Here is a 254,209-nt window from a genome sequence, read left to right on the forward strand (position 1 = left end):
CACCTGGGGACCTGGCATGTGTGTGGAGGAATCTCCCACGAATTTGGCCCTGGGTCAATGCCCAAACACGCACAAGGACAGGACTCTCGGCCTCAATGTTTTAGGAGCCCCTGGTCTTCTAAAGAGGGTTTGTGGTGGGGAAGAATGTTCAACAAAACAGAGCAGTTACGAGTACTCTAGCTTGGCCACAGAGAATACTTCCTTGTGCTACTAAATGGCAATATTTGACAATTATGGATGACACAATTGAGCAACAGCTTTCACTGTTTAACAAGCAGTGTCTCTGGAACACTGGGTTAGTGCTATTGGATGTTGACGGAAAAGTCAGTGGTTTGAGCCCATCCAGTCACATTAATGTTTCTAGCTGACATGACCTTCCATCTGAAGAGTCTCTTCCTTGGACTAAATATATCTTAAAGCTTCTCTTCCTCCTGTCTCTTGTCTATTTTCCAAGGTGCCTCTTTGTTGCGTGGGGCAAAAAAAAAATCCATTTTTAATCCACACCCAACAAACATCTACCCTCTCTTATCCTGGTTTTTAGGGTTTTGAGTTTGTTTGTTTTCTCAGCTTGTCATATTTGGAATACTGGAAATTCCTAACGTGGAGAACGACAGAACGTGAATCACACCTATGGTGAAGCCACAGGCTCTGGGTGGAAAACCTAATCTGCCAGAGTTTGAAGTTAAACACATTAATCTTCTGTGCCTCCATTTCTATCATATGGGCTAAATCAGAACACTTAGGTTGTCCAATGTTTAAATGAGCAGTGCAGGAAAAGCGTGGAGCCAATGCCTGTCATATAGTAATTGGTCAACACGCATGAGCTCCTATCAGCGTCAGGGCCTCCAGCATTTCCATCAGGCTTTGATCTTTGAAATGTCCTTCTTGATGTGAATGAATCATTCTTCAAACATTCTCTAACTGACGGCCATGAAATTGCTCCAGTGTGGATTATTACAAATACAACTGCAGGGACCAGACTGACACATGCATCTGTCGTGCATCGCTTGTCTATTTCTCTGTAGACACCTGAGGATGGAATTGTCAGACCAAAGTGTTTATACATTTCTGATTTTGCTAATTTCTGTCTAAATTACTGTGAAAAGAAGATATAACAAGTCATACTTTTAACATTTTATGAGAATTCTTTTTTTCTCCATCTTCTGGCCAAAACTGGGAAGTACTTGCCTACCATTTGCTCTGAACTTACTTTTGCCAACGTTTCTGTAGTCATACAGTGGGATCACATTGTATGCGTGACATCAAACTCAAATCCTTAAAGGAAAAGAGGGATTAACATGACTGTATAAAAATTTATATTCAAAATACAATGAATGCAAATATATATGTGTATATAAATACATATATACACACATACATATATGGGAAAGGAAATTTTTTATTTGGTTACTTTATCAAAGTTATGTATACTTGAAAATTTGTTTAATAAAACAGCAGTCCCCTTGTGTACTCCCAGAGTTTCATCACATAGAAGCAATTATTTATTTATCTCCTTATGTCCAAACAGATATTATAACATTTTTGATTTTCAAGTTTAGGCACTATCTCTCCTTCACATACTTGCTCATCACCACCCCCCACCCAAACATGCCTCTCACTACCTTACCCTCTAACATGTTTGTGTCCTAGTTTGCTGGGTCAATTACTACATTGTTATAACTTGTACATTTTATTCAGAGTTCAGTCACATTGGATATACATAGCAGGAATGAAAGGCCAGTATCTTCAGGTACTCTCTCTCAAGTGGATAAGCTTCAGAGATTTTTGTAATCTTTGGTCACCCGCGCCGTCTTTTTCCTATTCCAGGTAAGTACTGGATCTGATGGGCCCAGCTGAGGTCAGGCACTCACTCCTTTGAGGAGGGGAGAGCAGGACATCTTCATGTGTAGTACCAGGAAGATACTGTCTAAAGAGGGACAGGTAGTTCTAAGACAGAAAAGTCAATCTGGGGTACGGGTAGGCAAAACGAGGACACGAAAAGAAAAGGTGTCTGTTCTGTGAGGGGAGCATGCAGTAGAGGGTGGATTCAGAGTGGGAGGGGAGAGTTTTGAGAGATATGGGTCATGGATATTCCTCTGTGGGCTGGAGCCACACAGGACTCTTGGGGTCTCTCAGGGGCAGGGAGCTGAGGAGAATTTGCCCTCCCCAACCTCAGAGACTGGTAAGGGGACTGTCCTTGTCACCAGACAGAAATGGGGTCTAGGCCAGGGCAGTTCTGGTGGGAAAGAAAGAACAGGACATCTTCTCCTTAAGGTAAGGTCCTGAGTTCAGGTCTTGCTAGGGAGGGAGGTTACCTTGGGCATTGGCAGCTGAAGATGGTTGGCCAGATGAGGGCACTGAATCTATGTACTATAAACTTGTAGTTCTAGTAAAAGAATAGCTGCAGTAAAGGGTCTTTAGGAAGAGGAAGTGGAAGACTTGAGTTTGGTTGGGGGGTCCAAGAAGAATGTCTGCCTTGCTGTGCAGAAGCCTTCTGCATAACCTCCCTGGTCCCCTTGCTCAGTCTCCTGGCCAGACTCCCAGAGTCCCTGCCCTGTGTGCCCTGGAAGTGCACAGTCAGCTCAGCCAAGGCATTTGCAGCTGGGACTCATCCCTGGGCATTTCTGTGGCCTTGGGTGCCCTGGCCTTCTCCAGGCCCTGTCTTGCAGGCAATCGTCTTGCAAGGGAAGTGGGGAAGGAGGCTACTTGACAGTTAACTCTGAGCAGCTCCATAAGGTCCTAATTTAGCTCCTAGTCATTTGCAAACCTATATACCCCCATCTCATCCCCAAAATGATGAAAAGAAACTTTGCCAGGACTCATGCCAGACAAATAGGGTGGGACCGTTCCATAGAGCTGAGTTCTTAGGACATCAATAAGAGATGGAAACCACCTGCTGGAAGGTGCCACAGTGGGAACCTTGGGGGCAGGGAGCAGTCACTGAACTGTCAGGGTGAATCCTGGCTCCTGGCCCACACACACCCTTTCTCCCCCTCCCTCCTTCTCTTCTCCCTCCTGTCTGCTCTTTCCCCTCTCTCCCCTGCATCCCTCAGGTACCTTCCATGGGCCCTCACCCCTCCTTTTCAGAGGCTCCAAAGTGAGCCCTCAAAACACTTGGTAACCTTGGACATTTCCAGAACTGGAGAGATTTGGCCACACCATTTTTATGAGCTAGGAAGGTCCTCCAGAGCGCTTGCCTAAATTTTTCTGCTGAGAAGAGAACAAAAGAGTTCTCATCTGATCTGGTCCTAAGGCAACTTCTCCTTGGAGCAGAGTCTGGGCAGGAAGAAGGGGGTTGCCCAGGGCCCTGGACTTGCCCCTCCCAGCTGCTCTGCTCCTCTCCCCTTCACTGCGGGAGAGCTGGCCAGGGATCAGGAACCTCTGTTCTCCACAGATGCTGGGATCCCAGGCTCAAATCTAAATATTGGCTGATTTAAGAGGCTAAGGGAGGCAATTCATTGGAGAGAGGTGTCAGGATTTGGGACAAGAGCAGGATCTAGTTGCCGTCCAGAGACTCCAAGGACAGGAATCCACTGGCAGCTGGTTGGAGGGGATCCCATGAAAACAAAATGAAACACAGACATTCGTACTGGACCCAAGGTCAGGAGGTTAAAAACTGTGTGGTCCTAAGCAATGAAGGGATTAGGGCATCCTGGAAGGAAAGTTTTTCATATGGGTCATTTCTTCCTAAGAGACACAGGGCAGTGGCCCAATGACGTGAGCAAAAGAAAACTCGGGGTCTGGGATTGAGGGGAGGCAGCCTTTTTAGTGGAGGAGACCTGTCACCTGGAGGCCCAGGGTCACCCAGAGAAGGGAGGGGTCTTGCTGGGTCCCTGGGTCCGGGACTCCAATTGCACACAGCCAGTGGCCTGGAGGGTCCATGACCATGACTGGGGCAATTTCCCCCATTCCGCTTAGGGAGCAATAGAGAGGAACCTCACAGGAATTATACAGAAAGGTCCCACTGAAACCTGAAGTCTGATTACTGTGTTCAGAGTCCAAGGTGCTCACCATTACACTGTGGACCCTCACACTGGCTCATAGCTGGAGGTAACTGAGTTCATACTTAGCAGCCATAGTTCTCACGCACCTATGTTAAAGCATTTCTTCTGATCCCTCAAGCAACACTGAGGAAAGTGGACCTGCGAGGGAGGAGTCATCCTCTCTCTTTCTCTCTGCCCTCTCCATTGATCAGCTTTTATCATTTCATTTGCATCTCGGAAAATGAGGCAAAATCCAGTTTGGGCTCAGGGCCAGAGAAGAGCCTTTGAGGTCTCCCTCATGGAAAACATACTCTCTCAGTTTACCAGAGCTTCCTGCACCAAGGAGAAATTTCTGCAAACAGTAGTGTTATATTCTTTTTGCCTTCCCTCTTTTCCCTTTGCCCAGGAAGGCCAGATGATTGTCAGAACAGGACTTGGGACTTCCTGGGTGCCTTGTCCCCTTCCTCCATGTAATAAATAATGGCTGACACCAAGCAAGGGGGATTGGGAGGAGGGAATCTTTCATTTTCTTCTTCATATACTTCCATGCATTTGTTTGGTTGGTTTTGGCAAGGTTTTCTCACCAGAAATGGAGATTTGTTGGATTTAAAATAAAAAGTAATCAGCCATGTTTTACATTTCTATAAAACACTCAAACCAGGCCATACTCCCCTTCTCCCAAAATCACCATATACTGTCAAGGTCAGGAGGCAGGGCCCTGACACTTAAGTACAGTGTGTTTTCTCAGAATTGGCCAAGTTGACGCCATTCCAATTTCTCAATATACCACAGCCCATTAATTGCAGTTTTAAAAAGTGTACGTATATTTCTACCAAATCCCCAGGGGTCCAGTGTAGGTCCTGCTGCTCAGCACACAGAAAGCCAATTATTGAGACATTTAGTACTGCTGAAGAAGAAGGCTTTAATCGGGTGCTGCAGCTGAAGAGATGCAAGATGAGTCTCAAATCTGTCTCCCTGGTCTACTAAAGTGAGGGGTTTATGTAGCAGGGAAGAAACATAACTGCGTGTGGGAAAAGAGGAACTGGGGAGGGGTGAGGAAGCACTCATGATGAATGAGGGGTTTGGCATCTCATTATTTGGAGGCTGTGATCAGCTGAGTTTCAGGTCTATGATGCTTTTTGAGAAGCATGAGAGGCCTTTCCTGAGGAAAGAACTCAGATAAAACAAATATAAGTTTGTTTTATCAAATGGCTTGACCTCAGGAGTTTGAAACCATCTTGGGCAATATGATAAAACCCTGTCTCTACCAAAAATACAAAAAAAAAAAAAAAAAAAAAAAGAGGGTTGCTTCCAAGAGGGCCAAATAGGAAGAGCTCCAGTCTACAGCTTCCCCCAAGATCGATGCAGAAGGCAGGTGATTTCTGAATTTCCAACTGAGGTACCTGGTTCATCTCATTGCGACCGGTTGGACAGTGGGTGCAGCCCATGGAGGATGAGCCAAAGCAGGGTGGGGTGTCACCTTACCCAGGAAGCGCAAGGGGTTGGAGAATTTCTTTTATCTAGCCAAGGGAAGCTGTGAGTGACTGTACCTGGAGGAGAAGTACACTCCTGCCCCAGTACTGCGCTTTTTCCACTGTTTTCGCAATCGACAGACCAGGAGAATCCCTCCCGTGCCTGGCTTGGCAGGTCCCATGCCCATAGAGCCTTGCCTGCTGCTAGTGCAGCAGTCTGAGATCAACCTGGGACACTGGAGCATGGCAGGAGAGGGGGTTCTGCCACTGCTGAGGCTTGAGTAGGCAGTTCTATGATAACAGTGTAAACAAAGTGGCAGGGAAGCTCAAATTGGGCAGAGCCCACTGCAGCTCAGCAAGGCCTCCTGCCTCTCTAAATTCCACCTCTGGGGTCAGGGCATATCTGAATAAAAGGCAGCAGACAGCTTCTGTAGACTTAAACGTCCCTGCCTGACAGCTCTGAAGAAAGCAGTGGTTCTCCCAGCATGGCGTTCAAGTTCCAATAATGGACAGACAGCCTCCTCAAGTGGGTCCCTGACCACTGTGTAGCCTAACTGGGAGACACCTCCCAGTAGGGGCCAACAGACACTTCATACAGGCGGGTCCCCCTCTGGGACGAAGCTTCTAGAGGAAGAATTAGGCAGTAATATTTGCTATTCTGCAGCCTCTGCTGGTGATAGCCCGGCAAACAGGGTCTGGAGTGGACCTCCAGCAAACTCCAGCAGACCTGCAGCTGAGGGGCCTGCCTGTTGGAAGGAAAATTAACAAACAGAAAGAAATAGCATTAACATCAACAAAAAGGACATCCACACCAAAACCCCATCCGTAGGTCAACAACATCAAAGACCAAAGTAGATAAAACCACAAAGATAAGGAGAAACCAGGGCAGAAATGCTGAAAATTCCAAAAACCAGAACACCTCTTCTCCAAAGGAACACAACTCCTCACCATCAAGGGAACAAAACTGGATGGAGAATTACTTTGATGAGGTGACAGAAGTAGGCTTCAAAAGGTCGGTAATAACAAACTTCTCTGGGCTAAAGGAGCATGATCTAACTCATCGCAACCCAGCCCTAACCCTTTTTTGGTAGAGACAGGGTTTCATCATATTGCCCAAGATGGTTTCAAACTCCTGAGGTCAAGCCATTTGATAAAACCTTGGAAAAAGGTTAGATGAATGGCTAACCAGAATAAACAGTGTCGAGAAGAGCTTAAATGACCTAAAGGAGCTGAAAACCACAGTATGAGAACCTCGTGAAGCATACACAGGCTTCAATAGCCGATTCGATCAAGCGGAATAAAGGGTATCAGTGATTGAAGATCAAAGTAATGAAATAAAGTGAGAAGACAAGATTAGAGAAGAGTAAAAAGAAATGAGCAAAGCCTCCAACAAATATGCGACTATGTGAAAAGACCAAATCTACATTTGGTTGGCGTACCTGAAAGTGACAGGGAGAATGGAACCAAGTTGGAAAACACTCTTCAGGATATTATCCAGGAGAACTTCCCCAACCTAGCAAGGCAGGCCAACACTCAAATTCAGGAAGTACAGAGAACACCACAAAGATACTCATTGAGAAGAGCAACCCCAAGACACATAATTGTCAGATTCACAAAGGTTGAAATGAAGGAAAAAATGTTAAGCGCAGCCAGAGAGAAAGTTCGGGTTACCCACAAAGGGAAGCCCATCAGACTAACAGCAGATCTCTTGGCAGAAACCCTACAAGCCAGAAGAGAGTGGGGACCAATATTCAACATTCTTAAAGAAAAGAATTTTCAACCCAGAATTTCATATCCAGCCAAACGAAGCTTCATAAGTGAAGGAGAAATAAAATCCTTTACAGACAAGCAAATGCTCAGAGATTTTGCCACTGTCAGGCCTGCCTTACAAGAGCTCCTGAAGGAAGCCCTAAACATGGAAAGGAACAACCAGTACCAGCCACTGCAAAAACATGCCAAATTGTAAAGACCATCTACGCTAAGAAGAAACTGCATCAATTAATGGTTGAAATAACCAGCTAGTATCACAATGACAGGATCAAATTCACACATAACAATATTAACCTGAAATGTAAACGGGATAAATGCCCCAATTAAAAAACACAGACTGGCAAACTGGATAAAGACTCAAGACCCATCAGTGTGCTGTATTCAGGAGACCCATCTCATGTGCAGAGACACACATAGGCTCAAAATAAAGGGATGGAGGAAGATCTAACAAGCAAATGAAAAGCAAAAAAAAAAGGCAGGGGTTGCAATTCCGGTCTCTGATAAAATAGACTTTAAACCAACAAAGATCAAAAGAGACAAGGCCATTACATAATGGTAAAGGGATCAATTCAACAAGAAGAGCTAACTATCCTAAATATATATGCACCCAATACAGGAGCATCCAGATTCATAAAGCAAGTTCTTAGAGACTTAAAAAGAGATATAGACTCCCACACAATAATAATGGGAGATTTCAATACCCCACTGTCAATATTAGATCAATAAGACAGAAAATTAACAAGGATATTCAGGACTTGAACTCAGCTCTGCACCAAGCTGACCTAATAGACATCTACAGAACTCTCTACCCCAAATCGACAGAATATATACTCTTCTCAACACCATGTCACACTTATTCCAAAACTGACCACATATTTGGAAGTAAAACACTCCTCAGCAAATGTAAAAGAACAGAAATCACAACAAACTGTCTCTCAGACTACAGTGCAATTAAATTAGAACTCAGGATTAAGAAACTCACTCAAAACCACACAACTACATGGAATTAACCTGCTCCTGAATGACTACTGGGTACATAACGAAATGAAGGCAGAAATAAAGATGTTCTTTAGAACCAATGAGAACAAAGATACAACATACCAGAATCTCTGGGACACATTTAAAGCAGTGTGTAGAGGGAAATTTATAGCACTAAATGCCCACAAGAGAAAGCAGGAAAGATCTAAAATTGACACCCTAACATCACAATGAAAAGAACTAGAGAAGCAAGAGGAAACAAATTCAAAAGCTATCAGAAGACAAGAAGTAATGAAGATCAGAGCAGAACTGAAGGAGATAGAGATACAAAAACCCCTTTAAAAAATCAATGAACCCCCAGGAGCTGGGTTTTTGAAAAAAATCAACAAAATAGACCGCTAGCAAGACTCATAAAGAGGAAAAGAGAGAAGAATCAAATAGATGCAATAAAAAAATGAAAAAGGGGACATCACTACCAATCCCACAGAAATACAAACTACCATCAGAGAATACTATAACACCTCTATGCAAATAAACTAGAAAATCTAGAAGAAATGGATAAATTCCTGGATACATACAGCCTCCCAAGACTAAACCAGGAAGAACTCAAATCTGGGAATAGACCAATAACAGGTTCTGAAATTGAGGCAATAATTAATAGCCTACCAACCAAAAAAATTCCAGGAGCAGACAGATTCACAGCCAAATTCTACCAGAGGTACAGAGAGGAGCTGGTACCATTCCTTCTGAAACTATTCCAATCAAGAGAAAAAGAGGGAATCTTCCCTAACTCATTTTAAGATGCCAGCATCATCCTGATACCAAAGCCTGGCAGAGACAAAACAAAAAAAGATAATTTTAGGACAATATCCCTGAGGAACATCGATGCAAAAATCCTCAATAAAATACTGGCAAACCAAATCCAGCAGCACATAAAAAAGCTTATCCACCATGATCAAGTTGGCTTCATCCCTGTGATGCAAGGCTGGTTCAACATACACAAATCAATAAATGTAATCCATCACATAAACAGAACCAATGACAAAAACCACATGATTATCTCAATACATGCAGAAAAGGCCTTCGACAAAATTCAACAGCCTTTCATGCTAAAAACTCTCAATAAACTAGGTATTGATTGAATGTATCTCAAAATAATAAGTGCTATTTATGACAAACCCACAGCCAATATCATACTGAATGGGCAAAACCTGGAAGCATTCCCTCTGAAAACTGGCACAAGACAGTGATGCCCTTTCTCACCACTCCTATTCAATATAGTGTTGGAAGTTCTGGCCAGGGCAATCAGACAAGAGAAAGAAATAAAGGGTATTCAATTAGGAAATGAGGAAGTCAAATTGTCCCTGTTTGCAGATGACATGATTGTATATTTAGAAAACCCATTGTCTCAGCCCAAAATCTCCTTAAGCTGATAAGCAACTTCAGCAAAACCTCAGGATACAAAATCAATGTGCAAAAATTACAAGCATTCCTATACACCAAGAACAGACAAACAGAGAGCCAAATCATGAGTGAACTCCCATTCACAATTACTACAAAGAGAATTAAATATCTAGGAATCCAACTTACAAAGGATATGAAGGACCTCTTCAAGGAGAACTACAAACCACCGCTCAATGAAATAAAAGAGGACACAAACAAATGGAAGAACATTCCATGCTCATGGATAAGAAGAATCAATATCGTGAAAATGGCCATACTGCCCAAGGTAATTTATAGATTCAACGGTATCCCCATCAAGTTACCACTGACTTTCTTCACATAATTGTAAAAAACTACTTTAAACTTCATATGGAACCAAAAAAGATCCTGCATAACCAAGACAATCCTAAACAAAAGAAAAAAAGCTGGAGGCTTCATGCTACCTGACTTCAAACTATACTAGAGGGTTACAGTAACCAAAACAGCATGGTACTCATACCAAAACAGCATGGTACTGATACCAAAAGAGAGATATAGACCAAGGGAACAGAACAGAGGCCTCAGAAATAACACCACACATCTACAACCATCTGATCTTTGACAAACCTGACAAAAACAAGCAATGGGGAAAGCATTCCCTATTTAATAAATGGTCCTGGGAAAACTGGCTCACCATATGTAGACAGCTGAAAGTGGATCCATTCCTTACACCTTATACAAAAATTAACTCAAGATGGATTAAAGACTTAAATGTAAGACATAACACCATAAAAACCTTGGAAAAAAACCTAGGCAATACCATTCAGGACATAGGTATGGGCAAAGACTTCATGATTAAAACACCAAAAGCAACTGGCAACAAAAGCCAAAATACACAAATGGGATCTAATTAAACTAAAGAGCTTCTGCACAGCAAAAGAAACTATCATCAGAGTGAGCAGGCAACCTATAGAATGGGAGAAAATTTTTGCAATCTGTCCATCTGACAAAGGGCTAATATCCAGAATCACAAAGAACTTCAACAAATTTACAAGAAAAAACAACCCCATCAAAAAGTAGGCAAAGAATATGAACAGACACGTCTCAAAAGAAGACATTTATGCAGCTAACAGACATATGAAAACATGCTCATCATCACTGGTCATCAGAGAAATGCAAATCAAAACCACAATGAGATAGCACTCATGCCAGTTAGAATGACGATCATTAAAAAGTCAGGAAACAAGGCCGGGCGCAGTGGCTCAAGCCTGTAGTCCCAGCACTTTGGGAGGCCGAGACGGGTGGATCACGAGGTCAGGAGATCGAGACCATCCTGGCTAACACGGTGAAACCCCGTCTCTACTAAAAACACAAAAAACTAGCCAGGCGAGGTGGCGGCGCCTGTAGTCCCAGCTACTCGGGAGGCTGAGGCAGGAGAATGGCATGAACCCGGGAGGCGGAGCTTGCAGTGAGTTGAGATCTGGCCACTGCACTCCAGCCTGGGTGACAGAGCGAGACTTCATCTCAAAAAAAAAAAAAAAAAAAGCCAGGAAACAACAGATGCTGGAGAGGATGTGGAGAAATAAGAACACTTTTACACTGTTGATGAGAGAATAAATGAGTTCAACCATTGTGGAAGACAGTGTGGCGATTCCTCAAGGATCCAGAACTAGAAATACCATTTGACCCAGCCATCCCATTACTGGGTATATGCCCAAAGGATTATAAATCATGCTACTATAAAGACACACGCACACCTATGCTTATTGCAGCACTATTCACAATAGTAAAGACTTGGAACTAACCCAAATGTCCATCAATAATAGACTAGATAAAGAAAATGTGGCACATATACACCAAGGGATACTATGCAGTCATAAAAAAGGATGAGTTCATGTCCTTTGCAGTGACATGGATAAAGCTAGAAACCATGATTCTCAGCAAAATATCACAAGGACAGAAAACCAAACTCTGTATGTTCTCACTCTTAAGTAAGAGTTGACCAATGAGAACACATGGACACAGGGAGGGGAACATTATACACCAGGGCCTGTTGTAGGGCTGGGGGTTGAGGGAGGGATAGCGTTAGGAGAAATACCTAATATAAATGATGAGTTGATGGGTCCAGGAAAACAACATGGCACATGTATACCTGTCTAACAAAATTGCAGGTTATACACATATACCCTAGAACTTAAAGTACTAAAAAAAAAAAAAAATGTATTTCTTTGAATAAGCGTTCTACTCTTCGCTCCTCCTCAACCCCCTCTTTGAGCCAACGAATCTTTGATTTTCTCTTTTGAGGCCCTCTTCTAGATCTCTTAAGCATTCTGTGTTCCTTCTCATTCTTCTTTTCTTTTTTCTCCTCTGATTGTATTTTCAAATAGCTTGTTTGCATGCTCATTATGCTTGATCAATTCTACTGAGACCCACTAATGCATTTTCCAGCTCCAGGATTTGATTTTTTTCTCTTACTTCAGTAATCTTGTTAAATTTCTGATATATTTCTGAATTGTTTCTCTGTGTTTTCTTGAAGTTCATTGAGCTTTATCAAAATAGCTATTCTGAATTCCTTGAGAGGTTACACATCTCCATCTCTCCAGGGCTGGTCACTGGGTGCCTTACTTGATCCATTTTGTTGAGGTCATATTGACTTCAATGTTATTCGATGTTTGTCAATATCTGGGCATTGAAGGATAAGGTATTTATTCCAGCCTTTGCAGTCAGGTTTTGTTTGTACCTGCCCTTCAGAGGAACTTCTAGGAATTCAAAGTGGGCTGACGGGTTCCCTAAGCCAGTGATCACTGCAGCCATGTTTGTACTACAGGGCACCCTAGGCCCAGGTACACTGCAATTCTTACAGATTCCTAGGTCCCCAGCCCTATGGACTTGGGGGAGATCGTGGATTATTCTCTGCATTCCCAGGTAAAGCCTCTAGCTTACTTCCCTTTTTTTCCCCCAAGCAAAAGGAATCTGTCTTCAGGCTGCACTGCCTGGAGTGTGGGGAGGGGTGATACAGGCATTCCCAGAGCTGCTGCAGCTGCTGTTATCATACTGGCTCACAGCTCAAGTCCCGGGTCTTCCAGACCTATGCAGCATCAGGGCTTGCCCGAGGACTGCTGTCACTACAGCCTGCCTGCCACTGAATTTTATTTGAAGCCCAGTAAATTTCCAGTAATAAAGCTGGCCAGAACCTTGGTGGGTTCTTCCTGCAGGGGGCAGCTGATTCCCTTGTGGCCCAGGGTAGGTCTAAATGCTTCTTTTGTGAGCACCAGCCTGGAATCAAGTGCCGTGGGATTCTGTCCAGTGCCGTGTGTCACTATGGCAAGACTGGTACTAAGTTTCAATATAAAGTCCCACACTTTCCCCCTTGTCCCCAAGCCATTAGATTCTCAGAGATGCATTTCCTGTGGTTGGGGGAGAGGTGTCATAGGCAATGCAAGACTGTCCTTCCTCCCTTCTTCAATCATCTTTCCTTGTTATCATGTTAAAAGCAGGTGCTGTGATCTCTCACCTGGTTAGCTCTTGTGAAAGTGTTTTCTTGCATTGACAGTTGTCAATTTGATGTTCCTTCAGGGAGACCATTGCTGGAGAATTCTATTCTACTGTCTTTCTCCACCTTCTACCTATTTGTTTTTTAAATGTGTCTAGTAAATAATTGTGACGTGATAGCTTTATTTTAATCTTGGGGATCAAAAGCATGTAGCTAAGAACTTTTCCCAAGGAATATTTTAAAATTTTTATATCCATGTTTATGGAATGACATGCTTTTTGATTCAAGGTTCTTAAACTTAGTTTTAGTTTTGATTCAGTGTTATAGAACACTGTTTTTTTAAACTGTGGTCTGCAGCCCACATGTAATGGAATCACCTGGGGTGCTTATATAAAAAATGCAGATTCTAGGGCTCACACCAACTAAATCTCCTGGGATTAGAGACCAGCAGGTAGCTCGTGTAATCTCCACAGCTGCTTCTAAGGCACACCGAGTTTAAGAAGCATTCTTTCATATTTTCAGACTGGGGATTCTTACAAAATGACAAAGAAGGAAAACCTTAATCTTTTAAAGTTCGAGTTCAGGGCGTTAGACTGTGCACTTCTTCAACACAGTTTGTCTTTCCCATTTTCCCTTTCCAGTTCTTTACACTGTCAAGGGATTGGGGCAGAAATGGGAAACAAAGCAGCGAAAGAAAAACTATTTATTTCTTTGTACACATTTTGCTTTAATAATCACCAAAAAGACTTTCATTTTCTGTCACCCACCCTGTCCACCGGTTATGTTGGCCTTCAATATATGGCAATAGCAACGTATATAAATCTATATCATACAGTTATACACACAACACATTCTACCAGCACTGCGAAGACACAGACTAGGCTTTGCTATGGCTGGGGGCCTCTCCCATGCCACTTAAAAATGAGCACAGGTTTGCTCTATGCAAGAATTTCTACAGAATTGGTCTGGCCATCAGTCCCCAATTTCCCCGAGGTAAGATAGGATGACAAAATGGGACAGCATATTTGAAGTGAGGTCAGTCCAATATGGATATCATAGAAGAAAAGAAATCGGATGTGCTAGGTTAAGCCTGAGATGGTATCTGGGAAGTCACCACATTCATGATGTGAACTCAAAGAACACAGGTGCTACAGTGCAGACCAAAGCCCAGCCTGACTCGACCCAACAGGGTCAGGTGTGGATCTGAGTAGTGCTCACTGAGCCCCGCCAGCAGTGTCCGGCCAGGGCACCGCTGCTCAGTAGTGTGCTTTTAGAACCTGCCAGAGGAGCTCCAGCATTGGGACCACGTGCCCCATTCATCGGAATCACGGTCCTATATCCACTGAGTTTTCCGTCTCAGGACAGCTGATGAGGCAAGAAATGTGCTGTTGCTAGTTCCCAAGCTGCGGGGCTGTTGAGAAGCAGTACCACGAAACCTTCTATGCAAACTACGCATCTTCTGCTTAGTGCTGGGCCAAGTGGACCTTGGCTAATGGTATTCCATAGCTCTCAGAAATGCTTTCTGGCTTTCTCCCAGCTCCACCAGGATACATCTCTGACTCCCTCTTCTGGACCCTCCGGTGGACTTGGAGGAACGAGGCCCAGATGCTCCTCAGCAAATAGGTAGCTGCACAAAAGGGGGACAGGCCCACCTTTCCTGCTGTTTTAAGGACTTCTGGTGGCTGCGCTTCTTGCATGGTGCCTGGAAGGCAAGGGTCACAAGACTGGAGTACACGACAGAGCCCTTAGGGATTTCACCTGCAGACAAAAATAAAACAATCCAAATCAGCGTATATTGCCAGGCCCTACTGATGGCTACCTGAAGCTGGCGTGAGAGCTACAGGGTGACCAAAGTCATGAGCATGATGAGAGCCAGTTAAAAGGATGAGCTAAGAGCATGCGCTGCAGTCTGGAGAAGCAACAGGTGCCCAAGGTTAGGGGGAGCCTCCCCACCTCCCTGTGTGCTGAGATCCCTGCTCCAGTTCAACTGCACACTGGGTGGCTGGATCCTACCGCTGCCTCTTTAGGGGCCAGGTGACTCTCCAAATCACTTTGTCTCAGCAGAAAGAGGCCTTTGCCATCTCCACCCAAGAAAGAAGTGCTTAGCATGAAACATGCACATATAGAAACAGCCTGTTGTAGGAAGACGAGGACATTTTGCGGGGAAGTCCTCTGTTAAGTTTCTGTCCAGTCGCCATAATGAGTGTGTGGAGGGGCCAAGTCCACAAGGACCTCAAAGCTCAACTAAGTCCAGATCCATCTTTGACAGATGAGGGTGCAGCAGTCTCACAGAGACTAAGGGACAAGCCGAAGCCACACGCCAGTTAGTGATAAGCCAGGGATTAGAACCGAGGCCTCGGGTCCTTTCCAGTGATCTATGGGAGGTGGAGGGGAAAGCTTCCACACTGGAGAAGGCCAGTGGATACTAGAGACTTTTGGGTTACGTTTTAGTGGATACTAGAGACTTTTTGGGTTACCTTTTCTGGGACAGGAATAAGGCTTTACAGAGGCAATCCTGTAAGTGTTGCTCTAAAGAGGCTCAGGAAAGAGAAGAATTATCAGAGAAAAACAAAAGGGAATTAGTGAAAAAAAAAAAAAAAAAAAAAAAAGAGCAAGTTAAACTGGCCCAAGCCATTTTCACACTGTGGAGATCAACATTCTCTCAGGTTACAGTTTAGAAACATTTCTAGGAATATGCTCAATTGCTTATGGCAAAGCTTTGAAGTCCAGGTTTAGTTTCTGATTTTTAAACCATTTCATATACCTCAAGGTTTTCTTCAAAGCTTGAGGGAATGACTTCAAACTTCCTAGGGAATGACTAACAATTACGTGTTTTAAGTAAACATAGATAATGTCTGGTATTTGTAACATTTTTCCCCTGAAGGTTCAGTTGTTATTCACTAACAAATTCTCTTTTAGAACAATGAGACCCAACAGATCTCTTTTGTCATGTTGCTTAAAGATACAGCAAAATCAAATTGCTGTTCTTAACTCAGGAGTGTGCAGTGAAATCAGTTTACTAGGTTGCAAATTGCTTTTACTTTTTCATGAAGAGTAGAACACATAACTGGCCTCAAGATCCCTCTGCCAAAAGCTCATTCCGAGGCAGACTCCCGAATGTCTAATGACTTCAAGAGTCAGCTGAACTGCATTTCTCCAGTCTCCTGACTGGCCATCAAAGAAGAAAAACTGGAGTAAAAAGGAGAGATGATGACAATGAGAGAGTGAACCAAGATACAGGGGCAGGAGCTGATGGGGTGGGAGGGTGATGGGAACAGAAACTAGCAGGACACTCACTGAGGACCTGTGATGTTGCAAGTGGACCCAAATCTTCTCCTGGAAGGCCAAAGCAGGCCAAGGTTGCCTACTATATCTGCTAATGGATGGTGATGGGTTGGAGACAGGCTTGGTGCCTCTGACTGGTGCAGTAGTTTCCTTACCTCTAAGTTAGTCCTTGCCTTCTTTAAAACATCGTGTGTTCTGGTTACTGAAACAACAAAAGAGCACCACAGAGTAGAAATCACCAGCAGAAATTAACCCTACTTGCTTAGCGTGAGAATTCTAAAGCATTTATTTCTTTCTGGCCATTCAGCTTGGAGTCTCCTTCTATCCACCCCCCGTCCTCCCCTCCCTCTGCATCCACAATTGCTCGTGGCACAGGAGGTTTAGGGACATCAAATCAATCTCCACTCCCAACATCTCCAAGCCCCCCGGTCACTGCTCCTCTGCAGCACAAGTGGGGCATTGGGAAGACTGCCCGTTTCTTCCCCCATTCCCTCTCAGGGAACCTACGCTGGCTGACGATGAACTGCTCCATGCTCTCCTTCTGCTGGTTCGCGGTCTTCAGACGCTCAGCTGTGCTCTGAAGGAGCCGCTCCTGTTTGGATACTTTGGTTCTCAGTTCCAGAAGTTCCCTTTCTGTTGATTCTTCCTGGATAACAGGAACAGATTCTTACTGAAGAGGCAGAAGGCCTGAAGCACCCTGTGCTTTGTGGCTCTTCCCAGTTCAAAGAAGGATTCTACAATCTTCTCCACTCTCCTGAACTGGATTTCCTCCTTCACAGCCTCGAATACCTCCAGCTGACGACAGTTTAGGATGAGGCCATTAGGTAGGAATATTGACACTCTGGAATTCCCCATGTAGACTAGCACAGGCCCACATACCTGTAGCTTAAGAGAATCTCGCTTCAGGCTGGAATAAAACTCCCAACTCTGAAGAGGACCTTGCTTTAGTCCTGATATCAGTTCTGTCACTCTCCCTTCACAGGCAAGATTGAGAGTTCAGCAATATTATGTTGGGGAGAGAGATCTGGACTCAGGAAAGTTTGCAAGTTTGTAAATATTTGTGCCAACATGAAAATGGCAAAACACCCTCTCCCTGGAATTAGCATAGTTGGATCCAAAAGGTATTGGTGACATTGATCTGGAGCTAGAATCCCTGGGTAGGGGATCCTGAAACCTGTCTCCTCAAGGGTCTGCCAATCAGAGTTAGCCTGAGCTCTGAGCAGATCCTGAGGGGTGGCTGACTTTCCCCAGGCCTGGTCCAGAGATGCCAGCTGAAGTGATATGCTGGGATTCCAGGCAGTGGCTAAAAAGGCTCAGTCTCATGGGGGCATTCTGTGATCATGTGACCATGGGATCTGAGGGGTGGGAGATGGGTGCTGAAGCTTTAACTGAATTTCAGCTCAGCCAAACTTCAGAGAGGTAAAGAAACTGAACACTTATAGATTGCCAGCGTTATGATGCCTCTGCCTTCTCCACACCCCTTCCCCTTCTTCTTTGATTTCTTACCAGGGGCCAGGGGGCTGGTGGGGAATGGGATGTATTTAGAACTGCAATGAAAGCAGCCACCATGGGTCAGAGATGTCCCTCCAGGGACACTCCTCTAAGGTCCTGTCTATCCCAATTCAGTATGTGGCTCCTGATTTTCTGGAAAAGCCGTGACACTGAAGAGACAGAACAGTATTGGAGGGCAGGAGAACTGGGTTGGAACCAGGAAAGGACACTGGCATCTTACCACTTTGCCAGGCAGCACAGGGATGTGGGTGCTTGGCAGGGCCGCTCTCCAGAACACGGTGAGGAGGGAAGCTGACTCCTCCAGGGCATGGTGCAGGGCACTGGTGCTGCTCCGAAGCTCACAAATGCCTTTGCTGCCTAGCACCTGGGGAAAGGTAACACCACAGGAGCGCAGAGATTACTTTCTTCCCCCTGCATGGGCTCCAGCTTCCTTTGTGAGTGAGGCACAGAACATGAGCCTGCTTGAACTGTGAAGCCCTCGCACAACCATTTGCAGCTTTCAGAACTAAAGTGCTGGTCCCTTTACCAGGTATGCCTCCCTCCACCTGCAGAACCCACAAGGCTTTCAAAACTCACCCCCCTTGCTATGTCCTCTATGAACCTGTTACATTCCTTGCGTGAAATAAATGACCACGTCTGCACTGGTGGCCTCACAGCACAGAGGATGGCTTCTCACGCTGTGCCTGTAGCCCCTTACTGTGCTGATCTACTTCAGTATGTGTCTTCCCCACTAGAGTGGAGGCTCCGTGGAGGCAGGGCTGTCCCTACGCATCCATGGGTCTCCAGCAGCTCAGACAGCACAGCCACTGGTGCCTGGTCTCTCTCACTGGCAAGGCGCTCTCAGAAGCTTTGCTGACTGCCTTCCCTCCCCCTATGCAGCCTGCACAAGGAAATGCCATGGCTGCCAGGCTTCTCGCCCCTTCCACATGTGGGGGCCATACACCTGCAAATCCTTCAGTTTCTGTCCACCCCATTGTGTCAACTCTGCCCACAGATGGTCATGTGCCTGCATAAAGCAATGGCAACAAAAGCCAAAATTGACAAATGGGATCTAATTAAACTAAAGAGCTTCTGCACAGCAAAGGAAGCCACCATCAGAGTGAACAGGCAACCTACAGAATGGGAGAACATTTTTGCAATCTACTCATCTGACAAAGGGCTAATATCCAGAACCTACAAAGAACTCAAACAAATTTACAAGAAAAAAACAAACAACCCCATCAAAAAGTGGGCAAAGGATATGAACAGACATTTCTCAAAAGAAGACATTCATACAGCCAACAGACACATGAAAAAATGCTCATTATCACTTGCCATCAGAAAAATGCAAATCAAAACCACAATGAGATACCATCTCACACCAGTTAGAATGGCAATCATTAAAAAGTTAGGAAACAACAGGTGCTGGAGAGGATGTGGAGAAATACGAACACTTTTACACTGTTGGTGGGGCTGTAAACTAGTTCAACCATTGTGGAAAACAGTGTGGCGATTCCTCAAGGATCTAGAACTAGAAATACCATTTGACCCAGCCATCCCATTACTGGGTATATACCCAAAGGATTATAAGTCATGCTGCTGTAAAGAGACATGCACACGTATGTTTATTGCAGCACTATTCACAATAGCAAAGACTTGGAATCAACCCAAATGTCCATCAGTGACAGACTGGATTAAGAAAATGTGGCACATATACACCATGGAATACTATGCAGCCATAAAAAAGGATGAGTTTGTGTCCTTTGTAGGGACGTGGATGCAGCTGGAAACCATCATTCTCAGCAAACTATCACAAGAAGAGAAAACCAAACACCGCATGTTCTCACTCATAGGTGGGAATTGAACAATGAGATCACTTGGACACAGGAAGGGGAACATCAGACACCGGGTCCTATTGTGGGGAGTTGGGAGGGGAGAGGGATAACATTAGGAGATATACCTAATGTAAATGATGAGTTAATGGGTGCAGCACACCAACATGGCACATGTATACATATGTAACAAACCTGCACGTTGTGCATATGTACCCTAGAACTTAAGGTATAATAATAAAAACAAGAAAAGAGGAAAAAAAAAAAAAGCTACCAAAGGCTGCTAGGCAATGCCATGTGTTTCTGTGGGGCTGAGGGGAAATATCCAGTCAGCTACATCTGGAAGAGAGCAGAACTGACAGTGAAAATAGGAGATAGAGAAGACAGGGCCTGGCTGCTGTACATGGAAGAGGAAGCCTCAGCTGTTGAGAGATGCAAAGCATGAATAAAAAACAAAAAACAAAAATGGTGGGAGACGGAGTTAACATCAAAGGAAGAAAGGGCACAAGGAAAGAGTACACCTAAAGCTACAGGTGTGATTACCTCTGTGCCTTGGGCTTCAAGGCCAGGGAAGCTGCACGCTGACCTCACAAGAGACACTATCTTTTTGACCAGCAGCCTGCCCTCCGCAATCTGCTGTCGTAGGGCACTGTAGTCATCAATGTGGCCAATGACATGGCGGCCATGCTTATTGGCAAAGGAGCCATCAGTAGCATCACCCTCCAGCTTGGGAGGGGTCTTCATTACTGGAGAAGTATCCAAACCCAAGCCTGGAAAAGAAAATGACAACAAAACAGAATCTTCTGTTATTCATAATGATATCCTAGGTTTGCTCCAACTCAAAAGAGGTAGGGGACAAGAAAAGGAAGAGGCTGGGAACAAGAAAGGAAGCCTTGGAACGTAAAAGGGTGGGGCAAAGTCCATGGAGATCTTCTGGCTTCTATATTTCTATAATGTTTCTTACATGATCTCTTAATGATAAATTTGCCAGGGGACAATTTTTTCTTATTGGCAAATGCAATAGGACAAATCATAATAAATAATAGGTTTCTGGGTAGAGAAGACACAGACAAGGAAATCAAGCTGGATACAGAGAGCATTTTCAAGAATGGAAAGATTATGGTGCAATGAAGCATAAACCTCAGTAGGAAAACTACAGGAGGATGAACAATGGCAAGAAAGGCAGCCACAGAAGGTCTAGTGAGTAGGACTAAAGGCCTTGGGGCATGCAAAGAAAACTCTCTAAATACAGATAATTCATTTAGAGACAACAAAAGGTTGCTTGCATTAATCACTTTCCGTCATCAGTCCCTGGGCCCTTTAGTTGCCGTATTTACCATTTGTTCTGTGGATTATGGCCATTTCTGAGCCAGGAGTAGAGGAAGCAGAGCTGGGGAGGACCAGAGCTGGGGAATTCATCGCAACATCCCGGACTGGAGGGGACACAGCTGAATCTAGGGGGTAAAGGCAACCACAGTTTTCAGGAGCCCTGGAACACACAGCACATGAAGCACATGCACACCTAGCCGTCCCCACTGAGGCCTAAGGTGGCAGGACTCTTCTCTTACAGAATTATCCATACCCCACAAGTAAAAGCAAAAGCAAAAGCCAGTGAGTCATTGAGTTCAGAATGTTTCCATTCCTCAGAACAAAAAGATATTCCTTTGACTGAGGGGTGTTCCATGAGAAAGAAACCTCTAGTTTCAAAAATTATTAGGTGTATTTTTATAAACCGAGTCTTGAGTATAATTTGTGTGTGGTATCTAATACGATGCCCTGTAACTAAATGTAATATGTATAAATATACGTAGTACATATTAAAATGTAGAATCAAGGAACCAAGGAATGAATGGATTCATGGAGGACTAAACTCAACATTGTAGTCATCATTCTGATGTGCTAATACTGAAAAAAATTGACTTGTATGAGAAGAATGGAGACAGAAGGCTTGGTGGGTTAATGTTGTCTTGCTGGAGACTAAAAAGCCACCGTATGGTGGAGGAATTGGAAAATATCACAAAGAAGGTAGAAAAGGTCCTGCTCAGGCAAGTGTGGCCCAGTGCCTGCTTTCCAGCTCAGGCCTCGGGGGTGCTATAGAAAGAGGGGCAGGGACTGCGCCAGTGGAGCTGAGTCTTGGCTGCTGTGTGGGAAGCCAGTGAGAGGGGAAGGCCTGGTTAGAAGGAAGAGTTGGAGACATAACTGAACACCACAACCATCAGGGCAGCCCAGAGGAGGGCAAGGCTTCCACCTAACGTTAGCTGAGAAGTTCATGGCGGCCAGGCGCTTTGCTTTGTGTCCTACGTGTGTTTTTTTTATTGAATTGCCAAAACAGCATAATCATGTTATTGTCACCTTCATTTGACAAATAAGGTTACTATCAGATAAATGAGCATCTACAAGAACCAGAGAAACATAAAGATTCACATGACCCAGAAATAGTTGGCAGGAGAGTTTGAAAGCTCAGCTTTAGAGAAACTGAACAGAAGTGGCTCCTGATTTGAATGAAATTGAAGGTATGGCCATGGAGGTGAGTGGAGATGGTGTACTAAATCGTGTATTAAAAGGAAAAAAAGGACAGAGGAAGTAGAAATTGAAAGATTTAAGAGACTGGGGGGGCCGGGTGCGGTGGCTCAAGCCTGTAATCCCAGCACTTTGGGAGGCCGAGACGGGCGGATCACGAGGTCAGGAGATCGAGACCATCCTGGCTAACACGGTGAAACCCCGTCTCTACCAAAAAATACAAAAAACTAGCTGGGCGAGGTGGCGGGCGCCTGTAGTCCCAGCTACATGGGAGGCTGAGGCAGGAGAATGGCGTAAACCTGGGAGACGGAGCTTGCAGTGAGCTGAGATCTGGCCACTGCACTCCAGCCCGGGCGACAGAGCAAGACTCTGTCTCAAAAAAAAAAAAAAAAAAAAAAAAAGAGACTGGCGACACTATTGACATTTCAGTGAAAACTGGGAGAAGTGAGATTGATGGGGGATGTTGAGAAGAGAAGGGGGACCTGGTCAAACACGCCTATCTGAAAAGGCAGGCAAGGGGTAGGGTAGAGAAAGTGAATGATGGCCACCTGAAATATATCACCCACCATCCAGGACTTCCCCAGAGCCCTGTTTCCTTAGGGGCAGGAACATTTTGCCACACACTGAGTTCCCCACCTGTGAGGGAAAGGGGGACTAGAGAATCTGGGGAGGTTGGCAATACGGAGACAGGGCACAATGAGCTGGAAGGAACACAGACTGCAAATCACAACACCTGGTTCTGATTCTGGCTTTGTCTACAACTTCTCTAAACCCTCGCTTGTCTGTTAATATCTCAAGACCTAAGTTTTCTTATGTGAAATACAGAGAGAACAAAACCTGTTTTACTTCAGGTGAAATTCTATATGTGAAAACAGTTGGCTAATACTAAAGCACTAAGCAAATCCAAGAAAATGATATGAACATATACACAGCTGCTAATTACTGAGTAATTCTTAGTTGCCAATCACTTGTAAATGATTTCATTTAATGCTCAAAATCATATAAGGTATATATTATTATTATCCTCATCTTAAATATGAGGAAACTAAGGCTTAAATCTCTGAGACTTTAAACACCCTGTCCAAATCAAACAACCTGTAAAGCGGTAAACTCAGAATCTGGAGCCTGGTCTGACCTAAATCCCATGCTTCACTCAGGCTGCTAAACTAGAACATTTCTGATTTCAACCTGATCCCAAGGAGCATGGACCAGGCAGATTGCACCTTCTGCCACAGACATCCTGGTTATCTCCCCACTGGCCGCGGGCTTTCTAAGTCCCTTTTCCTTCCTACCTTGGAGGAGCAGCTGCTTGTTTCCAGGGTCAGCGCTGGCTGGGAAGTTCTGGTTAACGGAGGAGGGGCTGAGGCTGGCTTTGCCAGCACTGCTATCCAGCTGCTGTTGCAGCTGTAGTCGCAGACAATTGTTCCCCTGAATGCTCTGCTCCAGCTGCCCTCTCAGAGCTCGTACCTCTGCCACTAGGTGGCTCAGGTCACTGCTCAAAGGGATTTGGTGACAGGCATCCAGGCTGTAAGCTAAGAGAGAAGAGGAGTCTGGTAACATTGACCCAAGTATTTCCAAGCACTTGTCAGAACCCTCCTCTGTGACATTTTTTTCTGCCAAGGATCCCACTATCATCTGAGTCTCATGCAACCCATCTATGATAGAGATGTCACCATTTCTGTGTGTGGCCTGGGGATGGCACTGAGCTGGCACACATCCAGTTTGAAACTTCCCTGTGGTTTAAGTCACACACATGCACCTAAACAGCATTTGATTGACAGATGAGGATAATTGAGCTAGAGAAGGGTAGGGGATGAGGGAGAAAGAGATTTGACAGTCTTCACTCTCAAAAATGAAAGAGAAGGAGGTCTTTTGGTAGCATGTGAGAATGTGAGTTGGGCACCTTAGACCAGGGATTATAACTGAGTTTTTCAATTTCTCTCTCTCTATATATATGTGTATGTGTGTGTGTATGTATGTGTACATATATATGCCTACATATAGTGTGTATATATGTTGTGTGTATATACATACTATATAGGTGTATATATGTACATATGTACATGTACATATATATGTACACACATATATACACACACACATATATAAAAATATATATATGTATATTTACCTCCATTCACTACATGTCTATTCCTTTGTACTGGGGATGAAGAGATCTAAGAAGTATTCTACAAGGCCACAATCCCTTATCTGAAAACCTTAATGCCAAATATATTTTGAAAGGTAAAATTTGTTTTAGTTTTTAGCAAGGCGACAGGGTGCATATATCATATACAACATGTACCCAGTTGCATGTGAGCCACAATCCTTAATCAAACATGTAACTATTTCTGTAATCAGCTATGTGAATATTCTAAGTAGATAAATACTTAGGAATATCCTCTTGTGAGTTCATCTAGATTTTGTCATTAAATGAGTATTTGAAAAATTTAATTTGGAGATCTTACTGGATTTTGAAATTACAGATAAGAAATTATGGAGCTTTAGTAGTTGCAGCTTTGAAATGAGTCCTAAAAGGCAGGGAGACAAGCATGAAAGGAAAGGTAGCTCAGGATGAAGTAGTTTTAGAGACTTTGGTAAATAATCTACTCTTGAATTTTGCCCAAAGTTTTATGATGTTCCTCTCTCTCTTCCTCAATCCAAGTTCTCACTAAATTTTGCTTATTTTTTAAAGAGGTGTTTTAAAATCTATCTATACCTTTTCATTTTCCCAATAGCACCCTAGTATTAGACTGTCATCTCTTAATGTGCCAGAATAGCACTAGACCCATCCAATAGGTTTCCCAGATTCTAATGTCTCCCAACTCCAGGACATCCCCTGAGACTTAGCATCTTAAAGTTCTGTTTTCATCATATGCTTATCTTCTTTGAAAAAGAACAGACTTAGTTTAATTATCTACTATACAGAATGTCAACTTTCACCCTGACCTGTGAGCTTTCAAGATTTGGTGACTCTGCTCTTCCATCCTGACTTCTCACTCCCCCAACCCCAAGCTTCTCCTGTGGGCAGGCTGGTTCCACTGACCCAGCACTCACCATGACTTTGTACTTAAGCTATTCTCCCAGCCTGGTGAGCCCCCTGTATTTCTTCAAGTTTCAGTTCACCTTCTCATTAGAAAATAGGGAAACAAAATCAGGATTTGTGATAATTCGAATCTAAATTCCACTGCCCTTCATCTTTGCTTAGCCCTCTGAAGGGACATAAAATTCATGAGTTTTTTTCACCTGACAGTTCTTCAAATATCCGAAGGCAGTTCTCATGTCCTCAAGATCTTTTGAAAGCCTAAATTTCTTAGTTTCTTTGACCAGTTGGAGATTTCTGGTCCACACCATTGTGCGCCCTGTCTTCATTATGTTCCTTAGTGTGTCAATGCCCTTTTCAAAGATGGTGCCCCTTAATCTAACAATATTTTAGACATGGCCTCCACAGGTGAACATCACACTTACACCACCATAGTGTCAGTTTGAGCTGGCATTTCTAGCAACCTTTGGCCTCTGCTGTACTTGTATGAACACGTTTCTACCAAACCCCAAACCCTCAAGTCCAGGACGGCTGCCTGTCCTGTATTTCTACCCTCTTCCTGTATTTCTACCACTGATATTTTTAATCAAGTTCAGGATTTTGCTTTTTATCTTTGCTAAATTTCATGACATTGATGTCAGTCCTCTGTCCAGCCTGCTGTGACTTTTTATGTTTTGAGTACCCTTCTCCATTTAAAAAAGAATGAAGAAATGTATCAAAATTCTCAAATATTAGATTATTGTTTCAGCAGGCAGCAAAGTCTTCAATAAATGTCCTTATTATTTAAGTCCAGGATTGAAATTTAGGTCCTATGAGTGGTATTTCTATAAGGTTTTTTTGTTTTCGTGTCTTAATTTTTTCCTGTGGGCCGGCTGGTCCCCACTGACTCAACACTCACGATGACTTTGTACTTAAGCTATTCACCCAGCCTGGTAAGCCCCTGCAGTTCTTCAAATTCCAGTTCACCTTCTCTTTAGAAAATCAGGAAACTAAATCAGGATTTATGAAAATTAAATGAAATAAACTGAGAGCCAGATGTCACTAGGGAAAGGGTAATGGTGGGAGCAGACGGCCTGCTGCATTGGGCTCAGTGGGTTGTCAGTATGTATTACCAACAATATTAAAGGCCTTTTCAAATGATGATACATTAGGACAGTTCTTTTGCTTTAAAAAATGTTATAATCTAGACATTGATAGGAATGTCTAGATTTTCTTAAAGTAATTAGGAATGATCAGGCTGAATCTTGCTCATGCCACCAACCTGTCCCTCCCCTTGCGCTTTGTGTATGAGAGTTCCTACTGGGAGCCCCAGGCTCAGGTGGGGGTTTCTGAGACAGAACTCTGTCGCTTCCCATGATCTCCACAACTCCCAAAGGAAAGACCTCACTAGCATCCTATGCGAGGGCAAAAAGCTCATGGGGTGAGGGGAGAAGAACACATACCTTTCATCCCCTTCTTGGAATTGCCATAAAGTGCTTCGTAGATTTGTAGCTCTGACTGGAGGGACTCAAAGAGCTGCTGTTTCTCTTCACACTGTTGCTGCAGGAGGACCAGCTTGTGCTGCAGTCTGACCAGGGAGAAGCAAGACCCACTGAGATGGCAGAGCCACTCAGCCACACGAAAGCAATAAGCTGAGAGCCAGATGTCAACGCAGGGGGTCATGAAGACCATCACTTTTATTTTGCAGATGTGAAAATGGAGGCTGAGGGAGGTCAGGTAACTTTGCTTGAAAACACACCATTACCTACATTATTTCAGAGCAGCACAGACACACCAGCAGTCTCCTTACTGCTCCTACAGTGCTCTTTGCATTCTGACAAGCAGTTACAGGGCTTATGCTGGGACCAAGCATCGCAGCCAGTAAAGAAGTGTCCTAGGTGATGGTGAGACTAATGTCCTATAACTGAAAGCATGGAAACCCTTCTTTTTCATGTCTCTCATATACTGAAGACTTCTGCAACAGAGTTTTACTCTCTCAACTTGGGAGTGACAAGGCATTCCCAGAAAAGTCCTTTCTTCTGCTTAAAGCGCCTCACCCCTCTACTGGCACACAAAAATCAGGAATAGCAGAGGGAACATTGAGGTTTCCAAAAGAGGACACCAATTGTCTTGCCAATATCCCGTCTTCTAATGTAAGAATGAATGTAAGAATGAAGAATGCTTCCTTCTCTGTCAATGGGTCCCCTCTTACCTGGAGTCGTTTTCCTGGAGGGAAAGACGTTCCTCCCTGAAATGCAAGACCTCTTGCTGCTTCTCCCTCAGGTCTTCCAAAAGCTGCTGCCTTTCCACCTTCTGGTGCTCCAACTCCTTTTCCAGCTCTTGAAGGTGGGATTGAGAGGACAGCAGAGCCTCCCTCAGGCTTTCCGTTTCTTGGGAGTGCTCTGGTGAGAGGAACACAGGAGGATTGATTTATTATGATGGGGCCAGAGCTCAGCAGAAAGATGACCCCAAGCACATACACCCTGAAACGAAGCTAAGGAGCAGGGAAGGAAGGTCGTATGTTGGTGGGGAAGAGCATACTGGCTCAACATACCCCGCAGCCTGGAGGATGGTGCATTTCTCTCTTTGCAAAACCCTTCATTCCACTTATTTAATCTGTCCTACCTTGCTCTTAGAGAAATTCTGGTTTCTAATGCTCACCATTTTCCAGGTGCTCACATAGCATCTGTTCAATAATCCATTCTTGAATTTTGACAAAGATCTACATCAAGATTTCTTTTTGGAATATATCATTTTCATTATTTTGAAAACTGGGATATTTGTTCTTTTTTGGAACTTGCAGCAGTTCTCTGATCTTCACAAGTTGTCAAAGATTACTGAAGGGACTCAGTAATCCTCTGGGGAAAGATTCACCTAAGCCCGGCAAATTGTACTCGTTTAAATATCTTACTGTCTTCTCACCTGTGAGGTCTGTTCTATTCTCTCCAAGCATGCAATGGTAGTTTAGTAGTTCTGACTTCTTTCTTATCTGTTAACTTTTGTTATCATCCTCCAGCAGTGACCTTTCCTCTTAAATCTTCTTGTTAATATAGAAATCAATTAATTAAGTTAATTAATTAATTAAGGTGGCTAATTTAGAAATATCTCTTGGTGGCTTTTTCCTTTTCCACAAACATTCCTTCATTCTGGGCTTAATCCTTTTGGACACTATTCTCAGTCTTTTTACGGCTGTTCAATATTTTATTAATAATACATTGATCTCATCAAGTAGACTAACACCAAGGTCAGTTGCCTCCCAGCCACACAAGAAATGATGCTCACCTGTGAGCGCCCCCTGGCTAGGGCTGGGAAAGTGCTGGGGGGCATTTGCTCGTGCCACCTGGCACTGGAATCATATGAGTACTGACCAGAGAGGAGCCCTGAGTGTATGAGTGAGGGATGTGGTGAGGAGGCAGAGGGATGGCAGAGCAGGACCAGAAGCGACACATGCTGCTGCAGTAAAGTCTAGAGAAACTTGAGAGGGAAGATAGGCATTCACACTCCCTCCTTTATTGGTTCCAAATCAGTTGTGAGCGAAGGGAGGTAGAACAGATACCAGACTGGTATCCAGATTGATAGCTCGTGACTCTGGATATACGCAGGTGGGCTTGTGCAGAAATGATGGATTTCCTAGAGCTCTTTACTTCCAGGTACTTGGGGTCTGAGGGGCCCATAGTTGGAACATCTTAGAAAGCAGCCTTCTCTAGACTGAGAGTAGCTGTAAGTTTGGGTTGGTGGATCTGGGCAGCTCTGTTACCTTACCTTCTTCTGTTTGCTTCTCCAGTTGGTGATTAGTGTAGCCAGGAAAGAAAGAAACTTAAGAGTGACCACAGTTTGTGGGTTTTGACCACATACCTCTGGAAACATGACTCAGTTGAGCCTGAAGTCTTCGATTTTCTTCCCTGAGGACTCTGTTCTCATTGCAGAGCTGAGGTATGGACTCTAGGCCCTGACTGCAGAAGTTTGAGGTGGATCCTGTCCCAGAAAGTACACATTCGGGTAACAGAAGCTTCCAAAAGTTTCCCATTCTTTATCTCTCAAAGATACTGCCCCAACCCGGCAGAAAACCCCAAGGACTCAAGGCCTGACCCAGAATGAAGCATGGGGGGCTGGGTACATGTTTTCTGTGTGCCTCCTCTCAGTGGATTCTTTGCATGCATCATCACATGCCATAACTGCAATGGTGCAGGAGGCTCGATCTCCCTAAACAGCTGCTGCTGTGGTATAGGCAGGACAACAACATATGGGAAGACTGGCCTCCATGTGACAGCAGCTCGGAAGAAGAGTGTAAGGAGAAAGGCCACCTTGGTAAAGCAGCCAGGGGTGGAGTTGGGAGGACCCTTACAGACCTGGCTCTACCACTTATCAATCATACAACAAAGGCAAAGACATCAGCACACAGTATATAAGCAGATTAAGTATGGGGTGAGAAGTCAGGTGACTCTGGGCACCAGACCTAGTTCTGCCTTAAAGACAGTTACTCTCTAAACTCAGATATATTCAGAAACTAGGGATAACAGTACTTGCCCACCTCCCTTGCTGGACTGTTCATAAGGAGCAAGTGAAGTAAAGAATATCTGTGAAGCTCTGCCTAAAAGTCCCTAAATAGAGCCAGAAACAGGAAGATCTGGGCCTCTCCTACCACTTCCACGAGCAGCAGAGCTCAGCCGGTGTTCCAGTTGCTCCCGTAGGCGGTCATTGATGCAGATGGACTCCTCCAGGCGCTGGCGCAGGTTCCGGATTTCACCAAGATGCTCTTCCAGCAGGTCAGCCCCTGCATGCAGCCAAACCACCAGGACATGGAGAGAGGTGGGAGATGGAGAATCCTGGTTACTGATAGGGGTGGGGCTCAGCCAGGGGTCTTGCAGAAAGACCTGTAAATATCACTAGCCTTCTGCCAACTGTGTCCTCTCACATGGACACCCAAAGGAATGGTAGTTTTGTTTAAAGAGTAAATGTGCTTTCAAACACTTAACAGTCACTTGTTAAAAAATCTCCATGGGCCTCCTCCCACACAGGGGTCTTGTGAGAGTTCCACATGTTTTAGAAAAATAACTGAGGGCTCTGGACAAGGCCTGTCTAGCATCCAGAAAGGTATGGCCACCTCCTTGGTGTGACGATGAGGATGATAGGTGAGCCCTCACTCTACCTTTCTTCTTACTGACACATGACAAGCATTCTTTAGCAAGGGACAAAGCCCTTCCTCCCACCCTTAGAAAGAAGGCCTAAAGTAAAAGTATGCGATCTTACAGTCACCCTATGTGGTTAATGACTGACACTGAATGCGTCCCTGAAATCGCTTTTAATATGGAAGATGAAAGAATAGCCTGGAAGGATCTAGAGATCTGAAGGCAAATTAGAGAGGGGACGACACCCCCTCTCCCCCCGCCAAACAAAGGAAAAAGATGCAGAAAAGTCAGAGGGATGCTTACACCAGACATTAACTGTACCATTTTGCTTTGTGCTCAGTCTTTTCCTGAAAATTACGATTGTCTTACTGTTGGAACTGAGTGGCATCCTAGCATTTATGAACTTAGCTATCCCTCTCCACTTGCTGTGACTGAGTTTTGTGCACAGGATATATGTGCAGGGTCAGGGAGCTGCACCCTTGCACCCTTTCCTGTGACAAGTCCTGACTGATGGAAGAAAGTCCCGTCTATGCCTGGCATTCTGGAGGGGTCTAAGAGAGTTGGCCGCAAAGAGGCCAGGCTGCAGGAAGACGGAAGGACATGAGTATGAGAGCACAAGAGGTGGGTCCCTGACTTTCCCATATCCCTACAGAGCACTGAGGCCCTGGGCAGGAGAATAAAGAAATGTACTTGGAAAGGATTGAGCCCTGATACAGCTCTTGCATTTTATACCCACTCTATGAGCCAGGGATGGAGGAGGAATCAAAGACCTGCCTGAGTAGGAAAAGAGTAGACTCCGAATGAGACTTCTTTTCAAAGGCTGCCGTCTCTGCTTTGTGCTTTACCTGTGGGTTTGGAGTTAAGCTGGTACACAGAGGAGCCTGAGGATAGGTCCCCAGATACACTCCCTTTCTGAGGCCTCATCATGTCCCACTGGCCACTGCTGCCCAGGTACGCAGGCTCCAGGATTCTTCCCAGTTCTATGGTGCCTCTTGGAGGAGAGTGAGGCTGGGCAGAGTTGAGGTAGTGGGAAGAGCTGGCTTCTAAGTCGTTGCTTGGCAATGTAGCTGTGGAAGCAGGAGGAACGGTGCTGGCACCTGGGCAGAAAGAAATAGGAGTAAGAAGCAAATGAGGTATCAGAAGGGAAGGATTTGCAAGGAAGTGTGTGATTGCTAAGAATAGAGACTAAAAGGAGACATGTGGAATGTCAGAGATCCAGTTCACTGTGGTATACTAACTAGACTAAGGCTCCTAACCTAGAGGTTGTAACGCTCACCCTTTGTATTTCCTGGCAGCAGACACAAGAGGTAGAGAATAAAGTATCTTAAAGTCATCAGTATACACAATGGAAAAGTCCAGTGGCCCCACTCCTGGCTCCTACTATAATCCTTCATGACAGACTCCAAGGAAAGTTCTAAAAGTAGGATTCACTCCCACAGTTAGAAGTTGTGAGAGCAATGGCATACAGGATTGAGCTTACCTGTGAACACGAACATTTGTTTGTCTAAATGTACTTGCCTTCCCCTGAAACTAACCAGTCAATATGTCAATTCCACCTTGGAGTTTTTCAGGTGAGAAAGGGGACATGAAGTCAAGCTGGATATGGTGGGCCTAGTTCCTCCAGACTGAAGAACTCTTTGCTGAGGCTGGGGAAGGGTCTATGTAAGGCAAGTATTCATTTGGATTGCATCCAACATGTCTCAAGGAGCTGCAAAATGTCATCACTCCTGTCTAAAGAATCATTGAATACTATTCCACAGAGGCAGGTAGGACCTTTCATTTCATAGGCTGATACTTTCATAGAGCCTTTGAAATCATAGGCCTTTCCCTTGAGCCCTGTCATCTCCAGTTCTCTGTAAAAAGAAGCCCAGCATAGGGGAGATGGGGAAAGAGGTGGGCAGAGACACAGTTTAGGAGAAAATTCAGAAGCCTGCTTTCTTTCAGGGATTATGAACATGGGCAGCAGAATAGACAGGTAGCTGCTCCTAAGCAAGTGAAGTCATTGTTTCTTCCAACCAAGGAAAACTCCTCAGAGGGGTTAGTGTAATTGCCACTTGCCAGTTTTTAGCACCACTTGTAGCTAGTTTTCAAATTTGGGTACATATTGGAATCACCTGAGAAAGTATGGAACCATACTGATTCCTGGATTCCAGAAATTTTGCCTTAATCAATATGGGATACATCTTGAACAATGGATGTTTTTAATGCATTCTAGGTGATTCTAATAGGCAGAAGTTTGAGAATTCTTGTCATGAGTCTCTCTTCCTATTTGCAAAATACTAGATGTTCATCAGGATCACTTAGTTAAGGAAGAAGATTAAAAATTTAAGCACCTACATTTTAGAAGAGATGCAACAAATACATGATTTCCTACCTCTTTCAAACTGCCTTCAACCTCATCCAAACACAAGGCAAAGGGGGAAATCAGTGGTTGTAGACAGTCAGCTTACTTTTTAATCAAGGCCATGTGAAGGTTTTAAGTCTATCAGTAACAGTGATCAGTATTCTTATGTTCCAGTCCCTTGGCCACACAATACACAGTACATGCTGTAAACCATGCAAAGATACCATATAGACTCTTGCACAAGATTTTAACCCAGGGACCTGAGAGGCCACCATGCACCACTGTCCACATGGAAACTTGGCTCAGAGCAAACAATGAGCTTGGATAAGCAATGGTCCCTTGGAGAGGACCTTGACTTCAGGTGGAGAAAGAAAGGGCTACAATCTTCCTCATCTAGGCAGGGACCATTTGAACTCTGGTCAATGGCCTCAGACTTGATGTAATTCCAATTTAACCCCAAACAACAGACCCTACCCTTTTTCATGGACAGTGCTCTCCTTCCATCCTTCCCTTTGGGCAAAGACAAAGGGACAAATGTGGAAAGAAAGGAAAAGGAGGCAAGGGGAAGAAATGGCAGCTAGAAAATACTCTTGCCATTTGTCATGGGGCACATTTGTTGCCCATCCATTGTTGGAGCCAGAACTGCTAAAGTAACAAGTTTTAGGTCAGAAACACCAGCATCTCCTACTGGTCTCTAAAGTGAGGGAAAAAATTATTGCAAGGAGTCCCTGGAGTTTGATCAGTTGAGCTCAGCCCCATACTCTAAGCAGGATGGTGACAAAGCCATCCTAAGTAGAAAAGATATAACAGAAACATGAAACTTGGAGCAGAAGACCAGATTCACACCCATCTCTCCCACTTACTAGTGACCTTGAATAAGTAACTTCACTTTCCTGAGCTTTAGAGTTCCCTGCACTGGACAAAATATCCATTTCCTGGGTTGACAAAATAAATAGGCTACTCCAGGTGCAGTGACTCATGCCTGTAATCCCAGTACTTTCAGAAACCAAGGTGGGCCAATCACTTGAGCTCAGGAGCTCTAGACCAGTCTTGGCAACATGGCGAAACCCTGTCTCTACAAAAAGTACAAAACTTAGGCAGGTGTGGTGACACACACCTGTAATCCCAGCTACTTGGGGGGCTGAGATGGAAGAGTTGCTTGAGCCCAGCAGGTCAAGGCTGCAGTGAGCCGAGATCGTGCCACTGCACTTCAGTCTGGGTGACAAAGTGAGACCCTGTCTCAAAAAAAAAAAAAAAAGAGGAAGAAGGAAAGAAATAGGCTGGTCCACATGATGACATTTGGGGCTATAGGGAGGGGGATGCAAATTCTTGGCGGTTGTCTTACGTCACTGGAAACTGCTGGCATGGTGACCCTATCAGTCTCTGGCTCACCTAAGCTTCTTTACAGGCACAGACAGTGCCTGACAAATGAGTTTAACTTCATTCAAACTGCTTTCTAACTGTTGTGCTTAAGGTGCTATGAGAGAGCAAATTCATGTGAAGGTTTGTCATTTTTTTCTAAGCTATCAGTGACCACCAGCACACTAAATCTATGATGAGCATCCAGCGTGCAAGTATATCCAAGCGTTTTCTAAAAGGTGACTGTCCACGGTCTACATAACTACATAAGGTCAATTATCTTTGGGAGTCAGAGGATGGGATTCACAGTCAGATGCCATGGCTGGTGCTGTGGTTCTAAGTTGCCTACGTGTCACCTGTCCCAGGGCAGGGATGAACCCTGTGTAGTAGGAAAAGTGGCTCATCATTTCCTCTTCTGAATCCCTCTACCATTACCCTTTTTGCTCCAACCTAATGATGTCAGGAACTGAATTTGATTAACAGCATTTCACAGCAGAAAAATCTAATAGCCACATAAAGGAGCCCACTGAATGTGGCCATCTTTTTCTTGACCACTTCATCCTGCATAGGCAAAGCATAACATCTCTCTCCCATCCCCTACCAGTGAGCAGTCCACCAGTCTGTCAGGGATTCAGCATACTTGGTGGTATCCAGCGGTGTGTACAGTGTGAGAGCACCAGCTCTAGAGCTTCATGAACATATCTATCTGTTAACTGATGAGACACACACACCAGAGAAATAACAGGAAATACACTTCCAAAAAATAAGCAAGCAGAGCTTTCCCTCAGTCTTCGATTTGTAACGTGTACCCATGTTGCTTTCTTAAACTCTGCCATCCAGCCTGAGCCATGCAGAGCAACACAGTGTGGGGCTGCCATTCGCAAGCACACAAATGCAGAAGTGCTCACTTTCTCCCAACTGCTTCTGCAGCATCTGCAGCTCCTGCTGAGCCTCAGCCAAGGAGACCACCGGTGTCTCACAGCAGCCAAGGAGGGGAGGGCCAGTGGGGCTGAAAGGCAGGAAGCTGGATGGAGCTGAGGGCAATGGTGCCTGAGGAACACTAGCCAGCTTGGGTATGGAGTGAAAATGAAAGCCTAGGAACAGAAAGTTAGGGAGAAAAGAGACACATCATCAAGCGAAAATGAGAGAAAAGAATGGGTAAAAGCTTGAGAAGGTCAAACCATTCCCTGACCAGACATCACCCTGTGTAGTGGCTATTACCTTAGTGTGGTAGAGGATAAGATAGCCAAGAGTGACCATTGCTACCGGAGAGGCTGGCCTGGTTGACCTTCCCTCTTCTCCCCTGCCAGGGCTATCCTGCATACATCCTCTATGTTCATCTTGAAAGCAATTGGCTAAAGAAGGTAAGGTGGCATTATTGAGATCCACCCCAGCAATCCTGGGCATGGACAAGTCAGAGAGCCTGAATGCTCTCAAGGGCCCGCGGGGCTCTGCTCCCAGCATATATCAGTCCTTGGCCCTGGGACAAGACTCTTTCTCTACCTAGAACTCCTCTCTGATGGCATCAGGTCCCATCCTGAGTAGGAGAGATATGAACAAAGGCTGTGGGGAAATTTTCATTACTAGTGCATGCAGTTCAGGACTCTGATAGAAACAAACTTCAGAATTCCAAATCAATGCGTTCATTCACCAAAGTAAAAATAGATGTGTTGGTAGAGTGGCTTAGACAAAATGGCCTGTAAACCCTCCTGGGCATTTAAATCACATAGCAAAAACTCTCAATATATGTAGATTCTTTAGGCCTTCTTGATTCTGTCTAGGCCTTACTGTAGACTTACAGAATTATAAATTTTTGGAACAGAAAATTTGCATTAAAAAAAGTCTTCCCTGGTGATCTTTAGGCAGCCCATCTACAGACAGGTTTTTAGAAACCCTGGCAAGTCTCAATGTTTAAAATTGTTTCCTCTTCCCTAAAAGCAATTAAAGGGCAGGTAGCCAATGGAGGGGGAGCAGAAACCAAGGCTGACCCGTAGAGAATGTCAAATGTAGAAGACAATGACTACATCCTAAAACACATCCCAGTGGTGCTGACACCATTTCAGATCAATACTGCAGATACACTCAAATTGCCAGGTAACACAGCCCAGGCATTCTTTGAGGAGGCATTCTGATTTTTAAATCCTTTCTTCTTCATCTTCTGCTCCGTTTGAACCCAAAACATTTAAGCAGATGTCTACAATTCTGGAAGCACAGCTTTTCCTCATGATTCTTGTCCAGCTGTTGCCCACTCTGGCCTAGAAACTTTGAAACCAGGCTCAGGAAGCACTGGAACACTTCCTCTTCCTTAAGATTTTGGTTGAATTGCCTTCAGGGAAATGAGGGCAGCAGAAGAAAGCACTGCGCCTTCTGGGAGCATCTCTACTCAAGTCAAACCTCACAACAAACCACACTGAAGGCAGCCATCTAGCTATGGTGAGAGGTAGGAGGTGAAGACAAGGTTTGTCTTTTCCTTGCCATCCCTGGTACAGGGCTGTGAATGAGCAGTGTACCCTCCGGCAACTAAGCTGGACTTGTAAATGAAATGCACCCCTTTAACTGTCCCCAACATATGCACTATGTACATATTAAGGACTGCCAATCCATTCATACATCCATTAATGGTAACATATCATGAACAGAACCTTGTCTGAGGCTGTTCTCAGCATCCTTGGCTATGAAATAAGTAGCACTACCTCTTGCAGAGAATCACCATGCAGATTTAATGGGTAACACATACAGTGGATCAGGAGATGTGAATTTCTTTTCATCTTATGGCTGTCGTAATCCTGGGAGAAATATTTTGCCTCTTTGCTCCCAGGACAAAATGAGAGAAAACCAATAAAAATGTTTCTTTTTAAATGATTAGCCAACTGCTGGTCAAAGCCGGTATGCAGATCAAAGCCTGATGTGGATTACTTATTTTCTAAAATATTTTCTTAAATCAGACACAACTGGCGAATGAGGATGGTTTCTTGATTCTGTCTAGGTTTTGATGCATTTAGGCCCCTAACAGTCCAAACCTCTGTCCTTGAAGAAAAGTCAAACAGGCAGCAGAGAAAGAGGAGATGAGGCTTCTGCCCCATTAGCTGTTGCATACCTGAATGGGCCTGGTTGGCCTCCTTGGGGGGATTCTGGGGAGTTGGCAAGATGATGGGGTTGCTGCTGGATTCGGCCTTAACCCCCTGAGATGCACTGGTTGATGATGGTTTAGAAGATAACACAGCAGAATGACTCGAATGATGGATGGAATCTATAAAACCCATGAATGAAAGAAAATGTTTGATGTTCTACAGAGAACTGGAATCCTGGCCTTATATTTACCCAGGGATACCAGGGCTAGAGTCTTGCTTTCAGGGAAAGAACCAAGCACAAGCACTGTTAGCAGTTGTTCATTTTCTTGTTTGCAGACAGCTCCTATAGTGAGGCAAACCACCTTAGGGATGATAGTGGTGCTCTGAGCTCTGAAACATGAAAATGGCAACTCCAAAAATATCAGGCAAGACCAGCAGCATCTGTGGACACCCACATATAGTTAGGCAACACCACTCAGGAGTAAGTAGCAAGATCATTGCAGGAGAGATGAAGGAGGTTTTCCATCCTAAAGAAGATCTATCTGACAGAGTCACTGAAGAAGAGTCTGCCGTGATCTTCTCACTCTCCCCACAATGGCTCACATTGTGCCCAACAGCATGTACATGCCCATGGAGGCCAGGGTGACAGAGGTAACGTGTAGAGTCAGGAGCAGAGCAAAGATCCTGATCCACTGGTGCCTGTGCATGGCACTTGGCCCCACAGCCATGTTCAGCCTGATACACACCACGGTGGAGCTATAAGACCTGTTTCCTGAGGTCTCCACTCAGCCTAGACAAAGACGGTACCACCCAGAAAGTGGAGGCTACCTGAGTGACCGGGAGAAGCTTTCTTCTCTTCATAGTGTGTGTACTCGCTGGCTATGTCCATGTCAGAGCAGGCTTCCAGCTCATCAGACAGGAAAGAGGTGCTGCTGGGAGAGCGGTGGGAGTCAGACAAGGCATGGCTGCTGGAGGGTGTGAGGGACCGAGCATCCAGCTTGGCCTGCAGGACTTCAATGACCTTCTCCTTCTCCTGCAGCTCCCTGCTGAGCCTGGTGGGGAGAAGGGGGACAACAGGTAAAACCAAGGTCACCCAAACTAACCTGTCCTGACTGTGGCTCATAGGAAAAGCCAAGTAAGCCCAGGGGACCATGCCTGCAGAGAATAATGGAAATAACCCACCTCTGCTTAGGGATGGAGTGTAGGTGGGGTGTAGATGGAGAGAGAATAGCTACCCAGTGCTCTGGCCACATAATATGCTGAGGACAAGCAAAGACACAGCTAGCCCTCCTTTTAAGGCACTGCTGTTTAAAGTATGATCCCTGGAACAGCTGCACCCTGCAAACTGTTTGTTACCATCTCCAGCAAGACAAGTATAACAATTGAAAGCAAGCATTGAGAAACGCAGAGCAAACCACTGTCCCAACATCCAAGAGCATGATAAGTGGAATCATGTAGTTAACTGAATTCAGAACATGTATGTTTCTATGATGGATTAGAAATAAAAACAAAACAAAACAAAAAACAACACTGTGTCCTTCACTACAGATATTTTCAGAAGCATTTATGAAGCCTGAGACATAATCATGACCCAAAGAACCCCAACTAGTGACTACAACTGACTCTGAGCCATATTTCATTGATGATTGTATGAAGCAACTCACTGAGAACTGGTTCCTGAGGCACTGCAGCCTCCTGGTGATCTACACCATCTAGGCCTCTTTCACCAGGTCCTGGTATACGATTCCTCTTTTCCCCCAGGGCAATTGAGTGACTATTAAACTAGCTGTCAACCCAATTTGGGCCAGGCCAACTTTGGAAAAAGCTCATCCTACTTATTAAACACACGGCAGGAAAGCAGGACCCTTAGTGGGGCAGAAGACTCTTGAAACCTAGTTAGTTCACTTTTAGCTCAGACTGTTTCTAGGTTACTAAGCCTGGACAATTATGTGCCAATGTAATTAAACCAAAAGAGAAGAAAGAATTTAGTTAAAAACAACAGTGAGGTGTTCAATGAATGCATGAATTCAATACATTCAGCACTTCCCTTTATTCCCCTTGATTTCTGGAGTTGCCGCCATCCTTGACCCTTTGGGCCTCAGTCCCAATCTCTTTACCAGATTCTCCTCTGAATTACCTGAGGGCCAGTGGCTCAAGTCCAGCTTGCTCTTTCTCACTTTTATGGTCCTCTGCAAACCAAATTTAAAAAGAAACAGTAAGAAATTAGGCTGGACCCACTTCCCGCATTACAAACACAGGAGCCTATCTGGAGACAGAGTAGTGAGCATTTCATGCATGTATCCAGAACAGTTATTCTGGGAGGCCTCAGCTTGGGTCTCTAGAGAAGTGACCCCACTGTCCCTGACCTGCTGGTCACCATGATGACTTCCTCTGCCCTAAATCAGGGTAAAACATTTAAAATGTCTTTTGTTTAATTAATCATGAGGCCCTTGCCCAGCTGCCCTGTTGGACGCTCCAGCCTCCATGTCCTGCTGTAGACTAGTTCCCCAATGCATATGTCCCACCACAGCTTTCATGCAGCATCTGCACAGGTCTCTGAGGAGATGACAAGAAGCCCTGCCCCACCTCTGCACCTGCACCAGGAGGTGAGCTGGGTGGTTCCCAAGTCTGATCTTACTTTACTCCCTTGGATATTCTCTAGAAATTCTGAGTAGAGGACCCCAATAATAACCAATGTAGTCATTGAACTACTGCAGCCAGTGCCTAAACCATGAACAAAAGAGCATGGTGCTTTATCCGTATGTGGAGTACCTGCATGTACATTACCATGCCATATGGAGACACCACAAGGAAAGAGCATTTAGCAAGTTGGTGGCAGCATCCAGGCTAGAGCTTGGGTCTTGTAATTCTTAGTTCAGGGCTCTTCCTCCTATAACAAGGCCCTTCCTTCTCATGTACCCTACTCCCTCTTAGCACCAGATAGATGCTGCCCCTGCCCCACAGGTCACATTCTATGAGTGGTGAAGTTTCTATTGTTGTAACCATGGCATCTCCAGCCCTGTGTCTTCCTCTCCATGCTCCCCACTGAGCAGTCTTGATCCTGTATTAGCCCCAGGAAATGAAATACAAACAGGACCCTAGGTTAAAAAGTTGCAGTGGAGATGTGGTGGCCACCAGGGGCTGGAACTGTGGGGGTGACTGAGAGTATTCCAAAGCCCTGTGGCCAACTTACTGGTGCTGAGTTTGCTGGTGAGCCTGTCTGTCAGCTGGCTTCCCTGGGCGAGTTGCTCCCGGAAGCTCTGTCCCAGGTAGTAGTCAATGTCATTGCTTCTTAGGAGATCCTCAAAAGATTTTACTGTATCTTTTGCATGCTGGGTGAGAAGATAACAAATACCTCTCCCTTCTCGTATTTTTTGCCGTAGGTAAGATAGTTCCCGGGCCTGATCCTGAATCAGGGAATCATATTTCCTAATGTAGGACAGAAGAGGAAAGAGTAAGTATGGAAAGAGTGGATGATAAGTTATGGGGCCTTCTGTAGAGAGTTCTATGAGAACATCTCTAAGGAACCACCAAGCTGAATTCCGGCACATAAGCCATAGGAGGTATTTAAGAGTAAATTCTACCGTGATAAAATGTTGCATCAAAAAGTTTAGTATGGGCCAGGCATGGTAGCTCACGCCTGTAATCCCAGCACTCTGAGAGGCCGAGGTGGGCAGATCACAAGGTGAGGAGTTCGAGACCAGCCTGGTCAATATGGTGAAAACCCCGCCTCTACTAAAAATACAGAAAAAATTAGCTGGGCATGGCGGTGCATGCCTGTAATCCCACCTACTCGGGAGGCTGAGGCAGGAGAATTGCTTGAACCTGGGAGGTGGAGGTTGTAGTGAGCTGAGATGGCGCCACTGCACTCCAGCCTGGGTGACAGAGTGAGACTCCGTAACAAAACAAACAAACAAACATAAAATTTAGTATGCCACTGTTCTTCAACTGTTATATATAAGTTAATTATGTCCCTAGATAAATCATAAGGTCTGTGAGAATAAAGATAGTTCTGCATTTTATATTCCTTACAGCACCAGTATCACACAGATTCACAGCAGTTACTCAATGAATAATTGGAATCATTTCATCCTAAGTCTAGATAGGACTTTTCATGTCTTCTGTTTTAACTACCACCTGATGCCTGAATTTCTCCTGTGTTATGATACTGTGGCTGACTATATTTTGCAATGATGGCCATCACATCAACGCTCATACCATCAATTGATGGAACCCAAAACAAGAGACCCTAAGTGACAGCCACCCAGCTGAGCCCAGTCAAACCACAGAACCAACCACGAAGCATAATAAAGTGTTGTTTGAAATCACTAGGTTTTAGAGTGGTAATTACTTAGCAATAGATAACCAGGACACATACCAAGATGAATGTCTGTGTTTTCAACACGAAGTATCAATAACACTTATAACTACTGCAGATAGCATTGAGAGCTTAATATATGCTAGGCACTATGCTAAGCACTTGTATTCATTTTTTTTTTTTTTTTTTTTTTTTTTGAGACAGAGTCTTGCTGTGTCACCCAGGCTGGAGTACAGTGGTGCCATCTCGGCTCACTGCAACCGCCACCTCCCAGGTTCAAGTGATTCTCCTGCCTCAGCCTCCCAAGTAGCTGGGGTTACAGGCGTGCACCACCATGCCCAGCTAATTTTTGTATTTTTAGTAGAGATGGGGTGAAACTCTACTAAACCAGTAGGTTGGTCTCGAACTCCTGACCTCAGGTGTTCTGCCTGCCTCGGCCTCCCAAAGTGCTGGAATTACAGGCATGAGCTATCATGCCTGGCCAGCACTTGTATTAATTCATTTAAACCTAATATCCACCCTTTGAGATGGGTTCTCTTATCATCTTCATTTAATAGGTAAGGACAAAGGCACAGAAAGGTTAAGAAGGTTGCATGGGTGGTAAGCATCAGAGCTGGGAAGTCTGATTACAGTATTACTACTATACTATACCATATACACTATTACTTTACTAATACATCCCTAAGAGGAAATCCCTGAGACCCAGTATCTCCCAGATACTAGGACATCATCCTATGCCCTCCTGGTTGCCTACCTGTCTTTTCCGCAGACCTATATCTGCCATTTAAATCAGTGTCCTTGTGAATACCCAGACATGTTCTTTCTTCCAACTGCCTGAGCTACCCTACACCAAGCATGAACTTACACATTTTCAATCCAGAAAGTGCCCAAACAGTGTCATCCTCACCCAGGCCATGAGGCTGATCTCAGCTCCTCAGCCAGCTTCCCTTCTAGTCCATTTTTTGGGAGCTGGGCCTCCAGCTGGGATACTCTCTGGATGAGACTTTCCAGGTCCTTTTTGGCCTGAAGCCCTGGCGAGTAGAAAGCCCCAGTGCCATCAGACAGCCACCCCTCATCCTCATCAGGGACACTATGAGGTGAAGACCCCTCCAGGGTGCCAACAGCTCTCAGCTTCCGGGGTCTTTCCAGACTAGACGAATAATCACTTGTAACCGAGAGGGACCGGACCCGGCTCTTGAGGTTTTGAATGATCTTGTTGGCATTCTGCAGCTGGGCCTTCAGATCTTTGATGTCCTTCCGTAGGACCAAGATGTTTTCTGACTTTCCATATACCCGGAAGTCTTCCTGCTTCCCTAGCTGGTTCTCCAAGGGCTTCCTCTTGGAGGAACCAGCCAGCGTTGAGCCCCGGCGCCCCTGCTCAGAGCACGGCCCCTCCATCAGGACCATCTCCTTGAGGCTGTTGTGCTCCTCACACTCTGAAAAAGGACAAATATGTCTTCCTGAATAACAGTTGGATGTGCTATTGTGGCCACTGCCTTTGAGAGAAGGCAAGTTTGGTCGTGAGGACAATAATTACTAGAGAAAAAGTTGAAGAAGTTCTTTATTCAACCCTGACACTGTACTAGGTATTCGAATACAATATTTCTTATCTTCCTTATACCTACCAGTTAGGTATCATCACCTTCTATTTTACTGACTGGGGAAACCAAAACTTAAAGAGAGGCGGTAAACTAGCTTGTTCTAGATCATTCAAACTAGCACATGGCAGAACCAGAATTCAAATCCTCCAATGTCCTGCATTCCTTCCACACACACTGATGTTTCTTAAGACATTAACATGGCCTTATCTATTTAGGATGGCCACAAGAATGTAGGACAAGCTATTCCTGCATGCTGAAAGTTAAATGCTCTCTAAATTTTCCTATAATTTAGAAGTTTATTGGGTTATAACTGTGTGAAAAATAGGCATAAGAAAATAAGACTTTGAATAAATATATCAGCATGTTAACATCAGTATATTAAGGCAGTGGTAGTCAGAATAAGAACTAATCCATGGCATTTTACCAGATGCCAGCCACTGTTCTAAAGTATTTTATAAGAATTTACTTATTTAATTGACACTGGTACCTGACAGGGTAGGTAGTTCCTTTATTACTATTTTAACATATGAAGAAACCGGGGCACAGGAAAGTTTACAAATTGGGATTTGAACCAACCAGTCAGGCCCCAGGATCTTTTCTCTTAACTGCCACACTACACTGCCTCAAGAATGAGAGAGAGAGTGTTTTTCTTCTCTTCTGGTTTTCAATGTGGTGGGTGGCCCTATAGTTGTAGTCCTCTTATAATGCAAAACAAAATTATTTTTACTTAGAGTTTGCATGTTTCTAAAACCTCATCTGGTCTCTAAGTAGGCCTTAGTATTTCTATAATAGTCGGTTGGATAGAACTTTATATTATTATTATTATTATCAGTATGCCAACAACTAATTGTAGAAATTCAAACTTATACTCACTCTCATTTTGGGTAAGAGTTCTCCTATTAACCTCCTGTCCTCCTCTTCCCCACTACTTGTCAGGTGTGGAATTGGCCAACAGCACCTAAATGTGACAGCTGACTCCAGGGAGGGGTGGGCCCCACACCCTATGCTCTTACCGGGACTGGTGGTTTCCTCCCGTTCAGCCTCATTCTCGCTTCGGCCACAAGTCTCATAGCCCAGGTCCTGGAGGTCCACCTGGACCTGCTTGCTGTCCTGCTTCACCAAGGATTCACCTGCTTGGGAAGAGACAGCAGGTGTTACAGAATGTCTGAATTTCCCACATATGCCCTCAGCCTCAGTGGCACATACCCTAACCTTTTGGGGCAGGGAGGTCAGATCCACAGTGGGAGAGAAGCTTCTTTGAACTGGTGGGAGAAGAGACCACCAGCTCCAGGAAGCAGAATTTCTTTCCATAGGATGAGCCTGCATTTGCCATTGACAATCTCCCCTTAAGTCAGGGATTATATACTATCATCTCTAGCAGCCACATTGAAGCTGGCAAGTGCTTTATCCACAGGGGTTCAATAAATGTGGAATGGAGCTAAACTAATTTAGAGTCCCAAGACACCTAGACCTGTACTGTCCAATAAGAGAGTTAGTAGCCACATATGGCCACTTTATACTAAATTAACTAAAATTAAACAAAACCAAATGTCCAAGTAGCACTAGCCACACTTCATGTGCTCAATAACCACGTTATGTCGGTATAGAACACACAGAAGTTGTAAGACACACAGCCTACTTACTCTACTAGTAAGTCACAGTTACTTACTAAGTATAACTCTGTATTTCTCCAGCTCATTAGCCTGAGCAAAGACAGTGGCTTCTGATAGCAGCAGCTTCTCCTGGAGATCTTGATAGCGTTGTTTGCATTGTGACAGCTGGGAGCGTAGGTGCTGAGTGGACCCTGGTAGGCTAAATGCTGACTGAGGCCCAGGGTCATGAGGCTGGGACTGGTTATCCAACTGTGAAAGGGTCCAATACAGGGATCAGGACAGTCTGAGGTCACCCCCATGCAATGACGACCACCGCCCCTTCTGAACCCTGTGGACTTTACTCAAGTCTGTCACAGCACTTCTCATGCCATTTGGCAGTGACTTGCTTTCCAGATGGAGCTCCTGGAGCACTGGGATAATGTTTTCTTCATATCAGTATCCACAGCACACAGCACAGCGCCAATCAAGTCTACAGAGGAGCTCTCAGGAAATGTTTTCTCAGTGGTACAAAAGAGAAGGGGTGTAACCCTCCCCTCATCTCCCCTCGCATTCTGTCCCATTGATTCTCTCAGAATCCCTGTATTCTCCATTTTACTGAATCTTCAGCATGGCTCCTTCCCTAAAGAGGATCCCAATAACCCATCTGAGGCCCAGGAACAGACACCTGTGATGGGCTGTGACAAAAAAAATGGCAGTGATAAGGAAGGGATGTCATTACATACCACTTGTCTGGGCCGCTTCCTAATGAGGTATCCCTATGTTACAGCAGTTACCACATCCTGGTAAAATGATTTGTTTGTGTGCCACCTTTCCTTACCGTATTAAGTATCTCAAGGGCAGCCACTGGTTTTATTGCCCCATGCCAATGCCCAGTGTGTTATCTGAAAAATTAAGTACTCAAGAAATATTTATGTTATAAAAGCCTTTCTAAAGGCTGAATGTAGACTGAATATTATTATTACTGCTTGTGGTACAAAGAGACCCTTCTCTTAGTACCTCCTGATTCACATGGGAGAATGTTTTAAGGTAAACACTGTCGTCTCGAGCCCTTCTCCAATTGTTTTTCATTCCATCTAAGCCCACACTTACTTGGTGGGCATCCACTGTGAAGGTAGCCCCAAGGTCAAGTCTCTGGGGTCTGGGGCAAGTCCTCACATTCACATTCCCCTCCTCTTGGTGTTGGTGCTTCCCAGGAGAACCAACCAGTTCTGTGTTTATTCTGTCGATGGTGCTGGTCAGATGCACAAGGAGATCTGGAGTAAGTTTACTATTCCCTTCTTCGCTGCTCAGCACAAGTTGTTCTTTGAGGAGGTTGATGATATTGTGGGCATTCTTCAGTTTTCCCTGGAGCTTTCTGAACTCAGCCTGAAGGCTACTCTCACTCAGACCCTCTTTGGCTACCACAGTCTCAACCATCACCTCGCCCTTCTCCTTGTCTTCCTCGATCTCCCATCCATCAGACATTGCTTCTCCCATCTGCTCTTTCAGCTCTGCATTCTCAAGGCAAAGGCTCAGCATGGTGTTCCTGCAGGAAAACACACATAATTGAGGGCTAGGTCTGGTCCTGACAACAGTTCCTAATAGTACCTCTTACCCACATCTCAGTCCACGATAAACTCAGACATACCCCAGAGCATGAAGCAACCTGAGACTTACAACAGCTCCCTAATTTTATATACAAGAAAGTCAAGGCTCAGGAAGAGTAAGAGACTTGCCCACACTTCCATAGCTTCTTGGTGGCAGCACCATCACTAGAAACCTTGGACTCAAGACATGCAGGCTAGTTTTCTTTACTTGTGCCACGCAGCCTCATATGTTCTAATTTTTAGTAGCCTCTGGAATAAACAAGAGTACTTACACTGTTAAAAAATAAGACCTTTTCTGTGACAAATTTATTGTTATGAATTCTACAGTTCTATTATTTATCATCAGTCAGTTTCAAACCATTGGGACTTAGGAACACGGAATACATTAACACTAATCAGAACTATTAATACAATCAAAACGTACTTAGATAATTATTTGCTTTATGTCTGGCTCACGTGATAGAGATAACCTTCTTGAGAGCAGGACTGTGTCTGTCCTATTCACCCCATATCCCCAGTGCCTACAAAAGTGCCCGCCACATAAATCATTCGTATTTGTTGAAGAAATAAAATTGACCAAAACAGCTATTTTTCACCAAGACATTCCAGATAAATTCTTTCCACAACAACGAACTCATACTAGGGTTGAGTGGAAGCAAACATGGCTATAGCAAGTCTATTCACTTAACTTCTTTGAGCCTCAGTTTCCTTTTATATAAAATAAGGATGATAACACTACCTAGTGGAGTTAGAAGATGCTTAAATGCTTAAATGAAATTGCATATACAGTATGGCTAGCTCAGGGTCTAACAGGGAAGTCATTCAATCCCTGCTGTAGTAGCTGCAGACCTGAGAAATACTAACAGCAGAATCCCATAAGGTGCTTGTTAAAAAGGCTGTATAGCTAAGGCCTATGAATCCACATTTTACTTAAGTTCCACAGGTGATTTTTAAATTTTTATTTATTTATTTTTTTGAGACAGAGTCCCACTCTGTCACCCCGGCTGGAGTGCAGTGGCGAGATCTTGGCTCACTGCAACCTCCACCTCCTGGGTTCAAGCAATTCTGCTGCCTCAGCCTCCCGAGTAGCTGGGACTACAGGCGTGCACCACCACGCCCAGCTAATTTTTGTATTTTTAGTAGTGAAGGGGCTTCACCATGTTGGCCAGGCTGGTCTTGAACTCCTGACTTCAGGTGATCTGCCCACCTTGGCCTCCCAAAGTGTTGGGATTTCAGGCATGAGCCACCACGCCCAGGCCACATGCTGGGCTAAGCATGCTAAACTGAGAACCCCTGGGCTACAGGATGCACAGGAAATGGGTAATTCACAACTTGAAGGATCAGCAGTGGACTATGCACCTAGATTGAATTTCTCAGAATCTAGGAGTCTTGGAACCTAGAGCAGAGCTTGTCTGGTGTGTTTCTGGGAGGAAAATAGTATATAGGATACATAAAGACAATCTATGAGATAGTTTCTCAATAAAGAAAAAGGGGATAGGCATTTTACCAAAACTGGGATGTGGAAGGGGGATAGATAAAGTGGGCACATGTGTATATGGAAAAGAATATTTAATATTTCTAACTTCACATTTAGAAAAAAGTGATGTTTTTAAATATAAACATGTAGAAGAAAAACTCAACAAAACCTTCTTGACAGGAAGAACAATGCATTAGATTCTACCTCCTACAGTATCAGTGATTCTGTAGGTTGGGTGGAGGGTTGAACAAATCAGAGTTTCAGGTTAGTAACAAAGGAAAATAATCCACAGGGATATCTACAGATGGTTTGATTGTAGGTTCAACAATAGAATCAAAAGAGATGTACTGTTCTTACTTATGACAACTCAATGAAGTTTACACACACAAAAATTTAAGTAAAATAATATGCTTCAAGTAGAGCTTAAGGAAAAAGTTATTATGATAATTCAGAGCAAAAGAATCAGCATTAGAACAACCACAAGAATTTTTAAAAATTATTTGACAAAGTGTATAGTATAGAAACAAGCTTTAGATGTTAGAAATTGGGAGCCACAGACTATTATGCAACCTTGAGCAAGTCACTTGAAACTTTCTAGGCCTGAGTTTCCTCAGCTATGAAACAAGGACATGAGGCTAGATGCCTAGGTCCTTTTCAAAGTGCTAACATTATTCGGGGAAGATTAAGTGGCAGGTAAGATGCAGGGAAACAACAGGGTATGATTTAGAAGTTGGACAGCTGTACTCCAAACAGGCAGTGATGATTGTAGTCCTGGGAGTGAATGAATAAATGGATCAGCCCTACAGTATCAGCATGTTCTCCAAGTATCTTTTGTCAAAAAGCCATCAAAGACAGAGTGGCCAGTCTAACCAGTGAATGAGCTATCTGCTATTTTTATAAAATTTCTAAAGCAGTAGAGATGAAGGGGCCTCGACAGAAACCCTCTGGCCAGGCGTGGTGGCTCACGCCTATAATCCCAGCACTTTTGGAGGCTGAGGCAGGGGGATCACGAGGTCAGGAGATTGAGACCATCCTGGCTAACACAGCGAAACCCCGTCTCTACTAAAAATACAAAAAAAAAAAAAAAAAAAAAAAAAAAAAATTAGCTGGGCGTGGTGGCGGGTGCCTGTAGTCCCAGCTACTCGGGAGGCTGAGGCAGGAGAATGGCGTGAACCTGAGAAGCAGAGCTTGCAGTGAGTCCAGATCACGCCACTGCACTCCAGCCTGGGTGACAGAGTGAGACTCTGCCTCAAAAAAAAAAAAAAAAAAAAAAAAAAAAAAAAATTCCTCCTCCTTCATGGACTGTTCTGGTTCTCTATACAGCAGTGAAACATACTAGGTAGCAGGGATTCCTTACATGTTTCAGTCAATTAAAAAGAGCAATACTGGTCACGTAACAAGGAGGTTTCCACCATGACTGTCATATGTATGACTGGCAGATGCACAATAATAGTGGGCATTGTTATACTGAATTAAGACCAGGATTATTTGAATAACAGAAAGTGATTACCATTAGCCAATATTACTTACTTTTATCTAAAGAATTTGTAGAAATATTAATGCATTTCTGCCTGGGATATGGACCAAGTAGCCCCTTGTCACACGGATGCCTTGGCTGCAGCAAGGTGAGGCCCTTGGCTGTGGTGCCTCACGACCTGCAAGCTCCCGTTCTCTGGGAAGAACATCCTACCTGATGTGGGACACTGAGGAGAATCCTGCTTCCTCAATTTGAGCCTTTAGCTCCTTCAGCTCCTCCTCAGCTTTCCTCTTCTCTTCTAAGTGCTGGTGGATTTCAGCCCTCAGGTGGAGTATTTCTTCCTGAAGACACTTGTTACTGTCCCCTCCCACTGGGGAAGGAGGGGAAAAAGATGGGTTCTGGGTCTCCACAGTTGCCAGACTTTTCTCCAAAGCCACCTTGACAAGCTAAAAGAAAATCATGGTTTGAAGAAGTTAGGCCATTAAAGAGGACCCAAGAGAAACATGAGATTGCAAAGGCAGTTCTCGGTGAGAACAAAAACAAACAAAAAAAGCAGATCTAAAATGAACTCCCTACCCAGAACCTCCTTAGTCAGGCATAAAGGCACTGGGGACTGGTTTGGGTGGGAAGGACACACCAAATGAGCAGGAGGAATGGAGGAGTGGAGCAGGAGGAGTGGAGAACAGAAGAATCCAGAGATGGTGAGGGAGAAAAGCACATAAGAAATTAAAACAAATGCAAACAAATGAGGTTGAAACAGGACTGGAGGGTGTGAATGTGGTGCTTCTTCTCTTCCCGAGGAGACAGAGTCCTGCGAGTTTTCTCACAAGTCAGGAAGCTTCATCAGCTCTGCAACCCTTGAGTCCTGGATGGAGGGAGATGATGGCTTAAGGTATCAGGGCACAAAGCCTAAGGCCCTGCCTGTAACTCTGACTCCCTCAAGGACAGCTGAGAGGGAGGACTCGGGGCACTGGGGAAACAGTCAGCAGACATAGTCACAGAATTAGAATAAGGTGGAGCTACAGGGAAGACAACACCAACCATTTCATCGGCAGCAGAAGAATCACACTCTGCAGCTACTGGGAGGTGCAGGCGAAGCCACCCTGCCAAGCAGCCGACCTCGCTTTTTGGTTATTATCCTTATGCCAATGCTGCCAGACAAACTCTCTTTACAAATCTCAGTGGAAGAAACAGAGGGAGGAACAATTGCCCAGCACCTTTCTATTTCTCGAGGACACTCTTGAAGTTATTCATCAATGTTTTAATTAAAGCAGATCTTATGGCTTTTCCTCAAATGCAAATTTGTTAACTTTTAGACTTTGTTTTGTTCATTTTGGGCTTTATCCCATGCTCTTAAAAGTGTAGAAATCAAAATCTGAGTATGATAATCTACTTAGCATATGACTAATTACTTTAGTATAAGGAGCTCCTGCCTGTCTGTCCAATATTAATCTAAATATGTCCCAATGTCACATTGGCTTCTTTTTCTTCTCAGTGGCAGCATCTGGAGCTTTTACTTAACTTCGGGTCAATTTTGACCTCTGAATTTTCCACCCCTCCCCCACAGCTGTTGCTGGGCCGTGTTGTTTTCTTTTATCTCTATAAATATCATGACTTGTAATTGTCACTTATAAATTCATTCTGGCTATACTGAATCATTCCCCAATTATCCAAGTCATCCAAATATTTGATGTGCATTTCCACAAATCATGTAGTGGCCCCTGATTGGGGATGATTTGTAGAATTAATTATATGCTTTATATCTCCATTCAAGTCACCAATACATTGAACAGAGCAGGGCTGAGAACAGCTTATATGGATCAATGATTGACAGAGCTGCTGGGGTTGGCACAAAGCCACTGACTTTTGCTATTGCCCAAAACAAAGTATGTTCAAATCTAGGTCACAGGTTTGTGGCAGGGTTGAGTCACAGTATGCATGTGCAATGGTGTTCAGTAGCATAGCAGTTGAGGTTGTGAAGACCTGTGCACCCAGGTCAAAGAAGAAACATCCTTAGACAAAGCCACTCAATTCCCAGGCACCCAGTCCTTGGGCTTTGTGAGCCTGAGATTTGGCAGGCTCCCGGGAATGTCTGTCTCTAAGACTCTGCTGGCAGGCTTAATCAGACTGGTGGCCATCTCCATATGCGCCCCCAGCATTTGTGACAAAATAAGGCAAGGGGGACCAAATAAAACCACTTCTGAAAGCTTATGATCCCATCCCTCATTTAAACTGTGTGATGTAGTCATTCTGTATAAACTCTTTCCAAGTAACTTAACTAAAACGCACTTTGCCATTAGTCTTGAGTGCGGGCACAGCATTTTTCTTTTCTAGGCCTTAAGGGTTCCCTCTGCTTAAAAATAATGTCTAACTTTAATGAAGCTTACCCATTATTAAAATGCCTTCTGAATAGATGTTGTCTTGTTCTATTGATTTCAATATATCTATTTTCTTTAAAAAGAAAGAAAACATTCATGAACCATGAATGTTAACACCAGAAAAACCTTAAAGTACATCTGATCTAATTTCCCACTTTAAAGTGAGAAAATCAAACATTGCCTAGGGATCTGGTTTTTCCCAGGCTAATTTGTATTTTCATATTTCCATCTCAAAGTGGACTTTCTTTGGCTAAGTTTTAAATGTAAATGCCTGAAAAGTAACTCAGGATCTAGCCTTTTCATTAGTTTTGATCATGTATGAAAGCAAATATTTCTTTCCCCCAAATGAAACCCCAGGGCTTCCAGTATCTGTTATGATAGTGTGAATCCATTAGGTCTATTTTTAATTATATCTCTCTTGGGTTTTTTTTTCACATTTCCTAACTCACATAATTCAACTTTTTGTGCGCTGGGTTCCCATTTGCCCCACAAAGGCCTATGTGCAAATCTGATATCCTGTTTGAATGACATTGTTTTGTTTTTACCCTATTGTTTCATATCTGTCACAATGTTAAGTCAGTGCTCAACATTAAGGCATTAAAAATGAGCTTTTCTCAAATTCTCAGCATCACTAATCATTAGGGAAATGCAAATTAAAACCATAATGAATATCATCTCACACCTGTTAGAGTGGCATTTATCAGAAAGGTGAATGATGTGTTAGAGATAATGCAGAGAAAAGGGAACACACACATTGTGACTAGGTATGTAAATTAGTACAGCTGGTGTGGAAAACAGTATGGAGTTTCCTCAAAAACCTAAAAATAGAATCTACCCTATGATCCAGTAATCCCATTTCTGGGTACGTATCCAAAGGAACTGAAATGAATATGTTAAAGGTATATCTGCACTCTCATGTTCATTACAGCATTATTCAAAATAGTCAAGATGTAGAACCAACCTAGGTCTATCAGTAGATAAATGGGTAAAGAAAACGTGGCAGATAATACACAATGGAATACTATTTAAACTTAAAATGTCAGGGGATAGGTCCTGTCATTTGTGACAACATGAATGAATCTGAAGGTCATTATGCTTAGTAAAATAAGCCAGGCACACAGAGACATATACCACATAAGCTCACCTATATGTGGAATCTAATAAAGTTGAACTCATAGAAGCAGAGAGTAGAATGGTGGTTATTAGAGGCTGGTGGAGTGGGGAGGGAGAGTAGAGGGAATTGTTGATCAAGAGTATCGACAAAAAGAGTAGGTCTTGAGATATACTGCATAGCAGGGTGACCATAGCCAATAAAATGTATATTTCAAAATAAGAGTAAATTTCCAATGTCTCACCATCAAAAATGATAAGTAGGCAAGTTGATGAATACGTAATTAGCTTGGTTTAATCATTCCATATTGTTTGTGTGTATATATATGTGTGTGTATGTATATATATATATAAAAACATATCATACCCCATAAATGTATACAAGTACGATTTGTCAATCAAAAATAACTTTTTTTAAAATAGCTTTTTTCAAGTTTATCACACTTTGTCTACTAACGTCTGTTCTTCATATTTGAATCTTGATTTTTTTTTCTTTAAGAAGTGGGGGTCTCATTATGTTGCCCAGGCTGGCCCTGAACTCCTGGGCTCAAGAGATTCTCTTGCTTCAGCCTCCTGAGTAGCTGCAACTATAGATGCACACTACCTGGGCTTGAATCTTTATTCTTGATTAACTTTTTCTCCATTATAAAACTTCACATAAAAAATACAATGGTTGGTTACTCTAGTTTCTTTCACAGCAATTTCATAGGTATTTATGATAGATCTTACATCTGCTTGAGAATAGAATTTCGTGGGAGATAATCTAGGGAAAATTACTATCATGGCCAGACCCGAGGCTTCCTGAGGTGGCTGAGTCCAAAAAATAAGGAGCAAGCAACTTGCATTGGCCAAAAGGTGATTCTCACCTTGGAAGAAAGACAAGGTTGGATGTGTCTGTTAGGGAAAGTGTATGAATGCTTGGAGTAGGAAGGGAGCTTAGTGTCAAGTAAAAGTTTACCTTCCAAGGACGTAACAAGGAGAAGCTCAAAATCTACCTTAAGGGACCACTTCCCTGGAAACAAGCAAACAAATTTTGAGAATCTGGACACGAAACAGTTACGGCAAAGTAAGCTTTATTTAATTGGTAGCAGGAGAGTCACAACCTCAAACTCCAGAAAGATGAAGTAAATTTGCAATGATTTCATACCCCAAGATTCCTCCTACCCAAAGCTGAAGATATATTTTCAAGGAAAGGCGATAGAAAGAAAAATGGTGCTTACCCAAGAGATTCTTCCAACCAGCAGGAACATACTTTGTCTATTATGAGTCAAGCCCTGATCCAAAGGCTTAACTCATAATTACACTAAGCGTGTCTCCTATGCCAAGTAATGTGGCAAGTATTGTGAGGGAAATACAAATGCCCTAATGTAAAATGTTCATTCCAGGGTGGGCTGACCTTCTCAAAATGGGGTCTGGTCAGATTCTCCATTCTAGGCTACAGGAAAGAAGGCTGAAGAAGAAGCAACTTTACAACTCAGTTTGCCTACAGTTGAGAATTAGAGCAAATGACTTGCAATACCAGGAGCACTTCAGACCATATCAATCAGAATCTGACTGTCTTCATATCTGTGTCTCCTGTTCATTTATTCTGAAGTTAATCCTGTCCCACAGTCATTATAACCATCAGTGACCAGACAACCTCCCAATCTAGCTGTCTTAGAGTAGACATTTGTTCATCCCACAGGTCCCTCTCTCTCACCCAAGATCCTCAGTGAAATCAGAGAGTGAGGACAGAGGGATCTGTCTGGAGGGACAGAGATGTACATAATTAAAGACACAACCATCAGTAAGGAGGACTCAGGAGAAGCTGTTCAAGTAAAAGAAAAAGTGGAGCTCATGCAAGCACTCAAGGGAGCAGGGAAGGTCGGGTACAACTACAGCAACAAGAAGGTTGATCCTACTACAAGAAGGTGATCCAACTACTATAAAGAAACTGTTGAGAACATGACATATCCCAGACAACTACTCATGTCCCCAAGTGCCAAATCCCAAAAGATTTGAGGACGCTCACTTGGGCTCTTCTTATTGGTTGATTCAATGTCTCCTCTTTTTCTTATGCAGAAGACATACAGGCAGACCCAGAAAGCCTCATTTCTTGTATAGTTTTCCTAAAAGCCCCAAGAAAGCTGTCACTGGAAAGTCCAGCTGCTTGTGTGGGACACCTACCAATGATTCACTTTCTCCTTAAGAATCATAGGCACAGTCCATCTCGGAGATGAGATTGCTAAATGGCACGGACAAAGTGGAGACATTATAGGAGTTCCAGTGAGTGCTTGTGGGATCACTATTGGTGACTTAATCTCTGAAGTCCAGATTATTCACTCTTGTAACATGCTAGTTACATCTTCACTGATGGTGGATGGAAACAATGTTTCAGCCTCAAGTTCTGAGGCTTGACAGGGGATTGCTGTTGAAGAACCATCTGCTGATCATTGAGTCACCATGACCTCAGTGGTTTGTCAGGTTGCATAAGGTTCTCTCTGTATAATGAGATTTCACTGAGAAAGATCCTTGCTTTGGAAGCATTCCAGTCTTCTTGGAGTTTCTTCCCAAGCAGGTCCTTCACCCCGCCACCTCCCCAAGCAGCCCTTTGATGACTCCCTGTCTTCTGTGGTGCTTTTCAGTTACAAAAAGCCCAAGGGGAATGTGTCCATTGTCTTGCAAGTAAAAATTCTTCTGAAGCTATAGCTACAGAGAATAAATAGAGGCAAAGGTGGGTAGGAGGGGGCGGGAAGCAGAAGAAAGAGATACAATACAAACCAAAGGGTGGATTGGAGAGAAAAATGGAGTGAAGACATGGGTTGGAAAGGCAGCCAGGAAGCTCAAGGAGAACAGGAAGATGACTGAGAAGTGGTTTATATAAAAAAAAAAAAATCTTCTCACTCTAAGTCCACAAGGGCTGCAGGAGACCATCAGACCTCAGAAGGGCTGTGTGCCATCCACCCTGGAAGCTCCAGACCCTGACACTGACTTACTTGCTGGTGACTATGGTGTGTGGCCTCCTCCTCAATACTGTCAGTGAACTCAGTGCTTGCATCTTCCGTGTCATCCCCTGCAGCTGCACCTGGAAATAAGTCCAGAAAAGAAAAGTGATTCCCTTCACAGATGGCTTCCAGACAGCAGGTTAAGTTATACTCTTTTTGCCAGCTGCCTCTCATTTCTTCCTTTCTCCATATACATGGGGAAGAAATTCTCCCTCGCCAGCAGGGCTGGCAAGAAAAATAGAACTTTTTGTATCACAGACACTTTCTTACTCATACTCAAGCCTGAGCCTCACAACATAAGCTGACTTTGCCTGCACAGACCCATTTCTAAGGAGTCGACTGTCGGATACACTGGTTAACACACTCAAATGTCAAAAAAGCCTGAATTATTCCCCATTGCCTGGCTACATAAAAACTTTCTCTTCCATAACATGAATCCAACATGCCTAACCCTTTCCCCACCACTGAGTGCCTAGAGATTAGATCTGCCCTGATTCTCTCAGAGGTATCTATTGTTGGGATCATTTATGCATAGGGTGACAATCTCTCTGAGGAACTTCTCTCTGGGGGTCCTGTGTCCTAGTAAGGTTCAGGTCTAGTCAAGATTCACGACACCCAATGATTCAGTTATTCCCTAACTTCTTCCTCTAACCTCCCTTCCTCTTCACCTCTCTCAAACTCTTATTCTATGCAGACATCCTTTGCCTGAAGGGTTTCTTGAACTGCTTTATCCACATGCGATTTAACCCATCCTTTCATTCTCCAAAGATGGACACAGCAACTCTAGGGCCCAAACATCTACACCTTGCTCTAAGGTACAAGTAGCTGCAGTCTGTGGTATGGGCAAAGGTCTAAGGCAGCGCTGACCAAGAGGACTTTCTGCAATGACAGCAATGTTCTGTGCCTGTGTTGCCCAGTACAGTGGACACAGTCATATATGGCTATTGAGCATTTGAAATGTGGGTAGTAGAGCCCTCATTTCAAATCATTGAATTTTAAATTTTATTTAAATTAACTTATATTTAAATGACTACATGTGGCTAGTGACTACCCTCCTGGACAGCACAAATCTAGGGTGTTTCTTCCTCCTTATATTGATTAAAATTAAGACTGTTCATATATTTTAAGATCAAGAGCTATGTTTTACATTACTGATTTTTTGGGAGGTGTAGAAATTTGTTATGGTTAATTTATCAAAGAAAATCTACTGTGACACTCACTGTGTCTTATAGAACCTCTACAACTTAAAGAATCTTGAAATCTTGTTCTCATCCTAGCCTCAGCAACCAACCAGTTACAACTCCACTTCTGACCACTGATTAACCTGGACCTCAAAGAGATTAGGTGGTGAGTCCAAGGTTACACAACCAGCCCTCACAAGAGCTGTGTCAATAAGTCAAGACTCTGGACTCTTAGAAGCCACTCACTTTTTCTTCTGGTGACAAATCAGATCTTTATCTTTGCTTCTTCCTCCAAGACCAAAGAACCTTCTGTTGAGTTCAGACATCCAGCCATGAAAGTCTCTGCTTGAATCATGAGCATTCACTACCCAATGCGGGTAAGGTAAGTGGGGCAGTTCACATCTACATATTTGCAATGGCCCAGGCTGATCTCATGGAAGTGCTAACAGGTAGTTAAGTATGCTGTCATAACAGCTTAGGTTTCCTCATCTACACCATGAACTTTGTGTTAACTTTGGATCAAAGAAGGGTCTTGTTCAGTGAAGCCCCTACCACCTCTACCACTCCGCATCTTTAGAGGTCTGTGGCAGACACTGTACAAGAGGAATTTCCAATACTTACTCATTCAAACCAACCCCAGAAACCATCTCACTCAGGATGCTAGCTGAGTAGAGGTGTATGGACACATTCCCTAATCTTTTGCTGCTTTAAAAACTTACTGAACCCAGGGTACTAATTTACCTAGGACACCCATATCATGTTATGCTTACTTTAGAAAATCTTTCCCTGTACAACAGTAGCAATCACAATCTTTTATGTTTTTCCAGCAAAGGAAATGAATTGTCTCACTCAGTGACAGAAAACAGACTGTTCACATTGTTTCTCTTTTGAACACGGGGCTGGAGAAGGATCCTGTAGTTGAAGAAAGCTCAGCTCTATGAGGTCAGGATCCTCATCCCCTACCATTGTTGCTGGGTTGTGTAGTCAAGCTGGGCCCACATCCCAGAACCATTCCTGCCACGTTCCAGAAGCGAGAATTGAAAAGGGTGACTGTCACTGGTCTTGATGGTTTTTATCTGACATTTTCTGCCCTCCACTTATCTTGGCAGCCTTTCTGGTGCCATGTCTGCATTCTAGGATAATGCTCCATCTTACTTCACTTAAGAGCAGGATGTTATGGTTCTGGCTGCATAAGGAATTAGATGGAGACAAACAAATGTTCATCTCATCTCAACACTCTACTACACAGGGTTTTGTTTCCCTTCTTTCTCTTCTTTAAGCTAGCTCACAGTCTTCTTCCATTATGGCAACTTTAAGGGTTGCTCAGCCTTTTAACAATTTGAATTAAAATGCTGAAATTTTTCTCCCATGTTTGAGGCGTAAAGCTAAAAAATTTATAGAAAACATGGGAATAAAAGAGTAAGTTATCTCATACAAAGTCCCATATATAAGTTTACATTAGACATCTTTTATCATTTTCTACTTTTTAAATTAATGATAGAACTTCTCTTTTGTGAGTGATACCCTTTTCTAAACGTTTACAGCACAACAAAACACTGTCTTCAGAACTAACTTGGAATACTTTGAATTTCTAATTTAAAGGTACCTATGCTTTTATACTGATGACTCTTCTGTTTATTTTTTGATAAAATATAAAATAGTCTGCTACCTTTAGATTCTCTGAAAGCTAAGAATCTCTTCATTTAACTTGCTTCTTCGAGATTAAGCTTTACATGTTAGACTGGCAATTTTATCAAAAACTTTTATTTGAGGCTTCAATAAAAGTTCTCAACTTGTGGTTCTTGGAAGTTTCTAGGCTTTGAACAACATAAAATGGAGGTGATACCAAGATGTCCCTTATTTAGATTTAGAAAATTATTTTCTATCAGCTATCTAATTCTACAAAGTACACAAAAATAAGCCTCTAAAACATAAGACCACAAAATCCTTGGGAGAAAATGTAAGCATTATGCAAATATAAGGTATTCTTATCACTGAGGCAAAAATTCATACTACTGTAGAACTTTTTAAATTGAGTATGGTATAATAATTAATAACATGAACTATGGAGATAGACTGTCTAGATTGGAATTGTGCTTTTTTCATTAGTTATGTCACTTTAGGCAAGTCATAACCTTTCCATAACTAAGTTTCTTCATTTAATAATTAGGGTTAAGAGCATTATCTGCTCCATACTGTCGTGAACTTTAAAGGGTTTGCTGAATTTGAAGTGCTTAGAACAGTGCTTGGTACACAGTGTGTACTCAATAAATATCATCCTTAAACAATATTATTACTGTTATTGTAAGTAAACTGAAGTGGTCCATGGGCTTAGAAGTTGAAGACTCAGAAAGTTGAAGGCCATAGAACCTAAATATCATCAGCAGAAGGAAATTTTATACTTGATGTTATTATCTGAAAGATCTTGATGGATTCCACCTGCACTTCTTCATTTCTGAATACTTGTTTCCCCAGCAGGAGGCCTGAAATGACACCCTTTGCTCTCTGCCTCACAGGACATTGAAAAAGTGAAGAGTTGTCAGTAAAGTAGGTTGAACTCTTTGGAATAGGCGCCTTACAAAAAGGATCAATCATCATTAAACAATAACTGTCTTAAAACTCCAACATGCATAAGTAAGCCTTAGGGGAAACTTCATGACCTTTTTTGGTTTTGTTTTATTTTGCTTTAGAGATGAGGTCTCATTATGTTGCCCAGGCTAGTATTGAACTGCTGGGCTCAAGGGATCCTCCCACCTCAGCCTCCAAGTAACTGTGACTACAGGTGCATGTCACCACACCTGGCTCATGACATGTTAATTCTTTAGTAACGAGTGCAAACTGGGTGGAGTCAAGACCATTTCCCCCAAATTCTACTCTGTAGTCATTATTATCTTCCTTTAAGCCATTAATATGGGATCAACAGAAAAGGAGAGTTTTTCCATATAGTTGCTTAGAACATGGCAATGTTCTAAGATCATATTTTATTAATTTTAAAAGGTGATCTGAAGAACTAAAACTTTAAGCATGCATAAGTTGGCAGTGCCAAGTGTTCTTTCCTTTGGTACTGGGCCTTTGTGTCCGATACTCTCAGCCCCATCTCACTTTCACTCCCAGGTGCTCTGCCATGCGTTCATTACAAGAACGCTCACATTTTCATGTCATGAACCAACCACTGCTGACTTTAATATTATGGTGCTGTATGAGAGAATCAAGGAAAAGAGGCCTCCTATCAAACTACAATTTCGCCTGCACACATTCCCGTCAGGATCATAAGAAAACTATTGAGATTCCATATAGTCCTCCATAGTTTCTGCTAAGAAATAAAATTCTCTATCTAGACAGATTCTGATCATGGAACAGAAGTAGTAGAAAACTGCTGTCTGCAGTCAAACCCTTCATGGCATATCTTTGTCTTTAAATTGCAACATCTCTTAGGTAGCCTTAGGGCTTTCCAGCGCATGTGTTTCAGAAAGTAGCTGTTTTAAGTGACTTGAAAAGGTCAAATCATAATCTAAAACACTTTTGGGGGTATGAAATCCCACTAAAATTCTGGAGTTTCTACTTCTCCAAAAGGGTAATTATTCAATACAGCCAGTTTTCTATACTTAGGCTAACCAAGGCACATGTAAATTAGGACTCCTGGGCAGACCAGGAGATACAAACACTGCACCTACTCTGTGATGCCATAATTCTGTAATGTCAAGAAATTCTTCCTGCTCACGGTCTCTTTTTTTCTTCAAAGAACAGGAGAAACAGGCTTTTCTAGGAATGTTTAGAGACAGCACTACCCACCACAGCTGGCTCCTCAAACCTCTGTCATGCTTTCAGCTATTCTCTTACAGCAAGGAAAGCAAGGTTTTTAAGGTAAAGTAGCCTGTGTCACATTTCTGGGGAAAGCGTAATACTGTTTCTTTAGTCTTACTTCTTCGAGAGGAGAAAAATTCAGGTTTCTTCTTCCTTCCTTTAGTTAAATAAAGACTCATTCTATGAGCCTTGCTTTAACTTGGAATTTAGTAAATAATCAATAGACTGATTCTCCTATACGGAAAAAAAAAAAAAAGATACAAGCTTTCTCTACTTCTTTTTTTTTTTTTTTAATAAATATTTTAAGAATAAAACCAAATAGTTTCTTTTGGCCTTTGATAATTTTATTGGATCAGTAACAATTTTTTTTGTGTTTCAACTAAGATAGCTAAAATTCTAACACTTATATATAAAAATTACACTGCATTTTAGCACAAATGTTAACACAAATTAACAGCACAGTGCCATGAAGAAATGAAAAATATACAGCTTATTTTGGTGGGGAAATGGTCCTGGAAATAATGTAATGCCAAGTTTCTGATCATTTAATATATCACTCCCCTCCTTCTTCATCTGATGTTATGAACCACTTTATTTATTTATTTGAGATGGAGTTTCACTCTTGTTGCCCAGGCTGGAGTGCAATGGCATGATCTCGGCTCACTGCAACCTCCGCCTCCCAGGTTCAAGCGTGAAGTTATGAATCACTTTAAGTCTTCTCAACCACCCACAAAATTTTAAGTGAAAACTAGTAAGACTTCACGGACACAGGCAAAAACTCATAATTTATAAAACATGCTGGTATAAACACATGGCTCCAAAGGTTATAGATTGAGAGAGGTCAGTATCTTGGAGCTATGACTTTGATTATTGTAAAAAGAAGCACTACATATTCATGTTATATACTAAAAGTAAACCTACAAGGAAGCCAATTTGGTTTATGTACTTAAAACCACCATTCTTCATATTATTTTAAATGCAACGTTTTCTGACATTGCTGAACTTTCTATTTTACTCTTCCAGTTTTAGTAAGAGGAAAACAGTATGATAAAGATTTTTTACTTCTGGAATTTGACTTTAAACAACAAAAAGGGAGAGTAACACAAAAAGAATCAGTATGTCCCTTTAAAGTTTAATTATTCTTATTTGAAACCTGGTAGAATTAGTACTGTCAGGACCACAGTTTTGTGTTTCCTTCCATTTCCCATTCTTTGTTGGAGGCAAATTACGATGCTATTTTTTATTTAGAGAATTCATCTTGGCCCAGGTGAGAACAGGGAGAAGTTGAAGACTTACCTTCTGTTAACACTTAGATTACTCAAAAGCAACAGGCTTGTTATTTGATCATAATAAAATGTTTTAACAAAGCTACTGGTACAGAGGGTGAGAAGGTGGCTTAAATCCACATTCTAAAACACATTATAACCGAAATCATTACCCTACAGAAATCACTCCAATATATTATCCTAGTGACTCATTTCTTCTGTTTATTACTGTATTGCCATACTCAGGTTCCATATTTCCAGCTATTTTTCCTATGGTACAAATGGTTCCACACTACCAAAGAGAAAAGAAAAGCTCACTGAGCTTTAACCCTGAGAGAACTGAGAGAAAATACTCTGTATTTTCTTAGGTATCTCACAGGATATACTTGGAAAAGAAAACTGATTTCATTTGTTCTCTCTCTAGTACAATTTCTACAAGGTAAAATGGAAAATGGACTTCAAGTGTGTGAGTTACTAATATTTCTTCCTAACTTCACAGGAAGTTTGTCACCTTTCTTTGCAGGATACTGACTGTAAAGTCAGTAATACTCCATGAGGCCCTATTTGAAAAGGCCACTTGAGCTTTTCAGGGATGCCAAATGTCAAGATTTTGTGATTGTTTTATAAAAAAGACCCTGAAATGGGAAAACAAGTCTATCCTATCAATGGGAACTAGAATTTGCTAATACTACCTCAAGAAAAGCAAAGGTATTATTGTTCTCTCTAAGACTTACAGTCCAAAGGAAAGTGACTTTAGGTAGCTCAGTCAACCTTTATTTCTCAGTGAAAAGGACAATTTTCAATATAATGTGATCTGCTCCTCCTTTCCACAATCAGTAGACTCCAGATCCAACTGGAAGATCAACATAGAGAGAACTGAAATCAGTTTTCTTGAACAGTTTTTGAAGCTGTGAGCCAAACATCTCATGACCCAGACACTGAATTCGGAGGATGAATGAGCATAAAAGTGATAGTTTTTTATGTATATCTGCCACAGAATTTACTTATTATAAACTGTGTAAACAGAATATACTCAAGAACCCTCAAGGAAACTAATTATTATGGTTAGGAACACATATGCTATACAGATTAAGATTTTCTGGATCCTTAATAGATCTCTTGCTATATATAATGTCATAGAAACATCTTTTAAAAATATAAATAAGGAAAAATGTATTTCCTCTAAGAAGCAAAGGTACTGAAACTATTACTGCTGTCCACAAGTGAATGAAGAGAAGAGGGTGTGGAGAAGGTTGGGTGACAGGTAAGAGTGCACATGATCAAAGGAGAAGGCGGACCTACTAACATAGTCCAATAATGTCTTTTCGAAAAAGTTATAACTTGGCTATCTAAAAAGAGAACAGCAGATGAATGTTGATTTATACTAGGTGCTAATAGTCATCAAATTTTCAATACTATAAACTTTCAATAGCAAAGAGTTTAGGGACAATATCTGTCTAAGGACATTTAGTTCACTCATTAAATAAGTCCTCTTGGAGGTTCTTTTCAACTCTATACTTCTAAAACCTACAGACTTCATCTACCCTTAACTCTTACAACCATTACTCTGCATTATTTGCTATTATTCAAAAAGGAAACGTGAGAAAAACAAAATCTATCACATGGATTTTTTTTCTCAATTTAAGTTCTATGCTTCCAATTAAGCATGGCCTAAGGAAAAATTTACTTCACTATTTTTATTTGAAGATTATTTTTACTCAAGCATAAGATTCTATATGCACACAATGCTTTATCTAAAATTACTGTCATGTTGAAAAATGACTGTAAAAGGTAGAATAATCCAGTATGAGAGTCTGTGCTCCTGAAGAGAAATTGGAATATTATATCATGCTAAATATTATTAAATGATATGTCCAACCACAGCATGATCTATGTGTGGATTATAAAATTTATCAGACTCATGCCCTCTAATCAGATGCCAAATTATCACACAAAGTTGTTAGACCAGCAAGCTCTCTCCAGGTAACACTGTTTGCAAGCCTCATTCCAGCTATCTAGACCAGAAAAAGTTAGTACCATATTTTAGTCATATTTATGACATTAAGATCAGACTTCTAATTTATCCTGCTCTCAATTTACTCTTGCTGGAGGTTGAGAGAAGTAGGAATGATTATTAACATAAACTGTAATCACTATGAGCCATTAGAAACCATGCATCACCCAGAGCTGAATCTTACTAGCAGACTCAGAAGGCTTTCTTGTTCTATTAGTAAAATTAAGGAAAGAGGTTCCCTAAATGCCTTGTTGTAATTATACGACAAACTAGTCTTCGATAGGTTGACATTTCTACGAAGCTCCATTACCTTCCTCTTTACTTCTGGAAAGTTACAAAACATTTTGTGCAAGAAAAGGTCTCTTAAAATTAGGAGACTAAGAAAAGTGGATGGATCTGCCTACACTTCCTATCTCCTTCCTTAAATGACTCCTTTTTCCTCGAAAGCCATTGAAACTGAAATGGCAGACCCATTAAGAGTAAGGCTTATGGCTATCAACCTTTTGCAAATTACCTAATCAGAAGATTCCAGAGTGCTTCCCCAGTAGAACATTTTCTCCCTGTCCACTCTAGTTTGACTGATGCTCTACCTCTTATAGACACAGCTAAAGTTACAGAAACAGATGAAATTTACAATGTAATACAAGCCATGTCAACATGTGAAAGAAATAAAGTGTCACGTAAAAAAAAAAAATGGAAGGAAAAACAATTGTGCCCCACTTAGTTTAGAAAGGGTATCTAGTCGCATTTATTGTGCTAGAAAGCCTCAATCACTGTTCCCAAATTTCATATTTAAAGGAACTGAAACCTCAGCTTCTAACCTAGGAAACCTACAACCAAAGGAAATAAAAACAAATTCATGATGTTGAACCCACAAAGCTGCAAAGCAATCTTGGTTACTTTTCACACTCATGATTATCAAGACATCAGAAATACAATCTCCAGTGCCCCTCCCTCTCCTTATACCTGTCATGTTGCCATAAGAAAGCATTGACAATGATTAAAACTATAAACATACATCTGTAACATTTCTTTCTAAAATATTCAAGCACTTCAAAGCCTGAAGCCTATTACTAATTTTTATATGGAGAAATGTATACATACTAAATAGTGAAAAACATAGGACCCTATTTAGTGCCACAAATGGAAGATGCAATACCCTCCTTTGGCTATAATGAGTTATTTGGTGAAACACTGAATGTAAAAGGGATGCTACATTTGAAATTATCTTTGTAAACAGAGATCATTCTGACACTGGAAGACCACTCTAGAAGTCATGTTCTGACTAAACAGCATGACCTTGGTTTAAAGAAACCTAAAGGAATCAATAAAGAACAAATTTTAAATAGAATTTAATCTGTACCTAATCTAATTACACTCGTGTACAACAGTCAACTCTGAGACAGTATTGGAGATAAAAGTTTACTGTGATCACTTTCATAGTTTTTGCCTCTGTTCTTTAACTTGGCCTTCCCAATACTTGCAGTCTACTATTACAAGACTACTCTCCTGGTTTTGATTACCTTCTGATAAGGATTATATCACTTTTACGAAGTCATTCTTATAGACTCTCAATCTCTTTCCCACTCTCTCATCTTAAAACTTGTACTCTTTTGATTTAAAAAATGCTCTCACTCAAAGAGGAGTTGACTGAATGGCAAAAATAATACACACACATGCATTTATGATATGATATGGAACATATGAAATGGATTGTGAAAGTAGGGGAAGAATAAACTTTATTGGCCCACAGAAGGGATGAGGGAATGAGAAGGGGCTAGGGATAAGAATGAATAAAAGTGGAAAAACTAAAGCAGAATGATTTAAAATGTGCAAATACACTTTGCAACCTCCACCATTCAATTTGGGGATTGATATGTATGTACAGTGAGATCCATGTAGGCTAAAGTGAGTTTCACTTTGTAGTTGATGCTACTTGTACCAGTTCTATCATTAGTAAGTCACCGTTTAATTCTGCCAAAATCAGATAAGGATCTTTCTGGTTAGTGCAAACAAGGTTTTCCATCCTGGGCTGCAGTCTGACCCGCCAGTGCTCAGTAGGCATGCTTGTGATGAATTCGCACACTTTCCAGTTCCCCACCTCCAATGGCGGCCAGGGTCTCCAGCCTGTTTAAGCGCTCCAAGCTTCTTCCAAGAACTTCTTCTAGCCGACTGCGTAACACCTGAGCCCCTTCCAGTTCCACCTGCAGAGTTCGGTCTCTCTCAGAGCTGATTAAACATGCCACATGGAAGGAAAATGGATTAGCCATCAACTGTAGTGAGTCCACATTTGCTTCCAAAGAACCACCAGTGCCACTTTGAGCCACGCGACTTTGTAAAGTAATTGTTCTCCAGGACACAATAAATGAATGTAGTCTCTGTGTGGCATTTGTGTTCACTGCTGATAGATTAGTAAAGACTGCTCCCTTTTTAAAAGCTTGCCCCTTATACTAGATTCTGGGCCAATTTCACATAAAATTATAGCCCCTAAGACTTATCTCACACCCCCATAGCCCAAAAAAGAGAAATTTCATTATTTGACTAAAAGCTTTTGTTTCTGAAAAACTAAAACCCAGGACAAACTAAATATAAACTGGAGCAAGACTGAGCCAAGTAGAACCACTACTGGAGATACTTATTTTCTCATTTGTTACCAAACTTGGCCGGTGGGATGGCGTGCTGAAAAGGAATCTGTTTAGGAAACACTAAAGCTCCAGAGGTTCTTTAAAAAGTAACACAATCGACTGGTCCTATCAGACCTTTCCTCTGCCTTCATTTTCCCTGTAGAAAGAATACATTTTTAAAGCCCAACAATAAATTACAAGAAACTGAATAGTAAAAATAATAATAACAATAAAAATTGAAAAAGAGTAAAAGGGGCTAGTAGGGAAGGCAAAATGAGGAAAAAAATGAAGAGAATATAAAATGATCCAGAGAGGTATCATATATGTGACCAAAAATCAAGAGGTAGAAGAAAATATATTCATCATGATAGTTATCGGTGGTTCCAGGATAATTTAGCCATCCCAATTAATATATTTTCTTCGATGACATTAAATGAATATCAGTGCCCATTATAGCCTTACTTTTTTTTTTTTTTGAGACGGAGTCTCACTCTGTCACCAGGATGGAGTGCAGTGGCAGGATCTTGGCTCACTGCAACCTCTGCCTCCCAGGTTCAAGTCATTCTCCTGCCTCAGCCTCCCGAGTAGCTGGGACTACATGCACGCGCTACCTCACCCAGCTAATTTTTGTATTTGTAGTAGAGACAAGGTATAGCCTTACATTTATAATAGAACAGCCTTTAACAGGACATGGATCACAGAAAAGAAATGAACATACATTGAGTGCTTACTCTATGCAAGGCATTATTTTAGACACCAAAGCTGTCTTCTTATTTAAACTCTGCAATAGCTGTGCGAAACAGGCACTATTCCCGACTTAAGATTTTGACACTGAGGCTCAGAGCAATCCATAAAACAAATGACAAAGTGGGTAGCCCCAGTAATTGTCCTTGTTTTTTCTCCCCTCTTCAGTATCATAAGCATCTGCACTTAATGAAGAATAAAAGGCATAAAAAGAATACAATAGTAAAAGAAATAAAAATTTCAATAAAGAATAAAAGAAAAAACAGCCACTCTCTTACCTCTCTGGATGGGCATGGAACTTCACCAGACTGCTATAGAGCTGTCTCTCTGCTTGTAAGGCCTCATTGAGCCGACTCCGTTCATCTACTAGTCCTTCTAGCATCAGCAGCAACTGAGAAAAGAAGAGAGAAGAAGCAATACGCAAATGGCACAGTGAGACATGAAGCCACAGTTAATCCTGAGAAACAAGAAAATGCATTAGCATGTACTAGGACTTAAAAAGCCCACTATCTTAGTACTTAAGCTTTTGATACCATTTTACAGTTTTCAAATCAATGTCATATTATCTTTTTTTTTTTTTTTTTTTATCTTTAAAACCCTGTAAGGTGGAATTCAAACATGGGAGCAAGAAGAAGAAAAAGGAGAGAGAAGCTAGAAGCACAGGAAAGCAGCTAAGAGAAAGGAGTAAGAGGGGAACAGGACAGGCAAGAGGGAAATATATATAACAGGACTCACTAATATTCTTCATTCATTCAATAAATATTTACTGAGCACCTTCTATGGGACAGACTTTGTTCTAGGTTCTAGGGGAAAGCTTACTATCTAGTGGAGGAAAAAGACATTCATTAATCATAGATCTGTGTCACTGTGCGTGTAATAAGTGCTATAAAGATAATGAGCTATGAAAATGTATAACCAACAGAGTTGTTTAAGGTAGAGTTAAAAGCCAGAATGGAGTGGGGTGAGTAGTTAGTGAGAGAGATGATAATGGAGACAGGGAGTACAGGCAATTAAGTCTTCTGGAAAAGTCTGGCATTGAAGAAAGGTTAAACGAGGCTGTAGCTACAAAGAAATTTGGGGAAAAGACAGGGGTTTCTCTCTCTCTCTCTTTTTTTTTTTTAACTGGGAGAGACTTGAACATGGTTAAACGCAGATAAAAGAGAAAGATTCAGTTGAGAGGGAGGTGACTTATGTATGAGTGTGAGGGATAACTACTGGTATGTGTCCAAAAGAACTGCTGCTTTTTTCAGAACTACAAATGTCAGAAAGGGGCATCTACAGCTGCTACCGACCAAAGTAGGAAACTTTAGAGCATAGTTTGTCTATGAAATACCATCAACTAACCCTCCACAAATAGCTGAGATTGACAGCTTTACCATGGTTTATCTCACAGTAGAAAAATAAGGTTTGAGCTGGGCGTGGTGGCGTGCACCTGCAGCTCCAGCTACTCAGGAGGCTGAGGCAGGAAGATTCCTTGAGGCCCAGAGTTTGAGGCTGCAGTGAGCAGTGATTGTACCACTGCACTCGAGCCTGGGTGACACAGTGAGACCCTGTCTCATGTGGTGACTCATGCCTGTATGTAATTCCAGCACTTTGAGGAGCCGAGGAGGACAGATCACTCGTGGTCAGGAGTTTAAGACCAGTCTGACCAGCATGGTGAAACTCCGTCTCTACTGAAAAAAAAAAAAAAAAAGTAAATAAATAAATAAGGTTTACATTCCAATAACTTACCTGTTGTCTTCGGTTTCCTGAAATTTCTTGACCCTGGGATTCTACTGAAGCAACTTTTTCCCGAAGAAGTAAGACTTCTTGGGTCAGGCGTTCCATAGCTGGTATGTCTTCAGGATCAACCAGTTGCATTTGCAGGTCCTAAAGTCAAAAAATAAGTGTGGATGTGAAAACAGCAATAAAAGGGTTATTCAGCAGAGGAGCAGGGGAACAAATGTTCTTGAAATAGTCTGCTATACTTTCAAGTGGGATATTGATAATCACTGGCCAAGGGATTCAGTGTGTGCAAATATTGTCTGAAGATGCCCTACAGCTATTCTGAGTTGTGAACATTTCCAATGGTCTTTAAAAAGTTTTGAAAGACCTTTATGAGATCTTCTTTAATCTGTATGTTCCTGGTCAGAGACTCCATATCAGCAGCCTGCACCTGCAGCTCTTCTTCTTGCACAGCCATCACGGACTGTAGAGCAGAAAGCTCCATCTGTGGAAAGAGGAAACAGTATCTGCCATGTTTACATTTTAACACCGAGGCAAATGCTTTTGCATATCATATCACTATCAGCCAGTAATGCAAAAGAAAATGAGAACATGAATAGGGCTCTACAGCATCAAATCAATAATCCATGCAGTATGGCACCAAAGGATGTTTTATAGGAAGATGTCATAGCTGTTCTTAATGACGTCTTCCACTTTAGCTAGCACTATAAAACACATCAAATTTGTTTAACAAGCTTATTATGATACTGAAAAAGAATGGTCACCATTAGCAGAAGCAAGAAGAGATGAAGTTTTTTTTTTTTTTTTTGAGACGAAGTCTTGCTCTGTCGCCCAGGCTGGAGTGCAGTGGCCGGATCTCAGCTCACTGCAAGCTCCGCCTCCCGGGTTCACGCCATTCTCCTGCCTCAGCCTCCCGAGTAGCTGGGACTACAGGCGCCCGCCACCTCACCCAGCTAATTTTTTGTATTTTTAGTAGAGACGGGGTTTCAGCGTGTTAGCCAGGATGGTCTCGATCTCCTGACCTTGTGATCTGCCCGCCTCGGCCTCCCAAAGTGCTGGGATTACAGGCTTGAGCCACCGCGCCCGGCCAAGAGATGAAGTTTTTATGTATTTCACCCAACAGATGAAAAAATGACAGCATGAGGATATCTCCATTTTGCAACCCTTAATGAATGAATGGATAAGGCATGATACAGCAACAGCTGCCAACATCACGAGAGATCACCAAACATTTCATGCCTCCTGATGGAAGAACATGCCACCACCTAGGAAGAAATGTTGCCAAAAGCTGGCACTACATGCCCTAAACTTTCAGTGTTCTCACCAGAAAATGACAAATACTTGGTTATGACAAAGTTCATTAAAAATCATGATTTAATAGGCCAGGCGCAGTGGCTCACGCCTGTAATCCCAGCACTTTGGGAGGCTGAGGTGGATGGATCACAAGGTCAGGAGTTCAAGACCAGCCTGACCAACATGGTGAAACCCATCTCTACTAAAAATACAAAAATTAGCTGGGCGTGGTGATGTGTGCCTGTAACCCCAGCTACTCAGGAGGACAGAGGCAGGAGAATCGCTTGAACCCGGGAGGCGGAGCTTGCAGTGAGCTGAGATCGTGCCACTGCACTCCAGCTTGGCAACAGAGCGAGACACTGCGTCAAAAAAAAAAAAAAAACCATGATAATAACCATAGCTGCTAACACTATGCCCCCTGGCTCTCTAATAAATGCTTTGTATATATTTAATCCTTTTAAGAAACCTAGTGATCTGACTCCTGCCTACTTTTCCTACTTTAATATCTGCCATTTTACTCCTCACTCATGACTCTGTAGGCACACTAGACTTTTTCTCTTCTAGGAACACCAGACTTTCTCTTGACTCAGCCTTTACAACTACTACTCCCTTTGCCTGAAATATCTTTCCCAGGGCTGCCTCCTGTTCATCCTCAGGTCCCAGCTTATGTGTCATCTGCTCAGAGAAGCCTTCTTTGGCCACCCTACTTAAGATCTCCATCCATGTTGCTTTCTATCATTTCCCTAATATCACTTACTATACTCTATAATTATAATGTTTATTTATTTATTGTCTGTTTCTCCCCAGTAGAAATTAGCTACATAGAGCCAGAGACCTTACTGATTTCATTCACTACCTCATCCCAAGCACTAGCCCAAGCTTAGAGAAGGTCCCCATATAGCTAATGAATGAATGAGTGAATCCTCACAACAATCCTATGAGATAGCTACTCTTTGATGTATACACAAGGTGACTTCTTCTACTCTTCAATTTATAGACAAAGTGATTGAGTCTGAGAGAAATTAAGGAACTTGTTCAAAAATCACAGGGCTGGCTAGTAAGTGGTAAATACAGAACGTGAAAACTCAGGGAAGCTGACTCAGAGCCACTAGGTTATAATGTCTTTCCTGTAGATACCACATATCCATACAGTCTTTATGGTAAGAACAAGTTATTTTAAAGAAACCCTTTAAAGGAATTTAGCAATAGTTAAATATCACCCACTCAAAATGCCCATTCATAGGCATTACAATTTCATGATCCTGAAAACAGGACAGAACCAAAAAGTAACATTACTTTGGATTTGATAAATGTGAGAAAAACAGGAAGAGGATGTGGAAACTAAAATATCTAACGTGAATAATCAGATAACGGCTAAGGTAGAACCACAAAGAGGAAGGGAGACTAGGGGATTTTTAAAACTGGTATTTCTTAAATGCCACACATTCTCATATCCTGAAAACTACCTGAGTCATAAAACATGAGTCTGTTTGTAAGCAGAAATATGGTAATGAAATTAAAAGATAAAATATGATAATTCCATCACAAATACAAACACAGGTTTTATATTATAGATCTAGCTATGGCAAAAGGTAGAAAAAAACTAAGGAGCTATTTGGAGTAGCCAGCTAAACTGAATTCAGGAAGCCATGACACTGACTGATCTTATAAAAGAGATGCCAACATAGTAACAAACAAGCTTTCAGTTTCAGTCGGTAACTCTGCGCTGTGGTCCTAGTATTTCTTCAACATCATAGTTGAGTATGCAGCTAGCTGTGGAGGAAATGCAGGGGGAAGGGAATCTCTAAGGCTGAAAGGCCTCTTCTAAAAAAATTGATGAGAACTCTATGCTAGAGAGAGTTAAAGCGTAAGGTGGGAAAAATGTGCTCTAGGAAATGAATCTTCTTAGGAAGTATGTGAAGTCACAAAAGGCTTGAGTTTGAATCATAGCTTTGGTATTTATTAGTTACATGACTATTCTCCACTCCCATTTTAAAAGAGAAATCAGTGTTTCAGCTTCTTCGTCTATAATAATTGGGTCGACACCACTTACTTTGTGTAGAGCTGTGAGCATTAGTGCTAATTTAAATACCTAGTATAGTACATCGCACATGAATACTTAATAAACTTTGATTATACTCAAATTTCTCTTGTTTCATGTTTCTAAAACGAATTTCATGGGTCTAATGTCATAACTCTAAGCAGCAATCACACAACACTTCCTTTTTTCACTAGTGCTTTACAATTATTATTATTAGTAGTAGTATCTTGGAGGTGGAGTTTTGCTCTTGTTGCCCAGGCTGGAGTGTGATGGCACGATCTCAACTCACCGCAACCTCTGCCTCCCGGGTTCAAGCGATTCTCCTGCCTCAGGCTCCCAAGTAGCTGGGATTACAGGCGCCCGCCACTACACCTGGCTAATTTTTGTATTTTTAGTAAAGACGGGGTTTCGTCATATTGGCCAGGCTGGTCTCGAACTCCTGACCTCAAGTGATCCGCCCACCTCGGCCTCCCAAAGTGCTGGGATTACAGGCGTGAGCCACCACTCCCAGCCTTTACAATTATTTTATTCCAGTTAGCAATGGGGAGAGAGGGTTACGTTTTTCTAGCACTTAATAAGTTTTAATGGTCCCAATCTAAAAACAGGAGCATCTTTTTGAGATAATGTATATATAAAATAACTTTCTCCAAAAAGAAAAAAGTCATGCCCGGCATTTGGACTCAGATATTATACTTGGAGAATTATATGCTTTTAAATATAAACTATTTTGAAAGAAAAAATAACAGAGATTTTGAAATTAAGACTTAACTAGAAAACTCACCTGACTTTCTCTTTCTTTTTTAGCCATGAGTTCAAGTTCCTCTTTGGCATTACTCAGTTCTTTTTCTAGCCCTGCAACTGTGTCCAAGTCTCCTGAAATAAAAATATAGCACTAGTTTTAACTGCTATTAACATAATGTGGTATCTGCTGCTTCCTTTGAGTAATTTACAGAGGACATATTCCAATAATAAGAGAAAAGAAAACATACACACAGGTTGTTCTTTGTAGCATTATTTGTAATAGCAAAATACTGCAATCATCCTAGATGCTATAAAGAAAAGACTGAATACACAACAGTATATTCACAAATCCAACATTCTTTTATTCTTTGATTCGTATAAAGTTTTCCTACTAGAGAATGACTACTTGTAAGGCTTTTCTAAACCATCCCCTGAATGGGACTAGGCTTGGCAAATAACTCAATGTACACTGCCTACCCTTCCTAACAGTTTAATGTAGGTAATGTCAACTTACACTGAGTGTCCCCAGACTTGAAAGATACCCAGGAAAAGGTGTCAGTTCATGGCCCTGCTGGGCAGGAATGGAACCACTACCTCCTGCATTTCTGAATCCCTGCAAAGCTATCTGAAAAGGAGAATAAGGATAGAGTTTCTCTGGGTCAAATTGTGAACCCAGAGCAATAACCTCGACTCAACATAAGGTAAGGACAGTTCTTCAGCCTTTCAGAGGAATTCCAAACTTATTTGTTCCATTAAGGTAGGAAGAGAAAAGATTCTTGGCCAAACCTATTAATACAGAGATTACTAGAAGGAAAAACAAGAGAAAAACAAAGTCCCTTAATGAAATGAATTTCGATACTCACCTAATGTGGATCTGGGTATGCTGGCATCCTCTTTGGCAGCCAATGAAGAGATATCATCTCTGGAAGGTATCTGCATTGAACCCTAAAAAATTGGAAAAGCTGGGGGACTTAGGAGGATGCAGGAACTGTGATCACAATGACAGTACTGAGAATATTCTCAGAATTTGGTATTAAAATTATCAAACTTGTACCTCAAATGTAAAAAGGAAATGGAATCAGCATGAATTATATAAGTCTATAGTTCTTACTTGATCAGTCTGTTCTCCAAGAGGGGGGCCAGTGGGGGTAACTTCAGCTTGTTGGTTAGAGATGGGTGCTTGGGACATCAGGGAGTCTCTCCCTCCTAAATATTGGCGCAGGGCCCGTAATTCTGAATTTCTTTCCATTAAGGCTTGCACCATCTTCTCTGCAGCAGCCTAGTAAGAGGAAATCACAAATAACATTAGAAAGATATTCTAGTAAAACAAATTTTTTGTTCTGGTATTATTTCTTCGAAGTCAACCATTTGTAAAAAACAAACAAACAACAGAAAACAGTGGGTCCTTAGGAAATAGTTCCCTTGCTTTCAGTTTACAGGGAAAAACATAGTTAAGTGAATGGAAATAAAGTCTCATAGGCAGAATATTGGGGAAAAAACTGAATTTAACACACCTATAACAGATAAGAGAATCTGAAATAGGTTCTGCTAGAACTATCAGGCTAAGGTATTAAGATTCTGGTTTGAATTAGTATAACAAATGTCTTTATTCTTGCATAGCTGATTCTTAGGGGAAGATTGCTCTTCACTCAAACATTTGTGTGGTTTGCTCCCTTCAGGTCTTGGCCAAATGTCACCTTATCAGGTTGGTCTTCCCTGCATACCCTATCCAAACAGCAATCTTGCTGGCCAAAGGGTACAAGCTTTCAGGTATAAGATGAATATGTTTTGGGGATCCAATGTATAGCATGGTGACTTTAGTTAATAATACTGTATCATTTCCTTGAAATTTGCTAAGAGAGTACATCTTAAGCGTCTTCACCATATACGCATAAAATGTGTAGTGACGGCTGTGTTAATTTGATTGTGGCAATCACTTCACAATGCATACGTATATCAACACACCATGTTGTACACTTTGAATATATACAATATTTGTCAATTATACCTCAATAAAAGTGGGAAATTTTTTTTTAAACCCAGCAATCTCTTCTCTATCTCCAACACTCTTTACTGTGCCTGTTTTTTTTTTTTTTTTCAATGCACTTACCATTATCTAATCTCTCTCTCTCTCTCTGCTTCCCCTACATGGAATGTGAAGTTTCCTAAAGGCAACTTGGTGCTGAATCTCAAGCACCCAGTACAGTGTCTGGCACATAACAGACACTCACTACATATTTACTGAATGAATCAATTACACACATAAACATTTTATCAGATCACATGATTAGGAGAATCTCAACCTCAAAATCACCAAACTCAGCTTGTTTCATTTCAAACCCCAGTTTCTAAGACAGATGGTGACACAATAAGGGAAAGAGCTAGAACATTTTTAACTATTAATGCACAGAAAGTCTACATTTAAACAGAAAATCTGGAAATCATAAATTGATATTAAAATTACTGAGGGTATAAGATGATGAATCATAACACCAACTGTCTCTGAGGAAAAGTACTACTGTTTTAAGGGAGAAGCTGAGCTCTTGTCACAATTTCTAAGGGAAATATGAAAAAAAAAACTTCCATTTTTCAGTAAGTAAAATGTGGGCTCTTTGGAGATTTGAATATAACCATTTTAGAAGTATCAGTATATTATTAAAGTACCTTAATAAAAATATCTGTGAAAATTGTGGGAAAAAAACCTAATAAATAACATACAAGACATATACTGTGCTCTATCTGCCTTGGCGCTCTTTTTCTGGTAGTATTTAAAAGTTTTTAGCAGTGCTCCTCCAGTGCAGTCCATGAACCTGCAGCATCACTATCACCTGGAAACTTGTTAGAAATGCAAATTCTTAAGTCCCATCTATACCTCCTAATTTCTTTCTCTGGAGTTGAGCTCATAATCTACATCTTTAAAAAGCTACAATGAGATCACTTGGACTCGGGAAAGGAAACATCACACACCGGGGCCTATCACGGGGAGGGGGGAGGGGGGAGGGATTGCATTGGGAGCTATACCTGATGTAAATGATGAGTTGATGGGTGCTGACGAGTTGATGGGTGCAGCACACCAACATGGCACAAGTATACATATGTAACAAACCTGCATGTTATGCACATGTACCCTAGAACTTAAAGTATAATAATAATAAAAAAAAAAAGCTATTCAGGTGATTTCTTTTGCATGTAAATTTAGAGAAGTAGATGTAGAAGAATACAACCATTAATCTTCTTGAGTTGAAAAATCTCCTGTAATTTCCATCATCTCCATTATTCTATTACCAGCCGTGCATAATTTTTTTTTTTCTGAGGTATAATAAAAACTAATTCTTCCAAATCACAAAGAGGTTAAAAAGAAAACTCAAAGATCCTGGCCTCTTGCCAAAGACTTAGATAATTTAGAATAATGTTGTTAGGTCTACTTTAGAAACAGTTTCTGAAGCACACAGCAGGACCTTTCTAGTAAGATGTGTATTTACTTCAGTGGGCCTAGCAATTAGAACAGTGCTGTATAATCCTTTCACAATATGAGGAAACATAAGAAAATATTATGGGGTTAAATAACATAGGCCAAAAAGAGTCTATCTTCCTCTAAAAACTGTTCAGGGGGATTCTCAGCTACTGGTATCTGAAATACAGCACAAGTCAACTAAGAGTCTTTAGCCTTAAAACACATAGAAATGAGGAAAAATTAAGAATTTACTTATGGGCAGGGCATGGTGGCTCACGTCTGTAATCCCAGCACTTTGAGAGGCCGAGATGGGTGGATCACTTGAGGCCAGGAATGATCCAACATTTCAGCCTGGCCAACATGGTGAAACCCCATCTCTACTAAAAATACAAAACTTAGCAGGCATGGTGGTGCATGCCTGTAATTCCAGCTACCTGGGAGGCTGAGGCAGGAGAATTGCTTGAACCCAGGAGGCAGAGGTTGCAGTGAGAAGAGATCACGCCACTGCACTCCAGCTGGGTGACAGAGGGAGATGCTATCTCAAAAAAAAAAAAAAAAGAAAAAAAAAAAAGAATTTACTTCTTAAATATTGTGAAATTAATATACCCCATACTATTATGAGATTTATTCTCACCATGACCTCTGAAAAACGCAATCTTTTTTCCCTCTTAAGATAACTCAGATTTTACAAAAACTAAGAGTAAACATGTTGAGTGTAAGTTTTCCCATACCTTGACTGGAAATGCAAAATATCACTCAAGTCTTAATAATTTAGAATCAAAATTAAAACACTCACAACCCCTATGCCTTTCTCTCAAAATGATCAGATTATTAAGGAAAAGAAAATGTATGTAATGAAGTTAATGGATACATGTATTGTTTAGGCACCCTTCCAAATGCAAGGTTTTCAAGAAATTTTTCATACTTTGATGATAAATGTAAAACTGTGGTCTCAGGCCAGGTACAGCAGCTCACACCTACAATGCCAGCAGTTTGGGAAGCCAAGACAGGATGATTGCTTGAGCCCAGGAATTCGAGACCAGCCTGCACAACACAGCGAGACCCCCACCTCTAAATAAGTAAATAAATAAATGAAACTGTGGTCTAGGTAATAAATAGAAGGAAAGAAACTAACGGAGTTGACTATAAAATATATAAATATACGCACATCTATAGTCTGCAAATGCTTCCTGTTTGCAGACTATAAATGCACTACATGATACTTTTCTGATCTGTGTATTAATCCTTACTTGGCTTTCCTGCTCCCTGGTGCTCATAGACTGAAGCAGGCCTTGAATCTCCATTTCATGTTCCACCACTAGTTTGTTTCGATCACTTAGAAGGTCCTGCAGCATCCTTTCCTTTCGCTGTAGACGCTGGCAGAGCTCCTCTGCTATCTCACTCTGCCCTGGTCCAAGTTTGCACAGCAATGTTGCACTAAGATCCTAATGCAGAAAAGACACTGTAAGTTTCTGGAGGAAAGAACTGCCTTTACTAAATATTAAAGGGCTTATAAGAATCTATCATAGAAAGAGGTGTGAGATTCTTGAGAGTAAGTATCACGTTTTACTTATTTTTGTTTTACCAGATCTAGTACAGGCCTGGAACACAGAAGTCTCTAAATACATGTCCCAGGAATGAATACAAACAATACAGAAAATTATCTCTGGTGGCCACTTACATACATACTGTTTTCTGAAATAAGTCTTTTTCCTATTTGTTCAGGGCATGTAACAATTAACGTTAGATGAGGATAAATGGACACTCAGTTCATTTATTTGTTTTCCCCCAGTGTAACTTTATAGGGGGAAGCGTAAAACGAATTGAAAGGAATACTAAACGCTGTATTTGCTATCATAGTGATGGTTTCTATTTCTGTACTAACTGCCGGCACATGGTGGAGGAAACAGAGGAGCCATACTGCCTAGGTTGATACTGGATCTGCTACTTATTAGCTATGTTAGCTTGGACAAGTTACTTAGCTTCAGAAGTCTGTTTCCTCCTCTACAAAACAGGGATAATAGAATGTGCCTCATGGCCTTGTGAGGATTCAGCGAGTGAATATCCACTGAGATCTGAAAACAGCACCTGCTCCAGCATGAACACCGTAACTAATAAAGGTTAATAGCTGCCAGATGGAAGAGGCAATGTTTAGGTCTCATTCATTCTCACATAACTTCTTTGAGAAAGTTAATTGCCAACTTAAGTTTCTAGATACGGAAAAAAAAAAATCCCAGTGAAAGTCAATGACCTGCCCAGGCACAGAATGAAATTAAAGACTTGGGTCACAGGCCTCCCGATCTGAAGAGTCCTAATCCAAGGCTGAGATTACATAATCACTGAACCAACTGCCTTTAAGTTAACTGAAATCTTGCCTCCACTTCTTTGTTCCTATCATGCAGAGATGTCTGTAACTGCTGAATGATACTCTCTTGTTCCTTCTGCCAATGGCTAAATTTGGTTTCAATTTCTTCTTTCAGCCACCGGAGGTTTTGACAGGTAGTAGATAACTGTTCCACTTCCAGGCCTTTGGCCCTCAGGAGACTCTCCATACTCTACAGCCATAAAGAGAGCAATCATCAGTCAAAACGATTACCCCATACTCCTCAGGATAAACAACAAATTACATCCACTTTTAAATAATCTCCCATCAATTTATTTTTATTTGCAAGATGAGAGTATTGATCTAACAATGCCAAGCTAATCTTTTTTTTTTTTTTTTTTTTTTTTTTGGTTTTTAGAAACTTTTATCTAGTTTGCGGAGAGATTAAATATAGAATATATGATAAAAGGAAGCATTTTGGAGGAAGTGCACTACACTATAAAGGATTTCTCAAAAAAGTGGCAGATAGATACCTAAGCTCTAAAATAAATATGCAAAAAGGCCCACAGTAAATATTGATAAACAAGTGTTCTAATTATGGCAATTCATGGACATGTAGATAATATTAAGGTAGAAGACACAATTTAATAGTTGCACCCTGGTAATGCTTCAGTAAAAGTAAGAGAGAGAGAGAGAGAGGACAGTGTGTGTGCATGTGTATTTATGTATGAACAAGAACTGGAAATAAATCAGAACTATGTAAACAGAAATCAATATTCACTGGCTCTCCTCACAAAGTTCATATTACAAAAGAAAGCAGAAGTGCTAAAATCTCTCACTTCCTAATCGACAATGATGGAACTAGTGACTGCTATTTTTGGTTTTCTCCCCCCTTATAAAGCAAAATCCCTGGTTTGCAGAAAATGATGGAAGGGGGTCGTGCTTCGGGCTTAGAATACAAGTGGGAGAGGAACACCAAGTCAGAGATAGGTTTTGCTCTTACTTGCATAGTAGTTTCATTAGAGGAGAGGACACCTCGCAGTCTCTCTAAGTCATGATCTCGCTCTCTCACAGCAAGACGAAGCTGGCGCAGTTCTTTTTCTTTCTCTTCTAGAGCAGAGAATTTTTCATCTATAGCCCGCTGCAAGGAAAGGAAGACTCCTAAAGCTCTGTAAGATTTACTATCCTGATCACTCTTATTCCACAAGATGGCAGACTAAAAAACCAAATCCCACAGCAGCAAATTTAAGTAAACACAAATTTCTATAATACCTATGCAGATAGAATAATCCATAGCATAGTGGGCAAAATGATGATACACACCTCCAGAGCAACAGCTTTATCATGTATGCGCTGGCGAAGTTTCTCAAGCAACATTTCATTTGCCTCAAGGGTTTTGTCTGAGTTATCTCGATATTGTAGGAGCTCCCGAAATTCCTGAGACCAAAAAATCGTTTCTTTTATTCTTTTATCCAATATTAACTAAATTGCCAAGTAATTTGTTATTCAGGATAAAAAAAAAACAAGATGTGATCAGTCTCCTCAAAAGTAACAAGTTTAGCAGAGATAACAGACATACAAATTGTAAACTATTCTGCAACATACAACAGACACAACACATAGAATTAACTGTTCTGCATCCTACGCTAGCTACCAGGAGAACACAGGATGCACTGCTTAACTCTGCCTGCAGGTGTCAGTAAAGACCTCACAGAGGAGGTAACATTTGTGGAGAGTCTTAATTAAAGGACTGGGATTTCCTAAGTGAAGAAGGGAGAGGACTGTATGCTAGAGAAAAAAAATATGCACACTACGCATACAATGAAAAAATTGTACATTCAGTGAAATGTAGTGGATTCAATGTGACTGAAGCTTAGAGTAGGTGGCAGAACAGATCAGTATTTTCTTAACGCTCCCTTTTCCCCTCAAACTTTCATTCTATCATCAAAATGACTCTGTGGAAGTTTCTGTACAGTTTTTTGTCTTCATCTATTAAACTGAGAGCAGTAGCCAAATCTTTTGTCTTCCCAACACCCAGAAAAGTATGTGACTCACAGAGGTGCTTAATGACTATTTTCTGAATATTAAGTATTTATAAAAGACTTCATAAAAAAACTATTTAAATCAGGGCTCTATGTACTGTTTCTTACACTTGTTAGTAAGCATCGTAATTCACAAATTATATTTTCTATTTATTTTGAATCTTCTTGATTCCCACCTCTCAATGTTTCCCATATAGCAGGGACTCAACACAGGTGGAATAATATCTTAAATTTATATAAACAAATTTCAGAGTTCTATGAGCCCAGTTTTCATTGAAATCATGTAAACTCACCTGAAGCAATTGCTCCTTGTGACTCAGACTATGGTTTAGGTGCTGGATGTTTTGTTCCTGGGTTCGAATCTCATTGTATTTTTCAGCCTCCCGGGCATGAAGCTGTTGGCTCTTATTCTGCAATTCTTCTTGTAGCTGCTGCAAGGCTTTCCGCAATTCCTGAATTAAACATATTACCTTTTTAAAGAGATCTAAAATTGTCACATGGTTATTAGATATAGAGGCCTTAAAATTTTCAAGGTATATAAACTGAAAGAGCAGTAGAGAATGCTATTATTAAAATTGCTATAGAAGTATTATACATGAATTGAATGGGATATGGAAAATTGTAAAAGTTGTGAATGGGTAGGACATAAGCTTGATATTATAGTTCAATACTTATTTTTTGGCTTAAAAAGGATACATGTGTAGAACCATTAAATGAGAATCTGTCCTATGGTAAACCTGGATTATTTACAGTAAGCTCAAGGATAAACTATTCCTATCATCCTTTTTTCTAAAGATCTCATAGAGACCATCAGTCTTCTTTCTTAGTTTGCCATATTTATCTTTCTAATAATAAAGTCAGTAATCTTTAAATCATCTGTTACTTTAGAGAGCTCCCAAAATACATATTCTCATCAACCAAACAAATCTTGGGAAAATGTTTCCTTTAGCTAAATAACAAAAAGTTAAGAATTATTTCTACCCCCATCCCTCTACCACTCCCCGACCCTGCCCAGACATCTGAATTTTTAATTTTTTTTTTTGAAATGGAGTCTCACTCTGCCGCCCATGCTGAAGTGCAGTGGTATAATCTCGGCTCACTGCAATCTCTGGCTTCCAGATTCAAGCATTTCTCTGCCTCAGTCTCCCGAGTAGCTGGGATTACAGATGCCTGCCACCACGCCTGGCTAATTTTTGTAATTTTACTAGAGACGGGGTTTCACCATCTTGGCCAGGCTGGTCTTGAACTCCTGACCTCATGATCCACTGGCCTTGGGCTCCCAAAGTACTGGGATTACAAGTGTGAGCCACTGTGCCTGGCCGAAATTTTAATATTTCAAAAGGAAATTCAGGGCTAATATTTAATCTCCAAACCACTAAACCAGGGAGATCCTTCAAAAATTACACTTTTAAACCTGAGTGTTAAAGAGCTTAAGAAAAGAGATCACAAAAAAAAAATCTTTTAAATCTTAAACATATACACTCTAAGCTAACAAGATAAAGGAACCATTTAAGAATTGTGCATTTTGTGTGGCACATATACACCATGGAATACTATGCAGCCATAAAAAATGATGAGTTTGCATCCTTTGTAGGGACATGGATGCAGCTGGAAACCATCATTCTTAGCAAACTATCACAAGAAGAGAAAACCAAACACCGCATGTTCTCACTCATAGGTGGGAACTGAACAATGAGATCACTTGGACTCGGGAAGGGGAACATCACATACTGGGGCCTATCATGGGGAGGGGGGAAGAGGGAGGGATTGCATTGGGGAGTTATACATGATATAAATGATGAATTGATGGGTGCTGACGAGTTGATAGGTGCAGCACACCAACATGGCATAAGTATACATATGTAACAAACCTGCACGTTATGCACATGTACCCTAGAACTTAAAGTATAATAAAAATAAAAAAATAATAAAAAAAAAAGAATTGTGCATTTTGGCCCAGTGTGGTGGCTCATGCCTGTAATCTCAGCACTTTGGGAGGCCAAGGTGGGTAGATCACCTGAGGTTGGGAGTTTGAGACCAGCCTGACCAACATGGAGAAACCCTGTCTCTATTAAAAATACAAAATTAGCCAGGCATGGTGGTGCATACCTGTAATCCCAGCTACTGGGAGGCTGAGGCAGGAGAATCGCTTGAACTCGGGAGGTGGAGGTTGTGGTGAGCCAAGATTGCACCATTGCACTCCAGCCTGGGCAACAAGAGTGAAACTCCGTCTCAAAAAAAAAAAAAAAAAAAAAAAAAAGGCCGGGCATGATGGGTCACGCCTGTAATCCCAACACTTTGGGAGGCCGAGGCGGGTGGATCACAAGGTCAGGAGATCACGACCATCCTGGTTAACACGGTGAAACCCCGTCTCTACTAAAAATACAAAAAAAAATGAGCTGGGTGTGGTGGCAGGTGCCTGTAGTCCCAGCTACTCAGGAGGCTGAGGCAGGAGAATGGCGTGAACCTGGGAGGTGGAGCTTGCAGTGAGCCAAGATAGTACCACTGCACTCCAGCCTGGGTGACAGAGTGAGACTCTGTCTCAAAAAAAAAAAAAAAAAAGAAAGAAAGAAAAGAATTGTATATTTTATTATTCAAACATAAAAACTAAAAGGCAGGGCTGATGATTATGTATGCCATTCCTCTGACCTCAGTGATTCTTCCCCACTTTTCTGACTGGTTTTAACCATCCTTCAAGAATAACCTCAGATGTCTCCTCCTTCATGAAGCTTTCCTTGATTCCTTTTCCTTGACTCCTTTCCTAGATATTCCTGTAGGACCCTATATATACATCCTCTTCAGAATCTACCACTCTGAAACTCAGCTTATGTGACTGTCTCTCTTACTGAACTATAAGTAACTTAAAAGAAAGGAGCCTGTGCTATTTATCCTTGTATTTCCAGGGCACAACTCAATACGGTAGTCACCCCCTACCCACAGGGGATACATTCTAGGACGCCCAGTGGATGCCTGAAACCAGATAGCACTGAAGCCTGTGTATAACTGTTTTTTCCTGTACATAGATAACTATGATAAAGGTTTACTTACGAGTTAGACATACTAACAGATTAACAATAACAATACAATAGAAGAATTATAACAACATGCTGTAACAAAAGTTACGTGAGGGAGTCCAAAGCAGGCAGATCATGAGGTCAGGAGATTGAGACCATCCTGACTAATATGATGAAAACCCGTCTCTACTAAAAATACAAAAACAAAACTAGCCGGGCGTGGTGGCGGGCGCCTGTAGTCCCAGCTACTCAGGAGGCTGAAGTGGGAGAATGGCATGAACCCAGGAGGCGGAGCTTGCAGTGAGCAGAGATCACGCCACTGCACTCCAGCCTGGGTGACAGAGTGAGATTCTGTCTCAAAAAAAAAGTTACGTGAATGTGGTCTCTCTTGAAATATCTTAATGCTTTTTGTCTGTGGTTGACCCCGGATAACTGAAACCGTGGAAGGTGAAACTGCGGATAAAGGGGGACTACTATAACTAGCATATGGTACAAGGGCAGCAAGTATCGAACTGAAATACTTAGATTATGCAACTGACTCAAGGGTTCAACCCAAACTATCCTGCTAAAAAGTTATTATCAGGGCAAAGTCAGCATTTAGGGCAATAAAATAGTTAATGATTTACCTGGTTATGTTTCCAAGAAGCCTCTTTCTGCTGTTCACTCTCGTGTGCTGCAGCCTCTACAAATTGCACACATTGTTTGGCATCAGCCAGTTGGCGCTCTTTCTGTCGTACCACCCTCTGGAGCTTCTGTATTTCCAGCTGGCTGCAGAATAAAGCACTCTGAAGATCAAGCACAACCACCTGTTGCTGAGCTGGGGAAGTACCTTCTGAGCTCTGAAAAGAGAGTAGAAATCACAACCACAAGGAGGGCAAGCACTGAGCTCCCACGAAGACTGAAAATAAAATCAAGACTGCAACCAAAATGGCACATCCCCAACTGAAGTCTCTCCTGTCCTATGTGACCCTCACATACGTGAAGCTGTCCAAGCTGGCTTTGGTGCAGCATTTCTCGAAGCTTTGCCATTGTGTCATTTTGACCTTCAATCACCTGGTACAACTCCTCAGTCTGAAAATGAGAGAGGGAATATCAAACATGTTAGTAAACTAATTATAAATTCCATTATCTCACCTGTACAGATTTTAGTAATGTGACTATTCCAAAATATCAATCGAGGTTAAGCTACAATTTCTCCAGGCTAAGATCTGTTAGTCTGACAATATTCATTTTGACAAAATATAAAATACTTGTCTACTTTGAAGGGACCAATTGTTTCCACACAGGTCCTTGAGAGCTAAATATTTTACCTCACTTTCCCTGCTTTTCAGAGTTTCCTTGAGGCTCTGAATTGTACCATCTTGCTTTTGAGACGACTCCTGAGCACACTTTAGTTCATAGCTCATTTCATTAAGTTTCTCTTGAAGAATCTGAATTCAGCAAAGAAAAACAGTTTTTTAGGTCAATGATGTCTTTTAGCCTCAAATGAATAAAGCCTTTCCTCAAATCTTGGATTTAAAGAATTTCTTAGGGGATATTACCTTGTTATTTTTCCCACATATAGTAACCATTAAAGTGGTAAGTCAACCAGCAACAAATAGTAGCAGAAGAAATGAAATACTTCCTTCAATACTAAAGTGTCTCAATTTTCATGCACTGTGATCTCTCTATGATGGCAGCCATACTAGGAACTTGTCCATATGGACCAAGTAGGCAAGTGGTTCCTAGTATGGATCCCTTATACAAGGACCAAAGAACTTCTGCTACCTAGCATAGGAGAGGGCACTATAGGGGCACAGAGGCCACAAGTTCAGCATCCCAAATTGTAGCAATTTTCTTCTAAGCCAGACATTAAAATTAATGGGCTAGAAAGTAGTAACAAGCTAAAATAAAAAACACAGACCTCCTATCTCAGTGCCTTTTACAGTGAAAGACTGCATGCAAGTTTTTTTTTTTTTGAGACAGAGTCTCTCTCTGTTGCCCAGGCCTGAGTGCAGTGGCATGGTCCTGGCTCACTGCAACCTCCACCTCCTGGGTTCAAGTGATTCTCCTGCTTCAGCCTCCCAAGTAGCTGGGATTATAGGGGTCTGCCACAACGCCTGGCTAATTTTTTGTAATTTTTAGTAGAGACAGGGTTTCACCATGTTGGCCAGGCTGGTCTTGAACTCCCGACCTTGTGATCCACCTGCTTTGGCCTCCCAAAGCACTGGCATTACAGGCGTGAGTCACTGCACTGGCCTGCATGCACGTTTTAATTACACACCTGAAAAGCACCAGAAATTACGATCTGTACAGAACAAGCTAAAATCTTGATAAGAATAAAGGGAAGAACTACACCTTTACATGAAATATTCCCTAGAGCACAAGGAGTACACAGTATCCATCTCCCAAGTCCTACACAGGTTGACAGACTCAGGCTAGAGCCAGTCACATCCTCAGGAAAACCCTGTCATCTCCTAGGGGATAGTACTCATCATACCTTGTTGGTGGCCTCTGTTTGCTGGATTTTTTCCTGGAGTTCTGCCAAGTGGGAATCAGATACAGACTGCTGAGTTATAGTGGTCTCATGTGAATTCAGCTTTTGTTGTTTGAGTAACTCTTCAGTCATGGGCTAGGAAGAAACAGCAAAACAAGTAAGGTGAGTTAAACACGGCCAACAAAATTTTATTTCTATCTTCAAAAATATCTGTTGCATCTTTTGCCAGAGATTTAGAGAATCAGATTTGTTGTATAAATTATCAGTATGAATTCCTAAAGACAGGCCTGTTCCTTATTAAGAACACTGATTCACCCCCATTTGTACTATGCTCCCCAGCTTCCCTTTCCACTTTTCCCTACCAATTCACACAAACACTACATGTTTATTCACTGAAAGCAAGTAATTCAGAGTTCAATGAGAAGGGGAGGATTTAATAAAGGAGATGCTCACAATGACCAAATATTTGCTTTATTCTATTTTTCATCAAGGAGTTGAAAAGGCATACTCATCAAACTTATACTACTCCTGAGAGAAGTTACATTTCACCTACCTTTCTTACAACATGCTTGTTTCACATTATTGGAAACAATTGGCAGATTTTGATATGGACTATATATTAGATAACAGTATTTTATCAATGTCTAATTTTCTAAATTTGATAATTGTACTGTAATTATATGAGATGTCCTTGTCCTTAGGAAATAATGCTGAAGTATTTAGGGTAAAGGAGTATACTATCTATAACTAATTCTCAAATGGTTCAAGAATTTTAAAAAAATACTGTGCAAATACAGAGAGTGGGAGAGTTTATAAAGCAAATGTGACAAAATATTCGCAACTGGTAAATCTGGGTAAGGGGTATATGGGAGTTATTGGTATTTCTCTTACAACGTCTCTGTACATTTGAAATTACTTCAAAATAAAAAGAGAATAAACTAAATTTAAAATAGATGTGCCTACTTAAAGGCAGATTTATAGCATAAGCACAGATAAATAATCCATAGTGAACTGGGAAGGAGACATATTTTATAGGAATATCGATTCACTTAAAAGATTCAGGAGAAAAAAGTATGATTTACATATGGGACAATTTGTATATGGGACAATAAGATAAACTTACTGAAACATTCTTAGTAATCATTACAAGCTAAGGATGTTAAAATAAAACTTTACAAATTTACTGCGGCAATTACATTTGATCTTCCCACCTCCATACCCTCTTCCATTCCAAATAGGAATATAAATTCATTAAGGGAAAAAAGACAACTGCTATTCATTCTTTCTTTCGCTCACATTTTCAGACTTGATTACCACCTTCAAGGCAGTGGAGTTACAGCTTACCTTAAATCCCTTCCTGCTAGCAACTGACTGGAAACATAAAGATTTCAGAAGAAAAATCTTTTCTGTTCCTCCAGTGCTATTTATCAACTTTTCTAACACCTACTAAATGCTATAATAAGCAAAGCACCATGTGAGGCACTGTGAGGAATACAATGCTGACATAACATGTATCTGTTGCACACTAACTATGTGCTAGGCACTGTCCTGAAGATATATCATGCAAGACAAAGTCCCTGTGCTCTTGAAACTTATATTTTGCAGGGGTTGGAGGGGGAGTACATGATAAACAAACAAGGAAATGCAAAAAATATTATGGACAAGCCCTACGTGGCAAAATAGGAAAGCATAATACAGAGTGGGTAAATTACTCTAAATTGCTTGATCAGAGAAAGGTCTTTATGAGGCAGCATTAAGTAGAGATCTGAAAGAAAAAGAATCAGTCCTGCAAAGATAAGCAGAACAATACAGGCAGAAAGAACAGCTAATGGAATATGAGCCTGGAAAAGAGAAAGGCCTCTGTGGCTAGAATAGCACTCTCTAATAGAAATATAATGTGAGTCCTGTATGTAGTTTTTAATTTTCTAGTAGCTTCAATGAACAAAGTACAAAATAAATAGGGAAACTTAATTTTAACCAAATATTTTTACCCAAAATATCCAAAATGTTATCATAAACATGTAAACAATATAAAATTATTGAGACACTTTGCATGATTTTTCCTGTCTGAAATTCAAGGTATATTTTATACTCACAGCCCATCTCAATTTGGACTAGCCACATTTCAAGGGTTCAACAGCTCCTAAGACTAGTGGCTAGCTTACTGGATAGCACAGGGCTAGAGCATAGTGGGCAAAGGGGATAGGGACACTCAATGAGGTGGAGAGGCAGGCAGGCACCAGGTCACATCCAGCTTCAGACAACAGGGTTAATGAACTGGATTTCGTTTTAACTGAAATGAGAACAGACCACAGTTTTTTAACAGGTAATCACACATAAGTTTTGAAAAGATCACGTTGTGGTGAATGAATGATTAGGGAGCACCAATAGAAGCAGAGAGATAAGGTAGGAGGCTGCCGCGGTAGTGCAGGTGAAAGACAATAGTAGCTTGGGTTCTGGTGCTTAGTAAAGGAGGGGGAAATAAATGGATAGATATGGATATGTTTTGAAAGTATAGCTAACAGGACTTGCTGGTGGACTGGATAGAGGGAGAGGGAAAAAAGCAGCAAGGATAATGACTTTTGGAAAAATTATTTGAGATATTTGTTATTGAGGGTATAACAGGAAGCTTTCACCTGAGGCAACATGAACTATGTCACACCATGGGCAAAGTAACCGCATTAATAGATATTGACAACGATTCTAACTAATAAATAAATTTACCATTTACTTAATGATAAAACCACCTCTATAAAATTTGGCTTCTTACTTCTTCAGTGTAAAATAACAATAATATCTACAGTAAGATATTTTGAAATTCAAACTACAACAGGCAAAATTAAAGAAAAGAGCTTGAAGTTTAACATGGCAAGGAAGGTGGTCATATTTATTTACTTAAAACCAAACAATCTTAGAGGGGTGAAGGAAACTTTATAGACTAACCATCTGATCCGATCCTATTTTACATACAAGGAAATGGAAACTTAGAGAAGTAATTAGTCCAAGGTTTCCTGGGAAATCAGGAAAAAGATCCAATTAAACTGAACTGGATTCTCACTCAGGTTGGGAATTTATCTCTCATTTCTATAAACCCATTGCCTATCATAATGCTGGGAATACTGCAGAGATCAAAAGTTTTTGTTTAATGAATGCATAAGAACAATAAAAACAAACGAAAACGGGCCTTCAGTGGCTCTCAGTGGCTCTCTTAGAAATACGACTGTATGTAACATACATTCGAACAGCAACTTTAAAGCCAAAGAATGCCACAGGAAAATACATGAATCTGAATCTCACATGAATCAATCTTGACATGAATAATCATAAGAAACCTCTTTTTCTATAAATAATGTACTGACCTAAAAGTTGGAAGATACTTGTTTCTTCTTTATTTGTAATAATTTACTATTTTACATCTCAGAAAAATGTCCTTGCAGATAACAGTTGCCGAAAGAGCACTTAGCAAGTACCACTAAGCCAACAACTTAATGAATTCTTGTGAAGTATCAAGTACATAAAACAGTCACTCCTACAATGATAGTGTAGCCCATGAAATAAGTGATACCTGATTTGGTAGAATCAGTGTTACTCTCTAGACACTCAGGTACTAAAATCATGTGGAAATGTTAATATATTTTAAATTAAGTCACTTTTCACTCATAATTAGGACAAAGGCTTTCCAGTATCAGAAAAGAGAACTGCTTCCGGGTCTAATATGAGACTTTTAGGCTAAGGGCAGCGTTTAGACCTTTTGTGTTGACAGCATTTTTCTTGGCACTTTCTAGTCCTCACAGTAGTGAGTTATAGATCTCAAACTGCTATAATTGTCAACCCTATTGTTAATACTAGGAGACAGACAAGAACCATCGACTACCATCAAATTAAAGGCCTAATCTTTTACCAGCATCTAATGCCAACATCTTCCAAAGGGCCTGATCCACTTCCTATAACTAAAATATGAGTGGGATAAATTTACCATAGTCACAAAGGAGCAGACCTTGGCATTGCAAGGTTTAAAGCAAAGATCTCCTGTTCTTTGAATTTAGATAGAAAGGGAAATTGCACATGGGCCAGAGCTCATTGCTGTTTACTAAGGGACCACACCCCTCCCATCATAGCTTTTCTAGTTCAGGGCCAGACAATAAGGAAGGGAATTACCAGCTAGAATAAGGCTTCAAACCTTTCTTTAGATATCTGAATAGCTTTAGGTTGTCATACATAAATTCTGTAGAAGGGAAATAAATTACTTTGTGTAATATCAGAATATAGTAAGCAGAACTACACTGTTATTTTTCTTTAATAAATAAGAAAGGAACAAAGAAAAAGGGAAAGAAGGAAAGAAAAAAAGAAAGAGGAAAAGCAATCAGGAGGAATTCTGATGTCAATATTTAATGGTGCATACAATATGGTAAGTGGAAGATTAAACAAAGGAATCCAAATGACCTTACAAAACAATCTTGCTCTTTAAGATAAAAGGTTTTCTCCATATTTGTGGCAGAACTGAACTAAAGGAAACATTTTTTTCTTTCATGGTTTCGTGTTTCCACAAGCTAAAAGGAGAACTACCAAAAAAAAATTACATTATTTCTATTCTTTCCACATTTGTTCAGAGAAACAGACAAAAACCAGTCTGCCATTGTCCTATCTAGCACTGGTTTTGTCATAAGGCTCTTAAGGAGCTTAAAAGTAACCGGATTTAAACAATAGATATGCTGCCCATTTTATTTACAAACACGTTGGGCCCAATTCATCTATTTTCCCTGACATCTTAAATTATTAGAGAAAATGGCATAATAATTAAATGCCACATTTCTTGAAACGGAATGACATTTTCTCCCTCCCAATTTTTGTTTTTCTAGAAACAGTAAACAATGTAAGAATGTAAGTTAGGTCACAGCAGAAAGGTCATATGCTACTATTTTAAAGCTCTAATGTTCAAATTTAGTGAAGTAAAGGGCCTTGACCTAAAGATACAGTTGCCATAGTTTATATGTGTTCATTCAGATGACAATTTTTTTCACGTAATCTCTAAAAAATCCCCCAAGCATCCTTAGGTTAGAGAAAGAGGGCTCCTGGTTTTAAAAAAGTACTTAATTAAATTTATATACTTCAGACAATGGAGTTTAATTTATAGAATTAAAGTGTCTTGCCTGAGAATGGTCAGAAACCTTTGTCTCTGCCTGGGCTAAGTTAGTTAAAGAATGAACGTTCCATATCTCCAAATTGAGAGACTGCCTGAAGATGATCTTTAAAATTCTTCTCAACTCCAAAATCCGGTCACCAAAATATAGTATTTTATTTAAATATGGAGAAAAAAGACCTTATTTTGGCTGTTATTTTCTCAGTCTTTATGTAATGTTCTACAATATTGGCCATATTTGGTGGCGGGTTGGGGAGATGAGTTTATTTCCCATTCATCCCGGCCCAACTAATTTTAGACCCTAATAAGAAAACACCATGTTTAATTTGTAACACCTATGTCTGGTCACAGAAATACTGTAAAGCCCAAATTTAGCTGTGAGGCTCCACTGAAAGAAAAAGCAAAAGAAAAGAAGTACATACATTTTATACAAATGAAAACGCACTGACTTTTTACCTTTCATGACACTTTCATCTCTGCTGTTTCTCATCTATGCTGCTACTCATAATTTTGTGTAAATTTAAAAACTTTTCTCCTGTTTTCTGCTTAGGTTCTTATTGTGATAGAAGGTATACATACCACAGAACTACTTTCCAAAAGTTTCCTGTGACACGTCACTTATCAAGCTCTAAATTTCTGGAATGATGTTGACCAGTAGCAGCCTTTCTAAAAATGCCTTCTAGATCACATCTACCTTTGTGACAGTATCGCTAAATAAGTTGTATCAAGTGGAACATGCCAGTATGTTTCACAAAGTTAAATGAACCTAGCATTTACTGTTGCTATAGAAACAAACTACCACAGCTGAATTTAAAAGGTTGGTACAGAATCAATTGGGCAGACATGAATGGTTCAAATTAAGCAACTGCCATCCTCTAGTCATTAAGAATTCAAGACTATAATGAATGAAACTCTCCTCTGATCCAATAATGGGTTAATCCTTTCTTAATATCAAATATCTTCCAGTAGAACTCAGCAGAGTTCTGGCTGTGAACAGTTTATGCCTTAACGTTTTGAGTGACAATACTGTACTTGAATACTTGAATTCCTGTCTCTTTTATGAATGAGTCATCACTAATCCTCAAATGAACTATTAATTATAATAAATATTGTCCAGATGTTATAATACTTTACTGGTGGATTAATAGGTTTCCCCCAAACCTTTTACCTTATGCTCTAATCATTTACAGGCATTTTGCGGATGAAAGCTTCAATGCTCTGGGAAGAACTAACTAGAGAACTAACTGCCTTACAGAAAGCCATTGGGAGGAAACGTCTATAAATCTGAAAACAAGAACAAATTTTAAAAGTTGTTTTTTAAAAAAAAGGAGATAAGAGGAAAAGTTCTAGTGCCAGAAATGAGATTAAATGTCTTCTTTTTATAGGATGAAAGTGAAGTGGGAATCTTTACTTTCTGAGATAAGAGGAAAAGTTCTAGTGCCAGAAATGAGATTAAATGTCTTCTTTTTATAGGATAAAAGTGAAGTGGGAATCTTTACCTTTCTGTTTTAAAAGGTATACAATTTTGATAATGGGAAGGCCAACAGATTTTACAAAGACAGTGAAAAGCAACTTATCTGAGTGCGAATCACGTTTACTAAATGAGACATAGAAAAGGTGCAGCAAAAATGGGCTCATGACTAATTTTCTCAAGTCTAGAATATTACTAACCTCCACCTAGACCGAAATCATGTGAAGCCAGAGGCCAGCTAGCTATATTCAGAAAGGCACTGTGTAGCCGTTTTGTATACCTGGACCCGGAGCGGCAAATAATCTTCACAGAGATCATCCCACAGCTCCTGCAGGTCTGAAAGCTCCAAGGGATAACTCACAGGTGTCTTGTAAAGGGATTTCAAAGACCTGTTAAGGAAACCGGAACTAACTCCATCTGTCATGCTATGGCCAGGCTTGGCTCCAGGTGGGCTGGATTTCACTGGAATCGGAAGCCTGCTCCCTCGGGGGCTCTGGATGGGCTTATAATCAAGACCTTTAATCATGCTAAGAGCTAACTCCAGTTTGTGATTACACCCATGCTGCGGAGCCTGATCATCTGAACAACAGTCACACTTTCCAAGTTCCTTTGCACTTCTCTCAGTCTCCTCATCTTTCTGTTGTGGAGGGCTAGCCTGGACGCTTGCATCCAAAGATTCCACAGAGGAACCTGGCGTTTCTTCCTCCATGCTTTCTCCATCTGGGGGTACCTTTGTGCTTGCTAAGTCGGGTGGCCCAACCTCAGACAACGCTGGTTCTTCAGTGCAAATGCTGGTCGACCACCTGCTAGAAGGGCCACAGGAGATACTTCTGGCCACCTTTCGAGGTACCTTACAAATGGCTTCATAGTCAGAATCAGCAACCCGCAAAGCTGCACAACCACGGCATCTCCTGGGTCGGTTTCCAAGGCCTTCCGAACCATGGCAACTGTGTGGCTCCTGGATCTGATCCTCATTCTCCACCCAGCACTCAAACCCTGAATAGGCGAAGTCCTCCTGGAGCAGTGCAGAGTATCTCGCATCGGGTAAGACGGACATGTCAACCGTCCCGTTCCCCGCCTTGACCTCCGGGCCAGAGTCATCGTTATTCTTCCGATACATACTGGCAATGCAGAACTTGAGGCGATCCTTCTCCAGTAGCAGCTTTTGCAAGCGCTCAATAGAAAGCGCTTCGATCCGGGCAATAACCGTGTCGAATCGATAGATTCGATCAAGCATGAAAGCACACTTGCTGCAAGCGAACTCGGCTTTGCCATCGCGGGGAACATCCTTGCCCAGGACGTGCGAAAGCAGAACCTGGAGGTTGAGCTTGGACGCCGTGTGGAAGATCCAGCGCCGCTGGTTTCCACACAGCTCTCGGGCACAGATCCTGCAAATCTCCTTCATCTTCCCTCCTAGCGGGTGCCAAGTTTCCTGAGGCGGCGGTGGCGGCGGCTACTGGATGACCACTCAATGGCTCTTCGCCGCGCTCTGTCTCCCGCCTCAGTGGTCTCCAGTCACCATGGCACAGCCCAGTGGGGTCCCCACTCTGCAGGGGTGCACCCCTACCCCGTGCGCCGGCTCCGGGTACCACAGCCGTCAGCCCCGCCCCTTGGGCAGGGGGCGGGCGTGGAAACGTCTAAGAGGATGCTGAGTGACAGAGGCGCAGGCCGCGCTCCGACCCTGCCATGTCTCTCCCCAGCTGTCTCTCCCGCCAGCCGCCGCGTCCTCAATGTCCTACCCTTTTAACAAACTGGGCTCCCGGAGCAGCAGCTGCCAGCCGCGCAGACGCAAAGGCTCGGGGATTGAGGATCAGATTTCAAGATGGCGCCAGCGGCTCCCCGTCTGCGGCCTCCACAAGGCTCCTCTGGGAGCTGTAGTCCGGTCAGCGGGCTCCCGGTTCTGCGCATGCGGGGTGGCCAGCGCGCCCCTCGCCCCAACTCCGGTTGCGCACCTGGCTCACTGGGAGTGCGGAGCAGAAAGCACTACTGGCGCGGACCACAGCCAGCCGCTTTTATCTGCTAAAAGCTCACCTGAAAGGCGCACCAGTGCCCTCAAGGATCCTCCCGCCTCTGCAGGATGTCCCGAGGCTCCTCCTCGCGGGGAGGAGAAGGCCGAATCCCCTCCCCCTGGATCCTCGGACAGTGCCACGTTCTCCGGCTGCCAGCCGGGCAGCGCCGTTAGGTACCGCTGCGCGCCGCCGCCGCCTCCAGCCAGTAGCCCCACCTCTCCCGGCCTCGCCCCGCCTGGGTTCTAAGGCCCTGAGACTGCGAGGCGGGCGGGGGAAGACTTGGTAACGGAGGGGCGGGTGGGGCGGGGCCGTGCAACCCTTACCTCGACTCTGAACCGGAATGTCCAGAAAAGAGTAGTGTTTCTCCCTTGATGTGGGTGGGGAAGGGTTAGCACCCTTGGGTGACTTTGCCCTACTTTAGGTAAAAAAGAGCACAGAGCAGTCACCTGAGAAAGCGTCCTGCAAATACAATGTGAATCTGGTTAACCAAGATCTTGAAGATAGTAAAAGGGAAATGGGCTTTTTCAAGGATGCAGCCAGCCGCGAGTAGATTACCGCCACTGAAGTCTCTTTCCCTCAGGTAGAGGGCATTCATTATTTTAGGGCAGGGGAGGGTAGACAAACACTAGCGCAATAGACGGAGCTTCTTTCGGCAAGAGCTGGAGTGTCTGGGAATGCAGCTCGCGCCAGAAAGGACTGGGAACGTCACTGACTTCGGTGAGAACCCTGTCTTACTCAGCACTGTACAGTGGTAGGTCCTCCACCCTTGGGTCTAAAACTTGGATTGCACACAAAGAGGAGGGAAGCTAGAGCCCTGACTAGGTGGGATGCAGGTACCTCCGGCCATTTTTTTTTTTTTTTTTTTTTGGAGTGCAGTGGCGCGATCTCGGTTCACTGCCACCTCCGCCTCCAGGGCTCACGCCATTCTCCTGCCTCAGCTTCCCGAGCAGCTGGGACTAATTTTTTGTATTTTTTTAGTAGAGACGGGGTTTCACCGTTGTTGCCAGGATGGTCTTGATCTTCTGACCTCGTGATCCGCCCGCCTTGGCCTCCCAAAGTGCTGGGATTACAGGCTTGAGCCACCGCGCCCTCCGGCCATTTTTAATAAGGAATTCTCTTCCTGGCTTGAGAGGCATTCAGACACGGAACAAGAGGAACAACCTCAGCAATCACTTGCAGTCCCCTAGAGCAGGACATTTCCCAGTTCTAATCATGTTAATTTTTTTTTTTTTTTTTTTTTTTTTTTTTTTTACTAACTTGACCTTGTAAGCTAAGGCCAGCAACGTCTAAGTTTTTCTGAACCTCGACCCCAGGACAGAGCCCATCCTCCTAAACCTGAAGACATCCAAATGCCATCTATGAGAGTTCATAATAAGCCCCCAAACTTCATATTGAACACCAAATGAGATAATTTTGAGGAAATGCTTTAACCATGTTTAGCTCATTAAATAATGGCTATTATTATTTTAATATGAATTGGAATATTTTAAGTCACTTTAAAACATGGGGCTCTGCCTACATAAGATTGTATTGTTCTCTTAATCACCAAAGCAAAATCTTGTAGCTCTATTGTAAGAGAGAAAGACAGTACTTAGAGCTTTGGGCTTAGTAGGCGATATGATTTGAATATACCAAATCTCATGTTGAATTGTAATCCCCAGTGTTGGAGGTGGGGCCTGGTGGGAGGTGTTTGGGTCAGGGGGGCATATCCCTCATGGGTTTGTGCTACCCTTGAAATAGTGAGTTTTTCTGAGATCTGGTCATTTAAAAGTATGTGGTGCCTCCACTGCACCATCTTGCTCCTGCTGTGGCCATGTGACTTGTTTACTCCCCATTCACCTGCCACCATGATTGTAACCTTCCTGAAGCCTCCCCAGAAGCCAAGCAGATACCAGCACCATGCTTCCTATAAAGCCTGCAGAACTGTGAGCCAATTAAACCTCTTTTCTTGATACATTACCTGGTCTCAAGTATTTATAGCAATGCAAGAATGGCCTAATATCATAGGCTGTAGAATTTTGCATATGTAATTTCATCTACTGTGTATATTCTGACTCAAAAACCAAGAATATAAAAGTGTTTCAAGTAAAACTACAGCTGCATTTTTGCCTGCCAGGTATGTGAGTTTCAAAGTTGGAAGAAATTAAGCAACATGCTTTGGAATCTATGGTGATCTATGGAAAGGTAAAGAGTTTCTGGACTTACCCTGACTGATGGAAAGACAGACTGCCTGCCAGGACACTACCTTGCTGTACCCAGTCTTAAGTGTAATCAAGATCTCATTTTTTATTGTCAATGCAAGCCCCATTTTCCTATTAGGAAAATGTGAATGAAACAAAGTGCTCTTCAAGAGCAAACCCTGAATTATACTTTGGGTTATTCTCTGTTCTCTGTTCCTCAAAAGGATTTTGCATCTAACTGATAGTCTCCAAATTTTAATGACAGTATATAGATAGCTTGGTGTAGTCATACAGGTCAATACAAATGGTGAAAAGGCAATTTGCCATTGAAGAATATGTTTGCTATAAGTAAAGATCAATATACTAAGAAAACTATACATATCTAGACTTCCAAAAACAGATGGGAATAAACCACTCAGCAATCAGAAAATGTGAAGATGGCAGTCTGTTCACTTCCAGAGAAAATAGTTCAAAACTATATCTCAAAGTTGATATAAGCTGTTGTACTAGAATTAGTCCCTATGTAAGCATTTGGTATTATGAAATAAGGTGTTCCCAATGAAAAGATCACTGGTATATAGAAAATAAAAATTTAAAAATAAAACTTAGAAAAATTATGTGATAATAAATTTTGCACTTCTTGGTCCTTATCATTATTATCTTGTGGTCAAGAGTTTGCAGTTGAACTGGTTACCTATGGTGGGGCTATGCAAGGACATTTACTTTTTATTCTATCTACTGTGTATCATTTGAATTTTGGGCAATGAATGTTTATTCAGGTATTTTAGATTTTATTTAATTTAGAAAATATTTTATAGTTAAAATAAGGGCTGCCAATTTAACACACTAATATAGGGTCTAAGTGGTAAAACTTGAACCTAAAATAAGAATTTTTATACTGCATATGATAATATATAATGTAAGAAGATAACTTATATAAACAAAAGTTCAAAGGGGATCCACAAGTTATTAGTAATGGTTATGTCTAGAGAGTGGAATTATGGATATTTATTTTCTTTTTTCCTTATTTTCTATAATTTTTTACATTATGTATTACATATTTTACATAACTTACAGTACTTGACTGCTTTTGTGATAAGAAAAAAATATAATTGTTACTAAGAAAAAAGGTAGATGAAACACATTTTAGCATATTCATACAATACAATACAGTACTAGCCAGCAATGAAAAAGAATGAACTCAGATACATGCAACATGGATACATCTCGAAAACATCTTAAGTGAAACAAGCCATATGCAAATGACTACATCCTGTGTGATTCCATTTATTTGAAGTCTGACAACAGGTCTACGGCCGTACTACCCTGAATGCACCTGATCTCATCTGAAGTCTAAGAAACAGACTATAGAAAAAACAGATCTATAGTGATATGTCAGGAAGTGGTTGAACGGTGAGAGACAGGGTGAGAAGTGATTGCAAAGGGGCACAAAGAAATCTTCTGAGGTGATGAAGCTGTTCTGTATCTAGTTTTGGATGAAGATAACATAGGTGTGTAGAGTTGTTGAAGCTCATTGAAATGGGGCACTTAGATCTGTAGATTGTATACATATTAGTATATTTCAATTAAAAAGATTAAAAGGAGTAAATAAGTTAAAACTATGTATTGCCCCAAAAATTTTAATTTGAGGGATTTCTTTGGTAGAAAGTCACCCCACTTTAAGAACAGTTTTGAAAATTAGGAAAATACTATAAAATATAGCCCAGAAGAAATTCTGTAAAAGACCCAATTGCAAATTAAAAACTTAAGCCTATCCATATGAGCTTTTTTTTAATTTTTATTTTTTTAAGATGGAGCCTCATTCTGTCATCCAGGCTGGAGTGCAGTGGCGCAATCTCGGCTCACTGCAACCTCTGCCTCCCGGGTTCCACTGCGCCCCACCTTAGAATAATATTTTATATGCATGTGTACACCAAACACTTATGATTGAAGCAAGGCATGTTGTTAAGGTGAGACTTAGGGCTTCTGTAATGGTTTAGTATAAAATTATTACTTCTAAAACTTAGTGAAGGCACATAACAAAAAATTTGAGAATAAGCTTCATATTATGATTAAACAAATTATTAATTTTATACATCAACAGTTCACCCTTAACATTGATTGATAAATACATTTACAAGCACTTCTTTGCTTTATGGCCTAGGTTAAGTCACTTATATCTGGCTTTTAATTTCCTAATCTACAATGAAATATGTTGAATTTAAACGGCAGTTTTCAAACTTAAGCATGCATCAGAATCACCTGGAGGGCTTGTTAACATAAATTGTTGGGACCTACCCCCTTGAGTTCCTGACACAATAAGGTCTGTGGTGGGGCCCAAGAATTTGCATTCCTGTCAAGTTCCCAGATCATGTTGATGCTGCTATCTGGGAACCACACTTTGAAAACCACTGAAGGAGAACTATCCTAAGCTGTATCAGACAAAAGATCAGAACTTCTGCAGATAGAAAAGCACATCAATGAAGAACTACTTACAAAATCTATGTTGAATTAAGAGAACTGCATCCGCATTTGGAACAAGATTTATAAATATTACTGTGGTGTGGGGTCTTTTGCACTATCTCTTTTTTGACCTCTAAATGTTGCAGTCACCATAGTCACTTTTGCACCCCTTGTGTGGCAACTGGGTGGTAGTGTTCTAAGACCTACTTCTGGGCTGAGAGGGAGTTTCCAAAAGAATTGGAGAGGTGGAAAATCCCCATTTCCCAAACCAGTTGTATTAGGTTTCACTGCCCTAGTTATGACACGGGAAATAACTATTCTAATTACTAAAAAACTATGCACCAAAAGAAAAATGTGATTCTGGCAGAGAAACTAAGGCAGATGAGAAAATGCAAGAATGTCAAAGTAAAGCCAGTTAGGCTTTGTGGTAACACACAGGCAGGTGCATGATTTCCCTGTGCTCCTTGAAAACCTTTAAGAAGTCAGAAACAATCATGCTTTCCATTAATTAACAACACAGCATTTTGAAATGCTTGTTTTAAAGCCAGGAGATTTCCAGTTCATCTGCAGATTATAGTAGTATGCTTCTCAGCAAAATCCATCTAATAATAAACATTAGAGTCTTTCAAGTTATTAAATACCCATAGGTTGTTAAGTAAATTTTAAAGTATTTGTTAATCAATGAGCAAGAATGCAAACATACCTTTTTTTCTCTTTTCAGTGAGCTTTCAGTTTAGTTAAAAGGGAGAAAAGGTGCACGCTACAGTTAGAACAATTGACTGGTAAACTAAATGGTACTGAGTTCAATTTAGTGTGAGTACAGAAAAAGTTGAGGTTAGTATGGGCTGGTATAGTTGAAGGGACAAGAGTGGCACTTGAGATGGGTATTAGGATGAAGGAGGCCACGGAAGGGACTCCAGCAAAATAAAATAGCTTCATTAAAAGCCACGAAACTTGGGTTAAACGCAGTGCTAGCCTGTAGGTAAAGGGAGATGTTGGGGATTTTTGAATGACCAGGTTCATCCACACATACATCTAATCCTCTATAGTTGTTCATTCAAAGAACATGTATCAAGAGCCAGCTGTAAGCCAGACACTATGCTATGGAGTGCCTCGGCATCTAGAATTTGGTTAAATTCTAGTTTTGACAAAGGCAAAAGAACTTGGACTTAATGTTATGGACTTAAGCAGAGAATGACAAGATGAAAACCTTTTTTTAGGAAGATTACCCAGGCAACAGGATGGATTACACTTTCAAGGAGAACTTTGGGATGGTTACAGGAAGATCTGCTAAAAAGACCCTACAGTTATTCATGTGTGAGGTAATAAAGATCTGAAATGGAAAGAAAGTGGTAAATATGAGAATCACCTTGAAGAAATGAATAGCAGGACTTGATGGTGTATATGCAGAGGACAAAAGAAAAGAAAGGGTTTATGATGGAGAAGATGGTTTGGAGTCTGGAAGACTGATAGAAAGTAGCATAAATAAACAGAAATGTAGGAGTTGGAGCATCTGTTTGCAAAAAAATAACACTTATTTGGGATATGCTGAGGTGAGTGAGACAACTAAGTGGAATACTAAGTGGAGGAGTTGCACAGTCAAAGCACAGGTGGGAGGGGGAAGTTTCAAGAATGATAGGGATGGTTAACATTGTCAAAATCTAGAGAGAAATTAACAGGACAGATAAGGTGAGGCATAACATTTCCTAATATGACTGGGTGCAACTGGGTAGACTTGTAAACCAAGTGGATTTGAAAACATCAGAGTAGACCTTTACTTCCCAGAATCCTTCCCTGTCAAGCCAAAAGCTAACTTCTTTTCTATCCTTTTTCTGAACATCTCTAGCATGTGTATCTTGCTTCACATTTTCACTGCACTTTCCATTTCAGGTTCTTGAAACCTGATACCTGAATTATATCACACAGCCTTAGAAGCTTACCACTATAATTATCGTGCACGTTATTTGCAGAACATTCACAGTAAAGATCCATCATTGTCCACTACCTGTAGGTTGACATTTTGTTACCTCTACAAAAAGATCCTAACCTAATTCCCTTCCAGCTTCATCTCGTACTTCTTCCCTAGGCAGAAGGTGAGAGGGTAAATGTTTGGATATAAATTTGTTTTGTTACCTGTGTAATGTATCTCTGCCTCCCTCTTTTCTTTTTTTTCTTCTTTTTTTTTTTTTTTTTTTTTTTGTGTGTGTGAGACAGAGTTTCACTCTTGTTGCCCAGGCTGGAGTACAATGGCGCGATCTCGACTCACTGCAACCTCCACCTCCCGGGTTTAAGCGATTCTCCTGCCTCAGCCTTCCTGAGTAGCTGGGAATACAGGCATGCACCACCACACCCAGTTAATTTTGTATTTTTAGTAGAGACAGGGTTTCTCCATGTTGGTCAGGCTGGTCTTGAACTCCAGACCTCAGATGATCTGCCCACCTCGGCCTCCCAAAGTGCTGGGATTACAGGCATGAGCCACTGCGCCTGGCCCTCTCCTTCCCTCCTTTCTAATCTGATGATCGAGCCCTTAGCATTTCCTTGACTCCGGAATTTTTGCAGAGCAAAGAGCAGAGGATGTTTGAAGCCAAGTGCATTTCTAGACTTCTATGAAATTTTAAGCCCATTGAGAAGATTGAGCCAGATGTCCCATTGGTGAAGAGAGGAGAGAGAAAAGTTTTTGAAGTCAACGAGGAGGAGAGAGTGACATTTCACCCAGATGGAAAGAGACTGGAGGTCAAAGAGTAACAAGTACCCACCTCCATTCCATATCAGTGCCCTGGAGAAGCAGCAGGACCTCAGAGAGGGAAGTAATGGGGTGACTTGGAGAGGCTGCACTTTTCAGCAGGGGATTCTGGCTCCATAAAAGGTTCAATATAACAAGCTTCTAGGGTTGGCAAACCCTGCTTACTGAGGCAGGGATGCTTTAGTGGGAGATCGATGATCAGAGTAGTCTCCTTGGTGCTTTGGCACCTGGTGAAACCTACGGACCTTTAACTAGCTGAGAAAGTAGGGATAGGAGGAAATACCAAACGTATGAAATTGGATTTCTCACCATCCTGACTCAGACAGGGACTTTAAATTGATGACTACCTTAGATTTATGAACTAAGAGTCATACACTGTGTACCTTTTGTTCATTGGTGCTCAGTTCTAGACCCTTTTCACCTGTCTGTTCTCTTCTGGTGTCATCTCATCCTTTCCCATCTTTATACTGGTGGCTTCCAATTTATATTTTTATTGTAGAATTCTCCTCTGAGTGCCACTCTCAAATACCAGGTTACCTATTTGCTATCTGCATGTGGATATGTCATAGACATCTCAAAATTGCCGTAGGAAAGACTGATCTCCTGATTGTTGTCTTCCCCTTGTTTAAAGTGCCTCCCTTTCCTCCTAGTACTTTATATGAGGAGTCAGAAAACTATGGACTGTGGACCAAATCCAGCCCCCACCTGTTTTTGCAAATAGAGTTTTGTTGGAACACAGCCATGTTCATTCGTTTGTGTTGTGTATGGCTGTTTTTATGCAACAATGGCAGAAACTTTACAGCTTGTGCAGCTTATTTACTATCTGGCCCTATACAGAACAAGTCTACCAATCCCTGCTCTTTGCTTTCTTCAATGTACCTATCACAATTTGAAATTACATATTTGTTTGATTATTTGGTTATTTATCTGTCTCCTTCTTTAGAAGGTAATTCTCTAGTACCTAACAGCACCATTCCCTAGTCATGGTAAGCACTCAATAGTCATTGACTAGAATGTATGAATGAGAAAATGAACTATTATATACTAAGATTTTATTTTGGTTTTTTGCCTTAGCGCAAAATTTTCATCCTTCCTTACCCTCTAATGACTTCATATCTTTGTTGCTGTTGTTGTTTTGTTTCAAGATGGAGTCTTGCTCTGTTGCCCAGGCTGGAGTGCAGTGGCACTATCTTGGCTCATGACAACCTCCACCTCCCAGGTTCAAGCAATTCTCCTGCCGCAGCCTCTTGAGTAGCTGGGATTACAGGCACGTGTCACCACACCTGGCTAATTTTTGTATGCTTAGTAGAGACAGGGTTTCACCATGTTGGCCAGGCTGGTCTCAAACTCTTGACCTCATGATCCACCTACCTCGACCTCCCAAAGTGCTGGGATTACAGGTGTGAGCCCCATGCCTGGCCCTAATGACTTCATATCTTAAGTAATAGAGTTCCAAAATAATGAGTCCCCTCAACTTCCTTGCCCTCTACTCTATCCTCCTTTCAGATTAATCTTTCTAAAGCAGAGCTCAGATATCACTCTCCTTCAAAGAAACCTGGAGACCCAATGACTTCCCCATTAATCATAAACTTCTTTACCTGCCTCTTAAAGTTCTCTGAATCTGGCTCCACTCCATTTTTCTATCCCCCTATATTCTATTCCTGCTACTATTTCTCTACCCTGAAGTTCCCTACCTCTATACTTCATACACTTGGAATATTCTATCACTACCACCTCCACCTGTCACAATCATATCCACCCGTCAAGTATTTGCTTCAAGCTGCCTTTCTAAGTGCCACCAAAAGACATCTTTGTCTTCTTCCATCTTCCAAAATACTTTTTGTACATACAGTAATTTGTATGTCATTTCTCCATCCTGCCTTCTCCCCATTAACTGGTAAGCTACTTAAGAAAAGGAACCACAGCATTCTCATCTTGGTATCTGCTACGGTTTGAATGTTTGTATTCCCCTCCAAATTCATATGTTGAAATCCTAACCCCCAGCATAATGGTATTAGGAGGTGGGGGCTTTGGGAGAGATTAGTGTCCTTATAAAAAGAGACCTCAGAGAGTTAGCTAGTCCCTTCCACCATGTGAAGACACAACAGGAAATCCATAAACCAGAAAGTGGGCCCTCACCAGACACTGAAAATGCCAGTACCCTGATCTTGGACTTCCCAGCCTCCAGAACTGTGAGAAATGAATTTCTATTGTTTATAAGCCACTCAGTCTATGGTATTTTGTTATAGCAGCCTGAGTGGACTAAGACTGCTTCTGAAGTATTTGGAACAGTATCTTTCTAGATCTCAATAAATAATCATTGAATGAATGAATAAAGCAATGCCTTTCATTTTCATCTCTACTTAGTAAAATCCTACTCATTCCTCAGAGACCAAAATCTTTGCTTCTGAGCCCAGTCCATGATGATTTTTCCTTTCTGTACTGCCTTGTATTTTTTTCATCAGTGACTTTCTCCTATTGTAATCTCTAGAAGGCAGAGACTAAATCCTATACATTTTTGCGTTCTTCTTCCTTCACCTAACAGTACATTGTGCATTACAAGTGCTCAATAAATATTTATCATTAAGTTGTAAAGCTGCTGCCTATTTTTCCACTTCCTTTGCTGCTCAAAAGGATTAGAGCAATGATTGGTTTAGCTGATAAGGCCTGCTTCGGAGACACATTATTAATGAAGGTTGTCTGGGAGACAATAATGTTGAACGGGGATTTGTAAATGAGTCTCCAGCTTCAACATTCATCAGTGAAAGAAGGCGATACTGAAAAGCTACTCTAAAAAAATCTCCTTATATGAAGTTGTCCGGAGCTGCCTAATCCCTGCAAGGTTTTCAGTCTCTGCCTTGAGCATTTAGAGCACATTCTTGCCTTAACCTCCAAACAGATCTCTCCATGGTAACGCAGGAATGTTTGCTATTTTAGGAAATATGCCTCACTGCATGCAGTACTATTTACATTAAGTTCCAAACAAGGCATAAATGCAACAGCTTGACTGTGCTAATTTGTGTGAGTGGGAAGGTCTCACTTACTTAATGTGGGCCTCTCCCTAATTGTGTTATCCTGTTTCATTTTATAAGCCAACCACAGTGAGATTACATGTTAATAAATTTTGCTTATCTTATACTGAAGGAGAAATGCAGAGAGAAAAAAGGCAACAAACAAAACAAGAATTCCTCCAGACCTCCCTTTGCAAGGGCATCATTTTTTCTGCCTTCACACCCTCCAGGTCTGGTTTCATTTAAAACCTTCATTGAGATGAAGCTTCTAACATTCTGTAGAAGGAAATAATATCAATAACTGAAACAATTGCTAGCTTTTCCCTGCAACTTTGTAGATACCTTTACTGAGGAAGAGAAAAATGCTTTGTAAATTTTATTAGATTTTCTGACTCCCTAGTGAAAAAGATGTGGACAAGATGTCACAGCCTCACATCAAAAAGCTCCTCAACACTCTGATCACACATGCTATTGATCGAATGGACATCAAGAAGGATTGGAAGGAAATATGGAATGATGTCAATCAATGGCATGTCTAGTTGGTGGTACTTTCTTTGTTTTGTAAGAATTATAGATGTTCATAAATATTGTGCAAGTGCATTCCCACTAAAATGAATGTTGTAAAATGAATGTTGTAGAATGTTTTGGTAGAATGGAAAAGGAAAACAGCTAAAAAGACTGTAAGATCAATTAAATAAAATAATCTTTAACTCTGAATGAACTTCCTGTACTCAGATATTATAGTGAGTATATTATACTCATTATACTCCAGACTTTCATACTGGGATCACGTGAGAAATAGTAATCTATGGGATGTGGGGTCAGTGAGTGTTCTTCACCTGGACAATTCAGACCTAGAAGTGCAAGATCTGTGAGCTCCTCTTTCTTCTAGGGCCCAGCTGTTTGTGGTATTCTCAATTGTGAAGTGTAGGTGGAATTAAAGGACATGAATAAGTCTTTAGAACTCAAGCTCCTCCATCCTCCAGCTGAATCAGTGAGGGATTCCAGGGATGGCTTCACTGGAGTTGAGGAGATTCTTTAGCCTCTGAAGAATAGGCCCAGAGCTTAGAAATTGAACTTTTGCCTTCCACATTGTAAGGGTCTTTCTTCTGTGGTGACGGTTGGCATGGCAGACAAGGTTTGAGTAGAATACAGTGGAACTCTAACTGTTACAGCAGAAGTATACTGTTAGCAGACAAGGATAACACCCACAACATAGGCTCCAAGAGTCACAAATAGCAAGGTTCATCATACATTACCTGTGCAGAGGGCAGAGACAAAGTGCTTTGTAATTGGTTTTATAATATTCTTTCCCCCAACCAATTCAAAGAACAGACTTGACAAAGCAGTTCATGGCTGTGTCAGATTATGATTTGCTCTCTCAACAGGTGACATCAATTATCTGCTCTTCAAACAATCCTCAGTCTCCACGACAACTAGGATTGCCTTTCTAAATGCAAATCATATGCTTTTATTCCCCTTGCTTTTTTTTTTTTTTTTTTTCTGGTGCCTACAACATGAAGCCCTTAGCTCAACATTTATGGTACTTTCCAGCTATATATTTTATCATTCTCCAATACTTATTTTTGGTAACATCGATTACTCCCAATTCCAATTCCTTAGTTGTGTTCCACATCACTGTATATATTGCTCCATTTCCTATTTTCTACCTGGTGTGTCCAGTCTTTAAGGCCCAACAGAAGGGTGACCTCCAGGTGAGGTCCTCCTTGGAGTTAATCCCTTTCAGCTGTGGGTTCCTTTAGCACCATGCGTGTATTTCTGTCTCCTCATTTATCACACTGTATTTTAGTTCTTTGTTTACATACCGGTTTTTCATTGGACTATAAACCTTTGGAAGGCTAGGACTCCCTATACTAGTGGTACTCACTGAGCAACTGTCTCATCTCCTAGAGAGCATTTTGAAAATTTATGGGGGTGTTTCTTGTTTTTGATGTTGTCACAATGATAAGTGAGGCAAGGGATGTTACAGGACAAAGTATTGTCCCAAATTCCAAATGACTTTTGGAATTTGAATGTTCCATTGGTTGATGATAAAACTGTTTACAGTCATCTGAACCTAGAACTTAATTCTTCTGTATATAGGAGCACGATGTTAATTTACACTACATTTTTCCATGAATTAAACTACTATGTAAATTTAGGGAAGACACTACCAGTCCTTGGGCCCAATTTTTTTTTCCCGTAAGACGTAGATCCAAAGGGAGAAACAAGGAAATGTGCTATGGGAGTCTTTCTATTCTCCACACTTGAGAGGACCAACTATCAGAGGCCTCCTGTGGCAGAGGTTTCCAACCTGGGTATTCCAGCACAGTGTACCTCAGCATGGTCCACCATTGTGCAAAGATGCTGATCCCCTCACCTCTCAGGGTGGCGCATGGGTCCTGAGGGGGCCATGAACAATTGCCTCAAACCGTGAGCAGCCATGGTCACTTATTTCAGAATACCATAGATGTACACATTTCCTATGAAAATGAATTTTCTATGAAAAAGGGTAGGAAACACTGTCTTATAGAACAAACAGCACAATGTATCAGGTTTCTAAATGTACACCATATTGGGTAATAACAATAACAATAAATTTTTATTAGGCAATGTTAAAAAAGCATATCAATTTAGTACAGTTTATGTGATTTGATGCATTTCTTCTGCCCAATGGTCATGCAATATTATCCCCTGGATGCTGTACTTACTCTTGTTCTAAGCATCCTTTTAGAATAGAATATAAATAATTTAGTCTCTTTGAAATTATAAGCTTTTGGTTCTTTAAGTCTTCTGAAAACTGGTACCAAACCAATTCCTTAATTAGCATTGAAAATACTGAACTAAATATATTGATTTCAATGCTTACCAAAGATGATGAAAATATGTATATGTACAAAATATTTTAGTATTTATGTGCCTGTAAATAAAAAAGCAATAAAAGTGATTTCATTTCAGAAGGTGAACATTTTGAAAGAACTAATACTTGTGTAAATTCTGAACTAAAATAGAATGAAATAAAATTCTGAAATAAGATAAAAATAGAATGTTAGCATTATAGGAAACTATAGAGATTATTTGAGGTAATTTTCCCATTTTATGTATATGGAAGCTGAGAAGTGACATATTCATAGTCATACAGCTAATAAATAATCAGGATGGAAATTCAATTCTTCTTATTCTCAGTTGAGCTTTTCTAAATTAAACGTATTATGAAATATTTTCAGCCAGGCATGGTGGCTCATGCCTGTAATCCCAGCACTTTGGGAGGCCAAGATGGACGGATCACAAGCTCAGGAGATCGAGACCAACCTGGCTAACACAGTGAAACCCTGTCTCTACTAAAAATAACAAAAAATCAGCCAGGCGTGGTGGTGGGTGCCTGTAGTCCCAGCTACTTGGGAGGCTGAGGCAGGAAAATGGTGTGAACCTGGGAGGCAGAGGTTGCAGTGAACCGGGATCGCGCCACTGCACTCTAGCCTGGGCAACAGAGCGAGACTCTGTCTCAAAAAAAGAAAAAGAAAGAAATATTTTCCATAGTCCTTTAAGAAAATTTCCATATATTTCAATATGTATCTTGCAAAAAGCCTATGAACTTCAATTTGTATTCATACTTGTAAAATTATGTGCACACACATCATTTCTTGAGTTTGTTAACCAGAGCTTTCCAACCAAAATGAAGCTGCAGTCTAAGAAGTTTGTAATTGTGGCCAAGACAGTGATTTTTTTTCTGCCCTCATAGTGGCCTAAGCACCCAAATTGGCCACCTCCAAGTGAGAGGCTTCATCCGTTTACCTCCATACCTTACAAATATTACCATTTGGTATATGTGCCATGAAATGGAAAGATTGGGAAGCAATGGTTTAAACTAATCCCTATCATTGCTCTTTTATCTTGACCCCAACCTTTCCATTAAAACCACATTATGGCCAGGTGCGGTGGCTCACGCCTGTAATCCCAGTACTTTGGGAGGCCGAGGCGGGCAGATCACCTGGGGTCAGGAGTGCGAGACCAGCCTGGCCAGCATGGTGAAACCCCATCTCTACTAAAAATACAAATATTAGCTGGGTGTGGTAGCATGTGCCTGTAATCCCAGCTACTCAGGAGGCTGAGGCAGAAGAATCTCTTGAACCTGGGAGGCAGAGGTTGCAGTGAGCTGAGATCGTGCCACTGCACCCCAGCCTGGGCAACAGAGTGAGACTCCGTCTCAAAAAAAAAAAAAAAAAAAAAATTTGGAAGCAAATTTCTATCTTTGTGTGATACACTTGTACAGAAATAGTAATCACCATTTCATCTAGTACCCAGCACATTTTCAAGGACCTGCAAGGTTCATACTCTAATATATACAAACAGAGAATATGCCTAGCTCATAGATGATTAGTAACTGTTTATTTGAACCCATAGTTTGTATACTTCAGCACAGTATTTTACAACTTAACCCTCAAAAAAACCCCTAAAACATTGTATGTTCTATATAATTATAAATCACTTGATGCGGCTGGCAAATTCTAAGGTGGTCCCTATAATTCTCACCCACTGGCCATCTCATCTTTGTGTAATCCTCACCCCTTGAAGATGGGCAAAACCTGTAACTTCTAACCAGTATGGCAAAGGTGATGGAATGTCACTGCATAGTTATGCCATGTTATATGGAAAAAGTAAAGAGGTCATATAGATGTAAGTAAGGCTTCTAATCAGTTGATTTTAAGTTAACGAAAAGGGAGACTATGCTGATGGGCCTGACCTAATGAGCCCCTTGAAAGAGGGTCTAGAAGTGAGAAAAGTAACAGACTCTTTCTGCTGCTGGCTATGAAGAAGGAAGATGCCATAACTTCTACAACCACACAGCAGTAAATCCTTCCAACAGCCTGAAGGAGCTTAGAAGTCGATCCTTCCCTAGGTGTGCCTCCAGATGAGAAAAGAGCCCAGTCTACACCTTGATTTCACACTTATGAGACTCCAAACAGAGATCCCAGCTAAGCCATATCTGGACTCTTGACTCACGGAAACTGTGAGATAACAAAAATAAGGTGTTTTAAACTGCTAAGTTTGCAGTAATCTGTTACAAAGCAATAGATAACAAATACACGTAGATATTAAAAAGTAGGGCTTATGAAAGCATGAAGCAAATGCCTCTGGATGTACTGACCAAGCCTTACCTGCACTTCCATGCTAGTTGGCTCCTCCAACAGATGTAGCAGTTGTTGTTTCTCCTGAGATAGCTGTTCTACAAGCCTCTCCTGGGCAGCCAGGCTCTGATTCAGTTCTTCGATTCTCCTGAAGCAAAGGAAAAGTAAGGACAATAATTATGATCATGATACTATTATTACCTTATTTTTTCAGCACATTCCAAAGATAGCATGGTCTAGTACAGCAGGTTTTTACCCTTTTGGATCATTGAATCTTTTGATACATTTCTTTAGAAAACCATGTATTTTCTGCCCAGCCCCCAAATACATACACAAACAACTTTTTGCTTACATTTTCACCAGGTTCATGGACTTCCTGAAGTTTATTCATAGATCTTTAGACCATAGGTATTTAACTCTTGGAATAAGGGCCTAGAATTTTTTGGTGGTGGTGGTAGTGGCTGTTCCATTTAAGAAACGGTTCTTGGATAACTATTTTGTGTACTCAATGCACTCTACCAAGTACCGGAAATATGAAGTTGGAAAAGAAACAATCTCTGTTTTGCAAAAATTTAAATTCCACCGGCACATGTTTGCTAGTGATTGGGAGAGTGAGAAGACACAGCTACAGTCATGTACCATATCCTGTTTCTGTCAACATTATGTCATCATACTGCATATATCCTATCACCTAGTAAAGTCCTAGCTGCAGTAACATCATAGTGCAATGTATTTCTCACTTGTTTGTGGTGGTGTTGGTGTAAGCAAACCTACTGCACTGGCAGTTGTATAAAAACATAACGTATAGTATGTAATACTTGATAATAAATGTTACTGGTTTATGTATTTACTATACTATACTTTTATTGTTGTTTTAGAGTGTACTCTTTCTACTTATTAAACAAAATAACTGTAAAGTAGCCGCAGTCAGGTCCTTCAGGAGCTATTCCAGAAGGTGTTGTTATCATAGGAGATGACAGCTCCATGTGTGTTTTTGTCCCTGAAGATCTTCCAGGAGACAAGATGTAAAGGTGGAAGACAGTGGTGATGATCATGACAGTGTGTAGACCTAGGCTTATGTGTATGTTTGTGTCTCAGTTTTTAACAAAAAAGTTTAAAAAGTAAAAAAAAAAAAAAAAATTAAAAATTTAAAAACAGAATAAACCTTTTCTAGAATAAGGATATAAGAAAATATTTTTGTATGACTATAAAATGTGTTTCAGGCCTTCATGTTCATTCACTTCACTACTCACTCACTCACCCAGAGCATGTTCCAGTCCTGCAAGTTCCATTTATGGTCAGTGCCCTAAACAGGTGTACTATTTGTTATGTTTTATACAGTATTTTTACTGTATCTTTTCTATGTTTAGATGTACAAATGGTTACCATTGTGTTACAATTGCCTATGGTATTCAGTACAGTAATATGCTGTACAGGTTTGTAGCCCAGAAGCCATAGGCTATACCATATAACCTAGGTGTGCAGTAGCCTATCCCATCAAGGTTTGTGTAAGTGTGCTCTGTGATGACCACACAATGAAGAATGAAATTGCCTAAAGATACATTTCTCAGAACATATCCCTGTAGTTTGTGATGTGTGACTGTACATAAGCAAATAATAGTAATAGAATATAATAAATGCTACCAGAATAGAGGCACCATATAGTACACTGAGTGCTGCCATAGAGCTATAGGAAGAAAGATAAAGAAATGATTCATTTGACTTGAAGAAGTATAGTGATGCCCAGGAGAAGAGATTTTAAAGATTGAGTGGTTTCAGAGTAAACAGAAAACCTACAGAATGGGAGAAAATATTTGAAAACTATGCAATGGACAAAGGTCCAATATCCAGCATCTATAAGAAATGTAAACAAATATACAAGAGAAAAACAACCCCATTAAAAAATTGGCAAAGGACATAAACAGACACTTCAAAAGACATACCTGCAGCCGACAAGCATATGATAAAAACCTCAATAACACTGATCACTAGAGAAATGCAATCAAAACCACCATGTGATACTGTCTGACACCAGTCAGAATGACTATGGTTAAAAAGTCAAAAAATAACAGATATTAGTGAGGTGCAGAGAAAAGGAAACACTTATACACTGTTGGTGGGAGTGTTAAGTTAGTTCAACCATTGTAGAAAGCAGTATGGCGATTCCCCAAAGAACAAAAAGCAGAACTACCATTCGACCCAGCAATCCCATTTCTGGGTATACCCAGAGAGATATAAATCATTCTACCCTGAAGACATACACATGCAAATGTTCACTGCACACTATTCACAATAGCAAAGACCTAGGTGGTTTTCCAGGCTCAGAAGGAGGAGATTGAACAAAGGAACAAAGGCATGAAGACCCAGTGTACAATTTGGGAAGAGTCACTGGAACTAAGGCCCAGGGAAGAGGCAATGGCTGGAGAAGAGACTGAAAATTCAGACCCTCAGACTAGGGTTAAGTTGTAAAATACTGTGCTGAGGTATCCAAACTATGGGTTCAAATAAACTTAGTGATCATCTATGTGCCAGGCATATTCTCTGTTTGTATATATTAGAACATGAACCTTCTAGGTCCTTGAATGTGTGCTGGGTACTAAATGAAATGTTTCCAGTTGTGTGGTTTTTTTTTTTTTTTTTTTTTTTTGAGACGGAGTCTTGCTCTGTCGCCAGGCTGGAGTGCAGTGGCGCAATCTCGGCTCACTGCAACCTTCGCCTCCCCGGTTCAAGCGATTCTCCTGCCTCAGCCTCCCGAGTAGCTGGGACTACAGGCATGCACCACCACGCCCAACTAATTTTTGTATTTTTTAGTTGAGATGGGGTCTCACCATGTTGGCCAGGATGGTCTCAATCTCATGATCCGCCGGCCTCAGACTCCCAAAGTGCTGGGATTACAGGTGTGAGCCACCATGCCCAGCAGAAATAACTTTAAAAACTTAACATTACAGGCTCACTCCTATAATCCCTGTAAACCCAGCACTTTGGGAGGCCAAGGTGGGCGGATTACTTGAGGTCAGGAGTTTGAGATCAGCCTGACCAACATAGTGAAACCCTGTCTCTACTAAAAATACAAAAATTCGCTGGGCGTGGTGGTGCACGCCTGTAATCCCAGCTACTTGGAAGGCTGAGGCAGCAGAATTGCTTGAACCTGGCAGGCAGAGGTTGCAGTGAGCTGAGATCTTGCCACTGTACCCCACCCTGGGCAACAGAGCGAGACTCCATCTCAAAAAACAAAAACAAAAAAATTAAAAACATTATACAAATGTAAACTGCAATGATGACTAGGAGGAGGAATGTGGACTCCATATGAAATTCCCTCATGGTATCCGCACTAGAACATCTCTACTTTTCTTAAACCTCAAACCTTGCTCATCTCTTTGACCCTCAGTCTCTACAGAGGATCTGTTCTCCTACTCTCCAAAATTGCTCAAGGCCATCTGATATGAGTAGCCTCAATTTATTTTCAGATGTGCATGTGCTTTACTTGGGGTTTTGTTTTGTTTTGGTTTTTAGTTCAGTTTTTTTTTTTACTGGGGTTCAAATAGAACACAGTCGTGGGGAACCTAGAAGGGAAAATCTGAAAGCAAATACAACACCATACTGAGAATTGTACTATATATATATAAAAGAAACAATACAGAAACTTCATTCTGCTATCACAAAGCCTTCAAAGAAATGATGATTGATGCCTTAGTGAGGTTCACTAGAAGGGAAAAAGTTGGCAGATGTTTCCTACAGAAGGAAAAGCATGAACAAAATTCTGGAGACCTGCCATAGCTTCTTATGCTTCTGGAGGCAGTATGGATTCAGGGTTTGGATGTCAGCAATCCCTGAAACCATGTTTCACAACTCTCCAAATGCCAGTTTTTTCATTAATAAAGTATAATTCATATCTCATGGGGCTGTTAAACAAGAACATAAAGTACTCAGCTGTACGGTAAGAGCTCAACAAAGCTTGGCCATTATTATTATTACTAGCCTGGCATGAATGAAGTATGAAGGAATGGTGGTGGGTGATGAGTGTGGGAGAAATCAGAGGTTACATCATAAAGGCTCTGATGGCCACATGAGGAGTATGGATCTTACCTCCTAAAGGTATTGGAAAGCTTCTTAAATGGCTCTGCAATGGTGTGATTAAATTTATGTCTTGGAAAGATCACATTGGTCATGGTGTGCACATGTGGTTTTTGCCTATTCAGCTAAAAGCTCCTTAAAGCTTTTTATGCCATCACAGTCTTACGCACTTAAGAGGCTAAATTATTTGCCAATTTGTGGTTGTTGAATTATCTATTTCAGAACTACTCTGAATTATGAGGTTGAGATTGAATGAGAGGAGCAGGACTGGAAGTAGAACAGACATTTAGAAAGTTTCCGCAGTAACCCCAACAGTAGATGGTGGTGACCTCAACAATTGCCCAGTTACCTTCAGGACCAAGTCCAAGTTCCTTATAATGGTGTACAAAGCTGGCACAATCAGACCCCTAATTCTCCAAACAGCCTACCTCTCACTTGTCTTCTCACTTGCTCCACTTATGTACAATTATTTAAAGTTCTTGAAATATTCCTTTCCCTGTGTCTTCCCTCCATAGTTTTTCCCTCTGCATAGAATATTTCCTTTCCCTATCCACTTTCTACCTATTTATTCTAGCTCCTATTCATCCTTCAAAGCTCAGCTCAGATTTCACTTCCTCTAGGAAACCTTCAATGGCATTATCTTCGTCTTTTTGGCCTGCTATAACAAAACACCATAAACTGGGTGGCTTATAAACAACCGAAATGTATTTCTCACAGTTTTGGAGGCTGGGAAGTCCTAGATCAAAGCACCGACAGGTTCAATGTCTGGTGAAGGTCCACACTCTGGCTCATAATGGTGCATTCCCACTATATCCTCATGTGGTAGAAGGGGCTAACTAGCTCTCTGGGGTCTCTTTTACAAGCGTATTAATCCCATTTATGAGGGTTCCATCTCCAGTGTCTATGATCTGATCACCTCCTAATGGCTCCACCTCATAATACTTCTGGAGGCAGAAGTATTAATCTTAACCTTAACGATAATACTTCTGGAGGCAGAAGTATTAACCTTAAGGGTTAAGATTTCGATACATGAACTGGCGGGGGAGGGAGGTGGGGATGGGACACAAACATTCAGACGGTAGCAGACAACTTGCTCTTTTAATGTAGAATGGATGACCCTCCAATATTTCCCCAGAGCACTCCATGCTCTTCTATCAGGGAACTTATTAAAATCATGTAACATGTTTCTTGGTGACAAGAACTAGGTCTTTTGTTTCTGTAACTGAAGTGCTTAGCCTGGTATCTGGCATGTGACGTGCCCAGTAAATGTTTGCTGAATAAGTGAATCCATGTCTCTTGTTTGCCACTATTTGCCCACTGAATCCATTAAATGAGTTTTCATAATGGATACCACTGAAAATTCAACCCTGAAAAGAACGACTCTGGTTGTGGACCCATAAAGTCTTAGAAATAGTGAAGCTCCTACTGTCAATCCTTGAAAGGGAACAGTGCAGCTGCTATATGCCTTGAGAATGAGCAAGAGACAAGCGACAAAAAGAGCACCGAAGGCACCTACTTGTCCCTCTGGGCCAGGGCCTCAGCGTATTGGTCGGGCTTGACCTGGTCTCCTGGTACATCTTCCCAGTTTTTGGTGACTCCCTTCAGTTTCTCTGAGAGCTCCAGGTTACACTCCTTCTCTGCTTCCACCAGAGCTGCCATCCGCGCAGCTTCATTCTTTGCTAGCCTGGATTCCTGGAAAAAGAACAAAAACTGAGAGGCCGCAAAATTTCTACCTAGGTTGGGAGCCCTAAGACTCAGGAACACTGATGAATTTGAGAGGGAAAGTAGAGATGGAAAAGGTGAATGCCAGAAGGCAGGGCAGTAGGAAAAGGAGTATGAATAAAAGAGAACCCCTAGCTATGGACTTTGGGAACTCCTCACCTCCTGCAGAAGCTGGATCTTATTCTCCAAGAGCTCATAAACATGCTCCGTCTCCTGCTGTCTCTCCTCAAACTGGCGTCGGAGCTCAGCTTCATTCTGACTGTTGAGATTCTCCACATCAGCCCTAAAACCACAGAGCATTAGCCAGTCAGAGCTAGACATACAGTTTAGCAAGTGGAACCATTAAGGTTGTTCCAGTAATTCAGAGTGACACCGATAAGAAGAAAAATTGAGCATTTTTTCCCTCTACAGTTATCTGTGGAACTGAGCTCTTCAACTTCTTCAGGTTGAAAAAGTTCCAAACTTTTAGAAACTCTAACTTTGTGTTGTTTGTCAAGTAGTATATACTTGACTTCCTAGTGGCTTCATTATCTTTATAGCTTCCAGAGGAACTTTCGTTTGGAAGGCAAGTAGTCATCAAATGGCTCACATTCACTGTCATCTGTCCTGGGACTTTTCCACTGAGACTGCCTCCTAGAATGCTTTGCTAGTTCCTTGCCTTTCTTGCTATTTGAAATTCAAGTGTTCTTTCCATTTAGGTTGCTGGGACAGGATATCCATTTGGACAGCCATAGAAATGCTCTCTTCCTTTAAAGCCAGTAATCCATAGTAGGCTGTCCTACATCTGGGCTACTTATCCAGAGTTCTATCCAGCTTTCCCATGGTCCCATGCAGAGACATTTAATCCAGGAAAGCTCAAGATTTGGGCTGAGCTTTGCCTCTCTGGTATCCCTAGGATTGAATGTCCAGGAGCTAGCATGAAGCGGGTAAGGTATCATCAACTTATTTATAGTGAACAACAGCTGCCCTCAGATGTCTGAGGATTAGAAATTTGGGAGCAATATCAGATGCTGAATGATTTTGATTCCTATTGGTTTTATTCCTGCTTTAAGCCATTTGTTGAGAACTATGGGCCATCTTCTTGTTCTCAGGACAAAGAACAATATTGAACTGGTATAGGCTTATGGGGCACTAAGACCAGTGGTACTTTAGTATTTGTCTCAGGGGGTTGTGTCCATGAAGAGCAAATGATGCTTCCCTAAAGATTACAGGATTCCTTGCTGCATAGTGGACACTACTGAGCACCATCCCAGGGGCTATATTTATCTTGAGCTCCTCTGTCATTATATAGCTTTTGGGGGGTATGAGGATCTTGGCCACAAAAGAGACAAAAGTCAAGCGTATAACCCAAGACCCCCAAACAGGCAGACCCCAGGAATCATCAACTTTTGTTTTGAATCTATATTTGACTCCATATTTCTTGCTAGTGCAGTAGATAACTGCCAACTATAATCTATAGAGAATGGAAGTTACACATTTTCTGAGTAATACCATTAGCCAGGAACGCCTTATTTAAGACGCTACAGCTGTTTGAAGTCAAAAGATCCTAAACTTTATGACAGAAGATGAGGGTTCTGCCACTGATTTGAGAAGAATATACCTTAGTTTTCTCATTTCTTAAAAATAGAATAATGTCACCTGATTCAAATGACATTTTTAAAAGTTCTTTAAATCAAAGCATTACACAAATTTCAAAATTCATTAATTGTCTTTGTAAGTTGTTCTAAAATTTATTAGCCTATTTAATGCCTTTAAATAGTAATACCAGCACATTGTGTGTAATTTAATTTGGTTTTAAATATTCTGAACTTGCTGGATTGTCATCCTAAGTATCAAGAAATACTGTAGACACAGAAAGAATGCCAGATCAGATTGATTGTGTACTGATCCCAGGATATAATCTGAAAACATAGTGTTTTTTTTTTTTGCATTTATATATTATTTTCTTTTATTTTCCAACTTTTATTTCAGCTTCAGGGGCTACTTGTATAGGTTTGTTACCTGAGTATGTTACATGATACTGAGGTTTGGGTACAAATGATCCCATCACCCAGGTACTGAGCACGGTACCCAATAGTTAGTTTTTCAACCCTTCCTCCACTCCCCCCCTCCCCACTCTAGTAGTCCCCAGTTTCTACTGTTGCTATCTTTATGTCCATGAGTACTTGTTGTTTAGCTCCTACTCATAAGTGAGAACATGCTACCTGCATTTGGTTTTCTGTTTCTGCATTAATTTTCTTAGGATAATGGCCTCCAGTGGCATCTGTGTTGCTGCAAAGGACATTATTTCATTCTTTTTTTGTGGCTGTATAGTATTCCATGGCATATATGTAAATGTGATGTAACACTTTTTTAAAATCCAATCTACTGTTGATGGGCACCTAGGTCGATTCCATGTCTTTGCTGTTGTGAATAGTGCTGCAATGAACATGTAAGTGTATGTGTCTTTTTGATAGATTTGTTTTGTTTTGGATGTATGCCCTAATGGGATATATCCAAATTAATGGATATATCCAATTAATATTTGGGTGCAATGGGATTGCTGGGTCAAATGGTAGTTCTGTTTTAGGTTCTTTGATAAATCTCCAGACTGCTTTCCACAGTGACTGAACTAATTTATATTTCCACCAACAGCGTGTAAGCATTCCCATTTCTATGCAGCCTCGCCAGCATCTGTTGTTTTTAGACGTTTTAATAGTAGCCATTCTGACTGGTGTGAGATGGTATCTCATTGTGGTTTTGATTTATATTGCTCTGGTGATTAGTGATGTGGAGCAATTTTTCATATATTTGGTGGACATGTATATGTCTTCTTTTGAAAAATGTTTAATCATGCCTTTTGCTCATTTTTTAAATGGGGTTATTTGTTTTTCATTGTTCAATTGTTAAATTCCGTATGGATTCTGGATATTAGACCCTTGTCAGATGCTAGTTTGCAAACTTTTTTAGATTCTAGAGGTTATCTGTTTACTCTGTTGATAGTTTCTTTTGCTGTGCAAAACTCTTTAAATAAATCCCACTTGTCTCTTTTTGTTTTTGTTGCAATTGCTTTTGAGGACTTAGTCATAAATTCCTGAGGCCAATGTCCAGAATGGTGTTTCTTGGGTTTTCCTTTAGGATTCTTATAGTTTGAGGTCTTACATTTACATCTTTAATCCATCTTGAGTTAATTTTTATATGTGCTGAAAGGGAGGCTCCCAGTTTCACTCTTTTGCATATGGCTAGCCAGTTATCCCAGCACCACTGAATAGGGAGTCCTTTTCCCACTGCTTATTTTTGTTGACTTTGTCGAAGATCAGATTGCTGTAGGTGTGTGGCTTTATTTTTGGGTTCTCTATTTGTTTCCATTGGTCTATGTGTCTTTCTTTCCTTTTTTTTTTTTTCCAGCAACATGCTGTTTTGGCAACTGTAGCCTTGTGGTATAGTTTGAAGTCGGATAGTGTGATGCCTCTGGCTTTGATCTTGGTCATTTGATGAACGACATTGGTAGTCTTGATAGGAATAGTGTTGAATCTGTAGATTGCTTTGGGCAGTGTGGCCATTTTAATGATATTGATTCTTCCGATCCATGAGCATGGAATTTTTTCCATTTGTTTGTGTCATCTATGATTTCTTTTAGCAGTGTTTTGTAGTTCTCCTTGTAGAGATCTTTCACCTCCTTGGTTAGATGTATTCCAAGGTACTTTTTTTTTTTTAGTGGATATTGTAAATGGGACTGCATTCTTGATTTGGCTCTCAGCTTGAATGCTATTGGTGTGTAGAAGTGCTACTGATTTTTGTACGTTAATTTTTGTATTCTGAAGCTTTATTGAAGTCTGAAAATATTTTTAATAATTCTAATACTTGTCATTTAACACTAAGTTTTTTAAAAACTATAAATTATAAAAGTAACCATTTTAGCAATGCAAATGTATATTAAAAAAATATTAAGTCTTCTCCCTATCACGGACTGTGATCTCACTCCTCCTCAATATACTATAAATATCACTCAGCAACTTTTCCCCCTTACTTAATTAAGGAATTCCCACTAGGACAATAATATAGAGCTAACTCATTCTTTAATAATTGCATAATAGTCCACAGTGTAGTAATACCAAAATTTATTCAATCGATTGGTAATTGTTTCTAGTTTTTTGCCATTACAACTAATGATGCAATAAACATCCTTATACATTTATCCTTTCACACTAATGCTTTTATTGATAAGAAACAGATTCCTTCTAGGGATTGTTTGATCAAAGGAAATCCTCCTTTTTTACTATAATAGGTAGCACACATACTAAAAATGTTGTCACAATTTACACTCACTGGTAGTGTGTGAGAGTGCCCATTTTCCCCAAATGTTACCTCAGCCCTTGATGTTATTAGTAGACTGACTGATACTTTTTATAAAGCTTATTTGCATTTGCCTCTACTAAAAGTGGAAACTTTCATTGTTTCTGTTTAGTTGATTGCTGACTAAAAGGAAGTTTGCAATCTTAGGTCTGGTGGATTTACCAACTTATGGCAAGGTCTATCTGACCTAGTAATAGACAGAGAGTCCAAGGGAAACACAGCATATGAAAATCTATTGTTTCAGTTCCTGAATCAGACACAGGATTCAAATACCATAGATAGGTTAAGGAATTTGGTTCCAAATCTGTTGCTCTCAGATTAGCAAGCCAGACTCTGGAAAGGACCAGAGCTTAAAATTACAACTCACCATGTTTTATCCAGATGCTGTTTCTTGTCCTGGAGTTCTCGTTTCAAGCTCTCCACTTCAACCTTCAGCTCAATGTTCTGAAAAGCACACAGGCATTAATTGTTATTAACTGCCACAGACCCTCTATCCTGGATCCAGGTTCCTATTTGAGTCTTGCCTTGGTCTACAGCCTCTCACCTCATCTCTGCCCTCTTCGTGACCCTTGACATAGTTAGCTATTTAGTTGGATCAGCAATCTAGTCAAGGAAGAATAAACTGTACAGCTTCAGGGTTTCCCCTGAGCTACTTATCGATTTTCCCAACCTATTCATCATTACCCCTGGATCATGAACACTGCTCAAGCCTATTCGTTCTTTAAACCATTGCAGGACATAGTATGTATTAAAATAAATTTTTCCTAACTAATACAGATGTTCCTGAAAACCAAATTGCTAGAATAATACTTTTAATAGAATTATAGTTATAGAATAATACTTTTAAATGCCTGAGGATTTAATTAGTTAAAGAAATTTGGTTGTAAACATTTTTAAAAACAATGCTTTTATCATAAAATTGGAATTTTACAAATTAGGTTTGCTTAAGGTGAGAGGGGACTCTGACGGTAAAGTTACACAGGGAACGATTAATTTTTATTGAGGTGAGGAAGCAACAAGTAAGATTTGGGGAAACAGAAATAAGGAAATAAAACCATCCCAACTGTGTCTGGTGCAGGTTAAGTGGCTTAGTGTGGGTAAGGAGTATAGAAAATAGTTTGCAACTAGTTTGTGAAAATCCTGCTAAGACAACTGGATAGGCCAGGCACAGTGGCTCACGCCTATAATCCCAGCACTTGGGAGGCCAAGGTGGGCGGATCACTTGAGGTCAGGCTTTTGAGACCAGCCTGACCAACATGGTGAAACCCCGTCTCCACTAAAACTACAAAAATAGTTGGGCGTGGTGATGCACGCCTGTAATCCTAGCTACTTGGGAGGCTGAAACAGGAGAATCGCTTGAACCCAGGAGGTGGAGGTTGCAGTCAGCCAAGATCATGCTGCTGCACTCCAGCGTGGGTGACAGAGCCAGACTCTTGTCTCAAAAAAAAAAAAAAAAAAAAAAACTGGATAATAATCAGTAGAGATCAAAGACTCATCAGGAAGCTTTAAGCAAAGTATTGCCATGATCAGGTCCATGTTGAAGAAGGAATTATGAAGAAGATGGGTGGGTCAGGGGCAACTGACCAGAATAGGGAGGGGGACTGTCTAAGGACAAGAGGTACAGGGAGAAAGACTCAAAAGATGTTTTAGAGACAGAAGCCACAGGCCTTGATGACTTTTGAGATTCAGATTAGACTGGAGGGAGGACCAAAGACAATGCTGAAATTTCTAGCTTGTTGGTGGGAATGCATTCTATTGACTAAAATAGGGGCAGGTTTGTGGGGGAACCTAAGGAGGACTCTGCAGAATGTTAGTTGAGGGATTACTTTATTTCAGTTTAAACCTCAGCATACAAAGATGAATTAGTCCCATCCCTGAGGAAGTCCATAATACAGTATTAAGCAAGAAGAATGTTATTAATTAAAAAAGTAAAGAAGTCTTTAGATCAGAGGTTGACAGAGAGACTGAAGGTACAGTAGCTAAAGTATGAAAAGTAGTATTGTGGGTACTAAAACAGTAGGGAGGATTTTACTTTGCTACCACCATATAATAACCACCAACACCTAGACTTCTAGAAGTCCAAGGCAACACACAATAGCAGCATATTGCCTACCATACTTGTGAAGACATTTCATAACCCATGTTTCCATGCAGGGTGGTTGAAACACAAATACTAATTGGGAAAAGTAGAAACCTGGTTTAGATATTTGAGAGTTACTTAGAATTAAAGAATTTTAGAGTTGGAAGGCAGTTGGACTCAAGGCATTTTAGATTATATTACTAGTACATTTCTAGTGACATACTGAAAAGAATATTTGTTCCCCTCACAAGTAGGTACCTTTTGACTAAGGTTAGAACATTGGTTCAGATCCAGTGAGATGAAAATATCCTAATTTCTTCAAGGCTTACATTATAGCATGTAAGAAGAAAATGACAGCTCTGTCTTTTCAGGATATCCTTTAAAGTTATTATTTTATGAACACTAGATAGCATTACCAGATTTAGCAAATAAAAATATAAGATACCTAGTTCAATTTAAATTTCAGATAAACAACAAATAATTTGTTTCATTAGAAGTATATCCTTTGCAATATCTGAGACATAACTTAAATGCTAAAACATTGTTTGTTGTTTATCTGAAATTTAAATTGAATTGAGTACCCTGTATTTTATTCTGCAATGCAAATACCAAAAGATTAACAAACGGAAACAAGCATATTTCAATTTTGTATGAGGAACAAGTCCAAGATCTCTATATCAGTTTCATGGCCTGGCACTGTGAGAATAATTCATCTGTACCAATTGATCAGTCGGTAAAATAGAAGATTTGATAAACTGTTGCTATGTCCCCAGCTTTGTGGTCAATACTTAAAGGAATTCAAATGTCTACATAAGAAATGGTCCCTAAGCTTAGAGGCCCTTCATAGAGGTGAAGGAATATGCATTCAATTATGTGGGAAACGCAGAGAGGGAGCAATTTCCTCATCTGTAATATGCAGATAATTGTATCTTCCTCATTCATAAACCTACCTTAGAGGATTGTGAGGCATAAATAAATTAATACATGTAAAGGACTTAGGACAGTGTTTCTAACGCAGGTATAATTAAAATTTGAATTATAATAATATTATCACCATCATCATCAAGAACAACAGCATTATCATTTGGGAACAGCAGTTTGCTTTCCATGAGACCATAATATTTCAAGTGGATTCAGTATTCAGGATATGGTGCGAGAAAGAGGACTCCTAAGTTTATTATTATTTCTGCCACCAATTGATTCACTTCTGTGACCTTGGGTAAAATTCTGCTAAGGCTTCTCCACCTGGAAAATGACAAAGAATGGGCAAAAAGCTATTTAAATCTCATATGAAAGAAAATGGAATCTATAATTATGAAATGTTATTATCAATGATATTCCTATGCCTGGCTAATTTATATAAATCAGAAAAGTCTGGATATGCTAAACCACCTCAGATAAGCCAAAACTGCTTGAGCAGATTTTTAAAAAATCTCATATCTAAAAATACATGAGGTCTCCAATGACTGGAGCTATATCGATGCCCTCTGCCTAGTTCTCAGTCTCATGATATGACATAGGGAATCTCTGTCAGGTATAAACTGATCAACAGAAAGTTCCCTGAAAAGTCCCGTACTATTAATACTATTTCTGCATGAGGAATCTTTGAATATTCAAATAAAAATAAACAAACAACAGGGAATGTGAGAGGCACTATGAAACCAACCTAAGGCCAGAAAGAATTAAGTTCAAATCCTGGCTCTATCACTTTCCTGCTAGGTGACCTTGGGCAGGTTAACTAATCACTATGAGCCTCAGTTTTCTTGTAAGTATAGTGTGGTTGCTTTCTTTTTTAATGAAGATAAGTATTCACGAGGGATTCTGTGAGGATTAAATGAAACAATGTGCATGATAAGCATAGAACAATGCCTTGCACACAGCTGTTCAACAACCTGGATTCACTGTCCCTTCATGTCCAGGCTGACTAGTGCCAGTCAGAGACCTCAGCCTTACCAGGAAAAATACTTAGATCTAAAGGAAGAAAAATGGAGGACATAAATTAATGATTCTATCTGTTCTAAATCCTACTGAAGAAAATTAAGTCAATGCTTCGACCAATTTAGCCAAAGATTCACAGATCTGAAGACCGTAGCATTTCTGTGTTCTAGTTCTCTTAAAGACAAGGAAATTGAAATCCAGAAGGATTACCTCCAAGGTAAAAGCCGTAACTGAAACCAACCCTCCACTATTGCTTTAGCCTTTTACCAGAGAGACCAGCTCGGGAAACACTGCCCAGTTTTGTCTGATTTTGTAGAATGTGGTAAATTGTAGAATTAGAGAATGTGCTGCCTGAAGTACATGGAGGCAGTAAGTATAATGGTCAAGAGCATAGGTGAAGGCGAGAAGAGGTCTTGACAAGTCACCTGCCCTCTCTAAGTGCCTCATTCACCTCATCTATCAAGGAGATAACAATGATATTAATCTACAAAGGATGTTAGGGAGACTAAATGAAATAATGCACAAAAATCACATTGCACAGTGCCTGGCATGCAGTCAGCATTCAGAAAATGATAACTATTATTAACTATAAAAGCAATAACAATTTACCCACTCTGACTAGGATGGCTGAAATCCAGAAGGGGTTTCAAGGTAAAAGCAATAATTTACCTCCAAGGTAAAGGCAGTAAGTAGAAAAGGAAAATGAAAAAGTCTATTCAAATAGATAATGAAGTTTATGAGTCTCACACAGAACTGCTAAAATGGCTTTATCTCCACAAGATTAAATCCTGAATATTATAATCAATTATTTCAGTGGATCAAAGTGATTTAATTTCACAAGTACTACAAAATCTTACCCCATGAAAATGCAAGGACAAACCAGTTTACAGTATCTTATATCAAAGTCTAACCTTCTTGCACCTTCTTTCTATAGAAAAATCATCATATAGCTATCATATTTATTCATTCTCCATTAGTAAATATTCATGTGTAAATTGCTAAATTCTAAGTATAGGATAAGTAGATTCCAAATTAACTGCATTTGCTTATTTTATCACCAAGTCTTCTTGGCTCTTTGTCAAGATATCTAAGGAAATTTATGTACTCAAGAAAGGGTAGATGGGAAGAAAGCACTTCTCTTTCTTCATGCCTCCAAAGGAGTATTCGCCCATCTAACTCAAGAAAAAGTTTCAATGATGAAGCTGAAATTAAACTTTTACTATAATGTTAGTACCTAGAACTAGAGCACAGGGCTAACAAGTTTATGGATTAACTGTGTTTAGTTAGACTTTCTCTGTGTCCACAGCTTGTTTTGTTTCTGGAAACATCACTTGACCAGAGTCTTAACACCAATCCATGTTAAATACAGGATTCTACTGAAATGATTTCCACACTGGTGTTTACTGCAAAGTTCAAAATAGGATTAGGTTAAAAGCAACCACCAGTAACCAATTAGCTAACTCCTTTCCAAGGCTTCAAGTTTAACTCCATCACTTGTTCCATTGCTCATATAATCCACAATATGGCTATCTTTTTAAAAAGTATTATTTTCAAAATCTTGCCCCAATAGAAGCCATGGCAGAGTGAATCCTTAAAAACTACTTTTTACAAAAACAAAGAGAAATGGCTTTTCCTAATCAATTTTTAAAAATTTTAATCCAAAATTAATTATTTCATCATCAAATGCTGATTATTGTCTATTATTCTAACTTGGTCAATAGTTTGCACACTGCCTCCTGTGTAATACTAATATTCTACAAGACATTTCTTCAAGTAGTGGAATGAGAAGTTTCAATCGAATACAATGTAGTCATCACCAGGGAGTGTTAACAAATCCATTCGGACTCTTAAAGGGTTGATTCTCCATACTTAGCAACTCTCTTAGTGTTGAAAGGGATTCAGAGGTCTGAATAATGGAGATGTCTGATGTGTATTTCTTATACTTGGTATGTCTGCAATCCAGTTGAGAGGATGAGAGCAAAACACGAAGGTATGAATTTAAAATGCTAACGGTGATGTTTGGTGAGGGAGTTCAGATATGGTTCAAGTTCCCAAGTAAGATTTAATGGGTAAGTAAGATATAGAGGGGTAGAGACATGATAGATAAGGAAATATGGTATTAAGAGTGAAACTGCTATACAACCCAAATGTACAAGTACCATTTGGTAGCTCACTTCCTTCAAGCATAAATATTTAATACAGCAAAGTTCTAGAACAATTTTTAAAACTTCATCCATTAACAGATGATTGGATAAACAAAATGTGGTGTATCTGTACAATGAAGTATTATTTAGCCATATAAAGGAATGGTACATGTCACTACATGGATGAACCTTGAAAATATTATGGTAAATGAAAGAAAGGCAGTCACAAGTCACAAAGAACCACATATTGTATCATTTCATTTATATGAAATGTCCAGAATAAGTAAATCCACAAAGCATAGATTAGTGGTTGATTGCAGCTGGGGGAGTAGGGAAATTCGGTGCTGATGGCTGATGGGTCAGGGTTTCCTTTTAGAGTGATAACTGTCCTAAAATTCATTGCAATAATTGCTGCACAACTCAATATACTAAAACACCAGTGTGTATGGAATTCTACACTTCAAATGGGTGACTTGTAATGGTATGTGAATTGTATTTCGATGAAGTGACTATGAAAATGTTTCAAAAGGCCCTAGGAAGTTTTAACAGTTTGCAATGAAATGATCATACTTAAATTAAATATACACTTAGAAAGTGTTTGGCAAATGTATTGCCTTCAAGTTCCTCTAACAGAGATTACTTATCACTGGATATTTCAAAATCTCTCTCCAATCTTGCCCCTCGTCTTCAGCCCTCTCCCCCACCCTCCCGGGTTACCACTCTACATTAGGTATTTCTTCCTTCTCCCTAGGACTGGAGTACATGAATAGTCTCATATCTGGTTTCCCCAACCTAAGTCCCTCTACTGCTTAATTTTTTCCTAAAGCATAGCTCTGGTTATTTCATTCCCTCTGTTCAAAAAGCATTTAATATATGATGCAGGTCCAGCTAAAGAAGAAAAAGGAAAGAAAGAAAAAACCTTTTAATGATTTTTAACTGTACAGCAATTAAATTTTACACAACTGGCCTGATAATAGAGTCTATTCAAAATTTGACCTCAATCTACCTATCCAGCTTTATCTCCATCATTATCTGCTAGCCTAACTGGATTTCCCAAACATGCCCTATGCTTCTCGGTGCCACATCATTGTGTGCCCTTCAGCTTCATGTTTAAATGCCATGTCCCCTGTGAAGCCTTACTTTATCTCTCCAAATTAAAAGTAATTTCTCGGCCGGGCGCGGTGGCTCAAGCCTGTAATCCCAGCACTTTGGGAGGCCGAGACGGGTGGATCACGAGGTCAGGAGATCGAGACCATCCTGGTCTACACGGGTAAACCCCGTCTCTACTAAAAAAATACAAAAAACTAGCCGGGCGAGACGGCGGGCGCCTGTAGTCCCAGCTACTCGGGAGGCTGAGGCAGGAGAATGGCGTAAACCCGGGAGGTGGAGCTTGCAGTGAGCCGAGATCCGGCCACTGCACTCCAGCCTGGGCGACAGAGCGAGACTCCGTCTCAAAAAAAAAAAAAAAAAAAAAGTAATTTCTCATGATGATGACATTATGAGCTTTCAAATTTCTTTTCATACTGCAACACTGTCATCCTGTGTAAATGCTTCATATTTCTACAGCTCTTATTTACCCTTTTAAATTGCAAACTCCCTAAGGACAGAGGTAATGATGGTGTGGCAGAACTAGCCAGGTGCACTGGTTATTAAGATACTGCCTCTCAGCGTTGTCATGCTGGGGCAGGAATTTCAGGATAAGTAAACCTAGGTTCACATACCTTTCTGCCACTTCCTAGCTGGGGGACATTTTTGTGTAAATTACTTAACCTTTTACAACCTAATTTCCTCATTTATAAAATAGGGGTTGCAAAAATTACCTCAAAGTTTGTAGTGAAGAATAAATGAATTTTTATAAAGTACCCAGCACAATGTCTGATACAAATAACCGGCAGCCCGGGCGCGGTGGCTCACGCCTGTAATCCCAGCACTTTGGGAGGCCGAGGCAGGCGCATCACAAGTTCAGGAGATCGAGACCATCCTGCCTAACACGGTGAAACCCCGACCATCCTGCCTAACACAGTGAAACCCCCTCTCTACTAAAAATACAAAAAAATTAGCCGGGTGTGGTGGTGGCCGGCGCCTGTAGTCCCAGCTACTCGGGAGGCTGAGGCAGGAGAATGGCTTGAACCCGGGAGGCGGAGCTTACAGTGAGCTGAGATGGCGCCACTGGACTCCAGCCTGGGCTACAGAGTGAGACTCCGTCTCAAAACAACAACAACAACGAAAACAACCGGCAGCTGTGACTAATCTGAGGTCCTCGCAGTGTCTCGCACCTCTATGTGCAGTAAAAGCATTGAAAGAGTGAACCAACAAGAGAACAAATAAGGAAGAGATGACAAGAGTCAGAAGTGGAGTAACAATGATACGTTTGTTGAATGAGTGAAAAGGGGATAGATAATGCGGTGAGATTATGTGGAAAACTTTTTATCTGAAGTCTTTAAAAGGCATTCTCAGTTTTGACTGGGTGAAGTGGCTCACGTCTGTAATTCCAGCACTTTGGGAGGCTGAGGCGGGCGGATCACTTGAGGTCAGGAGTTCGAGACCAGCCTGGCCAAACTGGCGAAATGCTGTCTCTACTAAAAAGACAAAAATTGGCGACACGTGGTGGTGGGTGCCTGTAATCCCAGCTACTCAGGAGGCTAAGGCAGGATAATCGCTTGAACCCGGGAGGCAGAGGTTGCAGTGGGCCAAGATTGTGCCGCTGTGTGACAAAGCGAGACTCTGTCTCAAATAAATAAATAATAAATAAATAAATAAATATTTTTTCAGGTTTTTGTTTTGTTTTTGTTTTGTTTTCGTTTTTGTTTTTTTGATGGAGTCTTGCTCTGTTGCCCAGGCTGGAGTGCAGTGGTACGATCTCGGCTCTCTGCAAGCTCCGCCTCCAGGGTTCACGCCATTCTCCTGTCTCAGCCTCCCGAGTAGCTGGGACTACAGGCGCCCACCACCACGACCGGCTAATTTTTTGTATTTTTAGTAGAGACGGGGTTTCACCCTGTGAGGCAGGATGGTCTCGATCTCCTGACCTCGTGATGCGCCTGCCTTGGCGTCCCAAAGTGCTGGGATTACAGGTAAGCCACAGCGCCCTGCTGACTTTTTCAGTTTTAAGCTAAGAGTGTTCTCTAATAGGTATATTATTGACCCATTGACAATGAAAGATCACATACACTTTAGGATTCCAAACTCCTCTTCTACTGCTCATGCTCTCAGGTAAGAAGGGCTAACCATCCTACTCCTGTGCACTACATTGGAGCTCAGAAATACTGACTTAAAATCTCCAGATCTTAAGCTGAACGTTTTAGAGGGAAAATTGAGTATGGACCCAGTATTAGATGGTATTATGGAATTATTTTTAAGTTTTTTGGGTACAATAATAGTATTGTGGTTATGTTTAAAAACAAAGCCTTCGCTGTGAGGGTTACATTCTGATATCTTTCCAAATAAAATTATATGATGTCAGAGAGTCGCTGTAAGGGGTGGAGGAGGACAAGATGGCGAAAGAACAGTGCAGGGAGATCACTGAAAACAACAGCAAAATGTTGGGAACCATTGAAGGTGAGTGATGGGAACATGGCTCCCTGGTAAATGGGACATGTACATCGGGAGGTACTATTCTCATAGTCTTTGTTTATATTTGAAAATTTTCAAACTTACATAATGAGAAGTCAAAAGGGGCATTTTCATCCCAAAAAAGTAAATGTCCATATTCTTTTTTATTTTTTCATTTTCATTTCTGGAATTACCTAAACTCAGGTCATAGATAGCAATGAAAATTTGGCTCCCTATGGCACCTTCTTTCAGCCACCAGACTTACATAGACTCAGTGGTGCAGAGTCTGTTTCCCAATACTGAGGGATAAAGAAAATTAAACCTGCCTCTAGGCACGTCTCAAACTTGGGAGACTCAGAATACAAGAGTATGGGTCACAGGAAGGAAAGAAGAGATGCAGAAATAAATTAAAAACAAGATTTGTTTAAAGAGGAACTGCAACTTCTTTAATTGGGCAGATTGAACCAATAAAAGCACAGTTCTCTCCTTTCACCTCTTATCATCCTTTCGTCTCTTCAACTTTCACATTGTTTCACTCACTCTCTTCCTCTCCCTTTCACCTGCTCACCTTACCCAGCTTGAACTGTGCCCTCTGATCTGACACAGGATGACAATGACATCAGTCATTATCCGGCAGCCATTTTTTCTGATAACTAAAGTTCTAAGTGATGATAGTTCATGGTGAGATAATTTCCAAGACCTCGCTAGCCATTGGTGGCACTACTCTCCATTAAAGACAAGTGCATTTATTGATTGAGAAATCAATCATACAAGTGTCCCTGGAGGCCACCAAGGCTTTGCCTGAACTGTTCTCAGCCTATGATGGTTTCTCTTTCTAAACCTGTTCTTCTAGGTTCAGCTCAAACATTCTCTCCTATACAAACCTTTTCCCAACCTCCCAGTCAGAACTAATAATTTGTTTTCACTTCGACTGTACTTAGTTTATAATTTATATGACTATAATTTAATAACTGAGACTCTTTTGATAGTACAAAGAGGTGCTAAGTACAAAGAACTACCTCTGGGCAACAGGCAAAAATCAAGATTGTCCTTAGTAAACCAGGATTCATACGAGGTCATCTGATGTTTACCTCTACTATAGCAGTCATCCGTCTCTGCCTTGCACTGCTTATTTAAAATGTCTGCTTCCCCTTCTAGGTTTTAGAAAAGTTCTTTGCTCACAATAACTCTTAGTACAAGTTTCTGGAATAAACACTTTGTTATCACTCTTGAACTGATGACTTACATTTTTGTTTTGGCATGTAACTTCACATTTGTGCATTCATGTGTATGCATTTCAACTCATCTACAAGCTTATATCCTTCAAAGTTTGCTGCTGGGCTAAGAGCAGACATTCAAAAAATAATAATAGACCAGGCACGGTGGCTCACACCTATAACCCCAGCACTTTGGGAAGCCGAGGCGGGTGGATCATTTGAGGTCAGGAGTTCGAGACCAGCCTGGCCAACATGGTGAAACCTCATCTCTATTAAAAATACGTAAATTAGCCGGGCCTGGTGGCAGGCGCCTGTAATCCCAGCTACTCAGAAGGCTGAGATAGGAGAATTGCTTGAACCCAGGAGGCGGAGGTTGCAGTGAGCCGAGATCGCACCACTGCACTCCAGCCTGGGCAAGAGTTAGACGCTGTTTCAAATAAATAAATAAATAAATAAATAAAAATAAAAAAATATATAAATAGTTTTTAAAAAAACCTTGATGGCATACCAGCATTCATTCATTGATAAAGTCGACAAAAAAGTATTGGAGATTACAGATTGCCAAAACCTAAATGCTTTTCTTGGCATCATTGTCCTTGACCTCAAGGAGCTCTCAGTGTAATCAGAGTTGCGTTAAGGTCAGTGAGTGAAGGAAATGGGTACTGCACCTTTGCAAGATAGTAGGAAGCAAGCCAGAGAGGAGCTGGCATTCCACAAAAGAGTCTTTATTTGGGACAAAAATCAACATGACCAAATCCCATTCTAATCAATTATGTAAACTAAAGGAATTTTTAAAAAATAATTTAGCAGGAGGAAGAGTTTCAAAATCTTATAGGGAGACCCTGATGTAACTCCTGATTATTCACCCAAAGTGAAAAGCAACTATTAGTGAATGGGTTTTATTTTCAAACCTTTCATTTTTAGAATCTTAATCTCTTCTATGAAAAGTGTAGTATTTACATATTTTTTGTATGCAGAGTGCATTTCTTCTCTAGGCTTCTCTGACATCAATGGGGCAAGGTCATAACTCTATAAAACAGGGAGAAGCACTGAGCATTTTCAGAAGGGACTCTATCAGTCTTGACCAAAAGACAAAGGACTGGTCATTGCAGGATCCCTAGAAATACATTTTAGTGGCTTCCAAGTGAATTCTTTAATAAATGGAGTTTCTCTCCATTCATAAATTTTAGAGCAAAAATGAAGCCTTAGTGGGTCTAGATATCTGACTAACGTTAACTCCCTGTGTGACCTTAAACTAGTCGTCCCCCAAAGCTTTATGTTTTTATACAATTAACTTGAATTACAGCCTCTCCTTCTTGCCCGTAAGAATGATAACACCACCTGCATTACTCATCTTTTACGCTTCTGTGAGACACCTAGCCACCAAGCAGAAGGTGTTCAAATGCAAAGCATTTTTTTAGACTTTAATGTGAAGTGGAAGAAAGCCTTGATTCAGATGCACAATCTCTACTTTTCTAGAGATTCCACATTTGCTGTCTTTTACTAGTGCAGTTAAGTCCCAAATTAGAAACATAAGTCACCCCAACATGTGACAAGTGTCTTTCGTTGCCAAAGAAAGGACAGCGGGGCTGTGTCCTCAGCCTTAGCAACCAGAAGAATCTGCAAGACCAGGACACTCTCCTGCCAGAGCCTGCTTTAGTGTCCAGTCTTGTTCTCCAAAGAGATGGAAAAAACCAAGTGGAAAAGTTTCAGTTTATTCAATATAAGGCTCCATATTCAAATGGCAAAACTGCTCTGTTCAGGTCATGTTTTAAGCCCAACCTATGTCAGTCCTTAGTAAAAGCTTCAAAGAAATACCAATCCTTTCCCAGCCTGGTTTACCTTGATTAGACAAACACAGACATCCATGTCTGAGTAAGCACTGAGGCCATGGATGAGTGCTAAGGAGATTAGGTGTTTGGATAGACACAGCTTGTGAGTGTGTGTGTGTGGACAAAGAGACAGAGGCAAAGACAGAGACAGTGCTCATTGGGCAGAGGACAGAGAAGCTGAGACTAGTATCATTTGTTTATTCATTTGTTTTTTCATAAAATACTTAGTAAGCACCTACTTTGTATGTGCAGACACTTTAATAGGTACTAGAAAGAGCAAGATAGACAGAATCAGTCTTCAGAGAATTTACAGCCTATGGGGGTAACTAAACCAATGATTATCATAGCATGTAACAAACAAAAGAGAACCCAGAATCAGACAGCTGTATGGAAATGCACACAGGTGGCAGACATAAATAGCAGAAGATACACAAATCAATGCGGGTCCATCAGGTAACTCCTAGCTTTAGTCTCTAAACCTAGGCTCCTACTCGACTCAACTCCTACTCTAACTCAAGATATACCACACCTTGGTTTGCTCTTTCTCTAAGCATCCCAGTTCTAGTTTTCTAGGGAGCAGGGATATAAATATACATCTATGTGAAACTACAGCACCCCCAAGGGAAAATAAAGAATCCAGTGCTATTCTAGTAATTTTAGGGCAGTGGTACAGTACAATGCAAAGTAGAGGCTTTAGAACTAAATTAGTCTGTGTTCAAATATGAGCCCTCTCACATTCTATTAGGTTGAACCATATAAAAGTGGAGATATTCAATCATTTTGTACAGTTTCATTTAGTTCAGCTCTGTATTCTAGAGGTAAATCACTTTGACCTAAGTTTCATTTCCTTCGTTGTTAGTTTTTTTTAATGGTGCTAAAACCCCTACCTTTCAGGGTAGTAAATGAAAAGATGTAAAAAAAAAAAAAAAAAAAAAAAAAAAAAAAAAAAAAATACCTGACATATAGTGGGTGTTCAATAAATGTTAGTTTTCCCAAAGGTAGTCAGATGCATGAATCATAATAAGAGGTATTACTGGTCAACACTAAGCTTAAGAACCCGAGAAAAGATATATTAAAATGAGACATCTTTGGGTTTTGATAGTGGGGGAGGCTGTATATACACGGGTATGTATGTAGGGGCAGGCAGTAAATGGGAAATCTCTGGCTCTTCTGCTTAACTTTGCTGTGAACTTAAAACTGCTCTAAAAAAATCTGACCCGGCCTGGTGGCTCACACTTGTAATCCTAGCCCTTTGCGGGTGCTGAGGCAGAAGGATCCCTGGAGCCCAGGAGTTTGAGACCAGCCTGGACAACACAGAAAGACCATATCTCATTAAAACAAATTTAAAATTAAAAAATAAAATAGAAAACAAAATCCATTTTTTAAACAAAAAGAAAAATATGGGAAATGAGGTGTTCTGCTTGTTTTATTTAGACTCTGAGCACAGAGTTCCTAAGATACACTCTGCTGTGGTATTCACACTGATCTCCAATTAAACCCTTCTCAGTGTGTCATGAGCTATTCATTCCCCATAGTCACTCTGTTAGAATCTTGGTCGTGTCCCAGAGGCCTCTGTTGATGTGGCCCAACTGAGCTGGCAAGTGAGAAAACATACACATAAATACCAATGACCTCAGTGATTCTCTCCCCTCCCCAGGACATTCCTTAGCAGAACCAATCTCTCTCACTTGACTGGAGCCTCTCTGTTCACAGATAGGCCCGGCTGGGCTAAATTTAGCAAAGGGCAGGCCCCCTGCAAAAGCCAGGGGTAAGGCTGGAGCCCCTGCAATGCCCCAGGACACCTTGTGTGGAGACAGGAGCCCAGCCCTGCCAAAGTTGCTAAAGGGGATGTTCAGAATGTTTGTTTTTCTCAGCTATTTAGGAACTGGAGCTCAAGGGAACCATCTTTTACTTCCTTAACTTCTCACATAAATGTTATCTTTGGGCAGCAGCTATAGAACTGGAAACGAAGTAAAACCTTCCTTTGGAATATAAAAACTGTATTAATTTTTCTACAGATAAATTGTTGCATAGGAAACCTGCTAAATATTTTTAAATTATCTGTGACATCTAACATAATCTGACATTTATCCCCAAATTCAGCTTTCAATTCTGGATTGAAATATACTTTGATCTGGTCTCTAAAAAGGACAAAGCCAGTCACTGGTGTTTTGCAAAGTCTAGGACCATTTTTCCTACACAGAATCTCACACAACAGACAAGATATTAGAAACTAAGTTCTAATACCTAGCAGTCACTCCTTCCCTGGAAGCCTGGCTGTGTCCTGAAGCTAGGTCCTATGACCAGGCAACCCTTCTGAAGCTCTACTTCCACTAGGGACAGCACTTACCCTGTAGACTCTACAGATGTGCCATCCAGGACGGCAGGCATGAGCCACATGTGGCCATTGAACCCTTGAGATGTGACTAGTCCAAATCAAAATGTGCTGTAAGGATTTCAGACTTAGCACACACTGGATTTCAAAGACTAACTACAACAAAAGAATGTGACATCTTATTAATAATTTTAAAATGTTGATTTCATGTTGAAATGGTAATGTTTTAAATATATTATTAACATTAATTTCACATATTTCTTTTTACTTTTTTTAATGTGGCCATCAGAAAAATTTAAATTATATGTGTGGCTTATATTTACATTGAACAGCACTGCTCTATAAGATGTTAGAAAAAAAGACGTATTTGCTTTAAGTACTTTGCATTAAGACATAGTGTGACCTACATCACAGTTAATCCTGTGGTCTCATAGCATCTTTTTTTTTTTTTTTTTTTTGAAACGGAGTCTCACTCTGTCTCCCAGGCTGGAGTGCAGTGGCCGGATCTCAGCTCACTGCAAGCTCCGCCTCCCGGGTTCACGCCATTCTCCTGCTTCAGCCTCCGGAGTAGCTGGGACTACAGGCGCCCGCCACCTCTCCTGGCTAGTTTTTTTTTTTTTTTTTTTTTTTTTTGTATTTTTAGTAGAGACGGGGTTTCACCGTGTTAGCCAGTATGGTCTCGATCTCCTGACCTCGTGATCCGCTCGTCTCGGCCTCCCAAAGTGCTGGGATTACAGGCTTGAGCCACCGCGCCCAGCCTCATAGCATCTTAGAGAGTTTTGTGGGGTGCTGGCATCCATCAACCATCAAAATACCAAAATGACTCTAGGCAATTATAAGTGAAGCAAAACCATTGGGTAGGGATGATAACAGGCACTGCACTTAACAGGAGTCAGCGTATCACAATGCTGCTCAGACTATGTTCAGACACTAAACTCTAAGTGTCATGAGGGCAGGGACTCCCTCTGTCTTCTCATCATTGTAGCATCGCTAGCACAATGCCGACACATAGAAGATAATGATATATTTATCAAACAAATGGATGTTGTTCAAAATAAAAATATAGCCTTCTTGAAAAACAATTCTCCCTGTCAAACATTTCCTCTTCTTACTTTCTTTTCTCAATTTTTTTGCTTCCTACTTCCACCAACCCCTCTTGCAGAGACTGCTCCATTCCAGTAAAAGGCAAAGGTTCAACTGGAGTCCTCCAAAGTCAGCTGGGCCTAAGGTTTGGGTGGGCAATTACTGGAAGAGCACAGAGAGGGAAAGATATCAGGTAGTGGTGATAAGAAAAGGCCTACCTGGGCCGAGTGCGGTGGCTCACGCTCACGTAATCCCAGCACTTTGGGAGGCCGAGGTGGGCAGATCAAGAGATCAGGAGTTCGAGACCAGCCTGGTCAGCATAGTGAAACCCCATCTCTAGTAAAGATACAAAAAATTAGCCGGGCATGGTGGCTCATGCCTGTAATCCCAGCTACTTGGGAGCCTGAGGTCAGAGAATCGCTTGAACCCGGGAGGCAGAGGTTGCAGTGAGCCAAGATCGCATCACTGCACTCCAGCCTGGGCAACAGGGAGAGACTCCATCTCAAAAAAGGAAACAAAAATAAAAAAAAACAAAAAACCCAAAAACAAACAAACAAACAAACAAAAACATAAGAAAACACTGGCAGTCTCTCACCACCATATCAGTCCATCTAAGGCATCTCGGGTTACATTCTCTGTCTTTCCACTTATGACCATAGATCAACTATCCATGCTCCTATCTAAAGCCAAATCTTCCACTTATGTATTAATTAAGTCCTATTCCCCCTACCTCTCAAAGGCACCACCTAGAAGGTCTCCCCTTCTTCTCTTTATCAATATTTCACTTTCTAATGGAAAATTCTATTGGCATACAAACATGCTATTATTCATATATCTTTCTAGAAATCCACTATGGACCTCATACCCTTATCAGGTATGCCCCATTCTTTTCCTCTCCTTTGAAACAAAACTCAAAGTAATTATTCATTCTCATTGACTCCAATTCTTCTCCTCACATTGTTTCTTAAACCCACTGCAAGCAGGCTTTTGTCTCCACCACTCCACCAGAATTACATTAATCAAGATCACTAATGACATCCATGTTGCTAAATCCAAAGGTCAATTCTTTTTTTTTTTTTTTTTTTTTTTTTTGAGACAGAGTCTCGCTCTGTCGCCCAGGCTGGAGTGCAGTGGCTACTGCAATCTCGGCTACTGCAGCCTCTGCCTCCCGGGTTCAAGTGATTCTCCTGCCTCAGGCTCCTGAGTAGCTGGGATTACAGGCATGCACCACCATGCCCGGCTAATTTTCGTATTTTCAGTAAAGACCGGGTTTCCTCATGTTGGTCAGTCTTGTCTCGAACTCCTGACCTCAAGTGATCCGCCTGCCTAGGCCTCCCAAAGTGCTGGAATTATGGGCATGAGCTACCGCGCCTGGCTGGCCAAAGGTCAATTCTTAATCATCATATTACTCAAGCTCTCAGCAGGATTTTGAAAGGTGGATCCTGTCCTCTTCCACTATACACATTCTTCATTTGGCTTCTGGGACTCCAGACTTTTTCTCCTACTTCACTAGTTTGTATGTTCTCTATCTCCTTTTCTGATTCTTCCTCTTTTCTCCAAATTATTAATGTTTGAGATATACAGGGCTTAGTCTCTGGTCCTTTTCTCTTCCACCTGGGAAGGTCTAACTCCAACTCCTTTGGTGATCTCCTATCGCTTCAAGGCTTTAAATATTTAAATTTAGTATTTAACCATCTATTTGCTGATAACTCCCAAATTTATGTCTTTAGCCCAGCCCTATTTCCTGAACTTTAGACTTAACGTATTCAATTGCTTACTTAATATTGTCACATAAAATGTCTAGCAAATAGCTTACACACCAAATTTCCAAAATTCTCCTATTCTCCACCTTCAAATCTCCTCCATCTATAGCCTTCCCTATCTCAGTTATGGCAACTCCATTCCAGTTGCTTACGCCAAAAACCCTGGAGTTTTCCTTGATTCCTTTCTTTCTCTCCCATTCCACATCCAATCCATTGACAAATCCTTTTAGATTTGCTATCTTCACCATTTGTTCCCACATGCATCACTATTACCTAAGTCTGATCACCATCAGCCCCTACATACGATTACTGCAGTGTCTTCCTAAGAGTACTCCTGGTGTCTGCTTTTGTTCTCCTATGGCCTGTTTGCAACACTGTAACCAGATTTATCATTTCAACAGTCAGACAGGACTAGCATTTGTTAGACCCCTCCTCTGCTCAAAACCCTTCAATAGGTTCCCATGTCCCTCTGAGTAAAAGCCGAAGTCGTTAAAATCATCTACAGGGACTTACTACATAAGCCCCATACCCTCTGGGGCCTCATCTTCCAGCATGCTTAATCTTGATCGTGCTTTGTCAACCACAATGACTTTCCTGATGTTTCTCTGCCTGGAATATTCCTCCCCCAGTTCTCTGTTTGGCTAACTTCATCATCTCCTTCAAGTTGCTATTTAAAAATTATTTTCTATGGCATAACCACTTTGGAAAATAGTATCTATTTAGAAAATAGGCAGAAATACCGATTGGACATCCCTAATCTAAAAACTCAAAATCCAGCATGTTCCAAAATCCAAAACTTTTTGAGGACCAACATGACGCCTCAAGTGGAAAATTCCATACCTGACCTCGTGAAGGGTTGCAGCAAAAACGCAGGCACACAACACAGTTTATTCAGCATCCCCAAGAGAAAAATAAAATCACCTTCAGGCTATGTGTATAAGGTGTATATGAAACATAAATAAATTTCATGTTTAGACTTGGGTCCCATCCCCAAGATATCTCACTACATATATGTGAATATTCCAAAATCTGAACAAATCTGAAACACTTCTTGTTGAAGCATTTCAGATAAGAGATATTTAATCTATGTATACTTATTATATAACCTAACCGATCCATTACTGGGCATTTACCCAAAAGAAATAAAACAAAGACTTGTATATGAATATTCATAGTAGCTTGATCCATAATAGCCTGTCACTGAACACAACTCATACATTCATCAATAAATGAATGAATAAACAAATTGTATTATATTCATACAATGGAATACTACTCAGCAATAAAAATGAATGTACTACTGATACAAATAACATGGATGAAACTCTAATGATTAGTGATATTGAGCAAGAGAATTTTTTCAAATATTTGTTGGTTCCATGTATGTCTTCTGTTCATGTCCTTTGCCCATTTTTTTTTTTTTTTTTTGAGACGGAGTCTCGCTCTGTAGCCCAGGCTGGAGTGCAGTGGCCGGATCTCAGCTCACTGCAAGCTCCGCCTCCCGGGTTTACGCCATTCTCTCGCCTCAGCCTCCCGAGTAGCTGGGACTACAGGCGCCCGCCATCTCGCCCGGCTAATTTTTTGTATTTTTTTAATAGAGACGGGGTTTCACCTTGTTAGCCAGGATGGTCTCGATCTCCTGACCTCGTGATCCGCCCGTCTCGGCCTCCCAAAGTGCTGGGATTACAGGCTTGAGCCACCGCGCCCGGCCCCTTTGCCCATTTTTTAGTTGGGACAGTGTCTCGATCTGTTGCCCAGGAGTGCAGTCTGATCACTGGAGTTCAGTGATGCAAACACAGCTTACTGCAGCCTTGACCTCCTAGGCTCCACCACTGCCTCCCAAAGTGCTGGAGTTTCAGATTTGAGCCACCACACCTTTGCTCATTTTCAAAGTGGGACAAGACACCCACTTCATAGGACTATTACATGATTGAGATTAAATACGTGTAAAATGCATAAATGGTGCCTGGCTTATAGTAAACACTAAATGGATTTCTTCTTCCATAGGATTTAAATAGGGAGCAATTTTTTTTTCTATCAAGAGCTGATCAGAAATAAATGAGAAGCATTTAAATGCCCTCCTTCCCCTGCCCCAAGAGGACTTTCACTTTCCAACAGTCTATGTATTTTATTTATTTATAATATATATTGTTTATTTTCTGTCTACTCATGACAGAATATAAGTTCTATGAGGATGGGAATGCCTGTATGTGCTTATTATATGACCTAACAGTTCCATTACTGGGTATTCACCCAAAAGAAATAAAACAAAGACTTATACATGAATATATTGATGTATACTCCAGTCACTTCCAATAGAATCTAGAACATAGTAGGGGCTTAGTACATATTTTTAAATGAATGAAGCCTAATGTTTAGTTTAAACTAGGATTGACCTATTCTTATCCTCGGCAGGGACAGAGAATAACTTATTACCACTTGTCACATATTGAGACTTCAGGTACCTAAAAGGCACTATTAGGTCACCTCTAAGTCTGTTTCCCCTCAAAGTGAAAATCCCAGTTCCATTGCCCTTTTCTCAGAAATCTCATTTTCTAACTTTTTTAGTTTGGTTTGACTAATTTCCTATCTTTGAATTCTGGAGTTCCAAACCAGACTCAGCACAAGTCTAACAGGGCAACCTACAGAGATAAGGACAGCCCAGGCACACTGCACATGGCAAGTTGCACCTGTTTTAAGAGTAAAAATGAGGTCAATGCCACCTTGTACTGCAGATACCTCAATGAGACAATGCCACCCCTTCTCCCACAATCTTGGCAAAAGTCACTATGAAAATAGATATCATTTTACTAGGGCCCTTTCTTTGTCTCCAGTCAGACCTAACACAATGTAGTTATTCACTGGAAAACATCATTTGCATTTGAAAGAGTTACTAACTAAATTCTAAAGAATGTACCAAAGCCTTACTTAACTGTAGAATGAGGCCACACCGCTGCTGGGATACCAGGTACTCTCCCTGAGCCTGTCAATGGCAAATTTGGTCCTGTGAAAAATGGGAACAAGACACCCACTTCATAGGACTATTATATGGATGAAATTAAATATGTGTAAAATGCATAACATGGTGCCTGGCACACAGTAAACACAAAACAGATTTCTTCCTCTATAGCATTTAAATGAGAAGCATTTAGCATTTACTTTCCATGTGCATAAGTGAATTTGAGAAAAGAGGGTAGAGGATATGGGGCAAAGAAGGACAGAAAGGGCCGAAGAGTAGGAAGAATTTAATACCAGAAGATGGGACAAGACCTGGGTCCAGAAACCTCTTCTGCAGATAAAGTAGCTGCAAATTACAGGGAAGGAGTCCTCAGGCTGCTTTCCTTATGGCCATTTATTTTCCTTCATCTTATATCAAGAACCTTAGGCACCGGTTAAGACCCTGTCCCCTTGCAGCAGTAGAGAAAACAGGAGGAGGGAGACGGGAGGTAGAAATTTGGAAGCTAGCAATTGAAGGCCAACTCAGAAAGCCTCAGGTGGAATTCCATTCCTAATTGACATCACCATCCTCTAACTGCAGCAATTCTCACCAGCCCTTTTATGTGCTCCCTACAGAACCTAGCTTTCACACAGCTGAAGGAACCTGTGTGATTTCACCCCAGCTTCGCAGAAGATGGCAGGCACTGGTTATTACTAACTTGCCTCAGAGTCTTCTGAGGCTCCAAATGGTTTTGTCAGTAAGCTGAGCTTCCCCACAGTCCCACAGACTAGAAGCGTCAGAAAGAACAAGCCTTAGAACAAATACTGCTCCCCACCTCTAAGGGATCTGCTCATCTGAGTCCCAGAAGTTCACTGCCTTCATTTGATCTCTGCTACAGGAAGACTGAGAATCCAGCTCTCCACCCAGCACTTCCTGATTTTTGAAGTAGAGAGTTGACAAACCTGTTGTCATCAATACAACTATGCTAGGTGAGTGTGAAAGGAAAATATCTTGGGCTCCCAAAATCACTAAGCTAAAAGGAAAAGTCAGGATCATGGTGGATGGAAGTCAGGACTAGATTGCAGCTCTGACTCGGATGGACAGAGAAGCATGTGGAAGCTTGTATCATGAATTTTTGCTCATTACAAAACCTGAGAGGACCCACAGGCCCCCTGAAGGAAGCAGATTGCTCCTGCAGGACCCAGAAGACACCTTAAATACTGTGTTAGTATTTACTTACAGAAATGCAAAATGGTCTGGAAAGGCTCAGCAATAGAATCAAACACGTCGAAGAAAGAAATTCAGAGCTCGAACACAAGGTCTTCAATTTGACGTCATCCAACAAAGACAAAGAAAAACAAATAAGGCCGGGTGCGGTGGCTCACATCTGTAATCCCAGCACTTTGGGAGGCCAAGGTGGGTGGATCACTTGAGGTCAGGAGTTCGAGAACATCCTGGCCAACATGGTAAAACCCTGTCTCTACTAAAACTACAAAAATTAGCTGGGTGTGGTGGCACGTGCCTGTAATCCCAGCTACTCGGGAGGCTGAGGCAGGAGAATCACTGGAACCTGGGAGGTGGGAGTTGCAGTGAGCTGAGATCATGCCACTGCACTCCAGCCTGACGACAAAGCGAGACTCGGTCTCAAAAAAAACAAAACAAAACAAAACAGAAAAACAGGATAAGAAAATATGCAAAGCCTCCAAAAAGTCTGGAATTATGTTAAATGACCAAACCTAAGAATAATTGGCATTGCTGAGGAAGAAGAGAAATCTACAAGTTTGAAAAGCATATTTGGGGGAAAAATTGAGGAAAATTTCCCTGACCTTGCTAGAGACCTAGACAAACACAAGAAGCACAAAGAACATCTGGGAAATTTATTGCAAAAACATCATCACCTAGGCACACTGTCATCAGGTTATCTAAAGTTAAGACAAAAGAAAGAATCTTAAGAGCTGTGAGACTAAAAGAACCCAGTAACCTATGAAGGAAAACCTGTCAGATTAACAGCAGATTTATCAGCAGGAATCCTACAAGCTAGAAGGGATTGGGCCCCTATCTTCAGCGTCCTAAAACAAAACAATTATTAGCCAATAATTTTGTATCCAATGAAACTAAGTTTCATATACGAAGAGAGGATAGAGTATTTTCAGACAAACAAATGCTGAGAGAATTCGCCACTACTATGCCAGTGCTACAAGAATTGTTAAAACAAGCTTCAAATATTGAAACAAATCGTGGAAACACATCAAAACATAACCTCTTTAAAGTATAAATCTCATGGGACATATAAAACAAAAATACAATTTATATAAACAAAAACAAAACTCAAAAAACCAGGGTATACAGGCAACAAAAAGCACAATGAATGGAATGGCACCTCACATCCCAATACTAACATTGAATGTAAATGGCCTAAATGTTCCACTTAAAAGATACAGAATTGCAGAATGGATAAGAATTAACCAACCAACTATCTGCTGCCTTCAAGAGACTCACCTAACACATAAGAGACTCATCTAACACATAAGGACTCACATAAACTTAAGGTAAAGGGGTGGAAAAAGACATTTCATGCAAAATGGACACCAAAAGCAAAAGCAAGCAGAAGTAACTATTGTTTGTTTGTGATGGAGTTTCACTCTTGTAGTCCAGGCTGGAGTGCAATGACACGATCTTGGCTCACTGTAACCTCCGCCTCCCAGATTCAAGCAATTCTGTTGCATTAGCTTCCCAGGTAGCTGGAACTACAGGTGTGTGCCACTGTGCCCAGCTAATTTTTGTATTTTTAGTATGGACAGGGTTAGTGCAGGCAGGGGTGATCTGCCTGCCTTGGTCTCCCAACGTGCTAGGATTACAGGCATGAGCCACCATGCCCAGCCCAGCAGTAGCTATTCTTATATCAGACAAAACAAACTTTAAAGCAATTGCAGTTAAAAAAGACAAAGAGCAACATTATATAATGATAAAAGGCCTTGTCCAACATGAAAATATCACAATCCTAAACATATATGCACCTAACACTGGAGCTCCCAAATTTATAAAACCACCGCTAATAGACCTAAGAAATGAGATAGACAGCAACACAGTAATAGTGGAGGACTTTAGTACTCCACTGACAGCACTAGACAAGTCAATGAAACAGAAAGTCAACAAAGAAACAATGGATTTAAACTATACCCTGGAACACATGGACTTAACACATATATACAGAACATTCCATCCAACAACTGCAGAATATACATTATATTCAACAGTGCATGGAACTTTCTCCAAGATAGACCACATGGTAGGCCACAAAACAAGCCTTAATAAATTTAAGAAAATTGAAAGTATATCAAGCACTCTCTCAGATCACGGTCAAATAAAATGGGAAATCAACTCCAAAAGGAGCTTTCAAAACCATGCAAATACATGGAAATTAATCTGCTCCTGAATGATCATGAAATCAAGATGGAAATTTAAAAATTCTTCAAACAGAAAAAAAATAATGACACAACCTATCAAAACTTCTGGAATACAGCAAAGTCAGTGCTAAAAGGAAAGTTAATAGCCCTAAACACCTACATCAGTCTAAAAGAACATAAACAGACAATCGAAGGTCACACCTCAAGGAACTAGAGAAACAAGAACAAACCAAACCCAAACCCAGCAGAAGAAAGGAAATAGCCAAGATCAGAGCAGAACTAAATGAAATGGAAACGAACAAACAAAAATTACAAAAGATAAATGAAACGAAAACCTGGTTCTTTGAAAAGATAAATAAAGCTTCCAGGAGCTTGTAATCCCTGTAATCCCAGCACATTGGGAGGCCAAGGTGGGCAGATCACAAGGTCAGGAGATCGAGACCATCCCGGCTAACATGCTGAAACCCCGTCTCTACTAAAAATACAAAACATTAGCTGGGCACAGTGGTGGGCACCTGTAGTCCCAGCTACTCAGGAGGCTGAGGCAGGAGAATGGTGTGAACCCAGGAGGCAGAACTTGTAGTGAGCCGAGATCGTACCACTGTACTCCAGCCTAGGCGACAGAGTGAGACTACATCTCAAAAAAAAAAAAAAAAAAAAAAAAAAAAACCTAGAAGAGATGGATAAATTCCTGGAAAGATACAACCCTCCTAGCTTAAATCAGGAAGAATTAGATACCCTGAACAGACCAATAACGAGCAACAAGATTGAAATGGTAATTTTAAAATTACCAAAAAAAAAGTCCAGGACTGGATGGATTCACAGCAGAATGTAACCAGGCATTCAGATAATTGGTACCAATCCTACTGACACTATTTCACAAGATAGAGAAAGAGGGAACCCTCCCTAAATCATTCTATAAAGCCAGCATCACCCTAATACCTAAACCAGAAAAGGACATAACCAAAAAAGAAAACTGCAGACCAATATCCTTGATGAACATAGATACTAAAATCTTTAATAAAATACTAGCTAACCAAATCCAACAACATATCAAAAAGATAATCCACTATGATCAAGTGGATTTCATACCAGGAATGCAGGGATTTTTAACATACACAAGTCAACAAATGTGATACTCCGCATAAACAGAATTAAAAACAAAAATCACCATGATCATCTCAATAGATGCAGAAAAAGCATTTGGCAAAATCCAGCATCCCCTTATGATTAAATCAGCATACAAGGGACATATCTCAATGTAATAAAAGCCATCTATGACAAACCCACAGCCAATATAATAATGACTGGGGAAAAGTTAAAAGCATTTCCTCTGAGAACTGAAACAAGACAAGGATGTCCACTCTCACCACTTATCTTCAACATAGTTCTGGAAGTCCTAGCCAGAGCAAGACAAGAGAAAGAAATAAAGGGGATCCAAATTGGTATAGAGGAAGTCAAACTGTCACTGTTTGTTGAAGATATTATTGTTTACTTAGAAAATCCAAAGACTCCACCAGAAAGCTCCTAGAACTGATAAAACAATTCAGCAAAATTTCTGGATACAAAATTAATGCATGCAAATCAGTAGCTCTTTTATACACCAACAGCAACCAAGCTGAGAATCAAATCAAGAACTCAATCCCTTTTACAATAGCTGCAAAAAATAAAATAAAATAAAATACTTAGGAATATACCTAACCAAGGAGGTGAAAGACCTCTACAAGGAAAACTACAAAACATGCTGAAGGAAATCATAGACAACACAAATGAATGGAAACACATCCCATGCTCATGGATGGGTAGAATCAATATTGTGAAAATGACCATACTGCCAAAAGCAATCTACAAATTTAACACAATTCGCATCAAAATACCACTATCATTCTTTACAGAATTAGAAAAAACAATTCTAAAACTCATATGGAATCAAAAAGGAGCCCGCATAGCCAAAGCAAGACTAAGTAAAAAGAACAAATCTGTAGGCATCACATTACGTGATTTCAAACTACACTATAAGGCCATAGTAACCAAAACAGCATGATACAGGCATAAAAATAGGCACAGAGACCAATGGAACAGAATAGAAAACCCCATAAATAAACTCAAATACTTACAGCCAACTGATCTTCAACAAAGCCAACAAAAACATAAAGTGGGGAGAGGACGCCCTTTTCAACAAATGGTGCTGGGATAATTGGCAAGCCACATGTAAGAGAATGAAACTGGATCCTCATCTCACACCTTACACAAAAATCAACTTAAGATGGATTAAGGATTTAAACCTAAGACCTGAAACTATAAAAATTCTAGAAGGTAACATAAAAAAAAACCCTTGTAGACATTGGCTTAGGCAAGGATTTCATGACCAAGAACCCAAAAGCAAATGCAATAAAAACAAAGATAAACAGCTGGGACTAAATTAAACTAAAAAGCTTTTGCACAGCAAAAGGAACAGTCAGCAGAGTAAACAGACAACCCACAGAGTGGGAAAAAATCTTCACAATCTGTACATCTGACAAAGGACTAACATCCAGAATCTACAACAAACTCAAACAAGTCAGCAAGAAAAAAACAAACAATCCCATCAAAAAGTGGGCTAAGGACATGAATAGACAGTTCTGAAAAGAAGATATACAAATGGCCAACAAACATGAAAAAATGCTCCGCATCACTAATGATCAGGGAAACGCAAATTAAAACTGCAATGTGATACCACCTTACTCCTGCAAGAATGGCCATAATCAAAAAAAAAAGAAAAAAAAAAGTAGATGTAGATGTGAATACAGTGAACAGGGAACACCTCTACACTGCTGGTGGGAATGTAAACTAGTACAACCACTATGGAAAACAGTGTGGAGATTCCTTTAAAACTAAAAGTAGAACTACCATTTGATCCAACAATCCCACTACTGGGTATCTACCCAGAGGAAAAGAAGTCATTATACAAACAAGATACTTGAACACGCATCCATATAGCAGCACGGTTCACAACTGCAAAAACATAGAACCAAACCAAATGCCCATCAATCAATGCATGGATGAAGAAACTGGTGTGTATCTATAGTATAGATATATACCCATCATATATATATATGTGTATATATGATGGCTATATATATGATGGAATACTACTCAGCCAATAAAAGGAATAAATTAATGCATTCATAATGATTTGGATGAGATTGGAGACTATTATTCTAAGTGAAGTAATGCAGGAAAGGAAAACCAAACATCGTATGTTCTCACTCATAAGTGGGAGCTAAACCATGAGGATACAAAGGCATAAGAATGACACAATAGACTTTGGGGACTCGGGGGAAAGGGTGGGAAGTGGGTGAGGGATAAAAGACTACAAATAGGGTGCAGTATATACTGCTTGGGTGATGGGTTCACCAAAATGTCACAAATCACCACTAAAGAAATTACTCATGTAACCAAACACCACCTGTTCCCCAATAACCTATGGAAATGAAAATACAAAAAATAAAAGGAAAATTCAAGCTGGAAACTGTTTAGGGCAAACCTGCCTTCCATTCTATTCAAAGTTATCTGTCTGCTCACTGAGATAAATGCATATCTGATTGCCTCCTTTGGAAAGGCTAGTTAGAAACTCAGAAGAATGCAACCATTTGTCTCTCACCTATCTGTGACCTAGAAGCCCCCTCCCCACTGCAAGTTTTCCTGCCTTTGCTTCACGTTGTCCCGCCTTTCCAGACCAAACCAATGTACTTCTTACATACATTGATTGATGTCTCATGTCTCCCTAAAATGTACAAAACCAAGCTGTGCCCCAAACACCTTGGACGCATGTCATAAGGACTTCCCGAGGCTGTGCCAGGGGTGTGTGTCCTCAACCTTGGCAAGATAAACTTTCTAAATTAACTGAGACCTGTCTCAAATTTTCGGAGTTCACAGTGGGCAAGACTAGATGTACTTTTGTGTTGAGCAGATACTGAGCTTGACTGATGAGAATCTGGAGTGGGAGGTCTGACGGAGTAACTCTGAGAGAGGCAGCTACCTGTGTGTTCTCAGGGAGAAGATCTCAGACTTACCAAGAAAAAGTGACCTGAAAGAACTGATTGACTTCAGACCCTTGACCGGTGCCTAGACCCTCCTTTTGCAGCTCCAGATCATAGCCTTTATGCTGGCAGCCTCCCTGCCACTCACCCAGGGACCTTAAACAAGGGCTTCCTCTTCCCAAGCCTCTGGGTGGGCTTTCTAAAGCCCTGTGTGCATGAAGAGGTGGCTTGTAGCCCTTCACAGCAGCAGGGCTTACATGAGGCTGGGAGATGAAAAGCTGGCATTACAAGGCAGCTTGTGCCTTTCATTCACTCCCCACTTCATCAAGCCAAGTTTCTAAATAACAGGGATGGTAACTGCCCACTGTGGTCCAAAGTCACTTCTAAAGTTGCTTGGCAAAAAGCCACATGACTATTACTTAGCTCTCCACAGAACGGCATGTACCAAGTCGGATCACTGCTGTCGGTGTGTGGGTGGATTAGCTGCTATTGAACATGATAGGGCGGGCCCCTTTCCAGTTTGCACCAGCCCCCTCTGTGCCTACTCCATGTATCATAGAGCCACCTTTCTCTGCGAAGTTGAACTTGATCAGATGAGATGGCAAAAGCCAGAGCAGGGAGCAAGGCAAAAGAGAAAAATATGTTCACAGTGGCTTTTGAAAGCATGGATGAAACTCCTGAGGAGGCTGAGGAACTAAATCTTTTCTTTTGGCAGTAGGGCACAGAGTGCAGATTCATCTATCCGTGAATCACTCTAGCTCCTGCTGCGCGGGTTCTATTTTAGCCCAGCAATGCAAAAAGAAAGAAAAACTAAGTTCTGACAAGCACTTACATTTCTTGAATTTTTGTTGAAGATCCCAGAGGTCATTCTAAGCAGCCTGAACAGGTAGTTAGGACTCCTGGATTCTAGTCTCAGCTTGGCTACTAATTTACTGTGTGACGTTAGGCAAATTACTGTTCTGAGCTGTAGTCATCTTATCTTTAAAATGAAGGGTTTATTCTTTAGAGGAAGCTGAGTGAATGGCATATGGGAACACTCTACACTATTTTTATAACTTTGCTGTAAGTCTCAAATTATTTTTAAATAAATGGTTTTCTTAAAAAGTGAAAGGATGGTGTAGATTATCTTCAAGATCCTCTCTACCTCCGAACAGTGATTTTATGTTCTTACTTATCTTCCTTCAGGTGAAAGTAAGTCGCTTTCCAGCTATCCAAACATATATCAGAGTAGAATTTTTTCTCACTCCTTCTGCCCCAGGCAAGATGTTGATTAGCCCAAACACAAACCTGTTTTCTGCTTTAAACATGTCCTATACCTAGGGCAAAATTTAAATTATCTAAAACACATTTTAAAACACCCCATCCATACCCACTTTGTTCTTTCAAACAAGTAAATTCATCCAGCAGGGAAAAGCTATTGCTGGCAGTCCATGCTTACAGAATCTCAGCCTTGCCCTAGCAACTGGGCTAATTATAACTCCGGCTACCTGGTAACAGCACTAGATTTCCCTGACATTGGCTGGCAGTTCTAAAGCCATCTCAGCTCTGCCTGCCACCTCCCATCCTAAGAAGCTGTCAGAGAAGCTGAGAAACTGACTCTCTTTTAAGCAACTACCTAAGCTGGGGTGAGAACACCCATGTATCATAGAGCCTCCTTTCTCTGCTCCCAGAGAAAGGCTGCCTGCCCAGAATCACAGGACTTCATCTGGGAGGGATGTGTATGTCGATCCTGGTCCAGCCCAATCATTTAAACGCAAAGAACCAGAAGCCCAGAAAAAGTGACTTGCCTTAGCCTGGCCTTCCTCTTGATTCCTTTCCCTCAATTCTCCCATCCTGATCAATCATCAAATCCTACAAATATTTTACCTCTTACATATTTTAAAGATGAGTTGCCTCCCCTCTATTCCTATTGCCACAGCCCTCATTCCGGCCTTCGTCTTCTTTGGCTTGGCCAGTCTGTTCTCACTCAGTTCCTGTCTTGACTCTCTTTAATCCACCTTTCCCATGCATCAGAGGGATCTAGCAGGTTCCCTGCGGCTTAAAGTCCCTCAGTGGTGCCTTATCTTCCTCAGGATAAAGTCTACATCCCTTAAAATGGCACAAAAGACTGTGTCCGTCATATCAGTCTCATTCTTCGCCTAGTACTTAAATCCACCAACACTAAACCACTTCTCATTCTGTGCAAGCACCCTATGGTTTCTTGCCTTAAGGCTTTTGCTTGTGGCAAAACCTCTGTCCTTCCACTTCATCGTCCATTGACTGACTAGTGCTTACTCCCCTTTGAAGACAAAGTTCAGGGGTCATCACGAAGAATCCTTTGCAGATTTTCTTTCCATCCACTCTATTCATTTGGGATAGAAGTGCCCCCTTTGAGTTTCCTTACACTTTGTACATAGCTCTGTGACTGCCTTTTACTATACTGTAGCACCTGTGGTTTACTCATCTTTGAAGTCCCAACTTCTAGTACTTGGAACATAGCAGGTACCTAATGTTTATTAATGAATGAATGGATAAGTCCAAAGCTTTCCATGATTTCTCCCCTGCAGCCTCATCTTACTACCACCACAAGCCCTCCAAACCACATGATCTAGCCATACTGAATGATTCGAGCGTGCCAAGTGCACATTGCTTTCGTATGCCTCTGTGCTTTTGTATATTGTTTCTTCTCTTTGAAATGCCTTTTCCCACCGGGCTCGGTGGCTCATGCATGTAATCCCAGCACTTTGGGAGGCCAAGGCGGGTGGATTACCTGAGGTCAGGAGTTTGAGACCATCCTGGCCAACATGGTGAAACTCTATCTCTACTAAAAATACAAAAAATTAGCCAGGCATGGTGGCACACGCCTGTAATCCCAGCTACTTGGGAGGCTAAGGCAGGAGAATCACTTGAGTCCGGGAGACGGAGGTTGCAGTGAGCCAAGAGCCTGCCACTGTACTCCAGCCTGGCTGACAGAGCAAGACTCTGTCTCAAAAAAGAAAACAAAAACAAAAACAAACAAACAAAAAGGCCGGGCGCGGTGGCTCACACCTGTAATCCCAGCACTTTCAGAGGCCGAGGCGGGCGGATCACGAGGTCAGGAGATCGAGACCATCCTGGCTAACATGGTGAAACCCCGTCTCCACTAAAAATACAAAAATTAGCCTGGCGTGGTGGTGGGCGCTTGTAGTCCCAGCAGGCGCCTGTAGTCCCAGCTACTCAGGAGGCTGAGGCAGGAGAATGGTGTGAACTCGGGAGGCGGAGCTTGCAGAGAGGCGAGATTGCACCACTGCACTCCAGCCTGGGCGACAGAGCAAGACTCTGTCTCAAACAGAAAAAAAAGAAAAAAAAAAAAGAATGGAAACTTAATTCACACAAGTTGGACAAATAGTCATCAGGGGCCAAAACCCAGTGGATGATGGTTTTGTGTGCTGTTTGGAGACTGGGTGTTTACCACACAGCAGTGGATTTCATAAATTCCAGGATCAGACATGATTCCAGTGGCGACACACTTGGCTAATATGAGAAAATGCAGGATTAGGCAATCAACAATGAGGAAGTCAGCCAAGTTGCCACCCAAAAATTACTTACCACAGCAGCTGCAGTCCAGAAATGCTAACAAGCCAGTCTCCCTAGGAGTGGGCCATACTCAGCTGTGGACCACTCACAACATTTTCTCACTTTATCTTGCTCCACAGTCCGTGTACTGCAATGATTTCTCCTTTGCTTGCTTCGTATGTTTAAAATTGTCTTCCCTAAAAACTGAACTTACAATTAATGTTTACTACCAAGAGGGGGTAGCAGTGCCTAATCATGTAGGCATATGTTCCACTCTGTTGGTACTGAGGGTAAGCCGCCTCTTCCTTTTTAAAAAATTTATTATGATGATTTACAAAAATTGAAACTTACAGGATAAACACTCAACAAAAAAGTAGCCAGTCTCAAGAAACCAATTTTTGTGTATGAATTAATACTATTTTATTAATTCATGGCCAGGATGATTCTTAAGATTATTTATTAATTCTCTGAACAGCTTAAAAGAGAGAAACTCCTAACTTCCTTTTTATTTACTTGCTTTAAGGTTGATACTCAGGTTTTTAACACAACTCTCTAGCTTTGACAACTCCTCTTATAATTTAAAATCCTTATAGCTTCCATTTACAAGTAAGGATTATATCTATTTTAGTCTCCTCAATCAACTACCTAGAAGACTTGCCACTTGGAAACAGAAGGATACACTCTTCCCACTCTCCAGTCCTCTTCTCCCAAAGTTGCCCGTATTTCCCTTCCCTGAAGTCAATCAAATATTCGATTGTTTCTCGCTAAGAGTAATTTTTCACTCTTAAGTACAAATAGCTCAACAAAAATTCCCAGTAGCATAAATACGCACATCAATAAAATAATTACTACTCACAATAGACTTTCCACTACATATGTTTCACAAGCATTGGTTTTCTTAAAAAGAATCATGCATACAGCACTCAAATTATTGCAGATTCTAACTCAGTTGACTTTGATATAATGTTTTTACTACATTTTTTTAAAGAAGTGTCCTTCCAACACTAAAAAAAAAAAATCAGAATCAAGAAAATTCTGTTTCTTAGCAACAGAAAAATCAAACTTCTGTTACTAAGTTTGGTAACAGAACAGTACTCTAAATTATCCTCTGAACCACACGATTTACCATGTGATACTGGGCACGTTACCCATGACATCTCTTCACCAACATTGCTGCTAATTAATCTTCTTAATCTTGTGGGATCACAATATGAATAACAAGAATGAACATAAGACACATCTGTGGGAATTATGAAGGTGAGATTATAAAGAGTCAAACCTCGTCCTCATTTTTAAATTTTATAATAACTATAACCACTAGTAGAAATATAACTACTACCCTCTCTTATATATGTGATGTTATTAAGTTTATGAAGTGTTTTGATATTTCATCTTCATGGTTGCTGTTTATTCACAGAAAAAATAATTCTCAGTTTCTGTAGCATTATTCTTAATGCCAGTCCTACAGAGGCTGGAACAGGCTCAGAGAGACTAAGTAACTTGCCTAGGTCTCCTGGTTGACAACAGGTCCTAATGCAATGTTTTCCGAATCCCTTGTTTTTACATCAAAACAGAACTGTGGCCAGCTGTGGTGGCTCATGGCTGTAGTCCCAGCACTTTAGGAGGCCAATGTGGGAAGATCACTTGAGCCCAGGAGTTTGAGACCAGCCTGGGCAACATAGTGAGACCTCAATCTCTGAAGGAAAAAAAAAAAAAAAAAAAAAAAAATATATATATATATATATATGTAATTAGCCAAGTGTGGTGGCACACCTATAATCCCAGCTACTTGGGAGGCTAGGGTGGGAGGATCACTTGAGCCTAGGAGGTCAAGGCTGCAGTGAGTCGTGACGGTCCCACCGTACTCTAGCCTGGGTGACAGAGCGAGACCCTGTCTCAAAATATAAAATAAAATAAACCAGAACTGCTCTAGTTCCTATCAATCCCTCATCATGACATAGTGTGCTAAACTAATTTCAACTCTGAATGATTGATAATGGCTTTATGTGATCTGTTTCCCAAGTAATAAGAACATTTTAACACAAGCCTTTAGTGCTTTTCAAATAATCATAGCCAAATGAGAAAATTAATATGACAGGCAGATTGAACAAACATTTGGTGAGAAAGAAGAGGAGAGAATACAGTAGTTTGGATCCCTCAAATCATATGATGCAGTAGCTGCCTGACAACTCTGCTCACACTTAAGACTAGATAGAGACAGGACCATATCTACTTCCTGTGGGGGACCCATGGCAATACTAGAGTCTAGCAAAAGGGTTGTCCTCTCTGCATGTGACAATATACTGTGTTCCACTCCCCCCCCACATACACCTTATGCAGCTCCAATTATCTCATTTATCACACTTCTCCAGGTGAGAAATGGTGCCTTCTCACACCCCACCCAAAGTGTTTCCTAAAGATCTTTAGCTAGGGTGGAGCAGAGAGTGAGACCAAATGATTCAGGCAGCCATCTGATTCAAGCTTTAAAAAAAAAAAATCCTGGCGGGGCGCAGTGGCTCACGCCTGTAATCCCAGTACTTTGGGAGGCTGAGGCGGGCGGATCACCTGAGGTCAGGAGTTCGAGATCAGCCTGGTCAACATGGTAAAACCACGTCTCTACCAAAAATACAAAAATTAGCCAGGTGTGGTAGCAGGCGTCTGTAGTCCCAGCTACTCAGGAGAATCACTTGAACCCAGGAGGCGGATGTTACAGTGAGCTGAGATTGTGCCACTGCACTCTAGCCTGGCCGACAGAGTGAGACTGTCTCAAAAAAAAAAAAACAAAAACAAAAAACAAAAAAAACCTCCTTTCCCTCAAATTACCTAAGAAATTGTCCCTTCCTTCTTTGCCTTGAAGACAGCTAATGGGGAAAGTTCCTCCCTCTGCACAGTGAACATTTCCATTCACTATTCCTACCCTAAGGCAAATCCTCCCACTCATCCTCCGTCTCTCGCCATCTTTCTGTTACCAGCCCTCACTTGGCAATATCCTTCTTGACTCCTGGCAGCTCCAATGAGGGACACTCATTATATAGCTACATAAAAGATGAAAGGTGAATATGGACCAACTTCTGGAAAATTTGGACTTAAAACATGGAAATGCAGGAGAGACAGGAAATAGGGTTAAATTCCCCAGATTTAGCTATACACATTAATTGAATTTACCAAATAATAATTTGGGTCTCATAGACACCAGCTATTCCCCTGATCCAAGATGTTATCTAGCAGCCTGTAATGCTTCCCAGTCATCCTCTTGACAGGACAGGGCACACATAGAAAATGATATTTGCATAGTCCTCTGGGGCAAACAGTTGGAGAGTTAGAATCTCTGATAAGGTCAGAGGCAACCAGTCCCCAGTCACTTGGGCCACTTCAGGTCCTGCTTGTGAAGACACAGAGAGGGCTGAGGAAACCAATATTGTGGTGACCAGCTATGAGGCTTAATTTTCATAACCCATAGCCCAATGTCCTCTTACCAAGGTGTGGTCCTATCTCACCCACAGCTCAGGTAATCCAGTAGATCTTCCTTCCCCACCCCATCACTGACCCGTCAATCAAGATAGCCCTCCCATCCAAGGAACCGGCCATTTCCCCTCCCACTCCACCCAGGCCAACTGCTATCCCACAGGTTACTCTCTTCTTCATTCTAAGGCAAGCTATTCCAAAGACCGAAAATGCCTAAGATTCTGTCTTAAAAGCTTATCTGCATAGTCATCTTCAAAAGCAAACATGAATTTCTCAAGGAACAGAAACACCCTTAGTCCCTGCCCTTTTCTCCACAGCATCATTCTCTGTCCCACCAAGCTGGAGCTAGGAAGGGCCTTTCTCTAGGAGAGGTATGACCTGGAGATGGTCTGCTTCAGAGCCACCTCGGGGATCTTGCTTAAAAATGCATATTTTGCCAGACAAAATGGCTCACGCCTATAATGCCAACAACTGTGGAGGCTGAGGTGGGAGGATCTAAAGACCAGGAGTTGGAGACCGGCCTGGAAAACATAGTGCCAGCCCTTTGGTACGATTTTTTTTTTTTTTTTTTTTTGAGATGGAGTCTTGCTCTGTCACCTAGGCTGGAGTACAGTGGCGCAATCTTGTCTCACTGCAACCTCCGCCTCCTGGGTTCAAGCAATTCTCCTGCCTCAGCCTCCCAAGTAGCTCACACTACAGGCACGTGCCACCACACCCGCTAATTTTTGTATTTTTTCAGTAGAGATGGGGTTTCACCATGTCGGCCAGGCTGGTCTCAAACTCTTGACCTCAAGCCCTCTCTCTGCCTTGGCTTCCCAAAGTGCCGGGATTACAGGCATGAGCCACTGTGACCTGCCAACATTTTTTTTTTTAATTATCTGGGCCTGGTGTCCCATGCCTGTGGTCCCAGCTGCTCAGGAGGCTGAGCCAGAAGGCATCACTTGAGCCCAAGAGTTGGTGGCTTCAGCTCTATGATGGTGACACTGCACTCCAGCCTGAGCAACAGGGCAAGACCTGTTTCTAAAATAAATAAATAAATTTTAAAAATGCAAATATCCACCCCAGCCCCACCCTCTAACCCCACCTTCCCCCACATTACTAAATCGGAATCCCTAGGGTGAGGCATGGAATCTACATTTTAAACCAGCTCCCAAGGTGATTGTTCCGCACCATTCCACGTCAGAGTTTGAGAGAGCCTCTGATTTATTCCGGCCCTCTTTCTTTACAGAGAAGGAAAGCAGAAAGCAGGAACCAGAGAGGTGAAATGAGCTTGTCCAAGGTCACAGGTTGTTAAGGTGACCAGAGCTGGACGAAACCCCATCTCTCTCGCTGACTAGAACAGCGCCAGCTAGGAAGAGCCTGGAATGGCGACCGACTGGCAGGCCAAACCGTCCCCTGCCCCTGCCCCTGCCCTGGAGAAGCGGGCCCCTGCACTCACCCGCTTGTAGATGTCCTCCCGGCTGGCCTCATACTTCTGTTGCATGCGCTCCTCCAGGAAGTAGATGCGCAGCTTGAGGCTGAAGTTCTCCTTCTTCAGGTCATTGAGGTGCTGGGACAGAGTGCGATATCCATTAGACATGATGGGCAACCCATGGGGAGGAGCGTGCCCGACTGCCCCCTCAACCCAGGAACATGGTGCAGCTGCCCTGCAGCATGAAGCCAGCCGGCTGGGACGCTGCTGAGGCTGCGGACCGAGAGGCTGGGGCTATGGCGACATGGCCCCTATTGCTGGAGCTCTCTCCGGGACTCAGGACTGGGCTCACTGCTCTGGGTGCTGGAGTGCAGCACACTTTCCTTTTTTACCTCAGGGAGATATTTGCGGAATCTCTGACAGGGGAACATGCTGTGTGAACTCAGACACAAGTGGTGTAACCGGACTCCAAGCCAGGACTCTGCTGTCACCCTCCTGGAGCCTCCCAGGCCCAACTGTAGGCAGTTAACAGCTTCTCGGAAAAGAGAGAATGACCCCCAAGAGCTTCCAGGAAAGGCAGAGGGGAGTAATTCAAGGTGACAGTGAGGTTGCAAAGAAGAGAAGGAAATAAAGGGTGGGGAGGGGGTATTTAAGTGACTTGTGGCTGATTTAGACTATAATACCAAAAGGAGTGTGGCCAGAAGCAAGAAATAAGGTTGCTACAGAAAAGACCACAGGTACATAAAATGGCCCACAAAATGGTAACCACATGTCAAATATCCCTTTCTGTCCAGTGCAAATCTCAAAGAGCTACCAACCAGAGGAGTCTCGATTTCCTTTGATAATCCAGAGCTCACCTCTAATGAGTTCCTTTGCAGTTTTCAGCCCCAAGCTTTTCGAGCTCTGAGGCAGTTCAATTAATAGCCTTTAATGCCGTGAGCCATCCCCCCAAAACACACCATAGCTACCCACAAAGAAAGAGCAAATCTTCTAGCTCAGTGGAATCTTTGCAGACTTCTGTTAACCAGTTACAAAGTTCAGAAAGAGGCAGGGTCACGGGATCCTCCCTCCATGGAAGAAGGGATGGGCAGAAGAGAGTGCGGGAGGATGACAGAGAGGGAGCCGTCATCCTGGAGCCCAAAGATTTCAGGCAGTCGCTGGTTCTTAACTCTGGCACCTGCCAAGTGGAGCCGGACACTCATCACAGATCTTGCTCCTAAAGTAATTTAAGATCCTTGAGTGACAGCTGCAACATTAGCAGGAAGTATTATTTATACCACATTACATTGAAGGTGATGGGAGACAATCAATCCCACAGCACAGATACCAAACACGGGTTCTTGGTGGCAATAATATCAGGTTGAAAAAAAATACATTAACATCCAAGGTAAAGGAAACTAAAAAATTTACACTTAATTCAAGCCCTCATTTCCTCCCCAACCTACCTGCTTTTCAGTCTTCCAATTCCTTCTCAAACCTTCATAATCATTCCAGTCAACAACTCCTGAGTACCCACCAGGTAGGACACTGGGCATGAGGGATATATAGATCAATAAAGTCCCAACTCTGAAAGAGCTACGTGGCCATAGCTGGTCATGACATGTTAAGATATGTGTTTTACATTATGATCCCCCAAAACCGTGCTTTTCAACTTTTACATGTTACATTGCAATCTAGTACATATGCATACACTCTTAATTGAAGTGTTTCAAAAAGTAATTGTCACCATCACTCCGTGTGATGTACCCTGATATTTCCTATTTCTTTTTCTGGGAGTGACCCACCAGATGGATTTCATGACCCACTAAGAAGTTTCAGCCTAAGTTTGAAAAACGTTGACTCTGGGGGAGCCCGTAAGAAAGGGTAGTCAGTTCTTACTGGAGTGATCAGAGAAAGCTGCATTAGGAGTTGAATTTACACTTTGCCTTGAAAGCTAGAAAATGTTTGAGTGGATAAAGTGGCCTCAGGAGGGCATAATTAGAGTGAAGCATTTTCCCAAATAGATTTAGATTATAAATAGGCAAAATAGGCAAGCCAAAATATTTACCATTAAAAAAAAAAAAACTACACATTTAAAATTCATTTAACCATTTTCACTAAATCTGAATTCTTAGAATAAGAGAATGCCAATTAGGCTTAGTTAGAGACAGTGAAGAAAAAAGTCTAAGTTAAAACAACTCAAAATAACCTTTCCATTCCCAGTTATCTTACTAAATAGCTATGTTATCGACCGTAGGCGTGCACTTCTCTAGAGGCCTAACTGTCCTCACTTTAAAAATTGGTGATTTTTCTTTTTCCTTTTTTTTTTTTTTGAGATGGAGTCTCACTCTGTCACCCAGGCTGGAGTGTAGTGGTGCAATCTCAGCTCACTGCAACCTCCGCCTCCCGGGTTCAAGCCATTCTCCTGCCTCAGTCTCCCGAGTAGCTGGGACTACAGGTGCCCGCCACCACGCCCGGCTAATTTTTCGTAGTTTTAGTAGAGACGGGGTTTCACCGTGTTAGCCAGGATGGTCTCAATCTCCTGACCTTGTGATCCTCCCACCTCGGCCTCCCAAGGTGCTGAGATTACAGGCTTGAGCCACCGCGCCCGGCCAAAATTAGTGATTTTTAAGGCCCTTTCCTGGTCTAAGCTCTTCAAGGTGATAACCCAGTTATTATCACCTCCATTTTGCTCAAAGGAAGCCAGACTGCTAGAGTCTAGATTAGTGTTTAATCATGCTTTGGCTGTCTACTTAGATTCCTTTATCAGGTAAGATAATTTCATGTAAGTTTTACAGGAAGTAAAACTGCGTATGAATCCATGCATAAGGGTATTCTTATGCATCCTAGATTTCTGTTGGACATTTATGCCTATTTCCTCTGTGATATCTTTTTCTTCTATCTCTCTGGCTCCTTTTTCTATGTTTTTTGCCAGCTCCTGAAAGTGGGTATTTAAATAATAGTAAGTCCTTAGCCTTCTACTTTTTCCTTCTACTTTTTTTCTGTTCACATTTTTTTTTTTTTCCATGGAGGTTTTATCCACTTTTAGGGCTATACTTTCACCTTTGAAACAACTCCCAAATCTCCAACCAACTCTTCTCACCCAAGATCTAGCCCTACATATTCAACTCTTTGCTTAGATCATTCAACTTGAATGTTCCCAAATTCCACCCAAGCAAAGCCTTTCCTGTTACCCTAGCCTGGAAAGACTTCTTCCTCTTTTGAACTCTAAGGCAGATATTAACATTCAACAAGTGTTCATCTGCTGCCTTATGATGTGGCTTCTGTTATCTTGAAGGTTATTTACATCTTTTAGAGTTATGCGACTTTTTGTGTGTTTGATCTTTCCAACTAGTCTGAAGCTGCCCAAGGAAAAAGTCAATGACTAATATGTCTTCATAAACTCCTACAGCTTCCATAACAACCTGAGACCTCTCCAGCAGCATTCATCCCATTGTGCTGCCGCAGTCTGTTTACAATGACCTCAACCCAGCTAGAGTGTTTTGAGGGTTGACAAGGCATATTTTGTGTCCTTGTATTCTTATTGCATAATATTCAGGAAGCACTCCCTAAATATTTGTGGAATAAATGAATAGGTCAGTATTCCATAAATATCGTACGTTTTGCTTTGTTATATATGGCCTGGCTCATCTGTATTATTCTCATAGCTTTCCAATACTATGAAAAAGGTTTAGTTTCATAGTCCCAAAGAAACTATATTTGGTAGAACACTTATTCTAGAATAGGTAAAAAAAGGACGTTTTGTTCACTTAAATTTCTAAGTTTATATGCCCACCCTGATCTTTTCCCTGAACTCCAATTGATATCTGACTTCCTAGTAGAAATCTCTGCTTGAATTTAGACTTCACATACTTGTGATATCTGAAACTGAATGCCTGATCTTTCCCAGTAAACATGCTCCTCCCTCACTACACCTTTTTTCAATTTGTAACAAGTCAATATTTTCAGATTTTTGGGCCTAAACCTTTGAATCATTCTTGATTCATTCTCTCTCCTACATATCATCTGTCTGCAAATCTTACTATATATACTATATATAATAGTATATATATTAATAACATATATGGTAGTATAATATGTATATGTTATAGCTGTTGTATTATGTATATAATATACATTATACTATATTATATATACACTATCATACTACTCTATATATATTCTATATATATATGTTATGTTATACTACCGCTACTGCCACTGGTATTTCTACCACCCTGATCCACAGTACTGCCATCTTTTCCTTACACGACCTGAATAGCCCCTTAACTGGTGTTCCTGCTCCCACTCTTGTTCCCTTATAGTCTATTCTCAGCACAGCAGCCACAGTGACCCTTTTAAAATACGTCGGATTACTCCTCTGCTGGAGAGCCCCCCTGGCTTCCCATCTAACACAGAGTGAAAGGTGATGTCCTTCACCAGACTGCAAGGCCTGAGGCCCTACACCCTCTTCTCACCTTTCCTCTTACCTCCTCTACTTCTTCCTACCACGCTCCCCCTGCTCTCTGCTCCAGCCACACTGTTTCTCTTTGTTGTCTCTCAAAAACAGGAAGCAAGAGAAGGTTTCTTTTTCCATGCCTTTGAACTTGTTGACCCTTCTGCCTGGCTGCTCTTTCTCTAGGTAGGTGCAGGATTCTCTGCTCACCTTCTTCATCTTTGATTGAATGTCACCTTCTCAGTGAAGTGGATAATCTATTTAGGCACCCCGTGCCTCATCCCAGCTCTCGGATTCCCCCTTCATTGTTCTTTATTCCATAGCACTATCACCTTCTAAAATACTACATGTACTTATATGTTTTGTTTCTTGTCTGTCTCTCCCCACCAGCATGTAAACGTCCTGAGAAAAAGGGGCTGTTTTCTTGGTTTGTTCACTGCTGTGTCACCAGTGCCCAGAATGGTGCCTGGTACACGGCAGGTGCTCAATAAATATTTGTTGAATAAAAGAATGGATGAGTAATTAACCTGTTGATTTATTTCTCATTGGATTAATACAACTTAATCTATACACAAGATTATGTAGATGTTTTAGGATAAAAAGCACACCTAATAGCATTCCTCCTTATAAAAAGATTATAAGTAAAAGAAATTATTCTAACAGACTCATTTTAATATACCATGCAGAATCTGGACTTTCTACAGCAGTTCTGAACAAACATGAACAAACATATATGACAAAATATAAAGGACAATATGAACTATACAAATAGTAAAAACTGGGCCAGGCGCGGTGGCACACGCCTGTAATCCCAGCACTTTGGGAGGTCCAGGTGAGTTGATCACATGAGGTCAGGAGTTCAGGACCAGCCTGACCGACATGGTGAAACCCTGTCTCTACTAAAAATGCAAATATCAGCCAGGCATGGTGGCAGTGCCTTTAGTCCCAGCTACTCAGCAGGCTGAGGCATGAGGATTGCTTCAATCTGGAAGGTGGAGGCTGCAGTGAGCAGAGATCATGCCACTGCACTCCAGCCTGGGCGAGAGAACAAGACTCTATCTCTCAAAGGATGAGTCGAGCTTGGAAAGGCAGTGGGGAGAACACAAGGCAGTCCAGGCAGGTGGAACATGAGCAAAAGTTCAGTGTCCACCAGGCCAAAGCAAAGGGCACATACTGTCCTGAAATAGGACACAGAGATGAGGGGAAATAAAAAGCTGTTTCAGGGAGATCTTGAAAGTCAGGGTGAGGAGCCCGGAGTTTGCCCCTCCAGGATCCTGGCTCTCAATGTGGACAAGAGTTAGGGGAAGGGAAGTGGAGGTGGGGACGAGGGCAGTGGGGGTGGGGAGGGTCAGGAACTGCTGACCGGGAAGATTATTTTCTTTGTGTATTGCTTAGGTTTCGTTTTACTTGTTTCCTTGCAGTTTTAACAAACATCAGTGCTGCATGTGGAAACTTGGAAAAGAAATTAAAAAAAGCTTTAACAAACAAAAACACGCATACCTGAGATGCACACGCAACCTACTAGCTCACGGCATACAGGCCTGTCTGTTGATAACCTCTGCATTGCTTCTGCCTTTGTTCTTGCTTTTTCTTATAGTACATCTAATATCTTTACTCTGGTCTCAAAATGTTTCTTGCAAACCTTAATGGCTCTCCCCTTCTTTTTCCTTAATTTCTTCATTCTACCCCTGGAATAACGTCCTAGTCCAGACTAGAAATATGACATAAATAAAGACTCAATCAATGCCAACAGTAGGAGGAGGATTACCACCCAGCTGTTGCCTGTCATGCCCCATTAACACAACCAACTGTCAAGTCTGCCTTTAAAAAAACCCAGCTTGACATTTGCTTAATCATACTCAGACCCCCCAGATAGCTCATCTAATGAATGTACTTGAAAACATATTAATTTTTTACCAATCTTTCTCCTAAAAAAAAAGCTTCACTAACAAAAAATGATTAATCATCTTAATGGACAAATTATTCTCAAATATAATAAAACTTCCACAATTTTAACTCTACTAATTTGGTATCTGTGGATAATTTTTATCTTTATCTTCCTTGAACATAAATATATTTTAAGGCCAGGCGCGGTGGCTCACGCCTATAATCCCAGCACTTTGGGAGGCTGAGGCGGGCAGATCACGAGGTCAGGAGATCGAGACCATCCTGGCTAACACGGTGAAATCCCATCTCTACTAAAAATACAAAAAGTTAGCCAGGTGTGGTGGTGGCGGGCACCTGTAGTCCCAGCAGTAGCTGAGACAAGAGAATGGCGTAAACCCGGGAGGCAGAGCTTGCAGTGAGTGGAGATCACGCCACTACACTCCAGCCTGGGCGACAGAGCGAGACTCTGTCTCATAAAAAAAAAAGAAAGAAAGAAAAGAAAAATGTTTTAAAAATAAGTTAATATGGCAAACAGAAGAACACAAGTGTTTTAAGTAACCCTTGACACTTTACATCCATTTACACATAGACAATAAATATGATCAGTATTATACATATTTATCTAGGTTGGGTAGCATGGAATTGTGAAAAGAGCAATAGCTTTGAGCTAAGAAGAGCAACGTTCAAATCCTGGCTCTCCTTTTTTCTCATTGAGTCATTTTTTTTTTTTTTTGGAGACGGAGTCTCGCTCTGTCGCCCAGGCTGGAGTGCAGTGGTGCAATCTCGGCTCACTGCAAGCTCCGCCTCCCGGGTTCATGCCATTCTCCTGCCTCAGCCTCCCGAGTAGGTGGGACTACAGGTGCCCCTCACCGCGCCCTGCTAATTTTTTGTATTTTTAGTAGAGACGAGGTTTCACCGTGTTAGCCAGGATGATCTCCATCTCCTGACCTTGTGATCTGCCCGCCTCGGCCTCCCAAAGTGCTGAGATTACAGGCATGCTCACTGAGTCATTTTGAGCAAACTACTTAATAGTTAACTATAGGAAGGCAGTCAGAAGACTGGGATGTGGGCAGGATACTAAGAAGGTTGCAACCGTATCTGTAATGCTCACTTTTGTTTCTTCACCTGAGACAAATAAACTAAAAATAACATTTGCCACCATTTAGATACTCAATACATGGACAAGTGTTTAATTATTCTTTGTATATTCCTGTTGTTTGTAAAACAATTTATAATTTTTAAAAAACGATTTTAAAGAGAATGAAAGTAGGAATTACAGGGAGGCAGTTATCAATTAGATATAAGGATAAATTCTCTAGTAAAGTTAGATGCAATAAAGATATGGCCACACTCTATCCATATGTCTATACATCAGATTTTTAGTGAGCACATACATCATGAGACAGAATAAACTTCGTGTCACAAAAGGGGCTTGACCAAAACTAAAGAATCACCTGTCAGGGATACTGTTAAAAGATTTCCCACATCAGCTAGGAGTTAGATCTAGAGGACTTTTAAGACCTTTGGCCATCCTGAAATTCTGTGCTTAAAACACATTTTCTCATAGGAACACTCCTAGCAAAGGCCAGTGAGAGAGCTATTACTTTCTGAAGAATTTCAGAATGCCCACCAGCTCTCCTGTAGCCCTAAAAGGTAATGAGAATCTACCTGTTGAGACTGAGAGCTCTGCCTTGTGCTACAGAAGCGGTAAGTGCATGTAAAAGACACCATATTTCTAAGACAAAAGCAGTAACAATGACTCAAGGATGATGCCCAATGGGCTAAGATTTAACCTATAACTTTGCTAACTGTCATATTTTCGAAACAACCCTATGGGAAGGGTACACAAACGTCTGGGGAGTATTTCCTGCTTTTTAGCACCCGGGGAACTACAACTAGGAGCTCAACTTATTTTGGATTGGGGATGGGGATAGACAAGAAGAGATGGGGCAGGAGGAAGAGAGGGCTGGTTCATTTTGCACACACGTATTTTATTTACAATACATCTATGTGTCTGAGCGTCTCTATGCTGTTCTCATAAAATCTGAATTGTACAGATAAAAAGTTTAATTCCTGTCTGTTTTGAATGACTTGGCCCTGTATTACAAAGTTAATCAGATACCATTATACCATCTTCACAACAACAATCATCTACAATGGATTTGACAATGTACCAAGCACTTCCATGTGTATTATTTCATTTATCTTTACCACAACCTTTGAAGTAGGAGATATGATGATCCCCATTTTACTGCCTAGGACAGAGAGACATCAGGAGGTTAACTGAGTTGTTCACTGAGAAAGTGGAGGAGCACAGACTATAACTTCAACATTTTGACCCCATACTGCATACGCATCAGGGCCTTAATCATGAGACTGTATGACCCTTCTGAGACTGGGATTCACTTGCAACTCATAAGGTATTCCCTCTTCTACCTCAGGCCCCCTGTAACTTTTCAAAAAGTATCCTTCACTGTAAATAATCTTCCTGGTGACCCTAAAGGATCTGACCACTGATCTATGTTAAAAAAAAATTGTTTTCTTCATTTTCAAGATGAATAAACTAAAGTTGGCTCTCAAAAGGTTAAACAAAGAGTTACCGTACACCCTAGCAATTCATTTCCTAGTTGTATACACAAGAAAATTGAAAACATACGGCCACATGAAATCTTGTATACAAATGTTCATAGCAGCATTATTCATAATAGCCAAAATTGGAAGTATCTCAAATGTACTTCAACTGATGAACGGATAAACAACATTTAGCATACCCAAATCATAGAATATTACTCAGCCGTAAAAAGGAATGAAGTACTGATACATGCTTCAACATAAATGACCTTGACAACATTATACGATAATGTGAAAGAAGCCAGATACAAAAGGTCATCTACTGTATAATTCCATTTATATGAAATGTCCAGAATAGGCAAATCCAGGGAGAAAGTAGATTAGTGGTTTCTGGGAACCAGGGAGAGGGAAAATGGGAAGTGAATGTTAACAGGTATGAGGTTTCCTACTGGAGTGAGAAGCACATACTGGAAGTAGACAGTGGTGATGGTTGCACAACTCTGTGAATATACTAAAATCATGGAATTGTACGATTTAAGAAGGTGAGCTGTATAGAGTGTTAATTGTTTCAATAAAGCTTTGTTTTTAAAAGAAGAAGACAGAGAGATAAACCAAAACTGAGAGAAGTAACTAACCCAATCCTTGATCTTTTAAAAGAGATTATTTTTAATGATAAAGTTTCAGTTAAAGTCAAATTTGATTCAATTCAGTTAAAGGTAAATGGCTTAGAATGAATCACGTCTAAATATTCTGTATACCACTCCTACCTATATTATACGGCCTTAAAAGAAGGGTCAGACGAAGTAGCTATCCTCTAAGTGGCTCTCAATACTGAATATTCACAGATTATTAAGTTTTATAAAAAGGTAAAGTTTTGTGATAACCCTCAGATAAAACAGAAACATATGATCTAATACATAAGTATTAGGCTGTTCTGAAAAATATGTATAACTTTCACACACCACATTCTACCATGGAAAATGTCAACCAGAGCCAACCAACTCGGTGTTCCATTCATCAACTCTTTTATGCCAACATGGTGTTTCCTTTTTTTTTTTAAGCTCACCGCAACCTCTGCCTCCCAGGTTCAAGCAATTCTCCTGCCTCAGCCTCCCAAGTAGCTGGGATTACAGGCATGCACCACCACGCCTGGCTAATTTTGTATTTTTAGTAGAGATGGGGTTTCTCCATGGTGAGGCTGGTCTTGAACTCCTGACCTCAGGTGATCCGTCCGCCTCGGCCTCCCAAAGTGCTGGGATTGTAGGCGTGAGCCACCGTACTCGGCTCAACATGGTGTTTCTACCCTTGTCTCAGAAGCCAACTACTGATACCTGCTTCAGAAAGCTGACTATGAATTCCACAAAGTCCTGCTTTTTTCTTTTGGATTATACAATAAACAAACAAGTCACCCTTCTAAAAGTCTGTTTCTGAAATTTTAACATAATTCCTGAAGTTCCAGAGTCTTTTAAATTCTAAAATATTAATAATATCGTTCAACTTTTTTTCCCCTAACACTCAGAAGCATACTGATACCCATCCTGTACACAGCCTTTTCTTGAAATAATTGACCTGATAACAAGAGCACTAATGACAGAGTTATGGCATCAGGTTGATTAATAAACCCTGTCTTAGGCAGCCTCATCATGTGGATAAAGAACAGGAGTTAAGATAATGTTCCTGCTGCCTTCCCCAACATAGATACACACCCACACCACCCCCAATCCTGGAATAACCAGGTGTTATCTTCATCATTGCACTAGAGCACTGTAAACCATATCAAAACAAAACAAAACAAATAACAACTTCCCTGGCCACCAAAAATAGATGGCCCAGCCAGAAATAGTGACGCCAGAGGCTGTTAAATGAGCTGCAAGGCAGGAATGATAGTTGAGCTGCAGTGATGCTGGGGCCTCCCAAGGATTACCAGACTCCAAACTAGATTCTCCATCACTTTGGCCCAATCAGCATTAACAGGACTTGGTGTTTGTTCACAATTGGTTCAACTCAGATTATTTGCTGAGCTTCTGGAATTCAGAAAGCGTGACTTAACGGCCTCACCTTTTTCTCTAGATTTTAAATAATCCTTTCTCTATTTTTTTTCTAGGAGTGAAGGCAATTTTGAAGCCATGACTAGGACCTGCTCTGGTCACAAGAGCTAAGAGTTGCTGGGTGCGGTGGCTCATACCTGTAATCCCAACACTTTGAGAGGCCGAGGCAGGAGGATTGCTTGAGGCCAGGAGCTTGAAACCAGCCTGGGCAACATAGTGAGACCTTGTCTCTACAAAAAATAAAAAAACAGGCCAGGCGCAGTGGCACTTTGGGAGGCCAAGGCGGGTGGATCACCTGAGGTCAGGAGTTCGAGACCAGCCTGATCAACATGGAGAAACCCCGTCTCTACTAAAAATACAAAATTAGACAGTGTAGTGGCACATGCCTGTTATCCCAGCTACTCAGGAGGCTGAGGCAGGAGAATCGCTTGAACCTGAAAGGCTGAGGGTGCGGTGAGCCGAGATCGCGCCATTGCACTCCAGCCTGCACAACAAGAGTGAAACTCCATCTCAAACAAATAAATAAAATAAAGTTTAAAAAAATCAAAGTTAGCCAGGTGTGATGGTATGTTCTTGTAGTCCCAGCTACTCAGGAGGCTGAGGTGGGGGATCTCTTGAACCTGGGAGGTCAAGGCTGCAGTGAGCCAAGATTGTACCACTGCACTCAAGCCTGGATGACAGAGCAAGACCATGTCTCAAAAAAAAAAAAAAAAAAGAAACAAAAAGCCAAGAGTCCACAGTGACACCATGAATGCCCATGGCTGCAACAATAATGCCTTGACCAGAAGTAGGGGGATAAGGGAAAAGACACAGCCAACATGAGCCCCAATTGGCCCTCCCTTGCTGCAGCTATGGCAGAAAGCCTCCTATTTCTGAATTCACCAGGCTCATGCTCCCTCCAGGACTTTGCATGGGGAGCAGCATTAGCCTGGAAAGTCACTTCTCTTTAATTCCCACCCAGCTCTCACTTAACTAATCCCAACTCACCCATAAGGATCTAAGTCAGAAATTACCTACTGAAAGAAACCTATCTGGCCCTAATGCCTGGGCAAGGGCTCCCCCTGAATGCGTCCACAGCACTGCGGACCTACTCTTATCGTGGCCCATTTCACAATATATGGGGATTATCTGTTTGACTGTCTCCCCAGTAGATTTGGAGTTCCTTAATAGCAGGAAGAATCTTCTTTACTTTTCTTCCAAAAACAGAAATCGCTTTACTGTTTTTTGGTTTGTGTTGCTGTTGCTTCACTGGTCATCAAAGCAGTACATGTGCCTGTTCCAGTTGTTCTCTTTCTCAGTGGAGGGCATAACCTAGTTGTTGCCCAAGCGAGAAAACTTGACATCATTTATTCATCCAAAACAAACAAAAAGGAAAAGAAAAGAAAAGAAATGGTACTACGTACCAGGCATTATGCTAATCACTGTGTCTAGCAGTGAAAAGACAACCACTGGCTCTGCTATGGTGAGCTCATGTTCTAACAGAAAAGGCAGACTTTGAACAAATAACTCATGTTATTGAAGAGAGAGGTGAAGGTAGTCTGGAAGTTTATGACAAGGTGACAGTGGGTAGGATGTGAGTGAAGAGATGAATGGGTGGTCAGTCATCTCTGGGTTTCTTCTGCCTCACTGGTTCTATATCCAATCAATGGCTTAGCCCTATACATTCTGCCTCTGAAATCTCTTTCACCTGTCCATTTCTCTAATTTTTATACTGGCATCTCCACCAACCTTTGCCTGGAATGCTGCAACAGCCTCCTAACTGTTTTCTCTGCCTCTAGACTACTCCTCCTAGGCAGAGTCCATACAGAAGCCAAAAGGATCTTTCTAAGAGGAAAATCTGATCATGTCCCCTCTCTGACTAAAAGCTTTCAGCAGTTCTCTTGAGCTCAGATAAAATGTGAAAGCCTTTACATAACTTGCAAGACTCTGTATGATGACTCCTCTCTCTTTTCTCCGGTTTCAATTCTCTGCATTCCTTACATCCCATGCTCTAGGAATACTGATTATGGTTCTTTCTCTCATTTGGATCTTGATTCAAGCTATTTCCTATGCAAGGAACATTCTTCATTCTCACACTCCCACCCACTTATTAGTGGCTAATTCTTATTCCTTCTTCAGGTCCCTGGTTAGAGGCAGTTTCCTCCAGGAAACTTTCCCTGAATCCCCCAACCTCTTCAGATTGAGTAAGTGCCCAGCTATATTTTCCATAGCACTCTTTACTTCTATTACAATAATAATTACATTCTGGTGGAATTTGCTAATCTGTAAACTCTATGAAGGCAGGAACCATGTTTGCCTATTCAGTATTGTCTCTGCAATGCTTAAGGCATGCTACACATAGTAAAAGCATTAGAATATTTTCTCAGTGAATAGATAATTAAAATAAATATAATACTCAAAGTTATAAAGAAGGCAATAGGTTAATTCCATCATCCAGACATAATCAATATCAATATTTTGGTATGTATCCTTCCAGACATTTCCATCTTTTCTCCCTCAAAAATGAGATCTTATTTTTTGTAATATTCAGTCAAATTGTTGTTGCTGTTGTTTTGTTTAATCTCAAATTTGTTATAATGGACATCCTCCCAAGTCAGTACATTGCTCTATAATGTTCTATTGTATACATATTCCACACTTGAAATAATCCTCACCTTGAGTACTAATACTGTACTGGTATAAAGAATACTGAAATAAACACTCATCCTTGAACATACATTTTCTTTTCTTTTTTTTTTTGAGACAGAGTCTAGCTCTATCATCCAGGCTGGAGTACAGTGGCAATCTCGGCTCACTACAACTTCTGCCTCCTGGGTTCAAACAATTCTCCTGCCTCAGCCTCCTGAGTAGCTGGGATTACAGGAGTCCACCACCATGCCCAGCTAACTTTTATATTTTTAGGAGAGACAGTGTTTCACCATGTTGGCCACACTGGTCTCGAACTCCTGACCTCAGGTGATCCACCTGCCTCAGCCTCCCAGAGTGCTGGAATTACAGGCGTAAGCCACCACACCCAGCCGAAAATACATATTTTTATATATTCATCCTTGATCATTGTGCAACTAACAGCTAGAACACGGCCTGGCACACACGACGCACTCGTAAGTGGATGAGTGGATTAACAAACAAATGAATAAGGGTGTCAGCTATCAATAGGCATAATAAAATTGTGGCTAAGAGTTCAGGCATTAGAACCAGTACACTTATGTCCAAATCCCAGCTCCAGCACTTTCCATCAATTACTAGTGTTTTCCTAGCTCCAGCGTCTCTCTCTTTACAAATGAAGACAATGGTTGTACCAACCTCAAAAGACTATTAGAAGAACTGAATAAGATAATAAGGTCAAGTGCATTCTCAGAACTTGGCACACTGTAAGCACTTACAAATATTAATTGGTATCATGATCTTTGTTGTTATTTTTTAAATTTAGTATTGGAATGGAAATTATCATTAGAATGGAAACTTTGCAAAGTCCACAGAAAGCAAGATAGGGCTTCTCTTCGAACAATGGAGAAGAGAAGAAAACAAGTTCTAATGAGGAGACAGAAAGGAGATAATTTAAAATTACAAAAAGAATTATTGTAATTCAAGTGCTATAGTCTCTGTGAAAGTGATTGCTCTCTTTTCTGTGTTGGTAATCATACCTTTCAGAATGTTCAGGGTTGTCCAACTTTTATAATTTCATTCTTTTTGATAAAGTTTCTTTATTAATTGTATAACCAAATGTAAGCTAATATTTACAACTTTAAAAAGTTTACACACACACACACATGTGCGCATGCAAATTAGAAAAAAAGTTCTAGTACTTAAGATTTATTTATTTATTTGAGACAGAGTCTTGCTTTGTAGCCCAGGCTAGAGTGCAGGGCTTGATCTCGGCTCACTGCAACCTCTGCCTTCTGGGTTCAAGCGCTTCTCCTCCCTCAGCCTCCTGAGTAACTGGGATTACAGGTGCATGCCACCACGCCTGGCTAATTTTTGTATTTTTAATGGAGATGGGGTTTCACCATGTTAGCCAGGCTGGTCTCAAATGCCTGACCTCAGGTGATTCGCTCGCCTCAGCCTCCCAAAGTGCTGGGATTACAGGCATGATCACCACACCTGGCCATATTTAGGTTTTAAAAACATACGTTAGTTTGGCAAGTACTCCCATCTTGAAATATCTCTTTCAATATTGCCTTAGATGTTATTTAAATTAAATCTTGTATAATTTAAATTTTTTATGCCCCAATCAGATGGTACATGCTTTGAGAATGGAATCTGATGTCCATCTTTGTATCTTCTATGCACTCAGAAGCATTCCTTTTACTCTGTAGTTCTTAAGAAAAAAGTAATTGATTTGATTCACAACTTTGGTAATGTTGCTTAGGAATGAAAACTTTGCACGGAAAAGTTTGCACGGAATGACTGTGTGTAGAAGACCTCTCTTTCCCTTTTTAAACATGAGATTGCAAAGGGAAAACAAACTGCACTTGTCATTGCTGAAAGTTTAATAGTTACCCCCTGCCTCCTAATAACTTTTTGCATGTCTTAAGATACCCATGAAAATAAAACCAGTATGTTTGGGACACTGTGGTTTGGAAGAATGAATGCATTTAAAAAAAAATAAAAATGCACTTTACCAGTAGCATTCATTTTCCATGGTTGTAATTAGAGAGAAACACTCAAGAAGCACTAAAATTGTGGAACATAAAGAGGACAGTGACAGGACCTCAATTAACCTAAATTAGCACAGGTTACCCAGAGCTCCAGAAACTCCCCGAAATGAAAAAGCCTTTTGCTTTTAGCACTTTTTTTTTTCTTTTTTCTCCCCAAAGACTTCAAGATCCAAGTGGAAAAGTTCGCCAGGGTGGGTGAGACCTGAACAGGCTGACTCACTGCGGTTAGATTCAGACTGCCAGGGAAAGCTGCAGAGTACAGTTAGGCAAACACTACAGCTGGTTTTGATGATATTTTCTTGTTAAAGACAACATTATTAGAAAAATGTGCAAACAGGACAGGGCAGTGGAGGCCCCCTATTGATTTTATAGCCAAAGGCTCCCACCCTTCTGTGGCTTTTCTGTACCATCTGCCATGTTGATTCTATGTAAAAAAACCCAACTGCAAGCATTCCACCAATGTAATGCTCTCCTTCTCTGAGAGTCCTTTCATTTCCCCAAGAACTTTGGAATTATGGGAGTTATAGTGGCTCCGTTACTTTATTCTTATATAACTTTGGGCAAGTTATTTGAACCTTGATCTCTTCACTAGTATAATGGTTGTAAAAATAATATCTATCTCATAAGTTAGGAAAATGAACTGAAAATACACTAAATTAAATATGTTAAATATCTAGAAAAGTGCCTGGTGTATAATGAGCACTTTTCATTAAATAACCATTATCTGGTTATTTAAATAACCAGATAGTAGTTATTGTTATAAGCTACTATTGTGATCTTAATAAATCCTGTCAAATATGATTTCAAAAAGACTCTGTTTCTCTCCCGTCCTTTTCATTTTCAGTTTTATCATTCCATTCAAAGTGGAAAAGAGGCCAGGTGCATAGTTTGCGCCTAAAATTCCAGCACTTTGGAGGCCAAGAAGGGCGGACCATTTGAGGCCAGGATTTGGAGACCAGCCTGGCCAACTCAGCGAAACTCTGTCTCTACTAAAAATACAAAAAATTAGCTGGGTGTGGTGGCAGACTGAGGCAGGAGAATCGCTTGAATCCGGGAGGCAGAGGTTGCAGTGGAGCTGAGATCGCGCCTCTGCACTCCAGCCTGGGCGACACAGAGAGACTCCGTCTTGAAAAAAAAGAACAATAAAAAAAAAAAATAAAGTAGAAAAGAAATGTACATTTCTTGACTTCCTAGTTTCCCATCCTACCCAATCAATTGACACACCAATACCCTCCTTAAAAATATTCAACTTGGCCGGGCACGGTGGCTCAAGCCTGTAATCCCAGCACTTTGGGAGGCCGAGACGGGTGGATCACAAGGTCAGGAGATCGAGACCATCCTGGCTAACATGGTGAAATTCCGTCTCTACTAAAAAATACAAAAAAAACTAGCAAGGCGAGGTGGCGGGCGCCTGTAGTCCCAGCTACTTGGGAGGCTGAGGCGAGAGAATGGCGTGAACCCGGGAGGCAGCGGAGCTTGCAGTGAGCTGAGATCCAGCCACTGCACTCCAGCCCAGGTGACACAGCAAGACTCCGTCTCAAAAAAAAAAAAAAAAAAATTCAACTTATTGTGAATACCAAGTAGAGGCAGAATAAATACAAATCCAACAGGATATCTAATTTTTAATACTTTTCAGTTAGTTTAGTTGATGAATATTTACTGAGTACTTACTATGTACTATATTATGTTATATTCTAGAGACTAGAAAAGAATGGGCAAGAGGTTTTTTTCTGCCTTCAAGGAGCTTAGAGTCTTGGTATATATTCTGGGATCAGAGAGTAAGAGAAGGCATCCTAAAATTAAAAAATAAATAAATTTAAAAAGGCACCTGAGCTGAATCTTGAAGGATGAGTAAGCTTTAACCAAATAAACAATAGGAGAGAAAAGATTTTCCAGGCAGACAGAACAGCAGGTACAAAGAAATGAAAGTATGAAATAGCTTTGAATTGCAAGCAGTTCAGAATTAATAGAGTAAAAATCATGTAATAGAGAATATTGGAAGACAAAAGTGGATTTACAGCTTACCTAGAGAGGCAGGAGTCTGGTAGAATTTCAATATGCATCAATCTAAACAGGAGGAACTAGTGATTCCATTTCCAAACAAGCCAACACCTTCATTAGCACCAAACTTTCACCACCTGAGTTCCCCAACGTAGGAAATACCCACTATCTTTAGGTCACAAAGACATAAGGTGTTTTCAGGCTTAATCATGAGTCACTGGGCAAGTTCTTTTGTTATTCTTTTTGCCATTAGTTCATCATTTGTAAATTGGAATAATAATAATGGCTTTTCTTTTTTTATGATATTTGAAGTTCCAGGATACATGTGCAGAACATGCAGGTTTGTTACGCAGGTATATGTGTGCCATGTTGGTTTGCTGCACACATCAACTCGTCATCTATATTAGGCATTTCTCCTGATATTATCCCTCCCCTTGGCCCACACCCCCTGACAGGCCCTGGGGTGTGATGTTCCCCTCCCTGTGTCCATGTGTTCTCACTGTTCAACTCCCACTTATGAGTGAGAACATGGGGTGTTTGGTTTCCTGTTCCTGTGTTAGTTTGCTGAGAATGATGGTTTCCAGCTTCATCCATGTCCCTGCAAAGGACATGAACTCATCCTTTTTTACGGCTGCATAGTATTCCATGGTGTATACGTGCCACATTTTCTTTATCCAGTCTATCATTGATGGGCATTTAGGTTGGTTCCAAGTCTTTGCTATTGTGAATAGTGCTGCAATGAACATATGTGTGCATGTGTCTTCATAGTAGATTGATTTATAATCCTTTGGGTATATACCCAGTAATGGGATGGCTGGGTCAAATGGTATTTCTAGTTCTAGATCCTTGAGGAATTGTCACACTGTCTTTCACAATGGTTGAACTAATTTACACTCCCACCAACTGTGTAAAAGTGTTCCTATGTGTTCACATCCTCTCCAGCATCTGTTGTTTCCTGACTTTTTAATGATCGCCATTCTAACTGGTAATCATGCCTTTCACACGGTTGTTGTAAATGAGATAATGCTGTCACATACTTAGAACCATATTTGCCACAGAGAAAGTGACCATCAAATGCTAGCCAGTATTATGCATGTGCTGCTCCAGTCTCACTCATCCCAGAGATGCTGCAGCTGGGTGCTGTGATCAGTGAGAAAGCATACGGCAAGGGATTTTTCTCAACACATCATTGTGGCCATTTGTAGGTAAAAATTATTTCTGACCCAGTAACCTGTTCAGATTTATGATCATGGTACATAAACTTACGGCCCTGAAAAAGTCACAATTTCTGTGAGTCCTAGTTCCCTCACTTAAAAAATGGGGAGATTGATGCTTGGTCCATGTCTTATAAAGACAAAATAAGACAACTTATGAGATACACTTAACCCCCTGCTCATGTCTACAGAGCTGAAAAGAATAAAGATCCCTTCATTGGTGGATTCTCTGAGTGGGGCAAAGCCCCTACACAACGAAGTTGGCAAGGTTGGGAAATTAATTAAATCACTCACTCATTCGAAAATACAAATGAAGCATATATGCTAAGCAATGCCCTCCTTTCATCATGGAAAATAATACCTATTGATCTCAACCTGACAAACATACAATTGAAGTTTGTATACACATACAACCATGCTGTTGGTTGTGGGTGGAGAACGAAAGAAAAGAAACACTGTTGTATGTGTGAAATGTTGCCGTCTTTGTCCCTTTTTTCTGCACCAACATAAATGATAATTGTCATTTTCACTTCTTAATTGACTAATTATGTTTTGGTTCCATAATGTGCCAGTATTTGCATTTTAAGTCTGTTATTTCTTTCCCTGTAATCAAAGGGCCTTTTTTCTCTAGAATTTCCTACATCAGCAAGCATTTTAGAGGTAGCCACATTACTGAACAATTACAATTACTTTCGACAGATTAAGTACCTTTAATATTACTTCTCTCCTGTTCTAACTCTCCTTTCCTTACCTCTCTATAGCCCAGTCTCTTATTTGCTCAATCCATGGACATACCTCTCTTCCTTCCCCCAAATTTTGCCTCTATCTGGAATATTATACTCTACTTCTCTGACTAGTAAAATCTAACTCAGCTTTGGAGACCATGCTCAATGTGCAGCCCCCAGGAGAAATGTCCTCTGGTAAGAGGCCTTTCCCTATTCCTTTAATAAAAGTAGACATTTTCTTTCAAGATCTCAGAGTGTACTGTCCTTATCTCTGTGAAAGCACTTGCCATCCTATATCATAATTAATGCAATGTCTGTACTTCCAAATAGATTATAACTATCTAAGGGTAGGAACTAAAGTATCTAATTTAATGTGATCATGTGTTTGTTGCACAGATAAATGAAATAAGAAGGGATTCCTGGCTGCTCCTTCCAGGTCTGTATCCCTTTGTCTTTAAGCCCTGGAGGAGTTGACCCTACTCTGGCAAAAAACATTTAGCATGTCCCTTCCTCTCTCTGAGTACTGCTACCCATCCTATATCCCAAGGCTACCGAATGCATATTTTAAACTTTACAGAAAATACCATGTTATTTAGCATTTTACCATTTTTAGGGTGGGGCATTGGAATATGTTCCTATCTCTCCTATATTTTTTCTAACCGATGTTTTCTCTAATTTTTAAACCCTTTCATGGAAGCTTTTTGTATTTTAGGTGCTGTCATTCAGAGTCCACAGGATGGATGAATGGATATAAAAATGAACAAACGATGGCCGGGCGCAGGTGGCTCACGCCTGTAATCCCAGCACTTTGGAGGCCGAGGCGGGCAGATCATGAGGTCAGAAGATCAAGACCATCCTGGTTAAAACGGTGAAACCCCATCTCTACTAAAAAAATACAAAAAATTAGCTGGGAGTGGTGGCGGGCGCCTGTAGTCCCAGCTACTCGGGAGGCTGAGGCAGGAGAATGGCATGAACCCGGGAGGCGGAGCTTGCAGTGAGCCAAAGCCAAGATCGCGTCACTGCACTCCAGCCTGGGCTGACAGAGCGAGACTCCGTCTCAAAAAAAAAAAAAAAAAAAAAGAACAAACATGTGACACAACACTGTATCACTGTATGATTTACTGGCAATGACTTTCTGATCAAGCCTGAAGTGGGTTGTAGCCTCTTTATTTACTTTTTATTTGACACATAGCAGAGAGAGATTTAAACTATCTCTTATTGGCCTTTTCCCTGCAGCTTAGCTTGGTTTCTGTTAGTGTTTCCCAGCATTGAGAAATCAGAACTAATCTGTCATACTAGACCTAAACTCTAAGAGAAAAGTACTTTGGGCCTTATATCTGCATTCCTTCAATGCATTCCTTCAATGGAGGTGACATCACTCATTTCTATATTTCCAGTCATCTCTCAATGAAAGGGAACATGCAGGCTGGCAATCCTTTGGAGAGCACTCCACAGTTTTGAGGAGCTCTGCAGCTCTGCTCACCCTTTCTGCATCACAGCAGATCCAAAAGGTGAAAAAAACAAAGGAGGGGGTTGCGGTGTTAGCATCCTTGCTCCCCCTACCAGCACCACACAGCTGTTCAGAAGTTTAGTCTTCAAAAGCCTCTTAATTATCATGCAAACTCTCTATGTCTTTAAAAAAATACATACAGTATACATGAGAATGCTGAGCAAAAAAGATGAAGAATAGGCTGATAATTATTAGGCACATGTTATGTGATGCATATTCTTTGCCCACAGAAATATCTGGTAGGATGTACAGAAAGTATTGGTGAAATATTTCTACTTACAAATTGAGGACAGATGGGGTAAACCCAGTCAACACAAAAATTTTTGAAATTAGAATTTTACTTTATTTTTTTTTTCTGTCAAAAGTTATCAATTCCAGAATGAGAGAAACCCCAGTATCTTACAATTTACACATTACTTATGTGGGACCTGCTTGCTGGGTATCCCTGAGGGGGCACCAAAGAGCTATTTCTTCCTTTCTTTAGAGCACAGGAGTATAAGAAATTCCAGTTGCCTGTTTCTGGGCTATTTAAAACCCAGTAGACATATTCTCTTCTACAGACTTCCTGGGATCTACCCAGCTCACAGGGAGCTGGGGAATCTGTATCACATTATCAGTGATTGTTTTTGGTCAAATCTAAGAACAAACATATGAAGAAGCAGAGCACGCAGCACTGGTTCAGGAGGTTCAAGCAACATTATCAGATTCTTGTTGAGAAACATGGTTGTTACTGCGCCACCGCATACTGCAGACAATTCCTAGATATAGAGAGAGGTCCAAGCGAGCAACAGAGAATATAATACCAGCTGCTGGACTGGGACTCCCGGGCTCACTATGTTGCAGCTACAGATTCTCCGAATGCCATTTAAACTTCCTGAGTTTATCTGAGAAGTAAACCAAGGGTATAGGTGATGAGGCAGCATTTACTGGTATAGTTAGTCCCCCTTTAGCCACAGTTTTGCTTTCCATGGTGTCCATTACCCATGGTCAACCACAGTCTGAAAATATTAAATAGAAAATTCCAGAAATGAACAACTCATAAATTTAAAATTGCACATTGTTCTGAGTAGCATGATGAAATCTCGTGCCTTCTGCTCCATCTCACCCTTGAATCATCCCTTTGTCCAGCACATCCAGGCCGTATACATCGCCTACCAGTTAGTCACTCAGTAGCTGTCTGGGTTATCAGATTGTTGCAGTATCACAGCGTGGTGTTCAAGTAACTCCTATTTTACTTACTAATGTAAAAGTGCAAGAGTAGTAATGCTGGTATATTGTTATAATTGTTCTATATTATTATTAACTATTATCAATCTCATTAACACTTAATTTATAAATTAAACTTTATCATAAGCATGTATGTATAGAAAAAAACAGTAAATATAGGGCTCAGTACTACGCAGTTTGAGGCATCCAAAGGGGGTCTTGAATGTACCCTCTACAGATAAGGAGGGGCTGCTGTACAGGCAAGGGGGTCCATAAACCACATCCCCCAGCACACAGCTAACAGAGCATATGTTTATTGGGACACATGCTCTTGAAAGAGACACTATAATGATAATACCATCCATAATCCAGACCAATCCATTGGTCATATTTTTATAAGACATCACTATTCCATTCCATAGTACTGCTTTTAATTGGGATAACAATTATCCACTCACATGACTTACCTTCTCAAAGTCTCGAAGAGCCTGGGTCTGTACCTGAGGAGGTTTCTCAAATGCTCTCAAGGAATATGTCTGCACAAAGGGGACCTTTTCACCACTTCTCCAGATCTGTGACTGCACTGGAGGGCCTCGATCTTTAGTGTCACTAAGAAAAGCTGTCAGTGAAACAGAACAACAACAAAAAAGGTTTATATAATAATGGCACTAGGATCATTCTGAATGGCACATTTCAGCAGAATTCAGTTTCTGCAAAATACAAACTCAATCTAGGCCACACAGAAAAAGTTTACATAAAGCAGCCTGTGGTAGATCATATTAATAGCCATCCCCAGTGAATCAAACTAGTTTGTGTCCATATGCCTTTGAAATGTGATATTCCTGCCATCAAGAAATGAAGTCTATTTCCCCAACTCTTGAATCTGGGTTGGCAAAGTGGCTTGCCTTGACTGGCAGAATATGATAAAAGTGCTACTGTATGAGTTCCAGAGACTAGCTTTGAGAGGCCTTGCATTTCTGCTCTTGCCTTATTAGCATCCCAAGACAACCATGCTGTGAAGAAGTCAGTCTACCCCACTGGAGAAGGAAAGGCTGTTCAGGGAAGTGAAGATGCCCCAGCTGACAGTCACCACCTGCCAGACATGTCAGCAAGGCTGTCTGAGATCTTAAGTCCCAGTCAAGCCATCAGAACGTTGCAGCCAGTTGAGTGATCCCAAGTGAGACCAGCAGCGACAATGCCCAGTTTGCCAAAACAGAATTGTGAGAAATAATAAATCATTGTTTTAAGATAGGTGTGGGCAGACTTTTTCTTAAAGGACCAGACAGTGTTTTAGGCTTGTGGGTCATATCATCTCTGTCACAGGTACTCAACTCTACACTGTAGCACGGGGCAGACACAGACCATCTGTAAATGAATGAGTGTGACTGTGTGGCTATAAATCTTTACTTACAAAAACTGGTTGTTGGTCCATGGGCTATAGTTTGCTGCTGACCCCTGTTTTAAGTCACTAAGTTTTGGGATGGTTTGTCACATAACAAAAGGTAACCAAAACAGTCTAAAGGAAAGAACCAAGCTACTAGCAAACTCTATCTACAAATACCTCTACAGAGAATTTTTCAGGTTACTATTTATTAATAGTAACAATTGTAACAACCAACATATTTAAAGAGCATTACATATTACAAAATAGTTTCACATGAATTATTTCATTTATGAAATCGCTGCAATCAGTGAAATAGACATAAGTGATTATTAAATCCATTTTACTGATGAATAAGTAAAGGTTCAGAAAGTTTGCTTGTCCAAGATCACATTGCTAAAAAGTGGCAGAACCAATCCCATATTTTCTCCATCTGTCTTTCTCAGCAGTATGCTACTACTGTGTTATTTTAGCAATTAAAGGGATTGCAATAGGTCTGACAGTGGGGAAAACAGGTAAAGAGTCAGAGATTCAATCACTCCATTAACCAATGGAAGCATTGCTTTGGGAGAACCTAGTGGAGTCTAAGCTGTAATTAACCCTATGCTTGCTTTTGAAAAGTAATGTTGTTAAAGAATGAGAAATCAGAGCCTCTGTCAAACAAAGTACACAGAGGACTCCATGTTGGGGCAGGGTTGGAGTTACAGACTCAGGTAGAAAACATAGAAAACTACATTACTTTCTTGGCTGACGGAAGGAAATAGTGAACCTTTACTATGGAACTATTTTTTAAATAAGAAAGAAGACAATCATGGCAAAGCATTAAGCTCTACAGACAGTGTCAGGGCAAGTAAGCAAAACAGGTACAGGGTGACTGCCTCGCTGAGGAAAAGTTAACTAGACACTTGAGCAAAGGAGATCCAAGGCGTAAGAGCAAATTCCATTGCAATGCTTTCCTTCTATCCGCGGCTCTTCTCTTTCTTTCTCTCTTTCTCCTCTCTCCCAGGATACTTTTCTGTCTCTTTCTTTTTTCTTTCTTTTCAGGTACACCTCGCTGCTAAGTACGACTCGCTACGCCCCGCAAACGCGTCCCGACCAGGCCACTTACTCAATCCCTCCCTCCCCATTAATTTCATTCCTTCCTTCCTTCCTTCCTTCCTTCCTTCCGTACTTCCTTCCCTCCTTCTTTCCTTCCTTCCTTCCTCCCTCCCTCCCTCCCTCCCTCTCTCCTCTCTCCCTCCTTCCCTGCCTTCTTTCCTTGGTTCTGCCAACTTGCCAGAAGGAGCCCAAGAAAAAGCACCCAGATGCTTCAGTCAACTTCTTAGAATTCTTTTTTTTATGTTCAGAAAAGATGGAAATTCATTTCTGCTAAAGAGAAAGAAAAAATTTGAAGACAGGGTGAAGGTGAACAGGCCCATTATAAGAAAGAAACAAAAATCTATATTCTCTCTGCAAGGAAATGAGAGAGAGAAAGAGAGAGAGAGAGAGAGAGAGAGAGAGAGAGAGAGAGAGAGAGAGAGAAAAGAAGTCCCAGGATTCTAATGTACCAAAGGGATCTCCTTTTTCTTGTTTTGTTCTGAAAATTGCCCCAAAAGAGCACAGAGAACATCTTGGCTAATTCATTGGTGATGTTGTAAGGAAACTGAGCGAAATGAAAGACATGCAGATAATATACAGCCTTGAGGAAAGAAAAGCTTTTAAGATCATAGATATAAAGGCTATTGCTGTATTCTGGGATAAAAGAAAGTCTGATGCAGGGAAAAGGGAAGTTGGAAAAACTGGAAAAAGAAAAAAGGAAGAAAGAAAAAAAGGACTGGAAAGACATTGGTGAACAGAAAGATTAAAAGGGTGAAGAAAAAAATGATGGTACTCAACGGGGTGGTTTTAAAAGAGGCTTTTGTTTTGTTTTGTTTTTTAAATTTGTTTTTGTGTGAGTGTGTGTGTATGAGTTTGTTTTTTGCCTAAAAGTATTTAACTCCCCATTACACCACTGATTTCAAAGAAAAAAACTGAAATGTAAGATCATATCATTTGTTTTTAAACTGAACACTGTACACTGTCTTTTTATTTTTGCAAAATTAATGTAATATCCAGTGTATCTTTAGATAACCCTGTCCTTAATGATATTTTCAATAGCCACTAACCTTGCCTGGTACTGTGTGGGGGTTTAAACTAGAACAAAAATTTAAAGCAGGCTTTATTGGTGCATAGCACAAATCAATTACATATACATGGAGATATTATTTTTTTGCTCTTCAATTGTTTTTCATGCAGCTTACCCAATATAATTGTTCTGTTAGTTGTATACTACTCTGTGATAGCAAATAATAAAGTAATTATGATGATATTGCACCTGTTTTGGTGATATTCTGAATGTTTCTAAGTAAATGCAAAATTTTTAATTAAAAGTAATTAGAGGCTGGGCATGGTGGCTCACACCTGTAATCCCAGTATTTTGGGAGGTTGAGGCAGGCAGATCACTTGAGGTCAGGAGTTCAAGACCAGCCTGACCAACATGGTGAAACCCCATCTCTACCAAAACTATAAAAATTAGCCAGGCATGGTGGCAGACGCATGTAATCCCAGTTACTCGGGAGGCTGAAGCAGGAGATTTGCTTGAACCTGGGAGGCAGAGGTTGCAGCGAGCCAAGATGGCACCACTGCACTCCAGCCTGGGTGACAGAGCAAGACTCTGTCTCATAAATAAATACATAAATATATAAATGTAATTAGAAAAAATGATTTCTTCCACATTCAGGTGAAATTCAATATACTACTAAGGGGAAGATAATTTGATAAGACAGAATAACAATACTTTATAGTTAGATTGGCGGATATGATAGAAAGAGCAATGCCTTGAGGCTTAGATTTGAATCCTGACCACTTGCTAATTGTGGGAATTTAGGCAAATCTCTTAATTTTGCTGATATATTGCCTCTGTAAAAACAGGGATAATAATATCTGCTTTATAGAGCTGTTATATGGATTAAATAAAATAATAAATAAAAGCACCTTGCCACATGTCTTATATGTAGTAAGCATTTTATCCATTCCCCTCACATTTTTGCCCTAGTCCTTCAATTTTTGCCTCAAAATGTAGAATATTGACATTTAAAACGTTGAGCATAAAAAGCCAAAATTGACAAATGGGATCTAATTAAACTAAAGAGCTTCTGCACAGCAAAAGAAACTACCATCAGAGTGAACAGGCAACCTACAGAATGGGAGAAAATTTTTGCAATCTACTCATCTGACAAAGGGCTAATATCCAGAACCTACAAAGAACTCAAACAAATTTACAAGAAAAAAACAAACAACCCCATCAAAAAGTGGGGAAAGGATATGAACAGACATTTCTCAAAAGAAGACATTCATACAGCCAACAGACACATGAAAAAATGCTCATCATCACTGGCCATCAGAGAAATGCAAATCAAAACCACAGTGAGATACCATCTCATACCAGTTAGAATGGCAATCATTAAAAAGTCAGGAAACAATAGGTGCTGGAGAGGATGTGGAGAAATAGGAACACTTTTACACTGCTGGTGGGATTGTAAACTAGTTCAACCATTATGGAAAACAGTATGGCGATTCCTCAAGGATCTAGAACTAGATGTACCATATGACCCAGCCATCCCATTACTGGGTATATACCCAAAGGATCATAAATCATGCTGCTATAAAGACACATGCACACGTATGTTTATTGCAGCACTATTCACAATAGCAAAGACTTGGAATCAACCCAAATGTCCATCAGTGACAGATTGGATTAAGAAAATGTGGCACATATACACCATGGAATACTATGCAGCCATAAAAAAGGATGAGTTTGTGTCCTTTGTAGGGACATGGATGCAGCTGGAAACCATCATTCTCAGCAAACTATCACAAGAACAGAAAACCAAACACCGCATGTTCTCACTCATAGGTGGGAATTGAACAATGAGATCACTTGGACTCGGGAAGGGGAATATCACACACCGGGGCCTATCATGGGAAGGGGGGAGGGGGGAGGGATTGCACTGGGAGTTATACCTGATGTAAAGGATGAGTTGATGGGTGCTGACAAGTTGATGGGTACAGCACACCAACATGGCACAAGTATACATATGTAACAAACCTGCACGTTATGCACATGTACCCTAGAACTTAAAGTATAATAATTATAAAAAAAAAAAATGTTGAGCATAGTAACCCTTGGAATTTGTGGATTAACACACAATTTCAAATACTAATTTTAAGTGACTCTGAAATTCTTAACTTATTCAAATTAAAAACTTTTTTCCAAATTGTGCATATAAGCAATCTGTGCTTCCAGGCTGTTACAAAAAAGGCAAAGAACTTAGCAAGGAAGTAAAACCCTCAGGTTGAGAAAAAAGTTTTATGAAAAATAGACCCCAAAAGAATGTTATCTTCTCTTTGGTTTTGCAATTCAAGTAGATCTCTGTCTAATGTTAGTGCACTAATAATTGTGCTGTTGTTAGGAATACATTAATAGTACAATAGGTAAGATACTGAGTGCTTATTCCTTGACAGCCTCTGTACTAAAAGCTTTTCTCCATCTCACGTATGAGATTAACATTATTATTATACCCATTTTATTTATTTATTTATTTATTTATTTTTTGAGACCGAGTCTACTCTATCACCCAGGCTGGAGTGCAGTGCCACGATCTCGGCTCACTGCAACCTCTGCCTCCCGGGTTCAAGAGACTCTCTAGCCTCAGCCTCCTGTGTAGCTGGGATTGCAGGCATGGGCCACCATGTCCAGCTAATTTTTGTATTTTTGGTAGAGACGGGGTTTCACCATGTTGGCTAGCCTGGTCTTGAACTCCTGATCTCAGGTGATATGCCCACCTCAGCCTCCCAAAGTGCTGGGATTACATGCTTGAGCCACTGTGCCCGGCCTATTACACACATTTTAGTGGTGTATTAAGATAGAGATTTCATTTTAGTAACATAATTTATTTTAATCATTGTACAAGTGAGTTTAGCCTTGCAATTACAGAATCATTAAAAGTATGAATAATTCACGTAAGTATCTGTAATGATTTACTGTACTGTGCTGCTTCTCAGTACATAGAATTATATCTAGCTTATAATTCTCAGTGTGAAATTGCTACAGTAGTATGTGCAAATTTGGAAATTCACAAAAGTTTGAAGATATTGCCATGATGAATTTAAAGAGGTCATAATTCAAGAGAATTATGATCAATAGAAAACCAAGAATTGGCCAAGTGCTAATTTCTCCCACACACTTTGGAAAGCTGAAGTGGGTGTATCACTTGAGGTCAGACATTCAAAACCAGCCTGAGCAACATAGCAAGACTTCCCTCTAAAAAAAAATACTAAAAATTAGGCATATATCTGTAGTCCCAGCTACTCAGGAGGCTGAGGGGGAAGTACAGCTTGACCCCAGGAGTCTGAGGTTGCAGTGAGCTATGATCACACCACCGCACCACATCCATAGTAAGAGAGTGAGACCCTGTCTCAAAAGAAAAACAAATGAATAAACAAAAGAAACAAAGAATTTAACAAGGCAAGGCCCATAGCATCCTTACCTGCTGTGTGACTTGTTCTGGGTACCATCTCCCCATCATCCTCTGCAAAATAATCTCTGTGGAGAGAACACATCATTAATGAATGAGTTACTATCCCACAAGGCTCCCAATCCCAGGGATCGAGGAGAAGACACCTACCTATTTGTTGTTTCTATTTATTTCTCTGCAAGTATTTACTAAGCTTCTATTATGTATCAGGGACAGTATCAAGTGCTGGGGATACAAAGGCAAACACCACAGAAGAGTTCCTGTTCTCAATAAGTACATGAGAGCCAGCCATTAAATAATTTCACAAGTATTAACTACTATTGTAGTAAATGTTGTGAAGGAAAATGCAGAGGGAACTTAACTAGCACAGGGACTCAGAGAAACTCAGGGAAAGGAATGTTTAAATGTAGATGGGAGGATGTCAACCAAGTGTAGAATGGGAGACTGGGAGTGGGAGAGTGTTCCACCATGAGAGAACAGCAAAGGCCCTGAGTCAGAAAGGACTCTGGCCTGTTAGAGGAACAAAGAAAGCCAACGCTGCAACCAAGCCATGCAGGACCTGTGGTATGGGGTAAGGCTACTGAGTCTAATGTGAAAAGCTATGGGAAACCAATGAAGGATTTTAAATGAAGGAAAGAATGGTAATGATCAGATGTATATTTTAGATAGGTCATGCTAACTGCATTCTGGCTCTACACAGTGAGACTGTGGAGGGGCAAAAATGGATGGTGAGAGTCTATATTCCAAATAGGAAGTTGTGATGGGTTAACGAAGGAGAAATTTTAAAAATTCAAGATATGTTTAGAAAATAGAATTGATACAGAAACCTTGAAAAACAGACAAAGTTTATGAGTGGAAATGTTAATAACACCATGATTCAGTAGCAAGAGGTGTATCTGTTCAGCATAGTAAATACCACCAACCCTAGCAGAGAGGGGACAATATCTCAAAATATATTCAACAAATACTTGTCAAGTCCATGCTATGTTTTAGGCACTGTTGTAAGCTCCGCAAATGCAGCAGTGAGCAAAACAGACAAAAATACCTGCACTCATGGAATTTTTACAGTAAGGGGAGACAAATAAATAAATTGTATAGTAGCGCTTGGGAACAAATGCTATTTAAAAAAAAGTAAAGTGAGGAATGTGGATAGGGAGAGCTGGAGGTAGGAGGAGGTAGAGGGGATTGCAATTTTCAGTAGACAAGGATAAGCATGGAGGATAGGCATGGAGGTCTCTAGGGAAAGAGTCTTCTAAGCAGAGAACATAAAATGCAAAGGCCCATAAGAGGGAGCATACTAGTTAGTGGCTGGGCGCAGTGAGCACGTGGTGAGTAGTAGGAGGCAAGGTCAGGGAAGTAATGGGAGGACTAGGCAGAGGGCACAGACTGTTTGAAGCCTTTCAGGACATAGGGAGGCATTTAGCCACTAGAGTCTTATGAATCAAAAAGAAAGACGGACTCAGTGACTAATGTTTTAAAGGGTGGCCAGCTACTGTCTTGACAACTGACTGTCTAACGGGGAAGTCAGAAACAGATTATTGCAATGGCTCTACAGAAAGACGCTTTCAATAGATAGCTTATTCTTTAAACTCTTGGAGGCTCCCAAGAATTCTGTAAACAGAGATTTAGAGGACTTCTCTCTCTCTCTCTCTCTTTTTTTTTTTTTTTTTTGAGACAGAGTTTTGCTCTTGTTGCCCAGGCTGGAGTGCAATGGCACAATCTTGGCTCACCACAACCTCCGCCTCCCAGGTTCAAGCGATTCTCCTGCCTCAGCTTCCCTAGTAGCTGGGATTACAGGTGCCTGCCACCATGCCTGGCAAATTTTGTATTTTTAGTAGAGACGGGGTTTCTCCGTGTTGGTCAGGCTGGTCTCGAACACCTGTCCTCAGATCATCCGCCAGCCTCGGCCTCCCAAAGTACAGAGATTACAGGAGTGAGCCACCACGCCCAGCCTACAGGACTCCTCTTTTTAAAAACCAGAAGATATTCACAGGGAGGCAGAGGAGGATCTGGCATTTGCCTGGAAATTGGTGGTTTTTTTCTTCCCTGTCTCAGGGCTGGATCTTGGCAGAAATCTTCACTTAGTTAAGTCCCAGATGGACCTGAAAATACCAGACAGGGCACACTGGGCTGCACATGCCACCTAACAATTATTTCGTATCTAAAAGTAGATCACTAGCTTGTGATTCTTCCAGGCCCCCGCCTCTTTCCCTTCTCCTCCTTAAAAGCTTTCCCTGAGAGTAAACAATGCCAAAGAGGAAGGTACTACATACGCACTCCCCTCTGTGGAGGTAAAATAGAAGGATGTCAAAACTATCAACCAGAACAATGTCTTAAAAAAATTTGTGGGGAAAAAATTTATACTTAGCTGCTGCTATTCACTGAGCATTTTTGCCTAGTCCACAGACAAAGGTGGCTGCATCTGCTGTCAGGAGCAAGGTCAACCCTCAGGCCAAATTCAGCCCATCCGACATGTTTTATTCAGCCCACACAAGTTTGACCCATTTCTAACTGCTCTTGGGAAATGAGTGGGTCTACCAACACTGTGCCTGCCTTCCCACACAGGGGGATAACTTGCCCCTTTACACAGGACAGGGATGTGTTTTCCAGTTTGCCACAGTTCCTGCCACTCCCTGTCCTTGTTGTCCCTCATTCACTTAATTATGATACTTGTCTGGCATCTTGCAGGCTTCTGATGCTATTACCCCAGTACAGACCAAGTGCAGACAGAATTTCATTTCTGCTTTCTTAAGACGCAGTCTTGAGAAACCCATTGGCTTCAACACACAATTAATTAATTTGTGGTGACAAGCTACTATACTGGCTTGTATGTCACTTTCACCTCTCTGGGTATTAGTTTTCTCTAATATGTATACAAGAAGGACATGAATTTCTAAGGTTCCTTGCAGTAATTATGCAATTCTATTCTAATAGATGCTTAAACATAAAATCCATTTTAATACTGTCCAAGGATCCAGGGTACCTTCCAGACATGATCTCACTCAATCTTCTCTGCTCTGCAGATTACTCATTATAGGTCAAGAGCAAGCTACAACATAGCAATACATATCAGCCCTACCAGACACCTCACCCTTCCTGCTTCACCCACATCCACTTTGAGCGTACTGCCTGCCCGATATGAATCAATAACTGGAAGGATAGAGAGGTCACTTTAGATGGGTACTGAGTTAATAAGCATACGCTCAGTGTCTCAGGAGATTTTTAAGAAATCACTTTAGCTCTATTAACAGCTCAAGTTCCCTCTCTTATTGCCAGAGAAAGGGGATCACTCAGCTGTTTCACAAGTTAGAAAGGAATCTGATGCTCCCCAAGGGAAGGGGCTCAGAGTGAAGAAACACAGTATATATACCCTGTGGTCCCAGTACTCAGAATCTATTGAGGGAAGCAGGCGCATGATTCAGAGAGATAATTATTAGAAAAATTAGATTTTTTTTTTTTTTTTTTTTTTTATTATACTTTAAGTTCTAGGGTACATGTGCATAACGTGCAGGTTTGTTACATATGTATACTTATGCCATGTTGGTGTGCTGCACCCATCAACTCGTCAGCACCCATCAATTCATCATTTATATCATGTATAACTCCCCAATGCAATCCCTCCCTCCTCCCCCCTCCCCATGATAGACCCCAGTGTGTGATGTTCCCCTTCCCGAGTCCAAATGATCTCATTGTTCAGTTCCCACCTATGAGTGAGAACATGCGGTGTTTGGTTTTCTCTTCTTGTGATAGTTTGCTAAGAATGATGGTTTCCAGCTGCATCCATGTCCCTACAAAGGACGCAAACTCATCCTTTTTATGGCTGCATAGTATTCCATGGTGTATATGTGCCACATTTTCTTAATCCAGTCTGTCACAGATGGACATTTGGGTTGATTCCAAGTCTTTGCTATTGTGAATAGTGCCGCAATAAACATACGTGTGCATGTGTCTTTGTAGTAGACTAATTTATAATCCTTTGGGTATATACCCAGTAGTGGGATGGCTGGGTCATATGGTACATCTAGTTCTAGATCCTTGAGGAATTGCCATACTGTTTTCCATAATGGTTGAACTAGTTTACAATCCCACCAACAGTGTAAAAGTGTTCCTATTTCTCCACATCCTCTCCAACACCTGTTGTTTCCTGACTTCTTAATGATTGCCATTCTAACTGGTGTGAGATGGTATCTCATTGTGGTTTTGATTTGCATTTCTCTGATGGCCAGTGATGATGAGCATTTTTTCATGTGTCTGTTGGCTGTATGAATATCTTCTTTTGAGAAATGTCTGTTCATATCCTTTCCCCACTTTTTGATGGGGTTGTTTGTTTTTTTCTCGTATATTTGTTTGAGTTCTTTGTAGATTCTGGATATTAGCCCTTTGTCAGATGAGTAGGTTGCAAAAATTTTCTCCCATTCTGTAGGTTGCCTGTTCACTCTGATGGTAGTTTCTTTTGCTGTGCAAAAGCTCTTTAGTTTAATTAGATCCCATTTGTCAATTTTGGCTTTTGCTGCCGTTGCTTTTGGTGTTTTAGACATGAAGTCCTTGCCCATGCCTATGTCCTGAATGGTACTACCTAGATTTTCTTCTAGGGTTTTTATGGTATTAGGTCTAACATTTAAGTCTCTAATCCATCTTGAATTAATCTTCGTATAAGGGGTAAGGAAAGGATCCAGTTTCAGCTTTCTACTTATGGCTAGCCAATTTTCCCAGCACCATTTATTAAATAGGGAATCCTTTCCCCATTTCTTGTTTCTCTCAGGTTTGTCAAAGATCAGATGGCTGTAGATGTGCGGTATTATTTCTGAGGACTCTGTTCTGTTCCATTGGTCTATATCTCTGTTTTGGTACCAGTACCATGCTGTTTTGGTTACTGTAGCCTTGTAGTATAGTTTGAAGTCAGGTAGCGTGACGCCTCCAGCTTTGTCCTTTTGACTTAGGATTGTCTTGGCAATGCGGGCTCTTTTTTGGTTCCATATGAACTTTAAAGCAGTTTTTTCCAATTCTGTGAAGAAACTCATTGGTAGCTTGATGGGGATGGCATTGAATCTATAAATAACCTTGGGGAGTATGGCCATTTTCACGATATTGATTCTTCCTATCCATGAGCATGGTATGTTCTTCCATTTGTTTGTGTCCTCTTTGATTTCACTGAGCAGTGGTTTGTAGTTCTCCTTGAAGAGGTCCTTTACATCCCTTGTAAGCTGGATTCCTAGGTATTTTATTCTCTTTGAGGCAATTGTGAATGGAAGTTCATTCCTGATTTGGCTCTCTGCTTGTCTGTTGCTGGTGTATAAGAATGCTTGTGATTTTTGCACATTAATTTTGTATCCTGAGACTTTGCTGAAGTTGCTTATCAGCTTAAGGAGATTTTGGGCTGAGACGATGGGGTTTTCTAAATATACAATCATGTCATCTGCAAACAGGGACAATTTGACTTCTTCTTTTCCTAACTGGATACCCTTGATTTCTTTCTCTTGCCTGATTGCCCTAGCCAGAACTTCCAACACTATGTTGAATAGGAGTGGTGAGAGAGGGCATCCCTGTCTTGTGCCAGTTTTCAAAGGGAATTTTTCCAGTTTTTGCCCATTCAGTATGATATTAGCTGTGGGTTTGTCATAAATAGCTCTTATTATTTTGAGGTACGTTCCATCAATACCGAATTTATTGAGCGTTTTTAGCATGAAGGGCTGTTGAATGAAAAATTAGATTTAACAGAGATTTCAGAACATAAATAAGATAGCAATTAATTTTGTCCTGGTGGGGAGTAGGCCGGGGCAAGGTGGTCGGGGGCGGGGGGCGGTCTAGGAAATTTACAGAAAACAGAGAACACCAAATCTAGGTCTTAAAGAATGGGTGTAAATACACAAGGAAACGTAACAAAGACCCAATGACAGGAAAATGAACGGTGTATTCAGGGGGCTTTCATTTTGTTTTCCCCTTCACAACAACCCCCTCCATCTTCCTGCCCCCAGCCTGAGGAGCCCTAAACTGCCTCCTAGGACATCTTCCAACTGCCTGTTTACCTTTCCCCCACCTCAAGCCTTCCTGCCCAAGCGCTCACCCTCAGGTGGAAATATGAAGGAAAGCCAAGGATGAAACTGTTTCTTCATTTGCACCTCCCTCCTCAAACACTATAGCTTAGAAGCCCCCAAAATGATTTAAAATAATTTCAGCAAGAAAGGGGCTAAGATTTGCAACACCGTGAAAATACCCATAGAAACAAACTAGAAAAGAACCCAGAGAAGTGAAAAGGCCGCAAGTTTAGAGTGGTAGAAAATATACTGAGCATCCTCCCCCTTTTTTTCTTTTTCCTATTTTTACCAAAAGGCTAATTCTTATTTTTAAAAAGCTTGAATAGTGTATTTTTAGTTAATTTACATTATTCTTCCTAATAAATGACCTTGATAAAAGATGAACTCTGGAAATGATTCGGTTCGGCGTGGCCTCTCAAACAGTGAGGGGCATGTGGCATGACAGCAAGACTGCTGAAGTTTGCTCTTCCTTGGGGTCCTCACAGGAGTAGGCATTGAACCAAACACAGATTCTGTTCCAATTCCCATATTCTTGGAGCTTATTTAACATGAGTTGCTGGTTTCTGTTTCAAACTGAATAAATCTTTCAAATGTTCCAAGATCCACTTTTCCTATTTTTAATTTACAGCTATATTCAACTATGGCAAACACAAAAGGGTCAGAATGAGAGGAACTGTGGCCTATTTTTTAATATGTGAAGCTCTGGCCCTGACAATTTATAAATGGTAAGATTTCAGAAATAGTGTCAACTTAAAAACAAAGACATCTACAGTTAATTTCTGGACTGCTGGTGCATAACTTTACAATTCCAAAGGTTTTCTTGCACTGGAATTTTTCTCAATACTAATCTTGTATTAAATGAACATACTATTATTAATATTATTATTATTATTATTATTTTTTTTTTTTGAGACAGAGTCTCGCTTGTCGCCCAGGCTGGAGTGCAGTGGCCCGATCTCAGCTCATTGCAAGCTCTGCCTCCCGGGTTCATGCCATTCTCCTACCTCAGCCTCCCCAGTAGCTGGGACTACAGGTGCCCGCCACCACGCCCAGCTAATTTTTTGTATTTTTTTAGTAGAGATGGGGTTTCACCGTTTTAACCAGGATGGTCTTGATCTTCTGACCTCATGATCCGCCCGCCTCGGCCTCCAAAGTGCTGGGATTACAGGCGTGAGCCACTGCGCCCGGCCTAAATGAACATATTATTATCATGGACAACCATCACCACTCCACCAATGCTGCCTCTGAAATTTACTGAACGCCTGATACTTTTCTAGGCATCAGTTCATTCAGTCGTCATAGAATCCTGTGAAGCAGGTACTGTTATCCCTGTTTACAGATGAGGAAACAAGGGACTTGGAAGGATAAAGTAATTTGCCCAAGATCACACATCTAGCTAGTGTCAGAGCCTGAACTTGAAAACTGTATCTATTTGACTTCAAACTTTTACTCTTCCCAATACGCCCTATTTCTAACCACACATTTACTGGGAACCTCCTTTGTACTTGCGTTGACTCCAGGGAACTGACCCCTGAGAAGCTGAGGCGAAAGGAAGGGTGGACTGGTTTGCTCTACTAATGAGATGGAATTTTTGTCTCAAACCCTGACACAAATTTTTTTCTTTGACTATCAACTTATCCCTGATGGGCACAGCTTACACTTGAGTATTTGAGTACTGGTGTAACAGATGTCATGTAACAAAATAATTAAAATCCCAAAAGGGAAGTGGCTAGTGTGACTTTTTATATAGGTCCTATCGTGAAAAGTGAGTCATCCATCATTTTATACTTCTCTATCTCTAACCCACTTTTTTCAGAATATTTACACCTTTCTCTAGGCCCTCCTGTGATAACACTTGGCATTGTCCCTACCTAAGAGAATAAACTGAAAGGCAGGAAAGGTGGTGGAAACAGAAACAATCAAAGTGGAAAAGGCATTAGTGAACAAGCTCTGAGACGTCTCAGATTTTTTTTTTCTCTCTTGCCAAGGAGAGACACTGGATATATTTTCTGTGTTCCAAATGTTGCCACATACCCTCCCCACAATGTGGCACCAGAATTGCAAAAACACATATTCAGATGCAAATAGGGTAAAAGGCCCAGATGCAGAACGTTGAGACTATTATATAATACAGTGAGATTATCATTTTTTCTCATCTCAAGACCTATCATTATAACCTCTGCAAGTGAGGATGCTTAATTGGCAAAGCCCCCAGAGCAGAGAGAGCATCATGGTGAGCCTCCTTCTGCATGCTGACTAAGTGTGGGCTGAATTGGCACTGATACAGAAACATCCACTTTATTTCAGTACAGGCTGCAATTACACCCTTCACTCAAAGTCTATTCACTGACAGTGACCATCACTCTGAGAGGCTGTTTTGTGGAGTGCTAAGTCCACAATAGCTACAGTGAGCTACAAAATCATTGTGCATCCACAACAATTTCTTTAAGCTTTAGGATCTTTGTTTTGTTTTGGTTTTGGTCCTGCACTAAGTCTTCATCCTAAAGAAAATAAGGAAACTAACATTACTTTCTTGATGCTATTCATCAAGGTTCAGAGAAACCCCTTAATAAGTAAGTAATTATTTTTCTTCACTTTGCCTTCTGATGTCATCACATATCCAAATATCTAATAAATTTTCCTCTACCTCCCCTGCATCAGCCAAGACACAGATATCACTCTTTCAAAAGAGACATGAAAATAACCTGCTTTGGATTCAGTCACATCACTCAGGGATGGCGTATCGTGTCTCCACCCACCTCTGAAACTTACCTTTCGCATTTTGCTTTTGGTCCTGGCAATGCACCTTGCAATCCTGTTTTCATTAACAATTAATATCCACAAGGCACTGGAGTATATTGCAGTTGGCTCAATCTTTCTAGACCCCTAGACTGAATGTTAAGAAACAGGTGATTTTTTCCCCCTTTCCACCTACTTTTATATTCACATAATCTTTCAGTTTCTTTTCTTTACAATGTCTACTTTAAATGATTTTAAAAGAATTACATGACTCTTGTAGAAATTTTGGGAAACAGAAAAGTGTACAGAGAAAAATATAAATAATTTTTAAAATCCTACCACCTAAAGGCAACATTGATAAAGATTTTTATGTATTTACTTTAGTTGTTCTTCAGTTTATTTGCCTGTGTGAATTCTGCAAATAGAAATATTATTGAACATACAGTTTTTCATCTTGCTTTTATTTACGCTACGGAAATCAAAGGTTGTGAGGAATACATTTTTAGAGGAAGAGAGTCAGGGAAGGAGGAGCAGGGGAAAGAGGCAGGTGGGAGGAGGAGGAGAATTTCTCAGCAGCATTATAGACCTGTTGAGGATTAGCAAGAATGAATCTAGAGTCTTTCTTCTCAGTATGGTTTTATAACATACTAAAGCAACACTCATAGAATCCTCTAGGATTTTAAAATAAAATTGACTAAGGGTTACCAAGCTGGGAGATTGTTAAGGCAGTGAGAGATTCTAAAGCAGCGTTGAGAACATGATTCAAAGAGCTGACCCTGACGTCTAGGTTCAGTATGGAGGTGAATAAAGAACAGATGGCTTGGAAGATACAGAGAGTTGAGGAACTGGAATACATGACGAGATAAACAACATTCAGAAAGAATGAGGAAGTGGGGGACTTGATCTGTAGTCAAAAAGTATGATTTCAGCATTAGCGATCCTAAGGGTGGAAAATCTGGAAGAAAGATGAGCTACAAAAGATGGCTGTGCTTATAGCATACTGAAGTGAATTTGAGTTAAGGCACTGTCAGGTCAAGGTATAACCATGAAATATGTGGATGCCTAGTGACCCCTCTAGAATGTCAGTTTCTGGAAGGGAGGGTTTTTAGATCATTCACTATCATCTGTCCAGCATTAAAGAAGTCTAGATCATAGGAATTTGATGCATATTTCTTTCTCTCTCTCCTTCTTTCTTTCTTTCTTTCTTTCTTTCTTTCTTTCTTTCTTTCTTTCTTTCTTTCTTTCTTTCTTTCTTTCTTTCTTTCTTTCTCTTTCTTTCGTTTTTCTTTTTTCTTGCTTTTCCCATAAGTGAGGAAACAAGATGCATATTTCTTAAACAATGATAAATACAATCTGAATGTTTAGTGGCCTCAAGCTTTGATAACCTGCTGTATCCATTCTACAATAAGGAGACACCCACCAAACAGATATTCCCATCAGCCTTTTGGGGAATGTTCTCTGGAAAGCTCTTAATAGATGACCTTCTAAGTGCTAGAAACAATGTTAGATGCTGAAGACTTACAGACAAAAACATTCTATTCTGCCGATAAACTTGGAGTATGGAAAATATCAAGTTAACCAACTAGCTACATGCTACAACAGAGTAGGCAGAGAGTGTTCTGGCTACAGAAAACACCCAGACCTAGGTTCTAAAAATAATTCCAAAAGGAGTTGCTTCTGAATCTAAACTCTGAAGGGTACACAAAGTTATCCCAGCAAAGGCAAGGCTAGATGTGTAGGTGGGAACAACTGGCCTATTAAGGCCCACTCATAATAATTTTAGCTCAGGGTAATTTAAGTCACAACAACTCTACAACTGGCTCCCTGGGTCTGCTGGCAATAATGCTGCTCCTGTGTTGCCAATAACCTGAAAATCTCCAAGTAATACAAGAAAGTAATACAAAGAAAACCTCCAAGTAATACACAGAGAAACCTAAAACCAACTACATTCCAAACTTTACATGTTGTCATTTGGTAGACACAAATGTGAACTTCTTCCTGCAATAAAAACCTGTGTTGACTTAGGTTAAAAGCAGCATATAAAGGATGTTCCCCATAATCCCCTAACCAAACACGGCATCTATTTTCTCTTTTCTCTTTCCTTGTAATAGACATCCTAATAGGTATATATAGTTTTGATGTAATTTACATCTACCTTTTACTTTCTTATGTTAAAATTTTCTGTTTATTATCATTTCAGGAAATATTTCAGGATAGTAATAGAGATTAACAGCAATAGTGAAGCATTTTACCCTAGAGAAGGGTAAAAGTTGGAAATGGAGCTATTGTTTCACCTGGGTTTGTCACTCTATGTCAGTGTGCCTCAGTTTCCCCCTTTACAATACAGGGATTCACGTCTTGAAAAAGAGATTTAAATTGAATGAAATATCCTTCTTATGAGACTATAACTTTAAGAAATTTGCAATGTACTTTCAAGAACTGGAAATGTTGACACAGTTATTCTACTTCTGAACATCTATCATTCAAAAAATAATGCTGTGGAAGAAGATGCTTTATGCACCTAGATATTTATCAAGTATTATTTGTAATAGTTAAAAATTGGAAGTCTACATGCTTTGGGATAGGGTAATGATTTAAAGATATTGTAAATCCACGCATGTTATTCTACATTATGAATAATAATATACCACATTGTGAAATGGAAAATAAATTCATTCTTAAATTGTGTGAAATGCTAGAAATTATTCAATTTTCTTTGTCAGTCAATGCTTTCTTTTCTTTTCTTTTCTTTTTTTCTGACAGAGTCTTGCTCTGTCATGCAGGCTGGAGTGCACTGGCGTGATCTCTGCTCACTGCAACCTCTGTCACCTGGGTTCAAGCGATTCTCATGCCTCAGCATCCCAAGTAGCTGGGATTATAGGCACCCCCCACCATGCCCACTAATTTTTGTATTTTTAGTAGAGATGGGGATTCAACGTGTTGGCCAGGCTGGTCTCAAACTCCTGACCTCAAGTGATCCTCCCACCTTGGCCTCCCAAAGTGCTGGGATTACAGGTGAGAGCCAAGGCACCTGGCCAGTCAATGCTTTCTATATATCAGAAGTTATTGTTTCTTTACACCCTTTTCACCATGACCACGATAAGAAGACACTAGTTGCAAGTTACCTCTTCCCTCACTGGCCTTGGAAAAAACAAGAAAGAAAGACATTTCTGTGGAATGTAACAAGCAGAAAAGGACTGAAGATAATGAGACAGATTAAGGAAAGATGAATCACAGGCTCTGAAAGTGCTATGAAAATAAAACATTATTATACAATTTATTATAAATAGTCTACGACTAATTTAGCACTTTAGCCATAAGGGTTCAGAAAAAAGAAATTCAGATCATGCTTGTCTCGCTGGCCACAGAATTCAGAAAATGCTCTGAGACAGAGGAAAACAAGTCCTCAGTGCATTTGAGTGTTTTAAAATAGAATCACATAGAGCCACCTTGGATCATTATGACATCTCTTGTATTCTGGACTTTCTTCTAACTTTAAATGCTATTTGACTTTTTGCCAGAGACAACTTGTGGAATGTTCTGAGCCCAGTTTGGAATTTTATTTATAAAATGGGGGTAGATTTCAATAAGAGTAGTGTCCTGGGGCATCCACTGAATGGATGGAAACTCCACCTAGCCTTGAAAATATGATCCCTCAGCCACAGTCAGGTGAGCCTCCCAGGATGGGGAGGGCACCATAAGCAGTCACTTATCCTCTCTGAGACAAAAACAACACCTTCCCAGTCTTTAGATATTTTAAACATAGTCCTAGCATGTAGCTGAAAGAAATGGGGGTTGGGGAAGTCAGGTCCAGACTGATCTAGTATGTGGAAAATAAGCAAGTAGGAGTGAAACCACTGATTCTGGCAAATTCCCCAAGCCAAAATCCAAGTATAGGCCCATTTAAAAGTATACCAGAGTTGCCAAGGCAGAATTTCCTTCTTAAAATTCAGATAATTAGTTGCTAGCAGTGCTGAATATTAAACAGGAAATTCAACTTCCAAAGATGTTTCAATAATAGAATTATGAAAACAAGCATTTTCCTAATATGAAGTGTTACATGCAAAGCACCAGCACCATAATAAGTAAAGATATTGGAATTAACTAGGCCTTCATACAACACATACTAGTTGTGTGAACGCCGGCAAATCACTTAACCACTTTAACTTCAGTGGCCATATATCTCTGGTTGTAACTATGTCTTTGTAAACAGGACTCTCTACTAACTCACCATGAATTGAAAGAAAAGTAAATGTCCCTGATTCCTCTAGGCTAAAGATTTATACAGAGAAAAACAAATTCAAATAAGCTATCAATGGAGATCTGTTAAGTACAATATAGCTGTGGTAAACGGACACCTTGTCTTGCTTGAAGGCTGTACTTCAGAAAAGAAACAAAGTCAAAATTCTTAAATTTTGAAACCAGATCATTACTTTTCTTGAATGTTACTTCCATTTTCCAAATTTTCACAGATACAGCAGGCAAATGCAATTAATGCTTGCATTTTATTAAATCAAATTGCAGGGTCATAGAAAACAAAACAAAACAGACTAATTTGCTTTCCTTTTCTAAACTTCGGTCTTACAGCTTGCCCTTAAACATTTCTAGTTCACTCTTTTCTTGAGTTATGTGTTCGGGGAAGTTGTATAAGATTCATATATGATTCATCTGACATTTATTCAGCTTTCCCATATGCTAGAAACCAGAACATTTCCACTGAAATGGGGAAGAGAATTAGTAATGATTTTTTCAGCATTGAACGATGTGGTAGGCTAAAATAATGGCCTTATAAGAATGTCCACATTCCTAATCCCCAGATCCTGTGTATATGCCACTTTCCATAGCAAAAGAGGGCTTTGCAGATATGATTAAAAATTTTGAGATGAGGAGATTATCCTGGATTATCTGGTTGGGTCCAATGTAATCATAAGAGTCCTAGTAAGAAGGACACTGGAGGGTCAGAATGAGCAAAGGAGATGTGATGATAGAAGCAGAGGCCAGTGACAGCATTGCTGGAAGGGGCTATGAACCCAGAATGTGGGCAGTCTCTAGAAGCTGTGAAGGGCAAGGAATAAATTCGCCTTCAGAGCTTCTAGAAGGAGCACAGTCCTGCTGACACCTTGGTTTTAACCTAGAAGACCAAAGTTCAGACTTCTGACCTCCAGAACTTTAAGGCAGTACATTTGTGTTGTTTTAAGCCACTAAGTTTGTGGTGATTTGGCCGGGCGCAGTGACTCACACCTGTAATCCCAGCACTTTGGGAGGCCGAGGTGGGTGGATCACTTGAGGTCAGGAGTTTGAGACTAGCCAGGCCAACATGGTGAAACCCCGTCTCTACTAACAATACAAAAATTAGCTGGGTGTGGTGCCATGTGCCTGTAACCCCAGCTACTTGGGAAACTGAGGCAGAAGAATCCCTTGAACCTGGGAGGCGGAGGTTGCAGTGAGCTAAGGTCGCACCACTGCACTCCAGCCTGGGCGACAGAGTGAGACTCCACCTAAAAAAAAAAAAAAAAAAAAAAGTTTGTGGTAATTTGTTACACCAGCAATAGGAAATTAATACAAACAGTAATCCTGAAATGCTGATAATCTTTAAAGCAGAAGGTGTAGGGAGTTGCTAGTCCAGACAGGTGCATGCTAAAAATTTAGAGCAATAGAAGCTGCTTGCCTGGTTGACACTGGCCCTGCCGGGTGGGAAAACCTCCCCTCATCATCAAGTTCTTCATCAGCTCCATGAGCTTATTCTTTTGACAACCCTCGCCCTGTTCATGGAAATAAGACTGAAAGCTGGTGACCAAATCAGCTTTTTGTAAGGCCAGTATATTCATAGAAAATTTGCTACTCTAGAGCCAACCATGCTCTGTCCAATTGATTTAACCAGTGAGTTTAGCAACAGTCAGGTAACAGCCCCAGCGGGTAGGGGGGACCTTTCCATTGAGCTGTAGAGGGGCAGATGATGTGTAGCTAGGAGTAGAGCATATCTAACTTTGAGAACTAAAATACAAAGCACCTTGTCCTTTGTGGGTAAATTGAGCAAGTAGCTAGCTTCAGAAACAAGTCATAAACTGAGTCACCTACAAAACTCTACTAAAATAAAAGCATAGATTTTGGAACTAAACAGTTCAAGGCTATATTTATTTCTCAGCTGTGTGTGTCACTCTGGGCAAATTATTTAATCTTTCTAAAGCTCAATTTGATTTTCTTAAAAATAAATGTAACATTTACCTCATAGGGTTGTAAGGATTAGGTGAATAGGGATTAGCACACAATGAAAGCTTAATAAATGTTATCAATTATGGTTAATTTTTATTCTTTCAATCCCCTATCCACTGTGTACCCAGAGCAGACAGTGCATATCTCTGCCTTAGTGTCTATTAAAAAAATTACAGATGATGAGAATGTAAAGCCTTCAAAGGCAGAGACCCAGTCTCATTCATTGCATTCATTGTTTTATTCTTAGCATCTAGCACAGAGTCTGGCCTGTTTGGGGCTCTCAAAATTTATTTATTTATTTATTTGTTTGTTTGTTTATTTTGAGACAGAATCTCACTGTGTCACCCAGGCTGGAGTGCAGTGGTGCAATCTCAGCTCACTGCAACCTCAGCCTCCTGGGTTCAAGGGATTCTCCTGCCTCAGGCTCCTAAGTAGCTGGGACTACAGGTGCAGGCCACCACACCCGGCTAATTTTTGTATTTTTGGTAGAGATGGGGTTTCAGCACGTTGGCCAGTCTGGTTCTGAACTTCTGACCTCAAGTGATCCACCTGTCTTGGCCTCTCAAAGTGTTGAGACTACAGGCATGAGCCATTGCACCCAGCCCTCAAACTTTTAATAAGTATTTATGAATTAATCTGATCTCTGAGTTAGGAAGGATCTGAGATGTCAGCCATGATCTGTGATTACAAGATTTTTCCAACTGTGACCCATGAAGTGGAGAAATAAATTCAGTGAATCAGAGCCAACATTTTATTTTTAAAGAAAAAGAATAGAATAGCAAATACCAGAGAGCAAAACACATAGTAAAGTTAAGTATTGTTACAAGAAACTTTGTTTGTCACATATGTAAGTGTACTTGGTTGCAATGTAAATGTATTACTTATTGTGAGTAGAGGTTAAAAAAAAAATGTGAACATTCTGAATGTCCCACCTTGCCAGCATTTGCTATTTTCTATCTTTTTAATTTCAGCCATTCTGATATGTATACAGCAGCATGGTGTTGTGGTTCTAATTTGCATTTCCCTGATAACTAGTGATATGGAGCACCTTTTCACTATGTTCCCTCCTTTGGATACCCTCTTTAGAAATCTCTTTTGTAATCTCTTTAAAAAAACAATCTGGCAGTATTTACTAAATCTGAACACGCATTTCCTATTACCCAGAAATCATACTTCTACTTATTTACTCAACAGAAACGTGTACATATGTTCACCAAAAGACCTGTACAGAAATGTTCATAGCAACACTGTTTATAATAGCTCCAAACTGGAAATTGCCCAAATGCCTATTAAGAATAGAATGGACAAATAAATTTTGATATATTTATACACAATAGAAGCCTATTTAAAAGCAAGAATAAATGGGCTACAATACCATATAACAGTATAGAACTCCAAAAGCAAAAGATTGAGTGAAAGAAGCCACATATGAAAGAGTAAAAATGGTGTATAATTTCATTTACATAAAGTTCAAAACTAGGCAAAATTATTCTATGGTGTTAAAAATTAGGATAATGGTTATCCTTGGAGTCATCAGGAGGGCTTCAGGAATGCCGGTAATGTTCCCTTTCTCTATCTGAATGCCTATCCCATGAGTATACTCAGTTTGTCAAATTAATTGGACTGTAAATATATAATTTGTGATTTTCCAAATCATTTCTGAATTTGTCTGAAATTGTTACATGTAAACATAAAATTTTTAGGACTTAATAAATAATACTTTTTTCTTCAAGTGTGAAAAACACTGGCAGAGAGCAAAAAGCCGATACACGGCCGGGCGCGGTGGCTCAAGCCAGCACTTTGGGAGGCCGAGACGGGCGGATCACGAGGTCAGGAGATCGAGACCATCCTGGCTAACACGGTGAAACCCCGTCTCCACTAAAAAAAAATACAAAAAACTAGCCGGGCGAAGTGGCGGGCGCCTGTAGTCCCAGCTACTTGGGAGGCTGAGGCAGGAGAATGGCATAAACCCAGGAGGCAGAGCTTGCAGTGAGCTGAGATCCGGCCACTGCACTCCAGCCTGGGCGACAGAGCAAGACTCTGTCTCAAAAAAAAAAAAAAAAAAGCCGATACACTCACTCGCATCACCATCAAGTGGTCATCTAGACTTTGCCTGAGTAACTCCAGGGTCAGCAATCTCTACTGCCTAGGCAGCTAACTTGTTAGAAAGCTTTTTCTTTTTTTTTCTTTTTTTTTTTTGGTGAGACAGAGTCTCACTCTGTTCCCCGGGCTGGAGTGCAGTGGCTTGATCAGGCTCACTGCAAGCTCCGCCTCCCGGGTTCACGCCATTCTCCTGCCTCAGCCTCCCGAGTAGCTGGGACTACAGGCGCCCGCCACCGCACCCGGCTAATTTTTTGTATTTTTTAGTAGAGGCGGGATTTCACCGTGTTAGCCAGGATGGTCTCCATCTCCTGACCTCATGATCCGCCCGCCTCGGCCTCCCAAAGTGCTGGGATTTACAGGCGTGAACCACCTCGCCGGGCCTTTTATCTTTTTCTTTTTTTTGAGGCGGAGTTTCGCTCTTGTTGCCCAGGCTGGAGTGCAATACCATGATCTTGGCTCACCACAACCTCCGCCTCCCCGATTCAAGCGATTCTCCTGCCTCGCCTCCCGAGTAGCTGGGATTATAGGCATGTGCCACCACGCCTGGCTAATTTTGTATTTCAGTAGAGACGGGGCTTCTCCATGTTGGTCAGGCTGGTCTCGAACTCCCAACCTCAGGTGATCCGTCCGCCTCGGTCTCCCAAAGTGCTGGGATTACAGGCATGAGCCACTGCACCCGGCCAGAAAGCTTTTTCTTTACTCTGAGCCATAACTTGCCTGCCCACAACTCGCTTGCATCGGTTGTCCTGTCCTCCTAAGAGATTCCAAAGTGATTCAATCCCTCTACTACCAACAGCTCTTCGGAAATTTGAAGGAAGCTACCACATCCTCCCCACTCCCAGTCGTCATTTTTCCAGACTCAGGAGTCCAGGGTCCTTTGGCCATCCCTCAAGGCATGGCTTTGAGTTCCCTCCTGTCTCTTGATTGTGCTTATTTTATCTAATGATGCCCAGAACTAAGCACAGTCCTCTAGGAGAGGCCCAAGAAGAGCAGAAAGGAGCCAAAAGTAGAATCATCACTTTTGATCTAGACAGAATCTAGACAGCCTACTTCTTCTGTCAACAAACCCTAAGCTTCAATTTGCCCCTTCTTTAATATTCACATTATACCATTCATTCCTGTCGAGCTTAACAATCAACTAAAAGCACCCAAGTCTTTTGCATAAGCCCCAAATTTATCTTCTGTGTTTGTACCGTCTTCACTTTCTCAGGAGTCAGAGCGCTCATTTGGCCCCACCCCAGTTCTCCAAAGCTAAATCCTACAGATGGAAGGTTATCTGTTACAGAGACACTTCTGGAATAGTCTCTCTACCCTCCCGCCCACTAAAAACCAGAAACGAAGTCTTTGTTTCAATACATGGTCTCTTATCCTTACCCTTTCCTAGAATGGGGCTTCATTTTAAAGTGTATTGGGGGAAGGACTGGAAGAAAACGCAGTTTCACAGGCCATCTCCAAAATCTGACCTAAAAGCCAACTGTTGCCTGGCCTCAGTAAAGTCTGAGCAGTGTAGGGTGGGTGCCCTGATATCTTTCCTTCTCCATTCCTCCCCCAAGTGGGTTCCAACTTGGGAGGTTGTGGAGGTGAGTACTACTGGGCTCTGCTCACTCAGTCCCTTTGCCTTTGTGTGAGTAGTGAGAGATGAGGCCGAGAAGGAAAACGTGGCAGGGTGAGAATAAACCTGATATTGTTCAAAGCATCTCACATCAAACATATCTCTCAAGAAGACCTACTGGAATCCCTCTGGCCACACGAACAAGCAAACGACAGAGAAACATTTCTACAGAAAGTTCCAGGCAGCCTCCCTGGGTATTTTTAACATCAGGACTCGGTGGAAGGGAGATTCATTAAGCAAGGGAAACCCCAGAAAACAGAACATGTGCAGAAGGACCAAGAGAGCTGGGCTGGGAACCAGGCAGGGCGAGTCGGCAGAAAAGGGAAGCTGTCACGGGGCCCTGGTGGTGAGGGGCGACCTCTCCCTAAGGGCGCAGGGGGAGGGGAGGGAGGAGGACCACCAAGTCCGGAGTGCGGCGAGAAGGAAACAGCCCACCTACCTCGTCCAGGTCTGCTCCATTTTCCAGGCTCTTTCCTTAGTCTCAGGGCGCTCCTCACCCGGGAGGTGAAGCAGCCTGGGAAAATGAGAAGCCTTGCCCACGAATCTCCAGCGCAAAAAGCAGCAGCTTTTTCCTCCCCAGCTCCTTTTTTCTGCGTCGGCGACGAAGAGAGAGCTCTGCTCCCTGCTTTTTTAGAAAACGGATTTGACGTGGCCGAACCTGCGGCTAGCCGTGCGACCGGCACAAGGGAGGGACTGTTCTCAGTAGGAGGCTGGGCTCGGAGCGGCGAGGCGCCCGGGGCTGTTTCGTGGGCTGGAGCCAGCGGCTGCCCGGGCGGCGGTGCGCGCACTCTCCAGGCTGAGACACGACTGGCTGGCACGAGTTGCTCGGCACCAGCTGAGCTGTCAACCGCGAGCGGAGGCGGGGCTCCCGACAACCAGTGTGCTCGGGGCAGAATCGGCCCAGGTTGCACGCCCCCTGAACCACCCTCGCGTCTCCCCGGCCCCTCTCTCGCTGGCTCAGATGAATGATGACGGCAGAGGGCAGAGAGCTTAGAGGACGCCGTACCAAGCCCGTCCCTCGCCCATCCCAGGCAAGGGCTTAGAATAAAATCAACCAACTATAGGGAGAATGTGTAGAGGAGGTCTTCCTGTGTGTCTGCATCGCCCCACCCACAGGTAACCCCAGAGCCAGAGATGGAGTCTAGAAAGGTTTAGGAGCAATCCCGGCTGAATGCAGATGTACCCCCTAGGTGGTCATGGAACACGATGTTATGCTCCTAGAGATGTGACATGCCAGTTTCACCATTAATCTAGGGACAGGACCCTTCATCAGGAAGGGAAGCATCCCAACAAAACCTTACAGCCTCATTAGCTGCCTGCATCTCAGACATCTCCTGTTTTAGGGTATTCTACCTCCTCGTTTTTAATTTCACCAGCAACTGGGCTCTACTAATAGCTTCAAGGAGGGAGAAGCTTCCTGACTCCCAGAACACTAGAAAAGCCTCAAGACAGTAGCCATCAGGACCTAGACTCTCCCTTGTGACTGTTTTAAGATCATGGAAAAGGGCTCTTTGGAGATGGCATTGCCTCAGGCCCTGTACCATGTACTTATATATCAAGGTTTAAACAAAGCAGACATACTATAATTAGAGTGCTTGCCACCCTAAAGCTCCTTTTTAGCTCTCAAATAAGACCGTTTTATTAAATGACATAATCACTGTTATTATTAGCATTATCACTGACCTTTTCTTTTTATTTGCAAAAGGCTTTATAGTGCCCACATGTGGCAATGTTGATTTCATTGTACTTGTTTCAAAGATGATAAATTTGATACCCACAAAGGCCCAAAGTCTCTGCTAAGGTTCTGATACAGGCTGTGTTCTCCATTGGATGGCCCCAGAGATATGTTCCCTGAATTTCTAAAGATACGACCCACAAGACTTCTCCACGATGAATTTATTCTTTCAGGCCTCCTAGGCATTTAACTCAGGAAGAACCTGACATGCCTGGGTATTGGTGAGACTGTGGGGAGTCTGTGGTCTTGGGGCAACCTGTCATCTTGTCTGTTATCTCTTGGATTGACTCCCCTACATACTAGTACAAAGTAGGGGTGGGGAGGGGAGGATAACAAAACATTTGAAGGGTTAGCAGAACTGTCTAAAAGGCCCCTAGTCTAGGCTCCTCCAACACTTGATTTATTGGTAGGACCACACTGCTCCCGAGCTCAGAATGTTACCAGGAAAAATGTCAAGGTCCAGTTTGATCTCAGACAAGGCTCACAGGCCACCTGTCTTGAAAAGAATATCCTGTTTCCTCTGATGGGAGGGAAAAAAGGCAGAGAGAGTCAGATTTCCATCCTTCATACCAAAGTTGGGGCTATATTTAGCTTTGTCTCAAATCAAATTATGGGCTACCGAGTTATGGAGAGGAACTCTGTCTACAGGCAGCTATGCATTGTATTCAAGAAATGGTAGCACTAACTAGGTGAGCTGTGGGGTCTCAGAAGTGATGCTAGAATATATGCTCATGTATTTTTAAAATAACTTTTTTCAAAAGTTTATAAACATTCATTGTAAAAACATTTGAAAAATACAGAAAGGTATATAGATTACTCAGAATACTCAGGGATCTTCAAGATTAAAAATGTGTAACATTTTTTTCCACTCTTTAAAAAATGCATCTTTTAATCCAAACACCAACTCTTTCTTACACACATGGGTATATTCTTGAGAAATTTCTCTGTTGTTTTAAAAATTATACTTATTGTCAAAAGAACAATTTTTTGCATTAAATTTCAGAAGAAAAATATTCACCCATCTAACCACTGCTACAGCACAAATGTTTAAATTTCTCCAAATTACCTTTAGTTATTATCTATATATTAAATATATATTTACATAATTATGATTACAGCTTAGGTATATGTTTATATTCTCCTTCTTTCACTTAGTAAATATTTGTCCATGTTGTTAGGGAAAGTTCATAGTTATTATTCTAATGATTGTACAATATTTTATAGTATTAGTAGAACCATATGTTACTTAAAATATGCTATTATTGCATAGTTATGCTATTTCTGATATTAGACTGTTATAAATAATGACTTAATGAAGAGCTTTCTGCCTTTATCATTCTACTTTTTTGAATTACGCTATGGTTTGAATGTATGTATGCCTTCAAAATTCATACATTGGTACTTAATACAGAGTGTGATAGTATTACAAGGTGGGGCATTTTAGGACGTGGTAAGGCATGAGCGCTCCACTCTCATGAATGGGATTAGTGCTCTTATAAAAGAGGTTGAAGGGATTACTCTGGTCCCTGTTGTCCTCTGTCCCTCCAGCCATGTGAGGACACAGCGTCTGTGGCAACAAGGAGCCATCTTGGGAGCAGAGAGCAGGCTCTTCCAGACACTGAATCTGCTAGCACCTTGATCTTGGCCCAGCCTTCAGAACTGTGAGAAATAAATTTATATTATTTACAAATTATCGAGTCTAAGCTATTTTGTTATAGCAGCAGGAATGGACTAAAGATGATTTTCCTGGGATAAAAAGACTTCCTAATATTATTATCTTAGCCTCAAAAGCACTAGAAATTCTCCTTTTTTTCTTATTTAATTTGTAAATAATTGGATAGTTACATTTTAGTTCTATATCTAGCTAGTGTATAAATAATGCAACACCATCTCATTTTGCTTTACATTTCTTAGAATACTAGCTAGTAAGATCTTATTTCATATCCTTTCTTGCAAATCATATCTGTAGTAGCTAGTCTCATGAAATCCTTGTGCCGAGTCACTGTATCAGTCATCTTTTTGCTGAAACAATGCTGCTTAACAAAGAACTCCCCAATCTCAGTATTATACAACATACATCCATTTCTCCCTCAAGGATCTATAGTTTAGGTATGGATTGGTTTAAGTCTGTCATTTTCATGGCAGAGTGCAGGAGTGCAAGAGAGTTGGCAGAGACTCATGATGTCTGTTAAAGTCTCTAATCAGAACTGGCACACTCTCGCTTCTGCCATTTTCCATTCACCAAAGTAAGTAATATGGCCAAGTCCAAAGTCATTGGTGCAGAAAAGTGCAGTCTGCCCACAGAGTGCAGGAGGGGAGAGTAAATATTTATGGAACAATAATGCAATCTACCAGTCACTGTATGTAGTGCTTTTTGGCTTTTCGTTAAGCTTTTCTCCTTGCAGATACATGGTAACTTTATTCTTCCTCATCCTATTTTAACTTAGCTATGGCTTTTGAACAATGAAATGTAGCTTGTTTCGTTGGCTGAAACGTGACAGGAAGTCTCATGTGGTCACTTCTAGGAAGAACGCAGACGTTTTTAAGAGCTAGTACATAACTGGCCCTTTTCAGTTTCCACTGTTTTATTGATCCTTGAAGATCAAAACACGCTAAGATGAAGCTTTCATCAACCTAGATCTCGGAGTTACTGTGATAGTCAGAGCCTTCCTGCTAACCCTAAGTGAACATGTAGAATGAGCAAGAAATTCATTTTTGTTGTATTAAGTTACTGAGATTTGGGGATTATTTATTACTAGAGCATAATCTGGCCTATCCCAACACATTGCTTTTTATTCCCATTTTGCAACTGAGGATTGTTATGTGTGTGTCTGCTCTCAATTTTCTGGCTTGGAACTCAAATAACCCGGGTAAATGATGCTGATAATTTAAACTATTCATTTTATTCTTTCCTGAGGGCACTGCTCTTAGTTTGGTCAACTGATTGTGCTTCAGGGAATACCTGAATTAATGATAAGGGACAAAAAATCAGAAGGTGTCACCGTCTTTACAGTCAACTCCAAATATTCCAATGATACTTTTACCTTTCATTCAGTTTTTAAAATTTATTTTCCTTTTCTTCTCTCCAACTTGCTTCTGGGTAAAAAGGACTATTGATGTTGATATAGTTTACTGCATAATCTGTACATCAATAATAAAAATAACTATATCTAATATATTTTTGCCAGATCCTCCTCTAAAAATTTTATGTACTAACTCCTTTCATCCTCACAGCAGTCTTTTGAGGTAGGCTCTAGTTAATGTCTACTTTACAAATGACTAATGTGGAGCACAGGGAGGTAAATTATATTGCCTACATTCACAAAGCTGATAGATGGCAAAGCTGAGATTTAAAACCAATCGGTTTTGTTTCAGAATGGCCTGCCTAACCATTTTGCGTACTGCTTCCTTGAGTTTGACACTTAACATTCGCTGGGCACTTGGATAGGAGGACAGTATGTCTGCAACATCAGTCACTTCAGTGATCCCTGTGATCACTTGGTTAGTCAGAACATGATGTCTTCCTGATCCATCACAGCTCCACATCTGTCTCTTTAACCTTGGGTTTAAAAAACAAATGTCCTTTCCAAACAAAGAGGCATCATTCTGAGATCAAGGATACAGTGTCTGTAGTAGATTAAAGATGACCACAACTTACTTCCTACTTCTCCCACTGAGAGGTGGAATCTAATTCCCCTCCCTTTAATATGGGCTAACTTAGAGACTTGCTTGACTAATAGAATACAGTAGAAGAGATGTCTGACTGTCCAGGCTAGGTAAGTAAGAAGCCTTGTAGTTTCCATGTGAGACTCTTGGGACATGTCTTCTAAGGTCTAAGCTGCTGGATAAGTCAAACTACCATGCTAGAGAAACCATGTGCAGAGGCCATGAGACCACATGACAAGGGGAAGGGCCTAGCTGAGCCCAACGACCAGCAGTTCCCATCAGGGTGCCAGGCATTATGTGTGAAGCAGCCTTCCATCAGCTGCACACAACTGAGCAACCCTAACTGTGACCACTATGGAATACATTTGCCCTGCTGAACCATGCTAGAATTATTGATTACCAAAATGATGAGATACAATAAATTGTTGATTGTGCTAAGTTTTGGAGTAGTTTACTAAGTAACAATAGATAACTGGAACTAAATTTGGTATCTGAAAGTGGACTTCTGCTATAACAGAACTGAAAACAAATGGCAATGACTTTGGTACCTGGTTGCCACAGAAGATAGAAAGGCCTCGAGAAATATGTTAGTGAATACTGGAAGGACACCGAGGAGACTGCTGGAGAGACTGTGAAGGACAGTGAAGAAAATACTACGGGGGGGTGACTGAAAAAATGACCTGTGTTATGTAGTCACAGAAAGTTTATCAAAGCCATTGTCTTTGATAATATGGGAAAATAGAAAAGGCACCCAGTGAATGGGAGGATCTAGCTAAGGAGATTTTCAGCAGAATTTCAAAAGTACAAAGAGATTTCTTTAGCCACATTATTATAAGGCATTGCTAAAAAAAAAAAAAAAAAAAAAAAAAAAAAAGTGGGCTGAAAAAGGAGCCCTTTGGTTTTTAAGCCGAATGTAGAGGAATTATAAAGAGCCAGGACTTGCTGGGTTCAGAAGAGATCAGGTGCATTCAGGGCGGTATGGCCGTAGACTTTGCTGGGTTCAAACATCAAACTGCTTCTCATCCTCAATCTCTCTAGACAGGAAAAGCTTTCAAAATAAGAAATGGCTTCAGGGCAAAAATAAAATCCAAGATGTGACAGCTAGACCTTGATTAAGGTGGTGCCTCATATATCCTTTCAGTTAAACAAAAAGGCCTCTACAATCTTGGGCAATGTATCTCTCCACTGGACAAAAGAGTTTCTAAGAATTTTAAGGTTCTGTTATCCCACGTCAGACTCACAGGTAGTCCAAGCAAGATGAAAAAGCTGACTTCAGAATGAAATGTCGGTGTGGCTTTTGCCTAGTAGAGTTGGTTATCAATTAGTATATACGATGCCTTAACATTTTTAAGTGAATTATACCAGCATGGACTGACTGAAAAGGATGAAGAGAGTACAGAGTGAAAAGATGCCTTTGGACCCTCAATCTGTCTCAGAGAAGCAGGCTGAGAAAGTCACCCAGTCGAAAATAAGGATTACTTCTTAGGGAAAAAGAAGAATGACTTGAAGAATGGAACCAAGAGCCCAGAGGACTGATGGAGAGCCAGAGGGAATCATTCCCAGGAGCAGGACTGGGCCCTAATCAAGGCACTGGTAATATGTACTCAGCTAGATTTCAAAATTGCTGTGGACTACTGACCGCTGTATGCCTCTGTTCTCTGACTCTTTGAATGGAAGTGTCTATGATGGTTATCCTATCTCTGTCCCATTGTTACGTGGGTGTGCGAACCCCAGTGACTTCAGATCAAGGGGACTACACTCAAGGAGCTGAGTGCCAAAAGCCTCATCATCACCTGAATTTGAGTTAGATGGTGAGAAAGTGGACTTCTAGGCTGATGCAGTAAATGTCAGAAAACTTTCGAGGGCTTTAGGAGAGTGTGAGTTTATTTCGCTTGTCGTAATATAATAATGTCTGTGGCCAGAGGAAAAGGAATGTGGTAGATTCAAGATGGCTACAAATTTTTTGCTACTTCTCTTAATCAGAGGTAGAATCTAATTCTCCTCCCTTGGATCTAAGCTGGTCTTCATGACTTGCTTGACCAATAGAATGCAGTTCTAGGCCATAAACTTCTGAACCTGGGCAATAAGAAACCTTGCAGTTTCCACTAGGCCTCTTGATATACTGAGCTGCCATGAAAGAAATCCGACTAGGTTGCTGGAGCTATAGAGAAGAGAAGCCTTGAGGCCACTTGTGGAACATCATCCAGCCGTCCTTAAAGGCATCAGGCATAGAGTATAAGTGAAGTTACCTGGGACCTCCAGAGCAGCCCCGCCTTCCACTGAATACCACCAAGTGATCCAGTCAATACCGCATGGGGAAAACAAACTGCTCAGCTGAGACCTGTCCAAATTACTGACCCACAAAATCATAAAACACAATAATATGGTTGTTTTGAGCTACTGAATTTTGGGGTAGATTTTTTATGCAGGAGTGGACAACTGAGACAATGCCTTAAAATGGACACAGTATTTCTGATGCATTATCTCATTCATTGATTCATTCAGTAAATAATTACTGTGAACCATTATGTGTCAGGCACTACTCTTTATTCTAGAGACACAGTAGTTTAAAAAAAGGCCAGCAAAGACCCTGTTTTCATGGAGCTTATAATCTATTGGTTTAGATAGATAATAAGGAAAGAAATAACTACAATATGCCAGATGGTGATAAGGGCAATAAAGATAAGTGAAGCATGTCAAGGGAGCATTCTAGCAAGGCAGCCTTCTTTTTATAGAAGAGAAAACAGAGTCTTAGAAAGATTAAATAATAGGCAGTAAGAGAAGCAGGTTCCCAGGTACAATAAAACTGGAGTTTCACTTGATGAAAAACTGTTCAATAGAATTTATAAATTCAAATTGTTGTTTAGCACAACAGAGGAACCTAATAGGCAGAAGTGTGGCTTGGATGGATGTTCCTGGCTACCAAGGCTGTCCAAGTAAACTGTTGTATATACAAGAATGAAAGGATTTGCCCTTCACTAGCTGGAGTGGAGTGGGGCAGGAAGGTTTGGAGGAGGATGTGTGACTCTGAAGACTATACATTGTAGGCAAAGTGCCAGCTGTGACTTGGAACAACCCAAATCAGGACCAGGAGCAGTTTAGAAGAGAAAACAATTCTTGGAAAAAGCAGAAATATTTGTGGGGTACAGGGGAATTTGTAAGGGACTTCGTTTCCTAAGTGAACAGGTAGGAGTTCAGAGGCAGCTAATGCTCATGGGACTTAATTTTATTTCCACAGTTGGTAAAATTCAAGGACAATGTGGTTACCTTCATTCATTTGATTAAACAAACACAGAGCATATGCTAGGCATTGCTAAAATCTAGTGTAGAAATCCAGTGTTAAAATCTAGTGTGGAAAGCCAGGCAAGCATTCATGAAACCAGAATACAAACCAGATCGGGTAAAGTGCTACAATAAAGGTACACACCAAGCAGAACATGAAGGAGTGAGTGAGTAATTAAATTCCACCACAGAAGTTTTTCTAAAGAGGGTAGCATCTGAATAGAGTACTGAAGTATGCTAGCAATATAAAATTTTATCATACATTGGGATTACAAAATACAGTGCTTTTATTTAAAATTTAAAACAAATTAGCTTGTTTTCATCATTCCACAGTGTATGCATATGTCAAAACATTGGACCCTATAAATATATGCAATTACTATTTGTCAGTTAAAAAATTAACTTAAGAACAGTATTGATGAAAATAATTTTATTTTTCACTGGTAGAAGGAAAAATATTCCCGGTCTCCTGTGAGTGCCTGGGGTCCCATTCATGTGGAAGAGCAATGCAGCACAGCTGAGGTTGCTGGCAGGCGCTACAGCAGAGCAGCTAAGATTACTGGCTCTACAGTCAGGGACATGGATTCCAATCCTCCTCCTCTGTCAATTTCCAACCATGCAATTTTGGACGTTACTTAAACTCTGTGCTTTAGCTTCCTCATTTGTAAAACAAGGTTAATGATAATAACTACCTAAGAAGGCCACTGTAAGAACAAAATGAGCTAACATATGAAAAGTGTTTAATTCATTGTCTAGCGCATTTTAAGCATTCTATAAATCATAGTGATTTTTCATTAATGTTTGCATACCAGGCAGAACTCCAATACTGTATAGAAGTCATGAATTTTAATTTCGGTTCTGCTCCAAAGTGCTCTCTAGGGCTAGGCCAGTGACCCAGATTTTCCATTTCTCATCTTTCTATCATGTGAGACCAAAGCATTGGCAAGGAAGCTGAATAAGTAGATTTCCTCACTTGCTGGCTGGAGGTCTAGGGAGCAGAAAAGGTGGACATTTCCCCCATCTTGCATCTGTCTTAAGGAATGTGTGTGTGTGTGTGTGTATACAGGAATAGACAACTGGGACAGTGCCTTAAAATATATACAGTATTTATGATGCATTATATCATTCATTCATTCAATAAATAATTACTGTGAACCGTGTGTGTGTGTGTGTGTGTTTATTCAGATCCATCCCTTTCAGTGGTTAGCCTTGTCTGTCAGCTATAACAAAAACCGCAAACCTCAAGGAAAGAAATTACAACCAGGCCTTCAGACAGCTGGTGGTAATTTACTCACACAATCCCCTTTATCCTTTCAACACTCACTATTTATGTGTATCTGACGTTGGGAGAGGGGAAATCATGCAAGAAATATGGTATGTAAATTTCTGGAAAGGGGATTGGAATAGTGAGGGAAGACTTGTGTGAATTATATGAATAATTCTCCTTGATTTGAACATAGATATCAGATCTTGAAAATTGAAGGGACTGATGTTAGGGTCAATAAATACATTTCTGGAACCAGAAACAATACTGGAATAAATTCATAAATAACTTCCAACGCATTCATGACAATCACACCATCACTAAAATCTGAGTCATTTTCCAGGACGGGGCAAGTAGTTCCAGTACAAGTCGAAGGAGCATGTGTCAATCAATCCACACTGCTTTAAAAATTCATAGCGATAACAATAACTAAACGGAATGCATGATCCTAGTTCAGATCTTGGACTGGATTCTGAATTAGAACAAAAAAATTGTTGCCATGTTCAGTGGCCCACACCTGTAATTTTAACACTTCAGGAGGCTGAGGCAGGAGGATCACTTAAGGTCAGGACTTTGAAACCAGCCTGTGCAACACAGCAAGATCTTGTCTCTACAAAAAAAAAAAATTAAAAATTATCTAGGCATGGTGGTGCATACCAGTAGTCCCAGCTACTCTGGGGTCTGAGGTGGGAGAATCACTTGAGCCCAGGAGTTGAGCCTACAGTGAACTATAATCACACCATTGCACTCCAGCCTGGGTGACAGACAGCAAGACCCTGTCTCTTTTTTTTTTTTTTTTTTTTTTGAGACGGAGTCTTGCTCTGCCACCCAGGCTGGAGTGCAGTGGCCGGATCTCAGCTCACTGCAAGCTCCGCCTCCCGGGTTTACGCCATTCTCCTGCCTCGGCCTCCGGAGTAGCTGGGACTACAGGCGCCCGCCTCGTCGCCCGGCTAGTTTTTTGTATTTTTAAGTAGAGACAGCGTTTCACCGTATTAGCCAGGATGGTCTCGATCTCCTGACCTCGTGATCCGCCCGTCTCGGCCTCCCAAAGTGCTGGGATTACAGGCTTGAGCCACCGCGCCCGGCCGACCCTGTCTCTTAAAAAAAGGAAAAAATACCTCTAAGGACAAGACAGCCATATATAGCCATGCTCCTTGCCTTTGTTTCTTATATCATGCCATCTACTAGCTGGTCCCTGAAGCCATATTTAACAGCTTTCGCTCATACACAGATATGAGTGAAAAGTAACACTGATTTTTTTTTAACTTTCCAGCTTGAAAAATTTAAATTTTTCAACATATAGAAACATTGTAAAACTAGTGCAATAAAGTCCTGTAAATCTTTCACTTGCTTCATAGATTGTTAACATTTTGCCACGTTTGTTTTCTCTCTTTACACCCACACACACATGCACAAGCATACAGACACAATCATTAATACTATTTTGATGAACCATTTGAAAGTAAGATGTAGATTCTTCACCCCTAAATATTTAATGTGTATCTCCTAAGAATATTTAAAATCATTAAATAACTGTATCTGTATTATGTAAAAGACTATAACACCCTTTTCAGGTCAGCTTTTATCACTATTAAGGAGAACACATTACCTTGTAATCTGAAGTCTCAACAGTGAATTACTTAACTAAAATCAGGAGCTACCCTCTGCTAGATACTTGGCTCACATCTGTACAATCAAAAGTGCTGATCAAAATAATCACACCCAGGACAAAGGCAAAATACACAACCAAGACAAATTCCCTCTTCTATGCACCAGCCAATTTCTTGGCAGTTTAGAACAGCTGTTTTGTCCCTTTCTTCCAGCTGGCAAAGGTTCAAAAACATCAAGCTACAGCCTCAGAAAGCTTCACACGAGGAAGAAATTTTAATGAGAAAAATCTCACATTCTGTACTCACTTTTGTTTTCATTTTCATTTTAGCATGTAAAATGTCAAAATACTGAGCTGTTGAGTACAGTATCAAACATCTGGCAATTCTGGACAAAAGATGAGCAAAACTCAACAGTCCTTTTTCTTTGTAAAGTTCAAATGGCCTTAGGAGTTAATACCATAGGGGTAGGGTGCCGTGGCTCATGCCTGTAATCCCAGCACTATCGGAGGCGAGGCAGGCAGATTGCTTGAGCACAGTAGTTCGAGACCAGCCTGGGCAACATGTGAAACCCATCTCTACAAAATATACAAAAAAAAATTAGCCAGGCGTGGTGGTGCATATCTGTAGTCCCAGCTACTCAGGAGGCTGAGGTGGGAAAATGGCTTGAGCCTGGGAGGCAGAGGTTGCAATGAGTGGAGATCGTGCTACTGCACTCCAGCCTGGGTGAAACAGCCAGACCCTGTCTCAAAAACAAAACGAACATTATATCAGCTGGTAAAATAACAAACACATCCAACATTAACTACCGCAATTCCTTTCAACCAGAATAATCTTTTACTCAGATAAAAGTATCCTGGTTTTAGGCTATGCGTGTGATGTAATAATAACAGACAGAGAGATACAGAAAGCTCAGAGCTTGTGGTATACAGAAGAGTATGATCGCATCCTTTATTTGCTGGCTTCGGTACATTCTTAGGAGATAGAGGGAGGGAAAAAAAAAATCAAAACTAGAGGGGTCTGGTGCTGATGGACCAGATCAACTTGTTCAAACTTTGATTCAACTGTTAAGGTATTCAGGACTGGAACTAGGATGAGAGGAGCAAGGTACTCACCTGAGGTGTGAAATTTAAACAGTGCCAAAACTCAGTAGTCAAGATAAATAATATTTTAATGCGATATTTTAGAAAAAAATTAATGCAAAAAATCCACAATGAACAAAATATCAAAACTTTAAAAAAAAAAGGCAGGATCCAACCGTGCATTTTCATGATTCAGGGAGTGTCTTACTTGCTCCGTCCTAGTCCAGGCCCAACTCGTTCATCCCCAGATGATGTGCCAAAAGCCAAATCTTTAGAGGCATCTCCTCTGGTGCTCTCTAGTGCTATGTTCTGCTGACCTTGTTGGCAACAGCTCTCTGTTATGAATGGCCGGACACCAGGTGGCACCTTTAAGACATCACAAGGTAAAAGCAGCTCTCTGAGCTATGGCCAGCTCTTCCAACCTCCTTCCAAACAGTCTTACGTCTCAAGGGGAAGTTTCTGTAATGTATAGGGCATCAGGGAGAGGGTAGAATGGGGTAGAAAGTCGAAAGGGAAGATAATGGGAGAGGGAAAAAAAGAACAGGTGACCTCACGAGTTGGCACTAATGTAACTAGAGTGCAATATTTCAAGAGTCTATCTTTTTAAGAAAACCTTGAGCCCCAACTCTCATTTGGAGGCATCTGCTCACCTCCAAAACCAAATCCACCTCACCTCTATTCTTCTTTTTCACACTGTCTACAGGTAGTTCTGGAAATCAAAGTGGCCAGGCTGCTTCCTGCATGCAGCCTGTAGTGAATTCAAGTAGTTTAGGATACTTCAGATTGGAGCCTCTCCACTGTGAATAGCTGCTCATCCCCAAGTACCAAACCTAATTTTGTGACAATGAAAACCATCTGCAGGTGCCCCCTGCTGGTGGTACTATCCTAAAGACTTGCCCTTACTGATGTATTTTGTTTGGTCAATGGTCCAGAAAGTCACAGTCACGGTCATCAATACTATTCCCTATGCCCTTACACCTAAGCAGGTTCACTTATTTATGCTACCTGCCAGGCATCTGCAGGTGTGTGGCATTTGCATTTTCCTTCTATGGATTCCTAGTTCCTCATGGTGGGAACCTGGGGCCCGACTTATTGCCTCTCAAACTACTAATATGTCTGCCTCACAGGGCCAGGCACTTCTCTAGTCTTGAGTCACTCATGTCATCTTTTTAACCTACCCTTGGGTAGGACACTGGAGCCATAGATGTGAACCTCAGCCTTTAAGGCATGCAAGAAGACAGCTGAAGTCCCCAGGGCCAGTCACTGCCAGCAATGTCTTCCAGGGGTGTTTGAAGGGATGACTGAGCAAGTAGAGTCTGAGTTTGTTATTGTTCTGAGGATATAGACAAAAATGTTTAACAAGGCTCACATAGCTTGGCATAGTCTTCAGCCTCAGCTCTGGTTATACTCCCCCTTCCCTTCTGTGCTTAGTTTGTACTAGTCTTGTTCCAGAAGAAGAAAGAGAGAGAGAACTAATTCCGCTGCTCCTCTGGTGTCCAGGAGCTCAGGTAATGGATACAGACTGTAATAGGCAATCTCTAAGTTGGTCCCCAATGATCCCTGTTCATCAAACCCTTGTGTAATTCCCTCGCCTTGAGTCTAGTACTCATTTCTAATGAATACAGTAGGGCAGCAGTGATGAAATGTCACTTCTGAGATTAGATTATTTTTTAAAAAGCAAGAACAACAGTGGCTTCCATCTTGAGTACGCATGCTCTCTTTCTTTTAGATCAGTCGTTCTGGGGGAACTAAGCTACCGTGTTATAAGCAGACTTATGGCGTGGACAGGAACTAAAGCCTGCCAAACACCATGTGTGTGAGTCTGAAAATGGACCTTTCAGTCCCTGTCGAGTCTTGAGATGACAGCAGCCCCAGCTGAGTGCTTGACTGCAACCTCATGAGAGAACTTGAGACAATTCTACCCAGCTAAGCAGCTCCCAGATTTCTGACCCTCCAAAACTGTGAGTACTAAATACTTGTAGTTTTCAGCCACTGAGGTGGTTTGCTATGCAGCAATAGTAATAGTAACTAACACACAGACTTCTGAACCGTTCCTCAATCCAAGGTCATTCTGTGGAGTTAGAGATCCAGCTCTCCCATTCACAAAGAAGCTATTATTCTCTCTACAGTAAAGAAAGACAAAGAAGTCAGAACAGTTTTTTAAGGCTGCATATCAGGAAACTAGATGTATGGTGAAAATTTGGGAGCGATAAGTAGGACCTTTCCCAGTCTGTAGAAGATACCACCAAAGCATGCTCACTTGAGAATGTGCTTTTAATCACTACCAAGCACACTTTTTTTCTTTTTGAAGATATGTACAAACAATGAAAACCCTTCTTGCTGAAATTACAATACAGCTGTACATTTTGGTTGAGATGTTTATTTGGAGATTTCAAAGTCAAGGTTTATATAGCCAAAAGATCATAGATTAGACTCTCATGGAGACAAAAAGGATCTAAAATTTGATATGGTTTGTACTCTAGGGTCACTGCTCATGTTAACATTTCCTTCATTGCATCCACTTTCTCTGAGCTGGTGTTGTAGGGTTAGATGTGAGTGGGAATGAGCATGCATACAGTGGACAAAATCCCCCCATTCTGTAAATGCATGTGCCCATTATTCCGGGCAGTGAGCCCAGCTTGCTTTAAGTCTTTGTTATTTGAATAGTGTCCCAGATTCTCCTTTGAAATGTGCAGTTCACCTATTTTTATTAACCTTAATGTGGAGCTCTCTGATGCTCTTTTGATAGATTCTTGGTCGTGCCCGGGTACACTTCCTTTCATTTTAAACAGGTCATATATTTATCTGTGCTGGCCTTCAGGTGGTATGCCATATAAATTAGAAAGCAAATTCTCACAAGGTCAAATTTTAATCAGGTAGCTTATTATTTTTAAACAGATGACATTTTCATATTTGCTATGCTAACTTGGAGACCAGACCATTTTTGTCCAAGTTCCACCAAAGGCTTTTGTTTTATTTGTTTTGTTTTGGTTTACTTTTTAACAAAAAGCAAACCTAGGAAAAAAATTTAAAAACATACATGATGCACAAATACAATTACTCTAATACACATGAAACAGAAAATCAACACCTGCCAGTTAAACACAACTTCTACCATTTCATAACTGTGTGATCTTGTCAAATTACTTAACCTCTCTATAAAACTGGGGATAATGATAGCATCTTTCTCACAGAATTATAGTGAGAATTAAATATTATTCTTATGAAATGTTTAAGATAGTGTCTAGCATTTATCATTCACTCAATAAATGTATTAATCATGTAATTATATATGTAATTATGGTGATAATGATAATGTTGCTGCCATGAGATGTCAGGTTTCATAATATAAAATCGTTATAGAATTCTGTTTGGAACTCCTGTGAGACCTAGTATTAATCACCTGTACTTATGAGGCTGCTCTAGCAAATAAATCTAAGAGAACAGGCAACTTCATGAAGAGGTTAAAGGGTCCTAGGGCAGTGGTCCCCAACCTTTTTGGTACCAGGAACCAGTTTCAAGGAAGACAACTTTTCCATGGACGGGGTGGGGGATGGATTTGGAATGATCATCAGGTATTAGATCCTCATAAGGAGGAGGCAACCTAGATCCCTCATATGCCCAGTTCACAATAGGGTTCGCGTTCCTCTGAGAATCTAATGCAGCTGCTGGTCTGCTGATTGACAGGAAGTGGAGCTCAGGGGTAATGCTCGCTGGCCTGCCACTCACCTCCTGCTGTGCAGCCCAGGTCGTGACAGGCCATGGACCGGTACCAGTCCATGGTCTGGGGGCTGGGGACCCCTGTTCTAGGGGAATACCATCACCATGTCTGCTACCCTTCCCACCGTGGGCACTACCACCATTTGGTCACCATATGCAACCCTGTGTGAAGATATTTTTAATACTATCCAGGGTCCTTTTCATTTGAGTGACCTCTATCTCCTTGTTCCACCATCTAACTCCCACCTTCATAATGAGTGGGGAGAAAACCTCCACTAGGGTGAAGCAAAAAACCTCAAACAGAGGCTTCAAACAAAACTTAATATAAAGACTCCAACCATGAAGTTGTCTTTCTTTATTCCCCAGTTATCTTCTTGGTAGGTTTTGTTTTCAGGATCTGCAGGGTACCAAGTTATCTGCTAGAAGGCCCAGGCCTTTTCTTCTTAACAACCCTGCTGCTACCACCATGATGTAAATCACTATGATCTCATATTGGTGTTACTTACTACAATAGCCAGCAAAGCAGCTATTGGCCTCCTAAGGTCTGTTCTCCAATAGCAAAGTGACTTTTTAATATTTTTTGGATCATATGATGTTCCAGGTTTTAACCTTCATTGGCTTCCCAATGTCCTTAGAATAACATCCACTTCTTACCACGGCCTATAAGGTCTCAGGTGACCTGGCTCAGGTTCACCTCTGCCCCCTCCTCTTATTTATTATGATCCAGCTGCACTGGTCATTTTGTTCCTCAAACACACTAAGCTTATTTCTACCTTAGGGGTTTTGCAGTTCTTTCACCTCCTGCTTCAATTCCTCTCTAACGAAGTTTATTTTTTAATAAACTTTATTAATATCAGAAATCACTTTATTTGTATATTTATTTAATTATTTGTTTTCTGTCTATGTCCTCACCAGGCCTACTACAACTTCATTAAACTTAAGCTTGTGAGAATAGAGCCTTTATCCAATAATCTTGTTTCTCATTCTATTCTAGCACCCAGTATTGTGCCTGATATTTCATATATACCTTTTGGAAAGATCTGTGAATGGACTCCAGCTATACTACTTTTTAAAATAGGATTTAATGGAAGAGGAGACCCACAGAATCAAAGGAACAGTTGAAGACTCAAAAGAACAGGCTCAGAAGGGGCAGGAATAGGGGAAGCAATAAGGATCTAGGTAGCAAGAAGGGGCCAATTGGTTCTGGCCGCTTTTTTCTACTCTTATGTTGCTCCACTGATGATGCAATGCTCATAAAATCAGATCATCCTCGTGTGGGTCTCAAGATCATCACTGAGCTCAGGATACCTTAACCAAACTTCCCACCAAGACCATAAACTACGGCAAAAAAGGCAATTCTCGCCACCCAAAAAAAAGTAGGGTTATTGTCCAAAGAAGGGAAGGAATGGATACACCCATAGCCAAAAACCCAAAACAAAAGTCTGCAATAATCTCTCACTTGATATTTTGTCATCTAGAAAACAACCACTTTCTTTCTTTCTTTCTTTTTTTTTTTTTTTGAGACGGAGTTTCCAGGCTGGAGTGCAGTGGCGCGACCTTGGGTCACTGCAACCTCCGCCTCCTGGGTTCAAGTGATTCTCCTGTGTCAGCCTCCTGAGTAGCTGGGATTACAGGTGCCCGCCACCATGCCTGGCTAATTTTTCATATTTTTAGTAGAGACGGAGTTTCACCATGTTGGCCAGGCTGGTCTCAAACTTCTGACCTCAGGTGATCTGACCACCTCGGCCTCCCAAAGTACTGGGATTACAGGCATGAGCAACCATGCATGGCCAACATCTACTTTCTTGTAGTATTAACTGATGTTTGTTTAAGAGATATAAATAGATTTCAATATTAAGTCAAATAAAAGAAGAAAGATACCTCTGTTCAAAATTATATAGCATACTAAAAAGATGCTTTTAAATGTCTTCTCTGTCCTATGATTCAGAAGAAACTACAGGTCAGGAGACAGTTCTATGAGACATGTCCTTTTGGATATCCCAAACTAAATTAATTATCTTATTTCCCTGACATCTGCTTCTCGTACCACATTATCTATCTCAGTTAATGAAATTACTATTCACTCTCTGACTGGCCTAGGAATTTGTTTAGAGAGAGTTTACTTGTCTAGAGTAATAAACTGGAGAGTAATATTTGTTTCCACCATCTCCCTCATTTCCCACACTCAATTGATCAAAAAATCCTATCGATTCTAACTCAAATTCTCCAACCTATCTCTTCCTTACCATTCCCAATACCAATGCCTGTGTTCAGGCCCTTATTACCTTTGGCCCTGAACCACTTGCAACAGTTTCTCAGTGATCCCGTCTCCTCACTCAATCCACGTAAGCCCATCTCCCACACGGTTGCCACACTCATGACTCTAAAACAAAGATCTATGTCTGCCAGACTCTTCTTTAAAACCTTCTATAATTCCACACTGTCTATCAAAAATAAAAGCCAACCACCTCCGTGTCTTAGTTGAAATGACAGAACACAAAAGTTTCTCAGAATGATTTATAAATGCAACCCTTTCTTTAATATGGAGGTTCTTTCACCCTGCTGTACATGAGAAAAGCTGTAGTGCACTTAAAGAACACTGACGCTAAGACCTCAATCTGAAAAAGTCTGGTTTAACTGGTCTGGAATTAAGCCTTTACATCACCTTTTTAAAGACCTCCCCCGGATAATTCTACTATGTAGTCAGGGTTGAAAACTACTAATTTATAACATGGCTAGAGACACTTCTACTTCCAGACAGCATGCAGTAATAGGGTTCGTATTCATTCTCCTTCACCCCGACAGGTGAAGTCACCTGTCACTGAAAAAAATTAAAAAAAATTTATTTACTTAAAAATAGGACAAGATATATAAAATAATTATTTTCAGACACTGGATATCAGACAACATAGTAAAGTTATTCAAGAGAAGAAAGAAACAAGCAAAGTAAGCCATACAACTGTCCTATTTAACTGCCCAGGAGCTCACAGGTGGTGATAGCAGAGAGGGAATCCAAGCAGAGCCTGGTGATCTTCCTGAGTTGAAGAGATAATGCTGGGATTTGAGAAGGCCAAGGCAGCTAGAGTTCGTGGTGAAGAGTACCAGAAAGAAGAGAAGATTCCAGAGATCTGTGGAGAGTCTCCCTGAATATTCAGCTGAGTATTGATCGGTATATCAGAAAACTACCCAGGTTGGGGTAAGAACCACACAAGAGAATCAGATTAAACAATCCTCTTGGCTCACACAAGGCTGGAAGTAGTTTGTTTCATCATCTACTAAAGTGAGAAAAGCCTCATAATTAACAGGATATTGGGTAGAGTACTCAGAAAGGTATCACCCAAGTAATGGGGAAAATTAATCATCTTTAAAAAGCTTCTTGGGTTCCCCATAATGAAACTTAAAAACAAGATCAAGAAGGATCTGTTTCCAATTAACTTAACTGTGACCCAGAATAAAGCTCAATAATATTTACGGGAATACAAAACTATCTAACACCCAATATGTAAAATGTTCAATGTGTGGCATCAAATCAAAATATTACCAGGTGTGCAAAGAAGCAGGAAACAGCACTCAAAATGAAGAGAAAAATCAATTACTAGAAACATACTCAGAACTGGACAAATGTTAGAATTGTTATTATAGTATTTCAAATGTTCAAGAAAGTAGAACAGATTGATCAAGTGAAGTAAAATATTAATACATGGGCCGGCACAGTGGCTCACGCCTGTAATCCCAGAACTTTGGGAGGCCGAGGCGGGCAAATCACCTGAGGTCAGAAGTTTGAGACCAGCCTGGTCAACATGGTGAAACCCCATCTCTACTAAAAATACAAAAATTAGCCGGGCATGGTGGTGGGTGCCTGTAATCCCAGCTACTCGGGAGGCTGAGACAGGAGAATTGCTTGTACCTGGGAGGCAGAGATTAGAGGTAGCAGTAAGATGAGATCAACCTGGGAGGCAGAGATTAGAGGTAGCAGTAAGCTGAGATCGCAACATTGACAAGAGTGAAACTCTGTCTCAAAAAAAAGAAAAAAAATTAATACATGAAAGTTACACACTTCTAGAGATGAAAAAGACAATACCTGAGATGAAGAATACACTGGATGGAATTAACAACAGATTAGACACTGTAGACAAAAAAGTTAGTGAACTTAAAGACACAGCAATAAAAATGATCCAAAAATAAAACAAGAGAAAGAAGACAAAAAGTGAACAGAGCATCAGTGATCAATGGGAACAATTTAAATGACCTAATATATATGTAATTGAAGTCCCCAAAAGAAAGGAGTTACAAAGGGCAACAAAAAAGTTTTGAAAAAATCATGGCTGAAAATTGTCCAAGTGTAATGAAATCTGTAAACACACAGATCCAGTAAGTGTAACAAACCCAAAACACAAGAAACATGAAAATAACCACACCTAGGCACATTTTAATGAAATTGCTTAAGATCAGTGATAAAGAAAAAAATTTCAAACTATCCAGGAGAAAAAAAAACCATTATATAGAGAGGAACAAGGATAAGAATGAGAGCATAACTTGAAAATTAAAAGACAACAGAGAAGCCACGTGCAGTGGCTCACGCCTGTAATCCCAGCACTTTGGGAGGCTGAGGAGGGCAGATCACCTGAGGTCAGGAGTTCGAGACCAGCCTGACGAACATGGAGAAACCCCATCTCTACTAAAAATACAAAATTGGCTGGGCGTGGTGGTGCATGCCTGCAATCCCAGCTACTCAGGAGGCTGAGGCAGGAGAATCACTTGAACCAAGGAGACGGAGGTTGCAGTGAGCCGAGATGGCATCACTGCACTCTAGCCTGGGCAACGAGAGTGAAACTTTGTCTCAGAAAAAAAAAAACAAAACGAAAAGACAACAGAGCAACATCTTTAAAGAGCTGAAGGAAAAAAAGAGCAGTCACCTGGAATTCTATAACCAGCAGAGTTGGTTTCTTGTGCATACAACCGTGTAGTCACACAGGGCTTTGCACTCAGAAGGACTGTGCTTTGTTTAATGCTCTGTTGTTGATTACTTGAAATTCTTAATAATATTTGAACAGAGGGGTCTACATTTTCATTTTGCATTGAGCCCCACAAAGTATGTAACCAGTCCTAATAACCAGCAAGAATATCTTTCAAACATGAAGGTGAAATAAAGACTTTTTCACATACAAAAGCCGAAAGAATTTTCCCACCAGCAAATCTGCACAAGAATAAGAAGGATTAAAGAAATTATTTCAGGCAGAAGGAAAATGATACCAGATGAAAATCTAGATTTAAACAAACTAATGAAGAATACTGGAAATGGTAAATATGTCAGTAAATATGAAACTTTAAAAATATCTTTTACATCACTAATGAGTAAGGAAATGCAAATCAAAGCCACAGTGATATTTCACTTTGCACCCAGTAGGATGGCAATTATTTTAAAAAACAGAAACAGAAAATAACAGTGTTCATGAAGATATGGGGAAACTGAAACCCTTGTACACTGTTGGCGGGAATGTAAAATGGTGCAGTTACTGTAGAGAACAGTATGGTCGTTCCAAAATAGTAAATATAGAATTACCATATATGCAACAATCCCTCTTCTTTTGCAACACAGAAGAATTGAAAACAGGGACACAAACAGACAATTGTACATCTATATCTGTTGCAGCATTATTCACAGTGGCAAAAGGTAGAAACAATTGAAATTTCCATCAACAGATGAATGGATTAATAAAATGTTGTATAAACATACAGTGGAATATTACTTGGCCTTTTAAAAGGTACATAATTATAAGCCTGGGCAATGAAGTGAGACCCCATCTCTACAAAAAATACCAAAAAAATTGCTTGTAATCCCAGCTATTTGGGAGGCCAATGTGGGAAGATCGACTGAGCCCACGAAGTCAAAGCTGCACTGAGCCATGATTGTGCCACTGCACTCCAGCCTGGATGACAGAGTAAGACTCTATCTCACACACAAAAATGTATGTAATTACAACACATGCTACAACATGGATGACCCTGAAAGAGATTATGCTAAGTGAAATAAGCGGGATGCAAAACAACAAATATATGATTCCACTTATATAAGATGGCTACAGTAGTCAAATTCGTAGAGCCAGAAAGTAGAATAGTGGTTACCAGGAGGTAGGGGAGAGAGAATGGGTAGCTGTTGTTTAATGGATTCAGAGTCTCAGTTTGGGAAAAAGAGAAAATTCTGGAGATGGATGGTGGTACTTGTTGCATAATAATATGAATGTACTTAATGCAACTACTGAACTGTACACTTAAAATGGTTAAACTGGTAAATTTGTGGGGGAAGAAGAGTTTACTTAGCTCTTTTATTTATTTATTTATTTATTTATTTATTTATTTATTTATTTATTTATTTTTAGACAGAGTCTCACTCTGTCACCAGGCTGGAGAGCAGTGGTGCAATCTCAGCTCATTACAACCTCCAACTCCCTGGTTCACGCCATTCTCCTGCCTCAGCCTCCCAAGTAGCTGGGACTACAGGTGCCCACCACCATGCCCAGCTAATTTTTGTATTTTTAGTAGAGACAACGTTTCACCATGCTGGCCAGGATGGTCTCTATCTCCTGACCTCGTGATCCGCCCACCTTGGCCTCCCAAAGTGCTGGGATTACAGGTGTGACCACTGTGCCTGGCCTATTTAGTTCTATCTATTCATTTATGCAATGATGGTCTCAGCAGTAGGTAATAGAAATATAACCTTATATTTAAAATTCATTTTTCATTTTGAAATGTTTGGGTCTTTGTCTCTACTTTCTACTTTACTATTTTTATTTATTTATTCATTTATTTTTAACAGTGGTGGATCTGAGATCTACCTTACTGTTTTAAATACTTAACTCCGACCAAATAGAAGATAAATAAAAATTGTATTCCCTTACTTTTCTCTAAGGCCATACTGGTATAACTAGAATTGGCTCTTTAGAATTTAGGTATCATTTATAGTAAGCTGGAGATCTGATCACAGAATGATACATGTAAGAAAGTTATAGCACAAAAAAATGCACAGATATTTTTAAAAGGACAAATTTCAGGACACTTTCCATCTGAGTTCATAAGAAAGTCCTCTTGATTATACTTCAAAGTTAAAACGCTCTTCCCTTCAAATTCATGAAAATATTAGGATTCATAGAACACAGTGGTCACTGGTGACATGGCCCATGGTAGCTGAATTAGATTGAGTATAAATGAAGTCTTCACATATTAGCGAAGAGGTTAACAGAAGAAAGGCTAGGAAGCCACTTGAAGCTCATGTCCATGGAAGGCCAAATGAAGTTGATTGAACTGTTCCATTAGAAAGATATTATCCCATTGCTTAGCCCTCAAAGTGCTCATACTGCTACTTTCCTTCTTTATACCACCAGTTCTGGGAGCAAACCTCCTGGAAAAATGGAAGCATAGACTGTAAACACAAAACTGTGGGGACAGCAAAGGGACTCTGATGCTCTAGTTGTGTCTAGATACTGTCAAATGTCCCTTGTGATGCACAATTGCCCTTAGTTGAGAACCACTAACCAAAATAAATTAAATAATATATCGTGTTCATGCATCAGAAGACCCAATATTGTTAAGATATCAACTCTCTATAAGTTGATCTATAGACTCAATGCAACCCCAATCAAATAGCCCACTGGCTTTTTGTCTATAGTTACAAGTGAATTCTGAAATGTATATGGAAATGCAAATAACGTAACACAATGAAAACGATTTTGAATAAGAAGAATGAAGTTCAAGACTTTAACTACATGATTTCAAGACATGTAAAGCTACTGTAACCAAGTCAGTATGGTATTGGTCTAAAGATAGATAAGGGAGGCTGAGGCAGGAGAATTGCTTGAACCCAGGAGGTGAAGGTTGCCGTGAGCTGAGATCGTGCCACTGCACTTCAGCCTGGGCGACGGAGTTAGACTCCGTCTCAAAAAAAGAAAAAGAAAAAGAAAGATAGATAAATAAATCAGTCAAACAAAATAGAAACCCAGATACAAATAATTACATATGTGGTCAATTGATTTCAACAAAGGTGCTAAAGCAATTAAGTGGAGAAAGGATAGTGCCCTTAACAAACAGTGTCAGAACAACTGTACATCTACATTTGAAAAGAAAAAAAAAACACCTTGATCACCATATACAAAAGTAAACTCAAATGAATCATAGGCCTAAATGTAAAAATGCAAAACTATAAAACGTCTAGAAAAAAATAGAATATTTTTATAATCTGGATTAAGCAATGATTTCTTAGATATGTCATTAAAAGCAAAACCATAAAAATAAAAAGCAAAACCAAAAAAAAGATAATGTTTATTTACCACAGCAAAATTTTAAAATGTCTGGTCTTCAAAAGACAGTGTTACTAAAATGGAAAGACAGTCTGCACAGTGCGAGAACATATTTGCAAAGAACATATATAATAAAACTTGTATTTAGAATATGAAACTAACCCAATGAACTCAGTGAAACCCAGACAACTCAATGGAAAACGGGCAAAAGATTTCAACAGACACTTCACCAAAAATATGTAGATAATAATCAAGCACATGAAAAAAAACCTCAATATCATTAATCATTAGGGAAATTTAAATTAAAAGAACATAAGATTTTACACCCACTAGAATGGCTATAATAAAAAAGATGTACAGTAACGAGTATTGGGAAGGATGTGGATAAATGAGTACCTTCATACATTACTACTGGGAATGTAAAAGGTATAACCCTTTAGGAAAACAATTTGGCAGTCTCTTTAAAAGCATGCCTAGTGTTATATGCCCTGAGAAATGTACCCAAGAGAAATGAAAGATGTGCACAAATAATTATAGCAACTTTATTTGTAATAGCCATAAAACTGGAAACAACCAAACAAATGGTGAATTAATAAAGTGTAGCACATTCATGCAATGAAATACTACTCAGCAACAAAAGAAAATGAACTACTGATACCCACAACAGCATAGATAAGTTTCAAAATAATTATGCTGAGTGAAAGAAGCCAGACAACAACAAAGAGTAGATACTATATTATTCCATTTGTACGAAATTCTAGGAAATGCAAAGTAACATATAATGACAAAAGCAGAGGGGTGGGAAGGAGGAATTGAAAAAGGGCAGAAGGAAACTTTTTGGGATGATGGATTAGTTTGTCATCTTGATTGTGGTGATGATTTCACAGGTATAAACATATGCTGAAATTTCAAATTGTACACTTTACATTTACCCAGTTTATTGTATGTCAATTATATCTCAATAAAGCTGTAGAGCAGCAATAACAAAGAGATGGCTAGACAAGCGTATTACAGTAGTTGAAGTTTGATGTTAGAAACTCATTGAATCTTCTCTGAAGTCTTTGTCCTCTGCAGTTGTCTGCAGGTTTCAGGCTATCCACCTACATAGAATGTGCAATCTGCTGGGCTTCAGAAGCACACATTGAGGCAGATGGCCAACAGCTGAAAATTCACTTAATTTCCTTTTTTAAATAGTTATATACTTGAAAAAGGATCGACTTTGAATTAAATCCTCACAGAAAATTTCTATCACAGCATGGGATTCACTTCAATAAAGCATCTTCCCAGCATCATAAATCTGCTTGTGTCTTTCTGGCAAAATTTGCTTCCCATTCAACCTGGCTTTGTTAGCTTGTCAAGCCTAACAAAAATTCACCTCTTGTATAAAGCTGTCTCTGATCATCTGCCTTTTTTAATTTTTAATTTTTAAATTTTTAAGTTTTTAATTTTTATTTTTTTATTATTATTATTATTATTATTTTTTGAGATGGAGTCTCACTCTGCCACCCAGGCTGGAGTGCAGTGGTGCGATCTCGGCTCACTGCAACCTCCATCTCCCTGGTTCAAGTGATCCTCCTGCTTCAGCCTCCTGAGTAGCTGGGATTACAGGCACACCGCCACACCCAGCTAACTTTTTTGTATTTTCAGTAGACATGGAGTTTTACCATGTTGACCAGACTGATCTCGAACTCCTGACCTCAAGTGATCCACCTGCCTCGGCCTTCCAAAGTGCTGGGATTAACAGGCATGAGCCACCGTGCCCGGCCTCATCTGCCTTTTAGCACCATAGAGAGGTACCATTAACCACCTGGTTTATATTGCCAGCATGTAGGGGCTGTAATATGGTACCCTAGCCCCACCTCCCTACCCCCATCATTATTTTTTCCTTAAGAAAATAAGCTTGCCACTTAGAATTTAAACTTTACAATTAAGATAAACTAATTTAGAGAATAAATGTAGACACTTGAAACAGTCACAAGGATCCCCAAATCAGACTATAACCTGACTGAAAGTATTAGCATATCAGAGACAGAAAAAAAGGAGTACCTAAGAAGGGAGGATAATCATCAGTGGACACTTACTGTCCAGGAAAAAGAACCCATGTGTACACTTTGATGCTCTGAAGTTATCAAATTATTTGAAATTTAGAATCCACTAATTAATTCCTCTTGCTCTAGATTCAAGTTTCAAAAACAACCTTTTGGCTGTAATTTGGCTCTCAAATGTGGCACACATACCAAGAGATATTTTGCTGGGATCATAAAAGAGAGTCTAGTTCCCTAAGATGTTAAAATTCTCATTATATATTAATCATTTGTTATTCTGGGTTTATAGAGTAGTCCTGTGATTTATCAGTTTAAAAAACAGTCTTGGCTGGGTGCAGTGACTCATGCCTTTAGTCTCAGCACTTTGGGAGGGTGGGGTGGGAGAACTGCTTGAAGCCAGGAGTTTGAGACCAGCCTAGGCAACATAGCAAGACTCCATCTCTATACAAAAGAATTTTTAAAAAGTAGCCAGAAATGGTGGTACACAACTGTGATCTCAGCTACTTGGGAGGCCAAGGCAAGAGGATCCCTTGAGCCCAGGAGTTGGAGGCTGCAGGGAGCTATGACTGCGCCACTTCACTCCAACCTAGGCAACACAGTGAGACTCCATCTCTAAAAAAGAAAAAAAAAAAAAAAAAAGAAAAAGAAAAGAAACAGACTTAACAAGTTAAAGACAAGATTTTGACATATTTTTCAAGATAATGGCATTTTCTATGGCTTGTTAGGGAAGTCAACTTTCCTTGGAGAGAGAGAGAGAAAGAGAGAAAGAGAAAGACGTCTACAGTTCATCTTTCTGTTATAGCGCTTATTCCATACTCCAGTTACTGAAGCATATTATAGAACTATAGATTCTGAATTACCTGAGGGTAGTTTTGTATCCAGTTTGTGCTGGCCTCCACCATCATTGCTCAATAAATAACACCAAAATGAACTGAATTTGGATAATGTGCAGAGCTGCTTTTTTCACATTTTTTAGTTGACTGAGAGTTAGAAAATCGTACCAAAAACACCACTCCCCAAGTATAACCTCTAATATGCTAACACTCATTAAACCTCTAACACTATAGTTAAAATTGTTATGTTTTTTAAAAAATGCTAAACTGGCGAACTGATTTTTAAATGAAGGGCAAAGTAGCACTAACCTCAGTCAAGTTGCTGTAACTGTTTCATTTGGGAACTGTAAAATTTAAAAAAAAATTTCAAGATTTATCATTACATCAACGAAGATGAATATAGGTGTAGTTTTTCAGATGAGTAACAAGGAAGTTATGAATGTTTGCTATCTACTTTCACAATTAAACCACAATTTAGAGGATCAAATTCTAACCCTACAAACTTTTCTTTGAACCAAAGACAGGGAGAAAAGTCATACTCTTGTGATAAGGAGTCATAATTCATTTTAAATTCTGCAGGATTAATGCTGCTTTCCACATGAAAAGAATTCACCCTGTGTATGTCAAGTGATCAAGGAGCCTTGGAATTATGAATACATATTCAGATTAATTTTTTTGTTCTAAGCTTTAAATAAAATTTCAAAGTATTTTATAAAATAATTTACATCCCATATACTTTTTTAAAAAAAGTAATTATGTCTATAAAAGTAATTTGAATAAGGTGATAAAAATTTTACTTTATAAAATATAAAACAGCAAATACTTTTTGCTTAATTATTTCTTAGGAGCAGTAATTTATTATGGGTTTCTTAAAAGACATGTGATTCATCAAAAAGTTTATACACCATGATCAACTGGGCTTCATCCCTGGGGTGCAAGGCTGGTTCAACATACGCAAATCAATAAACGTAATCCAGCATATAAACAGAACCAAAGACAAAAACCACATGATTATTTCAATAGATGCAGAAAAGGTCTTTGACAAAATTCAACAGCCCTTCATGCTAAAAACTCTCAATAAATTCGGTATTGATGGAACGTATCTCAAAATAATAAGAGCTATTTATGACAAACCCACAGCTAATATCATACTGAATGAGCAAAAACTGGAAAAATTCCCTTTGAAAACTGGCACAAGACAGGGATGCCCTCTCTCGCCACTCCTATTCAACATAGTGTTGGAAGTTCTGGCTAGGGCAATCAGGCAAGAGAAAGAAATCAAGGGTATGCAGTTAGGAAAAGAAGAAGTCAAATTGTCCCTGTTTGCAGATGACATGATTGTATATTTAGAAAACCCCATCATCTCAGCCCAAAATCTCCTTAAGCTGATAAGCAACTTCAGCAAAGTCTCAGGATACAAAATTAATGTGCAAAAATCACAAGCATTGTTATACACCAGTAACAGACAAACAGAGAGCCAAATCATGAATGAATTTCCATTCACAATTGCTTCAAAGAGAATAAAATACCTAGGAATCCAACTTACAAGGGATGTAAAGGACCTCTTCAAGGAGAACTACAAACCACTGCTCAGTGAAGTAAAAGAGGACACAAACAAATGGAAGAACATACCATGCTCATGGATAGGAAGAATCAATATCGTGAAAATGGCCATACTGCCCAAGGTAATTTATAGATTCAATGCCATCCTCATCAAGCTACCAATGAGTTTCTTCACAGAATTGGAAAAAATTGCTTTAAAGTTCATATGGAACCAAAAAAGAGCCCGCATTGCCAAGACAATCCTAAGTCAGAAGGACAAAGCTGGAGGCGTCACACTACCTGACTTCAAACTATACTACAAGGCTACAGTAACCAAAACAGCATGGTACTGGTACCAAAACAGAGATATAGACCAATGGAACAGAACAGAGTCCTCAGAAATAATACCACACATCTACAGCCATCTGATCTTTGACAAACCGGAGAGAAACAAGAAATGGGGAAAGGATTCCCTATTTAATAAATGGTGCTGGGAAAATTGACTAGCCATAAGTAGAAAGCTGAAACTGGATCCTTTCCTTACTCCTTATACGAAAATTAATTCAAGATGGATTAGAGACTTAAATGTTAGACCTAATACCATAAAAACCCTAGAAGAAAACCTAGGTAATGCCATTCAGGACATAGGCATGGGCAAGGACTTCATGTCTAAAACACCAAAAGCAATGGCAACAAAAGCCAAAATTGACAAATGGGATCTAATTAAACTAAAGAGCTTCTGCACAGCAAAAGAAACTACCATCAGAGTGAACAATCAACCTACAGAATGGGAGAAAATTTTTGCAATCTACTCATCTGACAAAGGGCTAATATCTAGAACCTACAAAGAACTCAAACAAATTTACAAGAAAAAAACAAACAACCCCATCAAAAAGTGGGTAAAGGATATGAACAGACATTTCTCAAAAGAAGACATGCATGCAGCCAATAGACACATGAAAAAATGCTCGTCATCACTGACCATCAGAGAAATGCAAATCAAAACCACAATGAGATACCATCTCACACCAGTTAGAATGGCAATCATTAAAAAAGTCAGGAAAGAACAGGTGCTGGAGAGGATGTGGAGAAATAGGAATACTTTTACACTGTTGGTGGGATTGTAAACTAGTTCAACCATTGTGGAAAACAGTATGGCGATTCCTCAAGAATCTAGAACTAGAAATACCGTATGACCCAGCCATCCCATTACTGGGTACATACCCAAAGGATTATAAATCATGCTGCTATAAAGACACATGCACACGTATGTTTATTGCGGCACTATTCACAATAGCGAAGATGTGGAATCAACCCAAATGTCCATCAGTGACAGATTGGATTAAGAAAATGTGGCACATATACACCATGGAATACTATGCAGCCATAAAAAAGGATGAGTTTGTGTCCTTTGTAGGGACATGGATGTAGCTGGAAACCATCATTCTCAGCAAACTGTCACAAGAACAGAAAACCAAACACCGCATGTTCTCACTCATAGGTGGGAATTGAACAATGAGATCACTTGGACTCAGGAAGGGGAATATCACACACCGGGGCCTATTATGGGGAGGGGGGGGGAGGGATTGCATTGGGAGTTATACCTGATGTAAATGACGAGTTGATGGGTGCTGACGAGTTGATGGGTGCAACACACCAACATGGCACAAGTATACATATATAACAAACCTGCACGTTGTGTGCACATGTACCCTAGAACTTAAAGTATAATAAAAAAAAAAAGACGTGATTTATTTGAGCACTATTAACTGAATGTCTGAGTCTGTTTTCTGACATAAACAGTGGATAGTGTTATGAAAAAATAAAATTGTCAGTGAATATGCTAAATTTCATAGTTCACAAATATAGCTATCCAGAACATAGAATACAGATCCAGTGACTATTTAGTTTTATAATTAGCACTGTTTTAATCCAAATTCCAATTTTATGCACAGGAAACTGAGGCCTACAGAAATGAAGTAACTTTTACACACCCATTAGCTCAGAGGCTGGAACCACTATTGCCTGGTAGTTCGATTTATGAGTACTACCTTCCATGAAATAAAAAGCTAAAAATGCTGTGATGAGGACATGTTTTTTTCTAGAAAGGCTGCAGCACAATCTATCTCTTCTCCCAAAAATCGTATGTATGACAGATTTTTATGTTACTGCTACTACATGAAGAAAATTGAGCCTAATCTGTTCGGTCTTCCAGGCCAAAGCAATGGAAAGGATTGATTTTAGATGGAGCTTGTCCTGCATGGCCTCCATCCAGCCATTAGGCAGGGCTCCAGCTCTGCAGGGGAAGAGAGGTAGCCCAGGAAGAGGGAATCACCACCCGCCCCACCTTGCGATCTGTATCTAAGAGAAATAACCCTGAAAAGAAGAGGTATAAGAGAAGGCAGTGTGTGCTTTCGTCCGGGTGCATTTCCTGATCCTTCATCTTCCATGACGATCTCTGATGTTTCCATCCTGGTATAGCCTTCTGAGCCATGTGTTCATCTCTCCTTTGGCTTAGCCCAACAGACACAGCCTGCAGTCTCACCTCCATCAACACAGCAAATGTCTATGCCTCAAGCAAAGACCTTGAGACAGAGACCGAGTTTCCCACGCTTTAGCCCTTCCACGGGCACACCTTTATTTCTGGGCAACTCAACCCTGTCCCTCCTCCTCCTGCCTCCACCACGGGCCCCATTACCTCCCTAACCTTCTCCAAGCAGTAGTCACTCAGCGCCAACCCCTCTCAGGCGTTGGGATCTCCAGTCCGGGGCCCCAGCCTTCCGCGCGGTTCTCCTGCCCTCCCCACCGTGCGTTGCCTCCCCCATCGCGTTCCTCAGCCTCCGGGGCTCCAGAGGCAGGAGCTGGCCATGCTCTCACCTCATCCAGGGTGCGGCCGCCGCGGCTGCTTCTTCCTTCTCGGCCGCCGCTGCCCAGCTCCCGGCTGGCTCCGGGCGCCGTCTTTCCCGGCTCGGGGGATGCCGCGGGGACTGAGGGGTTCGTGTCGTGTCCCCGGAATGGTAAGGCGCGTGGTGAGCCCGGCGGGACGCGCGACAGCAGCAGCCCAACTCGTATCGGCGGCGGCAGCAGGACTCGCTGTCTGTCCCCTTCATGGATTTCCTGGGCCTGGCCACCTCAGTCTTAGCTACGGTTCCTGCTTGTTTTCCTGGTGTCTTCCGGGACTGCCAGGGCGCATCCTCTGGGCCTGGCTGAGCATTCCCGTCAGTTCCCTGGGCCTCCTCCGCGGCTGCCTCTGCCACCTGCTCCGCCCAGATTGCTTTGGTCCTTCTCCCGCAGACACACTCAACTGCCCTTCATCATCTGTCATCTCCCCATTCTCTCTCCACCCACTGCCTCATTCCCAGATCCCACTCCGTTTCTTCCTTTCTATCCGCTCCAATGTCACCTTCCCTTGATTTCCAACCTCAAAGAAGTTTCTCCTTTTCTGTCTCTCAATAGTTTCCCCGGTTTCATCCTCCTCCCCGCGCCCCCGTATCAGTCATCCTTTCATAATTTATCCAGTTTTCCTATCCTTTTAGGTCCAAGGAATGATTACTGCAGGTTGTTGGCTAGCCTCTTTTCTTCCTCTCTGTTTCTCTCTCTTTCCTAAAATCTTTTCCTTTCAATTTTCCCTTTGTTTTTCAATTGTAAAAACTTTCTCCCAAGCAACCTAAATTTTCATTTCGGTTGAGACTGATTGCAGTTTTCCATGAACTCATAGTAAAGCATACATAGCTTGGTATCCACCATAAACCAAGAAAGTGTTTTAACCTTTTTTTGAAGTTGATTAGTTAAATAAATTATCCAGTAAATATTCATTCCGAAAATCCAGTTCTTATATCCAACATATGTCTTTGAAAACAGAGACTAGTTTGCTTTTGCATCCAGCAAAGCAAAATGCTTCTGCAACACTATTGCATATAGCATAAGGTCAGCAGGGGAGGGGGAGCAAGGTTTATCTTTGTAGTTGGGCACTGTGGATCTCAAGGTTCATAGGCAATAGCTATTACTGTTGACTGACTGAATGCCATCATAGCTGAATTCATCTCAACTCATCCTTCCTTACAAATCTGTTGCTCTGTTCCGTGTTTTAACCCCAGCCCTGTCTACCCAGCTGCTCAATCCCTAAACTAGAAGTTGTAAGGGACTTATTTCTCCCTTACCCATCTCATCCAGTCATTAATTCTACTTCTTTACTCTCTCTCTCTACACACACACACACACACACACACACACACACACATACACATATATATACACACATATATATACACACACACATATATATACACTTTTTTTTTTTTTTTTGAAACGGAGTCTTGCTCTGTCACCCAGGCTGGAGTGCAGTGGCACGATCTCAGCTCACTGCAAGCTCCGCCTCTTGGGTTCATGCCATTCTCCTGCCTCAGCCTCCCACATAGCTGGGACTACAAGCGCCTGCCACCATGCTTGGCTAATTTTTTTTTCTTTTTTTTTCTTTTTTTTGTATTTTTAGTGAAGTCGGGGTTTCATCGTGTTAGCCAGGATGGTGTCGATCTCCTGACCTCGTGATCCACCTGCCTCGGCCTCCCAAAGTGCTGGGATTACAGGCGTGAGCCACTGCGCCCGCCTCTTTACTATATTTTTAAATGGTTTTTCCTATCGTGATTCCAGCTGCCTCCAGAAAATGGAATTTTCGGGTATCTCATCATTCTTTTATTTTTTAATTTTTTTTTCTTTTTTTTTTCTTTGAGATGGAGTCTCACTCTGTCACTCAGAGGGCTGGAGTGCAGTGGCGTGATCTCGGCCTACAGCAACCTCTGCCTCCTGGGTTCAAGCGATTCTGCTGCCTCAATCTCCTGAATAGCTGGGATTACAGGCATCTGCCACCACGCCTGGCTAATTTTTGTATTTTTAGTAGAGATGCGGTTTCACCATGTTGGCCAGGCTGGTCTTGAACTGCTGACCTCAAGTGATCCTCCCATCTCAGCCTCCCAAAGTGCTGAGATTACAGGCGTGAGCCACTCACCTGGCCCATTATTTATTTTAAGCCTCCTAACTTAAGCTTTATCTTTACCTCACCTTATCTTTGTCCAATCTGTCTTATCTGGGCTCTTTATCTAACAACTTCTACCAGAAAATTCTTAATTATCTCTTCTTGTTTTTCTATCTTCTTCCTCTCCCTTTCCATTAGCTTCATCCCCAGCCCACAAACATACTTAATTCTCCTCAACCCTAAAACAAAGTCCTTCCCTCTCTACCTATCACCACATTTCTCACTTTCCTTCACATCCAGTTTGCTTAATATATTGTATTCATTTGATTTCTACACTTTCTAACTTCGCAATCATTCTTTACCAGATTTTCTGCAATGAGGCTTTTAATCCTATTGCTTAATTTAACTAAAGGTATCCTCTGAGAGGTCCTGGTGAATTTCATGTCAGGCATAGGTAGGCAATGCCAGATCAGTTGCCCCTAGTTTCTTTCCCCCCAACAAAGGAATTCAGATCTGAGAAAACAACAACAACAAAAAAAAAACTTGTGGTATCAAGGTCACCACATTGCACTGCACTTAACTGCCATTTAACCTATATAAATAGCACCTTACCCACTGAAGCCTGCACAACTATATACAATGGCCTTGAGCGGTAGGACTAAACTCTTGGGTTCATGTGGTTTATCCAAATGCAGGCTGAAAAGGAATCCCCATTATTTGACTCTAGATTGATAAATTACCTAGCTTTGATTATGGCCTTAGATTTTAGAGATTCAGACTTTGGTTTTGCCCATAGACACATGGTAGATTTTATCTAATACACAAATTAAAAGGAATGGGGCTCCATAACTTATAGAGAGTACGCCATCTTTTGTAGTTGTGACAGATAAACAGTTCAGTGAAGTTACTGCTAACCCATAGCATTCGTTACTGCTGTGAAGTACTGAGACCTCCAACTCCAGGCAACATGGAGTAGTATGTATCAAACTAAACCTCCACTTCAGGGGGAAAGTGGGATAAAATATATATAAATATTTACATATTTGTATATATGTATATGTGTGTGTGTGTATATGTATATAGTCATGTACTTCATAACAAAGTTTTGATCAACGACAGACTGCATATGCAACTGGTGGTCCCATAAGATTATAATATCATATTTTTGCTATACCTTTTCCATGTTTAGATGTACAAATACCTACCATGGGGTTAAAATTGCCTGCAATATTTGGTACAGTACCATGCGGTACAGGTTTGCAGCCAAGGAGCAATAGGCTAGGAGTGTAGTAGGCTATACCATCTAGGTTTGTGTAAATATATTCTGAATGTTCATACAACAATAAAATTGTCTAATGATGCATTTCTCAGAATGTACCCCTGTCATTAAGTAATGCATTTATACATATACAGATGGTCCCCAACTTACAATAATTTGACTTAAATTTTTTTGACTTTACAATGGTGTGAAAGTGATAAACATTCAGTAGGAACTGTACTTTGAATACCCATACAACCACTCTATTTTTCATTTTCAGTACAGTATTCAACAAATTACATAATCAATACTTTATTATAAAATAGGCTTTGCATTAGAAATTTTTGCCCAACTGTAGGCTGACATAAGTGTTCTGAGCACATTTAAGGTAGGGTAAGTTAAGCTATGATGTTTGGTAGGTTAGATGTATTTAGTGCATTTTCGACTTACAGTATTTTCAACTTCCTTTTATTGGGATATAACCCCATCATAAGCATAGGAGTATCTGTATATCTATGTCTATAATTCTTTGGAGGCATTGAAGAGTAACTAAAGCAGGCAGAGCTTAAAGCTATGATCCTGGAGAAAAGGCACATGAGGTGAACTCAGTGTTTACTCTAGAATATTTCTCTTGAGGGAATGCTCAAAACTAAATGCAAGATAATAAAAGCCCAAAAAAACCAAAGCAGAACAAACACACACACACGCACAGGCACACACACACACACACACACACACACACACAGCAGTTTTTCTGGGCTGAGGAATAAAAGGCTATATTAATATTAGTCTGTTCTCACACTGCCATAAAGAACTACCTGAGATTGGATACTTTAGGAAGAAAAGAGATTTAATTGACTCATAGTTCTTCAGGTTTAACAGGAAGCATGACTGGGAGGCCTCAGGAAACTTACATGCATGGTGGAAGGTGAACAGGAAGCAAGCACGTTTTACTATGGTGGAGCAGGAAAGAGAGAGGGGGGAACTGCCACATACTTTTAAGCCATCAGGTCTCATGAGAACTCAGTCTCACAACCATGAGAACAGCCTGGGGGAAATCTGCCCCCATGATCCAATCACCTAATACCAGGTCTCTCCCCCAGCAGTGGGAATTACAGTTCAGCATGAGATTTGGGTGGGAACACAGAGCCAAATCATATCAAAGGCCAAAGTTGAGGGTTACCAAAGTGCCTCTGATTGAGGGCAAACTCTGAGAGGGGAGAATTGCAGAGGAGCTCAACAATCTGTGCAAATTGCCATCATGATAGTGATCTAAGTTCCTACACTCAGCATGCACAAAGAAAGACGCCAAAAAAAAAAAAAAAATCAGAAAACAGCAGTTTAGGGTCTAATGAGGTAAGTGAAGATTTCAGCATCCAACAGAAGTTGGGACTTCAAGCTTGATAAAGTACCTAGATACCCAGGGTTTTCAGTTGAGATCTCAGCACATCCTTGGAGTAAGAGCAATATAATACTGAAGTAAAATAGATCTAACAAAGCTTAAAACCAAGCCTTTTCAGGATCAAAGTTATCTGCCACTATTCTTTCTTCTTTCCAGGAGTAGAAAGTAGAAACTCCTTAGAGGTAGATAATATTATCCAGAGTCTATAATTTTTTCTTATACAGTATCTGGGATCCAATATAAAATAATTATGAGCTATGCAAAAGATCAAATCCAAATGACTAAACACTAAGAGAAAAATGTTAATAGAAACAGAACTAGATATTAGAATTGGCCAGGACTTTAAATTAATAGTTTTAAGAAAATAGAAGAAAAGATGGACAAAGATGAAAGATGGGTAATTTACTTCAGTATAGAATTGGAATCTGTAAAAAAAATCATTGAACAAATATTCTAAAACTAAAAATTACAGGCTGGGCACAGTGGCTCACACCTGTAATCCCAGCACTTTGAGAGGCCAAGGCAGGCGGATCACGAGGTCAGGAGTTCGAGACCAGCCTGACCAACATGGTGAAACCCCATCTCTACTAAAAATACAAAAATTAGCTGGGCATGGTAGCAAGTGCTTGTAATCCCAGCTACTCAGGAGGCTAAAGCAGGAGAATTGCTTGAATCTGGGAGGCAGAGGTTGCAGTGAGCCGAGATCACACCACTGCATTCCAGCCTCTCAAAAAAAAAAAAAAAAAAAAAAAAAAAAAAAAAAAAAAATTACAATAACTGGAAATAAGAACTCTTTGGGTGTGCTTAACATACTTTTAAACCATCAGGTGTCTGAGTACAGCAGAAGTCAGGATGCATGAACTGGAAGACAGGCCTATAGAAAATATCCAAACTGAAGGACAGAGAAAAAGGAAAAGAACATAACAGACCTCAAAAACACAGTAAAAATGTCTAATAAATGATTAATTGCAGTCCCTGAAAGAGAGAGGAAAGAGAGGAGCAGTATTTATTTGAGGAGACAAAGCTCAAGAATTTTCTAAAACTGATAAAAGGCATTGACCTCTCAGATGCCAGAAGTTCAGCCAACCCCAAGAAGAACAAAAGACTATTGTCGCTCAGAAACATTAGAAGCAGTTTCAATTTAGATATTTGCTGAAGACAATTCTTAAGTTGAAACAAAGGAAGAAATCTTGACTGACAGGCAGGTTTGATAGGCCTAAGCAGTTTCACAGCACTAGACAGTGGCATGAGTCACGGTGGTATGGGCTTGAAACATCCACATAGAAGACAGTGTGAAAATTATATAATAAACAGAACCCACACTCAAATCAGCCCTTTAGTGCCAGAAAAAAAAGAGGGATTCAAAAGAGAAATGGAAATTAACAGATTTTGATTATCCTGGTGGGAAATCAAAACCAGTAAGTTCACTAAATCATAGTAACTGGAAACTGAACCTGCCAACCTGTAACTTTCTAAATTTAGTAATGAAGTACCAAGATTTCAAGTGTCGCTCTCTGAGAGGGGAGACTTGTATAGGTGATTTCCAACCCCTATCTGCCACATGTTAAACACAGTGTAATTAACCTCTTCACAATAACATTTATCTCAATTAACATTATGGTAACAGGTCACAGGTTCAGATAATTGGCATACAATGGTTGTCAAACCAGAGAGGCTAACACTAGAAGGTTCCCTCTTCTTTGTCTACCTGTGACACTGAGTTTCTGCTGTGAGTTTGGAAGCAACTATGAATCTGAATTGTTCCAAATATTGCACTGGGTTCTGATAATATTTTGTTTGGTTAGCTCTAAGACCTTGAAATTGACATTTTAAAAAGTAGACTTTATTTTTTAAAGCAGTTTTAGGTTCAGGACAAAATTGAACAGATGATAGAGGTTTCCTACATACGTCTTGCCCCCAAGACACATTATAGCCTCCCCAGCGATCAAAATCCAGGGTGTACATTTACACAATCAATGAACCTACATTGACATACATTGTCATCCAAGGTCCATAGTTTACATTCGGGTTCACTGTTGGTGTTGTGCATTCTATGGATTTTGACAAATATAAAATGGTATGTATCCACAATTATAGTAACCAACAGAGTAGCTTCCTGGCCATGTAAATCCTCCATGCTCCACATATTCATCCCTCTTTCCAACCCCTGACCACCACTGATCCTTTTACTGTTTCCACTGTTTTGCCTGTTCCATAGTGTCGTATAGACAGAATCATACCATATGTAGCCTTTTCAGATGGGCTTCTTTCACTTAATAATATGCATTTAAGGTACCTCCATATTTTTGCATGGCTTGATAGCTCATTTCTTATTAGCACTTTATAATACTCTATTGTGTAAACATGTCACAGTTTGTTTTTCCATTTACCTACTGAAAGACATTTTGGTTGCTTCCAAATTTTGGTCATCATGAAAAAAGCTTGCGTAAGCATTCATGTGTAGGGTTTTGTGTGAATGTGAAATTTCAACTCTGGGAAAATACCAAGAAGCCCAATTGCTGCATGGTAAAGTAAGAATATGTTTAGTTTTGTAAGAAATAACCTGTCTTCCAATGTGGCTACCATTTTTGCATTCCCACCAATAATGAGTAAGAGTTTCAACTGCTCTGCATTCTTGCCAGCATTTGGTGTTGGTGTTGGTCTAATAGGTATGTGGTAGTACCTCGTTATCATTTTTATTTGCAATTCCCCAATTATGTAAGATGTTGAGTATTTCTTCATATGTTTATTTGCCATTTGTATATATATATATATATATATATATTTTTTTTTTTTTTTTGCAAAATGTCTTTTGGCTATATTTATGTGGGTCTCTTTCTGCACTCTACTCTGTTCCATTGATCTGTATTTCTATTACTTTGCCAATATCATGCTGTCTTGTTTACTCACATAGTGTTAGTCCTCCAACTTTGTTCTTCTACTTCAATATTGTGTTGGCTATTCTGAGTATTTGCTTCTCCATATAAACTTTAGAATCAGTTTATAAAAGTCCACAAAATAATTTGCTGGGATTTTTATTAGAATTGCATTGAATATATGGGTCAAGTTGGGAAGAACTGACATCTTGACAATACTGTCTTCTTATCCATGAATATGGAATAGCTCTCCATTTATTTTATTTGTTTATGTATTTATTTATTTTGAGGCAGGGTCTCACTCTGTTGCCCAGGGTGGAGTGCAGTGGCACGATCTCGGCTCATTGCAAACCTCCACTCCCAGGTTCAAGCGATTCTCGTGCCTCAGCTTCCTGAGTAGCTTGGATTATAGGCACCCGCTACCACCCCCAGCTAAATTTTGTATTTTTAGTAAGAACAGAGTTTCATCATGTTGGCCAGGCTGATCTCAAACTCCTGACCTCACGTGATCTGCCTACCTTGGCCTCCCAAAATGCTGGGATTACAGGTGTGAGTCACCGCACCCGGCCAGTTCTCCAAGTATTTAGCTTGTTTTTTATTTTTTCATCTGTTTTTTTTTTTAGTATAGTCACAGAATTGTGCAATCATTATCACTCTCTAATTTCAGAACATTTTTATCACCCTCAAAACAAACTCCATACTCATTATCAGCCACTTACCCTTTCCATTTCTGCCACCTGCTGTTCCTCTCCCCAGTCCCTGGCAACCACTAATCTTCTTTTTATATTTATAAATTTACCTATTCTGGATACTTCATATAGATGGAATCATCTAACTGTAGCACATTATGTCTGGCTTCTTTCAATTAGTATAGTGTTTTGAGGTTCGTCCACTTTACAGCGAATGCCAATATTTCACTTATTTTTTTATTGATGAAAATATATTGTAAGGAAATATCACATTTAATGTACCTATTTGTCAGTCGATAGACATTTAGGTGGTTTTTGTTTGTTTGTTTTTTGCTATAGTGAATAATGCTGCTGTGAACGCTCATGTACATGTTTTCCTTTGGACATACAGTTTCAATTACTTTGGGTACATACCTAGGAGTGGAGTTGCTGGGTTTTATGGCAACTCTTTAACTTTTTGTAAACTGCCAAAGTGTTTTTACAAATGGCCTCATAATGTTTACATTCCCACCAGCAACTCAATGTTTTTCTACATTGTAACCATTTGTTAGTATGTGTCTTCTTTATTATAGCCATCCTAGTGGGTGTGAAGTGACATTTCATTGTGGTTTTGGCTTGTATTTCCCTAGCTAATAATGTTGAGCACCTTGTCATATATTTAGTATTTATTTGTACATCTTCATTGGAGAAACATCTTTTCAAATTCATTGCCTGTTTTTCAATTGGATTGTTTGTTCTTATTTTATTACTGAGTTGTAAGGGTGTGTGTGTGTGTGTGTGTGTGTGTGTGTGTTCTGAAAGGAATTCCTTTACCTGATACGATTTGCAAGTATTTTGTTCCATTTTGAGTGTTGTCTTCTTTCTTGTGTTTTTTAAAAAAAATAAGTTTTAAATTTTGACGAAGTCTTTTCATCTATTTTTTTCTTTTGCAGTTTGTGCTTTTGGTGTCATAGCTAAGAAACTATGCTGGATCAAAGGTCACAAAGATTTATTCCTGTGTTTCATTCAAAGAGATACATAGTTTTAGCTCATAGGTTGACGATCCATTTTGAGATGATTTTTATATATAGTGTGATATAAGAGCCCATCATTATTTTGCATGTGAATATCCAGTTGTCACACATCATTTGTTGAAAATGCTCTCTTTTCCTTATTTTTTTTTAATTAGACCATATATGCATGTGTTTATTTCTGGGACTCTAAGTTATATTCCATTGACCTGTATGTCTATTCTGATTTCAATACCACACTGTCTTAATTATGTTGCTTGTTATTAAGTTTTGAAATCAGAAGTATGAGTCCTTCTCATACCTTTTTCCTTCTTTTAAAGATGGTGTTAATTATTCTGGGTCCTTTGCATTTCTATGTGAATTTTAAGAGCAGCTTGTCAATTTCTGCTGAGAGAGAGAGAGAGAGAGAGCGCGCGCACTAGCTGGGATTTTGATAAAGACTGCAACAAATCTGTAGAACAATTTGGGATTATTGCCATCTTAACTCTCTTAAGTCTTCCAGTCCATGAACATGAACATGAACATGAACATGGAATTCCTTTCTATTTATTTAGGTCTTTTAATATTTCCTTCAACAATGTTTTGTGGGTTTTAGTGTACACTTTTTTGTTAGATTTATTCCTAAATATTTTATTTGTTTACTTATTTTAAATTTCAACTTTTAGATACAGAGGTACATGTACAGCTTTGTTACATACTCATGGAAGTTTTTCTACCCATGCCCCCTCCCTCTGTCGCCTCTCTAGTAGTGCACAATGTCTATTGTTCCTGTGTTTATGTTCATGTGTGCTCAGTGGTTAGCTCCCACTTACAAATGAGAACATGTGGTATTTGGTTTTCTGTTTCTGCATTAATTTGCTAAGGATTTTGGCCTCCAACTCTGTCCATGTTGCTAAAAGGACATTATTTCACTTTTTATGGCTGTATAGTATTCTACAGCATATATGAACCACATTTTCTTTATCCAATCCACCCTTGATGTGCACCTAGGTTGATTGCTATTGTAAATTGCACAGTGATGAACATATAAATACATGTGTTTTTTGGTATAATGATTTATTTTCCTTTGGGTATATACCCAGTCATGGGATTGCTGCATCAAATGGTTGCTTTAAGTTATTTGAGAAATCTCCAAACTACTTTTTACAGTGGCTGAACAAATTTACATTCCCAACAACAGTGTGTAAGTGTTCCCTATTCCCTGCAGCCACACCAGCATCTGTTGTTTTTTGACTTTTTAATGATAGCCATTTTTGACTTTTTAATAATAGCCATTCTAACTGGTGTGGGGTAGTACCTCATTGTGGTTTTGATTTGTATTTCTCCGATAATTAGTGATGTGGAGCATTTTTTCATATGTTGGTTGGTCACTTGTATGTCTTCTTTTGAAAAGTGTCTGTACATACCCCTTGACCATTTTTAAGGGGATTATTTGTTTTTGTTTATTGATTGAAGTTCCTTATAAATTCTAGATATTAGATCTTTGTTGGATGCATAGTTAGTGAATATTTTCTTCCGTCCTGTAGGTTATCTATTTACCCTGTTGATTGTTTGTTTTGTTATGCAGAAGGTCTTTAGTTTAATTAGGTCCCATTTGTCAATTTTTGGTTTTGTTGCAATTGCTTTTGGGCACTTATCCAAAATCTTTTTGCCAAGGCTGACGTTGATAGAAGTATTTCCTAGATTTTCTTCTAATATTTTTATATTTTGAGATCTTACATTTAAATTTTTACTTATCTTGAGTTAATTTTTCTATACAGTAAATGTAAGGGTCTAGTTTCATTCTTCTGCATATGGCTAGCCAGTTATCCCAGCACAATTTATTGAATAGGGAGTCCCTTCCCCATTGCTTGTTTTTGTCAGCTTTGTTGAAGATCAGATGGTGTAGATGTGCAGCTTTATTTTGATGCCTTGTAAATGGAATTGTGCTCTCAGTTTCATTTTTGGATTGTTCATTTCTGGTGCATAGAAATGCAAATGTTTTTGTATATTGATCTTGTATCCTACAATTTGGTGAGTTCATTTATTAATTCTTAAATTTCTGTGTGGATTCCTTGGAATTTTCTAAGTACAAGATAAAGTTATCTACAAATAGAAATGGTGTTACTTATTCCTTTCCAGCTGGGGTGGCTTTATTTCTTTTTCTTGCCTAATCGCCCTCATTAGAATATCAAGTACTATGTTGACTAGAAGTGGTGAGAGTGGACATATTTGTTTTATTCCTGATCTTACAGGAAATGTTTTCAAGTCTTTCCTCTTTAAGTATGGAGTTAGCTGTGGGTTTTTTCATAGATACCCTTTATCAGGTTGAAGAAGTTCTCTTCTTTCCTAGTTTGTTCATTGTTTTTAACAAGATAAGATGCTAGATTTTCTCAAATGCTTTTTCTGCATTTATTGAGATGATCACATGGAGTTTGTCCTTTATCCTATTAATATGGTGCATTACATTTATTGTTTCATATGTTGAATCAACCTTGCATTCCTAGGATAAATTTCACTTTGTCATGATGTATAGTCTTTTCCATATGTTGCCAAATAAAGTTTGTTGAGAACTTTTACATCTCTATTTATAAAGGTATACTGGCTTGTCATTTTCCTTTCTTGAAGTCTTGGTTTTGGTGCCAAGGTAATACTGGCCTCATAGAATGAGATGGGAAGTGTTCTTCTTCTACTTTCTTTTGAGGGGGTGAAGAGTTTGTGTCCTATAAACGTATTTGGCAGAAGTTACAGAATAAGCTATCCGAACCTGGGCTCCTCTTTGTGGAACATTAAAAAAAAATATTATGTGGCCGGGCGCGGTGGCTCAAGCCTGTAATCCCAGCACTTTGGGAGGCCAAGACGGGCGGATCACGAGGTCAGGAGATCGAGACCATCCTGGCTAACACGGTGAAACCCCGTCTCTAATAAAAACTACAAAAAACTAGCCGGGTGAGGTGGCGGCGCCTGTAGTCCCAGCTACCCGGGAGGCTGAGACAGGAGAATGGCGTGAACCCGGGAGGCGGAGCTTGCAGTGACCTGAGATCCGGCCACAGCACTCCAGCCTGGGTGACAGAGCGAGACTCTGTCTCAAAAAAAAAAAAAAAAAAAAAAAAATCACTACTAATTGAATTGCTTTACTTGTTACAGGGTATTCAGATTTTCTATTTCTCTTGAATCAGTTTGGGTAGCTTGTTTCTTTCTTGAAATTTGTTCATTTCATCTAGTTTATCTAATTTGTTGGCATATAACTTCTCATAATATTCCTCTATAATACTTTGTATTCCACAGGTTGGTAATAATGTCCCCTCTTTCATTTGTGATTTCATCCATGTGTTTCAAGGAAAAGTTTGTGTCCCCAGGAGTATTCCTCCATAAAAACAACACCTCCAGAAAATTCCATCTGAGACAAATTTCAACAGTTACAACGTTACAACAGTTACAAAGACAAATTTAAAGCCAAAATATCTCTGGTGTAATTTGTGGTAAATGATAGCTTGTATTCAGACAAGACTTGATCATCACTGCTCAAAAAATGTCCTTTAAAAATTATGCAAATTTTGATACATCACCCATCATCCATTATACCTGTCTTCCAAAGTCTTAAAGTATTTTAGAAGTTCAATTAAGGCTTATCTTTTATCAGTATTTTCAAGTTTTCTCAGCAGCAGTTCATAGAGCGTACTAAACAAAATTAAGCAGCCACACAAAACTTGTCCAAAATCCAAACACAAATGCAGTAATTTTAGATAAGGTTTTGTCATTTGTGGCAAATAAAATGATAAATACCAATAAAAATGCACATCCTATCCCATAAGTAACATAAAAATCTAGTATTTCTTTTGGTGTGGCAACTGCAATAAACTGGAATACAAACACAGAATAAAGAAATTCATAAGAAAGGCACTGTGTCACATGAAATTCACATAAGTGAAGTCCTCCACAAAAAGTGTATTACAGAGACAAACCCTTTTCCCAGCTAAAGGTTGGGAGAGAGAGAACAGCTGGGAGTCTCTGAGATCACCACCGCCACTGGAGCTAGCAAAGGGAGACAAAGGTACTAAGATGATTTCTGCTCTCTGGTAGGAGAGCAGAAGGTCCTCCTCTGTGTTGGGCTGCACTCTGCTTCCTTCTGCCTTGAGAATCTGAGAAGTCTTCTGGGATAGCCAAGCATTTAAGATGCCAGCCTCAGAGTAGGTCATTCTGGTTTGCCCTATGCCATGTGGTAAGGAGCCAGTCAGCCTGCCCATTTGAGAAAGGCCTGCTGTTTCTGGAGTGAAGTCTGCCTAATTCTGGAGTGAAATATTAGCAGGACCTTTGCAGCACCACAGATCTAAATTCACGTTCTCCACTTGGATCAGTAATAAAAGTACTATAGTATTATTAATTCTCTGTTTGACTCCTCTATTTCCCAATTTGATCTGAACTTAAAAGAAGAAGAAAGGATTGTTATGTCTTGAGCTCCTAAAACTTCAACTCAAAGCTTTCATTGCAGTATTCTCAAGAAGTGACAGGCTGCATAAATAGCAGATTTTTAAAAGGAAATTCCTTCTAGAACTTTCAAATTTTGGTTATTATCTGCCTGAGAGCTTGGAGGTAGACCTCCCTAGAGAAATGGCACACAGAGTTTGGGGCCTGACTTCAGATTTCCAGAACCAGATGATCATGCTCCCTAATAAAAAAAAAAAAAAAAAGAAAAAGGTTCCATGTCAGGTAGTGATGGACTGAGAGGATGGGCCGGGGATTAGGGGAGGAACCAAGAGGGACTGATTAACAAAAATTACATCTTTGGAAGCTGGAGAATTCACCACAAGCAAGCACTAACAGCAAGTTAGACTTTGACCCACTGTGTCGCCTTTAATGTCGTATTAGATTTAATTCTTCGGCAGGTGTAGCTGAATGAATTTGCTTAATACTTTCTTCCCAGGAAGGATAGCAAAGACTAGTAATAACTGAAAGATCTGGCCAGATATGGTGGGTCATGCCTGTAATCCCAGCAATTTGGGAGGCCAAGGTGGGTGGATCACTTAATCTCAGGAGTTCAAGATCAGCCTGGGCAACACGGTGAGACCTCATCTCTACAAAAAAAAAAAAAAAAAAAAAAATACAAAAATTAGCCAGATGTGGTGATGTGTGCCTGTATTCCCAGCTACTGGGGAGACTGAGGTGGGAGGATTGCTTGAGCCCAGGAAGTCGAGGCTGCAGTGGGCCCAAGATTGTGCCACTGTACTCCAGCCTGGGTGACAGGGAGACCCCATCATAAAAAATTGAAAATAAAATAAAATACTACTACTATTAATAATAATACCTGAAAGATCCAAACCTTAAGATTGTAAAGAAAAGTCAGTCTGAGAGGGAAATTTTCACTAATTTCTGAAACACTGAACCACCACTATGAGTAGAGGACAGATGGTCCAATAAAAGGAGCAGGAGCTGGAGGACTATTAGAGGAGGAAGCCAAGCTACAGCAAAGCTGTTGAGACAGCAGGTAAGATGAGGAAACTGTAATGGCCACTAGGAACAAAACAAATCCATTTAGACTCCACAGAAAGATAATAAAGCTGCAGGTCTGAAGGACAATCCGGTTGTATATTCAGAGTTAAAAAAATCACCATCCAGGCCAGGCGTGGTGGCTCACACTTGTAATCCCAGCATTTTGGGAGGCCGAGGAAGGCAGATCACGAGGTCAGGAGATCGAGACCATCCTGGCTAACACGGTGAAACCCCGTCTCTACTAAAAATACAAAAAATTAGCCAGGTATGGTGGCGGTTGCCTGTCGTCCCAGCTACTTGGGAGGCTGAGGCAGGAGAATGGTGTGAACCTGGGAGGCAGAGCTTGCAGTGAGTGGAGATCTCGCCACTGCACTTCACCTGGGGCAACAGAGCAAGACTCCATCTCAAAAAAAAAAAAAAAATCACCATCCAAAGCTTTTATTGTTGCAGACCGAGAGGTGGGAACACCATGCAGGTAGAGGTGGGTTGAGGATAATGGAAGAGAAACAGAGCCAGCTAGAATGTAACTGTCAGAGGCATTCAAATCAGAATGACTCCATCTTGAATAGGGGCTGGGTAAAATGAGGCTGAGACCTATGGGGCTATATTCCCAGGAGGTTAGGCATTCTCAGTCACAGGATGAGATGAGAGGTTGGCAGGACTGGTATCACAAGCTATAGGTCATAAAGACCCTGCTGAATGTGGTAAAGAAGCCGGCCAAAACCAATATGGTGATGAATATGACCTCAGGCTGTCCTCACTGCTCACTATATGCTAATTACAATACATTAGCATGCTAAAAGACACTCCCACCAGCACCATGACAGTTTACAAATGCCATGGCAATGTCAGGAAGTTACCCTGTATGGTCTAAAAGAGGGAAATCCCTGCCTCTTTCCCAGAAAACTCATGAATAATCCACTGCTTATTTGGTATATAATCAAGAAATAATCATAAAAATAGCCAACCATCAACCCTTGGTGCTGCTTTGTGTATGGAGTAGGCATTCTTTTGTTCCTTTACTTCTTTAATAAAGTTGCTTTCACTTTACTCTACGGACTTGCCCCCAGTTCTTTCTTGCAGATCCAAGAACCCTCTCTTGGGGTCTGGATAGGGACCCATTTCTGCTAACATATATCATGTTCCTTTTGTTAACCTCTGTATAATTCAGTGCCTGATATTCCTAGCCCATAGTAGTTAAACAATAAATATTTGTTGAATAACTAATTGGAAGAATGAAACACATGGGGGTTGGATATGTTTTCACTTAGTACAATACCAACTGTGAATCGTGCTGTATACAACCAATGAGTATCATCTCAACCCATGAGACATGCCATTCATTCAGTCATTTAGTCCATAAACAGTAACTGAGCATTTGCTAGGTTCCAGGTACAGGATACTAGACCCTTGGGAAAAAGTGACTAGTTTTTCTGTCCTGAAAGAGTTTGGAGACTAGTAGTAGAATAAATTTTTTTTTTTTTTTTTGAGTTGGAGTCTGGCTCTGTTGCCCAGGCTGGAGTGCAGTGGCCGGATCTCAGCTCACTGCAAGCTCCACCTCCTGGGTTTTATGCCATTCTCCTGCCTCAGCCTCCGGAGTAGCTGGGACTACAGGCGCCCGCCACCTTGCCCGGCTAGTTTTTTGTATTTTTTAGTAGAGACGGGGTTTCACCGTGTTAGCCAGGATGGTCTCGATCTCCTGACCTTGTGATCCACCCATCTCGGCCTCCCAAAGTGCTGGGACTACAGGCTTGAGCCACTGTGCCCGGCCAGAAATATGTTTTTTTTTAAAAAAATTAAGTTTCATACAATATTTTAGGTGCTATCAGAACTACACCAATTTTATATGTAAAATGTTTATTTACAAACAGAATGCTTGTTCCTCAGTACCACAAGGAAAAATTAGCATTCAGACAAAAAGTTTTCTCAGCAAGGTAATTTTACTTTCTGCAGAAAGGGTGCTCCTTGCAGATGGAACAATGGTGAGAGCACACCTGAACAATGGAGGGAAGCAATTTTTATCCTTTACGCAGCTTGTCCTTGCTACTGTGTCCTGTCTCTGTTGGCTGGAGCCAGACAGCACAGTCTAAAGTAAAACCTGACTGGCTAATAATTTAAA

At 40.8% G+C, this 254,209-nt stretch overlaps 1 protein-coding gene and 1 long non-coding RNA gene across 20 annotated transcripts; both read right to left on the minus strand.

Moving 5' to 3' along the window:
- Positions 1–13,805: 13,805 nt before the first annotated feature.
- On the minus strand, positions 13,806–237,606 carry LOC104660340 (myomegalin). 19 transcript variants are annotated; one of them, XM_030935192.1, is made up of 48 exons: positions 237,292–237,606; positions 186,655–186,710; positions 180,174–180,325; positions 157,479–157,589; positions 121,101–121,177; positions 116,558–116,681; positions 116,193–116,368; positions 110,633–110,750; positions 86,460–86,591; positions 85,291–85,410; positions 84,959–85,051; positions 84,607–84,819; positions 81,260–81,418; positions 80,248–80,361; positions 79,928–80,065; positions 78,977–79,156; positions 77,852–78,046; positions 74,259–74,426; positions 74,011–74,092; positions 73,188–73,279; positions 69,440–69,556; positions 69,079–69,216; positions 67,626–67,738; positions 66,081–66,208; positions 55,707–55,795; positions 49,457–49,689; positions 45,793–46,228; positions 44,760–44,952; positions 44,104–44,223; positions 42,397–42,925; positions 40,365–40,600; positions 39,309–39,360; positions 38,000–38,223; positions 37,198–37,350; positions 35,009–35,194; positions 31,243–31,494; positions 29,911–30,042; positions 29,124–29,243; positions 27,481–27,670; positions 26,732–26,856; positions 23,539–23,778; positions 21,064–21,180; positions 20,270–20,496; positions 18,136–18,279; positions 16,911–17,049; positions 16,559–16,605; positions 15,596–15,647; positions 13,806–14,876 (listed from the first exon to the last, which is right to left on the minus strand). In XM_030935192.1, the coding sequence occupies exons 1-48, from the start codon at positions 237,522–237,524 to the stop codon at positions 14,731–14,733; spliced, it is 7,611 nt and encodes a 2,536-aa protein (XP_030791052.1). In that variant the 5' UTR covers positions 237,525–237,606; the 3' UTR covers positions 13,806–14,730. The 19 variants fall into 19 exon arrangements, with proteins under 19 accessions (XP_030791052.1, XP_030791057.1, XP_030791067.1 ...); XM_030935197.1 differs by lacking the exon at positions 237,292–237,606 and adding an exon at positions 205,784–206,199; XM_030935207.1 differs by lacking the exon at positions 15,596–15,647 and having other exon boundaries at positions 13,806–14,820.
- Positions 15,989–16,552, minus strand: LOC115899049. The gene is made up of 2 exons (XR_004058652.1): positions 16,416–16,552; positions 15,989–16,307 (listed from the first exon to the last, which is right to left on the minus strand). It is a non-coding gene; the product is annotated as an uncharacterized LOC115899049 (long non-coding RNA).
- Positions 237,607–254,209: the final 16,603 nt, after the last annotated feature.

The sequence above is a fragment of the Rhinopithecus roxellana genome, chromosome 8 (assembly GCF_007565055.1).
Source record: "Rhinopithecus roxellana isolate Shanxi Qingling chromosome 8, ASM756505v1, whole genome shotgun sequence".
Classification (NCBI taxonomy): Eukaryota; Metazoa; Chordata; class Mammalia; order Primates; family Cercopithecidae; genus Rhinopithecus; species Rhinopithecus roxellana.

What these genes read in the sequence shown, in the direction of transcription:
- LOC104660340 (XM_030935190.1), bottom strand. Translation starts at nt 94,472, where the DNA reads ATGAAGGAGATTTGCAGGATCTGTGCCCGAGAGCTGTGTGGAAACCAG. An exon ending in TTGGAGAACAGACTGATCAA is followed by an intron (nt 74,093 to 74,258) that starts GTAAGAACTATA and finishes CCAATTTTTTAG; the next exon opens with GGTTCAATGCAGATACCTTC. An exon ending in CTCTGCTGCTCGTGGAAGTG is followed by an intron (nt 29,244 to 29,910) that starts GTAGGAGAGGCC and finishes TTTCTGGGACAG; the next exon opens with GATCCACCTCAAACTTCTGC.